The sequence below is a fragment of the Tiliqua scincoides genome, chromosome 3 (genome assembly GCF_035046505.1).
Source record: "Tiliqua scincoides isolate rTilSci1 chromosome 3, rTilSci1.hap2, whole genome shotgun sequence".
Lineage (NCBI taxonomy): Eukaryota > Metazoa > Chordata > Lepidosauria > Squamata > Scincidae > Tiliqua > Tiliqua scincoides.
Genome location: NC_089823.1, coordinates 57,293,565 through 57,581,922, shown reverse-complemented (window position 1 = coordinate 57,581,922; position 288,358 = coordinate 57,293,565). Strand labels below are relative to the sequence as shown.

The 288,358-nt window shown below is 43.0% G+C and overlaps 1 protein-coding gene across 5 annotated transcripts; it reads left to right on the top strand.

The window, feature by feature from the left end:
- The first annotated feature begins 89,325 nt into the window (after window positions 1-89,325).
- Window positions 89,326-284,537, top strand: APP (amyloid beta precursor protein). Of its 5 annotated transcripts, none has more exons than XM_066622528.1 (17): window positions 89,326-89,358; window positions 138,313-138,480; window positions 164,270-164,399; window positions 188,036-188,148; window positions 196,752-196,945; window positions 203,165-203,367; window positions 220,743-220,910; window positions 232,342-232,475; window positions 239,200-239,274; window positions 241,275-241,433; window positions 256,517-256,645; window positions 260,781-260,880; window positions 266,338-266,559; window positions 271,946-271,999; window positions 277,252-277,352; window positions 278,534-278,680; window positions 283,289-284,537. In XM_066622528.1, exons 2-17 carry the CDS (start codon window positions 138,361-138,363, stop codon window positions 283,388-283,390), a joined length of 2,151 nt encoding a protein of 716 aa, XP_066478625.1. In that variant the 5' UTR covers window positions 89,326-89,358; window positions 138,313-138,360; the 3' UTR covers window positions 283,391-284,537. The 5 variants fall into 5 exon arrangements, with proteins under 5 accessions (XP_066478625.1, XP_066478623.1, XP_066478626.1 ...); XM_066622526.1 differs by lacking the exon at window positions 89,326-89,358 and adding an exon at window positions 92,136-92,329; XM_066622529.1 differs by lacking the exons at window positions 89,326-89,358; window positions 220,743-220,910 and adding an exon at window positions 92,136-92,329.
- Window positions 284,538-288,358: the final 3,821 nt, after the last annotated feature.

The window sequence follows — 288,358 nt, the reverse complement described above, 5'->3', positions numbered from 1 at the left end:
AGGCATTGATGTTTCCCTGTGAGGAGAGTGGCACAAGTCAGCTTGTGCTGATTCCAGTTTGTGGCTCTTGGGATTCTAATAAATATAAAGAAAACCTTGCAGATCTGTAGTTCTAAAAGAACAGCTTACATTATGCTATGTGATAAGGCAGGGATGTCAAACTTGTTTCATACAGATGTCTGAAGTTAGCATTCATATATATTTTTTCTGTACCTATTCTTAATTCTGGAACTTCTCTTTCTTTCCTCAGACTTTGCAGTGCAACTGCTGTAGAGATCCAGGGTGGCCACATTCAGGTCCAAATCAGATGTTGAGATTCTAAGATTTGGATTCTCTTCATGTTTTGTTTTACAAAAAGCAGCCACAGGGAGACCTAATCCAGATCTGTATCTTAGTGTCGAGGGAATAGACACTCTTCCCACTAAAAATTCCCCTCTATGCACTATTTTACCTCAATTAAGAAAATGTATGTAAGCAAAGCATAATACGAATTTACATAATTTTCTTTTGGTTAAAGCAAAAATGCAGAGAGACCTGATCAGAGGATTCCAGTATGTTCAACGTAATGTCTAGTTTGATCTATGGGATGAAGACAGGCAGAAAGCCGAAATCCTTTCGAAAATGACTAAAGCAAACATTTAACCTACACCTTTTGTTTTCAGGTCAGAGAGTGTGTGTTCAAACCGCTTTCAGCACATTTAGAAAGTATGTCTGATTTCACTCTGTCTGGTTACCATCATCCCAGGGAGTATTATACTTCTTTGGCAAACTTCCCATTCAATTACGCAGCTAGCATTTCCATTTGCATCCTTATTGCAAACTCTTATGTCTGCACTTTATCTTTCCCCCCTTCTCTTTCACTCTTGTAATCCCACTCTGTAAACCTGGTTGTAATCATCCTCATTACGGTGGCATTACTTTGCTTGACAGAGAATGAACGATAAAGAAAAGAGTCATTAGGATTCACAACCATAAACTGCTGAGAAGGCATCTTTAGCATCCAATAGTCACCAGGAACTGCAAGCTGAGGAATGAAACAGCAGCTCTGAAAATCTCAGCAAGAAAAGCTTCAGAGCAAGAACGTATCCTTTCTAATATCAGAGAATGTCTGAGCAGGAATGCCATTTTCCATTCCTTGTATCCAGGGCTTTTTTTGTAATGGAACGCACCGGAACAGCGTTCCGGCACCTTTTTTTCCCCTCCTCTCTGCCCCCACCTTTTTCCCCCCCTGCCTGCACTGCCCAGCCCCCTTTTTTCCCTCCTCCTTGCCCCCACCTTTTTCCCCCTCCTCTCTGCCCCCACCTTTCCCCCCCTGCCTGCACTATCCCGCCCCCTTTTTTTCCCCTCCTCCCTGCCCCCACCTTTTTTCCCTGCCTGCACCACCCCGCTCCACACTGCTGGCTAGGGAGGGATTTGAACCTCCAACCTTGTGCTCCACAGCCCAGCACTCTCTCCATTGGGCTATGGGAAAGCCTATTGTTAAAGTGTTCAGAACTAATATATAAGGTCTTCAGCCCAGCTGGTGGCTATCAGTGCCTCAAGTATTAGTTCCAAACACTTTGAGCCTAAGAGCTCTGGTGGCTCAATGGATAAACTGCAGGTCTGTGGAGGGGTTCAAATCCCAGTGAGGAATAATATTTTTTTTTTAAGGTGGGAAGGTGCTCCATGGCTGCAAAATATAAAGGTTGGTTGCTAGTTGCCAAAAGGGGGGCCAGTTGAGGCTGCAAAACTCCTCAAAGTTCAGTCCCAGGCAGGCTCTTTTTTGAACTTTATTTTTTTTTTAAGTTCCAGTTAGGACTTAACCCATAGTTAAGCTCCTGGAGTGAGCCCCCTGCTGGAGGCTGTGGGTTAAGTCCTACCTGGGACTTAAAAAAAAAAAAAGTTCAAAAAAGAGCCTGCCTGGGACTGAACTTTGAGGAGTTTTGCAGCCTCAACTGGCCCCCCTTTTGGCAACTAGCAACCAACCTTTATATTTTGCAGCCATGGAGCACCTTCCCACCTAAAAAAAATTATTCTTCATAGGGATTTGAACCCCAAGCCTCTGGCTCCACAGACCTGCAGTTTATCGATTGAGCCACCAGAGTTCTTAGGCTCAAAGTGTTTGGAACTAACACTTGAGGTACTGATGGCCACCAGCTGGGCTCAAGACCTTATATATTTGTTCTGAACACTTTAACTACTGTATAGGCTTTCCTATAGCCCAATCGAGAGAGTTTCCTATAGCCCAATGGAGCACCTCCCCACCTAAAAAAAAATGGGGTTTTTCACTCCAGCTGTGGCAGGAGTGCTTTTGCTATCAGGGAGCTCACACGGGATGGACTTGTGTGTGTGTGTGTGTGTGTGTGTAAAATGGTTTATAAATAAATAAATAAATAAATAAATAAATAAATAAATAAATAAATAAATAAATAAATAAATAAATAACACGTTGTGAGTTCCTGCACCTATTTTTTTACAAAAAAAGCACTGCTTGTATCCATTCCTATCATGTAGAGAAGTCCACTGAAATGCCTTACCCTTTCTCACAGGTGGTCCTCGAAGGGTGTGTCTCACTCCCATTTCTAGAGAGAAGCAGTGTTGTGGTTCAAGTTTGAGACTGTACTCTTTTACTCTGGATTAACTAATCTAGTATATAGTTATTAAAATATACCAGGAATGGGAATCATCCTTTGTTTATATTACGAAAGTATATATGTAAAATATGTCATGGGTTTAACTGATAAGCATTAAAATTATTTTTAATATGCACCTTTGGGATGAGTGGCAAGATACTGAGAATATTGCCCCTTTTGGAACCCAAATATGAGCATATTGAGTGTGGGCAAAGGGAGAAACTTAAGTACTTCTTTTCTCCTGTAGGTACTACTTGTCTACAAATCAGTTCATATACTAAATTTGCATCCACTCCCTTTGCCCTTGGGTATGACATTGAAATAACAGCCCAATCCTGTGCATGTGATATGCTGGCAGTTTTTGTGATATGCTGGCATTGTAGGACGCACGTTACCACTGCTGTCGCCGCACCAACTGTCTGCCAACAGCATGGAAGCCAGTTAGTCCCATACAAGCAGCAGTGGGCTGCTGACCAGCTATCAGTGTGGGTAGGTTGACAGCAGGGGCAGATTGGGGCAGAGATCAGGCTGGGATCAAGCAAGGAATTTGGAGCTCCTGCTCGAGACCTGACACTCCCCCTGCAGCAGTTCAGATCTACGACAGTAAAAGAGCTGGTGTAGATCTGAGTAAGCCCAAGGGGAGAGGGAGCAGGGAATGGCAGTTGAAGTAAGTGAAAATTGTCTTTACTTATCTCCTGGCTGGCCTGAGCCCCAGTTGGCCTGCACAATGTAGCAGAGGCTGTGTCAGCATCACTGCATCAAACAGGCTCTGGATTGGTTTGCACTGTAAAATTATAAAGGGGGTTGTGAAAAATTGATATTAAGCAGAAGGCAGTAATTTTATGCCATAAGCAAAATGCGTACATAAGCAGCATGGATCAGAGTAGCCTGCCTTATTGTAAGGATAAATAAAATAAATGAACTAATAATTGTACATTTCTTTTTATATTGTTAGTTATTGAAATTTTTGATAATAAACATGAGAAGAGCGGTCATCTCCATTTAAACCCAAATGTTTGGCTGCAGAACAAATATTTATGATTATCAAATTTAGGGGTGCCCAAACCCCGGCCCTGGGGCCGCTTGCGGCCCTTGAGGCCTCTCAATGCGGCCGTCAGGGAGCCCCCAGTCTCCAATGAGCCTCTGGCCATCCAGAGATTTGTTGGAGCCCACACTGGCCCAATGCAACTGCTCTCCAACACAGTGTCAGAGAGACGATGTGGCCCTCCTACCAAAAACTTTGGACACCCCTGATCAAATTAAACATCTCGCTCTTGGTAGGCTTTACTAACAAAAGAAACTCTTCAGACAAGTTTTGAAATGCCATGCTCATGTTAGACTTGTCAGACAAACAGATCTGACACTAACCATTTGTGTTTGAACCAACTGGGAGTGTGTTGGACATGATGCCATATTTCCTACCCACCACACCCCTCTTCCAGAATCTATTTTAACTCTCTTGTCAAATGTTCTTATATGCAGCAGGAACAGCTTGCTAGTCAGTTCCTAGAGGTCTCATAAATTGAGTTCATAAATCACTTGTGGCTGACTCTAGTCACAAAAAATGTTCAGAGATGCACATGCCACCCACTTAGTGTTATCGTTTACATTCAAAGAAGCAAAAAGGGTTTCTTTGTGCAGTATTCTTCCTGCTATGAAAATGCTTGTTCTCCCTTTTTATATAAGACGTTCATTTTTCTTTTGCAATGGCATGAATAATAATGCTTACAACAGACTATTCTGCATGGAAGTAAATCCCATTGGTATTGGGAAAGGACCTTAGTATTTTACCTAAACTTAGTGAGTGGATCAATAACTGGACTGACATTCTGACAGTGATCCCTCAGCTCCTACTTTGTAAGCCTCTGTTCTTCACCTATCACTCTGGTGTACAAGCACTTTCAACATTAAAAAGCCATTTCTGCCCAACATTGCGTATACGCAACAGGGATCAGCATTCCAGCATCCTTGCCTCCACCTTACACTGCAGCCACTCTGGTGTCAGTGCAATATCCACCAGCCCCTCCCTACCCAGGATACTCAAGGATACAATGAACCAGCTTTTCTTGATAGACACTCATGTGTATGAGAACTGCAGCAGGGCTGTCTTGACTGTTTCAGAAACGAAGTAGACAGAGAGGGTGGAGCCTAGTGTCAGATGTAAACAATTGTGGCTCAAGAAGGATAACAGGAGTTGTGGTAATATCTGAATCACCTATTTCAAATAGTCACTGTGTAGAATTGCCTAGAACATAACAGGTGCAGTGGAATTAGAAAGCACTTCACAAACTGTTGTATGGTCAACAGGTAGCAAAAAGATAATAAGGAACAACGAAGACAAGCTTCTCATAGAGCGTCATTTCAAAATATATGATTTACAGTTCTTTGTTCTATGCCAGTGTTCCCCCACATAAGATGGGAACAATGCACTTCCATTGTTGGACTTTTAAAAATGGTAATTTTGAAGAGGAGTTTTGTTGAGTGTACCTGACTTTCTCAAATGAGGATATTGATGAAGAAACAAATATGCCATTCCAGTAGTCAGTTCCTTCTGTTGAGTTCCAGCCATTAGCAGTCTGATGCTACAGAGCTGCCCCATCTGTAGCAACTTCCTCACTTGATACAACAGAGGGTTCCAATCCATGTATGCCTGGATCAGGTTCTTCAGTAGAAACGACTAAGAGCCCCTGCATATGGAATACATCATACAGACTTCTAGACTGGGGTAAAATTGTGTATATGTTTGTTTATAAAGGCATGTGTATAAATCGAAGGGCACAATCCTAACCAGGTCTACTCAGAAGTAAGTCCTATTTTGTTCAATGGGGCTTACTCTCAGGAAAGTGTGGTTAGGATTGCAGCCTAATATTCATAATAAGTTGAATAGATTTTGAATATTGTGATGCTATTAAAATATGACAGTAGTACATTCTGCATTCATTACCTCAGTTCTACTTACCTACTTAGAGGATGACACATAAAATGTGAATGGACTACATAAGTTGAACAAGAGTAAAGGCCAATCCTATCTGTGTCGTGCATCATCACTATAGCTTCTATGCCAGTCTGCAGCGTGCTTCCTGTGTTGCAAGGCCCAGACGGCCACATATCATCAACAGCGCCCCACATATTGGCTGTCGGCACAGTTTTTTGCTGAAGGTGGGGGCAGTTCAGGCCAGGGATCAGGCCAAGATGGGGTGGATTTCAGTGACAGTGGCACCTGTCATATCCAAACCCCTGACATGACCTATTCACAATCCCAGAGGGCTCCTCAAGTCTATGCCAGAAAAAGAGTTTGTATAGCTTTGAAGAGTTCTGTGAAGGACTAGGCAGCAGTCAACCAGGCAGGGAAGTGAAATGTGTCTCTACTTACCCTTTCCAGATGGCCTGATCCCTAGCTGGCCCCACACAGGGTGACCAGACACAATGGAGGACAGAGTGCCTATACCTTTAACCACTGTATAGACCACTGTACCTTTAACCACAGCTTAAGAGCTGCCCCTGCCCAAATTCCCCCTTCTATATTGTGGTTAAGGGTATAGGCACTCTGTCCTCCACTGTCTCTGGTCTCCCTGGCCCCACAGGATGCAGCAGGCCAGCTCAGGATAGGATAGGGCCATTTCTTTCTGAAGGTAAAGTTGGTTTTCAGTGTATCTGTTGTCACAGTGTGATTTAAATCATTGTCAACAGGATGTATATCAGTGTGTTTCACTCTGGCACTACAAGTGATTGGCTTCCTCAAACTGAGGAAAGGAAATGGAAAAGATGGAAATTAGATTTGCTCTCCTGCTTTAGAATTAAAGCAGTTTCAACACTCCGTTGAAACTGAAGCACACAAACAATTCTTTCCTTCTATTTCAGAATTACTTTTCTCACAGTAAGCTGAATATCTTTCATGAACAATTGTGTCAAACACAAAAAGATCTTTTTTATTTGAATTTTTTTCAAAATGTAGTTACTAACTTTGTATTTCAGGGTTCAAGCATTTACTATGGAAGGTTGAAATGGGTGAAAATAATATGTCCAGTTGTTAAGATATGGAAAAAAATTACCAATGTTTCTCTATGTGCATAAACTTTAGGTTCACTTGCTATCTAAAGATCAGCTGTTTTGTCTTTATTCAAATAGCAGAACCTGTAGCACATACCTTAAACAGTACATATGATTCAGTGTATGAAATAGTAATAAGAAATGAGAAACAATATAATGGGGCTGAAAAAACTTGTGGTGCTTCGTCAGATAAGTGCCTTAGGCTACAATCCTAACCAACTTTCCAGTGATGAGGTAAGGGCAATGCAACTTCGAAGCAAGGGAACAAACATTGCCTTACTTTGAGGAGGCCTTTGTGACTGTCCCCCAACTGCAAGATGCAGCACATTCCCCACTGGCACAGCTATGCCAGTGCTGGAAAGTTGGTTAGGATTGTGCCCTCAGAGTCTGATGGTGCTGTCAGTGAATTTTAAATATTTGTTCAGTTCTTTACTGAGCTGTTATCTAAACATTTATTACTGATGTCTGGAAACATTTCATATTTTTAAATAGCTATGTTGAAAACTTACAGCCCAATCCTAACTAGGGCCTGAGCTGGCAGAACACGCTTTCCACCAACGTGCACTATTACAAAAAGCGCCATAAAGCGCTCTGTCACAGTGCAAGACCCAAGTGCACCTCTGGGAAGGCCAGAGTTTTCCCTCACATGACAGCAGCTGTTGGGACACCTGCCAAAGCAGGTACGTTCAGCTCAGGGGCTGGGGCGGATGAGGAGGCGATTGAATGGGACAGGAAAGGCAGGATGGGGCAGGGTGAGCAAATTGGATGCAGGAGAGGATCTTTGACGCTGGTGCATGCTGTATCCTAACCCCCTTCTTGGGCCTGATCTGCCTACACAGATCAATGCAGATTTGTGCCAGCAATATCACTGGTGCAGGTTCGAGGTGACCCATTCTGGCTTACCCCATGGCAAGGGACGAATGCCACTGAAAATCCCAAACAGGATACAGCTGAAGCTGTGCCGGCACCACTGCATTGCCACGCAGAGATTTAGATAGGATTGAGCTGTTAAACTCACACCCATGAGTCCACTGAAAACCAAAAACTGGATATAAGTAGGCTATGAGCCAAATCAGACATCACTGCACCATAGAATCAAGTCCTTGATAAGCTTCTAAAGTTGCTTCAGATGTTAGACTTGACATTAAATTTTAGGTGCCAGTTTGGGAAAAAAATATTTAAAATTTAAAAGCAGCAGCAGCACCAGAGCCAAAATAATATCGCTATATAGATGAAATCTCATGTTTGTAATGGAATTCACACCACATATTTGGCCAAAAGTTATTTGAGATTATGGGTGTGAAAAGGCATGTAATTATTTTCAAGGAACTTGTGGATAGTATTATGCCACGTCTGAGATATATGTAAGTATGGGCACAGTATGGCATCACAAAAGACCTTGGAGCAGCGATTTTCAACCATTATGCTGCGGATGGTCCACAGGTATGCAGCAAAACTTTGGAGAGGGTCATTTATTAGTAGGGCAATTGGAGAATTTGAGTCCCCTAGCAATGGTCCAAAAACCGATTTTGTGCCTTGACAATTTTAGTGCCTTATCAGTTTGCCGTGAGATGGGAAAGATTGAAAATGGCTGCCTTAGAGTGTCAGGGTGAATTTGTGTTGCAATAGAAATAGCCATAATGGCCGTCACCAAATGATCATCCTACAAGCTACTGGTTTATATTTGTGAAGTCAGTTCTACTGGGGTCTTCCAAAAAATGTGACATTTCTGTTATCGCATGTGGCTCCTGCTCTGACAATGCGAATCCAAAATTATTTGCTTTATAATCTAGCTCGGTGCTTGACTCATGATGTCATGTCACATTAGCCATTAACATGGCTGTTCATTAGAGACATCCATCCCAGGTTTATATATCTGATGCCTTGATTATAAGCTTTGGTCTGGAAACATTCATTACCATCTGTTAGGATAGCTGTGTGGCTGCCAATATGCCAGTTTCAACTAGTGGTCAGTTCTGTGGAACGCAGCATCATTTTCTCTGCATGAAGTCCCCACAGGACCCAGCAATGCTACAATGGCGCCACATGTTATTTTACAACTGATTAGGCCTACTGACACCTCTGTGCCAAGAGAGCTACCCAAGGGAGAGAAAAGTCTGCCTGAATTAACTACAGAATTCCTCTGCCTGCATTCTTGGCAATCTTTTCCCCTTTTCTCCCTATGCAAGAGCTCTTCATCTCAGATAACAATTACAAAGAGTCTTTTTGTCTTATGTGTCAGCAACACATAAGTATTTCTACTTTATCCTGGCATTGGGCTGCACAGAACTAGACAGCAATTCATGAGCAATAAATCTTAATAAGCGAGATCGTTCTCATAGGGCCAGGGGTAACTCAAGAATCAGATCTCTTAGCACTTTCTGGAAAATGGCCAGAATTAATTGGCCAATGGTGTACCACCAGCTATGGAAATAGCAACAAAACAAAAAATCAAGGGAATATAAATGGTCCACCCACAAATAAGGTAAAATTATTGCTGAATCAGTTTCAGCTTGGAACACAGTGGTATTGTTTTCATTACTGAGGCTTTGCACACAGTGCTGTTGCAGTAAAAGGAATTAATTAAGAGTTACGCTGTACAATTGTATGCATCTGGGTACAATTGCACAACAGTTTGATGGAATATAAATACAGCAAGAACCTCAACAGTGATGTTCTCAAAATCAAGTTTTGATTTATAAGACAGTTCAGGGTCCCTAAACATGTATCTAAAACCTTGGTGAACAAAGTCATAACCTGAACATAGCGGCCTCTAAGGAGACCTCCAAATCATAGGTGATGGTTCAGGCCAATACAATGCTACCTCATTTACTGTTTGAATAATAGCTCTTTCTACTTAAAATCCTCGGTTTAGTAGAGTTGAACTCATGCAGCAGCCCTCTCCCCCAAGCAGCTCTGATAACTATTTAGAATACACTGGGGCAAGGACTTGTGATCAGTCTACTCATGCAGCAGAAACTGCAGCAATAGACTCTCAGCTGGGACCAGATTAGTGGCATATTGGGATAGGTTGTCCTTCTGTACTGGCACTAGGCTATTTTTCTGAGCTTCTTCACCATGGTGGGATTGGCCAGGAAGATGGATTAGCGTCCTTCCTATAAGACAAGTAGGTGAAATTTTGACCTACAATCCACAATTATGTGGCTGGCTTCTTAGAAATACATAGTGATTGTTTTAAAACTAGTATCACAATCTGAGAAAATTGTTCTTAAAATCCTAAACCATACATTACTTTCAGTTAATAGAAAGTACTGGCTGTGTCTTATCTATACCACTTATACATGCCAAACAAACTGTTTCTCCTTGGGATATTATTTTCCCAGAGGACAATAACCATAGTTGGTTAAAATATTCAATTTGGATTTATAGACTTCTCCAAAAAGAAAATGACAACAGCTGGAAAAGAAAATGATATATTTTCATTGGTACTGGAAGTCCTTCATGTTCAGCTATTGCTGGTCAGGAACAATTCATAATAGCAGCTCTGATTAACCTGCCATCCGAGAGATCAGTGCAAAGAAGAGGCACATCTACTTCCCTGTCCTTCAGTCTAATGGCCTATAGCCTGTTATACTGGAAGAATGAGTAATACAATGCAGCATTTGTGCTTGTAATTCATAATTAGCTTTTAATCCAGCAGTGGACAATGCCACTATTTTCAGTCATTAATGACCTTGGGCCTTCATACACCTTGTTGCAATAATGCCACTGCTTTTACTGCTGGCACCAGACCAGCTTTTGACTCATGACTTCCTTTCTACTTATATTAGTTCCTGTGCCTTGACTCAGAAACCACAAACAAACTACTCAGCTACGACGAAAGAATATGTCGTGCTTTTCCCATCAATCATGTGTCAGCAGACGTTTCAGTCCGCATTTCAAAGATCTCTGTGCCTTGACTGACATAGCTGCTGTCAAGAGACTGATCCAATACTGTGAATCTACAATAAGGGTGTAAATCTCATTACAAGGTGTCTGAAAGGGCTGGCAAATAATGAGCAAACAGAAGGCCCCCCAAATACATTTTGATTTCACAGTTTTAATCTAATCCTCTTTCTCCACATTCCTTTTAATAACTAGAATTTCATTCTGGTTGACTTTACCTCAGGGGCCCACAAGAGTCGGGCAGTATCATTGTGTTCATCTAGCTTTAGATCAGATGGTTTCCATCCTTTTGAATAGCAGTAAAGAAGGTCATATTTCTGGAAGCTTCTCAAGGCCTTCCTCGTGAGTTTCATTTCATTCTCACAGAATGAGCCACTTGCCACCTACATCTGTCTTTAGCTATTAATGTGTCTGTTATGCCCCAAGCACATTAGAAACCAGTAAAAAAAGATGTGCTGAAGCACTAATAGCCCATTTGGGGAGGATTTACCAATTTGGTAATGATTAGCTAGAGAAGGTAAAAGGTTGAGACCAAACCCGGGAAAGTTGATTCTTTCGACTATCATTGTTTAATGATCCATTCATCATACAGAGCTATTTAAGGTAATTATAAGCCTTTTAAAAAAAAAAAAGCAACATTGAAGGTTTTTCTAATCATTATGAAAAATAAAAGCCTACTGCTTGGTATGGGACAAGAATTATTCATTTTAATGAAGTAGAAGATAGAACTGACAATATTAAAATGCTAACTGGGCAAAGAGGCACCTTTTAAAATAGCACCTGCTCATGTTTAGCAGGGGAAGCATCCCAATCCTATACCTCAGAAATGCCACTCTGTGCAAATCAGGAAGGAGAGGAAGCCTGCTGAATATGTTGCAAGAAAAGAAAAGAACAAAGGTATTTTCCTTCTTGTTAAATCTCTCTGCCTTGATCTGAGCCTGTTCAAAATTGCAAGCATTATATTTTTTATAGAATGGACCTGAAACAATGGCACTAATAAGTGTTCCACCAATGTAAACTGCTTTATGGCAGTCGCAAAAAAAAAATATTCTGGCAGCATGCATAGTTGCATGTGGAACTGGCACCCGCAGAGCACTGGCGGGAAGGCCAGAGCACCCTCGCACACACTGGCGGACCATGAAAGGCCCACAAAGACAGGTAGGATGGTGGGGGAGGTGGGATGGGACTGGGGGGAAGGTAGAACAGGGGGTGGGTGAGCAGATTGGGTTTGCAAAGGGGATGTGTTTGGCAGCAACAGCAGCTATGAAATCCTAACCCCTTTCCTGGGGTCAATCCATCTGTACAGGTCAACAGGAACTTGTGCTGGAGCAGGTCTAAGTTGACCCACAGGGCCAGCAGAGGCTTACCCCAGAAACAGGGAACAAATGTTCCCTAATCCCAGGAGGCCTCCTGAGGCCAAAGCTCCCCCACAAGATTCATCAGTGTCAAGTTGGTGGCACTGCACCACCACACAGGGAGTTAAGTAGGATTGGGCTGTAACTGTATTTCTTTGGAACTCTTACAGGTTCATTCTTTGGTCCATTGTTTATTTTACTATGTTCTTCTATAAAATTCTGACTAATCCCTGAATATGTTTAACAAGGAGTGTTAGGCCAGCTCTCCTCTTGCCTGTTTTCATTGCCCCTCAGAGGTCACTGTTTCAGAACAAACAACCCATAGATAAGATTTTTGCAGAATTCTGTCTTGCTTTGACTGTGTATATCCCTAGTGACTATTGCGCCTTATCTCTTCTCTTGGCTTGTCACATTCTATTGCTTTGTGCATGATATATATTTTAAATGACAGTGAGAAGCATGCATTGCATTCTTACTGAAATAGCTCTTTATGGCTGCTGTGGATGGAAGCCACAACCTGAGGATGCATCATTTAGTTGCTGGAGGGTGAATAATTTATATGGAATATAATTCCTTTTTATGGACCCTATTCATTAGGGGAAATTCAGTAGGAAAGCACACTCTTTTTGTGTTACTATGCTTTGAGGCAGGACTAAGTAGCCCTTATACAATTCAGGAGGGAAGGGAGAAAAATGCGTTTTAAAGAAGCCCTTAAGAGGCACCAAGTGATTAAGGGCCCAATCCTATCCAACGTGCGCTGGCACACCACTGGCGCGCACTTTCACAAACATACTGTAAAGCATGCTTGTAGCAGTCAGCACTGGAGCAGGTTCTGGACTTGTGCCGGCCCAAGGGCGCATTAGGATTGTGCCGTTAGTTGCATTTTACAAGTTGCATTTGTATTACTTGGAAAGCAGAGTCCATGAGAGGGGGATGGAGCGAGAAATTTGTATCTGGGTCCAGGGTCAAAAAGGGGGTCCAGGAATCAGAGGGCAAAAAAATTTCATGGGATCTCACATTTTCCAATCTCACTAGGGCCCATGGGGGGGGGATGCAGGGGGTACATTGTGACTTGAAAATGTTTGCACATATTATGTGAAGACTAGCATTCACATTTTGGGTAATACCACATAGATTTATATATTGTGATGCATAGAAATTATGAAACAATGATCATATGATTCATTGGAGATGGGAAAAGGCCCAAAGGTTAGATAGCAAAGGACCAAAAGGAGTCCCAAAAACCTTTGTATCCCCTGATAAAAATTCCTCTTGGAGCCTCTGTGCAGCAGGCAATGGTTTGCTTCTTACCCCATAATCTTACAAAGAAGCACCAAAATGAATCCCTTTGGTAGAAAATGTAAAGTAGACAGAACATTAATTGTACCATAAATTGCGGAGTAAATTGCAGCCAGGTAATAAACAAAAGCAACATATATGCAACAAGGGATGTGGTTGGTAACCTTTGCAGCGGTCACAGTTGCATAGTATTTCTCATTTTCTAGAAATCAATGAACAAATTGCGTGTTTGCATCTTTGCTTTTGGGCATGTGAACTTTAAAACAAAAAAGGGCCAATGAGAATGCCTCTTTGTCCCCTCAGGTGCTTTAAAGATAATTCTGGAGAGTGGGGCTGACATCTACAAAAGCCAGATGAGTAGGGTCAGCAGGATTACTTGCTTGATTGTGTGGCATAAAGCTTCTGGGATGTTTGTGACACATATACTCTCTCATCACTTTGGGGCTTCTTTACCATCCAGTTCAATCAATATCCAGGACAAGAAGAAGGTGTTGCATTTGAGTGCAGTAAATTAACTGCCCCCTTAAACACAACCCAGTCTTCAGACTCCTCCCCATGAACTAATCCGGTTCTTCCTGCAGGCCTGCGTTAAGGGTGCTCTTAGTAAGTTGTATACAACTCTTGTTTTGGCCAACTCTATCCCCCACTGGTGCATAGGATTTAAGGCAATGGAGCATCTGATGTACGCTGTGAACAAGCAGGAGACCTGTTCAGCCAGGAGAGATAAGAAAAACTTGACTTGCTTTCCCAGATTGCATATCCCCTATCAGATTCCAGCACTTTTGTTGGCATAGCTCAGACAAGGCTTCTGGGGGAGTATAGGTTAGGGGTACAGGTTGCCACCGATGCCACTGCTGCCAAGATCTGGCCCTATCCCGCCCCATCTGTACTTATTTCTTCACCAGCAGAACTCTATTGGTGGCTGGTCTAGAGGATACTGTCAGTGATGCCCAGCCTTCCTGGCCACAGACCAAAGGAGAGACTGCTATAACAGTGTACAGTGCTGGCGTACCGCATGGACAGGATCGGGCTGTTAATGAGCCTTTTACATTACCGACATCTATGTGGAACCTGAACCAGTCAAGTTTCAACAGACAACATAAAGAAAAGGCAAGTAATGCAGGAAAGAGAGGATGTGTTTGAGACAACCTGGGCGACGTTCCCTCATCCTGATTCAGTCATGCATAGTATTAGCTTAACTGATTTACAAGGCAGGGTTTGGCAGCTTTTTGTTAAGATTACTTCAAGGCATGTGGTCATAAAGAAAGGAAATACTGTATTTATGAAAACTCCATACTTGGATGGGGGGGGCAGAGAGAGTGATAGATCCTATATGCTTGCTATCTAACCGAAAATGAATTCTGGGAAGAAGGAAGGAAGGGAGCTTTATGGGGGAGGGGGGAAGCAGCTTTTTGTAGTGCTAAAAATAGAGAAACTCTCACATATCCTCTGGTTAGCTCACTAAACCTATTGCTTCCTTCAGATACAGGATGCTTGTGCAGTGCTGGTGCACCTTTCTGTACTTCCAATGCACTGTTGATGTGTTGCAGAAAAATGTGGATTGGAAGTACCCCTTCGGATTGTGGATGTACATCAAAAATGTGCAACTTATCTGCACTTCATCTTCACTATATACCTTTCAGTGGAGTACACATCCAAATGCATACAGGTCCAGCCTATTTAAACACAGATTTTTTATACACGGATTTGACTCAACACGACTGGCCAATGCAAATGAGAAGGAATGTGCTGATCCCTGGAGAAGGGGGGAAATGCATCCCTTTAAAATCAGTTTAAAAAACTGAACAGTCCTTTAACAATAGCCTCCTTAATGAGAGAGAGCAAAGGCAGCTGGCTGACAATCCATCAGTCCTTCTCTCTCCAGGCGACCCCTCCCTTCCCTCTGAGCAGTGAAAGAAAGGTGATCACTTTGCATTGGTAAAGGGAAGGGCTGAGTGAAGCGCCTTTCTGAGCGCTTGGAGGAGGACTGATTGATGGATTGTCTTCTTAAGGACTCTTATCTTACATCACAAAGGTCAGCAAGACTGTTTTTAAATCACCAGAGCAAAGAAACTTTGTTTTTTAAATTGATTTGCTATAGTGCGTTTTTTGCCATCCAGGTGAGTGCTTGGAACGGAACCCACGCGAATAATGAGGCTCAACCTGTATTTCCATCCACATTTGGCCAAAACTAGTCATGGATAATTATATCCAATCAGAGTTGGATTAGAACAAAGCACTTACTGTACAGTGCTGGCAGGCAGTGAAGGTGACAGAATAGGACAGTAAGGCAGGAATCTTTGGTCCACTTGCAATGGGAATGGGACTTCTCTGCAACACACCAGTCAAGATGAGGGGGGAAGATGGACAGTCCAATCCTACCAAACCACTGTATCTGCAGCAGGGGGGCAGTCAGAAGGGTCTTAGGGTAAGTGAACTTTTGTTCACATACCTCTAGGAAGGCCTCCACTGCCATGGGCCTCCTTGGATCTATGCCAGCTGTTTAGAGGGCATGTGACATGATGTCATGTGATGCTGTGACATTACTGCCTCAGAACCAATCCTATGCATGTCTACTCAGAAGTATGCTCCATTATGGTCAATGGAACTTACTCCCAGGTAAGTGTGGATAGGTTCGCAGCCCCAGGCACCAGGGTAGTGTGTTACCTCTAAAAGGCAGGGGGCTTAGAATAACTTTTTACTCCTCAAAAGCCCACTTTTTGACCTGAAAATATTTGACTGCAAAAATTTGGCACACTATTAAATATACCACAACAACACCAACAAGGGATTATAGAAACTTCCTGACACATTTCATTCTACATTATTATATGTAGGAGCTAGCATGCTGCATTTCTAAGAAATCAGCCCCAAATCTCTGTACTTCTATCTCATGATTAGAGACTTCCATGCTACATTAAATTCTAGATACATACAATTATGCCAAAGGCTTTAGCCTTTCCCCCAGGACAATTAGAACTCATCAACTATCCTTCGAAGTGAATTGTGCTTGTGAGGAGAAGCTATACAGGCTGCTACTAAAAGAAGATCTTCAGGGGATGTCGGTGTTTTGGCTACAAAAATTCTCAGGTTCAATTCCTGACATCTGTAGGTATCAGGCAGCTTCCTACATAAGGTAATTGGCTTCCTTCTGAAACTATGACCAGCTGGTTGTGAATCCCCTCTTTATGGTGAAGAAGGTTGTAGTGATAAGGATTATACATTGGTTTTCCATCATTTGTGTTTCCAGACTTGACTGGAAACCACTTTTGAGTGCATTGATTTGATTTAATTTAGGCATACATTTATCACATACAACTAAAGATCAGGTGTTACCTTATTTCATATACTTGCACGTTTTTATTCCTTGATTTGCATAATGCTATAAGTATATACAGTAGTTGAAAATGGAAGGGGTGTTAGCAGAAAGTGTAGTCTCTGTGCTGGGAAGGACTGAAAGAGAGAGAGAGTTTTGTTTTAGGATGCCTTACAGCACCATCCTAAACTGCACTTGGGCCAGTGCAAGGAGGGTCGCAAATGTGCTGCAAAGCATGTTTGCACCTCCTCATGAGTAAGCTGCACCGGCACACGGAGGCTGAATCCAGCCTCCGTGGCAGCTTGTGCAGCAAGATTTGCATCAGCCCAAGTAGGCCAACACAAGGCTCTCGGATGGGCAGAGAGGAGGCATTCCTGGGCAGGCAGTGGGAGGCCCCGGGGGTAGGCAGTTATGCCAGATCCCAACTCCCATTCCTGGGGAGTTCAGAGCGACTTAAAGCCACTCTGCTCTCCTCAGACTTGCGCCACCTCTGGAGGTGGCGCAGGTCCAAGGAGACCCTTAAGGGCCAGAGCACCTTACCCAGGGTAAGAGGAAAAGTTTCCCTTTGCCTTTGACTGAGCCGATTCTGGACCCTATCCTGCGCTGGATACAGCACAAGCCTCTCAGCTTGCCTGTTCCAATGCAGGGTAGGATTGCGCCCTTATTATTATTATTTTTATTATTTTATTAATTTGTACCCCGCCTTTTTGCCCAACGGGCACACAAGGCAGCTTACAACATTTTTTAAAAATATAACATTAAAAACAATTAACAACAATTTACATAATTAAAAAAATCTAAAAACAAACAAACCCCGTGAATTTTCATATAAAAGCAAGAACGCCAGCCAGCCTCTCAACAATTAAAAGCTTTTTGAAATAAAAAGGTCTTCAGTCCACGCCGAAACGTTAGCAACGAGGGAGCAGTTCTCAGTTCTAAGGGGAGGGTATTCCACAGTTCGGGGGCCACCACCGAGAAGGTTCTCTTCCTGGCCGCCACCCCTCTCACATTTCTTAGTGGCGGCACAGTCAAAAGGGCCCCCCCAGATGATCTAAGAGCACGGGCAGGATTGTAGGGAAGGAGGCGGTTCCTCAAATACCCCAGACCCGAGCCTTAGAGGGCTTTAAAAGTCAAAACTAGCACCTTGAATTGGGCCCGGAACAGAACCGGCAGCCATTGTAGCCGCTGGAGCAACGGCTCGACAGAGTCAAACCGACTCTGTCCTTAATGTACCATTTGTTAAACAACTGTTTGGGGTTGCTGTTTTTTTGCATAAATGGTTAGCAATTTTAGTTTTTCAGCCCCACACTATGCAATCTTTCCTTATTCATTGAGTAATTTGTCTCAAATTACTTATCTTTTAAAAGAAATTGGATATCTCAACTGCATTTTTAAAATATATTTAATGCATAATGCCAATTTTAGAATGCAGAAGAAGGATGCAGTTAGCACCTAGCTTGGGCAAAGGAAAAATAATAATGCATCTGCAATAATCATTATGTCACTGGATTATTTCTCACTGGAACTGCCCACAGTAACTCAATACAGCACTCTTGTGGGCAGACCTAATTGAGGTTTCCCTGCTGGGCTTTGGTCTGTGCGATGTAATCTGTTTATGCAGAAGCCGCCATGCTCTATCTTCAGAGCTATGATTCATGAAAGCCTTAATATGGCATCAGTTTCCTTTATAATGTCTCTCTTATAATTAATTTTGCATTAGCAAGTGTGGGACTTGCTCTTTATCAAAAAACGTACATTATAATGTTTTCACAGTGGGAGAGGCATGCCATCTAAAATAAAGCGATCTATACTCACAACCTGCCATTTGTATTCAACTATATGGTGCTTGCTTGGAAGGAGGTAACAAAAGTACCTAAGAGGGTTTTGAAAATACGTGTATAATTTTCTTATAAGAGAAATATCAATGTGAACAGTGAATGGAAATGTTTTCAGCTATTATAATTTCTAAATAACCACTGGTGCTACAAACCACTTCATATTTTGAGTACAGTTGACTTACTTTAAATACGTAATTGGCCCTGTGCTTCATTTTTGTTTACTCAGTAGCAACATTGAGGGATGGATCTGGGTTGGGACCTGGGGGGGGGGGGGGCCTTGCTTCAGTCCTTATTCGGATTGGGCTCTTTTATGGCTCTTTCTTAGCTATTTGCCCTGGGAAGAAACCTCCCATTAGCATTCACGAGAGCACCTCTGTGGGGCAAACAGCCATGAGATGTGACAAAATATATTACATTTCTGCTGTCTTGCTGGACTCCCAACATTTGTGCTTGTGCAGTGAGCAATTAGCACCTTGCCTTGCGTGAGAACTGATTTATTCCAGACCTTCCCTTGGTGAAAAGGGTTCCTTCCAGCTGATAAGCTCCTCACAGGAACTCAAGCCCTTGTAATGGAGAGATCTGTGCATTTCTGGTAGAGGATCAGAGCAAGCATTGGAAAAGGGCGAGGCATGTCAAGGGTGGGCTGCGGGTGAATTTCAGTGGCAAAAGCATCACTGATATCCTATGCCCCTGGCCTGGGCTCAGCATGCTCTCTTGGACTCAACATTCTCTCTTGAATTTATGCCAACCAAAGAGCTGGCACAGATCCAGGTAGTCCCATTGAAGCCATAGTGCAACATAATAGATAAGTAAAAATGTTTTACCTACCAGCCCATAGCTTGCATAGGAGTCTGTGCCAGTCATAGTGCCAGGCACTGTGCTCTTGGCCAACCCAGGATAGGATTGGGCTATAAGGTCATTAATGTTCACTATAATATTAACTCTGCCATATTATCATAAACCCCTTCTTTCCCTGCCTTCGTACCTTTCTAATCTAATTCTAATTGTTTTTCCTTTTTGCCTTTCACTGTTTCTTTTTTTCTTGCCCCCTTCCCCCTGTTCTTTATTTGATTGTTGACTATCCAGTCTCTATTCCTGATGCAGTATTTCTAATGTTTCAATGAAAAATGCCCTTCTGTGACATATAGCACTCGCTGGGTACTCCTACTCTTGACAGTTCTTTCTAAGATTGCTGTTCTAACCTCTCAAGAGACTTTCTTCTTCAATAGTTTTAATTATATAATACTCCCTTTTAAACCTAAACAGTCATTGGAAAAGGAATATATTATAAGGCTTCAGCCACTTTGGCATGAGCCACTCCAACAGCAGGCAGCTAGTTATGGCACAGGAGCAGGGAAGCTTTGTGCTGGCAGTGGCAGGCCACAAAACCCATGCTGGAGCAGGGAGGTGAGTGGGGGGGGCACTTCGGGAAAGTATCATGGCTGTTAGGGGGTGGGAACCAGGCCAGGGATTGGGTGTTTCTAATACTGTCTGGTGCATTTTTCCTTCCTTAACTTCATTCATAGTGTGTGTAATAGTATTCTGCTTGACCTGGATTCTTTGAGTTTTACTTTCATTTATTACTTTGTGCTGGCTTACATCTTCTTTTACACCATCCAACCTCTCATTTGTTGTTATGGTGAAGCTATTCAATTCTGGTAACCTTTTTCATCTCCTCAATAATACCTTCATCTCTTCCCCCCCTCCCCAGTTGATGTCATACCCAATTATATAATCAGGTAGCAGATTCAACACCACATTTGTCCTTCAAAGAATGAAAGGAAGAAAGTGTGACCTTGAATGAATAACTGGTTGTTTTGTTGCACTTGGTTCTAGTTTTCTGTTTTCATGCATGATCCTGCTCTGACTGTGTGTGCCCTGTCATTTGACTGAACTATCACACTTTACTGCCTTGCCTCCACCAAAATCTCTGTATTCCTCAGCATCTCTGAATGTTTTCAGTGGCTTCTGTGGTTAAATTTGAATTTAATTAATTGGTGATAGCCAGTATGTGATTGGAGAGTCAGCAGGGGAAATCTGACACTGAACACGGTATGACTGAAACCTCTCACATCTGATGAGAGATAAAAAGTCTTATGGATTAAAAAGGGGGGGAGGGAGACAAGTAAGCAAACACACATTTAACATCATGTCTCTTTTAACCCCTTACCGCACAATCCTAAGGTTGCCTTGCCCTAGCGGAGTGTGCACTCCCCCAGTACAGGCTGTTGCAAAAGCAATGTAAAACCCTTGGTGACAGCATAGGAGTTAGTGGTGCCAGTGGGAAGGTCTGCGCCAACCTACCAGTGTCAGTGTAAGGAACATTGTGTGCTAGAGCAGGTAAAGCCCACACCAGATAGCAGGAGGGTGGATGGAGGACAGCAATGGGCAGATCCGGCCTGGGGAAGGGGGGATCAGTGGCACTGGCACCCTATCCTCCTTCCCAGGCAAGATCCACCAACACACTTCCGCTCAGACATACGCCGGTCAATTTAGCAGACACAGGTCTAAGTAGACCCGTTGTCACCGCTGGCGCTTTCCCTGGGGCAATGGGACAAATGTCCCCTTATCCCAGGGAGACCACCGGAGTGCAGGTTTCCCCCATATGATGCAGCACAAGCCATGGTGGCACTGCAGCATCACTGCAGGGGATTTTTAGGATTGGGCTGCTTGTCATGTGAAGCCAAAACACCCTGGAATTCCATCTGCAGATACAGAGAGGGGCAGTTGCTTTAGGATTACAGCTTATAAAGACACGATGTATTTAATTCAGGACAGGATTTACAAATAATAAGGAAATGTGATGTCAAGATCACATCCCCTCTTCCAGAGATAGCACCCTATTTAATTGTTGGTCCTCACCATCCCCTCTCTCATTATTTTCTTAAATCATTCCTACATCTCCACTATTGCCTTTTATCCAATTATAGTTTTCCTTTTTTCCAAGCTGAAAGCTTTTGCAAAAATAGACCTTTTTGAGACCTTTTGTAAGTCAGCTATACGAATAAGACGGGCAGCTCAATCCTAACCTGCATTGGGACAGGCAGGTTGAGTGGCTTGCACTGTATCCAGTGCAGGGTTGGGGCTGGCTGTGGCACAACTCAGAGTAATGGGAATCACTTCCCCTTTACCCCAGTGGGGCTACTCAGATCTGTGCCACCGAAATAGGTGGCACGGATCAGAACAGGCTGATGTACACCGTTGGGAGGGGGGTTAGGATATGGCCTAGGTGCTGGATCCTGGCACCCCCTCCTAGTCCTGGTCCACACACTGGTTCACCCACCCTCTCCCTCCCCAGAATGCTCCAGTTCCACCCTCCCCCTCCTTCCCCGAACCCCTGGGCAGACCTCCCCAGGCCAGCACGAACTTATCCTTCCACCAGCTCCTGCATCATCACAGACATACCTTACAATACATTTGCAACACCCCCACGGATTGGACCCTCAGGCTATACACATTTTCTTGGGAGTAAATCCCAGTGAAAACAATGCAAATTACTTCTGAGTAGACATGAATAGGTTTGCAGTCACACATGTAAAAGATTGTATCTACCATGTTCAAGCCCAAATCCTTTTGAAATGTGCATGGGTGAGTTACCATATAGGCATAGGACATTCCAAACATAACATTTTGTTAATGGTTTGAGGTAAAATATTCTTATCATATGATGGATATGAATGATATTGGCCAGATGCTGCTGCCCTTGAAAATACTTTCTAATGTATCTTCTGCCTTTGGGTTATAAAATTTGAAAGAATGTTTTAGGAGGGGTAACATGGATATTTCATCTTCTGACTGTTTAAAGCGGGTCTGGTTGAATTGGGAATATAACTTGTCAAGCTGTGTGTAAAGAGAAAGTCATTTCTCAGAGAGACGAGCTGCATAGCCAAGATCTTAGCAAGAAGCAGATAATGAAACTCTTATTCATCCTAGTTTGGGGATAAACGATGTGTTTCTGACCTCCATCTGAATAAGCTGCAGCTGCTTTGGAGAATATGGGCAATAGTAGATCAGCTACATGTCTGGAGTCGTTTTATTGTAGCTTCTCTTGAGAAGATTCTCCAGGCTTGTATTTCTGATAGTTATGCATTCACAGGAATAAACTGGATGATGATGATGATGACGATGACGACGACGACGACGACGACGACGACGACAACGACGACGACGACAACAACAACAACAACAACAACAACAACAGGTATTTATATACCGCCTTTCTTGGTCTTTATTCAAGACTTTATTCAAGGCGGTTTACATAGGCAGGCTTTATTAAATCCCTTATTAAATAGGGATTTTTACAATTTCAAAGAAGGTTCTTTCTTTCAAGAATGACTACATTCAAGGTGTTTCGTTCCGATCTGGCTTCACATTCTGGCCTCCATCCTCCCACGCTCAGAGCAGATGGAATAGCTCGGCTTCAGCTTGTCAGCTGCTCCAAGGTCGCATGGTGCCGGTGGCCTCGAACTGGCGACCTTGTGGATGTTATCTTCAGGCAGACGGAGGCTCTACCCTCTAGACCAGACCTCCTGCCCAATTTATCCTTTATGATACTCTAAAGCCTTCTCTAATGGTGCTTTAAACCTCATGAATGGCCGCAGAGGAGGGGGCTGATTTTATGCAGGACCATAGAGCGCAATGAGAGGGGCTTAATGTTTTCACCATCTTTTCCAAAGAAAATCACTTCTCCCTTTCTGAACCGGCAATGTTCAGAAATCTGCAATGTACAAAACCAGTGGAAGTAGAAAGTGTTAGATTCTCACGGTACGCTATGCTCACTCACCATTCTCCCCCCCCCCCCGACTGTTTGGAAACTTCAGAGAACAAGTCTGCTTCTGGCTTCCAACTGGTCTGTTAAAGACTGGTTTACAGCAAGGGTCTCCAAACTTTTTGGCCAGAGGGCCGCATCAAATACCTGGCACAGTGTTGAGGGCCGGAAAAAAAATTTAAATATAAAATTTATATAAATAAATTAGAGATAGAACTTAGATGAGTGAATAAATCAATGAATGGGCTAATTCATTCAACCTCTCTGGCCCTTAGAACACTGTCCAGACACAACCAGAGCATAGTTCCTGTCACGTTTGGCCAAATGGGTCAGAGGCTTTCAGGGGACAAGAGGATGGCTGTGGGCCAGATAGAGGCTTGCCGTGGACCGCATCTGGCCCCCGGGCCGGGGTTTGGAGACCCCTGGTTTACAGTAATGTCTAACTTGGTCCTTACTCTGCAGCAAAGGCAAGAGAACTATCCTGTTGAATGGGGTGTCAAACATCAAGCCGGTGGGCCAGATGCAGCCCTTTAAAGCTCTTTATCCATTCCTCAGGCTCTCCCAGCCACTCTCCCAGCTGCTTTCCCACTACAAGCCGCTGTCAGCTGCTGACATGTGCTGAGGTATCACTGCTGAAAGGGCGGCCTGCATGATAATTGGGCTCTCTGATATCTTGAAAGTATGATCAAGATTTGTGTATTTTCTCTTTTGTCTTTCGCAGTTAATGAGTTCCTATGTGAGAAAAGGTACTTATTTCTGGCCCCCAGCAGACATCTTGAATGCTATTCAGCCCGTTGTATGAAACAAGTTTGACAACCTTGTTGTAAAATGTTCTGGTTGCCTAGTTGTCCATACTTCTGTCACCTGGGATGGAGGAGAGAGGCATGAGTCACAGTTGCCGTACAAGCCAAGGGTGTAGGATAAGCAGGTCAGGCTGCTGGACCTCACAGCTGTCTGGCAGTGTCTGAGGAACCTGTAAATGAAGAAAATGCACTGAGGATAGGGGAGCAGGCTGCAAAAAATACACAAGGAACAGCACATAATTAATCTGTGGAATTCTTTGCCACAGGAATTCATTGCCACAGGCCACTAGCTTGGGTGGTTTTATAAGGGGATTAGACAGATTCATGGAGGACAGGTCTATTAATGACTACTGGTCATGATGGCTGTGTGCTCTCCAAGTTTAGCAGCTTTATGCCTCTGAATACCAGTTGCAGGGGGCCAATGGTAGGAGAGAAATACAACTTTCTCTCCTGCTCTTTGGCTTTCTGATGGTAGCTGATGGTTCCCTGGGGAAAACACTATACTGGACTGGATGGGCCATTGATCTGTTCCACCAAGGCTTTTTTTTTTTTTTTTGCTCTTATGTTCTTATTATGGACTGCACTGCTCTCTCATAACACAGGCCAACACACATTTTGCTTCCTTAAACGTTACACCAATTCCTGGGTATATTTGGGGTGCTGATTCAAAAAATGGCATCCGTTTTGCCCTATCATGTCTAGTTTTGGAGACACGGCATAGCCTCTTTAGTGAATGGTTCAAGCAGCTTCCTCATGAGGAAGCCTACACCATGGCTTCCTCATGAGGAAGCTGCTTGAACTATTCATTAATGAAGCTATACTATATCTCCAAAACTAGACGAGATAGGGCAAAACGGATGCCATTTTTTGAATCGGCACCCCAGATTCATATCAAACCACCATAAAGTTTGGGAAAAACTTTTCTGACCCTCAATTTTGTAGGCCTGTGTAATTGTTGTTCAGCACAACAGATTTCATTACCTCAAACTGGTCTGCCTCGAGCCATGTGTCCAGGTTCCCTCAGACACTGTCAGGCAGGTGATAACTATGGGGCTCCAGCAGCCTGCAGTTAGTAACCCTACAGCCTTGACTTGTTCAGCAATTGTGATGGAACATAGCAGGGCATTGGAACCTGGAACAGGAATCAGGGCATAGGGAGCCTCTTTCATCTTCCTATATCCATGTGTAGCTGCCCCCACCCCTTCTGCCTCATCCCAAAATGGGAGGTCCACATAACAAGGTTTGGTGTAGGGTCAATGTTCAAAGGACCATGTTATAAAACTAATGGTGGCAGTGGTGTAGCTAGAGAGGGAGTAAAGCACTAATTTGCAGGGAGCCTCACCACAATGTGCTAGCGACCCCTCCCCTCCACTTCGGAGCCATTCCAGGCAGTGGAAGCAAAACAGAGGCAAATGCAGGATGAAGCTCATGAGCAGTCAAGGCAAATGCCTCCATTTTTCTCTCCCAAAATGGCTCTGAAGGGGAGGGGCCACTTGCACTACACAGTGAGGATCCCTGCAAAACTTAGTGCTTTGCACTCCCTCTAACTACCCCACTGAACAGTGGTACAGTGTCATTACACTGAGCTCTAGTACACACTGAACCCCTTATCTGCAAGAGTTCCACACATACCAAAAGTCCAGTTTGCATTGATCCTGGATCTCAATTTTGCAAAAAACGTTCTTGCAAACTGATACGGAGCTTTAAGAAAAATGACCAGACTTTTTGTTTTTGTTTTTTAACTTCTGGTCAGCTGTGAAGAAAAACATATAAGGGAGAGGCAGCATTAAAATGTATGATAGACTGTTCAGAGATCTTTGTAATTTTTCCATATGTTTACTTTTAACTGAAAATCTTTTTTTCAGCTTAATAACTTTGAATTGACTTTATGTTTTATGACCAACAGACCTAATTTCATGTAGGAAAAAAAAATCACAGGAGGGAGCTTGGCTTCCATCTGCAATCCCTTTTAGCAAACTAATTTGAGAACTGATAACAGCCATATACACACATTCGGTGAGAAGGAATCCTTTAATTCTCACCATTATATTGGTATTTTGTAATTCTTTTGTCAAGGCAGTGGCGTCACTAGGAGGTGCAGGTGGTGCAGGCTGCACCAGGTGACTCTCACGGGGGGGTGACGCACACTGGGGGGTGGCACGCTAAAATCAGACGAATGTATTGAGCCCTGTGGTAAGCGAAACTAAGCCTCACGGTCACGTTTACTCGCAAGTAAGCAAACGTGCCTTGGCTGGTGGTCAGGCCAGGCAAAGGAGAATGTGAAGCCACCGGAATGATCCTGATCTGATGGAAATGGAGCTCAACAAATGCTCGAGAAGGCAGTCCCGTCCCGTCCCCCCACTAAAAAGGATCAAAACAGAGGCTTCAGCTGATTAGGTGAACTTTTTTGAGACTTGCAAAGCCAGGTGGATCCTGACAGTGATCTGGTTTAAACAGAAATTCTTAAATTGAACTGGGCACTGGGTAGGGCGGAAAACCTTACTGGTTTTGCAGAGGGGCTGTTATTGCAGGCAGGCTACACAGGAAATTCACTTGGTGGACCAGGGCTGGCTTCTGCTTATTTAATTATTTGTTTTACTTTAATTATTTATACTTATTTATTTTAATTTGCCTGATGATGTCATTTCCACTATGACATCACTTCTGGTGGGTCTTGGACAGATTTTCATTCTAAAAAGTGGGTCCTAGTGCTAAAAGTATGAGAACTGCTACAATAAAGTGTTTGTAAGTTGTTGACACCCTGGTGGGGGGGGGGGTGACACCGCTAGTGACCAAAATCACTAAAATCACAGTTTGGAGGAATAATACCAGCATGTTATATATCAATCAATGCGTAATTTCATGCAGAATGTATTCTATCTTTGTTCTATCAAAAGGTACAACCAAAAAACCAGTGGGGGTGGAGGGATGGTACATCACCACGCCCACTACCTGGGGTGTTGCCATGGGGGGTGACGCGCTGGTACCCCACAGCGGGTGACACGAACCCTAGTGACGCCACTGTATCAAGGAGCTATGTTTGAATTGCTTTTTAATTGCCCTACACAAAATTATGAAAACTAGCCGTTTTCATAAATCTATATATTTTCATAAATCTATGCATTTTCATAAATCTATGTTTCCATAAATCTATAAGAACATAAGAACATAAGAACAGCCCCACTGGATCAGGCCATAGGCCCATCTAGTCCAGCTTCCTGTATCTCACAGCGGCCCACCAAATGCCCCAGGGAGCACACCAGATAACAAGAGACCTCATCCTGGTGCCCTCCCCTACATCTGGCATTCTGACTTAACCCATTCCTAAAATCAGGAGGTTGCGCATACACATCATGGCTTGTACCCCATAATGGATTTTTCCTCCAGAAACTTGTCCAATCCCCTTTTAAAGGCGTCTAGGCTAGACGCCAGCACCACATCCTGTGGCAAGGAGTTCCACAGACCGACCACACGCTGAGTAAAGAAATATTTTCTTTTGTCTGTCCTAACCCGCCCAACACTCAATTTGAGTGGATGTCCCCTGGTTCTGGTATTATGTGAGAGTGTAAAGAGCATCTCCCTATCCACTCTGTCCATCCCCTGCATAATTTTGTATGTCTCAATCATGTCCCCCCTCAAGCGTCTCTTTTCTAGGCTGAAGAGGCCCAAACACCGTAGCCTTTCCTCATAAGGAAGGTGCCCCAGCCCCGTAATCATCTTAGTCGCTCTCTTTTGCACCTTTTCCATTTCCACTATGTCTTTTTTGAGATGCGGCGACCAGAACTGGACACAATACTCCAGGTGTGGCCTTACCATCGATTTGTACAACGGCATTATAATACTAACCGTTTTGTTCTCAATACCCTTCCTAATGATCCCAAGCATAGAATTGGCCTTCTTCACTGCCGCCGCACATTGGGTCGACACTTTCATCGACCTGTCCACCACCACCCCAAGATCTCTCTCCTGATCTGTCACAGACAGCTCAGAACCCATCAGCCTATATCTAAAGTTTTGATTTTTTGCCCCAATGTGCATGACTTTACACTTACTGACATTGAAGCGCATCTGCCATTTTGCTGCCCATTCTGCCAGTCTGGAGAGATCCTTCTGGAGCTCCTCACAATCACTTCTGGTCTTTACCACTCGGAAAAGTTTGGTGTTGTCTGCAAACTTAGCCACTTCACTGCTCAACCCTGTCTCCAGGTCATTTATGAAGAGGTTGAAAAGCACCGGTCCCAGGACAGATCCTTGGGGCACACCGCTTTTCACCTCTCTCCATTGTGAAAATTGCCCATTGACACCCACTCTCTGCTTCCTGGCCTCCAACCAGTTCTCAATCCACGAGAGGACCTGTCCTCTAATTCCCTGACTGTGGAGTTTTTTCAGTAGCCTTTGGTGAGGGACCGTGTCAAACGCCTTCTGAAAGTCCAGATATATAATGTCCACGGGTTCTCCCGCATCCACATGCCTGTTGACTTTTTCAAAGAATTCTATAAGGTTTGTGAGGCAAGACTTACCCTTACAGAAGCCATGCTGACTCTCCCTCAGCAAGGCCTGTTCGTCTATGTGTTTTGAGATCCTATCTTTGATGAGGCATTCCACCATCTTACCCGGTATGGATGTTAGGCTGACCGGCCTATAGTTTCCCGGGTCCCCCCTCTTTCCCTTTTTAAAAATAGGCGTGACATTTGCTATCCTCCAATCTTCTGGCACCGTGGCCGTTTTAAGGGACAAGTTGCATACCTTAGTCAAGAGATCTGCAACTTCATTCTTCAATTCCTTAATAACCCTTGGGTGGATGCCATCAGGGCCCGGTGACTTATTGATCTTTAATTTATCAATGAGGTCTGAAACATCTTCTCTTTTAACCACTATCTGACTTAACTCCTCGGTTAGGAGGGGCCGTTCGGGTAGCGGTATCTGCCCGAGGTCTTCTGCCGTGAAGACAGATGCAAAGAACTCATTTAATTTCTCTGCCATCTCTAAGTCTCCTTTTATCTCCCCTTTCCCTCCCTCACCATCCAGAGGGCCAACTGCTTCTCTGGCGGGTTTCCTGCTTCTAACATATTTGAAGAAGCTTTTATTATTCCCCTTAATGTTGCTGGCCATGCATTCCTCATAGTCTCGCTTGGCCTCCCATATCACCTTCTTACATTTCTTTTGCCACAGTTTATGTTCCTTTTTATTCTCCTCATTAGGGCAAGACTTCCATTTACGGAAGGAAGCTTCCTTGCCCTTCACAGCCTCTCTAACTTGGCTGGTTAGCCATGCGGGCACCCTCCTGGATTTAGTGGAACCCTTCTTTCTTTGCGGTATACACCTCTGCTGGGCCTCTATTACTGTTGTTTTAAGCAGCCTCCATGCACTCTGGAGAGATTGGACTCTTTTTACCCTCCCTTTCAACTTCCTTCTAACCAGCCTCCTCATTTGGGGGAAGTCCGCCCGTCGGAAGTCAAGGGTTTTTGTTAGAGATTTGCCTGGTATTCTTCCCCCAGCGTGCACGTCAAAACGGATCGCAGCATGATCACTGTTCCCCAATGGCTCAGTAACGTTTACATCTCTAACCAGGTCCTGCGTACCGCACAAAATTAAATCCAGAGTCACCTGTCCTCTGGTGGGCTCCGTGACTAGCTGATCTAAGCCACAGTCATTTAGCACGTCAAGAAATCCGGTTTCCTTATCGTGACCAGAACACAAATTGACCCAGTCAATATGAGCATAATTGAAGTCCCCCATGATTACAACCCTGTCCTTCCTTGTCACCTCCCTGATCTGTTTCCTCATTTCAAGGTCCCCATCAGATTTCCGGTCTGGAGGACGATAGCACGCCCCCAGTATTACATCGCTGCACAAGCCTGGTAATTTAACCCACAGAGATTCTACGGTGGAGTCGGACCCACCTTCAATCTCTACTTTGCTGGATTCTATCCCTTCCTTAACATAAAGGGCCACCCCACTTCCAACACGCCCCTGCCTGTCCCTCCTGTAGAGTTTATAGCCCGGGATTGTGGTATCCCACTGATTCTCCGCATTCCACCAGGTTTCCGTTATGCCCACTATGTCAATATTTTCCCTTGTCACCAGACATTCCAGTTCTCCCACCTTTGCTCGTAGACTTCGGGCATTCGCATAAAAGCATTTATACATGGATTGCGCCAGGATGGGCTGCTTATTCGCTTCTTTGTCCCCGCATCCTCTCATTGTGCCAAACCGTCTATCACATCCCATCACGCTACCTTTCCCAATTTCTTCTCCTACCCTGCCTTTGTCTTGTTGTTCTCTAACCTCCCCATCCGCATCCCATAGGGATGAGGAGTCCCGAACCGGATGCCCCTCGGCTCCTGTCGGCCTTCCCCCAGGGATCAGTTTAAAAGCTGCTCTGCCACCTTTTTAATGTTATGCGCCAGCAGTCTGGTTCCATTCTGGTTCAAATGGAGCCCGTCCCTCTTGTACAGGCCCCGCTTGTCCCAAAACGTTCCCCAGTGCCTAACGAATCTAAACCCCTCCTCCCTACACCACCGTCTCATCCACGCATTGAGACCCCTGATCTCCGCCTGCCTAGCTGGCCCTGAGCGTGGAACAGGTAGCACTTCAGAGAACGCTACCTTTGAGGTCCTGGCTTTCAGCTTCCTGCCTAAAAGCCTAAATGTGGCCTCCAGGACCTCCCAGCTACACTTGCCCACGTCGTTGGTGCCGACATGCACCACAGCCGCTACCTCTCCCCCAGCACTGTCTACTAGCCTGTCTAGACGAGAAGTGATGTCCGCAACCTTCGCACCAGGCAGGCAAGTCACCATGCGGTCCTCACATCCGTCGCAAACCCCCCTCTCTATGTTTCTAATAATCGAATCCCCCACTACAAGAAGCCCCCGATCCCCCTCCTGCCGAGGAGTATCCCGAGTGCGCTCGGATACGGGCCCATCCCCTGGAGAAGGGATCCCTCCTAGGGGATTGTTTCCCTCCTCTCCAGGATGACGTCCTCCAGTCCCGAGACTTCCCACTCGGGCAGCCGAGGAGCTGCACGCCTGAGGTTGGGATGAAGCCTGATCGTCCCCGGAAGTCTCCCCACGGTCCTCCTCTGGCTGCCTGCGCTTCTCCAGGTTGGCCACCAAGGCTTCAAGGGAGCGGATGCGTTCCCTGAGAGCCTGGAGCTCCTTGCACCGAGGACACACCCATGACTTATGCCCCAGAGGCATATAATCATACATGTGGCACTCGATGCAGAACACTGGATAGCCCCCACCCTGCTGCTGGCTGTCTGACTGCATAGCTTTGTTGTTGTTGTTGTTGTTGTTTTATTTAGGGGTCCTTTTAAAAACCGTACAATGGATAGCAGCCCTTTTCTCTAGGGAAAAGGAAGGGCAGTGTATGGGGCCCTGGCCTCCTCGCCCTGCTGCTGAACTCGCCCAGATGCTAAACTCTTGTGCCTTACCTGGCACTTGGTTCCCAGAGGCCACACGCGTCTGCAGAGAGCCTCACGCGATGGCCCGCCTAGCTTTATACTCCTGGCTGGCTCCTCCTCCCTCCTCCCTTCCTGATTGAAAGGGGGCTGGCCTTCCCAGGTGAGTTTACAAAAGCTCAGGAAGGCAAATGGCTGCTGATGGGCGTGACCTACTCTGCAGGCTCCTGAATGGACTGCTTGGATTAGCCTAATGGGGCTCTTAATGGGTTGGGAATTGGCCCTTCCTAGGTTCTTTCCCTCCTAGGTCTGTTCTCTTAGGCTGGACTGTTTTTGTAACCTCAAGCTAGTTTTTATTTGGGTTTGTTTAATTATTTATTGCTCTCTAGATCCTGTGTCCCAATTTACTGACCTGTTTAGGTTATGTTCTAACTTAGATTAAGTTTAACCTGGGTTAAGTATAGGTTTAATTTAAACAAGTAGAAAAACCTATGTATAATCTATGTATAAATCTATTGTACAATGCCGTTGTACAAATCTATGGTAAGGCCACACCTGGAGTATTGTGTCCAGTTCTGGTCGCCGCATCTCAAAAAAGACATAGTGGAAATGGAAAAGGTGCAAAAGAGAGTGACTAAGATGATTACGGGGCTGGGGCACCTTCCTTATGAGGAAAGGCTACGGCGTTTGTGCCTCTTCAGCCTAGAAAAGAGACGCCTGAGGGGGGACATGATTGAGACATACAAAATTATGCAGGGGATGGACAGAGTGGATAGGGAGATGCTCTTTACACTCTCACATAATACCAGAACCAGGGGACATCCACTAAAATTGAGTGTTGGGCGGGTTAGGACAGACAAAAGTAAATATTTCTTTACTCAGCGTGTGGTCGGTCTGTGGAACTCCTTGCCACAGGATGTGGTGCTGGCGTCTAGCCTAGACGCCTTTAAAAGGGGATTGGACAAGTTTCTGGAGGAAAAATCCATTATGGGTACAAGCCATGATGTGTATGCGCAACCTCCTGATTTTAGAAATGGGTTATGTCAGAATGCCAGATGCAAGGGAGGGCACCAGGATGAGGTCTCTTGTTATCTAGTGTGCTCCCTGGGGCATTTGGTGGGCCGCTGTGAGATACAGGAAGCTGGACTAGATGGGCCTATGGCCTGATCCAGTGGGGCTGTTCTTATGTTCTTAGCCTTCTTTTGATTTAGCTAAAATTGCCACTGAAATTGAGAGCTCTGAACTATTGTGAGGGTGTCAGTTTAACAATCCAGTCTGAAGCAGACTAATATTTGCCAAGACCACAAAAAAACACTCATTGGAATAGAATTGTTATTGAGTTGTTTTTGTCAAAAATGTTGGCTCTGCTGAAGCCTTCAGGTACTAATGAAGCTATTAAAATCAAAATTTGCATTCGGAAGCTCATACAAAATATTTTTAAGTGTTTGCTCTCAGCAGTAACTAGGGATTCATATTGAAGCTTGCAGTTCCAAGCTTTAAAATGATGTAGATATTCATTCTTTCTGGAATACAAGCCCTAAGGGAGATGTTGTATGAGCTTTTTAAAAAAACAAAACAAAAACAAAAACACCTTTTTGGCACATTCAACCTAGATTTCCTACATTAAGCAGAAGGTTGAATTAGGTGGCCTACAGGGCCATTTCAAAATCCATAATTCTGTGTTTGCTTTCACCTATATTATTGCCTGGACAGATCTCAGATATGATTACAGGGAGCTGAAATGAACATGGCTGCTTTTCTAAACTACTTCCACCACTTTTTACCTACTAACAGGGATTAAGGGGCAGTATGGGAATGGAAAGAGATTCCTCCCTTCTCAGTGAGTCAGAACACACATAATTATTCCAGAATAGATAACTAAGGGCCCAATCCAATCCAATTTGCCAGTTGTTGGCAACCTTCAGTCTCGAAAGACTATGGTATCGCGCTCTGAATGGTGGTTCTGGAACAGCGTCTAGTGTGGCTGAAAAGGCCGATTCGGGAGTGACAATCCCTTCCACACCGGGAGCAAGTGTAGTCTGTCCCTGGTGTGTCTCCCTGGCTGTGGGCCTTCCTTCTTTGCATCTTTGCCTCAGTCTGTTGGGCAAATGTCACTTCAAACTGGGAGAGGCCATGCTGCACAGCCTGCCTCCAAGCGGGACGCTCAGAGGCCAAGGTTTCCCATCTGTTGAGGTCCAATCTTAAGGCTTTCAGATCCCTCTTGCAGATATCCTTGTATCGCAGCTGTGGTCTACCTGTAGGGTGCATTTCCCTGCAATTTGCCGGTGCAGCTGTGCCTATGGGGCTTGCGCTACATCCTGTGGTAGTGGGGGCACTCACAGAGGCCTCCTCAAGGTATGGAAACATTTGTTCCCTTTTCTCAGGGCTGCATTGTGGCTGCACCGGTGCTGGAAAGTTGGATAGGATTTGGCCCTAAAAGCGGTATATAAATGTTGTTGTTGTTGTTGTTGTTGTTGTTGTTGTTGATGATGATGATGATGATGATGATGATAGATAGATAGATAGATAGATAGATAGATAGATAGATAGATAGATAGATAGATAGATAGATAGATAGATAGATAGATAGATAGATAGATAGATAGATAGATAAGCCAAGCTAGCCATTATATTCAATGTGTAGTTTGGGCCTGTGTGTTTCTGTTTGGGCCTGTTTGGGCTTCTTTGTAAATAGGAAATAAAGAAGGACAATTAGGAGTGGAGGCAATCAGGATCAGTACCATGGAACCTGAGAAAGAGATATGCAAATTTCCTCCACTGTTGCATGGTCTGGCTCACCTGACTCTGCATCGAGCTTTCACATTTACCCTTTATTGAGTGTTGCACTAGTTGTGCAAAACCAGAAAGTGCAACTCACGCTTTCATCAAAGTCATGTTCAAAATCAGAATTGACAAATACTGTGGGTTGGTTCAAATGATACTTACCACAATGGCATGGAGAGGAGCAACAGTATTCCTGCTCTCCCTGCCAACCTGGCACTCCATCCCCACTCCCACTGTCAACATGTGAAACTCTGGATGCAGAATTAGCTTGCAATTTCTCCCAGGCAAGTCCCTTGTTCAATATTATATCAGATGCCATTTGAAAAAACAGCCACTTAGACCTGAGACAGCTGGCTACCAAAGTCCTATTCAGAATTTCTCTGTCTGTGGAGCTTGTAGTGATGGTCAGTAGAAACATGTCCTTGCTTTTTGACACACTTGGAAATGCCAGTTCCCCACCCACCATGTGTACAGCACTTGTATGCAGAAATGAACACTATACAATGGGAAAGATTCTGCCGGCAATAAGAAACGTTGGGCACCCAGTGGTCCTTAAAATGAGGATAAACTCCCTCCATGGGTACAGTGTTTGTGGTTTCTGTGGTGAACAAGGGGGAGGATGTTTTCAATCACAGTGGGGCAGAGTTTGGAGATGCACTTCTGTGGATGCTGCTCCTAGGAAGGGCATCCACAAATCTAGCACACCTGAACAGGGTTCCAGATTGCTTGGATTCCGGTGCTCTGCCAGGTTACTTGATGAATGGGAAAATGCTAAAAACTAGTTGGCAAGTAGTTGATATCAAAGAAGTCAGAAGGTGGTTATTTCTCTCAGTCACTACTTAACAAGCCTGTTTTTTGGTTATAACATTCAGGGCACAATCCAAACCTGTGCTGCAACAGGCAAGCCAGGAGGCTTGTGCTGTATCCAGCACAGGATTGTGGCCAGAAGCGGCTTAGCCAGAGGCAAGGGGAAACTCTTCCCCTTGCCCCTGGGTAAGGGCTGCTGGTCCCAATGAGTCTCCTTGGACTTGCGCCACCTCCTGAGGTGACACAAGTCCAAGGAGAGCGGAGCTGCTTGAAGCCGCTCCATTCTCCCCGGAAATGGGGGTTGGGATCTGGCATAACTGCTGGATCCCGGCCCCACCTCCCTCTCCTCGCCTGCCCGCCTCCGGGGCCACCCATCGCCCACCCTCCCCCTGCCCGGGAACACCTCCCTTTCTCCTCCTCCCCGCTATCCCACGCCTACCTTTTTCACTTGCATCAGCCCTGCAGGAGGGGAAGCCAGTGCAGAGGCGTCTGTCAGCCTCCGCAGGCTCATGCTTCTCCAAGTGCCAGCCTGGCTTCCCCTCGAGAAGGCTCAAACGTGCTTTACGGCACATTTGCAACCCTCCCAGGCCAGTCCAAGGAACTTGGGCCAGCTGAACTGCAAGTTAGGATTGCGCCCTTAGTCCTTTTTAAAACAGCTTTACAGACCAATCCCAATCCTGCTGGGGAAATCTGCTGGTGGAACCACTGAAGACTTTCTTACAGCAGTCTTAAAAGCCTCTCCAGCAATGGAGGCAGGCCAGAGTGGCCCTGTACATGGTGATGGGTCCATGAAGCTCGGCCAACCCAGGTAAGCTGGTGGAGACAGAACAGGGCGGGTAGAGGGTGGAACAGGAAGGGGCTGGGTGGCACAGGGCAGCGATAGGGGTGGGGAGCAGGGTGGAATGGGTCCAGGAAGGGTTTGGCGGCAGTGGCGTCTGCTGGATCCAAACCCCCTTCCTGGACCCAATCCTCCAACAGGTTCATGCGAACCTGTACCAGTAATTTCTCTGGTGCAGATTCAAGTAGATCTGTCTGGGCCTTGGAGTCTTACTCCAAGTTACTACAGTTAATACTGTTAATAAGGGAACAAATATTCCAAGACCCAGAGACCTCCAGGACTGCCACCCCTGTAGAATGCAGTGTAAGCCTTTTTGGCACAGCTGTACTAGTGGGGGAGAAGGATAGGATTGGGTTGTTACAGTAGATGTTGAGCAAAGAATATAAAGCTAAACATGCTGCCACTGCATAGAAGACAGCATTTTCCTGAAACACTTCTGAAAAAAACCAAGATGGAATTAGTAAGTGAGAATGTATGACATTATTGTCCAATCTTAAATCCAATTTGGAGCAAGCTCACAGACGAAATTCTTTATCAAAGAAATGCCACATGACACTGAAATGTGGAAATTATGAAAATAATCTTAAAAGCTGCAATCTCAGAGTATTAAGTTTATGCAAGGGGATGAAAGAAGATGATCCATGTAATGGGTTTCCCAACCCTGCTGGAATCTTTCCCTGAGGAAATGGAATCCACCAATGCAAAGAAATAGAGTCTTTTGTGTCCCTTTTAAATCTGTTTTCGCTAAAGTACCAGTCATTTCCTAAAATCAGCTTTCAGACTCTTGTTATAACGTTTAGCTTTGCAAGACAGTCTGTTCTATGGTGAAGCTCTCCAGATTCCAGAGCTTGTACATTTTTTAATGGGAAACCCAAAATACACCATTTTTCATTTATGTTCCAAAGAGTGCAGGCCAAAAATCAAAATAGTACAGATAATGGTGTTGATTTTCTTAGAAATTAATACATATCAGGAATCTTCTTCCAACATTCAAGGTTATTTTCTATAGTACTTTACAATCATAGTAAAGGAAAACATAATTCACTTCATGCTTAAAATGCTGGATGGTACAAAAGGAGATTCAAGATAAGGTTGTATTTGACAATGCTAGAACATCCTTTAGTCTTGGAAGACTATGGTATCGTGCTCTGAATGGTGGTTCTGGGACAGAGTGTCCTCTCCAGTGCGCGAAGCCTGGGTAAAGTAGGTATGGAGGATAGGCTGTTACCCATGCAGCAAATCCCCCCTCTCCACGTCGCTGAAATGGTCCAATGGGAAGGCAGAGGCCAATACGGTTGGTTCCAGCGGCGTCACAGGAGTTGCCAGAACGTGACTGTGTTCGGCCATGAACTGCCTCAGGGACTCCGGCACCTGATTTTGCCTCGAGGTTGACTCCTGAAGCCTTTTCCATAACTGGATGTAGCCACAAGGCAGTGGAGGTTTGGGATCAGAGTTTTCCTTCTCTCAGATGAGCTGCCTTCCCAGGCTGACGAGTCCCATCTACCCGGTGGCTGTTTAGTCGCCTCTTACGACAAGTACAGCCAAACTGAGGGCCTATTCTAATGCTATCTAATGCTAGAACAGATAGTCCATTTATACTTATATCCTACCTTCACTCTGTATATGGTATTTACAGTGTCACATAAAGGAAGAAAAGGGTCTTGGTCCCCTAAAAACTTACAATATTTCCTTCAGCATACTGTGGAAAGGTGGATATAAAAAACACAACTCAATCATACTGATTCATTATTTATTTGGTTGTGCTTTTTTTTTGTTTACAAGTGTTCATTTGTATTTCTGACAATCATCAAAGACGTTTAATTACAGCCTGTTAATGTAAATTATATGTCATGTTAGTGACTAAAATAACATCTCTCTTGACTCTCTACTTCCCTTTCTGGTTGTTCTCTTGCTCCTACACACTTCAGAGCCTACACACAATCCTAACCTCCCCTCTGTGCAGCTGTGCCAAAAACAGACATGCTGTATCCAGTGGGGAGAGGTGGATTACCAAGCTTCAGAGGTCAAAGGGGGATTTAAGTCCCTTTATACCTCTGAAAGCCTCTTGCTCTGCAGTGGGTGTCCTTGGACCTGATCTGATGGTTGTAGGTAGCTCCACTGGCAGAATGGGAGTGCTACAGCCTTGCGCAGAAGTGCATCCAAAATGGCCACCAATGGAATGCTCTGCACTCCATCAGCAGCCTTTTTATGAACCTTTATGCAGCCTTTATGTCTTAAAGCCCAGTGTACGCTGGCCCAGCCCTTGATAAGATTGGGCCGTTAATCAAATGGGTTTTTTGCGCCTTGATCTGCCAATAATAATCCCCTTTCCATGGACAGACAATCACAGTATACCGTCACAGTATATTTGGGATTTTATACAAGCTCTTACTTATGTTAATCCTCTGCATGCACCAGCTATCTGAAAAATATTCTCTTGAGTGAACTAATGTGTATTAAAGCAAGAATCACTACAATGCATTAGGTCTTTCGCTTCAGTGGGTCACATGAGGTGACACAGTGGGTCACTCCTAGCAAAAGTCAGGGCATGGGAAGGAAAGCTGGACATCTGCTAAAGATCTTAAAATGTGCAAAGAAATTCAAAATCATGTCTTTTAAGCAATAATTTTAAAAGCTGTATTTATTTTATAATGAAAATCAGGCCATTGCCCTGCACTCCCTTTCCGCCTTCAACCTTGAGATCATTCTATAATCAAAGATAATGTCTGTAATGTTATTTGCGTTCTTTTTTCCTACCACTCTTGTTATGTAATATTCTTACAGCCAAAATCTGCTTCAGTCACGAACATTTCCTATTCCTGGTCAAGATTTCCTGTCACACCAAAGCAGAAATGTATTCATTCTGACCTGGACTGGATGCTATGCCCTTCCTTGCTTCTTGAGACGCCCCCTTTGTCTCCTTGAATGTGCACCAGCTAAAGAGCTGGATCTGAGGAGAACCATTGGCGGCTTTCCCCTCCCAAGCCTTCCAATCCCTCCCAAACCTCTCTCCCCACTATAGCATACAGCACAGCCCATTTTGATGTGGCTGCATACTATAGCGGGGAAAAGGCTAGGATTTGGTTTGGGGGGCCATGATAAAGGACCTCTGATAGGACTGGAAAAGCCCACAAGTCTGGAAACTATTATAGGAATCAGGACCGGAAGAGATCCATTGCCATTCAGAATACTTATTATAATACAGAGTATATTTGATGCGGGACTGTCATCACAGTGAGGCTGGTGGATGCATTAGCCACCTACCTGCAGTCCCTATTTGCCTCACCCGAAAAGATTTTGAGAACCAGACTTTTCATTTGGGACATGAAAGCTTTCCTAGAATGAGAGTTGGTTTTTAAAACAGGAAGTCTTGGTTTAAAACACACACACACAAAAAGAATGAACATCAGGTTACTAGTGTCTCCTGCAAAAGTGGTACTACTCCAAGCTTCACCCAGCTGACCTGCCCAGCTCAGCCAAGCCAAGGTGTTTTTTTAATGTTCATTTCATTTTAAATTGCTATACCACTTGTCTACATTGCTGTATTCAAGGTAGTTTACAAGCCATAGAAGTGACAAAGCAGCAGTAACAAAGTGCATCAAAGTGCATCCTATAACAGTACTATTCAATCAAAATACATCACATTGGAAAGTATAACTAAAGCCAATTAGAGCACAAGCCAATGCTTGTCTACTCAGAAGTAAGTCCTATAATCTTCAATAGGGCTTTTTCAGGAAAGTGTGTGTAGGATTGCATACACCTTAAAATGTACAGCCTTAAAATGTCAAACAAATCCAAAAGTCATTCCTCTCACATATAATAGTGTTATAATACTACTTAATATAACACCTCCTGAGTGTATAAAATGTATCACATGTATCATCTCATAACATTTATAACAACCCTCTCTAAGGTAAATATTGTATTATTCCAATATTGCTGTTGGGGAACTAGATTTTCCACCTCCAATTCCAGAACTACGCACACTGGCTCATTACATTCTCTCAAACACACTTTATAGATATAGATACGAAGAATACTTTCTTGTCATATCTGTATGAGAGTAGATTCAAAATCTACAGCCCACAGTGTGATCTTTTTTCTTTGAATATGTGCTGAAGGGGGAAAGAGGTAGACCTTACTTTTATGTAACAGAAAGGAAGCTATAGAAAGATATACCCTTGAAGATATAGGAAGATCCCATTAAAATATTCAGATGTACAAAAATAATATGGGGTAGAATTGCAAATATGAGAACAGATTGCTCAAGAGAAACAAAGGGATTATTGTTATTAGTTTTTGCTTTCAAAAAAGTGAGAAGCGCAAATAGAGGAGGATTGAACTGAATTAAGAATATAAATTGCTCTGACAGTAAAAAGTCAAAGCAAACTCTTATTGATCTCATCTCCAAGAGCCTCAACAATCAGGCTGGTTTGCCATTTATCATAGTTGGCTACTTGTTCTCACAATGAACTTGTAATTAAAGAATTGTATTGGAAAAAAGTACTTTCACAATCCAGGTGCATGATTATTCCATGTTGCTGATCTCTTGTGTAAAATATACAACTTGTCCCTTAAAATGGCCACGTTGCCAGAGGACTGAAGGATAGCAAATATCACACCGATCTTTAAAACAGGAAGGACAGGGGACCCAGGAAATCCCCTGGGATTCTTAAAGTCTTAAAACACACATAGGGTGCAATCCTAACCAACTTTCAAGGCCTGACCTAGCCACAATGCAGCCCCAAGGTAAGGTAACAAATATGCCCTTACCTTGAGGGGCCCCCCTTGACTGCCTCCCCACTGTAAGATGCAGTGCATGCCACACTGGCACAGCTATGTCAGTGCTGGAAAGTTGGTTAGGATTGTGCCCACAGACAAACAAGCCTTGCTGAAGGAGAATCAGCATGTCTTATGCAAGGGTAAGTCTTGCCTCACAAACCTTTTAGAATTCTTTGAAAAGGTCAACAGGCATGTAGCTGTAGGAGAACTTGTGGATATTGTATATCTGGATTTTCAGAAGGCATTTGACATGGTCCCTCACCAAAGGCTGCTGTAGAGAAAACTCCACAGTCAGGGAATTAGAGGGAAGGTCCTCTCATGGATTAGGAACTGGTTGAGGACCAGGAAACAGAGAGTGGGTGTCAATGGTCAATTTTCACAGTGAAGAGAGGTGAAAAGCAGAGTGCTTCAAGGATGTGTCCTGTGACCGATGCTTTTCAACTTGTTCATAAATGACCTGAAGGCAAGGTTAAGCAGTAAGGTGGCCAAGTCTGCAGATGACACTAAACTTTTCCAAATGGTAAAGACCAGAAGGGATTGTGAAAAGCTCCAGAAGGATCTCTCCAAACTGAGAGAATGGGCAGCAAAATGGCAGATACGTTTCAATGTAAGTAAGTGTTAAGTAATACACATTGGGAGAAAAATCAGAACTTCACATATAGGCTAATGGGTTCTGAACTGTCTGTGACAGATCCGGAGAGGGATCTTGGGACGCTGGTGGACTGCTTGATGAAAGTGTCAACTCAATGTGCAGCAGTAGTAAAGAAGGCTAATTTCATGCTTGAGGTAATTAGAAAAGGTACTGAAAATAAAACGGCCAATATTATAATCTCATTGTACTGTATAAATTGATGGTAAGACTGTGTCCAGTTCTGCTTGCCACCTCTCAAAAGGATATTGTGGAAATGGAAAAGGTGCAGAAGAGAGCCACCAAAATGATTACTAGGCTGGGGCACCTCCCTTATGAGGAAGGTACATACAAAATTATGCAGGGGATGGATACAGTGGATAGAGGAATGTTCTTTTCCCTCTCACACAAGACCAGAAACAAGAAACATCTAGTAAAATTGAGTGTCAGGAGAGTTAGAAAAGACAGAAGAAAATTTTTTAACCCAGCTTGTAATTAGGCTGTGGAACTCCTTGCCACAGGATGTGGTAATGGCACCTGACCTAGTTGGCTGTAAAAGTGGATTGGACAAATTTCTGGAGGAAAAGTCCATCACAAGCCATGATAGGAATGTGCAACCTGCTGATTTTATAAGTAAGCTACCTCAGAATGTCAGATGTAAGGGAGTGGCACCAAGATACAGATGTCTTGAGGCATCTGGTGGGCCACTGAGAGATGCAGGAAGCTGGACTAGATGAGCCTTTAGCCTGATCGAGCAGGGCTCTTCTTATATTCTTATGTTGTCGATGAGGTGCATGTATGTACATATATTTATTTCCCACCTTTCTGCTTCTGAAGAGACCACTTCAGAGGTAGAAAGGTTGCTACATTTTTAAAAGTTCAGTACAGTAATAAAGCTCTCAAGTCTTTCTGTGCCGATCTGTAGGGGTAACCAGTGTGACAAGCCTTCCCTGGCCTGGGAACTTCTTCTTTCCTCCCATCAGGGCATGCTGATCTCAAGCAGTCCTTTACCTCCCCATAAGTCTAAGCCCCTCAACTGCCAATGGGTCCCCTTGGACCCATGCCAGCTCTTTAGCTTTAGTCAGCTCTTTAACTGGCACAAGTCTGAGGACAGAAATGGGGTTTCCCGGCTGTTATCAGAGGGGTTAGCATCTGGTGCAAGTCAACCGTATCAGGTGCCACTCCCCCATCTCTGTCACTCTTCCTGCCCTCCCCCATTCCTCCCCATTCCACCTCTCACTCCAACTACCTGGTCCAATGGGTGCTCCATTTCCTGCTGCACACGGAGCCACTTTGGTCTCGCTTCTGGTGGGCCAGTAGCATGTGGGTTTGCATGCTGCTGTCAGGCCTTTTTTGACAGCTGTAAAGTGCATTCCGCTGTTAGAATGCAAGTTCCAACACCAGCCTGTGCGTGTAAGATTGGACCATAGGTAAGCAATCTTTAGAACATCTAATATGTACCACAGCTATGACAGTTAAAGCCATTAAAGTTATGGCTTGATACATCTGTGGCATAATATTCTCCCTGTGGCTTGTCTGAAGCCCAACTTTTGTTGATCAAGAGCTTTGGTGGTCCTTGCTTAACAAAGCATTCTAGCTAACTCTTTTTCCTATGTTATCTATCAGAAGTATGAATCTGTTTGGGAAGGTGGCGGCGGTGGTGGTGGTGGTGTGTGTGTGTGTTAGTGAGAGAGAGAGAGAGAGAAGATATTGAATGTTGTATATTTTTTAATATTTGGGCAAAGAAACACAAGGACTGAAGCAACATCACTTTGCAGTTCTCAGTGGAGCTGGTATAGAAAATTCTGCCCATATCATTTAGCAGGGATCTAAAAATGCAAAACTTTGATGTACAGATGCTTTATCTGAAAATTCATAATTTTCTTTTCATGATTACCACTAGTTCCCCCTCACACTGTTGTTGCTATCGCTTTGTGGTTTTTGAACTAGGTACAAAACATATATTTCAAAAGATCAAGGTCTCTTTCCTATTCCAAACAGTAAGCAGTGTTTTTGGTAAAAATATTTTCTGGCACATTTGATGCCAGGAAGGAAACTGGATTCTTCCAATAATATTTTTAGCTAAAATATTTCACAAGTAGCAAGGGCACTTTGACTGTAATCTATCTTGCTATAGTAAGCTAAAGAGCACTTCGGATTGTGATTCCCAAACTGTGGTTGCATGGCTCACCAGTGGGTCCTGATGCCAAAAAGTTTGGGAACCACTGTTAGAATTTTAACAAGTATGTAGTTTGTAGTCCTACCAGCCCAACCCTATTCAGGACCAGTCCAGAGTGTGCAGCGCCACCAACACAGTGTGAACTGTTTGCTATGGAGCAGCAGGGGACCAGGGAACCTAGGGTGGTATAGTGGTTTGGGAGGTGGGCTTGGACCTGGAAGATCCAGGTTCAAATCCCCCTTTGCCCATGAAGCTTCCTGGGTGACCTTGGGCCAGTCACTTTCTCTCAGCCTCACCTACCTCACAGGGTTGTTGTGATGACAAAAAAAGAGCAGCAGCTGTGTACACCGCCCTGAGCTCTCTGGAGGAAGGGGGGGTATGAAAATATGGAATTTATTTATAAAATAAATAATAAAATTTTTACTTACTTCTCTTTGGCTGGTGTAAGTCTGAGGAGCCTCTGGGTGCTGGTCTAGGCCAGAAAAGGGGGATAGGATCTGACACGTGTGACTACCGATGAGATCCACCCCTTCCCACTGCCATCCTCAGCCCAGTTCACCCCCTGCCACCAACTTACTGGCAATGGTGATGCAGCCTACTGCCACTGACATGGGGCTTACCAGCTTCCACTTACTAGCCACAAGGTTCACAAGTGTAAAGCAAGAATAGGATTGGGCCGTGTGTTTATGCAGCAGAGGGTGGGTAAATATGTTTTGAATTGTTGCCTAACTATTCTAGTCTTTTACCTTCTCAAGACTCTCACAAATTTCCCAACTTCAGCTAGCATTTTCCATATCTATGGCTTCTATGATTTTTTTTAATTCTATTTTTAACTGTCTGAAGGAAGCCTTATGCAATGCGTTACCATGTCCTTAAACTTTTTCAGCTTACCAGGGCTATCATCTATCGAACTAGATGTAATACATACTTCTCTGTCTCTTTCCCCAGTCATTTTTTTTTTTTTTTATCAAAGCAGCCTTTGATAACTGGAATCTGGAGTGGAAGAGAAACTTTTTAACCTTTTCTCCGTATGCCATTGGTCTGCTAAAAATATCTCAAGGTACTTCTCCAACCATAGAAGGAAAGATTCAAGGATGGTCAATGATCATGGAGAAAAGCAAGAGAAAAGCCTAGAGCAGTACTCTTGATTATGTGAAGTCTTTTGGTGGTGACACAGAGAAAGTTCTTGCTTCTTATATTAGGTCGCAGCATACCTAAGTACCTGTTATAATAGTTTAATGTTGGAAAAAATAGATAAAAACTGGAAACTTTCCAAGTCGCCTTTGTAGCAGAAAACAAATCAATAGAGATACCAAGATTAATAACTTTGAAGTTAGTCAGACAAAAATAACGTACATATAATACAGACTATAATGCAAGATTCACTCTTTAATTTATAAACATTTTCAGGACTTCTCTCCTAGGCAGTTCTCAGCATGCTCACATTAGATTTGCAGATATTTTGAAAGCAGCCTTGTCTTTCAAAAATAACATAAGACCCAGCCCTGAGACAACAGACAGAGTCAAATGCCAGAGATAATGACCTTGACATAAAAGGTGTAAAAGAAGAATACAGGACAATATAAGGCACAGCACCTACAGTGGTTAGTGGTTGGCAACTCCACTCCATACTTCCTGCTTCACTTTTACTGGGTAAGCTGGAATTGGAATTGGTAGAAAGGTTTCATTGCCATAATACATAGTTAGAAGGCGCATTCAGAAAGAGGCTGCTTATGAAGCAGAGACCCTCTGAATCTGGGGGTTCACCTCAAAACCAGCCTTTAGCAAAATGTGGGTGGTCTGGTAAACAGGGAAATTATGACAGGTGTGCGCCACTTAATGACAGGGTTACATTCTCTGATCCCTGTCTTTATATGATTAGATTGTTAAGTGAACATTCAGCCCAATCTATTGCCTTTGTTATGTAAGCAGACACTCCCTGCCAGATACTCTACTGCGAAGGCTACTGAAGACTGATTGCCTCTTTGCATTAAGAGCCTCTTCTTTGTTGTGTAAACAGACACTCTGCTGCAGGCTATGGGAGACCTGATTGACTCATTAAGAACCTCTTTGCTGTGCTTTGACCACCATTGTTATGAGGTTAAGTGGTTTGTCTTTAAATGGCGAATGCTTCTATTTCCCAAGAAAAGAGAAGCAAGACAGGTAAACTTTTATTAAACTTTTAAAGGAGGTTGGTTGCATCTCCAGGCATCCACATGTTGAAAGGATGGCCTATGTACATAAAACCTCATGCATGCATGGTTAATTACTGCATTTTTTCCAGGAGATCATCTTTATAGTTCCTCCTTCAATAACTTTCTTTCAAAATCTGGAAAATTGATACAACACTCCTACCAGGACCAGTGAACATATTAGTTGTCAGGAAGATTTAAATATTTGCTCCTTAAATCACATATATGTGGGTTTTTGAAAAAAAATATTGCTACTTTAATTCATATCATTGATGTTTTGACGAACCAGTGAAAAGATTTTATGATGTGCATTAATGTGTACTGTGATGGGTGGATGTTGCTTAAACATATTTCTGTGTGACCCAGTTAAACACTTTATTGTGGAGAGCCTCCACTTTTAGCAATCAAAGCTATTTAGCCAGTAGCTTTCCAAAGCTGATCCTCAGAATAAATTAAGGGGCAAAAATAGGATTTCAAAATACCTCCATTTGAAGGCCTCTCACATGTACGGTTTTTTAAAAGCGGTATCAAATCCTTTTATCTGATCCATTGCATTTTAGGCTTTACTCATCGTACAGCTTTACCCACTATCACCAATATGTAGCCAGACTTAGGATAGTAAGGGTGGAGTCTGGCGGACATGAGCTGTATTGTCCAGACTGATTCCTAATGCTTAAAGCACCCGGTTTTCTGACCTTATTATAAGAAACCAACACAATCATTCTGTCATTTGGACTTAGCTTCATCCTAGGCCTAGAGGAAGGCCTCATTAATATTAATGAATAATGCAGCACTAGGCATTTTGCCCCCAGGAAGATAAACTGACTATAAAACGTTAACACAAGTGTCCATTTATTGCAAACATAAGTGTGACTTTCCAATTATTTTCTGCTTCTCTTTGTTTGCTAATTCACTGACTCATTTAACCACCCAGCAGGAACTAGTCTCGGTAAATAACAATTTCATTTTACCTTATCACACCTATAAATATATTTAATATTAATAGAATCAGCTTTCATTTCCTCAGCTGTTTGAAAAGACAATACTGTGTCTTAGCCTTTACTGGTAAGTAGGCAAACTCTCACTGTCTTTTACGTTATACAGTTGTACAGTTGTTCCTCTGTGTTGAATGCCCTGTTGTTTCCCTAATTTTTTTATTTATTATTTATTATTATTATTTTTGCTGAGTTTACTGTGTGTTTGGACAGTTTTGATCTCACAGAAATCTCTGTTGTTTTGGAGGGAACTGCAGGATAGAAATCATTCAATTAAATAAATATTGCAAGAGGGTGTTAAAACAGGAGATATAAAATGCTCTTCGTGATATGGCATGATATGGGGGGTGAGCGGGCTATAATTTAGGACTGACCACAGATCGTACTAGCAGTTGCACCTATTTAAGATCTACTTCACATCCGTGTGCTTCACATCTCTGTGTAAATTTATTCAAATTTTAAATGTGAATTATTTTTCCCCCGGCCCTCAAAACAGTGTCAGAGAGATAATGTGGCCCTCCTGCCAAAAAGTTTGAACATCCCTGCCCTAAATGATATTAACTGCTAGTCAGTACCAAAAAGGGGGGATTTATTTATTTAGCATATGGCATACAGTACATGGACTTATATAACATTTAGACTAGATCAATATCAATGTCCAGTTCATCCAGCCATTCAAGATCAGAGTTACCTTCATTGAAAAAGTCAGACCATGGGCCAGTATATGCCCTCAGTTTGCAGTCAGACACAATGTGGTATATTGTTTGGCGGGGGAACCCGCAATCACACTGTGGGGTATTGATGCTAGTTGGGGTGTGGTGCTGGTGGGGTGCTAGTTGTGATGCTAGTTGGGGTGTGATGCTAGTTCGCCTCCTCATGGTGCACCCTGGATAGCACGAAAGTGTGAACTAAATGAACTAGCAGTCAGCTGGCAGCCACATCACATCATAGATTTCCTGGCTTTCTAAAACATGGCAATGGAAAAGCAAAATGGGGAAATCCCTGAAAAGAGAAGTATGCAAAATGGAGGAGGAGAGACTTAGGACTGATAGGACATGGAACAGGGAGATGTTTGCATCTAGGGAAATGAGGGACAGCAACCAAAAAGGCCATGGTGTAGCAAAGGAGCTTGTATGGTACAGGGGGGCCCCACAAATCTACGGATTCACTTATCCACAGATCGGGTCTGGGGCCCCCACATATGTGCCCCACCCTGTGCACACTCCCTCTGGAGGCAAGCAGAGTTCTGCTCCCCTCGCCGACAGAGGGTCCTCTGAGCCCAGCAGAAGCCATAGATGTGAAAAAAGTCACTTCCAGGTTACTTCCTTCCAGGGCCTCCCCAGGCCTCCCAATGCCTTATAAGGCATTAAAAATATCACTTTCGGTTTCACAGAGAAACTGAAATGACTTTTTTCACTGTCAGATTCAGAGCACCGTGACAGTAGGGTTGGGGAGAGGGATTCACCCATATCTGCAGTATCACTTAACCGCTGGGGGTTTTGGAATGGTTCCTCCCCCCACCCCACCAACTCCTTGCCCTGTTCTGCCTACTCCCCACCTCACTCCACCCCAAAGACACTGCTGACCCACCCTCCATGTGGTGCTGAGGTTCAGCATTGGCTAGCACTGGCCCATGCTGGTGGCCTCTCCAGGTGCCGCAGATGAGCCTTTCGGCACATTTGCAACACCCAGCACTAGCATTGAAGGCTAATAGCATTGGGCCCTGAATTCACTGTCATCTGAAGCGGCTACAGGCAAGGTGTGAGCCCCTCAGTGGGCCTTAAAGCACTTTACTCATTTCATTCACTTAGTGGAATTTTCCCTGGGGAAGACTTCTCAAGGGGAAACTCAGCAGGGGCTTTGTTTTGCTCAGATGAGAAAAGACAAGGAAAAGAGGAAGAAAGGGAGATGAAAGCAAAACACTGAATAGAACACTGTTGAAGGGAAGAGGAGGTGCAATACTAATGGTAACTGAGATGTGATGACATAAGAAAGTATACTTTGGTGGTTGTCCGACAGCCTGTTCCATGGGGGCCGACTCCCATATTGGTGGGCTGACATGCCATGGACAATGGCCACAACGGTCAGGGGTCTATGAGTTTTATAGGGACTTTTGCCATAGTCTAATATAGATTCTTTTGTAGGATGAGCTATCCTTGACCATCCTTCTGATCTGAGATTTGTTCTTGATGGATTTTCTATTGTCCAAACCTGGTGGAGATTGTCTTTTCCTATTGTGTTGTGCCCTGGATAGAGTGTGACTGGATGCTCCTTAATTGTTCAGGATGCCTGTGTTTTGATTAGCATAAGGCTTTTGATTTAATTGCCAATAAAATCAGTGAGGGAAAGCCAGAGCTGAAGGCATGCCTTTTGTTACCACAGATGGCCCAGTTTACCATGAGAACAAGAAACTCCCAGAAGAGGCAGGGTTTGTAGGTCTGAATGGTTGTTCAAGGTGGGGCTGCTTATGAAATTTCCCAAAGATTTCTCATAAGCCAGAGAGGGAAAGGGGGGTGTTACTCCAGTTAACCCAAACTGGCTTTTGACTCAGAGGTCTGTGGGACACAATGCTCTCTTGCCATCTGACCAAGCAAAAATAGCATAAACCTGATCTTGTATATACCCAGCAACAAACCATTAGTTCACCTGCTCAAGGCAGCAGCTTTCCAGGTTTCATACAGCTCTTGTCTAGCCCTATCTGGAGATGCCAGGGATTGAACTTGGGGACCTTTTACAAGCAAACCATATGGACAGTCCTTCCTCTTGTAAGGAGGTATATTTAATATACTTAATATTAAATTTAGTATTCATGAAAGGTAGGAAAATCATGCCTTTTGAAGGCCAATATTCTGCTTCCAGGTGCAGAGATAGACCACTGGATTTTTTTTCCTAACCTGCTGATTCTATGTACAAGTTCTGAATAACATTTTATTTCTAAAATGTTCCAATTCAGAAATTCCAAGGTGCAGAGCTGCACAAGGGCTTCAAGCTAGGCAGCTGAGCTATGATCAAGGTGTCAGGTGTGCAGCGTTCTTATACACAAAACATACTCAAGTACTGGTGCTTGGCAGCCACCAGGCAGAGGTTCCACATACTAGCTGAAGAGCTATCAACCTGTTTCTTCCAAGAGGTGCACCACCACACATTTGCAGGGCAAGGTTTACTGCTTGGGGATAAAATCAGCTGGAGAATTCTTGTACTTGAATGGGCATGAAAGACAGCTCCAGGCATTTGGGCAATCAGCTCTGGTTTTGTTTTGTGTTAATGATAAAGCTTTGTTTTCTATTGCTCTGAGCAGTATTTCTATTAACATAATGTGTTCAAGGCTAGGGTGTAAGAAAGTTATTTCCTAGAAATAACTGAGCTTGACAGTTCAATATGTGAAGGTTGTTGCTCTTAAACATCTAATACTGTTTTACATAAAGATGCCTCATATGTACATTAATGCAAGCCAACTTTTAAGACATCTGTAGCATATTTTATGTTCCATTATAAAGCCTCAAGCATGGATGGCAAGTGACTGTTATAACACTTGTTTCGGTGGAGTTAGATTTTAATCTTGTGTGACTTGATCCCAGCCACTTCAGCTGTTGCAGTGCATGCAGAGGTTTGTACTGCCGCAGCTAAAATGACATCTTATACAAGGGGAACAAGGCCAACCCATTTCCACTTGTTTAAACAGAAGCAAGTGTCTTATTGCAGCTCCTATCCAGCACAAGCATCAGGAGCAGCATATGAAGTGTTTAGGACAGGGGTGTCCAACTTGTTTCATACAGCAGACCACATGGCATGCATGCTACCTGCTGAGAGCCAGAAATGATGTCATTAAGCAGGAAGTGATGTCATTAAGCAGATGATGGCCAGAAATAAGCCCTCGTTCTCATGTAGGAACTCATTAGCTCCAAATGATAGAAGAGATAATATGCAAATCTTAATCATATTTTCAAGATATGGGAAAGCCCAATCATCATCCTGGGAAAGCCCAATTATCACTCAAGCCACCACTTCTGTAAGGCGCTTCACAACTCTGCAGCTAAGAGGAGCCCTGCAAAATGATATCAGGGCAGAAGCAGCTTTGCTGAAAAGGCATCCTGCATGATACATGGGGTCTTCCTGCACCTCAGTAGCTTCTCCCTCTCTCACTCCTCTTAGTCTGCCCTTTCCCCTGTACCATTCCTTGCCTTCTGAGGCTTCCTTCCATCTTTACCTTCCAGAGCCTTTGCAGAAGTAGTGCTGCTTAATGGGCAGTGCTGGGAGAGCCCAGTTATAATGTGGCCAAGATAAAGATCTTCTGTGGCTATAACTGGCCTGCAGACCTTATGCTTAACACCCTGGTTTAGGACAGTGGTGGGCCTGGAAGGGGGCAGGGGGGCAAAAGCCCTAGGTGCCATGCCCACTGCATCCCTGCCACTGCTGCCTCCACCCCCTGTGCTGCCTCGACTGACCATTGGAGCCATTCTATGGGCAGGCAAAGCCCCGCATAGCATTCTGCAACACGCGAAAGCCTTCTTAGGCTTCTAGCATGATCTTAAAGAGTACTTCTGGTTTGGTTGGGAAACCAGAAGAACTCTTTAAAATTGTACCAGAAGCCTCAGAAAGCTTCTTGAATGTTGCAAAGTGTTGCGCAAGGCTCCAGTATGTCTCATAATTATCCCCTGGGGGGGATATGATGAATGTGATGTAGGGGGGCAGCATGTCACGGACCTGCGTCCCAAGGCGCCATGAGGGCAGGTCCATTGTGCTGTTGACAGAATCCTTGCATCCAGCAACCTGTCACAATGGTGAGACCACCCTGAGGACCCAGCCCAACAAAACAGACAGTTTAGGAATTTATTGAAGGATTATAATGGATTACAGAAACAAGATAGAAAAGGTAAGTTCACGTAAACACTTCCGATAAACTCCACCCTCTTTGGCAGACAGGTAAGTCACAAGGGGCAGAGGAAGGAATTTTTTCAGCTAGTGGACAATCACTTTTTCATTTGAATTGCTCTGTCAAATGGTCACCAGAGGATGACCAGGCAAAAACGCTGAGGGTGGAAGCCTGTTCTCTTCTCACTCTGGACAGCAACAGCAAAGAACAACACAACCAAGAGCCACCCCAGGAGGAAAGAATCTCAGCTTGAGCTCCTGTTTTTATAGAGCCAGTCTTGAACATTGTGGAAGGCTTACCATAGGGTAAAGATGTCAGAGCTAGACCTGGCAACTGCCGTCTTCCCTCTGGCTCTCTGCTTGTTTTTTTCACCTTTTTCTGCCTTCAGTAATAAACTTTTCATAACTGAACTACAGTCCATAATAAATTTTCTGGCTATAGTGCCAAGGATAGATAGCAGACCTGGCCATCTGTCCTCACTTGCTTTCCCAGAAAAGGCCCTTACACCACAAGAGTAAGACTGATGGTGACTGTTGGTGCTTTGGGTGACAGAGGAGGTGCAGAAACATAGGACAGCACTGTAGCAAACAGACAAGGGGGGTTGCCATTACTGTATAGTTGTATGCAGTGGCATAGCTAGAGGGAGGGCGGAGCACTCAGGCTGGCAGTGGGGCGGGCAGGCTGCCCCTCCCTTCGGAGCAATTCCCGGCGGGGGCTCTGCCGTACTGCTCCGTTCTGCTTCCCCCGCTGGGAATGGCTCCAAAGGAAGGGGCCGCTTGCCTGCCCCGCTGCCAGCCTGAGAGCTCCGCCCCCCCTCCAGCTACACCACTGGTTGTATGGGTTTCAAATAGTGTGGAGCCAAAGTATCCTCAAGCAAAATGGAAGGTTTTGGGATGCAATTTCCCCTGCCGTGTAATTCATTCACAAGCACAACCGACTAAAGAAAGTTTCCATGATATAATATACTCAAACCCAACTGTGCCTTTAATTTGGTGCTTCTGTGGCTGTCAGCAACTCCGCAGCTTCAGAAGAAGCGAGCCATAGAAGCAGAGCACAGGAAGAAAGGGAGAGGTTTCCCGGTTGCCTAGGCAACAGAGCAGCTCTCTTCTCTTCCCACACTGTGATGCAAGTCACAGCAGTGGAAGAAAGGAAGCATCTCCATGTTGCCTAGGCAACAAGGGGATTCTCCCCTTTCCCCAGCACAACGGGTAAAGGTTGTCCATCTTCAAAGCCCATCCCCATCCTCTGTGTCTTGGGGGTCCAGCTTCACAGTCCACAAATGAGGATGTGAAGCTGGGGCTGATGTTGCTGTGAAGCTGCCTAGTGTTTTGCCTAGCCTGAATCTCAAAGACACTTGGAACATAAGGGGAGACATTTCATACAGAAGATGGATACTGCTTTCAGATTCTCCTTTGTGCCCTTTTTTTCAAATTTCCCTATGTGCAACATGAAGCAAACACATTGGGTCCTACTCCGTTTCACTATCCAGTTATAATGATGTAGTTAGAAAAGCAGCTACAGATATACGACTAATACCCTTTCCTCCTTTCAGCAGGCTCTAGCAGTGAAAATCCAATTTGAATAGGAGCCATGCAGTTCTGGCCTCATGCAGTTCTTAAAATGTAGGAGTCTTAATACTTTGAGGAGAAAAGACATTGCCCCCTGCTGTCATCAAAGTTGAAAATCTTGCTCCTTTATTTGATAAATGATCACTGTTTCCAGCAATTGTCCTTGTTCTCAGCTGGTGAGGCCCCCAAAATAATGAAGGTGGCCCTCAGTTTATTTACATGAAATTGGATGCGTAAACTAGTGTTAACTGAGGTGTATGTTTGAATCAACCATCTCAGTTCTAAGTACAGTACTTGGATGAATTACTTCTGGCCTTAGCAGCAGCTTGCACTTGTCAAAGACTGTAAACAAGATGTGGTGGTAGCTGAATTAACCAGTAGCCGGTAACTGGACCTACTGCGGACTGTCCAGATTGCCACGGATTCACTGTTTGCACCACTGAGCTGGAGAGTCGGTTCTCTCCCCAAATATGCTGCATCTTTATGAATAATCTTTATGAAAATAAGGGCACAATCCTAACCAACTTTCCAGCACCAAGGTAAGGGCAATGCAGCTTCAAGGTAAGGGAACAAACATTCTCTTATCTTGAGGAGGCCTCTGTGACTGCCACCCAACTGCAGGATACAGCACATACCCCATTGGCACTGCTGTGTCAGTGCCACAAAGTTGGTTAGGATTTGGGTCTTAATAAATAGAACGATATTATGCTTTGGGCTGAATTCATGCATTACATGGGTAGCCTAGACAGAACAGGCCCATCCTTGAGTTGAGCTGCCACACCTGCTTGACCAGCAGGCTGAGGGAGGCAATGAACTGGTGCATCTATGCCTGCTTACTGCCTCTCCCAGCCCATTGCCTGCTCCATGCAGCCACTGCCCCATCCTCCTCTCAGGCTGCAATCCTAACCACACTTACCCGGGAATAAGCCCATTGACTATAATGAAATTTACTTCTGAGTAGACAGGCATAGGATTGGGCTCTCAGTGCCCAATCCTATCCAACTTTCCAATGCCAGTGCAGCCGCAATGCAGCCCTGAGAAAAGGGAACAAACATTTCCTTACTCCGAGGAGGTGTCTGTGACTGCCCCTCTACTGCAGGATGCAGCACATGCCCTGTTGGCATGACTGCACCAGCACTGGAAAATTGAATAGGGTTTGACCCTCTGTTTCCTCACAGAGTAATAAGAGTAGGGGATTACTTCCTCCAGTGTTGCTGCTGAAGAATCACAAGACTTCAAGTCAATCACAAGATTTAAACTATTTGGGCAAGTAGAGAGAATTTAACAGCACTATCTATGCACGTGTACTCAGAAGGAAGTTTAATTACACTAGTAAATCTGCAATCCTATAGACACTTTCCTGGGATTAAGCCAAATTGAACACAGTGAGATTTACTTCTGAGTAAACATGGCTAGGCTTGACCTGTAAATGTATAGGATTATAGCCTAAGTGCAGTGTAAGGTGCAAAAAGAATTTTGTATGACTGGTGCAGGAAACCTGAAAACAGAGATGCTCTCATTTCTTGTGTAATTTGCTAAATATACCCAAGTCAACCTCAGTTGTTAAATATGACCCAACACAACTGGAAATGAGATACATTAAAAAATCAAAACACTTAACATACGTAACGACTGAATGAAAAACAAGAGGCATGGTGGACTTCTTATCCCTGGTCACCTTGTGCTATTGAAAATATCTGATTCATAACAATGGCAGTTTATAACATTCATCATGTACGTGACAAAATTCAGCGAGCTTTTAGCTAAGAGTATTTATAATATACTGCCTCATGTGTTTTCTAATCTTAAATGCCATTAATCTGGACAAAGTCCTTTTTCATGCAATGGCAACAGCATAACTGAATAATTGCTTTTCTGTGCCATTGCTCTAGCATAGACCTACACAACTTGTGACCCATCAATGTGAATGCAGCCCACCAACCTGACAGGCCTGTGCTTCCAGATTCCCTCCACCTTCAATTTTCCAGGCAGGCAGCAAAACTAGAGGTTTGTTAACCTGTGATAAGGTTGCAAGGCTCAGCCCAGCCCGGCACATAGGGTGTGCAGCCTGGACCTAAGGAATTGTACCTCTGGTACTTAGCAAATTATTTAAGGGAAATTTCCAGCTCTGTCCTAGCTTACCTCCAATGCAGAATTATTTCCCTCTTCCCTATGTATTTCCCCCCAAAATATGGGGAATGAGCTTGGTATTCACCCACTCCCCAGAGAGCCCAATACAAATGCTGGAAGAACATGCTGGGGGGGGGGGAGAGTGGGAAAACTGAGAATGGGCCTTGTGGAAGGGCATTCCTTCCTTTGCTTCTGGCTCCTATACCCCATGAGAAGCAGGCTAAAACCCTGAAGCTTGAGACCTGGCAAGCCTAAATATGATTAGCTGCCATCCCACAGGTAGTCTGTATTTGCTTTAACGGGTTACAAGTTGTGCTAGGCTGAAATTCTAAACACACTTATTTAGAAGTCACTTGCATTCCTGGAGGGGGGCAAAACACTAAGCTCTGTCAGGTGCCAGGCCGCTGGTGTAAAGCAGCCCCTCTTCTTCAGAGCCAGTCCTGGCTATAAGACCTTTTGCAGCGGGGACTGGCTCTGAAGGCAAGGAGGAGGGGGTACTTTACACCAGTGGCCAGGTGCCTAAAGAAACTTAGGCCCAAATTCTAACCAACTTTCCAGCACTGGCATAGCTGTGCCATAGCTGCATCCTGCAGTTGGGTGGCAGACACGGAGGCCTCCTCAAGGTAAGCAAATGTTTGCTTCTTTACCTCGGAGCTGCATTGCCCTTACCTCAGTGCTGGAAAGTTAGTTAGGATTGCACCCTTAGTGTTTCCCCTCCTCCCAGGACTGCCTGAGTTGGGAGTGACCCCCCAATGAATTGAATGGTTCTTTCTTCTGTGTAGACATGAACAGAACTGCATCTAGCATCACTAGTATCCAGAAAAGCTGACCAAGAAACTGATTTAAATTTCACTGCCTGCTGCATATGATAGATCCATGTGTTTTGTCAACCATGTGTTAGCAAAGTTACAGCAGCTTAGGACAGTGCTAGAACGGGTAAGCCAAGATGCTTGCGCTGTATCCAGCACAGGATAGTGGTCATTAGTGGGTTAGCCAGAGGCAAGGGGAAACATTTCCCCTTACCTCCAGGTAAGGGCCGCTGACCCCTACAGGTCTCCTCGAACTTGCGCCACCTCTTGAGATGGCACAAGTCCGAGGAGAGTGGGGTGACTTGAAGCTGCTCCATTCTTCCCGGGAACAGGAGTTGGGATCTGGCAGTTATGCCGGATCTCAACTCCTGTTCCCGGGGAGAATGGAGAGCCCTGCCTCTCGCTCCCCACCCACCCTCCTCCCGCCCTGGAATGCCTCCCCCTCTGCTTGTGTCAGCCCAGTTGGGCTGACGCAAGTCTCAGAGTGGAAGCTGGCGCAGAGGCTTATGATAGGCACGCTTGCGACCCTTCTGGGCTGGCGCAAGGGACTTAAACTGGCCCAAGGGCGCCTTTGGATTGCGCCCTTAATTTATTATATCATAAAGATTGGCAGTAACCACAAGGTACTTAGCCCAATCCTATCCAATTTTCCAGTGCTGGTGCAGCCGTACTAATGGGGTGTGCGCTGCATCCTGTGGTGGGGAGGCACACACAGAGGCCTCCTCAAAATAAGGGAATGTTTGTTCCCTGATCTTGGGGCTGCATTGCAGCTGCACCCAGTGCTGGAAAGTTGGGATAAGATCGGGCCCTGAGTAACCCACACTGATGGCCTTTTCAGGCAGGGTAAAACTCTCTGGATTAATCTTAATAAATATTAAGATTGCCAGTTGTTCTACTGAGCCAACCTAAAGGCTACCTTGGCTGTACTGCAAAGTCTCTTGTTTTGTATTTAGAGAAATACTCAGCATTCATAATTGTGAGGAAAATTACATGCCTGAAATAAAATAGATAAAATAAATGATATGGGAAGTATTAAAAACACAGTAAAATACAGGAGGGAAAAGTGCAATTATAGCAACATTAAGCATAATATGAAGTTCAGCAATGAAAGTTTTTCATGCCATGATATTTCAGGCAACTATCCATAAATATGACTTCAGATTCTTTTTGTTTTTTAACCATTTAAAGGCACAGTTCTAACCAACTTTCCAGCACTGAGGTAAGGGCTCAGAGGCAAGGAACAAACATTCCCTTACCTTGAGGAGGCTTCCATTACTGCTACCCAACTACAGATACAGCACATGTTCCATTGGCACAGCTTTGTTGTGCTCGGAAGTTGGTTAGGATTTAGGCCTAAGTTGTACAAAGTTCAATTTATCTATTCTAAGTTTATCTAAGTTCTGATTTATCTATTTATAGATAGGTTTAGGAGGCAATCTGGGGACTGTAGTTTCTGCTATGCCCTCAAATGCCTTTCAGTTCAATTAAGGATGTCTCTCTAAACAAGATGGTAATAAAACTACCTGTGTTTAAAAATAGGAAGGAAACAAAACACAGTTGAAAACCAGAAGGAATAGCATACTTTGTTTTGTTTATTCAGATCTAAATGTGAGCTTCTTAGGCTATAATTCTAGGCACCTTTTCCTGAGAGTAAGCCCCATTGCTCAGTGGGATTTACTACTGAATTAGCATGCATAGGATTGAGTTGCATATAATCTCATATTAAGGTTAATGATGATTATACTGCCCAACTAAAAAAAAAAAAATTGCTCTGGTGCTTCAGAAGCTAGACCTATTCTTTGATGTATCTGGGGCACTGATTCCAAAAATGGCATCAGTTTTGCCATATCAGCTCTAGTTTTGAAGATACGGTATATCTACCTTCGATGCTGATGTGCAGACCACCAATTGAATCCGCTTCTAAGGTGGGTACACCATATCTCCAAAACTAGATCTGGTAGGGCAAAACTGAATCAGCACCTGAAATACGTTCAAGAATAGGTCTAACTTTTAAGGCACCAAAATGGTTTTAACTTTTAAGGCACCAAAATTTATGTTGGGCTGTGTTATGAGAAATAAACTAAACAAGAACATCTTAACTAAGACCACAATCCTGTACACACTTTCCTGGGAGTAAGCCCCACTGAGTATAGTGAGATTTACTTCTGAGTAGACATGCTTAGGATTGGGCTGTAAGTTGCTCCCTATGTGGTCTAGTGTCTATAAAACCTAAGTGTGGAAAATTTGTCCACATCTTTCATACCTGATGGGAGTCACTCCAGAGCCTTGTCTTCCATTCCAAATCAGCTTCTTGGGGCCCAATCCTATCCAACTTTCTAGTGCCATTGCAGCTGCAGTCCAGCCCTGAGGTAAGAGAACTATTATTCCCTTACTTTGAGGAAGCCTCTGTGACTGCCTCTCCACTGAAGGATACAGCACACACCCCATTGGCATAGCTGCATTAGTGCTGAAAAGCTGGATTGGATTGGGTCCTTGGATTCATTTTGTTTTGATTCACTTTACACTGAGTAGAAAGGGGAGAGCTGCAATCAACTCCTCCAGACCTCCTAGGTTTCAGGCTCAGCTCTTCCCAAGATTCCTCTAAAAAGGTAGCATAATGATAGAAAGAACCAAAGTCATTTCAATAACAGCATGCCTGTCCACAAATTAAAGTAAAAAAATACTTAGGACCAAATCCTAACCAACTTTCCAGCACTGACACAGCTGTGCCAATTGGGCATGCGCGGCATCCTGCAGTTGGGAGGCACTCATGGAGGCCTTCTCAAAGTAAGGGAACATTTGTTCCCTTACTTTGGAGCTGCATTGCCCTTATGTTGGTGCTGGAAAGTTGGTTAGAATTGCAACCTTAGTAAAATAATAATACAGTCTAAAAGTTGCTACTGTAATTCTTCGGTACAAATCAGGTATGCATTACTTTGGGCAATTTGTGCAGAAAAAAATGATGACGCAGCAGAGAAGAAAGGAGTAATATTTTTCAAGATGCTTGTTTAGCAAACAGATTTGCTAAAAGTATAAGATCTGAGTCAAATATGTGCTTTGACTTCTTATATAAAAGGAATGAATGCTTATCTAAAAGACAGGTACAGCACCAGGAGAGCTATGAGTTCCTGACTCAGAGCACATATCCTATGCATGTATACTCAGAAGTAAGCCCCACTGAGTTCAATGGGACTTACTCCCATGTGTAAAGGACTGTAGCCTCAGTAGTCATCTTAAAGTAGGTGTTTTATTTCTTGGAATTGAGAAGTGAACCTTACTTTCCATGCTCTGCTTCTCAAATGAAACTTTCCTTCATTTTTTTTTTTCAACAAATGGATTGTTCCCTTTCTATCGCAGTGATGCCCAAACAATTTTCTGAAGAGGTTTTACTTTTTCCTAGAGGGGAAAGATGACCAATGCAGTGAATCAGGAAGAACTGTCATGAACAACTCTGCTCTGTGGATGGTATTTTGGGCTTACTGGAGCGTTTGATTATCTAATTTCTTTCTTGTGGCAGCTTTCTTTCTTCTAGCTAGCAATATTCTCATAATGATGCAGTAGTTTCTCCCAGCACACCATTTGGAAACTGCAAGTCTAACCATATACTTTCAGTCAAAACTGTAGTTCTGTCAAATGAAAAAGAGTTACAATTGTCTCCAACTTTTCTCTTGGCCCCAGGCCCTTCTTGATAGAAGTGTTTGGTGAGTAAGTTAGGATTACCACCTAAGTCTTACTGAACACAGTGGGCTTACTTCTGAGTAAATAAATAACCATTTCCAAACACCTTGAACAATAAAGTTTCACTCCCATTCAACCTTGATTTGTTTGATTTAGACTTTACAAAAGTTACTCCAGGATAACTGGGATCAATTAGGATGATTGTTAAAGAATATGCAAGGTACCCTTAAGCTGCTACCAAGGTCCTGAACTTACAAGGGGGCACTGCTAATGCCTGTGTTGGCCTCGTGAAGAGGACTGGGCCCAGCCAGTAACTAGCAACTGCTGGTTGAGTACGCCTCCCTCCTTTTACACAGCAGTAGACCTGGTTTCATTATTAGTGGGTCAGCAGCAACAGCAATGCTAAACTAGCCAGCTGCTGCTGTACTCCATGTTTTTCCGCACAATATCTGTAATGGAAGATCAGAAGATTATCAGGTGGATGATGTGGTGTTGACAGCGATTCCATGTTTTGACTCTGGGAAGGGCAGGGCTGGCTCCACAGCTGTAATCAATCAAGGCCAATGGGACTCTGATGGACACCTGAGCTTCATTTGACCTTGATGGGACTTTGAATGGACATGGACTGAAGAGATAGCTCAGCTGAGCCTAATTTGGACTTAACAAGGTAGCTCACAGCTGAGCTGCATTTTGGATTATGAGACATCCAAGGATAAAAGGCAGCTTCAGAAGGACCAAAGGCTACCCTGACCCAGAGGAAGATGCTACCTGACCTGGACTTTGGACTGTGAGTTGGCAATCTGCATTTATTGGACTAGGACCTGATTCTGACTTTTGCTTACTGCACTTGTGTGTTTAACAAGGGAAACTAATCAGCCTTAAGTGGGCACAAGGCCCAGTGGGGAGGAGCTGAGGCAAGACAATATCTCATATACAGATGGGGTCGTAGTTCAGCGGCAGAAAGCTTACATGGCAATAAAAGGTTAAAGATGAAATGTTAAACCATTACATGTGGAAATGATTGATACCTATGGTGTAATACTGTTAATTTAATCCAAGGATGAAACTGAAGTATATGTTATAATCTGAACACATTATTTATTCTTTCTAAGTAGGTGAAATGAAAATATAGCATTGTGACAATGCTACATTTTATAATCATATGTTATGATTGATACATTTTATAATATGTTAATTAAACTGTGTATTTTATCTGCAGTAATGAAGGGTCTATGTCTGCTCACAGTTAAAAGTTCTGAAATATCTTCAGCATTTTGATTCAGGCTTATGACTTTAATATCCTTCAGGGAAACATTCTGGTCTTTGAATCTTACACTGAATAAGTAAATTAGTTGCCTGTTCTGGAAAGGGTTGAAACCATATGCTGCACATTCAAAAGGAGCTAGGAGCAAAACTGCAGGCTCAAATGGCATGCTCTCCATGAAGGAGTCATATCACCTTTCAAAATAAGGTGTTTTTCCCCACAATATTTATTGCTTTTCTCTGTTGATTGTAAAATATGTTTCCCCATCTGAAAGTAAAAACATGACCACAATCCTGATTATAGGCAAAGATAAGCAATATTTCCCTGTGGTTTACCTCTCTAAGCAAAGGCAGAAAATCAAATGGACTGCATATTGGAACTTAATGGTGATGTAATATGAACCCTGAATGCACTTAGAACATGTGAATTTTCTCTGTTCAGAGTAAAATATTGTATTTGCAGAATAATACAACCCTTACATTGTAATAAGCAAGAGGTTTAAATAAGTTCCCTTTGAATTGGAGCATTACTCCAATTCAGACATCATATTTCAAATCTCCTTGAAGATAGGAACATGTTAAAATTGTAAGAATAAGACATGGAACTGGTTTGCATTACCCAGGATTTGCATCTGTACACATGAAGCATGCAACTCTGCTCAATATCATAGAGTAGTGTTTCTCACTGTGAGTTGGGACTGACTAGGTGGGTCACGAGCCAATTTCAGATGGGTTCCCATTTATTTCACTATTTTAATTTTAATATATCAGACTTGATGTTGCCATGGTATGTGACTGCATTTGGGGAAATGTTACAGATCTGTATTTCTAACAGGCTGCTATATATATGCTTTTAACAATGATAGTAAATGGGACTGACCCCTGGGTAAGTGTGGGTAGAATTGCAACCTAGGATTGTTAAAAATTTCCTGCTTCATGATGTCACTTCCAGTCATGACATCACTTCCAGAGGGTCCTGACAGATTCTCATTCTAAAAAGTGGGTCCCAGTGCTAAAAGTTTGAGAATCAATGTATAGAGCAAAAGAAAATGGGAAAATAATCCAGAGAGGAAAAGAGGAGAAAGCTTGACTCTCAGGGCCCCAATCCTATCCAACTTTGCAGCTCTGATGCAGTCAGGCCAATGGGGCATGTCCCCGTCCCTCCATGACTGGAGGCCTCCTAAAGGAAAGGGAATGTTTGTTCCTTTAACTACAGCGTTGCAGCTGTGCTGCTGCTGGACAGTTGGATAAGATTGGGTCCTTAATTTGCAAATAATTTGCAATTAATTAGCAAATTATGGTTTGCCAGAAGCCAGTTTAACATCCCTGCTGCTCCTTTGATTCAATAAGCCCACATCGCTTATTCCTTCTCTGGCTTTCCTTTCACTCAGACACTTTAGGATTCCATAGCATCCCACTTATGACACTGCTGGATAACCAGCATCTTCATAAAAGGGATAATCTCTCCATGTGGAAAGCACTTGTCACTTCAGACAAATGCTCTGATTATTATTTCACGATGACAGGAGACTTGTTCTAGTATTGTATCTGGGGAGAGACTGGGAGTGGGTCTCAGACTCAGCTCACATCCAGAAGTGGAAACGCTTGTCTGTAATATAAATATTGTGTGAGAAGAAGCTGTAAAACATTACAATATTTTGTTATGGTAAAACTGTAATCTGTTAGATTTATTCCTCTATCAGTATATTATTAATCTAATATAATGTGAATAAATCTAGAAAAATAACATCCTAGGAGACTCCTGGCTATTCCATGAGCCATATTGTCTACTACAAGATTTTGGCAGAGGGGGAAACAGTGCTAGCACCCAAAGAAGAAAAGGAGGAGAAAGCCTGACTCTTAATTTGCAAAACATGGTTTGCAGGAAGCCTGTTTAACATCTGTGCTGCTCCTTCAAAACTATGAGCTCACAGTGCTTATCAATAATGATTGTTCCTTCAAATATTTAATTTTATTTTCTTAAGAACATCAAGTGATGGATTATCAAATAATTTTGTGATATGACTCAATTCCTTTAAATGTTCTGGTAGCAAACAAACATAAAGCCACCCCATCCCACCACCACCACCCCAAAAAAAAACTATGTGGGATTAAACTGCATGAGAAACTATCTACAAAGCGGAACACATGAAAGTTTTCATATTTCCAACATGCAGCCTCATTTGTGTGATGCTTGCATACTTTTTAAAACTATTTTTATTGCTTTCAGCCAGATTACCTTAATCACAAGCATGCCAGGCACCAGGTTTGGGGGGGGGGGGCTGGAACAAAGCGCTAAATTGGATCACCACTGGATCACCTCTGGCACACCTACTTGTTCCTTGAGGGCACACTGGATGCTGCCAGTGCCACCAGGATTAAGGGTCAAGGGGGATCAATTTGGTTAGGTGAGTCCTCTGAAGGCCCATGTCCTTCAGAGGACCCAAACTTACCAACTTCTGATGTCACTCTGATCACAAGAGACAATGTTTTCAATTGGATTTTAACAAAAAAAATCTTAGTTCACAAGATTGCTAAGTTACATAAGATTCCTTTGTGCCATTCTAATTTCATTGGCACAAAATTGTCAAAACTCATTTTACTGTCTTGGACTCCAGTCCCTGCCAGTGTTAGTTCCAGTTGCTCTAGACATAATCTCTCCAGGCTTGCATAATTAAGGGCACTTCAGGAATTCTGTCTTCCAATTTGATGTTCTAAAAGTTGTCAGATGCTCTTCAGCCTAGTGCCATTTTTATTGAGTTAGCTTGATATGGAGAAGAGCCAAGCTAAATACACTTGAGTGCTTTTATGTGTGACACACTGATGTATACATTTCATTATTTTAGACTATATGTCTCAATAATTTTGCTGCATTTGAATCATCAACTATGATGAAGGCCAGCTTTTGCCAAGAGAAATTGAAACTAGTCACTTCCCAGCATAATATAAAATTAGCAGTCCTATTTCATTTATCTATGTATTATAAATTGAAAATGAGGTCAGACAACTATAAACAGGCAGAAGAAGAGCTACTTGTTCATGCTCATCCTCAACATTCCAAGCATATTCTCAGCATATTTTCAAGTATGAGGCCTGGTTCCTCCCTACATCCAAAGACAATCCTAACCAATGGCCATCCATTCTCCAAGATGATATGATGAAAGATGGGCAGAGGTCTGCTTGGTAATTCCTTCACAATGCTAAAACTTTTTTCTTTTAGCAGTGCCTGAATGGAAACCATCTTCCAAAGCATTGTGGCCCTTAAAATTGACAATATTTTATGTGCCTTTTAACAACTGGCAGGCAAAAATTGAACAGGTAAATGTTTTCCCCCACACTCACTACATTTCTGTGCTGAGGAAAAGGTTCAGACATTGCCAGTTTCTTTTTCTTACATAACCCCTGTGCCTTTTAACAGTGATGCAGACAGAAATTCAAAGAAAACAAATGTGCTTATCCAGAGGCAAGCCCTATTGCATTCGGGCAGCCCAGTCCTATGCTTCCCAGCATCCAGGGTTGCAGCGGCACCAAAATGGCAACCGCTGCATCCAATGGATGCACCCCGCAAAGGAAATCCAGGTCTCCTCAGGGTAAGGGAACTTGCATTCTCTTAGCAGCCAGGTGGCCCCAATGGGTTTGCTACTGAGCAGGCGCAGAATCAAGGGGACCCATGTCAGGCTTCCTGGCCCATAAAAGGGATTAGGATATGGTGGCAGAGTCTGTCACTGCCTGCGCCCCCCCTCCAAGCCTGCTCCTCCCCACCCAGTTCTGCCCACCCTCCCTCACCCCGAAATGCCCTGCCGCCAGTTGGCGGTAAAACTTACCACCAGGAGCTCTCACAGCTCATCCACCAGCACAGCAGCCGCATGCCGACTGCTGCTGGGTCCAGCGCCAGAGGTGCACCTGTACCTCCAGTGTGAAGGTGTCTTCAACACTTTTCATAACAGTTTGGCCAGCAGCACTGGAGGATTGCTGTTGCCAAGCCCAATAGGATTGGGCCCTCAATGGCTTATTTTCAAGTACGTTTGCTGAACCTCAATGCAAACTTACTTGGGAGTGAGCTCCTTTGAAAGCACTCTGAGACAGTGATTTTCAACCTTTTTCATCTCATGGCACACTGACAAGGTACTAAAACAGGGGTGCCCAAACCCCAGCCCGGGGGCCACTTGTGGCCCTCAGGGACTCCCAATGCGGCCCTCGGGGAGCCCCCAGACTCCAATGAGACTCTGACCCTCCTGAGACTTGCTGGTGGAACCCATGCTTGCCCAATGTGAGTGCTCTCAGCATGAGGGTGACTGTTCAACCTCTTGCATGAGCTGTGGGGTGAGGGCTCCCTCCACTACTTGCTGTTTCACATTTGTGATGTAGCAGTGGCAGCAAAGGAAAGACCGGCCTTGATTTGCCTTGATAGGCCTTGAGCTACTGCAAGACCTTCATTCATTCATAGCTCCATTTCTAATATATTAATTTATGTAAATTTATTCAAATTTGAAATTTAAATTAATTATTTTTTCCCCGGCCCCCGACACAGTGTCAGAGAGATTATGTGTCCAAAACGTTTGGACACCCCTGTACTAAAATTGTCAAGACACACCATCGGTTTTTGACAATTGACGAGGCACACCATGCTGTTGGTGTGGGGTTTATATCCCCCAATGGTCCTATTAATAAATGACCCTCCACCAAACTACTGCGGCACACCTGGGGACCATTTTTGGTACACCATTGTGCCACAGCACAGTGATTGAAAATGTTTGCTGAGACTTGCTTGTGAATAAAACTGTGGATAACAACAGTTTTGGAACATTGTTCATTTTTTTCTTGCCATATAACCAGTAAAAGTCTGACTGGCCCTGAAGAGAGGGAGGAGAGGGAAACGATGACACCCTCCAGGACCCTTTCTTTGAGGGTCCTCTGCAAGGCTCAGAGTGAGGGAAATCACATCTTGCACACAATTTCCAGTTTCCTCTGTGAAACTGGAAGTTGTGCAAGTGATGAGATTTCCCTCAGTCTGAGTTCCGCAGAGGCAGCGAGAAGATGCGTGCTGCCTCTGGGAAGCTCAGATGACCCTCCGGAGGGGAGCATCCCCTTCCCTGTGGAGGCATCAGATTGCGTCAAGTGCCGCTTGACAACAGGGATTGCGGTCCTGATCCTTGTCATGAAATGGCGCACGACTTTATGTATCTCTCCCAATTTCTACAGAATTAATTGCAATCTTATGCATGTTTCTTCACAAGTAATCCTTACTGAGTTCAAGAGCCCAATCCTGTTCAACTTTCCAGCACCGGTGCAATCGCAATGCAGCCCCGAGGTAAGGGAACAAATGTCGCCATACCTTGAAGAGACTTCCAAGACTGTCCCTCCACCACAGGATGCAGTGCATGCCCCATTAGCATGACTACACCAGCAATGGAAAATTGGACAGGATTGGGCCCCAAGTAACTGTAGTGCAATCTTGTGCACACTTTTCTGATAGTAAGCCCCACTGCAAACACTCTGGTACTTACTTCTGAGTAAACATCTCTACATTGTTTCACACAACAGAATGTGTTGCTTCTCCTCCACCTCTGACAATCTTCCAACTTCCTGCAGGCTCCACCGTGGGTGAGGAGAATCTCCCTATCACAGGTGGTGCCTATTATCTGCCAGGGATCTGTTCTGGACCACCCACAGATACAGAAAATCGTGGATAATCAAATCCATGATTTTCAGCCCACCTGCGCTCTGAATGTGACCACAGCCTTGCTCCAGTTTCATCCAGAGTCCTTCTGTGCCTCAGAGAGCATTTGTTCCCTTACCTTGGGACTGCATTATAGCTACATTGGTGCTGGAAAGTTGGATAGGATGGGCCCTTCTTCTTCAAACAGAAAAGACCAGAAACAAAACAAAAAGAACCAGTCACTAATAAGGGAAGACTGCAGAGAGAACCAGGACAGAGTTTTCAGCAGTGCATCAACACACACCATCAACACATAACATAAGTGCACCACCAGCACCCCCCAGATGAATCCCTTCACCCAGGGGTCGGCAACCTTAAACACTCAAAGAGCCATTTGGACCTGTTTTCTGGAAAAAAAGAAACCCTTGGGAGCCACAAAACCCTTTTGACATCTAAAATGAAGATAACACTGCATATATAGTTTGCGCTCCCCTCTTACAGGTCCCAGTTATATAATACACTCCCCTCTTGTAGGTCACAGTTATATAATACACTCCCCTCTTATAGGTCCCACTAAAAATCAGTTCCAGACCCACAGTTGGAGAACAACTGTTTTAGATTGTGCACAGGTGAACTGCTTGAGAAGGATACTGTCATTCTTTACAGTCATTTACTTCTGTACTTTTGTAAATGCCTTTACACACAATACTACCTCTGAACAAGACCACTTAGTACTACTTAACACTGTTCACAAAAGTGCTCCTAAACAAACAAGCTAAGAGTTCAAAACTGCATAAAATAAAAGGCATACTAACAGTGATTACTTCCCAACAATGAAATATGCTTTGGTGCTACATATACAGTATGTTACACATACAGTATATATCAAGGGTTGATCCTCAGTCCTGACAAGTAATTTGCTGGCTGCATAGTAACAGGCCTGAAGCCTTGGCCATACCAGAGCAGCACAGCATCCTGGGAGCCTCATGCTGATTCAATATCTGGTGACATGCATCAGGTGACTTCATGTGAGTGTGTGTTTGTGTGTGGCAGCAACTGCACAGTCAGCATGACTGTGCAGTATTTCCAACGCTCTGATTGGATGTAAGAAGTATAAGTTCCAGCAGGGGCAAGCAAGAGGTGTGGGAGAAGCAGAGCATTGTGAGCCGGAGGCTACGTTGGTTGGAAGAGTGGATCGTGTACCGTTTGTACTATTTGGACTCTGTAAATATCTGTACATAGTAAAGGAGGAGTGTGGTGGAGAACTTCTGCCTTTGAGTCTTCTTTCTCGCCAAGGGTGATAGTGCTTGGCCTTGAGGCACAGAAACAATAACTGCTGTGCAGCTTCCTGCGTGCCAAGGCGTTGGCGGAGCTCCAGCAGCAGAGCGGAGCGGTTCCGGAGTGGCCTGAGCACAACGCAGCTCGCAACAGTATACAAACATATACAGAATACCATCTGGTACAGAGGTCTCCAAACCCCTTTCAAGTTTCCAAGTGAAGGAAATGGAGCAGTGAGAGTGTGCGTGAGTGACGGGGGAATGCTGAGTAGGGAGCTTGAAGGTGGTAATCCTGTGCACACTTTCCTGGGAGCAAGCACAATGGGACTTACTTCTGAGGAGACACGCACAGGATTGTGCTCTGAGCTTGGGAGGAGGACTGAGCAGCTGCACTCAGGAAATGGGGCAGAGAGGGCGAGTAAGCAATGGGGGAATGCTGAGTGGGGAGCCTGAAGGCTGTAATCCTGGGCACACGTTACTGGGAGCAAGCACAATGGGACTTACTTCTGAGGAGATACGCACAGGAGGACTGAGCAGCTGCACTCAATTGCTTGCTTTTGCGCTGCGGCTCGGGCAGGAGGGAACGTGTGGCAGCGCGGTGCGGGCTCTTTGGGCAGGAGCTGCTCCTCCAGCCCTCTCCTATGGGGCGCAGCCGCAGGACGCGTGGGAGCTGCGCTCCTGTGCTCGGGCTGGTGAGCGGTGGCTGCATCGCGGGAGGGGCTAGCCCCTCCCCCCCAGACGGGTTGGCCCCGCAGCAAAAGGCTGAAAGAGCTGCTTGCGGCTCCAGAATGGCAGGTTGCCGACCCCACCCATTACCCTCCAACTCATCTCCCTCTATATTAAGTCCTCCAGTATTAAGCAATATTAAGCATATGTTCCCCTCTCCATGATTCTAACCCCCATTTCCACCAATTTTGTGAAGGACAGAATTCACACCCAGAGCTGCCTAGGTTTTGCATCTACTCAACCGATGCTGGACAAAGCAAAATCTGGCAAACTCAAACAGTTTTCAGAAGTGCATCAACAACACACACCATCAACACACAGCAGAAGTGCATCAATAGCACCCTCCATTAGTAATCCACCCTTTTCATCTCCTCATTTCTCATATTAGAAACTTTACACACAATTAAGACCCTTACTGTCCCCCTCTCCTTGATCCCACTCCCCACCCAGTTCTGCGGTAATATCACCCTAAGTCCCCCCACAAATTTGCTCCCTCCAATTTCTCCCACTTACTTCTCTCCCTCCAATCCCTACATACATGCTGCTGAAAATAGAAGAACAAGCCTCCTTCTGAGCATCTCACAACACCCACGCTCGCAGACATAACCAATTTACACTCTCCTACATCTTACAGTGCAGTGGGAGATTTGAACCATGAAGCTGTCTTGGAGGCTGAATCAAAGCACGAGAACAACCTCAGCAGCCACTTCTGTGCCCCCAATGTGAAAGTGGGCAGTTGCTTCAGCAAGAGGTCTTGCTCCAACCTGGAAGGCATGGTTTGCACATGAAAGCCTGCCAGGGCTGTGCATCTCACCATTTTGAGGTGCACAGACTTGGCAGACTTGCAATGCAAGCTACCAGTATGCCTTCTGGGACAGAATAACATCTCCTGCTGAAGTATCTCACCATTTTGAGGTGCACAGATTTGGCAAGCTTGCTTTGCAAAACTGCAAGGTTCTTTGCAAGTCTGCAAGCACTTGGCAGTCTTGCAAAGCTCCAAAACACCTCTACACATGGTTGGCATGGTCTGTGCATTTCATCATTTTGAGGTGCAGCCAGCTTCAACAAGGAGAGTTGTGGAGATAAAGGTCCCTGTTGTATATTGGACCGGGGGGGGGGGAAGCTATTGAGAGACAACAGCCCCTTTTTTCTAACCCCCACCCCACCCACATACAAGAGTTTGGGTCCAGGCTGGTAGGATGCTCCTCAGGCAGGCTCCTGGGCTTGTTTGCTTAAGCCTGGGGCCCTACTCATGTGCTCTAAGCAGCCGGATATAAAGATACACAGCACAGTTCCAGAGCCAAGCGAGAAGCAGCCAGCATTGGAAGGCAAGAAACTGAGGCAGCAAGTGGCAAGTACAGCACATTGCTGCTGCTTCTTGCAAACAGCACTTTGCTGATTTCCCTCCTCACCTCATCCTCCTCCCTCTCCCCTGCCCCCGCCAAGTGGTTGCTGAGGTTGTTCCATGTGTAGGGTTTAAAAGAGTTTTAAACAGTCTCCACTGCACTGAGGTTTGCAGCTTTCTGCCCAGCCACTGCAAACCTCTGAGCACAATGCTGTGCTTGGAGGTCTACAGGAAAGCTGCTTGCTGAGTGGTGGCCGCCATCTTGGCTAGCTTCATGTTACACCCTCTCACGTGTCACTTCAGGGTTGTACCCAGGGCAGCGCATCCCCGCCAGCTACGCCACTGGCCACAAAACTCCACCTTTACAACATCTGTACTACTGAATATCAAACTTTCGGATTGTTGAAATATAGACAAAAGAAAATTAATCGATTTGAGTCATGCAATTGTTACACTATATTATTAATATTATTATTTTTAAACCCCTTTTCAAACAGTCGACCCAAACTTTTTAAGCAATGTGGACTAAAGTTGCTTCTGGGGCTCCTCTGGAATTAGGGGCCTTGAAGCTTAAGCTTTGTTAGTTTTACAGTAGATCCGTGTATCTCTCTTTTTTTCTCAATAGATCTTGACCAAATGTAGAGGCATAGTTGAGACTATAACCTAGTTATTCTATGATTTCAGGAGGATTTGATGGAGAGTTCTGAATTTATGACTGATACAGTGTCCAAGGTTTATGAAGGCAGAACAATGTTCACTCACCTTAATGTGTGCTCCAGTGCCTTTGTAACAAACTTTGGGACTATTATCTGCTAGATGGGTCATTCATATTTCAGACAGTTTGAGACACTGACAGGACATTCCAGTGTTATTATGTTGGCATAGTTTATGGAAATAGAGGTCAACAATAGAAATGGAAAACTCTTAATGATCTGGGAAGACTTGATGGATGGACTTGGCAAGTCACAGTGACTGAACAGCATCCTATTTTTTATTATTTCAATGCCACAGCTGTCTAAGCCTACACAGGTTATTCCAGGGCAAAACACATTCCTATTCACTGTGTTATAGCAGGGTCGAAAGAGACCACTGACACCAAGCTACGTTTAAGGCTTTTTCTTAGGAGGAATGGAACCTGAACCAATCAATTAATAGATCTTGTTTCAAATTCCCCTGATTGAGATAGGACCTCAGGCAGGCAGGCAGGAGGCAGCAGGATTTGAGGCAGGCCAAGGGCTGGAGGCTTGATGGAGGTTTCCCTCTGGTTCTCAGCTCCAGCAAGAGGCTCTCTCAGGGCTCCTTCCAGCAGCTCTGTCCTCAGCTCTCCCTCAGAGCTCAGGTTTCAGCTCCTCTCTGCAGATTGGTCTCTCCCAGCTTGCTCCTCACAGCTTCTCTTCCCTGGAGGTCTCTGCAGCAGCTCCTTCTGTGCAGACATTTCCCAAAGCTCCTCACAGCAGCTCTTCCCTGGTGGTCTCTCATCCTGCAGAGTTCAATCTTCTTGAAGCTCCTCTTGGCACCTCTTCCCTGGTAGTCTCTGAGCTCCTTGTGCTGGTGCAGCCGTTTTTATAGCCTTCTGCACACCACAGCCCTCTAGCCTTTCTCCAATGGTACTTTCAGCCCCTCCCAACTCTTAAGAGCTTGTTACAAGGAACTCAGCAACAGTGAGCCTATTGGCTCACGCAAAACTTCATAATCATTGGCTCAGACAAACTCAGACAGACTGTCTCTTGGCTGGTGAAAAGCACAGGCTACAATCCCACCAGGCCAAGTTACAGCAGTCAACTGAGCCCAAGTTCTGCACAAATCAACTGCCATTTTGTTTTAGACCTACAGAGAGACCCTGACACAGTGCACAATCATATGCTTGTCTACTCAGAAGACCCATTATCTTCAATGGAGCTTACAAAAGTGTGCATAGGGTTGCAGCTTAACTGCCCACTCCTGAGCTCCCTGGGATGTGGGGCTGCGGCAGCACCAAAAATGGCTGCCACTGCATCCTGCACGCTTTGGGCAGCTGCCGGCGGCTCCTCAGGAAAAGGGAACTTTCGTCCCTTTCCCCCAGTTAAACAGAGTAACCCCACAATGGGGCTACTCGATTCACAGTCAATGAAAAGGTTGGTGGTGAATCCAAAGCTTCCGTGTCGGGTGGTGAGCCCAACCTGGAGGCTTTGGATCCGGTGGAGCATTGCTCCACTGGTCCCACCTTCCTCCCTTCCTGCTCCCTCCCCCGGCAAGCCTCTTCTCTGCCTTCTCCCCACCTTTCTGCTCCCCGTAATGTCTCTTCTCTGCCCTCCAGTTGCCTCCCCTCTCCCGGGAACGCCTCCTCCCCACCTCCCCCATACCCCCACTTAACTCTCTGCTACTCGGTGGTCCATGTGACCACCTAGTGGCGGAGCTCAGGTGCCAGCCCAGTGATAGCCTGGCCCCAGTAGCACTTACCTGGCACTGGGGCCTGCAAATGTGCCTTATGGCACGTTTACGACTGCGTGCTCTAAAGCTGCAGTTTGCCTGGGAACATTTCCCACTGGATGTAATGAGTCGTATTTTTCAGGTTTATTTTGTAATCCCTTAAAATCCATAGGTCAGGGGTTCCCAAAGTATGCTTTGTGATGCCTTAGGGCATCATGGCACACTCACAGGGGGGCTTTGGGATGTCCCTGGTGGCCCCTCCTACCTGTTCCCCCAGGCACTGCTATCTTGGACTTCACAAAATCTTGTGAGGTTTAGTCGCTGCCATCTTGAATCTTGCGAGATTTCACAAGATCCATGAAATCCACGATGGCAGCACTCAGCTGAGCCAGGAAGAAGAGGCTGCAGGGCATCATGACCTAGATTAGTTTGGGAACCACTGCCTTACATATATTCTGCCAATATATTCAGCACCAATGATACGATGACATCCAATAAACATAAAGATGGTTTTCTGTGCACTACTTATTAGTAATAAGTTATTAAGTAATTTTAATATTACTTTTATTAATAATAATATTTCCATGGGGTTCCCTCTTAGGTTCCATTAGGTCACTCGGGACTCTTAATTCACCTTGAACAAAATCAGATCATAGACCTGTGCCATGGAAATCTTTCTATAAAGACTTTGACAGCATATTTTTCTAAAGTGATGCCCATCTCAAAACTTTTATATGAGACAACAAGTTGGCGAATCTGCTGTGATCACAGTCGGTTCACTGTCTATTTCTGATGCTTAAGTGCAATATATAAATAAGAGGAATGGTAGAAAATGGAGCAATAGATAACACTTGAATATTTAAGAGTCCCATAGCGTATCTTTGTCTATATATACTTTTACGAAAAAGACTTACAGTTTTTACTGTACTTGTCTTCATGTCACTTCTGAGACAGATAAACTGAGTTATCCAATTGTATTTCTTTTTTATAGATTTGTACATAAAAGCCACAGATAACGAAAGTGACTTGTTCAAAGTGTACTCACTTTAGAATCTGTAGCTGAACATAACTTGTGGTAGATAAGTTTCAAGCGATAAGTCTTTTAACTGCCTTTTCCGCTTCTGATATTTTTCATCTAAAATGCTTCTATTCTTTCCTTGTAAAATTGAAGTGTTGACACACAAAAACAGAGTGAACCTTTGGCAAACACCCCTGTTTCATTAATCATTCAGAATAAAAAAACAAACCCCTTTTTTATTTAAAGGAAAAGATTTGTAAGGCCACAACTAGCTGTTATTCTAAATGTCTATGAAGTTAGACCTATCTTTGAATTGCCAGAAATATACAAATAGTGAAGGAAAATCACAGGAAGGATTTGAGATAAAAGAAGTCTTGTTCTCTGCCTCTCCATGATACCTAGCCCTCAGCTCTTGGGTTTTGTGTGAAGTCTTTCACATAATTAAATTCGTCTCTCTACAACCACAAAGCAGCAATACCGCCTGTCTGCACTGAGCTGATGGAGTGGTCATCTGTACCTCATTCTCCTTTGCCAGCTTAGAAGCTCAGACAAGCCTTTTAGTATAAGCTGCTTTTCATTTCCCTCCTTCCCCATTTAGTGGCAAATGTTTACTGCCCAGATTACATGATGAGAATCATAGCTAACTCCGCATCATTTCGGTAAGGTATATATTTCTGTCCATGTGGTTCTTCTATGGAGCAACTATGGAAATGCTAGCAATTGCACCACTCAAGATAATGCAGACCTCCATCCTAAATAGCAAGTCATCTTCCATGTGCTTAAAATTTCACCTCTGAAACAAAACAAATATTTAGATATACGAAGGCTCTGCTTATATAGCTATCCAGTTGGATATCCTGAGGGAAATCTTGTATGCTTTACTTGTACATGAACTGTCATGATTCACATAAAATACGTATTTCCATACTTGGAAAAAAATAAATATTGGTAGGTGCATAATGCTTGTGTCAATACAAAGCAAGCATTATGGTCCAAAACGTTCTTCTCTAACTCAGATCAAATTCACCCTACACCCACTTATAATATTTTTATGCTCTGGCAGCAGCAGAAGGGAGGAAGAAAGGGAGAGATTTCTCCCTCTGCTCTTCTCTGTATCCTGGTACAACTGTGTGCCAGGTGCAAAAAGTGCTTGGAAATATAGTTTCCCTGAGTACTACAGAATTTCTCAGTAGTTCTGAGAATTCCTTGGTCCAAGCATGGAGCCATATCAGTACGCCAAGCAACGAGGCCGGGGTGGGGGGCAAGAGACCTCTCTCCCTTCCTCCATTCTGCCAACAGAGCAGCAAGGAAGGTAAAGGGATAGAATGGCTTGGAGAGAGGTAGACAAGCCCAGAGGTGCATGACTCAGAGACTTAGGGTGCAATCCTAACCAGCACATAGGCTGGCTTAAAGACCCCAGGAGGGTTGCAAACATACCGTAAAGCACGTTTGCACCTCCGTGGGTGGAAGCCAAGTCGGCACATCCAGGTGTGCTGATGTGTAGAGGCCGCCAGAAGCCTCTGCGGTGGCTTCCTCACCACTGCTTGTGTCACGTACCCATGCCAACATAAGCGGCAATGGAAGGCGTGGGGGGCAGGGAGGAGGGGGGCGTTTCTGGGCAGGGGGAGGGCAGGCAATGGGCGGCCCTGGGGGAGCCGGGAGTGGGGCTGGGACTCCGCAGTTATGCTGGATCCCAACCCCCATCCCCGCAGAGATGGCGCAGGTCCAAGGCGCAACTCCAGAGATGGCGCAGGTCCGAGGAGACCCATTGGGGTGAGAAGCCATTATCCAGGGGTAAGGGGAAGAGATTCCCCTTGCCTCTGGTTGAGCCGCTGCAGCCAACTAACCTGCATTGGATGCAGCGCAAGCCTCCTGGCTCGCCTGCTCTAGCACAGGTTTGGATTGTGCCCTTACTTGGGAGCTGGGGGAGGGAGATGTGATGTTACACATCATATGACATCTTTGGGGGTGTGCCAGGGTTTGAATTAGGCTTAGAATTTTTTGAGTTTCAAAAAATAATATAGTTTTTTTGAACCCAATTTTAAAACCCCATGGGGGAGTTATTCTGATCAATGTGAGAGAATTTATGCTTCACTTAGTATACTTCACATTGGGAAAATGCCTGGTTATAAAGAGGTGCTTGGATAACAGAAGCAATATTATAATCCAACTAACTCACCTTTTCTCCTCTCCTATGGGCCTCTGATCAGCTCTGGAAAAGACATACGTATTTCACCATGAACAAATCAAGCACAGGTTTCTGATGTGGATTTTCTTTCCCTGCCAGCCAGCTGTTGTGGCAATATCCTGAACACTTGGACTTCTCAGAGTTTACCTGGGAGACTAGGAATATCTTTGTATTCAGACCAGATGTTTGCATTTGTGCTACTTCAAATTATTCCTTCTTCATTTATTTCAAGAAAATAGACACCTCCAAGATTTTACTAAATGTTAAGACTGCTCACTGTTTGAAGATGAATGGCATGCTACTGTCATACTGAGTGATGATTGTACACAGAGAGACTGAGTTAAAAGATATTAAAAAATTATTCTCCTTCCCTCCCCCCAAGAAATCAAGTATGGCAAGCTGCTTTTTTTTTTTTTTTAATGGATTTGATTGTCCAAGAGGACAAGAGATTTAGGGAATGACTGAAGATCCCCAGATACTCTAGATGTGAATGCAAATTGTGCACGGTAGATTTCCCCAAGAGAGTGCAGCAAATGGAAAGGCTGAAATCGTAACAGCATAATAGTGGGGGAAAAGATGTTTTGCTTATGCAAACGGATCTCATAGGACCAAGTGACAAAGAACAGCTTGATAATATTGTGAAATATTGATGCAGCAATGGATTTTTCCACTTCCCCAATACTGATGATACAGATCAGAGTTCTTTGTTTAAAAATAGAGGGCTCTGTGTGTGTGTGTCCACGCGTGCTTGCAAGTGTGATATCTCCTTAGAGGTCCTAACTGTCTTGGCATTTGTGTAGTGTCTTTTGATTGTGCAAAGTGCTTCACATATTTTATTTTATCTTAATGTAATCCTTAAACCAACCCTTTAAAAGAAGAAATACTATTATCCCCATATTGCAACTGAGAGGAAATGGCTTGCCTAAGACTACATAGTAATTTCATGGCAGAAGTGAAACTTGAACCAGGAAAGTCCTGATTTGCAGCTCATTCTCTCAACTACTATACTTCACCATCAATCTCTTAATGTCATTAAGTGCTGGTAGTTGTGCATATGCTTTTAATCCTTGGTATCTCCAGGTAGGACTGAGAAAAATTAAGAAAAAAATGTCTGAAACCCTGGAGAGGCACTTGTATTCTGTATTGCCAATACTCACCTAGCTGGACTATCAAGATTCAGTATAAGACAGCTTCTTGTGGTTGTAGGTTGATATGCTATGCTGTTCAGGGTAAAGCGGAGGGACTTTAGCATTTGACTCCTATTGGTCACATGCTACTATGAGTGAATTGACTTTTTGTGGGTCTTGATATGGACTGAATAGTGCACTATAACTCTAATAAATGAATAAACACAGCCTGAAGTTCCCTGAGCTTTTCAATAACATTTTCTTTGTGTGAATTTGTTGAGCAGTTTCACAGCCTTGTCTTTGTTATGTTTAACAGTTCTGAACAACTTCCCCTAAGCTCAAGGCAGTGGTGTGCGTCACTACAATCTGGTATTTGAAGTTTGACCACAATGCAGCAGACAAACAATTTGGCTTTTTGGGTGAAACAGAAGAATGTGTAGTTTGATAAGCTTACATTTCCCAGGCATCTACTCCCACTTGGAGAAAGAATTTATTTTAAAGCTGAAAAAGAAACTGCATAAGAATGTAGCTGGCATCACAGAGATACATCAGAATTTTGAAAAACGAGCCGTTCCTCCTGCATTGTTTATATGTTTCATTTAGATTGAGGGGCACATTTCTTTCTCTTACCGATTATTCCTTCACTTCTTCCTCTGAAAAGAAGTCTACTCCTTCCCACCCCCCTCTCTAACAGCAGAAGGGCAGCATATCAGGCATTTCAGTATGTCACAGTGTCCTGGACATTGCAAGTCACGGAGATACATCACTCAATTGCTAATGACAATAATTTCATCTCTTTTTCTTCCCTTCTCTTTAACCCTTGGAGTTTCAAGCAGCAGAATTGGAAGACACGAGAAAAGACATGTTTCAAAACCCCACCTTTTCCTACATCAAGCTCTACCATATAATACATTATATTACAGAAGAATGCAGACCTTGAAAACAAATGTATATATTGTACCGGTAGCTCTTGATTTACACTGTCTTAATTTGCTTGTTTTTGAAATAGCATGATTTATAAACTAAGGCTGCAATCCTAACCACACTTTCCTGAGAGCAAGTCCCATTGAACAAAATAGTACTTACTTCTGAGTAGACATGGTTAGAATTGTGCCCTAATACCAGAAGTGCAATTTGTTTGGACTCATTTTTGAAATAGTGTAGTTAAACTTTCCATGCTTCTGCAAGTTTGGCCACACATGGGGCATCTGGTGAATTTTTCACTGTGCGTCTATGTCTGGAAAGTTTCCGTCTGCATTGCCTGGGAAGCCTAGAGTGAAGGAGGCACAAAAATTCATTACAGTCGATGTTAAGGTGGACATGACCAACAAGCTCCAGAGAGTGGACCATATTAATTATTATTAACAGTATTTATATACCGCTTTTCAACCAAAAGTTCACAAAGCGGTTTTCCCATATCTCAGATATCAGTTGCATGCTTTGCTTACAGATGATCACAGTTCCTACCATTTGGGACAATAGAGAAAGATAAGGAAAAGTGCTCAACTGGAGACAACTGCAAGTGCAAAGAAGACCTTTTTTGCTAGAAGTTCCTTAATGTAGCACATGAAGCAAATGCTAAGCACTTGAATAGAGGATCAAAATCAGTGCAACACGCCAGTCGCCATGTTCCAGGCAAAAACCTGTGCAATAGTGGAAGAACTGCGGAAGGAGGAGGAAAGCCCATGAAGCCACTCACAGCAAGCTCCGACTGGTTCACTAATCTTTGGCAAATATACTGCTATGACAACATCAACATGAGCAAGGGGGCTGCATCTCCCAATGCCGTGGCTACTGCGTGGTTCATGGGCACACTGAAGGCTATCATGGAGAAGGGAGGCTACTCTGCAAAGCTAGAACCTTGATGCTTTTCCTTCCCCTTATTTTGGTTGATCTTTTCTGCACCTCACTTTTCCCTATGAGCCCTTATCCCCTCTGGGTAACCCTCCTGATTTCCTACTTCCTGCTCCTCTTCTTTGCTTTATGTGCTCCCTTCGTCTTGTACGGATTTCCTCTTCCCCCCCATTCTACCTAGAAAACACATACATTTAGGGTTTAGTTGTGTGAGTGTAGAATATGTTGCATTGCATTTTATTTTTGATTTCCCTTTCTTCATTATTGTTTTATTATTCCCATAATTGAATTATCTATTGTTACACCATTAATCTTGCTTCCCTCCTTCCTTCTTGTCATTCCACTGAATTGTGCCATTGACCACGGTATCTGCAATTTGCCTCATGTGCATTTTAAACCTGCCCTAAAAGCTCAGAAACAACTACGCCTCAGTCCTAAACATTTGTACTAGAGTATCAGATTGTACTGAAAGAGCAAAGTCACCCAAGGTCAGTACTACCAGCAAATCAGATTTGGGCATTAGGTTGCCACAGAGGAATTAATAGGATTAATATTTAATACCCATAATGTTTTGAATGATCATTTGGAATACTTATGGAGAACTATATTTTGTACTTGTGAAAATCTTCCACTGTTCTCGTTGAAAGTTCCAAAGTTCTTATCTAAACTACTAAATGACCCCAGCATTGTTGGTTCCATTTTTAAAGGAGAGCTGGAGCAATGTTCTGTGCAAATTTTTATTTAACTGAATGTCTTTGTGATTTCTCTCCTGCTGTGAAAATGCTTCTTCTCTGGAGTCATGTGCTGATTTGTTCAGATCTCTTTGCTTGTTTAATCATCTCAAAGAATTTGAAGACTGGCTGTTTTTCTAGCAATGAGATTCTTGGTATTCTGAATATGACACATAAAATACATTTTGCACACTTTTTGTCTGTTGAGGGTTTGTTCTTATGTTTATTGAGACACCATCATACATTATGGAGTTCCTCCTCTACAAGCAGGGGTGGTATTGTGGGTCAGCCATGTTGGACACTGGCCTGTGGTCCCATCCATCAAAGATCCTACCTGGCCATGCCAATCCTGAACCTGTATTACTGATGGCAGTGCCCAATGTTACATCAGAGGGCAGATGAGAGCATCAAGGGGCCCAAGTGCAGGGCTTTGGGGCTCCAGTTTCTGCTCCAGCCACACGAGCAGAAACAGAGATGTGCTGAGAGCTGGTTGCCTTGGTGCTTGATGGTGCCTGGATGCCAGCCAACAGGGGAGGGGGGAAGGGCTGAGGGACCAGCAAAGTGCCAGCTGCTGGCCCTCTTGCTGAAGAGGGGCTGGGCAAGTTGTACCAAACCTTAAGGGGAGGAAATTTCTGGAGGAAAAGTCCATCACGGGTTACAAGGCATGATATGTAATGTGCAACCTCCTGATTTTAGAAGTGGGCTATGTTAGAATGCTAGATACAAGGGAGGGCACCAGGATGCAGGTCTCTTCTTCTCTTGGGTGCTCCCTTAGGCATTCGGTAGGCTACTGTGAGATACAGGAAGCTGGACTAGATGGGCCTATGGCCTGATCCAGTGGGGCTCTTCTTGTGTTCTTATGTTATCTATATTCTATCAAAAGTTATAGCCAAAAAGCCAGAGTGGGCAAAGTAATGGTACATCATCATGCCCACTACCCGGGGTTTTGCCCCACCCACTTCATGGTAGGAAGTCCATCATAGGGGTGATATGCTGGTCTTGCACCAGGTGACACAAACCCTAGAGATGCCACTGCCACTCTGTGAAAGATCTCATTGACTTACATTACCACTGTCTTCATAATTTAACTTTGGTTATACCTCTGTCTTGCTGCTGAAACTTCTTGATGATTGTTCAGGCAGGAATTAGATTTAGGGGTTCAGAGTGTTTTAGATAGGCTGCACTCATTGAGAATCAGGCGTGCAGACTTAGGCATGCTCCTAAATGTTCAGACAGTGGCTGTGGCCAGGTGTGCTTTTCACCACCTTTGGCTGGTGCTGCAGATGCACACCTTCCTAAACAGGACACACCTGGCCACAGTTATTTACGCCTCAGTAACACCTAGATTGGGCTACTATAATATGCTTTAAATGGGGTTATCTTTGAAAATTCAGTGGGTCCAAAATGTGGCTGCCAGGACTGGATGAAATATTTTTTTGAACTACATTAGTTGCTAGTTTGTTTCGAAGTCAGATTCAAAGGGCTGGTCTTACCTTAACAGCCTGGAACCTATGAGCTCTGTACAACATGAGACAAGCTCCTTCAGTGTCCTTACACTGTCTGAGACATAAGAAGCATAAGAAGGAAACTCACTTGACATATCACCACCAGTTTTTTAGGACATGACTAAAACCTGACTTTTTGGAAGGGTCTTTGCAGTTAATGTGATCTGATTTTCAGCTGATGACAGTACTGAACTGCTTTCAATGGCTGTATTTATTTTCAGGCTAGTCCTTTTTATCCCTAACTGATTTTTCCTGCAATATCAGGAAATATCAGGTGTAGTGGCTAAGCGACTGAGTTATGAATTAGAACTTCCATTACACATCATGTAAATCTCACCATGAACTCACTGGATAATCTTAGGCAAGTCAGGGCCCAATCCCATCAAACTTTCCAGTTCTGATGCAGCCGTGCCAACAGGGTGTGGACTGCATCCTATGGTGGGCACTCCCAAAGTCTTCCTCAAGGTAAAGGAATATTTGTTCCCTTACTTCAGGGCTGCATTGCAGCTAGCTCAGTGCTGGAAAACTGGGTGAGATTGGACCCTTCCTCTCTTTCAGCCTCAGCTTCCCCATCTGCAATATGGGGATAATAATACCCTACCAAGTTGCTGTGTGGAGTACATCAAGATAATAGACGAGAAGCACACTTCATACTCAAAAGCACTATACTAATGCTAAAAATCATTTTTAATTTTTGTTAGCTGTCTCAAATATCAAAATAAATAGACAGATTAGATCGGTCACTGTCAGTCCCCTTCATGTTCTTCCTTACAGAAATATCTTTCTCTCTTTGGAAGCACTCAGTCCTGCTGCTGCTGCTTTAATCTCCCATTTTTGTCTATGCTGAATCTCTTCATCCTGACCTCTGCTCCTCCTTAACTCCATCTAACCCATACAAGATGCTGCTGTCAAGGTTATGCTACTCATCATTGTGACCATGTCATCATTCTTTGAATGGCTCTCATCCTCTGTCACATCAAGTTACTTTTCTGCTTCTGCCAGCAAAGCTGAACAATTCTGCTTATTTGCAGAAGACAACAGCCACTTCCTCTGTTTATGCTGTCTTCCTATTTTAGTTTCATAATGTTCTTTTGATTAATCATGACCCCATGTAAACCCAATTGTTTCACATTAATTGTAATGCCACTGGTAGGTTGCTAGCGTTATTAACTTGGGTCAGGTGCCTTTGCCTGACAACAACTCACAAGAAACCTAACCAGTGTTGTAGAGAGACTCTGGACTTACCGCCCTGATCCTTGCTGCATATTCATATCCATTTGATGTGCATCTTACCTGTGGCATCTGTGTGATTCACAGTTGGGAATTGGTGTGGCCACTCAGTTATAGCGCTAAAAGCTTTCCTGGATTCAAGAGGAGCTGTTTTCCTTGCTTGATTAATGCACAATTTCATGCCTGATCATCTGAAGGCTGTCACCATCACACAGTTCCAGTATAGTAAAATGCATAACTATGCAACTCCTGTGAAATTCAACAGCACCATGAAAGGTAAAAGTGGGAGGGTGGAAAAAAAATCAGTGCTTTTTAACGAACACCAGGCTGCAATCTAAACAACTTAACGCAAACCCTGTACAAGAGGTAACGAGCACAGAACAAAGAAATGACAAGTTAAAGATGTGTGTTAGCAATGCAGAGCAAAGCTCTATGAAGATAGTTGTTTTTAAAAGGTTTATATTCTGAGCCCATTTGGGACATGGAACAAAAATCTGTTCATTTATTTTGCTATGTAAACCATTTTGGACTTTTTTTTGTTGAAAATCAATATGCAAATACTACTACTAGTAGCAGTATTACTAGTATTTCTAGTATTACTACTAGTACTACTGAAGTAGTAGAAGTAGTTGTTGCTGTTGTGGTTGTCATCATTATGTATTGATTCTTACAACCACAAGTGGTCTAATAGGTAGAAGTAGAAAGTAATAAGTGTTTTCATGAAGAACTAGGAAAAGAAACCTTCAGGCTGCATTTATATATACACTTTCAATTGAACATAGTAGGACTTACCCTTGAGTAGATATTCCTAGGATTCTGCTTGCCATACCACATTGGACCCTGGGATATATGTCTCAGAGTGCAATCCTGAGGTTCTCTGAACTGGCACAATTCCCTTGTGCTGACCCAGTTGCAAATGTGCTGTAAGTCATGTCTGTGACATCTTATTAATTGGCTGGGCTGGTGCAAGGGTGTGCGCCGGACCGCAGAAGCCAGATCTAATCTAGCCTTTGCGCTAACAGAAAAAGGTGAATTTGTGCCAGACTCCCTACACTGGTGTGGGGATTTGGGAAGGGAGAGGGGAGGTTGGAACAGGGATGTCCAGAGGCAGGGAAGAGTGGGCGGTGGGTGGGCCAGTGGGCAGTGGCTCCCGGGAGGGGGGTGGTACCAGGATCTGGCAGTTAGGCTGAATCCTAATCCCTCTCCCGAACAGCCCAGCCTTACACCAGACTGCTTGGATCTGCACCACAGATTTCTGTGGCGTAGATCCATGTAGCCAGCTGCCACAAAACACAAGGTGGGGGAATTTATTCCCCTTACTCCAAGTTGCACGGCAACTAGCTCCAGCTCTCTGCTGGATACTGGGCAGACCAACTGGCCTGCCTATTCCAGCACAGGTTAGGACTGGGCTGTCCGTAACATATATATGTGCCACCCTGTCAACCAAGTTTTCCTCTTTGCCTTGAATTTTCTCTTGTCTTCACTTTTAAAAGATTGTCTGCTATACTATACCTAGAAAAAAACACGGTGATGATGGCTTCTGTGATAACATTATAATAAGTTATGTTCTCTATCTTGCTAAAGTACACCTTGAAGAGTTACAAACCATCTTCCTAATAATTATTAATCACTGATTTTCCAGCACGCTCTGCGCCTATGTTGATGTTTCAAAAGTGCATGGCAAACTAGCTCTCTTCCACATAAACATAAGCAGGGGCCATGGACACATAGAAGGCAATAATTACAATATCACTTCTGATTAACTTTTGTTGTTTCCTGTTCAGACTTGCTAATTTATTAACAATGGAGGTACTGATTTGAAACTTAAGTGCACACCCTCTACTCTAATAACAGTACTGAGAGTGTTTCTAAATAGACATAATTGATTAATCTGCCTTCCCACTCTGACTTAATTTCTTGACATGCAGTTGTTTTTGATGTGAAGCAACCCCACCGATTCAGGGACATTCAGCAGTACAAGAGGGTGTGCATGTGTGTGGGCTTGTGGGCTATGGCAAGTCAATGGCAAAAGTCAGACTGAGTCAGACTGTTGTTCCTTGTAGCTCAGTGTTGTCTACAACCTCAGCACCAGCTATGCAGAGATCCAGAGGCACAGTGAGTCCCCAGATTTACATGTGTGAGTACACACTTATCACTACCCACATACAAAGTAGCAGACAGAGGAGAGTTCTTTCTTTTGTCTTCTGCAGCTGCTGCTGCAATGGCAGCATGAAGCACTAGTCTTTTCTGTCTGCTGTCTCCCATCACCCAGTAAGTTTCCCCATAATTTACCAGTTGATGGGTGGCGCAATAGCTGCAGCAGTCCTTCCTCTTTGGGCTGAGCTCCATTTTAAAATTCTCAGATAAAATTCTCCTCTGATGCACCATTAGCAAACCTAACCAGTTTATGGGAGGAGGAAGTAACAGCCACAGTGGACACTAGTGGTGACTTGAAAGGGAACTCTCCCCCATCTGATGCAGGCAGGGTGTGCTTACTTACTGTTTTCACAGTGTGAAAAACCTCATGGGGCCATCATTCCGATTGGGTGAGCAGCAGGGAAGTTCCAGCCGGAAGGCAGGGAAAGGGATAATGTTTTCCTCTTGCAATGGAGGGCGGGAGGCAGGAGCAGGCTTTTTGCCCATCTGTGATCAGAAGGAAGGAAGAAAGGAATGGATGATCATTGGACACAGGAGGAAGAGCCCAAGGGGTTGGTGCTTTACTTGGCTGCAGAACCCCAGGGAAGGAGAGAAAGGAGGCAGGGGGAGGGAGGTGGTTTTCGCAGTCATGCTTTCCTCTGCATGGCTGTTACTTGGGTAGAGGAAACCTCACTGAATGACCGGCTGAAGTGGGTCTACTTCTGAGTAGAGCTGAGTAGAGGATTAGGTCATCCTGGTAAGCCTTGCAGCTGCTGTGCATGACCCTTCTCCCTCTTACAGCTTCTGTCACTACTCTCACGCAAACCCTCCCATGCCCTCCCGCCCTCTTGACATATGGGACAGGCAGCAGGGGAGTCTTTAAAGTGAACCCCCCCACACACAGAGCCCAGTAGCAGCCCCCCCTTTTTTTTGCCACAGTGGGCTTTTTAAAGGGGGGTGACTTGAGTCCTTAGAGTCTTGAAGGGGAGACTCCGTGACTTGGAAAGCGCCCCCATTGTGATTCTTTTCCAAGTTGAGTCATGGGGGGGGTGGTGTGACTATAGACTTGACTTAAGTCAAGCCGTGCTGGATTTTCCCATCCCTGGTTGAAGGTGGCAGCTGACCTGCCTCAAGGTAAGGAGAATGGCATTTTGCACATCTCCAGAAGGTTTGGGGTTGGCTCTGTTCCTCATAACATTCTAGGACTCTTCATCATGTCACCTACTGAATTTACAGTCTAAAACAGTCAAGAAACACAAGTAGAGAAGGAAGAATGCCATTATAGTCCATATACTTGGTAACTGTAGGGAACCAGGATTAAGAAGATAAATCAAAAGCAACATGGTAGTTGTTAATTCAAGACTGCTCTCAAAAACTATTGAAAATAAACATTTCCAGGATATGACTGTGTGGGTTTCATGTTTGCATCAAAGCTTCAGCTTTGAAGAATGATGTTGAAAGGAAATCCTGCTCCGACCTAGGAGGAGAACTGTATCTCTGCGACAACATGCTGTTACATTCACCCTCTTTCCCTAAACACGTGTGCAGTTTAAATTGACTCCATCTTGGTTTCAGAGTCTCCCTGAAATGTGAAAAGGGATGAGATTTTGCTGGCTCCCAAGGAAAAGCCCATCTGTGGTTGACAAAAGGATAGCTAGCAAGAACCAGTCCTGCCTGAATGTTAAATTAAATTACAATTGCCCAATTGGGTAGTCCTTTTCAGACTCTGGGCCAAGAAGTCCTTCCACCTCAACCTGAGATAACACAATCTGCCACACGTATTGTTCAGCAGGAACTTCCCCGGATGGGCGATCAAGCTCTCTTGTGTCCTGGAAAAACTCAATCAAGGCCAGGAAGCTCAAAATGCATAGCTCAAAAAACTATCCAAACTCCTTTGCCCTGCCAGATATTCCTTTGTTTCCTTAGTGAAAAGTTCTATAACTTTCCTGCTTTGGGAGCAGATGGGGGGGGTCACTTCAGAAGCAAACAGAGTGGGGGTTTTCTGGTTCACTTGAAGACCAGTTAAGAACATAAGAACAGCCCCACTGGATCAGGCCATAGGCCCATCTAGTCCAGCTTCCTGTATCTCACAGCGGCCCACCAAATGCCCCAGGGAGCACACCAGTTAATAAGAGACCTGCAAGGCTTCCTGGGAATTGTAGTTAAGAACATAAGAACAGCCCCAGTGGATCAGGCCATAGGCCCATCTAGTTCAGCTTCCTGTATCTCATAGCGGCCCCACCAAATGCCCCAGGGAGCACACCTGATAACAAGAGACCTGCATCCTGGTGCCCTCCCTTGCATCTGACATAGCCCATTTCTAAAAACAGGAGGTTGCACATACACATCATGGCTTGTAACCCGTAATGGATTTTTCTTCCAGAAACTTGTCCAATCTCCTTTTAAAGGCATCCAGGCCAGATGTTGTCACCACATCCTGTGGCAAGGAGTTCCACAGACCAACCGCACGCTGAGAGCTCTCTCTCTACCAAGAACCTAGGAACTTTGCAGCCCTGCCTTGCTGCTCAGGAAGGATTTTGCCCTCAAGCCATAACCACCAGACTAGAATAGGTGATTCCCACCCACGCCCCTTTTGATCTCTCTCTCTCTGATTTTAGAAATGGGCTATGTCAGAATGCCAGGTGCGGGGGGGGGGGGGGCACCAGGATGCAGTTGTCTTGTGTGCTCCCTGGAGCATTAGGTTGGCCACTGTGAGATACAGGAAGCTGGACTAGATGGGCCTATGGCCTGATCCAGCGGGGCTGCTCTCTCTCTCTCTCTCTCTCTCTCTTCCCCAAAAGATTCAGTTATCTTTCCAACTCCTGCTGTCCAAATAGCTATTTGCAAGTATCTCTTTCCTCAGTAAATGTGCCTTTTACTTGTTATATTTCTTCAAAAAACTCTTTATCCTCTTTGAAAAGCTCTGTCTTGTGGTTACTGTTAGCCTAATTTTGAGGCACTTTGAGTGGTTTGCACCGCTCATCCATGTCAACGATCCCAAACCTTGTGGAACTGCTAGATTTGACCTCTTGCTTGCTAATTTCCCCAATTTCAGTTGTGTATGTGTGCATCACGTGTGCAGGACACACATGTACTTGTGAAGGAGCAGTGTTGGCAACAGTGCTGTGCCTCAGTGGCTCAATTTCCACATGCTTTGGCTTCAGGCAGTCTAAGATTCAATCCCAGGCATCTTCAGGTAGGGATGGGAAAGACATCTGTCTGAGACCCTGTCCCTAGGCCATCACTTCCAGTCAGTGCAGATCGATGTTTTTTGACCTTTTTCATCTCATGGCACACTGACAAAGAACTAACATTGTCAAGGCACATCATCAGGATTTTTTTTTTTTAAATAATTGACAAGTCACACTGCATTGTTGGTGTGGGGCTCACCCCCCCCCCCAGCCCTACTAATAATTCACCATTCCCTAAACTCCTGCAGCACACCTGCAGACCATTTGCAGTACCCCAGTGTGCCACAGCACACTGGCTGAAAATCGGTGGTGTAGATAATACTGAGATAGATGGACCAATATATACACTGATTCAGTATAAGACAGCTTTTTGTGTATCTATGATATTTTCCTATAATCCTATAAGCCTAATAATAGTAAAATATATTATTTTTCAGTAATCAAAGGAAATCTTCACTGTGTTCTTGAAAATACATGCAGCTCAACTTAACACACGTGAAGGCCAAAAAAGCACATCTGAAGATGTCTGTGGAATAAGCACAGAGATTATGTATAGTCCATAGTGGAATGGGAGGGAAAGGATTGGAAAAGCATCAAAGAAAGAACAAAGCGTATTAGCTAAAGTACAGATGAGTTCAGTATCACTGAAAGATCTGAGGTCTTATACAGTATATGTGCTAAGAGATGACCCATCTTCTTCCAGCTGCATTTTAATATTTCCTTTTAAGGGAAGTGAATTAGATCATACTGCTTTATTCCTTCAGATTGATTCATCTTCAAGACATGTTATAAAACCCATCTGTTAGTAGCAGTAAAGCACTGAAAAGAACAGAACTGCAGAGAACTAGACCAGGGTTCTGGCTCTTTACTATGTAATGGTATTGGATTTTGGTTGCAAATGAGGCTGACTGGTATGTCCTGAATAATTTTGCTTTCAGAACATAAGCAACAACCAAGCTCACAGAACACTTGTACACTGGTTTATACAATAAAATGAACACGTTTCTTTTCTGGGAGGGAACCATCTGGCTGAGGGAGCGTTCCCGTTATGCAAAGAACTCTATAGGTCAGGATGCCAGCTAAGGGCAAAACCAGACATGACATTGGTTATGTGTTTGCCTTCCTGTCTCATTTCTGTTTTATAACCCAGTAAACTTTTTTTAAATCAGATGTGAGATGTTTCAGTTACACTGCATTCACAACCAGGTTCCTTGTTGACTTTCCAATCAGGAACCAGCTATCAGCTATTTGTTAGATGAACATTTAACCACAAAAAATCTATTTAAAATATATATAAAGATGCTATATAGAGGACAGAGACAGATCAGCATGAGAATATAGAAAAGTAGAGCATATGTAACAAGAGAACCAGATAGTTATTTGTATAAGTGGGGCCTCTAATTAATGCCGTGTCTGGTTTTGCCCTAACTGGGGCCCTATTTAAGGTTTAAAATTGCTACAAGGCATCATCTGAAGGGCGCTTATCATGGCTCTTGCACTGGACACTTTAAAAATTCCTCCCTCTTTGGAATACAGTGGTGGCTCTCCATTCACACAGCATGAGACAAGAGAACAGATAAAGGAAATTTTGTATTCTGGTACCTTGTTTTCTAATATAAAGGGCCAGAATGAGTAAACTAGCCACATATTAAGAGTGATTTCAGGAGGCATGGAGAGAATATAGCAGCTATATTAGCAGACAAGAAGAGAGCAACTGTCCTCTGTGCTGCCTTTAGATAACCATCCTATGTACAATTATTGGAAACCCACTGCCTGAACTTCACACCCATTGGTAAAATAAGTAGGTTACTCTTCATATTGCATGTTATTCTGGGCTTCTCAAATGCTAACATTTCTAGCTGACAAAGGAAAAACTGTGATCATCATGTTGATGTCTCTGTTCCTGGATAGAGGAACTAAATCTGTTTACTAACTCAATTCCATTTGCTTGTGATATTGTCTTGTTAGTACAACCACCTACAAGAGTGACTTGTGACCCTAACAAAATGTGACTTGTGATCCTCACAAAATCACTTGCTCCATCAGACGAAGGCCCACCACGTTCAGCATTCTATTTCCAACAGTAGGTAAGACACCCTCAGCCCTGCTTGATTAAAGCAGTAATATTATTTTTCTGTCTCTTGTCTTACTCAGATTTGAAAAGATGTTAAACTGTGAAATTTGGTGTATATGTCTGCAACTTTATATCAGATGTTAGCTGAAGTGAAAAGCATTTTGAGCGTACTTAGAGGCTGCCTGCTAAAAATATTTAATCCAGATGTATTGCAGCAGCCACTTGGTATATGTCCATTTCAGGTCCTTCCATGCAGAGTTTCCAGTCTGGGTCTTGTGATGTCACATCACCAGTGTGCTAATTTCACTACTCTGCTTATCATATAATCTTCCAGGGAAGAGAGGATCTGCATTTGTATTCTAAATTTCAGTGAAGGAGAAATGCTATTTGCTTTGTACTTTGCACATGGAGAAGATTTAAAATGGGTTGGGGTTAGTTTGTTCCTTATCACCTTCCTTGTTTTTCTTCTTGGCCAACCAGTTGGCAATTGCCTGGCTGGCAGCTGGTGGCCGACTCACTATAGGCTAATAGCTGGCAGCTGCAATAGGTCAGTGGGACTCATGTGGCATCCATTTGAGCCATGCAATAATTGCCCAGTATTCAGTATGCACAACCTGAATTATTAGCCTGGGAAAGCAGTATTTCCTCCAATGAAGGAGGAAGAAGGGCAATGAAGGGCAAGCAAGTGCTGGGTGAAGGAAGCAAAGCAGTTTTGACTTGCTGGCAGAATGATGTGACCTGAACCTAGAAGTCTGTATAAGGCTCAGTCAATCACAAAGCTGGGCTTAAAGACAGGGTTGCTGTGGCATAATTAGTGATTCTCTAGTGTGCAGAGTCTTGAAGAACAAGGAAGGCAAAAGAGGAGGAATCCTTTCTGATTTTATATAGCTTCGAATACGTGCAAGATTTTAAATGGGTGAATGTTATAAATGTGGGGAAGAAAGAACAGAGCCACTTTAAACTGAATTTAGGTTTCAACCAGTTGCATTTAAATGACAGGTATTAGAAATGCGGGGAGAGGGGAGATTTACATGTCATTTGGGACAAACAGACATAGATATGGAAGGGACCAAAAGATCACAAAGTCCAACTCACATTAGAAGCACAGACACAGAACTCAGCTGCCAAAGTACCTGAAAAACTTTCTGGCTTCTGATGATTCAAGTAAGTAGGCCAAGGTTTTATAACAGACATTATTCTGTTATTTATTTTTCACATTTTTATACCATCCTTCCTCCAAAGAACTCAGGGTGGTGTACACAGCTGCTCCCCTCTATTTGTCCTCACAACAACCCTGTGAGATAGGTGAGGCTGAGAGAAAGTGACAAGCTCAAGGTCACCCAGGAAGCTTGGTGACTGAGGAGGGATTTGAACCTTGATCTTTTATGTCTAAGTCCACCTCTCAAAACCACTATACCACCCTGGCTCTCTCACTTTATATTTTAGGTTTTTTTTAAAAAATTGGTTTTATTAGTTTATTTACATATTCTAGTACAGTCTTTTTGGAGCATGTGAAAAGCACACACTGGAGCTCTGCCCACTGAGCCAAGTCTTATACTGCTGTTTGTCATGTTGCATAGATGGTCTCACTGCCAGGTGGCAAGGTTATGGGGGGAGTCTCATGGACACTACCTTAGGTGCTGCCAGTGGTATGGGTACCATTGGTTGAGAAACATTGCTATACAGACTTTCCTGAGAGTAAGTCCCGCTGAATGCATTGGGATTTCCTTCTGAGTAGAGATGAACAGGATTGTGCTTTCAGAGTTCTGGGTAACACAAGAGATTACACTGTAAAATTCTAGAAAATTATATGATGTAGAATTTTCACACATATAGAAAATGACCTTAAAGGTTCATCTTATGAGGAGGCTAAGCCTCATCCATCTGATCACTTGGGGGGGGGCTCAGTGTCACCAAGAGCATACAAAACTTTGGGGGGGGGTAACAAAACAATGGCGCAGTTCTTCAAATATGCACTTCACTGCCAAACTGCTCCAGCTGTATTTATTTTACAGCCCAATCCTAGGCATGTCTACTCAGTAAGTCCCATTTAAGTCAATGGGGCTTACTCCCAGGAAAAGAGTGGATAGGACTGCAGCCTTCCAGCCCAATACTATAGAAGTAAGTCCCATCTGAGTCAATGGAGCTTACTCCCAGGTAAGTGTGGATAGGACTGCAGCCTTCCAGCCCAATCCTATGCACATCTACTCAGAAGTCAGTCCCATTTGAGTCAATGGGGCTTACTCCCAGGCAAGTGTGGACAGGACTGGAGCCTTACAGCCCAATCCTAGGCATGTCTACTCAGAAGAAAGTCCCATAGTGGTCAACGGGGCTTACTCACAGGAAAAGCATAGATAGGATTGCATCCTTACAGCCCAATCCTATGCATGTCTACTCAGAAGTAAGTCCCATTTGAGTCAATGGGGCTTTCTCCCAGGAAAAGAGTGGAAAGGACTGTAGCCTTACAGCCCAATCCTATAGAAGTGAGTCCCATCTGAGTCAGTGGGGCTTACTCCCAGGTAAGTGTGGATGGGATTTTCCCTCCAAGTATGCCACCTGGTTATTGGCAGGAGCCGCCCAGGTGCGACGGGGAGGTGCAGCCCTGCGAGTGCCACCCAGCCAGACAGCGCCCAGACGCCGCTTCCTCCAGCCTCTGCCTGGCTACTGCGGGGCCTCTGGAGCGCGGGCGGGGAGAGGCTGCGTGGCGCGCGGCTGCCGCTAGGGGTCTCTGCGGAGCGCGGGCCTGCAGCGGCTGCTTCGGTGGGCTGGGTATCAGCTGACTCGCCTCCTCCCCGGAGCTCGGCTGGTGCCGCCGCCGCAGCTCAGTCTCCTGGCCCAGCAGCTCAGCGCAGAGGAGGGAGAGGCGCCGCGCAGCCTCCGGGGCGGATTGTATCGCTGGAGCCCTCAGCCTGGCACGGAGCGCGATGCTGCCGCACGCCGCCTTCCTGCCCCTCCTGGCCCTTTGGACGGCGGGAGCCTTGGAGGTGAGCGAGGGCTGCCGCGCCCGGAGCCTTTGTTTGCCCGGGGAGGCTCCAGCGGTGCGCGGCCGGTGGAGTGCGCCCTCCGCACCAGTGGGAGCCTGCGCTTGGGGCAGGGTGGCGTGGAAGGGAGCCCGGTCCCTCCGGCGCCTGCCCGACTTCTGGCGCGCTCGCTGGATGCTGAGCCTCCTGGCCAGGGGGACCGTCTCCCTCCCTGGTTGGGGGGAGCAGGCTTGGGGGGTGGGCGAGGGAGAGGGCGATGCCGCCTCGCCTCTTCCTTCCTTCTTTCCTTGCCTCCCTCGAGGTGCGCCAACTTGGCACTCAGTCTGGCTGGGCTGGTTGCTTTTGCCGGGGAGGGGAGCTGCGCGCGCCTGCCTGCCTGCCTGGGCACCGGATGGCTGGCTGCTTTTGTTGCCTCGACGCCTCCTCTGTGTTGTCTGGTGCGCTGGATCAGGGGGTGGATGCCCAGGAGGGTGGGGAGACCACACTTGGGGGTGGGCGAGAGGAAGAGGTTGGGGTGTGGACCAGAACCACCCTGTGCTGCTGCCGCCACCTCCACCACCCAGCTGGGGCTGCAATCCCATCCTCACTTACCTGGGAGTAAGCCTCTTTGACTAGAATGGAGCTTACTTCTAAGTAGACGTGCATAGGCTTGGGGTCTGGGTCCACCTGGCTTCCCTGATTGTTTTGCCCCTTTTTTCCTCCTCCTCCACACACCAGTGCAGGAAGGCAAGAGATTTGTTGGCTGAGCACTCTCTCCATCCACCCATCAGGCAGGGGAACAAGTTCTGGGTTCATGTGCCTCTGGATCCAGCAACTTAAAACCTTGGAGCCTAGTGCAGTGCGGCTCCTGCAGAACCTCAAGACAGCAAGCACCACTCATCATCACCTCCCTCTCCTTCATTCACCCACCCACCCCCGACCCTCTGCTTCTTTACAACAAAGGCAAAGCCAGCCTCTCCCTGCACAGAGAGGGATTTGCTTGACCTTAAGCTACTTGTGTTACATAGTGATCTGTGTCTTGGAGGGAGGGGGAAATCTGGAGAGGAATTTCCCTCCCACTGGGTCGAATTCTATGGTTTTGTTTATCTTGGACTGCGTTGCATACTTAGTGTGTGTGTGTGTGTTTTGCGTGTGGGGGGCAAGTACAACCTCTGGTGTTGGGAATGGGTGGAGGAGTATGGTGCAGATCTTTTGCAGGAGGAAACCTCTCCCCCCCCTTCTTCCTGCCTGCCTGAGCTGCCCCAGATACAAAGGGGTTTCCTCCAGGAGGGGCGTTGAGGGACCACATGAAAAGGCATGGATTGGAGCGAAGATTAAGAGCGAGAAGATGGCGCCTCTGCAGTGCAGCAAGGAAACGCTGTAGTGAGCGCTGCAGCCTGGAGAAATCCTCCCACCGCTAGGTGTTTGAACAACTCTCCCTTCCATTCATGCAACTCCCCATCAGGCAGTAAATGCTGCGTGCAACATCCTCTGCATGGGAGGCAGGACAGATCAGCTCTGTAGGGGCGCCTGAGAGGCCCCTTCTCTGAAGCGGGGTCCTACCCTGCCTTCTCCTCTGGACTCTTTTGCCTCCATGTCTGTCTTCCTTGTAATTCCAGGAAGGATGTGATATGTTCAGCCGTCCCACCTCCTTAAACATTATTAAGGATATCTCATTCTCTGCTCCGCTGGGGGTTCTGCCCCAAGTGCTCCCTTTTTTTGCAAGGGATTGATGGTGGAAGACCTGAATATGCCACACCTCCTTTGGAGCCTGCAAGAACGTGGAAATAATTAGTATTTAATTTCTCACGCATTCAAAATAAAGGCATTCATCTGTGACAACCTAGGCTAGGACTGCTTCCCGTCTGATAAGAGACTGGAAAAATACTGTTGCTCTATTTTGCAGGTGGGCCATTATCTTTTGATCTTGTTGCCTGCCCGTTTTTGCAAACCTGGCTTTCAGGCAGGCTGCCTGAGGCTGCAGTTCTGTCCTAGGCACACTTACTTGAGCATGAGTTCTATTGACATTTATGTGACTTTGTTCTGAGTAACCATGCATAGGATGGAGGAGCTGTAAGGTCCCCTCAGAAAATTTACTGAGACAATATTTGTATAAGAGCAACTGGCAAAAGTCCAGTGGTCACCCTTGAAATAGAAATATCTGATAGCTTCTCTAATAGTTCGTAATGCAGATTATTTGCTTGCCTTTTTCATGGGAATCCACTGCCTACTTCTGTAGTTAATTTGCCCAAACCTCCAAACAGAGCTGGGCCCAAATCCTGCCTTATTTACAAGACCACAGTGGTTCACAATTCAAACTTCACTTCCTTATAATAATATTTTCTGTGCATACACTTTATTTCAGATAAAGTGCTTCACATAAATGATTGCAGTTATCTTTACAATAGCCATGTGTAATCTGCCTGTATTGTAGATGAGGCCCCTGTATTGTAGATGAGAAAGGAGGTGGGGCTAAGAGAATAGGGGTGTTCCTTGGGCCACTTTGTGAATTAGTGGCTTAGGATTTGCAGAAAGAGCTCTTTGGCTCAGAAATCATCCTTGCAGCCATTACAGCACACCAGCTGTTGTTACACATAGCAGGGACGCATTGGGTTCCTGGGAAATCATATTCTTGTTACAGAATTCATTTTCAGAAATGCTTGCAAGCTAGAGGTTTGGATTTAATATCATGGTAGTATTGCTGTGAAGATAACTGATTAGCATAAGTGACAGGAGAGCAGTTATAGCATATCTTTTAAAATTTATCTTCTTCAGAGTGAGAGCCCTTCCATTGTGGCTCTTGAGCATTATAGGAGCTCTGGTGGATCAAACCAAAAGTTCATCTAGTCTAGGATCTTGCTTCCCACAGTGGCCCACCAGGTATCTTTAGAAATGTTACAAGCCAGGCATGAAGGCAGCAGTTCTTCCTACTTTGTGTCCCTTGCACCTGATATTCAAGCATACTGCCTCTCAATATGAAAATTTCTTGTAGCTGTCATAACTAACTACTGTTAGATAGACATTAGTAGGCCCAATGTCTAGAACCAGAAAGGTGTGGTTCATATCCCTGCTCAGCCATGAAGCTTCTTGGGTGACCTTGGGCAGTCACTATCTTTTAGCCTCATCTTCCTCACAGGGTTGTTGTGAGGACGAAAAGAGGGAAGTAACCACATGAAAAGACATGGATTGGAGCTCCTTGGAGGGAGGGGAGTATAAAAATGTGAAAAATAAATAAAATACATAGTAATATTTTATTTATTATTCATTTAATAATACTAAAAATAAGAATATTATTTAATAATAGCAATGAATTTCTTAGCCTTTTTTAAAGCCGCCACAGCCTGTGGCTGACATTGCATCTTGTGGCAGTGAATCCCATTATTTGTGCTATGAAGAAGTACTCAGGATTGTTCTGTGTTACCACAGAATTGGAATTGCTGCCATAAAATTCTTTGGGGTCACATCTTGGCATACTTGAACAGTTCCCATATATACCAGGGGAATTCTCCCTAGTCCTTAATGTATTGGGTGGGTTGTGATTATGCAGTGTGACTGTGTGCACAGTATGAAGCAGGAAAAAGAATAAACGTGAGTGGATCCAGTGTCCTTTACGAAACCTTCTGCCTCCTTTTGTATGGAAGACATAGCACAGCGCAAAAGTGTGAACTGCGGGTGTGTTTCCATGTGAAGTGGGTGAATTCTTCCTCTGCCTGAGGCCCCAGGAACATGAATGGAGAATGCATAAGTCACTTTATATATTTTTATCTCTGTGTTGTGTGCAGAGGGGCTCTTGAGAGTAAGGAAAAGGGGCGTGTGTATGGGCAGATAGGTTAGTCACTTTTTTGTATATTTATTTGCAAAGCTAATCTTAAATGATGGGGGCAGGGATGCTCTTGAACATTTAAGGTAATTCCTCAAATTTTACCAACCCACAACAAAAGCTTTTTACCATGCATGCCTGTATTAGAGCCCAATCCTTTGCATGTCTACTCAGAAGTAACTCCCATTATAGTCAATGGGGCTTACTCTTAGGAAATTGTGGATAGGATTGGGCTGTCAGTTATTTGTGGCTTCTAAGGAAAAAAAAAAGTAGCCACCTCTTGTGGAACCCAATTCTTCCTTGCCCTGGGTGAATGGCCACGTGCAAGCCTGCTTCATGTGCTATGGAATGAACCTTTGGCATTTAAATCGGATTCCAAAGCAAAAGTACTGTGTTTCCTGAGTCCAATTAAACCCTAAGTATAGTAGTTGGTTCTTGCGTCTTTTCTGTGAGGAGTACAGACTTAGGCCCAATCCTATCCAACTTTCCAGCACAGATGCAGCAGCAATGCAGCCCTGAAGTAAGGGAATAAATGTTCCCTTACCTTGAAGTGGCCTCCATGACTGCCTCCCCATTGCAGGATGCAGACAACATCCCCTTGGCATGGCTGCATCAGCGCTGGAAAGTAGGATAGGATTGGACCCCTTAAGCCAGTGAAATTATATTTGAGTGTACACAAGTGGGGAATATTGTCAGACCTCATTGATAGATTAAAGATCAATACGTCACCGGGCCCTGATGGCATCCACCCAAGAGTTATTAAGGAATTGAAGAATGAAGTTGCAGATCTCTTGACTAAGGTATGCAACTTGTCTCTCAAAACGGCCATGGTGCCAGAAGATTGGAGGATAGCAAATGTTACCCCTATTTTTAAAAAGGGAAAGAGGGGGGACCCGGGAAACTATAGGCCGGTCAGCCTAACATCCATACTGGGTAAGATGGTGGAATGCCTCATCAAAGATAGGATCTCAAAACACATAGACGAACAGGCCTTGCTGAGGGAGAGTCAGCATGTCTTCTGTAAGGGTAAGTCTTGCCTCACGAACCTTATAGAATTCTTTGAAAAGGTCAACAGGCATGTGGATGCGGGAGAACCTGTGGACATTATATATCTGGACTTTCAGAAGGCGTTTGACACGGTCCCTCACCAAAGGCTACTGAAAAAACTCCACAGTCAGGGAATTAGAGGACAGGTCCTCTCGTGGATTGAGAACTGGTTGGAGGCCAGGAAGCAGAGAGTGGGTGTCAATGGGCAATTTTCACAATGGAGAGAGGTGAAAAGCGGTGTGCCCCAAGGATCTGTCCTGGGACTGGTGCTTTTCAACCTCTTCATAAATGACCTGGAGACAGGGTTGAGCAGTGAAGTGGCTAAGTTTGCAGACACCAAACTTTTCCGAGTGGTAAAGACCAGAAGTGATTGTGAGGAGCTCCAGAAGGATCTCTCCAGACTGGCAGAATGGGCAGCAAAATGGCAGATGCGCTTCAATGTCAGTAAGTGTAAAGTCACGCACATTGGGGCAAAAAATCAAAACTTTAGATATAGGCTGATGGGTTCTGAGCTGTCTGTGACAGATCAGGAGAGAGATCTTGGGGTGGTGGTGGACAGGTCGATGAAAGTGTCCACACAATGTGCGGCGGCAGTGAAGAAGGCCAATTCTATGCTTGGGATCATTAGGAAGGGTATTGAGAACAAAATGGCTAATATTATAATGCTGTTGTACAAATCGATGGTAAGGCCACACCTGGAGTATTGTGTCCAGTTCTGGTCGCCGCATCTCAAAAAAGACATAGTGGAAATGGAAAAGGTGCAGAAGAGAGCGACTAAGATGATTACGGGGCTGGGGCACCTTCCTTATGAGGAAAGGCTACGGCGTTTGGGGCTCTTCAGCCTAGAAAAGAGACGCCTGAGGGGGGACATGATTGAGACATACAAAATTATGCAGGGGATGGACAGAGTGGATAGGGAGATGCTCTTTACACTCTCACATAATACCAGAACCAGGGGACATCCACTAAAATTGAGTGTTGGGCGGGTTAGGACAGACAAAAGAAAATATTTCTTTACTCAGCGTGTGGTCGGTCTGTGGAACTCCTTGCCACAGGATGTGGTGCTGGCGTCTACCCTAGACGCCTTTAAAAGGGGATTGGACAAGTTTCTGGAGGAAATCCATTATGGGCTACAAGCCATGATGCGTATGCGCAACCTCCTGATTTTAGAAATGGGTTATGTCAGAATGCCAGATGCAAGGGAGGGCACCAGGATGAGGTCTCTTGTTATCTGGTGTGCTCCCTGGGGCATTTGGTGGGCTGCTGTGAGATACAGGAAGCTGGGCTAGATGGGCCTATGGCCTGATCCAGTGGGGCTGTTCTTATGTTCTTATGTCAGTGCCTTCAGCAGTTGGCTTTTAGCTTTATAAAGCGAAAATGTTCTACCATACTGATCTAATTTGCTTGTTCCTCTCCCTTGTTTTCAAGAATGTAAGAGACAGGAGGTGTAGTGTTTGTGTTGAACAAATAATGCCCACAGTAGCTGTGCCATTTCTGCTTCTAATTATGGTCTTGAAAAGATCTTGTCCTTGTACTCCTCACCCACTCCCTGATATCTGTGGTTGTAAATTGTCAGATTTCAATAAGTCCATACAATTGGGCATAATTAAATTGTCTTTTGGGGCCTCTTGGTGAACAAGCTCATTTTATGAAACAAAATTATGAAATGACAATTTTAATTATAGCCTTGACAGAAGATTTATTATTTCTATTGAATGTCTTCCAAGGCCAATATTGTTTACAAAGGAAATTATGACCCTTGAAAGGAAGCAACTGGAAACTAGAGATGTGCTTGTTTAGTTTTCCACCCTGTGCTTGCGCTGTCTTTGTAGAGGCTAGAGTAGGGGACCTGTGTAAATAAGAACTCTAAAACAATAGTTACTCAAATATTGCAGCAAAAGTGACTATGTATCCCTAAGTCAGGTTGGTCCTGGTAAGTTCTGCATTGGCCGTGGAAGAGGCTTAGACGGATTTTAACGAGTCCCAAAATGTTGTTTCCATGCTTAAGATCCTGTTTCAGAGAAACACGTTTTTAACAGCACAGTCCTATGCGTGTGTGCTCAGAGGTAATTCTCACTGTGTTCAGTGGGCTTACTCTCCAGTAAATGCATTTAAGATTGAAAAAGTCTTTGTAGTCTATACTTGGATGGGTTCCAACTAGTGTCTAGAGCAACCATTTTCAATTTTTTTCATCTCATGGCACACTGACAAGGTGCTAAAATTGTCAAGGCATACCATCAGCTCTTTGATAATTGACAAAGCCCACCATGCTGCTGGTGGGGGGCTAACATTCCCCAATGGCCCTAATAATAAATGACCCTCCCACAAATTTCTGCAGCACACCTACAGACCATTCATGGCATGCTGGTTGAAAATTGCTGGTCTAGGGAGAAAGGGGCTGTTAGGAGGTTTTTAAAAAAGAACCAGGATGGATGAGTTAGCTTGCCGGAAAGAAGGCATACATGTTAATTCAGACTTGTAAATTTCCAGCTAAGCAGATCTTTTATATTCCTGGGGAGAGTAGACTTTGTCATTTGTAAAAATATATAACATAACCATTGTGTTTTTAAAAAATCTATTTAATAAAGAAATCCGCTTTACTCATTATCTATGTCAGATTATGTTTGAGTAGTGACAGAAACATTATCTACACAAATGAAACACCAAGATTGTATACTCAGTTCTGTCTGTACTAATAACTATAGCAGCATTTGACTTTTGGAGCAGGCTAACCATTACATCTGCAAAAATTACTAGTCCATATACTTTTCTATCAGTCTTCCTGCCTAGATTCTCCTTTGTGGGTCACTTGTGGCACATGGATTCTTTAAGACCATGTGCGAGGTTAAAAAACCTTCTCTTCGTGTTCACTAGAAGGGCTTTTTACTACAGATAACCAGACAAATTGCTATTTACAAATCTCTGTTAGGACAAGGTAGCACAAATAGGAAGCTGCTACTTTATTGGCGAGTTGTATGAAATCCATCTGCCCAACATCAACAAACATGCTTTCTCTCAAGTAACACAACTTAGAAAAAGTGGTTTGGTGGTTCAGGCTCAGCTTTGACATGAATGATGAGATAATGAATCTTTTAGAACAGCTGTGTGAATGTAGTGAGCCAGTCTCCTTACAATACATGCAGGATACCTGCAGAAGACTTTGAGTGGCAACAATGAAAATATGGATGTTAAAAATCCTTCTCCTAAGGAAGCATTCAATCAGTGGAAGCACAGTTGATTGCAAAACTGAGTTGTCCAAAGTAAGGAGAGGTTGAAAAGCGGATCAGGTGCTTGCAGAAGCTAGGTAGGCACATTAAGGAGTCTTATTGCTTTTTGAGTTCCTGAAAATAACTGAAGATACCACCTTCTTTCCTTTCCCTTTTCCATATAGAGTATTCAGCTCTGTTATGCATTATCAAGGTTTTTGGTGTATCAATTGGAATTTTTGAAGGCAGACTTCCATGCCATATAACAAAGTGCTTATGAAACTCTCCTATATTTCAAAAGAGGCTTGCTATCACTATTGGATGTTCCTATTGAAAAATGTGAATCCAAATTTCTCATCAATTGCACAGTTACTTCTGCAGGTCACTTGGTGAACTTCAAGGCTGAGTGGTGGAGACTTAACGTGAGTCTTCTTCCCCCTTCCCCTCCAGCCCCTCTCCATTAACTATACTGTAAAGAATTCCACCTGAAAGGAGTTTTGGACTGCTGGGGCAGAAGTCTGATTATATTAGCTTCACTCAGCATACTGCATTGCTATCCAGAGAATTGCTTATTTTAATACATAATTCTGGAATTGCTTTTTAATTGATCTTAGATTCTTGGGAATTGAGAAAAGAGACCCTATAGTATATGGCTAACTAAAAATTGCAACTTTAAAAACAACCAAAACTTTTCTCCTTCCTGTATTTCTAGCTAATTGCTAGGAAGATATTTTTAAGGCCAAGCAGTTTAGTTAGAGGTGGAAAATCAAGGTGAGCCTACAAGATCGGAGCTAAAGATCTTGCATATGAGTACAGATACAATATGAAATGCCTTTGCTTAAGTGAAATTGACCTTGGCCCAGCTTTTCAGAGGTAATTGGTACATTTTTAAGGCTTCAGTCATATGCATGTTTCCTGTGAGTAAGCCCCATTGAACACAGTGGAACTTGCTTCTGAGTAGTAGACACGTACAGATTTGTAAGGCAAGCACCAACTATATTGTGGTTTGCATGTCTCAGCAAATAATCAACAAGAAATGGGCAGGGAAGCTGTGTCAGGAAGAGGAGAGAGAGGACAGAGTATTCAAGCATGTAACTAACTTCTAGTGCTAAGGATTGTCTTAACAGAGCCATGCTCTTTGGGTCAACTTGGTTCAAGATGTTGGGTTGTAAGCCAAGGTTTCCTTGAAGAAAGAAAAGCTTGAGCATTGGACTGGAACCACAAATACTCTAGTTTTCTGGAAGACTTTGGGTCAGTCACTGTTTCTCAGCCTGACCTACCTTAGAGGTTGTTACGAGGATAAATGAAGAATGAAGAGCCATGTACACTGTCCTGAACACCTTGGAGGAAAAGTAATATATAAATATGAATAATGATTACTTTGCAAAGAAGTGGTTTTTATTCAGAACTGAGCAGAGGTTGCTTAGTTTAATTTTCTTTTTGTCTGGGTCATTATTTTTTGTTTTATATATTGCTTCCATCACTTCTCTTGCTTTTTTTTTTTTTTTTGAAAGGGGGGTTCTGTTTCCAATTTTGTTTCCTAGTGGTGTATTTATATCGTATTACACTTGCTAATTGTGGATCATGATCCCAAGTAGACTTGCAGCATCTGCGTCTATGAGTCACATTCTTTATGCTATTTGATATATTTCACATGCATTCAGTACTTCCTGAGGTTACATGATTATCTTATATCTGTGAACATGTTCACATAGGCAGAGGCTGTCTTGCAAAGTCAGCTGTTTTGGCTCTTGACTCCAGGTTGCTTGCTGAAAGCCAGGAGACTATCCACATCTTCTCATCTTGGATTTACAAGTCGGATAGTAGCAGCTTCCTGGTTTCTATGTGGGCTAGCTCCTTCTGCCAGAAGTCAGTGTGGTGTGTAAACCCTAGGAGGTGGCTGTGCATGATGGCTTCAATTCTTTCAAAGTCTGAGCAGGCATTGCTTTGCTTCATTTCTTGTGTATGTTTGCTTTTCTTGTATTAGAATCTGGAAAATGAATTTTGTGATTTCATTTTGTGAAACTCCACCCCAGAGTTTTAATCATTAGCTGACCTAGCCAAGGTATTAATTCTAAGTGTGTTTTCCAGGACCACCTTAGGGCCCAATCCTATCCAACTTTCCAGTGCCATTGCAACCACAATGAAACCCTAAGGGAACAAACATTGCCTTACCTTGAGCAGGGCTCCTTGAGCTGCCCTCCCCACTGGAGAATGCAGTGCACATTCATTTGGGCATGGCTACATCAGTGCTCAAAAGTTGGATAGGATTTGACCCTTAGTTCCTAAGAGTTTGATCACCTGCAATTTCTTATGCTTTTGTGACCTGGAGTATCAAAGTAGGAAAAATAATTAAATAGAAGAAATTTTTTCTCTGTACTTAGTGAGTGCCCACTGTGATCTTACTTGCAGGTGGGACCTGCCATATCCAACCCTTTAAGTAAATTGTAGGATCTGTAATCTCATGGGTGGACTGTTATATGCTCTGTGGTTTCTTCTGGTCCTTCTGTTCATTAATACCTTAAATATAGAATTTCCATTAATTTTCAAAGCTGCAAATTAAAGGAAGCTCCAGAGCTGTGATGATATGTGGAGTACATTGAAAACTGTCTTGCATTGAGTCATTCTGTTGGCTCATTTAGCTCAGTATTCTATGTTGATTGGTGCATAGACTTGGGGGCAAGGGCAAATGGTGGGGGAAAGTGTTATGATGCTTTGCTTGCCAGCTGCTCAGGGTAGCTGACTGGTCAATGTTGGAAAAGATGGTGCATTGTATGGGCCTCTGTCATTAGGAAAAATAAATTGCAAATGATGTGCTAACAGCATGTACAAGTTGTTAAGGAATTAATACAGAAGTTAATAAATCTTTATTTTCTTAGTCTTTATTGCAGTGATTATAAATATGACTGGGGAACAGCTTACATGAATTCTGCCCAGTGCTATATTTATATTTTTGTTCAATATGTGCTAGTGTAGCTTTAAAATAAAATATAATACAACATTGAAAGAGAAAATTATTTTAATTTGGAATTCTTCAGTAAAGCATCCAATCATTTTGACTGTGGTATTATAGTTGCTAACATTCTTGAGGAAAAAGTAGCAGCTTTGGAAATATTTGCATGAACCACTAAGTGGGAAAAGGGAAAATATCTTTTGAGACCCTGCAGGAGGATTTAAAATATATACAGTGCTGGGAATGGCTTGGGCATGTGTGTGCACTTAACGTTTATATGAACATCATAGTCTTTGCATGATTTAGATCCCAGATGTGTATTATGAAAAAGTAGCAAAGCAACAGTTCCAGTTATTAGTACAGGAACTTTCATAGGTATTGCCATTCAGGATCAGATCTCTGATTTTGCCTGGTATGTTTCCCACAAAGGGCCCAATCCTATCCAGTTTTCCAGTGCCGGTGCAGCTGTGCTAATGGGGCATGAATTGCATCCTGTGGTGGGGAGGCAGTAACAGAGGCCTACTCAAGGTATAGGAACTTTTGTTCCCTTACCTCAGGGCTGCATCGTGGCAGCATCGGTGCTGGAAAGTTGGATAGGGTTGGGCGCAAAGTCTAATGGCTAGTTCTCTTTAAATCAGCGGGCGCCAAACCTTGGCCCGCAGGCCAGATCCAGCACCTTAGAACAGCTTTCCCCTGTGTGAATGGTGCTCATTTTTCCATAGGGCACCTCATATATTTATCTCCCCAGAACTTTGCACTGGGAAGTCACTTCTGCTGCCAGCAGGCTCTGTGCCCGGATTTTTGGGCAGACACAACTGCCCATTGCAAGGTTCTGGGGTGACTGGAGATAAAGATTAAAAAGCTGCCCTGTATAACTAAGCTCCGTTTGTGCCGGGGATGGGTTTTCCATAGAGCAGTGGTCCGTAGTTTGAAGACCACTGCTGTAAAGGAATGGACCACTTTTAATGTGCTTGTGGCAGAATGTTGGTAGAAAAGAATGTTTAATATCCTTGATATTAGTAGTTACTGGTAATTTACAGTGCACTTGATTGGTAATTAATGTGTTTTAAGTTGTTGAGATGTTACAAATTCAGATTCAGTAAATGTGAATTTATCTTGGGAAAACTAGCACATTAGATCGTGCTGCTGACCTGTCCTGCCGTATATATCCATCAGTTTTCAAAATGAAATTCAAGACAACTGGTTTGTCAAAATGGTCAAAAACCTATTCATTTTTTTGTAGTGATGGAAGCCTGAGGCACATCTTCCACTGTGGAAGATGGAAGACAGACGAGTGTTGAAGGAAGCGTCATCTTAACAAGGCGTATTATGCTCTGATCTCAACTTGGAATAACTTCTACTTTTGTGTCTGGTTATTGTCATACATGTGTGGGAGTACTAACAGCATGGTAGTAGTAATCTCCCTGATTATGAATGGCTCATGTGCTACTTACGCCTGTAAGTTGCAACTGTTCAGGTCTGAATTCATAGTAAGAAAGCAGGAAGTCATTTTAAGAAAACATACAGTCTTGTGCACCCAGGTACCACGTATTGTTGCCCGTAACACATGAAGATGAACTACTTTTAAATAAATATTCCTGGTAGGGTCTGAAGCTGGGTCCAGACATCTTCATGAATTATTAACTGTGGAATTTGAAAACTGGTCTTGAAGCACATTTACTATGCAGTCTTTATTGCATTTGACCTCAAACCAACCACTTGAGATCAGTATTACCATTTTACCAATGTTCAGTAGCGGCTGAGAATAGACAATGTGTACTTTGTGAAGAATGTAGATGTGAACAACTGTCTAGAAGTGCAATGACCCCATTTTAATGGGGCTCCAAAGAGAACATTCTGTGTACTGAAATTTGAGTTGTTTGATAAGAGAATGTGGCATAGCAAGCCCTTGTTTGTCTCCAACAAACCTGAAAACATATCTAACTTTATTTAATCTATAGTCACTAAATTGTCTTGGCACTTTATGTGCTGGAGTTATCCTTGGGCCAGTTCTGATTTCAGCTGCTCAGTAGTAGTACTCAAATGCTATATGTAGTCTGAATTGGCTTGATGGTGAAGTTTCAGCAGAGTCTAAATTTACTGAACCTTCTGTCAAATCCATTATTATTGTGTTAATGGCTCTTACCTCCTACTTCAAGAAATTTAATTTTCTCTCTCTGAGTATCTGACCTTGACTGTTCTGGCAAACACATTCTCGATTGGCTTAATGTTGACCCACAAACAGGGAAGAGTCGTAGGTTGTTGTGGCAGCATGCACATTTTTTTTTGGATGCCTTCTGTAAAATGACCGAAAATGTGCTGAATCCCATTTCAAAGAAATGGGGGTTTAGCATAGATGAGGACTGTGTAAGAGAGGACTATATAAACCAAAGACATAGAATCTTATTATAAAGCAATTGCATTAGCTGAGGAAGCTTACCATTACAGCACCCATGCAAGAATAGTATAAATTATGTGTTAAGCTGTCAACATAAAAAACCCACGCTGTCTGGCATGCACTTTCCACAATGTGGTCTCCAATTCATTCTACCCTCCCCCAGTTCTATGCCATCTTTCTCCCCTCTTTCATCTAAGCTGCTCATCCTCAGCCCAGTCTATCATAACTGATGTGGGTCTCTCCACTCCCCCTGCCATTAGTGTTCTGATCAAAAAGTTTTTGTATATTTCGCAGTAATATTATCCATAAATTGGAGTGCAGATATAACATTTCTGGTCACCTAACCAGAGTGAAGGGATTTGAAGCTGGTACAGCCTTGTATCCTCTCTCCCTTCATGACTTTCTTCTTGCTTTAACCATGGTATGATATTGTGACTGCATTGTATTAAGCAGTGCTAACCAGAACTGCCCTCATATTCAATGTCTGAAATGTGTTTGCAATCCTGGCTACAAAGGGATCTTGTTAGTGTTTGTTGTGGCCTGTACCAATGCAATCCTATGCTATGGTAAAACCATGGGGGGGGGGAGGAGTTGAAATTCACCCAGAAATGATATGAAATACACAGCAGTGCCCCTTCCTGTCCATTATGCAAACTTTTGTATACCAGCTGCCTCCTTTTCCATTTGTCTCAAAACTTGTATACTTGGCACATAGAGCTGCTTCTCTGACATCCGCAGTTAACGCCCATAGTGGTCCTGCCTCTTGCCAGCGGGCCACTGAAATACAAATGTGCACCATGCCAGTTCATATGAGGTTGCAACAACCCTGTGAGGTAGGTGAGGCTGAGAGAAAGTGACTGACCCAAGGTCACCCAGGAAGCTTCATGGCTGAGGGGGAATTTGAACCTGGATCTTCCAGGTCTAAGTCCACCTCCCAAACCACTACACCACCCTGGCTCTCAGTTGGTTGGTGTACATTGTACACCAATTGTACCAATTGTACATTGGGTGGTGTACTAGTGCCAGCCTGTCTGAACTGCTTTGCTAGTGCCACTGAGCTTCTTCAGATAGTGTGTGTCCAAGCACCACTGTTTAGATGGAACTGGGAAGAGCAGGGTGACCAGACGTCCTCTTTTTCCAGGACATACACTCTTTTTAGCCTTGTGTCCTGGAAAAGAACTTAAATGTCCTCCTTTTTATGTGAGTGGGCCCCTGCAGGCAGTGCATAACCTTCTTGTAATTAAAATTATATGTAATATAGTTTTAAATTTAATAATATAGTCTTTAAATTAACCACATGAAATCAACGTGCGAGTGTGTTTAGCTTTTATTTTGTCATGACCTACATATTTCTTGCATGTCCTACATTTTGGGGTGCCTTGACCTCTTTTGCAGCTATGGCATCTGGTCACCCTGGGAAAGAGAGACTGCAAGCTGCTGGTGGGTGTTTCAGAGATTTCAGTCTGCTGCTCAAAACTGTACAGCAGAAGTAGGACTCGCTTGTCCCAGAGGTGCTCACTATGCTAGAAGCCCAGTGTGACCAAGAAATCCAAAAAGTAGTTTCCGTTCACCCCTCTTGGTTCTTCTTCTCGGCCTCTGTGTCTGCTGCAGCATTGGGTGCATGTTACCCTCTTGAATAGTGCTAAGTGTCTGTGAGGGAGCATTTCCAGATGCTTCAAGTTCCAGACCTCTTATCCCATGGCATAATTTGGCATTGGAAACGCTTCTCAGTTAACAAAGTGGCTTCTCAATGGAGCTGATAGACTTTAAGAGGGAGGGTGAAAAGGCATCATAGTAAACGTATCGTCGTTTAAAGTACAAAATAGAAGTCAATACAGTAGAAAGATTGTTACTGAGGGATATCTGTCCTTTATCCCTTAAAGTTCCCTTTATGTGCCTGTGTACCTATAGCCAGCCTTGAAATACTGATTCCTTTGTAATTGACAGACAATACATCAGCTGCAATCTATTACACAGTAGGTATTGCATTGCTGCTTTCTGTACTTCCTATGCAATGACCTTATTAGCGCTATCATAATTTTAAAAGGAATGTTTTTACTGTGAACATAATTCAGCCATTGATGCCAGAATGTTGCCTGTGTTGCTTTGTCTGTTGGAGTTGCTTTGGAAGGCCAAGTGAAACAGACTGCAGATCCAAGCCCTTAGAACCGTGTCAGAAGGCTGTACAAAAAATTGTGCTCTTCCACCTACAAGGTCAACTAAGGGACAAATGTCCCAGTTTAATAAAAAGTGTACCCCATTTTGACAAATCATTGAGCCAAATTCAGTGATGAACCATGTAATCTGGAAGTGCATTTTTTTTTAATGTGGTCGACTGGAAGTAAAATGAGTCTTGCAAGAGAAAGCAAATGCATAGCATGAGCATATGCTTGGTTTACACAGCTCCTTTCAGTTACCTAGTGATGCCTCCAGGTGCCATTCCACTTTAAAGCTGCTGCAAAGAGAGAACAGAAGGTCGCCTGCAGTTTCTGCACCTGCTCAGGTAGGACTGTGAGGCATCTCCCACATTGCATTTTTCAGGTCAGATGCAGTGTAGGCATGGACTGCAGTTCTTTACTTGTCTTTTCTCCTCTGTCCTTTTCCTTTCCCTCTCCAGCTCTCAACTCCAAGATAATTCTCCTGATGGTGAAATTAGATTTTATTCCTTAAGCATACACTTGCCATTTTCCTGAATTTTATCATTGTTCTTCAGTGACTTCCTCCTTCAGAGGAGAAGTGCTTCTGTGTAGTTACAGATGGTACACATCAGTAATTATAAAGCGTTGTCTCGAAGAGGGAGAAAAATACAGTTTGTGTGTTAATGCTAATGGTTATAGGAAACATTTTTTTAAAATGGGATGACTTAATGTACTGGGCTTTCAGCTGTGGCATCTATAGCAGTGTTCAGCTTTTGGGAAGCATTGTATAGCTTGAGGACAAATTAGGTTTCACTCTAACTCCCCCTAATCATCCTGACCCATGCAAGTTAGGATGCTGTGAGGAAATATTATTTATTATTATTATTAACAGTATTTATATACCGCTTTTCAACTAAAAGTTCACAAAGTGGTTTACAGAGAAAAATCAAATAACTAAATGGCTCCCTGTCCCAAAAGGGCTCACAATCTAAAAAGATGCAAATGAATACCAGCAGACAGCCACTAGAACAGACAGTGCTGGGGTGAAGTGGGCCAGTTACTCTCCCCCTGCTAAAAAAAGGAGCACCCACTTGAAAAAGTGCCTCTTACCCAATTAGCAGGGGTTAATAATAAATAAGCTTTCTCCTAGATTCATAGAAAAGTCTTAGTTGTCTGGATGTGATCTCCAGGTCTTCTTGGTGAGGTCTTATGACATGACCTGAATATTAAGTGGGTTGTCTGTGGAACAGAAGAGAGGCCATTCTCCCAAAATGAAATGTTGGTTTATGAAAGATCTGCACTTGCATATGATAACAATGATAATATATAACAAACATATGATAAGAGGAAATCAATGTGGCAGATTGCACCATGATACAGAAGTATCCCAGCTCCTCACTGATTCATATGTATGAGTGTAATTCTAGCCTGGGACTTTCTGCTATCCTATTCAAACTTTTCTGGCATGGGTGGTTGGATTGATTTTTTTTAATTACAAGGACAGACCTGCACACTACAGCTGTGAACTTTAATGTGTAATTTGCATGCTACAAATGTGAACTGTTTCCAGGGTACTCTAGGAATAGTAGTTATGTGATGGGTAGGACAGGGGTGCAACAAATTCTCAGCATCTCACCAAACTGCAATGCAATGAATATTTTTCCTTCAGATTTGAACCATTTGTTCTTTTGGAGCTGTACTTTCACTGCTAGCACAGGTATGTGGGGAGGAAGGGAACTTGGTCTCCTATAAGATGCAGGAAATCAAGGTCTGTCTAGTTCTGGTAATTTCTAGGTAGTTTACTAGCAATCAGTTCCCAACCAACAATCCCAACCCACAGATTGGGATCTGGATTCAGATATCTGAATTGCCATCTGGGGAAATTCTAGATTTAGAGTGAACTCTAGTCACTTTCTTAGTTATCAACTTAAATCAACCACTGCATAAGTAAGATAGTGATAAACACAACCATTTTATTCCATGTTAAAAGCTGGGTGAGAATTGTCTCTGCCCCATCCTGGCCAGTTATAGAGGTGACCTTAACCATTCATATCACTTTGGTTTTTGCATTTACCTCTGCATAAACAAATCAAAGGTTGACATGGCTTGATGGGCAGTTTTAATAACAGATCATGTAAACAAGCCCAAAAGATTTAGGTTGTAATGGCTCTTATTGTCTTATAACTTTGTTCAAAAATATTAAGACATTTGTGTGTTAAACTCTCTATTATAACTCTCTATAAGCTTTAAACTCTCTATAAACTCTTTATAAGCTTTAAATACTGTTGTGCAAGATAATTGTGTTATCTACCCTGATTTACCACTTTGGATTGACTGTCAAAGTTGTGTCATATAACATGCACAGTTGTTTGAGAATGCTGTTGTAATGCTAGAAGACTGAACATAAAAAGTCTGTTCTCCAGCACTGTGTTTTTCCCAGGAGGTTATGAAGAATCGAGTTTGTACAATCAGTGTGATAGTTACTGAAATGCTGCTGTGTAGTGCCTGCTGTTAATGTGAAGCTGCTCATGACAGAAGTGATTGCAAATGGCCAAAAAAGAGTTGCAGTGATGTCATGAAAATCCCTGGTTCACATGAACAACTCTCTTATGTAAACCAACTTCTGAGGGATTTTGTTTTCAGGCCACTAACACATGCTGATTACGTGTGTGAATCAGGACCTTGGAACCCAACCTTACGCATTAGGCCATTGGTTCCCAGGCATTTTTCTGGTGTGGGTGGTTGGATTGATTTGGATTCCAGACATTTTAGCACCTGGAACCATTTCTTAAAATGAAACTCTGTTGGAACCCACCAAGCTTTATGAGACTTAAAGAACCAGAAATATGGAATTTGTTAGATTTGTCACTCTTTGTCAAACAATACAGTCTTAGGGTAGTGCTCAAGCCTCTGTTTTTATCCCTTCTATTATGGGGGGGACTGCTTTCTGGAGTGTTTATTGTGCTCCAAATTCATTGGATCGGAACCATTCTGGTGGTCTTGTGTTCCCTTTCGCATGGCCTTCAATAGGAGCCAAGATGCATTTGCCTACTTATAAGTAAACACACATCTAGCTCCATTTTGCTTTCCATAGGGCTCAATACATTTTCCTTGTCAGCTTGGAGGGAGAGAGACTTCCTTCTTGAGAGTTATTTGTGCCCCGCGTTCATCGGATCAGGACCATTCTGGTGGCATAGTGTTCCTCTTGGCCTGCCCTTCAAAGTGGCCTGAGGCATGTTTGCCTACTCTTGAGTAAACGCAGACATGCGGCTCTGTTTCACTTTCCTCAGTGCTCAAAACATTTAACTTCTCACACATGCAGCTCAGTGTTACTTTCCCCAGGGCTCAAAACAGTTAACTTCTCAACTATTAGCTTGACAGTTTCATGATCCACCAACAATCGGTTCCTGACCCACAGATTGGAAAACAGTGCATTAGGCAGATTAAGGTGACAAACAAGTGGTAGAATTGTGCACTGTTTGCTGGTGGGAGTTCTATTTTTGAATACTTCTCCCATGAAGTAAACGTCCTGTGTGTAGAAAACCGGCATATCGGGGGGGAGGTTTATAATGAACCTTTTTTCTCTAGTATTCTTATTTTACTGCCTGTAGTGAAGTGAGCATGTTTTACATGGGAAAACATTCTAAAATATGAATCCATAGCTGTAGTCTGAAGTGGAAAAGTCCAGAATTCTGCCATCTCACTCTGTTTAATGTGAAAATTTGAAGTTTAAGTAGTTGTCCTTCTGGCAGGAGTGCAGGTAGCCCTTGGCCTTTTGATTAGATTATTTATGTGTGTAGCTACTATGCTACTGCGTGGGCAGCAAAGCCAGTTAGAATATGAAGTGCCTATTGTAATGGACTATGGTGTGTTCACTGGTGTTCATTCACAAAATAAGGTTATGTTTGCATCTCCACCGTGAATTGACCTCCAGGAAGTCACCTCTTAGTGAGAATATAGTTGAATGAAATGGCCTCAAACATTTGTTGATGAAATCAGTTTGACAACAGATGTATGAGTTGCACTGTACAGACTGTACTTTTGAAGTGACTGTGATTAATACCTACAAAATTTCACAGCCTTGTGGAATGACTTGGCAGACATACAAGAATGATGAAATATTGTGTTCCAGAGGGTGAAAGCTAGGACAGTGATCACACTTGTGCCATCTCTTTGACTGTCCATCTGTCTTGAAACAGTTGTGTGTTTGTGAGAGAGAGTTCGCATTCTTTTATTCAATACTTTTGTTTTAATTCACTCTCATGTGAAGTAGGATCTAAATATGTAGTGCAGTAGTTCCCACCAGAACCCGCTTTTTAAAACACCACTCTATCTGGACCCACTTACGTTTAACAGACTTTTTTAAAAAAAGAAGAAAGAAATATTTTATTTAAGCAATAATAATCAGAAAACAGATCCTCAAACTTTATCTCTCTTTGTTTACACATATGTCCAAACTGCAGGAGCTTAACTCCTTGCAGGGCAGTTAACAGCTATCTTGCAAACAGCAGAAGCTGAGCTCTTTGCAGGGTAATTAGCACCTATAGTATGATTTTTCAATAACCTGAGGGCTTGAGGCAGTTACCTAGGGCAGGGGTGCCCAAACTTTTTGGCAGAAGGGCCCCATCATCTCTCTGTCACTGTGTTGGGGGCCTGGGGGTGGGAAGAATTAATTTACATTTTAAATTTGAATAAATTTACATAAATGAATACATTAGAGATTGAACTTATATGAATGAATGAAGGTCTTGCAATAGCTTAAGGCCAATAAAAGGCCTTTCTTTCACTGCTGCTGAAGCAGCATCACAGACGTGAAACAGCAAGCAGTGGAGGAAGCCCTCATTCCACAGCTCACGTGAGAGGTTGAGCAGTTGGCTGAGAGCTGAGAGCAGTTGCATTGGGCCAGCACGGGCTCCAGCAAGTCTCTGGAGGGCCAGAGGCTCATTGGAGACTGTGGGCTCCCTGAGGGCTGCATTGGGAGTCCTTGAGAGCTGCAAGTGGCCCCAGCGCTGGGGTTTGGGCACCCCTGACCTAGGGGGTAGTTACCTAGCAGCTTGGAGTGTCTCAGTAGTTCAGACTGCTTGAGTGATGGTTAGGGGAGTTTGTCTGGAAGGAAGGCCTGAGGCTGATCTTGGGTCTCCACTAAAACGGTTTAAAAATAGATTCACAAACAGTGCTCACAAAAAGAAAGAAAATGATGCCCCTTGATGGCTTATTCCTAGCCCTAAATGGGTCTTTCTGTTGTTTTTTTTGCAACTGGCTGAGAGTACAGTAGCTAGCTTAGGAGGCCAGTTACTTTATTAGCATGGCTCTTTAATTCACTTTGGCCATGTAGTCCGTTAGGAATCAGTCTCTTGTTTTGCACTTCCAACTTCTAGGAGATGGCTTTTGTTCATGGGGTCAAATGTACTGTTCAAATCCTATGGATTTCCAAGGACCAAACAAGGCTTCATCCAAGCCAGCCTTATTGGAGCGGTGTGTGTGATTGCTCTTGAGTACCAAAAGTGTTACCTTTCTCTTAGCCTGTGGATCCAAGGATCACTTGCCATCAGTTCTATTCCTGGATCTTATTACTGGCTTGGGTTGTTCTCTTCCAGCAGGCACCCAGCACCATGTGCATGTGTACACATACGTGTCCTTTGTATGCTTTAAATAAAAAAAGTTTGTTATGCAACACTCTACACAACAGTTATGAACTCTCATTCCCTCTTTGACTGAATATTGTAGTTCTGTGATGGCAGGATACAATCCTTCACATCTCACCAGCCTACAGTTACCAGGATTTGGGGGGAAGTGGAAGAAATGGCATTGAGGATGGCCAGGTCAGGCATTGTTCAGGGGATCACCTCATGGGAGAGTCAGCCTCTGCTCTCAATACCAGTGACAGTAGTAGCTGGCTGCCCTGGGGTCACTGAGCTCAAGAGGGTCCACGAAAGGTCTTGGCGGGGTCTTGCTGGGGCTGGCCCCAGTCCAGCAGATCCATCCAGTAGGTCTCAGTTGGGTTGCATCACTTTGTCCCTCTCCCTGGTCTTGGCTGTCTCTAGGTTCTCAGGCTACCTGACCTTTTCACCAGCCAGCAGCCTTGCCAGCACTGGCCCTCATCACTGGCTAGGTTGGGTCTTATTTATATAGGGGAGGCTGGTTCCCTCTCTTCTGGGCAGGGTCAATAGGCTCTGCCTGGGGCTCTGCCTCCTCTTCTCTCTCCCACCCCCGGGCACTGACCTGTCCTGCCCCTCCCTATGGCTGCTCTGCTTCTCGGTGGTTGGGCTGCTGGCCAGAGACAGGGGTTCTGTTGAGAGCCTGCCTGAAGTGTTTGTCACTGCCTTGCTGCAGCTGCTGAGGTGAAGGGTAGGCTGCAAACCCTCCTAGCACCTACCAGATGTGGCCCTGGTGGAAGTGCCACAAGATCTGCCCCATCTGGCTCTGGGTGGAGTGCTGCTGCGGCTGATACCCGACCAGGGTCATCCTGTGGCACGATGCCACTGTGGCTTGTGCTGCCAGCTTGGGGCACAAGGTGCAAGGGCACCAGAGGGTCTTCGCCGTGACTGGCAATTGGAGGGTGCCCCACACAGCCTCCAAAGAAACACGTATGGTGGGCCGTCGGCCTGAAACCCAACACACCTGATGTGCCAGTAGAGGACACCATGGGGAGCTTAGTGCTAGCCTTTGTACCAGGGCCCCCAGCACCCTTTTGCTGGCACTGAGGAAGAAGCAGTTTTATCAGTTTTATGCCATTTTAAGTGTAGATAGAGCCAAGAGTTGATCGATATAATGTAACTAAAAATGGCCTGAAGCATTTTAGATTTATGATTTCACATTCAGGTCACCATCTTGTGTTTTGTACAATTTCTACCTCTGACATTATTCCCTTTAAAGGGTGGTTGTCCACAATTAGGCAAGTTAGTATTTTATATGTTGTAGTTATAAAGACGATATGTAATATCCGTTAACCAAGTGTGATAATATGGAATAACCCACAATCTTTACTTAATGCCACCTCATTCTATCAAGGTAGCTTTGTGCAGAATCCTTACATTTTGCCACCAATTTCCAGTGTTTTCCTAGGGCTACTAGGCTCGCGTTCCATGCTCAGAAGCTTGCAGACCTCTGGATGAACTTGACATGGATATGGCCGGATAAGATGTTGGATTGTGTGATCTCTGAACGCTCACATCCTGTAGCTCGTTCCAAATATTTTGATGTCGACTTGATACCCATAGGTTTCGCAGCTGTTCTCTTTAGTTTTGTTTATAAACTGGAAATTTGAAATGGCAGACAGGCAGCTTTTACAAAGGTGGTCCCTCCCCACTCACCCCTGACCACCGGGTGCTTAGACATATTACATATGATCAGCAGTTTTTGAAAGCTGGGTATTGCATTGCAATACTTTAAGCTTCTAGCCTAAGAATAGCGGATTCCTTTTTATTAAATTTGTAGCAGAGCTGATAACCGCAATTTACACATGGTCAGTGGAAGAAGTTTTAATTATTTTTAGCCATTTTATGAATATATTTGAAAACCAGGCTTATTTATTGTCTTGTTATTCTGTAAGGAAAGCCTTTCTATTTTCTGCTTTCTAATGGTTGGTTATGTTTCCCGCCTGTCTTATTAAGATCATGGCCAGTGGTCACATCTCCAAGTATGGCTCTAGCTCCTAAAACTTACTATAAATAAAAAGTTGTACTTCCTCTAAAAGGATCATGTTTTAAGTTGTTAATTATGAGGCAAGAAGAAGGAGGCAGGTCCGACTTGTCTTTTCCCAGTTCTGCAACCTCTAGTCCTTTTCAGTGGAGGTTCTGGGAGTTGAAACAGAAACTTCATACATGCAAAGCAAACACATTATTGCTGTGGTGTGACTTCTTCCAGGTCCAGGATGAAGTCTCTGGAAGCAGTCTTGGCTGCATGATGACTGGGAAAAATCTCTGCCTTCTTGGGGAATTGCCTCTGATCCTGTGCACTAAATGAAGTAATTTATACTAGTTATATACTAGACTGAGTCGCTCTTTCTGAAGTCTCTTGCACTGTTCTTTGAGAAAGCTAGGTCAATAAAGAGGCTGGAGCAGTCTCTCACTTCAGTCTGGAAACAATAAGTGTGTTGTTATCGACAGGGCCAAAGTGAAACACAATACTTTCATGTGTTCCATGGGAGTGAATTGCTGTGATAAAATGGCTCCATTCTCCACCCCCCAAAAATAAGAGAAACTTGTATCACTTTTCCAACATGCTTCACCCCAACGCCCCCCACTCACCTAACAGCCATTTTCAATCTTTTTCAGCTCACGGCACACTGACAAGGCACTAAATTTGTCCAGGTTTTAAATTACATTATTATGTTACAATTATAATATTTAATAATTTAAATATTAAATTTAATTTAATTAATTTAATTAATAATATAACCAATACATTGAGGACACAAACCTGACCAGGTCTACTCAGAAGTAAGTCCTATTTTGTTCAATGGGGCTTACTCTCAGGAAAGTGTGGTTAGGATTGCAGCCTTACATCATTACATGACAATTAAAGAAATTCCCAAGAAGCTTGGAGAGGGAGGTGTATGTGGTTTCTGGAAAGGTATTGAAGTAGGTCTGTTCAAACTGTTGTCAGTTGATATACTCTGATATCCCAGGAGGGGCTGGTAAAGAGAGATGAGACTGAGCATACTGAAGAAATGGGGGGGGGGTGAGGGGCAGTGAGGAGATGTGGCTAAAACAAGTGCAAGATTCACTGGGTGGGGGGGAGAGAGAATGCAGGCACCTGATTCTGGACTTTGGAAGGTGGGGAAGAGGGAGGGGAGGGGCAGAAAGAGAGGGGTTAACTGCAGTTATGATGGGGGGGCGTGTGCAGGAGGGGAGGAGGTGCGATGGGGGGAAGAAAAGCATCACTTGCCTGCTCATGTATTCAAAAAAGAGTGCGACCAAGCCTCTGTACATCTACTCAGAAGTAAGCCCCGTTATGGTCAATGGGGCTTACTCCTAGGTAAGTGTGGATAGGATTGTGACCCATTGCCCTTGATGCCAAAGCCTTGCCAGTGGGGGCAATGCAGGGAGGGTCACTTTGGGGCACTGCAGGTAAGGAAGAGTCTCTTAAGGACCCTTTTTAGCCAGCTGCTTCTGGCTCTGTACCTGCTTCCCACGTTCTGGCTCACTGCTTGTTCTCACTCCCTCCACGCTCTCGCTGTGCCTGGCTGGCTGTCCAATCAGCGCTTGGGGCAGGCACCAGCAACAGCAGGCGTTTTGCCGGCTGCCCCGTTTTCTCCTGCTGCCACGTGAGGTTCCGAGTGGCCGCTTCTCAGGCACGCAGCTGCTACTGCTGCTGCCGCTGCATGACTCCTTGGCGGCACTCCTGTGGCACAGCCTCGCGGCACTCCTGTGTTGAAAATCACTGCCTTAGAGAAAAAAAGAAAGAAAAAGAAAATCACTGCCTTAGAAAAATGAGGGGAAATAAAAGGAGTTTTTAATTAGGTTTGTGTAGAGAGTTGGAATGTGTTTGCTGAAAATAAATTGGAACTAGAAGAAAATCAACAGACATCTTAAGTCTTTTTCATCCTGTTTTTCAGCCGACTCGGTTTGCTTATTTTAAATTTCTTTGTAAATATCATGTGGATTATGGGAGTGACAAACTAAAGGGAGCTTATTGGCTGAGACCTTGTAGAATGAAGACAAATATTGGACTGATATTGCTGCTGTGCAGGTTTCTAAAATACTTACAATTCTAAGGGCTGTAGTGCTGGTGAAAGGCTTTCTGCCAGCGTTAACTGCCTTACGGCAGTCGTGACAATCACTCTGACATCATGTGGAATTAAGAATATAGATATTGTTGAGCGGATGGTCAATCTGTAAAGGTTATAGTGCAATATGTGCATTATATTGATATATAGATGATAGAATAATAGAAAGGAAATAGTGAGAATTCAGTCCTGTACATGTGGATGCGGGTGAACCCATGGTTTTGTATATCTGGATTTTCAGAAGCCATTTGACATGGTCTTTCACCAGACTGCTGAGAAAACTCCACAGTCAGGGAATAAGAAGGCAGATCCTCTAATGAATTAAGAATTGGTTTAGGACCCAGAAATAGAAAGTAGGTATCAATGGGCAATTCTCACAATGGAGAGAGGTGAAAAGTGGTGTGCCCCAAGGATCTGTCCTGGAACCGGTGCTTTTCAGCTTATTTGTAAATGACCTGGAGACAGCGATAAGCAGTGAGGTGGCCAGCTTGCAAATGACACTAAACTTTTCTAGGTGGTGAAGAGCAGAAGGGATTGTGAAGACCTCAAGTAGAATCTCTCTAAAATGGGAGAATGAAACACATCTGCCAGTTTACTGCTCAGTGTAAGTAAGTGTAAGGTAGTGTACATTGGGGCAAAAAAATCAAAACTTCACATACAGGATAATGGGTTCTGAGCTGCCTATGTTGGATCCTTTTGGCCTGATCAGCAGGATTATTCTTATGTTCTTAGACTGAAACTCTCACACTTTTCACAACTTGAAAATTTACTGTGTGATATTTTGTTACTTGGTTCTACAAAAGCATAATTCTACTTTTGTAGAGTTGTAGATTTTTTTTTTCTAATGGCCAATACAACCACCTACAGTTTTGCAGTATATCTTATAGTGATCCGAGGAAACAGTTTCTGGTGTTCTTGTTTTTCAGGACAGATTTATGAAGGATGACATTTTTCTCTTCTTGTTTATCACTGCTTAAACTGCTCTTACAAGAGTTGAGGAATTGTAGGGTTATGTTTTCTTCCTCATTGTCTCTTCCCTTCACATTGGTTTGCAGAATCTCCACTTTTGTATGATTGTTGTAAACTGTCATTCTGTAGAAGGGCTGGTGCAGAATATCATATTAACTTGTCTGTGCTTGAAATCCTGGTCTGATGATTGCAGATGACTCTGTGGTGCTTCAGTGTATTGTGGTGCTACAACTGTTTTGACAGTTTGCTGCCTTTTTGAATGAAAATAATGAATGTATTAAGTGGGGTTAAGTTGAGTAATTGCAGAAGGCAAGTCTCAACAGTCAAAATGAAGCCTAAAACACTGATGAACCTGGTGATATGTATCTGAAAAAATGATGTTTAAAACAAGATCACAGCTGAATCATGATCATGTCCGCTTTTGTGTAACCTTGTATGCTCTACACAGTAATTGCATATCCTGATCAGTCATTAGTATTGCTTGAAATTAAGAGGAAATGAGGACTTCCAGACATGATCAGAAGTGCATTCCAGTTGCACCTGGAGGTGTTCTGAGGTGCAGGGAGGCCATGCGTGGTCTCCATGCATCTCAGAAGGTTTCCCAGAGGTTTCTGACACTTTGGGAACTGCTGCGGTTGGGGTTTAGTCCATTGATGGATCAGACCAGAGTTGGATAACTGATTTCAGGTTGAGAGAGGTTTTTGACCTCAGGTTGAACTCTTTTACTTTCTTTGTGCCCAGGAGCAGTGGTTCCCAACCTGGGGTATGTGTATCCCCAGGGGTACTTGCCAGGACCTTTAGGAATACTCAAGAAAGAATTGATCATGGAAAAAGGCAGGTTTGTATTAGAATGTCTTGTGGGGATAGCAAGGCAGGAAGGCAGCTAGCTGGCTGTGAAAGGCCCACTAACTGCTAATTTTTGGTCATCGTGTCTTGTATTATTAGATATGAATCAGTAGTTGAAAACATATAAATTGGAAATAACTTTGACTATATTAATTACAAACATTTTGCTAGTATGATGGGTCCAATATATGGAAATGGACTGCCAAGGGGATACACAAATAAGAAAATGGAAACCTCTGCCCTAGAGAGATGATTGAGTTGAGGGTTGAGTGAGATGTTTCTGCCTCAAAATGGTTTGATTGTTATACCCTTTTGCTACTCAAGATAGCAAGAAAATAGGATTAGTTTGATAGATCTTGGAGATTTGAGCCCATTGCTCCTTTGCTAGTCTAAACAGCTTTGCTTTTCTCTGTTGGCAGGATAGGCCAGTATTTGTGCCATGCCTATAATATCTTGACAGTGCAATTAGGCAAGTGTAGTCACTCCAGGAAATTTACATATTTCTCCAAGCAAGGAATAGGGAAATGGTACCAAGCAGGCAGGAAAGGTGTCCTCTTGAATATGGTTTGGGCCCAATACATTTCTAACACTGACTCTTGACCAGAGATTGTTTTAGAGCCACCTCAACACAACTAGAGTTGATGTATAACAGAAATTATCCCCATTGCTTACCTTCCAAAATGTGTGTATTCAATTTCAGTCTTAGTTTTGCTACAGTGTTACAAATGACACCACTTCTGGGGCTAGTAAGGGAGAAACAAGAGGCTTTGCCGTAGTGTTGTCAAGATGTGCCTTTTACCTTCTACTAGTGATTGCCTCCAGGATATTTTATGAAGAAGTATTGGTGATTTATTTTAGTTGCTTTGTGATTTGACCAATGGCTATAGGTACATCATAGGGTAACTTTTTTGATCTTTGTTTTCAGCAAATGCATGCACAAAGTAATACATTTTCTTTGCATCTTAAACTGGAGTAACCGTGAACTGGATTTGAGGATACCATCCACCAGTCCTGCCCATCGGTTTGTTTCTGTATTTATATATACTTCCTTTTCTCCTCCTTAGAATACTCTTTGGATATCGCTTAGGGTAGTTTACATTTTCAGTCTTCCTAGACCTAATAAGGGTCTTTAGGATACAATCATGCAGTTGAAATTGAAGGCACACATGTTCTGCTCCTCCTGCCTGGTTTTCTGTCCTACTCCACATACTTGCATGGAGGAGGGAGAGAGAATGACCCCTAATCACATGGTTCTAATACTACTAAACTAGCAACTCACCAGGTGTGTGGGCACCAGCGTATGTGTTCCCTTGCTTCTAATTGAGCAATGGGTGGGGCATGTCAGACATATTGTCTGAAGTGGTCCAGTAACTCCCTAGTTCCTACCATTACTGCTGTTAGAATGTTTCCTTTGGATTGTATCAAAATCCTCTTGCTTGGCTGCTGTCTGTCATTCATGCAAGAAGAGAACGGGTACTGTTTTTGGTGAATCTCTTCTTTGGCCTCCTGTGACACATACCATCTTGTTCATGTGGGTGACCCAACCATTGGGAGCAAATTCTCAGGGGTGTGTGAGGGAGTCTCCTAGAATCTTATACCTCCCCCCGTTCTTGCAGCAGCAGGAGAACAACGTTCATACACAAGAGGGTTAGGGTACAACCCTCTGTCTATAAAGCATACATTGAGAAACATTTTTCAACCTTTCTGATTTGAGAGTATGGAAAGGTAGTTGAAGAACTTTAAATGGCTAAGTAATGCATGAAAAATGATTCTGCATATGTGCCTAGGAAGGAGCATTTTAGTTTTTGGATCAGAAGTTGCCTAATTAGTGACTGACTGTGCAACGGGAACACATTTTTGTTGTAGAGATGAAGATTTAGCTTATTCTGGAATGTGGAAACTAATGTCTGAAATCGGCAATAAAATTGATGGATACGAAAAGAAAATGACATGATATCATCTGTTCTGGTTTCTCCATCCGTTCATCATTAGCTGAAATGGCTGCAGTCTTGCTGAGCTAGTGTCATTTGGGTTTTGTGGGATTCTACATAATGAAACTTGAGCTGCTGGAGCCAAAATGGACTAGACATTTTCTTCCTCGGTGATAGTGGAACTCGTGACCCTTTCACCATATGACTGCTCTCATTAGGTACTAATAAGAAAACAGCAAAAAAAAAAAAAAAAGGTATTGTGGGGAATAGGGGAGATTTCTTTCTATTTATATCTTGCCTGTCAGAATGCTACAGCTGAGCAGTTTCACACAAATGAGCTGTGGTATGTATTACGCAGTTTTCCATGAACATATAAATCTCCTCCAATAACAACTTGTTGTTAATCTTGCCTGTATATCCTTTCCACCTGTCTGTGTTTGCTGTTCCAGAATATAATTGGACTAGCTCTCTGTTATTATGACCCCTTCTTGGGTGGTGATACTTCCTTCTTAAGGTTTTTGCCTGCTTCAGAAAATGACCTGTGAAAAAGTGAGTGAAATATTATTTTGAGAAATAAGGTGTGAAGAGCAAATAGGACCTAAACACTTGAGATGTCTCTTACTACCCTGGAAAGTACTTGATGCAGACATTTTAAAGTGAAATATTTTTTACTACTGTGAAAGCGTCCACTAATTTGAAAGCCTGTTGTAAAGCGTCAGATTTTTGCCATGTGCTTACAATAATAGTGCCTGGGTTTTCCGTAAAATTGGTGCCACTACTGAAGAGGTCCTGCTGCCATTGTATACCTGAAAAACTTTAGTCAGTCAGGGCACATGCAGCACAACTTTGGATAATGAATAAAGCTCATAACAAGCACGTTTTCAACTGGTGACTGTAATTTTATAAGCACGGCCTGTGGCTCTTGAGTAGCAGTGGGTTTTCTTAAAGAGGGAAGCATACTGTTCTGTACCAAAGAGCTGAGTTTTCTTGTTAGTTGTGGTTTCTTTGGTATAATGAGAAGGCCTGGTAGCACCCATAGGATGAGAAATTTCCTTGGTCGTGTGAAGGCGCAAATGGATTACTCCTTTTGTTCATGTAGAGAGCTTCCAGTGGCAGAAGCAGTAGTCAAGATGCTACCTTTAATTTGCAAAGTGTTCTAGAATTTTGGTAAAGTGCAGTGAAACAAGGGACACAGGTGGGAACTATTCCACAATACATTAAAAATCTTTGGAGTAGAATTGGACAGTTATTAATTTTGTAATTATAATTTTATTTTCAAACACAAAATTAACAAGTACAAACTCGGAAAGTTAGAAATAGAAATTAAAATAAAAGTAGAAATAAAAATGAAAACAGGTATTGAAAGTTGTGTGGCAAGTATGGTGGCACCACATTTATACCTAAAATAACATACCTTAGCATATCTTAGGTAGCATATCTTAAATATGTCTAAAATATATTTTCAACAACAGAGAAAATGTTTCTGTATATTAGAAAGATTTCACTTTTGCCAGGCTCTTTTAGCTGGACAACCAATTGGAAGAAAATACTTGCAGCTCTTGCTCAGTTAAGGCATCTTTATTTTCAGCAGGACAATATACAGGACAACATGCCTGTCTAAGGACAAGTAGGACCAACCCAAAGACCACTCCTTGAATGTGGCTTAAATAGTTTGTCCATTAGTTAAATAAGTTTGTCCATTTTGGCTAAATCCAATATCTTTAACCAGAGAACTGGGCAGTTCTGATGTGGGAGAGTGAGCCTTACCACAGGTTCTTTGATCATAGTAACTGAGAGCTTTGCAACTGTTTTGTGGAAGTAGGATTCCTTCTGCAACTTTTAGTTGAATACTGTGAAATTGCAGACAGGAATGTAGAGTTGAGTAAGTAGGTGGCAAAATGAGCTCAAAGTTAGGTGCTTTTACATCCTGTTGATTTCCTAAGCACCTGTTTAACTTTCCTACTGAAGCAAGTGGTACCTAAAAATGTTTACATTTGATTGGATTGTGCCCGGTTTTTATAAGAGGAATAGGAATCTAAGGGCCCAGTCCTATCCAACTTTTCAGCTCCAGTGTAGCCACACTGCAGCCCCATGGAAAAGGAACACATTAACAGTATTATTATTAACAGTATTTATTAACAGTATTTATTCCCATACCTTAAGAAGGCCCTAGTAACTGCCCCTCCACCGCAAGATACAGCGCACACCCCACTGGCATGACTGGACCAGCACTGGAAAATTGGATAGGAGTGGGCCCTAAGGCTGCAATCCTATCCACACTTACCTGGGAGTAAGGCCCATTGACTATAATGGGACTTATGTGTGAGTAGACATGCATAGGATTGGACTGTAAGCTACTTTGAAATGCTTTTCTTCTGATTCCCATGAAGAAGAGATGTAATAAAGTTAAACGTGAGCTTGCAAATTACCAGATTTCATTCATCTAAAGTTTTCTTCTTAAGCTTATCTCTTGTTCTTGAGAACATTCCCTTTACTACTGACAAGACTGTCATTGTAATTTTATGCAATGGGAGATGCAAACCCAGTAACATAATCTTTCCTATCTTACACCCTCCCACTGATTCAGTATGAAAGGCAAGGATCCTCTATTGTTCATTCAGATTGGCCTCTGTCACCCCAGGCAGAATCCTTCTAACTTAACTGAAGAGTTCTGTAAAGTTATCTACAAGGCTCAAAACCCACAATATCCTTTGGTCTTGTCCAGGGCAACAGTTTCATCTCTGGAAAGATTTTTCTTTAACCTTTCCCTTTCCCAACTCCATGTTCTTTCTCTGCCCAGTCACTGGAGTGAGTTTCATAGTCCCACATCCTTCCATGTGATTTATGTGGATTTATATATTCATATGTGATTACACCAAATAATTTAGGGAGAATATGACCAAAGAGGTACTCATGAACTGGACTCTTCACCTGTAGAGAGCTGGAAGTGATTTGTATGATTGCAGCTGCTGGAAAAAAATTAAAAATAGTTGTTTATAAATGTGTGTGTCATATAAACTTGCGCCGTAGTCCTTTCTCGGGGGAAAAGCATTCTAGAGCTGGTGATCTAGTATACTGCTAATGTAATGCAGTATAGTAACATGGTAATAAGTGTTGCTTTTGCAGAAATTAACAGATAAAATCATTTGATGCTTGAAAATTGAAATGATTGTGTTTGTTTCATAGAAATGTTTTGTGTTTCTTTGGAAGCATCATTTCTGCTGTTCTGTTTGTTCATTTTTGTCTTATTCTTTTCAATACAAGCTGTTAATGGTTTCTTTTGTGTCTTTGTAGCTTCCTGCAGTACTTTCAGAAAGATGTATTTCAAATTGATATCTACTGACTAGAATTTTGAGAAATATTTACATTTATGTTGGTTAGTTACTTCTGGATTTGGGGTGGCATGTTGTTGTTTTCTAAGTGGTATGCACAAAGTCCCCATATATTTTTGAAAAGCATTTAAGAAACAATGAAGAGAGCACCTCAGCAGTTCACGTTTTGCTTGATGGACAGGAGAGAAAGTAAATAGGGTGGATGCTAGTGAGCTGCATTCTGCTAACTGGAGGGTCACTTGCTTACCTAAGAAGGCCAGATTGGTGGAGCGCTGAAGAAGAAAGGGGCAGGCTGTAGAAGGCGGTGGGGGCAGAGCGGGACAACACAGATGTCCAATGAGATCACCAAAGCCCAGGCAGCCCAGCTGGTGGGGATGCCAACATCATGAAAATTATCTGTAAAGAGATCCTGGCTAAGACCATTTTTGAGAATGAGAAGGTGGGCAGGCAGAGGTGTGCTGGGCTGTGCAGAAGAGTAATGAACACATCTTATATGGACCTTGGAATGAATCTGGCTGTGCTGAACTATAGGTCCATGCAGGCCATCTTTGGGCCTCATTGGCAATCAGTCATGTGTCTTTGGAAAGCCTCAAATAGGCAACAGCACTCCTGTATTTCTCTAGCTTCTGGCACTTGGATATGCTGCCCTTGAACTTGGAGACTCTTGTTTAGCTATTGTGGTAAACACTAAAGGTGACATTAAGGTGGACTGGCATGTTCAAGACTCTCTACATAAAAAGTGGTTCTTGGTGTGTTGTGGGTTGGCCGCCACTATATTTGATATAAGAACCTACTTCCTGTTTTTCAAGTTTTTCTTTTTGTTTAATGATTTCTGCCCAGCCCGCAGGTATATACATTTGATCCCTGTTGCCTGTATGCAACGTTGGGCAGAAATGGCTTAATAAACGTCACTGCCATGTATGACTGTAATACTTACTGGATTTTGTCTAAGCAAGTGCTACTCAAAGGTGTAAATGTGATAGCTTCTCAAAATAGGTCAGACTTGCAAATTAGAATTTTGGGTGGTTGTTTTTATCAAATTACTTTACCCCTGGGGGCTGGGGATAAGAATAGGCCCTCAGTTTGGCTGTACTTGTTGTAAGAGGCGACTAAACAGCCACCGGGTAGATGGGACTCATCAGCCTGGGAAGGCAGCTCATCTGAGAGAAGGAAAACTCTGATCCCAAACCTCCACTGCCTTGTGGCTACATCCAGTTATGGAAAAGGCTTCAGGAGTCAACCTCAAGGCAAAATCCGGAGCCGGAGTCCCTGAGGCAGTTCATGGCTGAACACAGTCACGTTCTGGCAACTCCTGCGACGCCGCTGGAACCAACCGTATTGGCCTCTGCCTTTCCATTGGACCATTTCAGCGATGTGGAGAGGGGGGATTTGCTGCATGGGTAACGGCCTATCCTCCATACCTACTTTACCCAGGCTTCGCGCACTGGAGAGGACACTCTGTTCCAGAACCACCATTCAGAGCGTGACACCATAGTCTTCCGAGATTGAAGGATGCCAACTTTGCAAGAAAACATCAGTATTGACTCTGCTTTAACAAAATAAAATGACTATACCTTTTTTCCTTGAATACAATTACTGCAGGGAAGGAGCTAGAGAAGCCTTTATTGACCCCAGGGATCTACCAGTGCTACTGAACCATTATTGTAGAGTTAACTTACAGGGTGTGTGTTTAGTTGTCTTCCTATCTGTGTGGCAAAAAATGGCAAAAAATGTCTTGCACTGCACACAAATTGAGGAGGTTAGAGGAAATTGAGTTTTCCCATTAGGACTAAAGTAATGAAATTTTCATTTGTCTCTTATCAAATCTGTGAGTTTCCTTAATCGTATAAGAAAGGGTGGGAGTGCTTTTATTCTGTGGCAGATTGTTGTTGTTGTTGTTGTTGTTGTTGTTGTTATTAAACTTTATTTATATGCCGCCCTTCTCCCCAAAGGGACCCAGGGCGGCTCACAACATACTAAAAACAGATTAAAAACATAATTTCACCACAAATAAAAACATATTAAAAACACATTAACATATACCCATAAAAAACATTGTCAGATAAAAAGTCAGATAAAAAGAGCAAAACGTAGCAAATCAGAGGAATCAGACCTGTAAAAATACTAAAAAGATACAGAAAAGATGTTTAAAAAGGCCATGCACTCAGAAGGCTTCTTTAAACAATAATGTCTTCAGGCCTCGCCGAAAAGTCTCATGAGAGGGAGCCATTCTCAAGTCAAGGGGAAGGGAATTCCATAATGTTGGTGCCACTACTGAGAAGGCCCTATTTCTTGCCGCCGCCCCAAGTACCTCCCTAGGCGGTGGCACTTGTAAAAAGGCCTTCTCTGATGACCTAAGAGGACGAGCCGGATTATACGGAAGTAGGTGATCTCTGAGATACCCTGGCCCAGAGCAGTATAGGGCTTTAAAGGTCAAAACCAGCACCTTGAATTGGGCCCGGAAACGAATGGGCAGCCAATGCAGCCCCCGGAGAAGCGGGCTGACAGAGTCAAACCGCCTAGCTCCAGTGACCACACGGGCCGCCGCATTCTGCACTAATTTCAGTTTCCGAACCGTCTTCAGGGGCAGCCCCACTTAAAGCGCGTTACAATAATCTAACCTCGATGTCACCGTGGCATGGATCACTGTGGCCAGGTCTGCCCGATCCAAGTACGGCCGCAGCTTGCGCACCAGCCGAAGCTGAGCGAAGGCCCTCCTAGCCACAGCCGCCACCTGGGAATCCAGGAGCAGCTGCAAATCCAGGTGGACCCCCAAGGTGCAGACCTGCTCCTTCAGAAGGAGTGCAACCCCATTCAGAGCAAGCCGATAGTCCAGTACCTGCATCGAGGATTTCCGAACCAGGAGAGCCTCTGTCTTATCCGGATTTAATTTCAGCTTGTTAGCCCCCATCCAGATCCTCACTGCTTCCAGACAGCGCTCCAGGTCCTCAACCGCCACCCTGGAGTCTGGAGGAAAGGAGAGATAAAGCTGGGTGTCATCAGCATATTGATGACACCCCACTCCAAACCCCCGGATGACCTCTCCCAGCGGTTTCATGTAGATATTAAATAGCATGGGGGACAGAATTGAACCCTGTGGCACCCTGCACCTCAAAGGCCAGGGTGTCGAACAGGCATCCCCCAGCACCACCTTCTGGGACCGACCCTCCAAGTAGGAGCTGAACCACCGCAAAACAGTGCCCCCAACTCCGCCAATCGGCCCAGAAGGATACCATGGTCGATGGTATCGAACGCCGCCGAGAGGTTCAGCAGGACCAACAGGGACTCACTCCCCCTGTCCAGTCTCCGGCGTAGGTCATCCACCAAGGTGACCAAGGCAGTTTCCGTCCCAAAGCCTGGCCTGAAACCAGATTGAAAAGGATCCAGATAATCCGTTTCATTCAAGACCCTCTGGAGTTGGGCCGCCACCACCCGCTCAATTACCTTGCCCAGAAACGGGATGTTGGAGACTGGCCGGTAGTTATCCAACACCGTGGAATCCAGGGAGGGCTTCTTCAGGAGGGGGCAATCCACCGCTCGTTTCAAAGCGAGTGGCAACGTCCCCTCCATCAAGGAAGAATTAACCACCCTCCCCGTCCAGCCAGTCCACCCCGGTCAGCTCTTATTAGCCAAGCTGGGCAAGGGTCAAACAGGCAGGCAGATGGCCTCACACTCCAAAGGAGTCTGTCCACATCCTCAGGCTGTACAAGCTGAAAAGAATCCCACAACACTGGACAAGCGGTTGCCAAGGGGACATCGTCAATGTGGCATCCAAGTTGTGATGAATACGATCGATTTTTTCTGCAAAGTGTTGCGCAAACCCGTCACAGCGGCTGACCGTGCATTCCTCCTGGTCCACTAGAGGGGCCTGATGAAGGAGGCCCCGCACCACACGGAACAGCTCTGCTGGACGGTTGTCAGCAGACGCAATGGTAGCAGAGAAGAACGATCTCTTCGCTACTACCACCACCACGGAGTAGGCTCTATAATGAGCTCTACTCCGTGTCCGATCAGATTCATTGTGAGTTTTCTGCCACCGTCGCTCTAGACGTCTGCCCTGCCGCTTCATCATTCGCAGCTCCTCAGTAAACCAAGGAGCTGCTCCAAGTCTGTGACGTGGCAGAGGTCGCTCCGGAGCAATCTCATCCACTGCCCTGGTCATTTCCCCATTCCAGAGGTCAACCAGGGCCTCAGATGAGGGGCCAGTCTTGGCAGTGGGAAAATCCCCCAGAGCCCTCAGGAAACCTTCAGGATCCATTAGCCTCCGGGGGCGGACCATAGAAAACGGCCCCCCGGCTCTGCGGAGGAAGGAAGTTGCAACAAGCCTAAATCTTAGCAGGAAGTGATCTGTCCATGACAATGGAGTGATCTTAATCTCCTCCACATCCAGATCACTGCCTCCGTGTCCAGCTGTGAACACCAGGTCCAACACATGTCCTGCAGTATGTGTCGGGGCCCAGATCTTCTGGGACAGGCCCATGGTTGTCATGGCGGCCATGAAATCCTGAGCTGCACCTGCCGCAGGGGCCTCGGCATGAACATTGAAGTCCCCCAGCACTAACAGGCGGGGGGCCTTCAATGCCACCCCCGAGATCATCCCAGTCAGCTCAGGCAGGGAGACTGTTGGGCAGCAGGGCGGGCGGTACACCAACAGAATCCCAATCCTGTCCGGTCCTCTCAACACAACATGCAGGCACTCAAACCCAGCAGACTGCTGGACAGGGCACCTGGTAAGGGAGATCGACTCACAATAGACCATTGCAACTCCCCCTCCCCGTCCCTGCAATCTTGGCTGCCGCACCACCTGGAAGCCTGGTGGACAAAGTTCAGAGAGACTAACGCCTCCATCCATGTCCAACCAGGTCTCCGTAATGCCTACCAGGTCGGCTTTCTCATCCAGGATTAAATCCCGGATGATACAGGTTTTGTTATTCACCGACCTGGCATTCAAAAGCAGCAGCTTCAGATCCAGGGACTCACCGCCAAGACCACCAGGCATCCGAGAATTGGGGGAAGGACCAGAAGGGGAGATGATCTGCCTGTGATAAACTCTCCTTCTCCTGTAACGGCCTGTCCGACCCCCACCGCCATATCTCCCCTGGCCCGTCACTCTCTTGATAGTGGCACCCTTCCCTTCCCCTGAGCTCCCTCCTGAGAAAAAACACATGTGGCGAGGCCCACCTTCTGAGACTGGCCTATACAGAGAGCGACACCCAGCAGGACTGCTTATAAGAAGATAAAAACAAAGGCAAGCCCGGCACTGGGTGTCACACAGGCGGATCCTCTGCTGCAAAGCGACTGTTGCTCCTCTCTCCCCTGCCTAAACAGAAGGGGAGGGTATCCGACCGCTGTTATTCCGCAGACCAAGAGGGCACCAGATCTTCCAGGCACGAGCTCCGGGCTAAGAGCCAAGGGCCAGCTCGCGCCTCTGGCAAGCCCAGCAGTGATGTAAATACCTGCCAGGGAAGGGAGGAAGAGAACAATCAGGCAAGCAGGTGGACAAGCTTGCAGACTCCACCCCTCATCCTCAGCCAGCCAATCCCCCAGCTGGGCCTGATGGGCCCTTCCAATACTCCAATATATACAATATATAGCAGTTGTGCTTTTATATTATATATATATATAATGTGTGTGTGTGTGTGTGTGTGTGTGTGTAATATATATATATATATATTATAATAATACCAAGTGTACCAAGTTCCTTGGTTAGTTCCCCCCCCCTCCCCAAAGAAGGATAAGAACATAAGAACAGCCCCACTGGATCAGGCCATAGGCCCATCTAATCCAGCTTCCTGTATCTCACAGCGGCCCACCAAATGCCCCAGGGAGCACACCAGATAACAAGAGACCTCATCCTGGTGCTCTCCCTTGCATCTGGCATTCTGACATAACCCATTTCTAAAATCAGGAGGTTGCGCATACACATCATGGCTTGTACCCCATAAAGGATTTTTCCTCCAGAAACTTGTCCAATTCCCTTTTAAAGGCGTCTAGGGTAGACGCCAGCACCACATCCTGTGGCAAGGAGTTCCACAGACCGACCACACACTGAGTAAAGAAATATTTTCTTTTGTCTGTCCTAACCCGCCCAACACTCAATTTTAGTGGATGTCCCCTGGTTCTGGTATTATGTGAGAGTGTAAAGAGCATCTCCCTATCCACTCTGTCCATCCCCTGCATAATTTTGTATGTCTCAATCATGTTCCCCCTCAGGCGTCTCTTTTCTAGGCTGAAGAGGCCCAAACGCCGTAGCCTTTCCTCATAAGGAAGGTGCCCCAGCCCCGTAATCATCTTAGTCGCTCTCTTTTGCACCTTTTCCATTTCCACTAGGATGACACAGGGCTTCTACCTGAGGCTTCCAACTGATCTTGTAGTTGAAAGACTTTTTGTGTCAAAAACAGGGAGGACTCTTCAGAGTGAAGTAACCTGTTTTTGTTCTGGTCCCTGGTTGGGGCTGTGTTTTGAGTTGCATTAAAAGGAGCAAAGGAAGCTACATCAGGAAGTCTGTCTCATGTATTTGGGGCCATGTATTCCTGCTCCCTGAGGATGGAGACTTACCCCCTGGGCTGAGGGAGTGGGTGGGGTAGCCACCACAGTCTAGTTATAAAACTTTTATCCTGACACACCTTGGTGATAAAAGCTATGTCAGAATGCAGCTTTCCTCAGCTCCCAGTATGATGAGAAACTGGAATTAACACTGGCCATGTTTAAGATATAGGGTAGCAAGAATTATAGGTATTTGGATAATGTTATCTGCTTTTTTATTCTTGCAAGAACCTGTTGTGAAGCCATTCTTTAATGTTCTCGAGAAGAACATGTTTGATTTGAGAGTTTTTTTCCCCCCCCAGAGGATCTCTCTCCTACCTTTTAATTCATGAACTGTAGGAGATGGACAGATAGGAAATTGCTGTGGTACGGAATTTAATAGAACTGGTGTTATGTGATTTATGATTAATACTTTTAAAGGTAATGTTCTGTATCAGTGGTTCCAAAAGTGGTGAGTTGCTACCCACCACTGGAACCAAAGCTGGGTCATTCCGCCTTAAGGAGAGTGAACCAGTAATGGGTATCTTGAGGGTGCCGCAGCTATCGTGGCACTGAAGGAACCCAGGGTTTTTTCCCCCTTACCTGGTGGGTCGCACTGGCTTCAGCGAGGGACCGGGAGGCCCACAGGCACACTTTGGAGCACATAGGATTGGAGCACACTTTGGTTTTTGCACAAAAACCGGAAGTGTGTTCCAATCCCCAAATGGAGCAATTTCAGCCATTGGAGAGGTCTGTGGAGGAGGTTATAGGCCTCCCGGACCCTCCCTGAGGCCAGCACGATCCCCCAGGTAAGGGGAAAAGCCCCTGGGTTCCTGTGGTTCTGTGATCACTGTGGCGCCGTCAGGACACCCCCTTGCCCCTATTCCCTGTCTCCACAACTACGCGCAACAGTGTCTGAGTATTTGGAAACTGCTGTTCTATATTGTATGCAGATAAGAGTGTACATTGATTCTTCACTAATAAAGATGATCTGGGTCTATATAAACTTGTGCTACAAGAGAGCTTATTTGGCTTATCTCATAATGATTGACTTTAACAGCTCTGTACTGCAAGGGCAAGAATAACTGTAGTGCAGGACTGGTTTCATTGGACCAGTCTTTGTTTTGTGGGTATACAAGCCTTTGCATTGTGACAGTTATTTAGTTCAGACAGCTCTGAACTGGAACTTATTTCACTTTTAGATAACGAATGCCACAATCCTTTATATGTTTTTTTGGCAGTAAGTTTCATTTTGTTGACTAGAGCTTAGTCATAGGAAAGTGTGCTTAGGATTGCAACTTTAAGTTGTGATTCAGTGTATGCTTTCTTGGGAATGAGACTGCAGTCATTGCCAAACTTACCTAGAAGTAACCCCATTGACTATAATGGAACTTACTTCTGAGTAGACATGCATAGGATTGGGCTCTGAGTCTCGTTGAATATAGTGGGGTTTAGTTCTGATTACACATGCACGGTATTGCATTGTTAGTTAGTTGGCAACCTTCAGTCTCGAAAGACTATGGTATCGCGCTCTGAAAGGTGGTTCTGGAACAGCGTCTAGTGTGGCTGAAAAGGCCGATTCGGGAGTGAATTGCATTGTTATGACCCTAAATATTCAGTCACTGACTTGCAGGGCATGTTTACTTTGAAACAGTGGGACTTCTTTGTTCTAGTAAGCATGTGTAGGACTGCAGCTTTAGCCCCTAAACATTAATTCATAATCATTGCAATGTCATCATATTTCTCTTTTCCTGGTTAATTGAATTATTAAGACAAGTCATGAGCACACTGAGACTCCTTCACAGCACTGGAGCTGACAGGCATTTGCTAATTAAGCCTCTAGCATATTTAGTATTCCACGTTAATTATTTGTTGAAGACATTTTAATGTTTCTTGTCATATGGAGTTGTGAATGCAATTAAGGGACACTTTAAAGTTATACAGAAAAGCTTAGATCGTAATGATTAATGCAGATATGTAACTTCCATCATTCAACTATTATGTGGCTCTTGTGGATGGGACAGACAACTAATGAATTACCTATATTTGCAGCTGTTGGTAGCAGATGTCTGTGTAACATTTGTGTTTTATTTAGTATAGGAGCATAGTCACTCCTCCTCTGCCAGTATTTCTATGTTGATCCTAAAGAAATATGATATTACCTTTATGAGATTTCTACATGTAGTCTCTTGTAAAACTGAAACTAGAACAGAGTTATGTCAAGCACTTGTCATGCCCAAGTATATAATAGATTTGCTACACTGATTGTGTCACCTCTATTCCTTTCATTGCTCTTAGAAAGCCAAACTATATTAAAATAGTCCACATAGACTTCAGACTGTTCATAATCTGTTGCTAGTGCCAGGGTGTTGGGGTCCCTGGGACAACTCATTGTGTTGGGCCCACCATGGTACCTTCTGCCCATCCTTGATGGTGCACTTCTCAAGTTTCATACACTGGCCCAGCCAACTGGACCTGATGATGGGCATGAAGATTTGACCAGTGCACGATCTGCCATTCCTGGCATCCTTGCAAGGGCACAACTGGGGTCTTAACACCTCATCAGCCTAGGAACTTGCTTTCCTTGGCCACTGAAGCTTTTTTGTTTGCCCTTGATGACAATACTTGGTCATCTCAGTGATCATCCCTTACTGCTTCCCTCCTTTGTGGCCTTTTTGGGTCGTAATCCAGCATCTTCTGGTGTGTAGCCCTGACTCTAATTTGCATCCTGGTTCTTTCACTGATGTGGACATCTCACTTCTCACAACTCGGTTCTCCACAGTGATACTTTTGAAAGCTGTTTACCTTAAAACATTTAATGGACACTGAAAATTAATTTTACTAGCCTGCTTGCAAAATGAAGTGGTGCCTACAGCCCAGGTACTGGAAATAATCAAATCTTCCTGAACTGATATTTCTTGAGCATGCTGCAGTAATTGCCCGATGCCAGAATCTATTCATTCTAAACCTCATAAAGCCCTTTCATTTGTGCTCCTGCCCCAAATGAGGTTGTAAAACAAAATGTGGTCTCTCTTGCCAGTTCCATGAACAGTTCCTTAATTGGGAATTTTAATAATGATGGTCAAATCTTGTTTGAATTTCTTTGTTCCCATGATTGTATGGAGGAGTAGTGTTTTATTATTAGTAATAGATTTTTTTGTGTATTTGATGTACAAGAAACTAGCAACACAATGCAGTGGCTGACACTGATCAATTACTAATTTCTACTAAGGGTCTAATTTGAGGGTGGCCAACATTTATACTTTCAGGCATAGCTATATCATGTGCTAGTGTTAAGGTACTAAAAAGACCAAGTCTGTCCTGGTAGTAGCCTCTGGTTGAATACAACTCTGAACCACTAGGTAACAAATCTTAATCAAATTTTAATTCAGTTATAGAGTACATGAACTTGGTCATAGTCATGGCATTGCATATGTAGTGGTCGGGTTGGTAGGGGAGACATTCTGACTCTTCGCAACTTAGAACAAACTTTTTTCTTTTCCTCATTTTATTTATTTATTTATTTTCCACATTTTTATACCGCCCTTCCTCCAGAGGAGTGTACACAGCTGCTCCCCTCCTTTTGTCCTCACAACAACCGTGTGAGGTAGGTGAGGCTGAGAGAAAGTGACTGGCCCAAGGTCACCCAGGAAGCTTCGTGGCTGAGGGGGGGATTTGATCTTCCAGGTCTAAGTCCAATTCCCAGACCACTACACCACCCTATTAGCCAGACCTTGATCAGACTTTAACACCTTGATTAAATTTAGTTGATTTGTCAAGGTCTGTTAAAATAATTGTGGGAAGAAATTATGTTTGTTTAATTGGCTATCTCTGTACAGGCCAGGTGTCAGATTGAATTGCCCAAGGTGGTGCAACTTCTTGTGTCTTTCTCTGCGGAGTTCCATGATATCTCTCTAGGAAAGGAACTTTGGAAGAATACAGGCTGACCAAGAGGAGTAGTACCTAGTGGTTAGTTGTCACTTTCTTCACTCTACATGCTCCCTGTTTTAGCTGAATGGGGGGGGGGAAGGGAAATCTTGGTATTTTGTATCCACTGCCACTAACTCAGGCTATGGAGACCAGGCAGAGGAGGGCTATCTGGGGGGAAAAATCTCTCCCAAGAGAGTGCTGAACCCCAGGGAGTTCTTACTAAAACTCAAAGTAATGTCTGCAGGGCAAAGAGACAAGACAATTCACTGAATTACCCGTGAATGTGGACAAGGCAGAAAAATGGTCAAAATTTGATGGCCTTATAGTAAGTCTAAACAAAAAGAGAATGGAAAATTTGGGGAAAGAAATGGGAATAGTAAAAATGCAAGCAAGCTGATGGAAAAGCCTGAGCTTGGCTGGAAACAACATTCATCAAATGGGTGCAATAATACCCACCAGGTGGAGTTAGGACACTACTCAAAACTCTCTGCTCACAATCCTCCTAACCCTTTTCTGCTTTAAATCCCGGTAGTCCCTGATTGCAATCTAGCTAGACGGTCCCTACCTTAAGATTTATATCTTAAGGACTTTCAGCAGGAGATTTACATTTTAAGGTAGGCTTAAGGAAACCCCAGTCATTGCAGGTATGACATTGCAGGCAAGTGGGTGCTTATCCCTGGGCTCGTGATGAATGGGGTCACTCGGGTGACCTGGGAAATATTTGCTTTGATGTCATCAGGTTACCTAACTGGAGTAGTGAAACCCACCTGGTCACTCCATCCCACCCCCTTGACCTAGATGGATTGATTTGGCTGCTTGATTGCTAAACGTATGCCAATCTGGGGGATTGGGGGTGTAGCCATTCCAGAGAAAGAGAAGCTAAATTCACATCCAGCACATTCACAGCAAATGATGTAGTTTCCAGACAGAGACTGTTTGGAGAGGCTGGCTCAGCATCTCTTTATGCTGCTGAACCTGCAGGGGAACTTCTTGGAGTTAAAAGTGTCGAAGTGTATACTTAAGTAAGAAAAAATAGGGCATTCATCGCAACATGTCTTTGCTTTTTCCTGGAAACTGATATCATTGACACAGTGATGTCTAATACATGTTTCCATTGTATTTATGCCAGATGCATAGTGTAGACAAAGTCATTGTGTGGTTTGCGTATCTGCTGACTCTCACTTCAAGCAAATGACTGTCTACTATTACATGACTTTATTATTGCTCACTAAGCATCTTGAGGTTACCGGGTAATTTGATTTTTTTAAGAGGATCAGTATTAAGTTACCAAAAGCCCACATGTCAGGTGGCATCAGTTTTTAGGTATCACCACAATGCCTGAAAACAGATGCATGATTAAAATCTGAGGAAAACATGATTCTGGTTTAATTACATGGATGAATGACATATGAACGTTTGCGCCCAACACTCATGGGAGCAACAAACCCCTATCTGGAAACTGTGTGTGTGTGTGTGTGTGTGTGTGTGTGTGTGTGTGTGTATTTGTTTTGTGAATTGAATGATTTTTAGAATTAAAATAAATGAGGTGACTTGTAATGAGAGACCATCAGCTTAATGTGCAATTCTGCTGACCCTGAATGTGTATTGAAAAGGAGTTATTGAAGGGAAAGTTAGAACTGTACAGTTCCTGTGCATGGATGTACTTAATTGAAAATTGTTTCCATCAGAGTTTCATGTGTTACCGATTCATAACTTTCTCAAGTAGGAAAATCATAATTGTATGCACATGAGAGTGTTTGTGAAAGTCATAAGGAAAGTCTTCAGTTGAATCAGCTCATTTGTCCATCTTGCCTAGTGCTACCTACTCTTCACAGAAACAGTTTTAATTCATATCAACTGAGAACCCTTGTTTGGAGGTATCAACATTGAAACTGATACTCTCCACGAACAAAGCTTTGCTCTTCTTCACTTTGCAATTGTACACTTTATGCGATATAAGCAAGTCTTCTGTGTGTTTGTTAGTTAGTTTGTTTGTATTTGAAGACATGTTCAGATGCATTCAGCTTGAAAACCTGCAAGATTTGCAGTCCCAAGTCCCATTCTTACAATGGTATTGTAAGAATACCATAAGTGGTAAGAATACCACTAGCAGCACAGCTGAAGATGGTTAGCATGGGTGTCCTTCATGTTTTTGTGAATGATATGGCAGCATTTGCTGTTATACTGATTTTAAAAGGCATGTAAAAACTTTCATTGTGCCTCTGAAATTCTAGCAGTGCATTTGGGAATTCCCCCGTGACGTATAGGCATCTCCCTTGCTTCATGAGGGGATAGTTAAGCTAGGTACTAGCATGACAAAGGGAGAATTGTAACATTAGGGAGAGTGCATCCATGTTGGTCATGCTGGACCTCTCAGCGGCTTTCATTATCCTGTATTGGATGGCTGCGTGTCTTGTTTATAGGTTTCGATTTGGTGACCAAAAGGTGTGGCTGGTTATGGAATTTCCCCAAACGAAAGGCAAGTTCTCTCCCAAGCCAGCCGGCTTTTGGGGACAGGACTGGGGATCAGGCTGTTCTGAAGAACCAAGGCTTGGCCTTTTCCTTAAAGACTATGGGAACTTGCCTGGGCTGATGGCATTGAAGCATGAGGCTGGTCTGAGTCAGGCTTGCCTCACAATGTACCCAGCACCATGTACGAGTCTGAAAAAATGTTTGGCAATAATTGTGCTATAGGTGTTAAACAATAGTGGCTGTTTTCTGGGTGTTGTGTTCCCTGTGCTGGAATAGGAAAGGAAGATGAGTCGGACCTGCCATTGGATGCTGTCCCAGTGCATCCAGAACTGCCTTCATCCAGAACTAATTTGTCTGATGTATGCCTATACCTTTTATAGAGTGTCCATGTATCAAAGCAACCCCCAGCTCCTGCCTTCTGGAACATCAGAGTGACTGAAGCCTGTAGAAGAGTGAATGGACAGTCACCTACTGTTCTCTAGTGGCCACATCATAAGAGGCCTATTGACAACCAACTTAGTCCCAAATTAGGAATTAGTCTGGAGCAGTTCTTTTGCTTTTTGAGCCTGAAGGAGTCACATGATTGTTGTTTCTTTGCTTTTTGAACTCTTATTTGTGTTTCTAAACCTTCCCCCCCTCCAGTATTTGAACAGTTGTCAATTGTGGATGCAATAATGAATAATTAATATCATTCTCTCATGTTCTTCTAGGTGCCCACAGATGGAAATGCTGGCCTGTTGGCAGAGCCCCAAGTAGCTATGTTTTGTGGCAAGCTGAATATGCACATGAATGTTCAAAATGGAAAATGGGAATCTGATCCTTCTGGAGCCAAGGGCTGCATTGGAACTAAAGAAGGCATTTTGCAGTACTGCCAGCAAGTAAGTTGCTAGTTCAGCATACAAGTTAATACAATTTAAAAAATATACACAAGGATGTAAATTGTACTTCAGCTTTAAAGTGAAACTCCCTGTTTATGTCTATATCCCTGCATCACCTTGTCTTTCAGACTGAGGGTCTCTCTAGCTATGGCCAGTGGGTTCCTTGCAAGGCTCACTCAAAGTATTCTGTCTGCTGGAGCTACTAGAGCTGGCTGAATAGTGAGCTGATTTCTTGGTTTTCTGAAATTAAGTAGTACTGTACTAGTCCTTTATCTAATCTTAAGTTCATATCAGTAATGCAGAGAGTTTTTGATAAGGTTCTCCTCAACATAGTAACAACAGTTTCCTGAAATGAAGCTAAAGCTAAGCAGCAGCTTCTGTTTGGGTTTCTAATGGAACTTTTAAAGATGAACCTCTTCTGAAAATCATTATGCTGCCTTTTGAAGTTAACCTTGAATCAGCTTGTAATACACAATCAAACTGCTTTTCGTATTTACGAAGATGAGTTGAATGACTACTGTGTCAAGGTCCCCACCCTGCACCTGGGACCCCGCCTTACCTCAGGAGAGGGCTCTGGGGCTGGGGAGCCAGGCAACATGAGAGAAGCCAGAAGGGCTGGAGGAAGGGCGAGGTGAAGGCAGCACAGGAGAAGAAGGGAGACCTTTAAGCCAAGGGAAGGGTGGCTCCCAGGGAACCGCCCTTTTTACCTCTCCTGAGAGGAAGCGGAGGAGCTATGGGAAGGGTAGCTGGCCCTGCAAAAGCTGGCAGGCCAGTGATGCAGGGGCTGGTTAGAAGCTGGGAGGTGGGTGGCTGTGCAGCCAACAGCCCCTGCCCAGGACCCAGACAGCAAAAGCCCAGCCAGGGAAGAGGACCAGGGTGTTGGAACCCCCTCTCCCTGAGCCAGTCTGAGGCCTTCTCAGGACTCCCTTAAAGGGCCAGTCAGCCAGAGCAGAGGCTCTGTCCCAAGAGCCTCGCACACTAAATGAAAAAACTTTTAGAAGTAAAAGAGTTGCATACCTCCCATCGACTTCCCTAGGCCAGATGCCCCAGGTGCCAGCTGTCAGGACCCCATGGAAGCCTCTGTGAGGCTCCTGACATGGCGGAAACCGTGCTTCCTGTTTGCCGGAAGCACAGTTTATAGCATTGGGAACCTTGGAGAGGTTTCCTCGACTTAGGAGAAGGTTGCACGAGGGTCCGTGAGCCTCTGGTGAGTAGAGGGGGTGGATTTCTGTGCGGGGGCGGCAGCGATAACCTGTGGGGAGGCGCCATCGCGGAGCTTTGCCCTGGGTGTGGGACTGAGGTCCACGGCTGGAAGAAAAAGTAAGAAGCCTGTGAGACTTGAAAACACCATTTGGTCATGTAGCCTTTAAGAATCTGTTTTTTAGAAATGTGTCATCTGACTTTGCTGAGAAGGGTAATCAGTAGGAAAATGTTGAAGATGATGGAAGTAAATACTGAAGTAAAGTTTATGATGCATGGGGCTCAGTTTAACTGCTTCAGCATCCAGTAAAAAGGGGGAGGGGAAGGATCTATTGCAGGGAAGACTTGTGTGGCCACGGATACAAAGTACCATGCAGCCTTGGCCACAAGCTAGACTTCATCTTTTGTTCTCCTGTTTTTCCTGCTGCTCTTTGTTGAGATAAATAATCCTTTTTTTGTTTTAGTAATATGGCGCTATAAACCCATTATAGTAGGAGTGATTGGCAGTGAGATGGGTATGTTTGGTTATAGCAGAAATAATTGATAATATGCTTAGACACAATCTAATTTTTTTTATTTAACCAGAGGCAGGTGTGGAACCTTGTGTTCCTTTTTGTCTGGTTTACACATAAGTTCTTGCAAGGGAGGGGAAGGAGGCAGCAGGGGCGGGGGGAAAGGCATCTACGCTATCCCCAGGATCGTGCTGCTCAGGGGGGCTGCAGGGCTGGGGTGCACCCACTAGTCCCTGCAGCAGCCTTCCTGGGGTGCGGGGAGCCCTGCGTGAGCCTCTGCAGGGCTCCCCAGGTTAGGGAAAGTGACTGTGGAGCGATCACATTGTGCCTCCACAAAACTGGAAGTGGAGTGCAATCGCTCCACTTTCACTTTCCCTGACCTGGGGAGCCTTGCAGAGGCTCGTGCAGGGCTCTCTGCACCCCGGGAAGGCTTCTGCAGGGACTGGTGGGTGCACCCTAGTCCCTGCAGCCCTGTCAGAAGTGAAAGTGGAGTGGAAAGTGAAAGTGGAGCGATTGCACTCTGCTTCTAGTTTAGCGGAGGCAGGGTGCAATCACCCCACTTTCACTTTGGAAGCTGTGGGGAGTCCTGCAGAAGGTTGCGCAGGGCTCCCCGCACTCCCAGGAGGCTGCTGGAGGCTCTGGTAAGTACAACCAAGCCCCTTTAGCCCCCTGAGTGGCGCGATCCTGGGGATCGCGCCACTGCCTCTGCTTCCTGGCTGCCCCTGTGTTACCAAAAGGGCTGTTTTGTTTAGGGGGAATTATTACACTACCCTTTTAGAACCTCAGGATCGCAGGCTGGATAACAAGACAGCGTAATGCAGAGAAATTCCCTTTTAGCTTAAAGAGGAGATTGAAAGATAACTTTTAATAAAAGATTATAGTTTTATTACAAAGCACAAAGGTAAACATAATGCACATGGAAAAAGTGGTAAGTATATGTTTCTTGGTCCTAGTACTTGAATCCAGTGTACCTAGCTTTCATGGTGGTTGCGTGTGGAGAGTATTTGGTGCATCCGAGGAAATTAGAAAAAGGGAAGGTTGTAGGGAAGGATTTTAGGGGTCCCTGGTCTGCCAAACCCAGTTGCTAACTAAAGATGGGGAGAGAAGGGGAGAAAAAGGGGGGGAAGAAGGGAAAAAGTTCCAGGCGCCAGAATAGTTACCTGTCTTGTAGAGCAGTTGGATGGGGGGAGGGAGTCCTGTGTGGAGGACCCTCTGACACAACAGATGTGTTGTGTCCTTGAAGGGGGAGCCAGAGAGAGAGAGAGAGCATGTGGCAGGGAAGCCCTCTCTTAAAAAGGGGTTTGCAAAATGTGCTGAGCTGCATGGTAGCTTCCTTACTACCACACAGCAGGGTAAACATTGGAAAGATCAGGATGTCCCTTATCAGCAAAATTCAGTGGGGTCTAATGGCTGGCTTCCTAGCTGGGGGAACTTAAACAATACATTGAATAGGCAACCTAGGAAGGCAGTTCAGTTTTGCATACGGTATTTAAGCAGTGATTGAGTTAAACAATACAATGAATACAGTAATGTAGGAGACTGGGTTAAAACAATTCAATGAATAGGAGACACTTAAACAATGATTAACTATGCCAGACTTCTTCCTATAATATGTGAATTTTGTAACCAAGCTTATGACTTGACCAGAGTTTTTTTGGAAAAGTGTGCTGGGAGAAGTGTGGCCTTCATGAAGTTTTAGTAACATAACCAGATATAAAATTGCAACTAAGGAAAAAGGGAATTTTCATGTAACACCCGCCCCTTAAGGGCGGAACCAGTCCTGTTGCGACACCCCCAGTCTGAAAACCTCTGGATTATGGAATAGTGTTGCAGGAAGATGAATTCTAGCAATGTGTAGAGCTTGTGTGAATGATCCCTAACAAGGCTAACTAAGTTGACTTTATTTTAATATCATGAGACACATGGTGTGTGGTGTGTGCTTGTCCTGGTTATTTTGAGCATAATTGGACAGCTGAGAGAATATGGGAACTGATGGATACGTGATACTTGCTTCTGAAATCTGAGCTTGTTGAAAATAATAGAATGCTGGCAGACTAAATGACAACATCAAAAGAGCCAAACAGTAGTAGTGTTAAGGGAGCCTGTTCCTTCTGCTCCTGTTTGAGTTCCTTTATTTCTTGACACACCATGGGTGGTCGGGAGCGAGTGGGGTAATATATCCTGTTCTCTTCCCCCCCCATCCTTTTCATTCTGCCAGGTTATCTCTCAACCAGGGTGCAGTGCAGAGAGATGAGATGCAGGGCGATCTATGCAAGTTTTCAAATTTCCTGCTAGCAAGAACCAATAAAGTGCCAAAGCAAAGAATAACTATAGGCACAAAAAGGAAGGGTATCATTTTTCCAAGTCCTTATTAGCGACTCCAGTCATTCCTCCCTCCTACTTACAATACTTTCTCAGTCAGGCTAATCTCTTTTCTATGATACAGATGGCTGCTCCTAATATGAATGAAAGATGAGTTGGGCAGGCAGGCAGGGGATAGCATGTTTTGACATCCACTCCTCACACACATGCGCACTGTCTCTCTTTGGCTAGGATACAAGCAGTCTCCTTGCAGTTTGTGTACAAGCTGCCATGTGTCTTACAGTGAAAGCAGCAGAAACCTAAGGCACTTTAAAGAATGTGTTGAGACATGCACCTTTGTGAGCTATTTTGTCAGATGCCTGAAGTAGTCCACGAACAGCCCAATCCTAGCCACACTTTCCTGGGAGTAAGCCCCATTGACTCTACAGGGACTTACTTCTGAGTAGGCATGCATAGGATTGGTCTGCTAGTGGGTAGAGGGTGTGTGTGATATATATGTGCACACTCATGAGTGGGGAAGAAAGAAAAAATGTGTTTAGCTTAACACACACATATGTGTCTGTCAGTACGAGAAATAGCTGTACTTGTGGTAAGGGAAAGCTTGGACTTATAGCAAAACTACTTACAAAGGGGAATTTTCTTCTAAGACATAATATAAATAGGGGTTGATGAGGACTGTATGTACATCCATATGCTTCACTAGACTTAGAGGTGCATTTTATCCCATAAGAAACAATGCAATATTGTTGCAGGTTACAGGCAAGGATGAAACTGGACACCAGGAGGATTTCAAGGAAAACAAGTTTTATTTCTTTTCAGCCGGCTGCTGGTCACAGAGGAATAATTTCCAAAGTCTGCGACCCCGATTCTTTCGGGGTCTGGACAGATATACTTTCAAGCTTTCATTGCAAAGCATTGGCTAGACTTCTGATTGGCACAATGTAAATTGCAGAGCCTTGGATACTCTTTTCATTGGCAAACAGCATATCACGTGAGGCTTTGTCTCTGCCTACACAGCCCCTTACTCAATTCTTGTCCAGCATGCGCTTACTAAATATGGCATTTTAAAAACATGTAAAATCTTTCTTACTGTAAAAATCCTCTTCTTTCCCTCCTTGTAATGGCTAAAAGCACGCTGGAAAAAAGTCTCTTTTCTCTTTTAACCACCTGTCTGTTGCGGTTAGCTAGCTGTTTCCTTTTTTTTGGGGTGCTAGCTGCAACATGTGCTTGCTTTTTTTTTTTAACACAGACACAAAAGGGCATTCAGGGGGCATCTTTAAAATGTCTTGTTGACCCAAGTAGCTAAGTATAGGGCCTGCTTTGGCCAAAGCACTCTGCTTATGCTCAGAGCCAGGCCCAAACTGGGGTCTGAATGGGCTCACACACTTTAAATTCTGGGGGTTCTCTCTCACAATACAGCAGTGGTTCAAAAATGTGTGCCACAGTGCTTGAGGGTGTGGAAGGAGAAAGAAGGGCATGCAGGCCCAACTATGGCAAAATCTAAATATAAGGAATGCCCTTTGAAGAGCACAATGAACTAGGAAGATATGCAGGGCTACCGCAGTAAAGGGTGTAATGTCGGGAAATGCATAATGGGAACCCTGTGTACAGTAATTCCCCTCATAACACAGGAGATCTGTTCTGGGAAGCTGGGTGTTGTAAAACAGTGCTGTAGGGGTTCAGTGATGTCCATGAGGCAGGAGACTGGCACTTACTGGCCCTGCACTTTTCCTGTTGTCTAGAATATCTGTCAGTCAAACCTGGACAAAGAGCATTAAAAGAAGCAGCATTATGGGAGATGTTACTGTAGTTTTGTAGGCAGAATGCAAGTGATACATAAACTAGTGGGGGAGCAGTGGCATTGCTAGGGGGTGCAGGGGGTGCAATCTGCACCAGGGTGTGTGTGACACCACTACTGGCCACAGTTTTGGTTTTTGCAATACCATCATGTTATATATCATTTAATGTGGAATTGCATGCAGAATGCAATTAAACAAACTGCGTTGAAATACTACTTTTCTGTAAAAAGTTATAGCCAGAAAACCAGCGGGGGTAGAGCAATGATACATCATCACATCTACTGCCTGGTGCATTGCCCTGCCCACTACATGGGAAGAGGCCCATCATTGGGGTGATGCACTGGCATCTTGCACCGAGTGACGCAGGCCACTGTTGGGGAGAAGTTCAGTCTTTTTGATAGACCTTCAAGTTACCACAGTCCAATAGAATCATTTTGAATTGGAATTAGTACTGAATTAGAATTAGTAGCAAATTTGACACACCAGAATTTATTCTCAACAACTCCTGCAAATGGCTTGTTTACTGCAAAAAGGATTGTCTTTAGGTATGTTATTAGACATTAACTATTGTTATTGCTACACCTGTCAATCACTAAGACTGGTTGAGAGTGGACATGCCCAGGCTGGTTGGATTCTGAATTCATTTTGAGCTCTGCATGGTACACTGCTACACCAATACTGATCTCTTGCATTGCTTGACCTTTTGGTCTCGCTTTGTTTTTTTAAAAAAAATGTTTTCAAATAAAATGCATAAATTAAAATAAATGAATACACACCTGCATTTTGAATGCATGACTTAAGAAGCTTGTTGTTGCTGCAGAGTAAAATAAGCAGTCTACATGCACATGCTTGCAAGTTATTGCACCATTTTTTAAAAGTGTTGCTCTTGGGGTAAACAAGGGAATAGATGATTGAATAGACCTTATATCCCTTATAGCCCAGATACAGATCAGTGAAATAGAACTGCAGATGTGTCATCAAAGTACTCCCCACAGATGTACTCCTTGGTTATTATTAGGCAGGTAAATCTCACTGTCAAGCAAAGGGAACTTCTGTTAGCAAGAAACTTTTCCAGTTGTATTTTCCAAAATACAACTTGCTAGGGGAAGTGGTGTTTTATTAAAATGACCATACTGTAAGTGAGCAGCTTGTAAAAACTGCTACTTTATTGTTCATTTGTAAAGTCATTTTCTTATTCATTACTTTTGTATGTACTGTATTTGCGCATTTGTTGCATCCTATGTTTTCTGCAAGTCCTGTTCTGGATTCCAGCTCAAGTTGGTGTAACTTTCTAAATTCAGTTGTGAATTTACAAAATTATTAATGCATGAACCTGTTCATGACCTAATCATGAAGGTCATGACCTAATCATGAAGGTAGGTCCACTGACTTGTCTAGTCAGCACATCTGAATTTGGGTGTATACCGTGGGCTTATAATGTCATAATTGCCTTAAAACGACTGTAGATACTCAGGTATAGTATGTGAAATTTTTGCCAAGTAATCAAGCTCTAATTCTCACTTTGCCTTATCTCCAGGTCAATCAGAGGGCAGAGCCTTTCAACTCTGAACAGGTTCTTTCTCTGCTAAGCTTAGGCAGGCAGCTGGTTAGTTGCTATAGTTACTTTCCTGGGACGTTTCAGCCAAAGTTAACCTTTTATTCCCTTCCATTCCCTTTTGCTGCTGCAACCCGATTCCCTTTTGCAAAGGCTTTGCATTTGGCAGAGGTCTTTTTTTTCAACACCAGGACCGGATCCCCTTTCTATTTGAAGCAACAATTCCCAGGCTACAGTTCAATGCAGAATTACTTAAGAATAACACCCATGGAAAGCAGTGGGTCTACTTCTGAGTAAAAAAGATTGCAAATATATGCAGCTGTATCTCTCTGCTGTGAATTGAATTGCATGCTCTCAGTTATGTGTTATGGGTTGTATGTTGTATGTAGAGCTTCTAGCTTAACACACCAGACACCTTAAATCTGGATTTGATTCATGGTTCTCCTGCAGTGGTTGCCAACCTTTTTCACTTGCATATCCCTTGGCAATAATAAATTGTACCCTTCATATTAGCAAGATGTTTGTAATAATACAAGCCCTCATCTCCTCTCTGTGAAAATCCAGACTTCATGTATTCATCACAGTGTTTTCTCTTTTTATCTGTTTGAGGAACAGAAGACTCTACCTTTGCACTGTTTTGCACCAGAAGTGTGCTGAGAAATTCTGGGTGATTGATCACTTTCCATATTATGTTTCAGCTTTTTTACTGTGCTGGTTTTCAATCACTGGTTCATACACGAAGTGATGACCGAAAACTAGCTGTTGGTGGGGCTTTCAAAGCCAACTAGCTGCCTCTCTTCCTGCCTTGCTGGTCCTTGCAAGGCATTCTGGAGCATGACCTGCCCTTTTCTACTATTATTCCATTCTTTTTCAAGTACCCCTGAAGGTCCTGTTGAGTGTCCCTGGAAGTACATGAATACCAGGTTGGGAACCACTGATTTACTGGTATGTTGCTTACAGTGCACTTACTCTGATAGTGTTTACAAAAAGGTGGTGAAGACCTGAATTTAAAACGAATAAAAAAGTATCCTATGATCTTTTACTATGTTTTTAATAAATTAGAGGCTACAGTTCTTAGGTAACAATTAGTGGTAGGTTATTTTTCAGGATCTGGCCTGGGGTAAAATCAGACAAAACTATAGTCAGACACCCCTCTAAGTTTAACCCCTGACTTATCTGAGGGTCATAGAAAATTCCATGATTGTTGGCTCAAAACCTGCCCTCGACTTATCTGTGGGGTCGACTTATAGGCGAGCGTCTGTGGTACTTAAAAATTCAACTCCTTGCTTTCAATTTCCTTGGAATTTTTGTTTCCCTTTCTAACTGCTTTGTTTTGTTCACCACCTGCCTTGGAAGGTGGGTTATTGTCAAAGCTCAGTTCAAGATGTACTTCCCTATGGATTACTGAAATGCTAGCTACTAATAAGGGTTACAATTATTGGAGAAACCTGTTTAAAAAGTGCATCTGGGGATAGAGTGGACAGGTGCATCCTGAGGCTAGAGTGTCTTCTCTGCAAGATACTCAACGGGTATGCATTTAAGTTGGCCTATTAAACCATCAAAGTCTTCGAGTTCATCATTTAGCGCAGGGGTGCCCAAACCCTGGCCCTGGGGCCACTTGCATCCCTTGAGGCCCTCTGTGTGGCCCTCAAGGAGCCCCCAGTCTCCAATGAGCCTCTGGCCCTCTAGAGATTTGTTGGAGCCCACACTGGCCCGACGCAACTGCTCTCAGTGTGAGGGGTGACTGTTTGACCTCTCGTGTGAGCTGTGGGATGAGCATTCCCTCCACTGCTTGCTGTTTCACGTCTGTGAGGCAGTAGTGGCAGCAAAGGAAAGGCCAGCCTTGCTTAGTGCAAGGCCTTTTATAGGTCTTGTGCTATTGCAAGACCTTCATTCATTCATATAAGTTCATCTTTAATATATTCATTTATGTAAACTTATGTAAATTTATTCAAATTTTAAATGTAAATTAATTCTTTTTTCCCTCGGCCCCTGGCACAGTGTCAGAGAGACAATGTGGCCCTCTTGCCAAAAACTTTGGACACCCCTGATTTAGATGACCGCTTGAAGCCAGAAAGTATACAAGCACTGATAAGTTATAAACTGTTTAATTACACACTGCATAAAGGTGAATCATTTGCTTTTATTAGATCATGTAGCAAAGTTGATTTGGTACTTAAGATGCATATACATGTTTGTTTCCCTCACCAAAGGCTACTGAAAAAACTCCACAGTCAGGGAATTAGAGGACAGGTCCTCTCGTGGATTGAGAACTGGTTGGAGGCCAGGAAGCAGAGAGTGGGTGTCAATGGGCAATTTTCACAATGGAGAGAGGTGAAAAGTGATGTGCCCCAAGGATCTGTCCTGGGACCGGTGCTTTTCAACCTCTTCATAAATGACCTGGAGACAGGGTTGAGCAGTGAAGTGGCTAAGTTTGCAGACGACACCAAACTTTTCCGAGTGGTAAAGACCAGAAGTGATTGTGAGAAGCTCCAGAAGGATCTCTCTAGACTGGCAGAATGGGCAGCAAAATGGCAGATGCACTTCAATGTCAGTAAGTGTAAAGTCATGCACATTGGGGCAAAAAATCAAAACTTTAGATATAGGCTGATGGGTTCTGAGCTGTCTGTGACAGATCAGGAGAGAGATCTTGGGGTGGTGGTGGTGGTGGACAGGTCGATGAAAGTGTCGACCCAATGTGCGGCGGCAGTGAAGAAGGCCAATTCTATGCTTGGGATCATTAGGAAGGGTATTGAGAACAAAACGGCTAATATTATAATGCCGTTGTACAAATCGATGGTAAGGCCACACCTGGAGTATTGTGTCCAGTTCTGGTCGCCGCATCTCAAAAAAGACATAGTGGAAATGGAAAAGGTGCAAAAGAGAGCGACTAAGATGATTACGGGGCTGGGGCACCTTCCTTATGAGGAAAGGCTACGGCGTTTGGGCCTCTTCAGCCTAGAAAAGAGACGCTTGAGGGGGGACATGATTGAGACATACAAAATTATGCAGGTAATGGACAGAGTGGATAGGGAGATGCTCTTTACACTCTCACATAATACCAGAACCAGGGGACATCCACTAAAATTGAGTGTTGGGCGGGTTAGGACAGACAAAAGAAAATATTTCTTTACTCAGCGTGTGGTCGGTCTGTGGATCTCCTTGCCACAGGATGTGGTGCTGGCGTCTACCCTAGACGCCTTTAAAAGGGGATTGGACGAGTTTCTGGAGGAAAAATCCATTATGGGGTACAAGCCAGGATGTGTATGCGCAACCTCCTGATTTTAGAAATGGGTTAAGTCAGAATGCCAGATGCAAGGGAGGGCACCAGGATGAGGTCTCTTGTTATCTGGTGTGCTCCCTGGGGCATTTGGTGGACCGCTGTGAGATACAGGAAGCTGGACCAGATGGGCCTATGGCCTGCTCCAGTGGGGCTGTTCTTATGTTCTTATGTTTGTTTGTTTATTTTATTTTATTTATTTATTGAACTTCTAATCCTCCTTTCTCCCTGAAGGGCACCTAAGGCTGAATGTTGGAATGATCACCAGTAGTATTCCTTATTAACAGATTTGATCTGTTCTAACTGTGTGTAGATAGACAAAAATAATTACAGATTTAGTATTATTACATAGTACATATCCATTGAAATCTCCCTTTCTTGTGAAGCATAGTTTTAGGAAAAAAAATTGAGGTCATGCCAGCATTTTTGTTAGTAACATGGAGATGGTTGTGCAAGAATCATCTGCATACAAACATGAGCTCAAACTCAGAAAAACCTCTTGTTTCCCTAAGAACTAAAACAGAAGTGGCTTTGCTTCTCACACTTTGTCTCAGTGAATATGGAAGCAGATAAGCGAACAGCTCACTAAAATAAAATGGATGTTCTAATATAATGTTAACAGCATTTAAATCTTTGTCTAATAAAAAAAGTGCAGAAAATTTAGAAATACTGTAAACATTCACTTGATCACCACCTCTTTGCAGGCAGAAATTATCAGTGATCCCAAGTCTTGTGTAGCAGTATGTGATCAGCCTCTTCAGTTTGGGAGTGCTAAAAATATTCCATCCGTGGTCAGGAAAGCTGTTTGCTATCTTTTGTTATGATCACAAGCAATAAACTCTGTTATTGCTGGGGGATTTAGGGGTTTAATAACACAGCTTTTAACCAGCAGTAGTGAAATACAATATGTGTCTGAGCTTGAAGCATTAAATATGTTGAACATCTATTCATTGGAGAAAAGATGTCTTTTGGGATTTCATGGAAGCAATAGGTGTAAAAATAATGCATTAACTGTCTGGCTGTTTACTTAATGTGTTTGGGCTATTGCTTTATAGGATCTTTTGTTTTGCATAATTACCCATACATATTCTGTTGCCATTTTGATAGGTGCTTGTTGCATGGTTAGTACTGTAAGTAAGCATCCTATGAATATGGTTTACATTTGCTCTGGTTTTGGTTATAATAAAACAAAACACTTATAAACAGTGATGACACATACTATATCCATTGTTGGTTGTTCTGTGCTTTATTAGTAATATTTGTAATTACCATGGTGCATAGAAAAGGGATGTGATGAACTAATGATTGCATAAAACTAATGGTAGCTATCTAGACACCATAAGAGCTAGCGTGGTAAGAATGTTCTTCACTAGTGTCTTTGATTGCTGGTAGTATACCAGTAGTGGTAATCAAGGATATGGGACCTCCTGTAGAGATTTTAGATGTAAGAGTCCCAAGGTGCATGCTATGAATGAAGCTACTATAATTAGGATTTTTTAAAACAAAATGATCATCTTTAAGTCAACATGGCAGTTATCGCTATATCGCCTGCCTGCCTGTCAGAACCTGTTAATTTGCTCTCCTTTGTAACCTTGACACTTACAATGGGTTTTCCAAAACATTTGGTGGGTGATTAAATCACTGAATATGGAAACACTCTGGGCTTGCTTTGTTGTGTGTGAAATGCGTGACTACATTCACTGAACCTATAGTAATAGGTTATTCCTATGCAGTAAGGAATTGCTTGAAGCTACCCATTTCAGTAAGGTGCTGTAACATGTAAGGTGCTGTGACATGAAGAGAGACTAGCAGTGTCTAACAGTCTTTTCTGATGCTGCTTAAAAGTTTTGGCATTTCCAGTGAAATTCTGGACTTTTGTTTACTTTGAAGTCATGATCTCCATGTTGTGTGACAACCTGCTTTTTTGAGATCAATTTTAAAAGCCATTTACCATGTGGCATGGGGAGCTGCTGTTTGAGGTACAGGAACCTAAAGGCCCTTTAAGCAAATACGTATAATTAGTTTTGCATGTCTTTGGGTCTTGGTCAAGGTATTTATGACTAGGGGGCAATGAAAAGCAGTTTGTCTCTCTGTTTTGCTAAGTCAGATTTCCTAGATGGTTGTGAAAAATTATTGTATTGGAAAGCTTGGGACATTTGCAGTGTTTTCAGTGAATGTGACTATGTTGCTGTTTTCTCCAGCTAATGAGCATTGTATTCAGATCAGCCAAGCCATAATAAAATAGCAGGAAAAAAGTGGTCTGCTGCATCTTCTTGGTTACTGACAACAGTTTAAAATTTTGTAGACAATACAAATGCTAAATTAGGGAAGACTGGAGTGGAGAACTTGATTGTAAATAAAAAATATGTCTGCTTACTGTCAGACTATTCAGTATTTGCTGCCTGTCTTTGCCATTAGTCTACAGATATTCCATGGGAGAAACATTGTGGGTGGTATCCCGACAAGTGCATTTGCCACAGGGATCTCTCTTCGTAAGAACTTCTGTCTGTGAATAGAAGTTCTGCTTATGGCAGAAGTCTTTGCACAAGTGAGAATGCGCCTTCCGTACATGGAGCAAGCTTCTATTTGTAAGGGGGAGTCCTGACAGTGGGAACAGAATGCTACCCGCTGCTTCAGCTCGAAATGGAATTCATGAACATTCCACTTACAAGGCCGATATTATTCCTCTTTGTTATAATGTGAAAGTGCTGTCTTCTCAGTCTCGTATTTTCTGTTCTTGTCGATTCCTGGCTTGGGTACACAAATTCCCAAAAATTGTCTCAGCCCAGTCCAGCCAACATGCTTCTCAACTGCTGTGCTAGTGGGGGGTGTGTGGGAGGAACAAATGTGGTTGGACAAATAAAAGTACCCTTACTAAGCAGAATGTTTATGAATAAGGCAGTGCATTTGTTCTTGTCCTTATGGTTCTGTTGTTCACTTGGTTGGTTGTCGTGTATTGTAGATGACAGACTGTTTTGTCTCTAAACACAAATTCTTAATGTGCTGAATGTGTTTCGAAGTCCTTGAGGAGTGTTTAGAGTTGAAATTGAGACAAAATGTCAAGTTGATGTAAACCATGAACTTGAGTATAAGGACACATCAAACCCCCGGGCTTTATGTTAAGCATTTATGAATGTGACACAATCACTTAATTGCTTCAGGGTTTGAGACTCTTCCAAACTTTTATCTTAAGAAGAAATGCCACAACTTGATTTTCTGAGATATTGGGGTGGCAAAGGATTATGCAGGGCCAACTGGAGCTGCCTGCCTGACTCACCTGCTCCACTGCCCTCTCCCCACAACCTCTGCGCTCCTTCCCTGGAAATATAGAGCATATTGGAATTGATCACAGCGCGCATAGCATTTCCTGCCTATCCTCTTATGATGCTTTCATTATCCAACTGGCCCCATGTTTTTAAGATGTGTGCATTAATGTCCTGACCCCTTCCCTCATTTCTCTTCATTTGCCCAGTAGGTATTCTTTTATTGCATGGGGAACAGTAAGCTGAGCAACACATGGGCATTTCAAATGACCAGGTGGAGCAACCCTCTTCCCACTGTTTAATTCTGAGGCCTCATTGTTGGGCCAGCAACCTTCATCAAGTCGAGGGATAGCCAGCTGTGAGACTTTGTCATCACCACAGCCTTCGATGCATTGAGGGATAGCCAGCATTGAAGAGGAAGCAGTAGATGTTCAAAGATGAGCCCTCACTGTTCACCCATCCCATAGACTTCAAGTCTATGTCAGGTTCATAAAGTTCTTAAGATTAAGGTTCATAGGATGTATGGTGAAAAGGATTCTCTGGTACCATGATTCAGTATCCACTAGGTCAGGAGTGCCCAAACCTCGGCCCTGGGGCCACTTGCGGCCCTTGAGGACTTCCAATCCGGTCCTCAGGGAGACCCCAGTCTCTAATGAGCCTCTGACCCTCCAGAGACTTGCTGGAGCCCACCCTGGCCTGATGCAATTGCTCTCAGTGTGACAGCCAACTGTTTGACCTCCTTGCATGAACTGTGGGACAAGGGCTCCCTCCTCTGCTTGTTGTTTCATGTCTGTGATGCAGCAGTGAAGGAAAGGCTGGCTTTGCTTTGTGCAAGGTCTTTTATTTGCCTTGTGCTATTGCAAGACCTTCATTCATTCATATCAGTTTCATCTCTAATATATTCATTTATGTAAATCTATTCAAATTTGAAATGTAAATTAATTATTTTCTTTCCCGGCCCCCTACACAGTGTCAGAGAGATGATGTGGCCCTCCTGCCAAAGAGTTTGGACAGCCCTGCACTAGGTTTTTCAAGAACCTAACCCTAGCAGATAACAAGAACTGACTATATCTTGTTCTGGTCAGGTAATAAAAAGATTGGCTGCATCAGCCTAGTATTGGGGAAAACTGTCAATCAGCAGTAGCTCAGATTGTAGCCAGTCTAACAGTCTAAGCTTAAGGATCAGGTACCAGAGAGAACCAAATGCAGGGTTGGAGAAAGTTCAGATCAGAAGCAAAATAGTCTTAGCAGCAGGGAGTAGGAACTGGGGGGGGGGGGAGTTCAGTTAAGGTAACTTGAGCTCAATTCAAGGTGAGCAGTTGCTTAGACAAAGGCCTGACTTAGAGGCACAAATCTGGAAGCCTGACTAGATCTGGTGGTGCCAGTAGCCTACCTAGAGCTGTGCCAGGCCATGGAAAAATAATAATGCCCCTTGTTTCTTTGCTCTCTTAGTCTTGTTATACAGGCTGCAGTTCTGTACATCCCCATCTGGGAGTACATCCCATTGAATTCTGTGGTGCTTACTTCTAAGTACAGACATGCATTGATAGCACTGACAGGAATATGTGACTAGGAAGTTCCCGGGTGACCCTGATACTTTGCAGGGATTCAATGCTTTGCCCATGGTCCTGTAAGGATAATTTGGAACTTGTCTATGGCAAGTAAGCAGTGATTTGGTTGAACTTTGGATTTGTTGGCAAATCTCTCTTGCCACCACTGCAGGTGAACAAAATTCAAGTGAAACTTCTGGGTGTCTTCATGAGAACACCCTAGTGCAGGTAACAGTAAGCATGTGAGGAAACGTATTGATTTAATATTTGAGGAAGCCTATTCAATATTGCATTACACATAATTAGCATTTATTATTGTTAAATTTTAGTGCATCTTTACACACATTTCCATGAACTTGCATAGGAGAAGAAGCTTTTAAATGTAGATTGCCACTTTTTGCTTTTGAAAACATGTTCTTTCATGTATTACTTCTACTACTTAAAGAAGCAAACTTTAATCCCCTTACTCAAAACATTGTGGAGGCAGAAAAAGTAGTTCATCTTCATTTCTGTGCTTACATGCTCAGAAATTCTGTTTGTTCATGTTCCTTTAAATGTAGTTTATTCATAACTTCATGTTAAAACATACTTTTAAAAATGATTAACTTGTCTGCAGCCTCCCATATGCATTCACATCCTCACTACTGTTGAATAGCTAATGGACTTGAGGATTTAAATGGGGTGAATGACTGGTTTTTAAGCCTGGGGTAATGGGTCAAGCCTGGGGAAACATTATGCTGGTGTGCATGTAGGCCAACCTGTAATGCCCTTTTATGTCTTTGCATCACAAAGCCCACTAGCAGACCTTTGAACAAGACATGCTGTAGCATTTCTGATGAACCATCTCGCAGGTTCTCACTTTCTGTGTACCTGGGGCATATCTGTGGTTAATGGCTTACCACAATCACATATAGTATTGGGATTCTATTCTTTCTTTCTTACGTGCTGGAATCCCTAGCATGTATGCACTACTGAAACAGAGACGCCTGCGTTGGCTCGGTCATGGATGATGGCCGGATCCCAAAGGATCTCCTCTATGGAGAACTCGTGCAAGGAAAGCGCCCTACAGGTAGACCACAGCTGCGATACAAGGACATCTGCAAGAGGGATCTGAAGGCCTTAGGGATGGACCTCAACAAGTGGGAAACCCTGGCCTCTGAGCGGTCCGCTTGGAGGCAGGCTGTACAGCATGGCCTTTCCCAGTTTGAAGAGACACTTTGCCAGCAGTCTGAGGCTAAGAGGCAAAGAAGGAAAGCCCATAGCCAGGGAGACAGACCAGGGACAGACTGCACTTGCTCCCGGTGTGGAAGGGATTGTCACTCCCGGTTTGGCCTTTTCAGCCACACTAGACACTGTGCCAGAACCACCTTTCAGAGCGTGATACCATAGTCTTTCGAGACTGAAGGTTGCCAATATAATACAATACAATTCTTTCCTCTTATTTTCTTTTATTTCTATCCCCCCCATTCTGTTTTCTCTAAATTCTGCCTGTACTGTTTAGCCAACATTTTATCATCACAATGGGAAAGTGATATAGTCCTCCTTCGCTTGGTCACTTTATTTGTATTTCAATATAAAATGAGACCCAAATGCCAACTTAGAGGTTTTGATTCATTTGGCTTGTCATTTCAAAGTATGAGCATGGCTCAATCTTGCAGCTTGATATTTTTTGATGTAACACCCTGAAGTGGATTTCACGGGAAGGGGAAATCACAGCTGTTTCTGCTTCCTCGAATATACTTTCAACTGAATCCAACTTCTTAGAGTAGTAAATTGCCTTTAGCGAGCTTTGCCATAAAAACCAGGAATGCATAAATTAATTAGATTATTAAAAAATGAGTTCCCAGGCCTGTTCATTTGTGACAGCTCACACAAGGCCCGGAGGAGAACTTTGACATAAAGTAGGTCATTGTATAAAGTGATGAAAGTTGGAACAGCTGCTGAATAGAATTATCAAGTGATTGTTCTCTCTGTAAAGGAAGATCCACAGAATGTGTTGTCATCTAAGCAGTGGGATACTTTGAGCTTCACTTGTGTCTCCTTTAATCTATCAATAGAATGCACTTGGAGATAATTTTTTTAAAGATTAAACACGTCTCAAATCCTGCACAAAACATTTATCTGCTTGCTAAGTATGCTGTGCATGAGTTACAGTGCACATCAGAAAGCAAGTTTAAAGGAAAGGAAGAGGGTAGAATAGGACTGAGGGAAAGTGGAAGGAAAGGTTCAGTACAAACCCTGCATAATACATTAATGTAAGTATTGGGTTGTATCTTTAGAACTTCTGTGAATGGAAGTCTCTTCCAATGAGGATGCAGTTTTTTCTTATCTCTTCCTGTCAGCCCCACATTCCCTGAAAATCTGCCTCTGAGGGTGGAAGCTGGCAGGCACCACAGGGTGGGTGCAGAGAGAAGGCAGGATGCGGATCCGTAAAACTTGCACGGGGCAGAAGAGGCAGTCAGGTGCAACCCATTGTATTCCTCTAAATACACTGGCTATATGGATATACATGTAAACCTTTTATTTTCATAAAATACAGCTGATAGCAATTCCATAAACAACCAATGTCATCTAACCATGGCTATATTTTTAAGACACATGTATTTAAACTGGGATACTATTAAGTACAGTATAACTGTTCTTGATGGAATAATGGCGCTGTATTTGTAGTCTGTTCAAAATTACCCTTTTTGGTCTTTCCTACAGAAGCATTTAGTGCATTTTGAAAAGCTGCTATTTCGCCTTGCAGCAGAGTTCCCTCCATAAATAGTACTGTCTGAATTCTTTGGCATGCTTGTCTTTGGCATGAGCATGGCTGCTAAATCTGTAATTTAGAGAGATGTATTTTATTGCAAGTGTGGAAATATAAATTCTGATTTTAAGTGGAAATCCAATTTGTTCATAAACATAAGTACAGGTAGATTACCCCTTATTCAGACATCCAAAATCTGGACTATTCCAAAATCCAGGAATTTTTGTCCAAGACATTTTTTAAAACTACGGTAATATGAACATTGGAGGGGCATGTGCTCATTCCCACATACAGTCCAGATACAGGCAGCAAGTTCTGTTCTCTGCTCTGTGGTATGTACCCCTACAGGCATGATTGAAAAATGTCAAACAGGCTAGCAGATACCCATATGGGTAAAATGAAAAGAGCAAGCATTTCTCATTATATTTATGTGATTATTCTGAAATCCAGACATCTTTCTGTCCCAAGCAGCCAGATAAGGGATACTCTACCTGTTTAAGAAAATATCCCAAATATCTTTATTGGGCCAACCAGAATTGATACAAACACAGTCTTGAACAACTTGCTTTCAGTTTGTCAGAACTCTTCATCAGATTGGATGGCAAGAAAACCAAAGATTAGGAGGAGTTGACCTTCATAATTACACTTGCTCCCCCCAAACATTTTAGCATTTAAGCCCATGCATGGAATTCTTCAGAAAATGTTGAGCAGCGTCTTCAGAAAGCTAGCTGCCCAAGATTTTGTGTTGCTTTGTTTGGTTCTTAAAGTTTTTACTAGAATGTGGCTATTTTATTTGATCTTTCCTCATTATAGATTATCTTTGTGTCAACCTGCAACATTAATGTTCAGACCAGCTAATGATAACTATGGAGCAGAGAGGAGAAAAATATGGGACTATGTGTGTTCAGAGTTAAAGAAAAATGAAACTCCCTGAGTTGCTTCATAAATTGTACTTCAGCAAACTCATATTGGTAGATATGCACAGCAAGGAGCCATAGCTAATCTCAAATCCCTGATTATTTGGTTATGTGTTATTTGGTTATCCCTGGTTATGTGTACCTGTATGTTACATGCATTTAAGCATACGTATTTTACTAGCACACTCATGACATCTGTTTACATATACAAATGCACTTATTGAAGCAGCTATAATTGTTACAGTCATTAGTGGAGTTAAATGGATGTTATTAATGTTGGATCATTTTGGCTAATAAGATACTTGTTTAGGAGAAGGCTGGCAGATTTCATAAATGAATAGAATGTATTTAGAAGGAAACATTTGAGGCCGTTTGTTCCAAATTTGTTCTCATTTACTTTTATTTACATTATGAGTTTAGCAGTTAATTTTTATGGAGGGGAGAAATTGGGAAAATGAGCATTAAAGTAAAAGTTTTAATAGAGGAGGAAGTGTATTTGATGAGGCATATCAGGAGGAAAGCGGAATTGCTTATGACATAAAAGGGAGAGAAGAACCCACATTTGCCAGCTTGTTGAGTGACAGCAGACTGATGTCTGGCATGCTTAAGTAGACAAGCCAAATTAATTTAGCAGCTGTGCTTAGGATGGACAAGGAATATTGTTGCAGTTGAGGCCAAAAAGGAAGTTTGTCATGCTGTTTAGTGATTGGGGCAATGTCACTGTCAAAGATTTAGAAATCACTAGGAGTGATTCCAAGGTTGCAAAGGAGCTGGCCCAAGTTTGAAATTGCATTGGTAGCCTGGCCTCATTTCCTCTTAAAGGTTCTTTTGTTATTTCCTCTCATAGCTGAAAAGTGAAAACAGCCCTGGCTTTTAGAATAGCAGATGAGAAAAATGTAGGAAAGCTGCTTGAAAATGCATAAGAAACACATACCTGTGTTTTTTTTGTTTTTCCCATTGAACTATAATGTAATCCATGAAATCTTCTTTAGCCTCCTTGAGCAGGCAAAAAATGTAATAAAAAACAAAATTCAAACTAATTCATATGTATGTTAGTTTGGCTGTTTGATACATCAGGGCATATGCCAAGGTAGAAAAAGGAAAATATACATTTCTTAATTACATTCAACTACATTAGCTTGTTTAGATAATCCATTTATTCCAAGGTAAGAATTCTGTGATGTTTTCCAAACAGGGGTTTGTTTTAGAAGATAAAGGAGTATATTTTTGGTTTGTTATTGTTGCCTTTTCTTCAAGGAGATCAGAGTTTATGGTCTCCACCAATTGTATTCTTGCAGCACTGTTATGAAGTAGGTTAGGCTGAAAGCTGCTGAGGGCTGCTAAGTGGGGAACTGAACCCAGCTCTCCTGCCACTCTTTGCATGCTGTGCCACTCTGGCTGCCTGGGGCTAAAATGAGGAAGCTGCTTTGCCCTTCAATTCACTTCTAGTAACTGAATGTGTTCTGTTCATTCAAAATATCAGATACCAGAACGATGAGAAGAATCTGGGGCAGCGAACTTTATACAATTGTGGAATTAAGTTTGGTTCCTAGTCACTGCTGGATCACTGCAGGAGGGCTATTGTAAGATTCTTATTCTAGTGCCTTAGTTGTTGCCCTTCAGGATAGATACTATTTGAGTTTCTTATTTTTCATGTAAAGTCTTGGGATTGTTCCCAATGAAGGACATGCACAAAGAGAAACAATTTTGGGAGGTGTGACTATTGTAAAGTTCTGGGAAAAGCACAGTATTTTTACTTCTATTCATGTTAACTGTCTGTTGGTTTTTAGGGTCAAAAAGGTATTCTCCTCCAACATTAGCAGACACAGTATAACATCAAACTAAAGAGGGTAGGTGTACTGGGCTTACCCTATTTTAAATTCCTTTTTAAAAAATTTGGACACTTAAAAACTGTCCCTCTGAATCTTTAGCACATTTTGCAGTCTTACCTTCAACTTCTTTTTGCAGGTTTTAAAGGAGCAAAAGTGTGGGGTAAGATTCTAGCAGGAGCGTATGAGCCACATAAGCTTTGATGCGCTTACGGTTTCCTTATCAGTACACTTACCCCACTCATATTCTGTCCTCGCTGTTGCCCAAAATAAACTTGAGTCTTATTTTGCTGCAAACCTTGATCGTGTTGATCTAATGTCACCTATGACAACATGTCCTATGGGAACCTGATCCTCTCATCTGATGGTTTGTGCTTTAGCCATTCTGATGAATCAAAATTCTTTTTCTGTTGTAGGCCTTCACAAAGCCTCATTTCTGTGTCCTGTCAGAGGAAATTAGGAATCTAGTCACTGAAATAAAATAGAACAGAAGGTTTCTTTATACTCTGCACTCTCTTGTCATTATGAAACATTTGTTCTGAAGTAGGCTACTTCTTCTATTGGACCCAGTAAAAATTGTATTTCCAACAGTAACTAGAGGCCATTTCTGCACTGAAGCTAGTTCAGGAATCTTTCATTTAGACAATGTGTGGAGTGATACGTAAACTAATTGCTGAGCTTTGATTGAAGAAGACATAAAATAATGTGGTTTCTTTAAACCCACACAAGTTGGGGGGGGGGGAGAAAATGTAAAAATCAGCATTTTTATCAGAATATGTTGCTGCTAGTAATAGATGACTTACTTTGTAGTTTAAAAAAGAGCACATGTAAGTGAAGTGCGCTTTAACAAATCCCTTTCCTAACCTGACATGACAGTAGTATCTGCATATGGCAGACAGTATTGTTGACTTTCTCAAGGTAGGCCCATAGGTACGACATGACATGGAGTGACAGTGGCTTCCTGTATAGGAAGGGGGGCAATTTAACCTTTTGACATGGATTTGCTTAGTTAACAATATACAGGTGAGCGCTGCTGAACAGTGCTCCAGCCAGTGACAGCTCGTATATCCAATGACCGTAGCTCGCCCCTGTTGACCCCCCCAGCCTCTGAAGCCGAGGGGAGTCACGTTCCTGTTGCCTCCAGAGGCTTTTCTGAGCCTCGGTGAAGCAGCGCGTGACTGTGCACTTCCTCTCTGAGGCTCAGACTACCCATTTTCAGCAAAAACACTTGACTTCCGCAGTGGTGGGGGAGGGATTTTCAAGTGATTTGCCTGTTCCTGCTCATGTGAGGAGTGACTTGTGCAGAGCTTATGTTGCTTACTCTTGGCTATTTACTGAATACATAATGCCGTCTGTTAAGTTAGTTTCCTTGTGGGCAGCTCTGAGGGAGTCATTTCAACTTCTAAACTCTTAATATTAAACCCAGATAAATCAGTCGGGTAATGAAGGTTAGCGTATTCCCTCTATGTCTTTTGGATATGGGTTTGCTGAATTGGCACTCTGGACTTTTCCTAGAATTCCTCCAGTGTGAAGCATTTCTAGTGGTGTAAATCACCGATGACCGTCTTTATAACAGACTTGTAGAAGCCGTACTCCGTGACTGTGTTCATGACAAGACAGGACTTGCATACGTTGAGTTGCATATCAGTTTTCAGCGAACATCTGAAAGTTGGCTTATGTTGTTTCACTGACACAAGGCCTATTTGCAGCCGCTGTTGTACATAGGTGTGCTGCTCTATGGAGGAACACTGCTGTGATCCAGCTAGTAAAAAGAGATGGCTGCATTGTTTCTTCCAACCATGACAGTTGAAAAATGTGGAGCTGTAGAAATAATGCAGACAGTTTTGGGGCCGCTTTCCTCCCAAAGTGCTCAGCAGTGCACCTGCCAGCTCTGAGCTTAGCTACTCAGAAATTCAGTGATGATACGTGATGTCATCACCGAACGTCCAGAGGTCATGCTCCTCCTCTGTGCAGTGGTGGGGATTCTTATAGGGGAAACTGCTTGGAACCCAGTTTAAACTAACATTGCTCTGTATATCTGCATGTGTGGTTGTGTTGAGAAAATAAGCAGTCTACATTCATGTTCTTGTCTGTAATCCTCTTCTGAACTGTGGTCCTAGAAATTTAAGTTCCATGAAATACATATTACTTCTGGGTTGAAAGGAGCAAACAAGTACAGAGGATACTGCTCTTGTGCTGCTTTTCTTTATAACTTTAGATCTGTTTGTATGTAGAAATCTTTTCTTTCAAGCTCTATTTCTAGCTTCTCCCATAATAAAGTTCTCTTTCAGGGTGTCCTGAGCATGATATTGTCATGAGTGATTTCTTGAATGTTGAGAAGGTGTTTTAAAAGCCTTGTCTTAGCAGCTATCACTGACAGGTAGTTGAGACAGCAACAGTCCTTGGTAAAGCTGACTACAAATATGTAAAAATCAGAAGTTGATTCTCAGAATCATGAGATATAAAGAGAGAAGTGATCTATAATCAAAGACTTTAGAAAATGTGGGGAAATAAAAAGGGTGGATGACAGAGAATAACGAGAACTTTCAGGATTGTAAATAGCAGAAATGTTTATAGCAGTGAGTAGCTCTGTAATCACGTGGATGGATAACTAACATCAGTCAAACAGGTTATGAGCTTTCATTAGTCCCTTCATATTCTTTTTTCCCCCCTGAAATGCATCAGCTCCTGAAACTTTCAACAGCAATTTAATGCTGAACTTCTGTTGGTTTGTGTGGTGAGTTAGGACAGGATTGAATCCAGCATGAGTTCAAACAGTATGCTAGTTTTAAAGAACATTCTCTTAAGGAACCCAATAAGGTGAGTAGGGGAGCACTGGTGTCAACATAAACCTAATTATGGTTAAAACAGGTAGGGAGATTTGTTCACAAGTTGGGAGGAGCGTGCAGTGCCACAGTTGACTACCTTAATTATAGCTAAAGGATTGGAAGCGATGTATCTTTATCTGGCCCATAAGTCAAGTGGCTGTATCGTTTCCAAGCAGCATAGAAGATTTTACCACATTCCAGGTGCAGATGTAGAGTACCATAGTCATTTGCATCTACCTATGCTTGGGATTTTGTGCTCTGCTGTTTCAGTTTTCTCATGGAATATTGTATAGCTCTTAACTCTGACAGCTCAGCTTTCTCATAACTACTTTTGAATAGCATTTTTTTTAAAGCCAAAAACACAAACCCTGCTACTATGAGAGTTGCAATGACATTGCATTATATTGAATTTCTGGTTTATGCTGTTATAAATGGTGAGGGCTGGAACTAAGTAGTACGTCAACAGTCTATAGGGGTTTGTTTCCAGATTGATCTTGCATCCATTCAGTCACTTCTTGATAAATGGTAAATGGAACCCTTTGCTGCTATTTGAGAAAATGTTTCAAATGTAGCGGTTGTTTAAAATTTCCCAAGTCCGAGATCATACTCTTTTAGTGTCTCAGTTGCTGCAGGGAGCCTGACAACTTTAGGGCAAGGTACTGATGTCTCCTATAACATATAGAACTATTTGCTGCATGAGGCTCTGCCATTTTCTGTCTTTATGTTGTTTGAAAGACACCACATCAGTAGTTATACACTTTGTGGCTGGGAGGGGGTGGAATCACTTGTCATGGTCAGATTATTTACCTGAGATTTTAGTAATGAATGCTGTAACCCTAACTGAGATAGCAATCTGTATATGGATACAGAATATGTTGTAATGGTTCCTGGTCTTGCAAAACCTATTGAGCTTATTCATAAAAGTATCAGGAATACTTTGGATGATTTTAGTGATCAGTATTTTAAGTGTTCATCCCCTGCCAGAACTGATTGATTTACGCAGCATGTAATCAAGGTACATTCTGCACCCTGTGTACATCCCATGAGCAAGTACTGAAAACTATTTTTCAAGTGTTCAGTTTTATTAAGGTGTACAGTATATGTACCTACATTAGCTAGTTCTATGGCTCATTTTGATGTCGTTTGATGTTATTCCTCCATGGCTCTTGAGCGCCAGGCTTGTAGCCTGGGGAAAAGAGTAATAGAAATCTTATAAATATAGCTTACATTTCTTTCGTAACATAGGTATGTGAAGATCACGTAGGAGGAATTATGCTATCACTCCTCCCCCTCCCAAATCTGGCTTTTGGTGTATATGTGGTTCTTTAGACATGATTTCATTTCATCCAGTGCCTTGTTCTTGAACTGATTAAAATGAACCTTTGAGGAGGGGATAGGAAAATGAACAAAAGCATTCTAGGCATGCCCTGGCATCCATAGGGATTTCGCAAAACCGATGCCTCCTCTCCCGCTCTCTGGAGGCAAGGGGAGCACAGTGGGGGGGGGGGGCTCCTGCATCCTTAGATACTTGAAACCATGGATATGCGATCTGTGGATACAGGGGTCCTGTGTAATCCATAATGTATTTTTTTTGTCATGGTTTTGTAGTTTTGTCATGGGCCAAAGTTTTGTAGTGACTGACTATAAAGCTATTGTGAAGGGAAGATGGATGGATAAGTTGATATTGCTTTGAATGCAGTTTTGTTTTTTTGTTTATGTGAACCTGCATTTAAAAAGAAATAGAGAAAGTATGGTCAGGGATGTGTCGTTCCTGAACTCAGGTGCCATCAAAAAGTCTTTCCAGTGCTTGAAAGTGAGAAAGTCGCTCCTCCAGTGTCCACGGAGTCTGCTTATCAGTGCATTTTTGTTAGGCTATGTGCTAGACTATTAGTAAATGTGAACAAACAAGTATGGCTAAACAACTGATATTTAATAAGTGCCTTGCATTTTATTTCACTGTACTCTTTGAATTTTTGTATTAGGTTTACCCTGAACTGCAAATTACCAATGTTGTTGAAGCCAATCAACCTGTCACAATCCAGAACTGGTGCAAGCGAGGTTGGAAACAGTGTAGGAGTCACTCTCACATCGTAGTTCCTTATAGATGTTTAGGTAAGTGTTGTCAGTTATCTACAAACATATTTCTGTGGCTTAACAGTATTCGCCTATGTTTTTTTTGTTTTTTGTTTTTTTACAACTCCCATAAAGATACCTTCTCACCAGGTGGTGTTTGTGTATAATATCAAACATTCTTTTGTTAGGTATTTCATTTGTACGTTTTGGAAAAAGTATAGTTACAAGTTACACTGTCCAGCTCTTAGGGTAGCAAAGTGTGTTAACTGGCATCAATGCAGTGGAAGAATATGCCAGTTAGCTGGTTGTTTAACTAAGTGTCAGTTAAGAAAGCCATCCAGGTTCCCTCTGTGGAGCATATTTGCCCTTGTTTGTTCCTTCCTGAGGGTTTTAAGGAATGGAGAACCTTCCAGTTCCTTTCAGATGAGGGTCCCTGCAAAGGAAAAAGGTGGACCTTCTGTTCCTAGAGGACCCTTATGAAGAAAGGAGGACAGAGAGTTGCTGCAGGGAGAAGCCCTGTCAGGTAAGAGAGGGAGTCCTGAGAGATGTTGAAAGCTTTGTTAACCTGCTTTGGGTAACCAACATTCCTCATGCCTGCTGGATAACACTACTTTTACTGTAATGTAAATTGTATGTGGTGTAGCCTTAATGTTCTTTCACTGACATCAGTGGGAGTTCTTACCTTTGGCTAGATTGTGCGTGTGTCTGTGTGAGCATGAGTGTGTTTTTATATATAATTTCTATAACAACTTAGCCATTATATTAAAAAAATCTTGTTGGTCCTCAAGCAAATAATGCTGTCAGTACAATGAATCTCTAGTTTATCCCTTTGCCTCTATGCTGCTTGCTTTTTCTTTTTTTTCTTTTTTCTTTTTGGCCTTTCTGTCTTACAAAAACAGCTCTTGATCACATTTTTAGCGTTGAGTTAATAAAGTGTTGAAAAATTACTGTGGGAAGGATTTAGTTATTGAGAACACTTTACTCCATTTTTCTCAGACTAAAAGCAGCTTAAAATAAATCATGCATAATAATAAAAATCTTAAAGAGTTTTCTGTAGTACTCTTCATGTCTAAGAAGGTCATTTGGGTTATTTAATTATCATCAAAACAGGACTGTTGAAATTGACAGAGCCTCTTTCCACTGTAAAGGAGAAGGATGTATTAAATTAATGTCATACCTTTACAGTCAGAATTCTGCAAACACTTATTTCAAAGAAGTAATTCTGTTTTGGGGAAGTGGTAGGACATTGCTGTGGATAGGGTGGGGGAAGCCTTGTCTTGGCAGAGTTAGCCAGTCTGCCTATGGGTGCATGTATTTTTAAGGGATGGACATGCACTTTCATGGTGGATTTTTTTACTGAGAGACTGTATAACTTGTGCAATACTAGCACTTGCAAAGAAGGACAGGGAGGAGGAATTGTTTCTTTCTGCTGGTGATGTCACAGGCTTTGATCAGGAGTATCTCACAGCACTGGAGCAGCCACGTGTCAATCATGGATACACTAGCAATGGCTGTATTTGCTAATGGAAAGATCATATTTTTCTAGCAGGCTATGTTAATGGCTTGTGTGCTGGGAAAATCAGATGCCCTTGACAGAGAACTTTGGGATCTGTAGATATGGCTAAGAACTGTCTTTAGTGTGTTAAGAGAAGAATGAATGTGTATAAATATCTGTATTAATGGGGCGGCTCTCTATGATAAGTTTGGTTTTTGCTTCCACCCTCCTCCAAAGTCAGGTGAATGGGTTGGGTAGTAGTTATTCAATATACTACTACTGAATGGGTCAGTGATAGTATGGCGATGTTCTAAGCTGCAGTATTTGGTCTGGAAGATTTGTGAAATTGTGGGACAAGGTACTCCCTTGATTCACGTGGACCCAGTGAGGGTCTCGTGATAGCTCAAGGCCTATAAAAGACCTTGTGCAAAGCAAGGTCGGCCTTTCCTTTGCTGCCGCTGCTGCTTCACAGGCATGAAGCAGCAAGCGGAGGAAGGAGCCCTCAACCCACAGCTCACGCGAGATGTCAAACAGTGAGCCCTCACACTGACAGTAGTCACATTGGGCCAGTGCAGGCTCCAGCAAGTCTCTGGAGGGCCCAGAGGCTCATTGGAGATTGGGGGTACCCTGCAGGCTAGATTGGGAATCCCTGAGGGTCGCAAGTAGCCCCCAGGCTGGGGTTTGGGCACCCCTGATCTAGACAATAGAACTGTTGGCATAAAATTATAAGCATACAGATTGACTTTTTTTCTGGTCAGTTTCCTTTGAAAAGTTGAAGGTTAAAATGCTGGGGCTTCTCTCCAGTCATCTCCTGCTCATAAAATGGCTCATCACACTGCACACATTTGGCCCCCTCATGACGTACTCATCCATCATAAGTTGCATCAGCCACGTTATGAATCTCACCTTGTTTTGAAGGAGATGAAGATACTATTATTCTTCTCTCCTAATACTTCCTAGTGCTTGAATTATTAGTATCTTGTTGTGATCTGCCTAGGTCAGTGGTTCCCAAACTTTTTAGCATCCAGACCCACCTAAAAAAAGTTCCACTTTGTGAGCGGGTCAAGATTCTGTGGCTATAAAGGTGATTGGGCAGCAGAGCTCCTGCCAAGTGGCAAGGTCATCACTCTTGATGACCTAATATAGCCTAATCTACCCTATCAGGTTCACAACATGCCAAAAATTGGGTCATGACCTGGGTCATGGACCCACAGTTTGGGAACTGCTGGCCTCAGTGGTTACCCAGACAGCAGGCACACAACTAGGGAAATGTATTCATTGTGTAAAAATATCTGACATTTTACAAAACGAGCAATTTTGACAACACTGTCAACTGTATGACTGGCAGACATAACAAGCAAAAGAAAGAGAGACACAATAAAATAGTCCTTTTAGTTGTGACCAAGTTAAGGTCTGTCAAGTATTAGGGGGGTATAAAGCTATGATATGAATGTATATTTAGTTACTAAAGATTTGGGATCTCACTGGCATAATGAAATTCAGTATTAAACTTGGAAATTAATAAGAGATCCCAGCTGTGTGAAACCATGGCTTTCCAGGTATAATAGATAATCTTTTGATCATTAAATTTCCATTAAAAGTCTCTCTCAAAAGTCTCCCACCCACCCACCCACAGAGTCAGGCCAAAAACAACAGATACAGTACTATATGAGGCAAAAACAATGTTAATCTGGTACTTGGCTTCATTAATGTAAATAGGACCTTAGTTTCTCCCTCAGAATCTTTGGAATAATCATAGAATTAGCATGGAGTTTTCCCAGATAACAGGTTTTTGTTTAAATTGTTTCTAGATTGCACACTTTAGTCCATCGATTTTCAACCAGTGTGCCATGGCTGCGAATGGTCCATAGGTCTGCTGTGGGAGTTTGACAAATTTATTAACAGGACCATTGAGGGATGTGAACCCCTCACCAGCAGCATGGTGTGCCTTGTCAATTGTCAAAAAAACTGATGGTGTACCTTGATAATTCTAGTACCTTGTCAGTGTGCCATGAGCTGAAAAAGGTTGAAAATCGCTACCTTAGTCATATTAAAGCAAGCCCTGTAATCTTAATAAATGCAGCACTTCTGGAGCACTTGCTACACACATCCTGTCATACAGTGTAAGCCATCTCACCAATAAGAGGCTAAGGAACCAGCTGAGTGTTGAAGGAACCTGCTATGTCAGATCCCAGAAGGGAACATCTCAAAGCCAGCATGAAAATAAATCATAAATAGGATGTTGGCATCAGAGTAGACATATTTTTGCCGGTCAAATCATAATTGTTATCCCTTTAGAAAGATGAACTAACTAGATAAACTCACTCAATGAACTCTCATATTCCTTGAGCTAAAAATAAAGTTAAACCCACCTAATATTCCTAGCAAAATTATTTGAAAAGTACTAATACAGATTGCTGTCCATCTAAGTGTACAGACGTGCGTCTCTTAAAGATCTTCTGCCTAACAGACTGCATATACAACGGTGATCAAAGTACAGCAAAGAGGCTGTTAATGAAGCTGTCGGGTCTCCCATATCCTGCAGCAGTGTCTGTTTACACAACAGAGGCTCTTGATGCAAAGAAGAGGCAGTCGGTCTCCGGTAGCCTGCACAACCTGCAAGTGTCTGTCAGGGAGTGTCTGTTTACACAACTAAGGCACTAGATTGGACCGAATGTTCGCTTAACAACCTAATCACATAACGACTGGGATCAGAGAGTGTATCCCCGTCAAATGATGCACACCTGTACTTCAGTCACTATTCCATAAAAGCATACTGCTATTTTGACTATTGACCATTTTAATGCTAAAATTTATTCTAAGAGAACTACCCCACCATCACCACTGAACTGTTACAATATGTCACAATCATAGTATTGAACTAGCAGCAGTAGAAAGGAGAAATCCATATGACGTATGTATTAACTGGCTTTCAGAACTGAGCCTGTAGGCATTTGGGGGGTGGGTGGAATGAGCCCATATCTTCTGTGGTGGAATAAAAGCAGGATATAAATGTAAAATGAAGTAAGTCTGCCTTCCCCTTTCTGAAACATTGCCCTTGACATTTGGATGTCAATAGGTCAAAAATCTGAGCAACCTAATGAAAGATAGGAAAGAAACAGGCAGGTGCTTTCTCAATATATTCTTGTTGACTACTCGGATGTAGAGTAATGGAATTCTCCCCCCCTCCACTAAGCATTGCACACCCTTAAAAACAACATGAAGGCTATGTGTTGTGCTAAACCCAGAATTCCAGGACTTTGAAAGAAAGTATTCAGGATTTAAATGGGATATGCACTGTCATCGCCATGCCCAAAAATTTTCATGTTGGTCTTAAGGTTGTCCTTATGCTTAAACAAAACTTTATATCTTCCCTTAAAAGTTAGTTGACATTGAAGGAAGGTATAAACACCCTAACTGTGCAGTCTTTTATGTGCTTACTTGGAAGCATATCCCACTGTGTTCAGTGATTGCAGCCAAAAATCACACAAAGAAATGTGCTTTTTATTTTATTTGTTGCCCTGACTCTTTTACTGAACTTTTTGTAACAAACACTTTGGGAATTTCTTAGAAACAGATTGTTATACTAATGTTTGGCTTTTGAAAGTGCATACTTCCATATGCTGATTAATTTTACACCTGAATGTCTTAAAATTAAATGCTGAATGCGTATAATGTTTAAACCAGCCATTTTCAACCCTTGTGCCATGGCACACTGGTGTGCTGCAAGTGGTCCACAGGTGTGCCACAGGAATTTTGGGGGAAGGTCATTTATTAATAGGGCCAATGGGAGATGTGAGCCCCCCACTGACAGCATGGTGTGCCTTGTCAATTGTCAAAAACCTGGTGGTGTTCCTTGACCTTTTTAGTGCCTTGTCAGTGTGCTGTGAGATGAAAAAGGTTGAAAATCACTGGTTTAAACAATTATGTTATTGAACCAAAAAAGAACTTGTGCAACAAAATAGGCAAGCTTTTTGGCAACTATCTTCCAAAGACATCTATTTAAGATCAAAACGTTAAAATGGTAAGTATTTTAAAACAGGCTTTAGGCATTAAAAATGGTTGTACAGACATCTCCCCAATTCCTAGGAGATATATTCCCTGTCCCACCATGGATACAGGAAACTGCAGATACGTTTATAGTCACACAAAGGAATTGTGTACTTGCTTTAACCAGATGCTATAAGCCAGGGGTGCCCAAACCCCGGCCCTGGGGCCACTTGCAGCCCTTGAGGACTCCCAATCCAGCCCTCAGGGAGCCCACAGTCTCCAGTGAGCCTCTGGCCCTACGGAGACTTGCTGGAGCCCATGCTGGCCCAATGCAACTGCTCTCAGCATAAGGGCAACTGTTCAACCTCTCACCTGAGCTGTGGGACGAGGGCTTCTTGCACTTCTTGCTGTTTCATATCTGTGATGCAGCAGCGGCAGCAAAGCGAAGGCTGACCTTGCTTTGAGCAGCGCCTTTTATAGACCTTGAGTTATTGTAAGACCTTCATTCATTCATGTAAGTTCCATCTCTAATATAGTCATTTATGTAAATTTATTCAAATTTGAAATGTAAATTAATTCTTTTTTTCCTGCCCCCCCCCCGACACAGTGTCAGAGAGATGATGTGGCCCTCCTGCCAAAAAGTTTGGACACCCCTGCTATAAGCAGAAAATTTATAGCAAGACAAGCAGGCAGGCAGTGGACACGACTCAGCAAACGTGCTTCCTGTTAACATTTGCTGAGTTGTCTCCTATAAGCTTTCTGCTTATAGGATCTGGTTAAAGCAAGTTCACAATTCTTTCACACAGCTATAAACAACATAAGCAAGGGTATTGGGGGAGTGTGGGGGGCATAGAGAACCAGTTAACCGGATCCACAGATAATGGGGGTTGCCTGTATAATGTGCTAAAAAGCAGTTGTTAACAATTACTTAAATGCAGGTTTTTTTCATTAAGGGCCTTAACACACACACACACACACACACACTTTCATGTCTTTTCAGTTGTTCCTTAATTCTGTTGTGCTTTCCTTTGAGAGTTAGTTGAGCTAACCTCTCATGTGTGCTTTCCTTCCAAAGAGTAAGAGCTGTAAATCTGGCCATTGGGTTTTGTCTCCACTACCTGATCAATGAGACAAGATTAACTATTTGTGTCTCAGGATTTTAATGCCATTGTGGGTTTAGCTTATCCAGCTCTTTTAAATTGGTTCCATCTCCACTTAGCTGTGTGATTGATAGAGACAAGCCTCACAGACCTCTGTTTTTCTTTTTGAAAAAAATGCATTAAGTGTCTTTTTTCTCAACAGTGCTTCGGTTTTGGTATAAGCCTAAATTGTCAGCAAGGGGAAATTCTTAGAGGGAATGACTCTTTTTGCTGTTGCTTTTTTGTACCTCTCACATAGTATATTTGATATAACAGTGGAAGAAGTGACTTACAAGACTGATAGAGTCTGGACTTACTATTGATGTTCAGAGAAGCAGATGATTGGCTTAGAGAGAAACTGATTGAGACATCTGTGTTGGCTGTTTTTCGAATGTGCAGATAAATTCTGATTTTTTTTCCTGAAAATGAGAGGCAAGTGTTTTGATGACTGAATAATAGATTTTAAAAATCATCTTGACCAGAGCATTTCAGCCAACCTTTAAAGACATATGCATAAGATATAGAACTATGAAAATTACTAGTGTTTCTGCCCACATATGCCTATGTTAGTCATGTATGGCCTAGAAAAGCAAATACAACTGAGGCTGTGGACCAGCCAAAGTTCAGTGGCATAGCTAGCAGGGGCGGGGGGAAGTCCGCCCAAGGTACCACCCTGGGGGGGGTGACACACCACAAATGCCCCAACATCGCTAACATTGCAAAGGTTAGGAGTAACCCCATCATACCATATACCATTAGATGTGGAATTTCGAGAGGAATGCAGTGCAAAAAACCAGATTGAAATGTCTCCTTTCCATCAAAGATTATGACCAAAAAACCAAAAACAAAAAAATGCATGGAGCCCTATGGAAAGTGAATCTTAGCCATATCACATGTTTACTCACGAGTAGGCGAACTTGCCATAGTTTGTCGGAAAGGGCAGGCTGAGAGGAATCCAGTGACCCCAAAATGGTTCCTATCCAATGAAAGCAGCCCCCCAAAACACCCAAAAAGTAAGTCCCTCCCTCCAAGCAGGTAAATGTATTCAGCCCTATGGAAAGAGGAAGTAAGCCACAAGGTCGTGTTTACTCATGAGCAAGCAAACGTGCCTTGATCAGGAGCCAAGTCAGGCAAAGGGGAATGCAAGGCTAGCTGCATGGTACCAATCTGATGAAAGTGGAGCTCAACAAATGCTCCAGGAGGCAGCATCCCCCAAAGAATAAAATAGGCTTCAGCTGGTAAGGTCCATTTTATTAGTTTTTTTATTTGTAAAGCCAGGTGGGTCCTGATAGTGATATGCTTGAAATAAAAGAAATTACACTGAACAGGGCACTAGGGTGGGCTGAAAATCTCACTGATATTTGTGTGTGTGTGTGGGGGGGGGTGTTCTTGCAGGCAAGCTACAGAGAAAATTCATTTGGTGGAACAGGGCTGGCTTCCCCTTATTTAATTATCTGTTTTTCTTTAATTTAATTATTTATAATTATTTTATTTTGCTTGATGATGTCACTTCCAGCCATGACATTACTTCTGGTGGGTCCTGGACAGATTGTCATTCTAAAAAGTGGATCCCAGTGTTAAAAGTTTGAGAACCACTGCCTTAACCCAAAACAGGCCAATGAGACATCCTTGGGGGGGGGGGTGACACCCTAGTGACCAAAACTGTGGAAATTGTGGCTTTTAGGAATAATACCATCATGTTATATACCATTTGATGCAGAATTTCATCCATTGCTTGAGGGGAAATATTCACTGCATTTATTTTCTGGCCATTATTATTATTATTAATTTAATGTCATCACTATTACTATCTCTCTATTACTATTAGACTATATAGTCATGTCATGACTATTACTATATAGGGCAGGAGGTCTGGTCTAGAGGGTAGAGCCTCCATTTGTCTGAAGATAACATCCACAAGGTTGCCAGTTTGAGGCCACCAGCACTGTGCGACCTTGAAGCAGCTGACAAGCTGAAGCCGAACTATTCCATCTGCTCTGAGCGTGGGAGGATGGAGGCCAGAATGTGAAACCAGATTGGAATGAAACACCTGAATGTTGTGGTTCTTGAAAGAAAGAACCTTCTTTCAATTGTAAAAATCCCTATGGGGATTTAAATAAGCCTGCCTATGTAAACCGCCTTGAATAAAGTCTTGAATAAAGACCAAGAAAGGCGGTATATTTAATAACACCTGTATTATCATCATCATCATCATCATCATCATCTCTCAGTCTCATCTACTTCACAGGGTTGTTGTGAGGACAAAATAAGGGGAGGAACCATGTACACCACCCTGAGCTGCTTAGAGGAAGGGTGGTATAAAAATGTGAATTAATTAATTAATAATATAATTATTAATTATGTCGTATGGGGTGACAAAAATTTATGGGCCCCCGGTGTCAAATGACCTAGCTACGCCTCTGCCAAAGTTACATATTTTTAATAATAGTTAATTGCACTAGACATTTTGAGTGCTAAAAACTCTTCGTGTGTACTCCTTGCAATAACCTGGTATATCCATGTTGCAGCTGAGTTATCTCAAGCAGAGATGAGATTCAAGCCAGGAAAGTTCTGATGTTCACAAGCTAACTGTTCTGATTTCTTAACCACAATGCTATGCCAGTTATTTACATTCCTTTGGCATTCAATTGGAGAGGTCAAGCATGTGTTTAATGTTCCCATTGAAATTAACTTTTAGAGTGGTTAACTTGGAGAGTGGCTGTTTTTGTTTTTTTAATTGCTTCTTTAGCAAATCTGTGAAGTAAGTTGCCGAAGAGGAGGAAGGTTTAGGTGTCCATAAGATATTGCAGGTGCTTAGCAATTTGCTAACTTGTGTTAGTAAGTGCAGTGCACTTCCATTCTTTTTACATTCTTTTCTCCCATGTTGAAAAGAATGTAAAGCACATGTAAGTGCTTTTTACATTCTTTTCTCTCATGTTGCCTTGCCTCTGTGATGTTAGACTTGAATGATTCATCTGAATTGTCAAGTGGCAGCTGTCACCATGGGGTATTGGCCTGGCTTCTCCTGGTACGTCAGCTACGGCCATACCTGAGACATGTTGGACCTGACCACTGTGGCTCACGCCTTGGAGACATCTCATTTTGATTACCTCAATGTGTAATATGTGGATCTACTCTTGAAGACAGTTCAGAAACTTCAGTTAGTACAGAACTCATGTCTGCATAGGGAGTGCGGTTGACAGATTTTGTGGAAGCTTGAGTATACATAATTAAAAGTCAAAGTTGCCCCCAAACATGTGGGAGTCAACTTCTAGGAGATTCTGGTTATGCCTGCCTGTGCTGCTTTACAGCATATTTAAAACATGTATTTTAATATAGTATAATACATCTAACTTTCTCTAGATAGTGCCATTTTCATTTCTGTGAACAGTCTACTTGTGTGCTTGACCTTCAGTATCAACATTCATCCTGCAAAAAACCAATTATTTAATGGTGATTTGCAAGATCTTAGCTATAACCTGGTCCGAAGTCAGAATTATGATTGATATAAGAAAGGGTCCATTCTGCTTTCATTAGGGCAAAAGAGTTCTCACATAGACCTTCTGCCCTGCAGGAGAAGCATTTGAAAAAGCTAGTGGTGTTCAGCAGTCTCTGTAATTGAAAACATTGGTAGGGGAGTGGGGAGAAGACTGTGGAGAGAGAACAGATGGAACAGCACTGTGTAGTACTGAATTACGTGAAATGACATATTCTGGAGTTCAGCTATTCTAAGTTGATTTCCATAAAACAGTACAATGGTGGCACCTGCCAGCTTTCAGCTGATATGATCGCTCTGCTCAAAACTTCTCCCCAGGGAAGGTTACAGCACTTGGTGGCTGTGTAAACATGCAAGATTTTTGAAAGATGAATATGTTGACATTTGAAGGTCAGGCATACTGCAACACTTCTTTTCTTCACTCATCCGCATGTAATTGTTTCAGTGCAGACTTTTGTGGTATGTTTTGAAATGCTGGTAGGAGAGTCTTTACAAAAAGAGTGCAATGCTAGTGTCATTCCTTGCTAGGGTGTGATTTGGCTCTACCTAGGTTCTAGGGGCAGTCGACCAGAAATGACCGAACAAGGGGAAGGTTGGATCTGGGGAACTGGAAACTGTGCAGTAGCAAATTGGGGAGTGGTTATTCAGGAAGGATGCCATATTTTCTTCTAGACTTGTCTAATACTTATCCCTCTTAATGGAGATCAATCAAGACAGCAATGTTGGTCATTCATTGGAAACCCCTGCTCAACCACAAAGCTTCCTGGGTGACTTTGGGCCAGTCACTATCTCTGTGTCACCTGCTTCACAGGGTTGTTGTGGGGTCAAAAAGGGAGGAGCAACTATGTACACCATCCTGAGCTCCATGGAGGAAGGGTAGTATAAAAATGTGAAAAAAATTATGTTGCCATGATGGCACTGAGTTCTTACTTGCATGATGAGTTCTGACTCACTTCATGCTTGATTGACTCCCTGGGCCTTTGTATCATCTACAATCCCTAGATATTTCTTATGTTTATTGTTTGTTATGTTTATTATGTTATGTTTATTGCTCATGTAGTAGAGGAATGAGGTTCCTGGAAAGTGGGACTAGAAATAAGGTTTTCCTGCTTTCCTGTCTAATAAACTTTCCCTATATGGTGTGGATAGGGTTGTTCCTTAACCTCATGGTTCTTATCCCACCCCTCCTAATCCCTTTCTCCAGGATACTATGAGGCAGCTGTTTTGAACTAATATCTAACCAGTTATCACGTGGCTCAAAACTTGTACATCTTCAACCTTTTCCCCCATGTGTTAAGTGCATTACAAATGCTAATATACAAAATTATTCTTGCTATACACAAACAACTGTCCAGGTGGGAAAAAAAAAATACTGATGCCAAAATTCTGTTTTCTTTCATTCATGTATCATCTAAAATGAAGAAAATAGCCTGGATTGGACCAACCAATTTAGTAAATTGGAAAAGGAATATTACATTTCTAAATCTATTTATCATAATATTTTATTTCACCTCTGTAGGCAGAGTGCTCAAGGCAGCTAATGTTGTATACATTTAAAACAATCCACATTTAAAACCATATAAATCAACAGCAATAAAGACACAGAGGCATATTTAAAAAACAAACGCTTATCCCAAGTGGAACCTAATAAAAAATTAAACAGGAGTCCAGTCAAAGGCTTGTTGGAACAAGGAAGTCTTTTGCCTGTAGCTTTTGTTCTTTTTTATTGTAATGTGTGCAAGGAACACATATAAGCATCTGTGTGAGTGGTACTGGGTACCTGCTAGGAAATGCACGTCCCAAACCAGTAACCTGATTATTTCTAGAACTGATGGCAAGAAGCCCCAGGTCCTCAGGCCAAGAGGAAGGCCATACTTTTAACCAGAGTAATCACCCCCCCCCCCCCAATCAGGATGGCTCAAATGGCTCTCTGGCTTCTCCAGTATTCCAATGAGTGACTGCATGTTGGTGGCACAGGAAGCTTGACCCTATGACCAGAGCCACCTCCTAGGAGCCTCCTGACTTACGGAAAATGTTGTCAACAAAACAAAGAGAGATGACAACCCTCGGCTATCCTCACTAACTCCCTGGGTAAATTCAATCAAGTAGGTATGTTAATGAGCCTGTAGATCTCCTGAGATAGCTACTGCACCCTCAGTCAGGTACAAAGACAACAAAGGGCTATCACATAACCAAGGAATGAGTTCACTCCACAAAGGATCCTTGGAGTCTATAAGTGAGTGGTCTTCAACTTTTTTTGTGCTGCAACCCCCAAAAATAGTATGAGGCTGGGAACCTACAATTGATTCTGCCCCCTCTTGGGAGCTGATCTGCCCACTCCACCCCTGTTGCTACCCACCACTCCATCCCCATCGTTGCCCACTCCCTGCTCCCACATGACACAATGAGGAAGGCTAGTACAGCCATTTTCGCTTGTCAAGGTAATATAGACTTTTGGCCCATATGCAGTCCTCTGCCCCCCCCCATACTGCACTATGCCACCTCAACAGAATGACTTGGCATGATTTTTTGACAAGGCTAACTGCACTGCTGGTGGGAGGCTGGCATTGCCAGCCCAATGGCCCTACTAATAAATGACCCTCCCCCAAACTCCACGACACACCACTGTGCCATGGCACAGTGGTTGAAAACTGCTGCTCTAGATGTTTCCCAAAATTTAAAAAAGGCAAGGAAAAATTCATGTGTTTATCACTATGTGTAACAGTATGACTTATATTTAGTGTGCTCGTAGCCTGGCCTTTTCCGATACACAACAGTGTGTTGTCAACCTGCAAAGCAGTTTCTTGACAACCAATTCTATTTTCAGTGTTGCGTTTTTATTTTTTATGAAATAGCTTTTACTGTAAGAAACTTTGTCGCTTCTGTACATTCTGATAATCAAATGCAGCCTGTAACACTCACAGCCCAATCCCAAACACTTCCAGCATGGCAATGCAGTGGTGCCAATGCAGCATTTGCTGTATGGGGAGTTTTAGCCTCCAGAGGCCTCCTTGAAGTAAGGGAACGTTTGTTCCCTTTGTCCAGGCTGAAGTCATTGCAGTGGATTGAACCTGGGAAGGGAATGCGGATTTGGCAGGCTCTGCAACCCTGCTAACTTCCTGGGCCTGATCCACCCTGATCCCCAGACAGTACTTGGTGATATGTTGTGCCTCTGCAACATGCGTTCTGGTGACATTACTAGAGCTTAGGATGGGACCATCAGTTTGGTACTCGGCTGAAGAGTACCCAGGAACCACGTGTATGATGTTTTCTAAACAACATAGTTGTTACCCTGAACCAAGAACATGAAGCCTAGCAAATCGGTGTTGTGTCAGAAATGTGTCAGTTTGGTTTTTACTTTAAATATTTTATTGTCAATGTCCTATTTACCCCCAGCATGGACTACCATCATAAAATGCAATGAATGCCATGCTGACTTTGGGCTCCAGAACAAACACTGAGGAGATAATGTGGTGTGTGCTATTATATCCTGAGTGCCACATGGGTTGGGTTTTAAACTGGACTTTGGTAGTGGCATTTGCTGTGTGCCACACAGCATTTTATCATGTGCTGCTGGAACTTGAACTCATTGCAGTCTGAACTTTTTTCCATGGTGTCTTGTGATGGAGGTTGTTTGAGACCAAATCCTAGATACAAGTGTTTTGTTTTCTTCAAATTGTTTGGGGAAGGTGTGAGAGATGTTCACAATACCTGGAACTTCTCTGAAGAATGGATATACAAATCTAATTCATAACCAAGTTGAGGTGTGGAACATAGGGCAGTAGGATGCAACCAATTTCCAAGGAAATTTGAGTGTGGCAGGTATGAGTGAGCAGCCATTGTAGTGCCCTCTTGCCCTCTCTGTCTGAGCCAACCTTCTTTGGGCTCAGTGGTCTGTGAGTGCAGAATCACTTCCCCTTAAGAATTCTTTATGTGCAGTACAATTCTATAGCAGCTGCAAACTGCTAGCTTCTTCAGTTGTTGAGCATATGTGATTAGCAACATGGACTAGATGCTTAGTAAGGTGAAGTTTCACATGGACTAGAGCTGAGTCATATATTTTCTGATTTGCTTTGTAGGAGATTTTTATTTCGCAAAGAATTCTGCAGAAGAATATAGTTAATCTCCAATGGACCACTTAATAGTTAATTAACTTGTAATTGTAAGCACCTGCTGCAACAGGAGATAATGACACAGTCTCTCAGACCTTTATTTTCAAATTATAAGATTAAACACAGGGAGAAGACCTAAATTAATGGACAGTGGATCACAGTGTCCTGCAGCTAGCTGACCTAAATCCTCTGATTCCCAAAAATATGGAATGAATTTTGCCTGTATCTGTGTCAGTGCTGTAGTTTGCAAGTAATTGGTAATTCTGGACAACACACATTCCTCACAGGAACACGTCTTTAGCCTGACTTAATTTTGATGTCTATGAACTGGAATTTAGCGTGCTTTTTAAGCCAAAGAAGATAAGGTGATTGGAGGGAAACCAAAACGCTCATTTTGTAGCTCACTGACTTCTATTTTAACAGCATGTCTGCTGGAAATACTAAATGCTGTAGAACTCCTCTATTTGTTTATGAGATTATTACATATAGTAGAGGTTTGAAAGGTTAACAGAATGCTTTGTTTCCCCTTTTTGATGATTTGGACAAGATAATTGCTTAACTCTTTTGTAGCTGGTATAGTTTAGTAGCTAAGAATTGGGACTTCCCTGGATTAAGTCTTGCTTGTGTGATGAACACCTTCTCATCCTTGACTCCCCAGCTGTACTATAGGGTTCTTAGTACAGTATTTGCTTTACAGGGTTGTTGTAAAAATTTCATCAAAGTAATACTTGTGAAGAATGTTGCTGAGGGCTCTGATTCTATAGATTTGCATATTGACTCAGTAGTGGTCAGAATACCTTCTGGTGGATATTCAGTACAAGGTCCTGCTTCACATGCCCAGGTGTTCATTTTTTGCATTGCACTATAGGTTTGTGTGGTGATTGTGGCTGTGGTTAACAGAGAAAGTCAACATGTTCTGTTGTGCTAGAACAAGGTGTATAGGTCTGCCAATGTTGTTGCAAGTGCTGTTTGTGTTTTCCACAAAGCTTAATCGAGCCAACAGTCCTGGTGTGAGGAATGTTATTCAGCATGTTTGAAGGAAATGTTCAAGCTTTTTAATGCCTCAGTCTTTATGCTCTGAAGGCATGGATCCTGTTCATTATGTGGGTGTATAACTGACAGTGTACGAGGCATGAATAGATTTTTTTTGAAAGGAAAAAATGATCATTCATATACTTCTGGTCCCCCCCCCCCACAACTGACTATAATGGGAGCTACTCTAGTTACATAAACTTCTGCATTCTAAAATTGATGTACAAGTTTAACTGGTATTTGAGTAGAGCAAAACTTAAAGTTCTAAACGATGCATTGAGTGCAGAGTTGCCTGTAGGTTTGTTTTGTCTGTCCAAAAATAAGTTGCAAGCACAGCTGTGAAATTACCATGGGGTGTGTTAGTGGTTGGTAGGTTTCTGATATGTGACTGGGACATGTCCACTTTTTCCATATGAGTCTGGTTTTTTAGTAATTAGGGTCACAGTCAGAAATTGGTAGGAAGAATATGGAGGAAGAATAGTTGTGGCATGGAAACGCTGGGAGACTAAAAACATAGGGTTGCCACCTTTCTCTTGCCATTAGTTGATTCAGATTTGGCTGCATTGTTTCAAGTAGCAGCATGCCAGTGGCTTGTACTTACATCTGTCATACCATTGGAATCATTTTCTGCTGTATGTGTGTATGTATGTAAAAGATACAACAATGGCAAAGAATACAAAGATTCAAATATAAAGTGAAAAACAAAATGCATCCAGTGAACTAGACCCTACAGCAATAGGACAGCCTAGCCGAGGGCAAAATACAAACATAAAAACATCATTTAAAACCACTAAAACTTGCAGTAAGAATGATCCCATAACAGTCCACCTTTGCCCAACAACTAAAACACTATTCTAAATAAAAAGGGTCTTTAACCCCATTGGATAATCAGGGAGGGAGTTCTGCAGTTGTGATACTCCTACAGAAAAGGCCCTGTTTTCTTGCTGCTTTCCCTTAATCAATAGGAGCAACATGTGTAGGAGCTCCTTTATCAGGGGTGTATGGAAGGAGGCAGTTAGCTTAGATACTGTGGCTCCAAGCTGTAAAGGGCTTTAAAGATTAAAACCAGTGCCTTGAATTGTGCCCAGAAATGAATTAGCAGGTTCTGGAACAACAGCCTGAGAGAATCACCAAGCCCTTTGTGAGTACGCAAGCTGCCGCAGTCTGCAATAACTGTTGTTTCTGAGCAGTCTTCGAGGGCAGCCCCTTATGCTTATTGAGACTGAGATATTCATGTAATTGCCTTTCTGACAAATCTAAATTGTAGTTCCTACTTCAAACCAACCAGAAGACTGAATAAATTGTATTCATGTTCATTGTGACTCAGGTTTTTGGAAGCATCAGTGTTTAGGTGGTTGGATAAAGCTTGTTGAATTCTGACCCATGCAGCTTCAAAGGAAGTGTATGGATTCTTTACATAGGTAAAACTTTCAGGATGATTGATTGGCAGTGGAAGGACTACCAAATAAGAATTTTTCTTTATTGTCTGTAGACATAGTTGTCAGTTGAAGAAGATGAGGACCTCATGCTAAGAGGATGAAGTGTCCTCACAGTTTTGTGCTGCTTGAGGTAAAGAATGCCTCTGTTTTGCCAAGAAATTAATTGATTTTGTCACATCAAAGCCCATGATGATATTGCCAGTCATGCTGGGCCATTACTCTGACAGTGAAGGCAGTTCTGCCTGATTGAGTGCTTAGGCTGGAGGTTCCAGGAGTAAAAAACTAGAGATTCTTCTGTTCATAAAACAGATCTGCAGCACTTAAAAACTATGTCTTTTGCCTTTCTTTATCGAGAAATATTAATATCCTGGTTAGAAGGGAATTTCTGCAAATGTTGCTACTTTCTGCCTGGCTACATTTATATATATTTTTCACATTTTTATACCGCCCTTCCTCCTCAGTGCGGTGTACACAGCTACTCCCCTCCTTTTGCTCTCACAACAACCCTGTGAGGTAGGTGAGGCTAAGAGAAAGTGACTGGCCCAAGGTCACCCAGGAAGCTTTGTGGCTGAGGGGGGATTCAAACCTGGATCTTCCAGATCTAAGTCCACCTTCCAAACCACTACACCATCCTGGTTCCCTTTTTTTAAATGAAATGTTTTTAAATGAAAACATCTGTTCTTTTGCTTCAGAGAGTCTCCAAGTGTCACTCAGATTTCACCCATCATGCAAATATCAAATGCGTTTGTTTAGATGCAAAACTCCTTAAACATGCTTCACTACTTTTGCAGATGCCCACCTAACGTTTTCTTAAAGCACTCTGTTGTATTTTGTTGCTCATTCAAACCTTTTTGTGATTTTTTTTCCTGCGTTAATGGTAAGAATCATGATAGTATCCAAACAGCATTTATTTTCTTTAATAAATTAGACAATCAATTTAGCAGCTTATACTATTTTCTCTTTTATGTTATGAATATGTGTGTTGTACTGATTTGAAGAACCAGATGTTGTCTGTTTTAAAACACTGAAGCAGATTCAGTGTGTTATAAGCATCAATCAAAATATCTCCAAGTGAAGAGTCAGTTTGTTGAACACCACTAATGACTTTAAGAGTCTTTTCACAATATCAGTCAGTTTCACCCTCAACAACTTTTATCCTTTGAAGGAAAATCCAGTAGGTTTCTATTCAGTGTCCAGAAGTAATACATTCCATCTGCAAAGATCATTGGGGATGGCAAGAAGACGCTTGCCTTATTACTCCGGGGGGGGGGGGAGGGGAAAGTCTATGCTTCTGTAACTTTCATGTAAGGCAGAGGTTCCAAAACTGTGAGCCATGTCTTCCTAGCCAGGGAAGCCACAGAATTCTCACGAAAACTCACCGCCTTATACAATGTATAGGATTGTAGTGCTAATAGGAAGTCGCACTCAATGCTCCAGGAGGTCAAGGGAGCTGCCAGTCAAAAACGTTTGGGATGCACTGCTGTAAGGTATGTGCTTTCAGAGGCTTACTGCCCAATCCTAATGGGCAGCCCAATCCTGAGCTGCCTGGGGAGCCCCCGCTTGGCAGCACCACGAGGGCTGCTGCCAAATCCAATGCCTCCCGCGCTACCTTGGGAGTAGGGGATGTTGGTCCCCTTCCCCTGGTTAAGGGAGGCAGCCCTACAATGGGGCTACTCACTTTGGGCTACAATGGGGCTACTAAAGTAAAGGCGCTCGTGTAAGGCACGCAGCCACCACGAGTGCCGAGGATCCTGCAGAGCAGAGCTCTGCGGTTCCTCCCCCTGGCACGCCCCCTCCCCACGTCACACTGGCCTCCCCGCCCCCTCCCCGCGTCATGTGGGCCTCCCCCCTTCCTGGAACGCGCCTGTCCCCACCCTGTTTGCCGTTCCACAGCCCGGCGGTGGCAGGCACTGCCGAGCTGGGGAACACGGGTGCCCGCCGGGTGGTGGCTCAGCGACAGCCGGAGCTGAGCCACCTCCTGCGGGAGCCCAACGGTAAGCCCCACAAACCTGCCTTACAGCACGCTTGCAACTGTGGTCCGCTCTGTGGAGGCGCAGTGCGGACCATAGGATTGGGCCCTTAGGCTATTCTTGGAGAAACAAATACAAGTGCTTACTAAATAGCAGGCATTTGGTGTGGTGAACAGGGAAGCACTGAGTTGTTCCTAACTCTTAACCAGTTTCCCAGTTCTTCACTGGGCCTCCAAAATCCTAACTTTATTTTTTTAAAAAGCAAGCATGTCAGTTGCACTGCCACTGGTGTTCCCTGTAACCTTCACTGTCACACAGTCATACAACTCCAAGCTGATCTCTACACAGTGCAAAGCTCAACTTGGAAGTTTAGTGATGACATGTAACATCCACACACTGGTCCTCTCCCCATAAATGGAATATAGACTGCCACCATCTCGGTAATTTTCAGTACACCTCTGGAACTTCAGAATTAGGGAAACAAAAGGACATAGCATGTAGCCGCAGCGTAGATATAGTGGCAGAGTGTAAATGACCAAGAGACAGGATTATCATGAAAAAGTAAAATTAAGCTTACTGAAAAATTGGAACTGACATGACTTTGTAAGTCAAAAGGAAGAACATGTTGGGAAATGGCGTAACGAATTCTAAAGTATAAAAATGCAAGACTCCTGCACTACACGATCAAGTATCTTATTTTGTCAGGAAGTTCCTCAATTTACTTTGCTGCATAGGCCTCTGATTACCCCATCTGAAATTGGACTGAATTGCATGGGGTCACTTTATTTGCACCAGTTCATGCCCACATTCTTCGGGTAGTGCAACTCTGGCTTTGCTTATCTGAAAAGATGAGTTCATTCTAAGTGGTTAGATTTGTGCCAATCAGAAGAGAGGCAGTTGAGCTAAGAAGGGGTTTAGCTCTTACCTTATTCTCAAAATAGAGCTAGGAACACTTAAATAACAGCGTGAGGAGGGGAAAGGCCAAGGTTTTGGAGACTTTTGTTGTTGGATAACAGACTTTGATACAGAAATGAAATTAGTTACACTTACAATTAAAATAGAGAGCTGGAAAATTTTTCCCCCTCTTGTGATTCTGGTATGGGTTGGTTTGAACTACAGGGAAGCACCTCCTTTTGGTATAACCACGCAGGGCCACATGCAGCTTGAACTCCAGATGGGGGGGGGGGGGGCTCTCCTTCAGTCCTCAAACTGGCTGTACCTCATGACCAAGAAGCAAGGCTTTTTGCTAACTTCTTACAAAGCCCTCCTAGCAACAGACTTCCTTCTGCTACCCTCAAGTTCTCAGAAAAGACAAGAGACTCTGAAGCTATTTTAATTTACTCATAGACTGAGATGGCATACATTTGCTTTTAACATATTTCTTTCTAATGGGGCTAGAGTTTCTTACAAAACATATTTTTGTCAGCACGTACCATGGAAGAATCCTCTCACTTTTGTAGTTAACGTTGTCAGTCCTAAAAGAAAATATGCTGATAGATGGGGAAAACAAATCCTTTCTTGCTATATTTGAAAGCTTCCTTAGCTGTGTAGTGGAAAACACTACAGCAGTGTTTTCCAAAGTCTGTGATTAACTTTGGTCTTAGATGTGGATTTCATGTAAACAGTTAAGACTGTGGTTCTCTCTTCTGTACTTAGAAGTCTGAACTTAAATGTAGTTGTGTTTTGTATTCTTAATCCTGGTTGTGATTATTGGCATATATGTACTACAGCTTGCTTTTCCTTAACCTGGTCTGGTTCTGTTTAATGGAGATTTCAGTTACAGTAAATTTTGTGTCTAAGTTTTGGACTCTTATTTTTAATGAGCATGTTCGTAGGTTCACATGAGGAGCGCCTATAATATGGAAATATTTGAACTTGGCTCTGTCTTATATGCATTTTTCTATACCAACGCCATAAAAGTTGTATTTAGCCCAATACATAATAGCTAATATTTTGTGTGTGTGTGTGTGTGTGTTACATTTGGCTTTTGAGCCCTGGTGACTGACAACCATATGCGGTCACGTTTCATTGGTTTCAGTGTGTTGCCTCTGTAATGATAGCAAACTGCATCAGAAGGAACTCATTGATTCAGGTTATGATGTTACTGAACCATTAATAAAAAGCTGTGCAGTATGAGCATTCTGTGCTGTGATACAGTACTGCAGATATGGGGAGGTGGAGAATGATCCCCCTTTCCAGTTATAGGCATGTAATTGCTAGTGACAGATTACCAGCATTTCCTATTGATGTGCTTCAGTGAAAGAGAATGTATTTGTAATGGGAAGGAAACTTCTCACTGTGCTGTCGTCCTTTGCAGTCTGATGAGCTGTTGTGTGAACAGCTTTCGGAAGTATGGTGTTGCAGTTGCATCATGTTTTTACTAGCTGCCCCTTAACACGTACACTCTCTTCTTCATCTTCTTCATACAACTTTCTGTGAGCCTTCACTATTCATCACTTTTGTAATTAAGATAGATCATGAGTGCCAAACTTGCTAGAGAATGACAGCAGCTGCAGGGTAATAAATCATACTGCTTATCCATGAATAATCACAGCAACCACAAGCAAGGCAAACATTTATTCCCAGATGATATATTAGTGTTACTACATTATTGTAATTTGGTATGTGATTCTATTCTGGCCAATTAAAAGTCCAGCACTCACCAGAGAGGTGGCATTTGCTTTCAGATAGTGCAGAGCTGAGTGAACCTGATACTGCTCTTGTTGTCTGTTTAGTGGGCTTACAGCAGACAGTGCCCCAAAAATGAATCGCAAGAAATGTACTTAAAGGAGCTAAAGGGTAGCAGTCTCCACTTTGCGTGTTACAGTGCTGGTTTGTGGAAGTGTTCCCACAAGTCATCTGCCAATGCCAAAAATAGTAATACAGAGGCTCCCCTATTTTAAGAACATTCAACTTAAGAACTTTCAAGATCCAAACATGCCTAATCAGATGTCCGTATATGGTTTTGGCATCCATTCCCAGCATTTTTAAACACCCCCATCTTATTCCAGGCAAGTCCTGTTAGCCAATTTTTCGAGGTAAGGCCATACAGTATAGAGTACTATATTGTAGGTGTACTGTAAATATGTTTTTTGTTCACATTTCACAATATGTTCACTAGCAGTAATATTGAAGGTGGACTTAAGAACAGGTTAGGTTCCAGTGTCTGTTTCGATTAGTTTTTTTCTAAAGTAGGGAACTTCTGCGTTGTCTTTTGAGGGCCAAGAAGATGAAACACAGTCCACAGAACTGAAGTACCCTTGGTGGGTGGTTTATCTCTTGGGGTGATAGTGTTCAACCTACTGGGCCACACCTGTTCAACCTGGTTAGCTATCACTGGATGCCCAAGTGGCCTCTGTGGCACGTAACACTTACCACCAGCTAAGATTAGTCTGTCATCTGTAAACCCTTCCAGACAGAGAACCTGGTTGCAATTATCCATGTTCTTGGTAGCCTGGAGGCTCTACTACTACAGTGTGTTCTATCTGTGGAACCTTTTGAAACATCTGTTAGTTTCAGACTATTAAGTAGGACTGACCTGTGGAACATGGCATACTAGTTCTGAGGCAGTGTTACTGGCTGCTAGTTCATTTTGAGACAAAACAAAACAAGATTTTAAAATCCTGATCCAAGTCTTTTAAAATCCTGGACCATTGAGCTTTAGTTGCTCCCACCTTAGGAAGTTATATTGGTGGCAGCCATTGAGAGGGTATTTTCAGCTGTGTCATCACCCCTTTGTAGAATGCTTTCCCCAGGGATGCTTATATCAACAAGCTCTTGCTAAGTTGTGCAGCCATGCAGTTTGAAGCCCAGCTCCATACAGTGCGGAGCTTGGGAACACACACACCATTTTCTTCCAAGGAATATATATACACGCACACCACTTTCCTCCAAGCAGCTGAGGATGTGTACATGGCTCCTCTCTGTGAGGTATATTGGACTAAAAAATATTAACTCAAGATTCTCCAGTAAGCTTCATTATACCTGACCATTATACCACTGACTTTCAGGCCCAAACCGAACATACCTCTGTGTTGTGGGAAAACACATCTGTGAGTCTTATCCATCTGGAGTATTTCTCCTCCTATCAAAGGTCAATAAAGGCTCTCAGTCCATGAGGGGCTTATCAGTGAAGAAATGCCCCTGCTGCTATGAGGAGTGCCTTGAGTAGCATCAGCCATGGGAGTATTGCTTTCCTCAATCTTGAGCTAAACCAAAGGTGAAGATCAACAGCATAAAATTATATTTTCCAGATCCACAATTCAAACCAGGTCCTCTTTCACACCTTCCTATCTTACTCACCACAAATATGGGGGAGGAGATGGCTGCCTTTTAAAGCCAGGACCAGCAAGAGGAGGCACTGTGGCAAGGAAGGACTTCAAAGGAGGACATTCAAAGTCACAGAAGTCAAGATCCATCTGGGTTTTGTGACCCTACATTCAAAGCCCCCTGAGAAAACTGAACTCACAAATTAAGAGGGGGGGTGAGTGGGAAAGAGATACTTTGATACTTTGGACACCAGGATGCAGGTCTCTTGTCTTGTGTGCTCCTTGAGACATCCTGTGGGCCACTGTGAGATACAGGAAACTGAACTAGATGGGCCTATGGCCTGATCCAGTGGGGCTCTTTATGTTCTTATGTGGCAAGAAACCCATGGGATCAAGAAACCAATGTGAATATTGTTTCCTTAAATGCTCTTATTTCATGGTTTCTGCAAGTTGGTTTGGAACACAGTGTGGCTTTTATTCTTATTATTGATTGTTAGTTTTACTGTGAATCTAAGTTGTTCTGCTTGGGGAGCAACGTAGCTGCGGGTGTGATGTATAAACTGTGTAAACCTGTATATGTTCTTCTCTCTTTTAATTTTAGTGTGACTTGCCTGTAGGGCAGAAAATTTTTTCTTCCTAATGTAAGTTAGTAAGTGGTGTTTTATGCTACTGCTTTTGAAAAGCGTCCAGCCAAGATCATATGAAATGAAGGTATCCTACCATTTTTCTTTCAGTTGGAGAGTTTGTGAGTGATGCTCTTCTGGTGCCAGATAAGTGCAAATTCCTTCATCAAGAAAGGATGGATGTATGTGAAACCCACCTGCATTGGCACACAGTTGCTAAGGAGGTATGGCATGATTGTATTTTGGCACTTCTAGACACCTGTTTTAAATGGTGTTGCTTTCTTTACAATTCAGAATGTAGAACAAATATCCTATGGCAGAAAATGAAATATGTGGCTGTGGTTTCTGACTTGGATTTAATTAGATGGTAGTTTTGTGACCATGATGATTATGTTTTTGTTTATGGTCCAATGCCAACTTGGTTTTAGAAGCTTAAGATACACTTTTTTGTTCTTAAGCCTTATTAGTTATCTTCCTAATCAAATTTGCATGATTTTGTGTTGCACCTCTGCTTGGCATATAAAAGGGGGAAAAATGACTGATGGGTAGTGAATTAAAGTAATCTTGAAAACAAATTGTCTTGCTTGAGACTTTGACAAAAATTCTTGACTAAACTTGTCTACTTCACCATAACCAAGTGAAGTGAAAGATCTGAGGCAAGGATTTTTGACTCAGTTACCAACTTAGAACAGATGCAAGAAACATACCCTGTGGGTAACTTCTGCAAGACAAAATACAACAGGACCTCATGAAATTGAATATCGGTAAATGACAATGAAATGCAGTCTATCCTTGAGACTAATGATAGCCGGAGACAAACCCATGATAGTTACAGATGCCACTCTTAATGACATCTCTTGCCATTGTTTGTCTTGTCTTGTTTGTTAGCCGCCTTGTGTGCCCGTTGGGCAAAAAGGCAGGGTACAAATTAATAAATAATAATAATAATCTCTGAATATGCCTTTTGCCAAACATGTTACTGCAGAACATTCACTGCAAGGCACAGTGCCCTGTAACAAACCAATATGCTAGTTGTAACATTGGCAACATAGTTCCAGGATCTAGCAATGCCATCTACAATAGCAAATTCCTACATGTGCATTTCTACAAGCATTATTCATGTATATGAGAGAGCTTGTTAGCAATGTTCTGCTACAGTCTACGTAGATCAAACTGCTTTTTGTTGAAGCAAGAAGATGAACCTGTGTGGTATAAATCTGACCTAACAAACAGAAATACAACCAACTCATGGGGAAATTTTTCACCTTCCTGGCCATGTTATTAGTGACTGTAAATCCTCTTTACAAATTAAACAATTTAGGTGAATGATGGAGTGTAAGGTGGCAGAACAATCCATTTTTTTATTCTATAAAGCAAGGTCTCAACTAAAACTATGGATATGTTTCACAATATAAAACTTCATAGAATTAAAAGATATTGCAATCTCTCCAGAGTGCATGCAATCTCTCCAGAGTGCATGGAGGCTGCTTAAAACAACAGTAATAGAGGCCCAGCAGAGGTGTATACCGCAAAGAAAGAAGGGTTCCACTAAATCCAGGAGGGTGCCCGCATGGCTAACCAGCCAAGTTAGAGAGGCTGTGAAGGGCAAGGAAGCTTCCTTCCGTAAATGGAAGTCTTGCCCTAATGAGGAGAGTAAAAAGGAACATAAACTGTGGCAAAAGAAATGTAAGAAGGTGATACTGGAGGCCAAGCGAGACTATGAGGAACGCATGGCCAGCAACATTAAGGGGAATAATAAAAGCTTCTTCAAATATGTTAGAAGCAGGAAACCCGCCAGAGAAGCAGTTGGCCCTCTGGATGGTGAGGGAGGGAAAGGGGAGATAAAAGGAGACTTAGAGATGGCAGAGAAATTAAATGAGTTCTTTGCATCTGTCTTCATGGCAGAAGACCTTGGGCAGATAACGCTGCCCGAACGGCCCCTCCTAACCGAGGAGTTAAGTCAGATAGAGGTTAAAAGAGAAGATGTTTCAGACCTCATTGATAAATTAAAGATCAATAAGTCACCGGGCCCTGATGGCATCCACCCAAGAGTTATTAAGGAATTGAAGAATGAAGTTGCAGATCTCTTGACTAAGGTATGCAACTTGTCCCTCAAAACGGCCACGGTGCCAGAAGATTGGAGGATAGCAAATGTCACGCCTATTTTTAAAAAGGGAAAGAGGGGGGACCCAGGAAACTATAGGCCGGTCAGCCTAACATCCATACTGGGTAAGATGGTGGAATGCCTCATCAAAGATAGGATCTCAAAACACATAGACGAACAGGCCTTGCTGAGGGAGAATCAGCATGGCTTCTGTAAGGGTAAGTCTTGCCTCACAAACCTTTTAGAATTCTTTGAAAAGGTCAACAGGCATGTGGATGTAGGAGAACCCGTGGACATTATATATCTGGACTTCAGAAGGCATTTGACACGGTCCCTCACCAAAGGCTATTGAAAAAACTCCACAGTCAGGGAATTAGAGGACAGGTCCTCTCGTGGATTGAGAACTGGTTGGAGGCCAGGAAGCAGAAAGTGGGTGTCAATGGGCAATTTTCACAATGGAGAGAGGTGAAAAGCAGTGTGCCCCAAGGATCTGTCCTGGGACCGGTGCTTTTCAACCTCTTCATAAATGACCTGGAGACAGGGTTGAGCAGTGAAGTGGCTAAGTTTCCAGACGACACCAAACTTTTCCAAGTGGTGAAGACCAGAAGTGATTGTGAGGAGCTCCAGAAGGATCTCTCCAGACTGGCAGAATGGGCAGCAAAATGGCAGATGCGCTTCAATGTCAGTAAGTGTAAAGTCATGCACATTGGGGCAAAAAAATCAAAACTTTAGATATAGGCTGATGAGTTCTGAGCTGTCTGTGACAGATCAGGAGAGAGATCTTGGGGTGGTGGTGGTGGACAGGTCGATGAAAGTATCGACCCAATGTGCGGCGGCAGTGAAGAAGGCCAATTCTATGCTTGGGATCATTAGGAAGGGTATTGAGAACAAAACGGCTAATATTATAATGCCGTTGTACAAATCGATGGTAAGGCCACACCTGGAGTATTGTGTCCAGTTCTGGTCGCCGCATCTCAAAAAAGACATAGTGGAAATGGAAAAGGTGCAAAAGAGAGCGACTAAGATGATTACGGGGCTGGGGCACCTTCCTTATGAGGAAAGGCTACGGCGTTTGGGCCTCTTCAGCCTAGAAAAGAGACACCTGAGGGGGGACATGATTGAGACGTACAAAATTATGCAGGGGATGGACAGAGTGGATAGGGAGATGCTCTTTACACTCTCACATAATACCAGAACCAGGGGACATCCACTAAAATTGAGTGTTGGGCGGGTTAGAACAGACAAAAGAAAATATTTCTTTACTCAGCGTGTGGTTGGTCTGTGGAACTCCTTGCCACAGGATGTGGTGACAGCATCTGGCCTGGATGCCTTTAAAAAGGGATTGGACAAGTTTCTGGAGGAAAAATCCATTATGGGGTACAAGCCATGATGTTTATGTGCAACCTCCTGATTGTAGAAATGGGTTATGTCAGAATGCCAGATGCAAGGGAGGGCACCAGGATGAGGTCTCTTGTTATCTGGTGTGCTCCCTGGGGCATTTGGTCGGCCACTGTGAGATACAGGAAGCTGGACTAGATGGGCCTATGGCCTGATCCAGTGGGGCTGTTCTTATGTTCTTATTGATTTAAGAGGAAGATTCAATCAAGAGGTTTGCTTTTAAGCAAAAGCTATCCTTGTTTGCTGCTGCTTGTTCATTCAAATTCATCATCTGATTAAGTGGAATATAGTGTATGTAAACTGGTGTTCCTGAAATGTCAAATTTGAGAGTGCTACAAAGATCAAAGGTTATATGCAGAGTAGCTTATTCATGACTACATAGTAATGAAGATCATTTGAGGCATGATAGTTGGTGGGACTTAGTCATGACTAACTTTGATTTAGCCTTAAGTATTTTTGCTGTATTCCAACCCAGCTTTGGTTGTTGTTGGAAGGATATTAGGTGCTGCTTGAAAATGGAAGTCTGTAGACAACCATGTTGACTGTATAAAATGACATGTGTTTGGTTACAGAAAAGTATAAAATGATTATGGTAGACTTTGGGGGCTAGAGTTAAGTTTGGGGCCGATTTCAAATGCTTTTGCCAGTCCTTTATCCCACTTCGCCCACTCTGTCTGGATACCATCAATCTGCCAATCCATTGTTATCTGTCCCCTTCCTTGGCACAGACAGATGACTTTAACTTCCCCAGAAATCTCTTATCACCCTTATGCACTTTATGGCACTGGGATACTTGAAAGTCCCCGCCCCCCTTTTTGAGCCAAAGATCAGTTAAAATTCCTGGGGCCTTGTTCTTGTTTGTAGCTGGAAATCCTCAAATTGTCTTCTGACATATCAGGATATCTCATCTGATTTCCAGCCACATACACATAGACTATATTTATCTAACACTTACATCAAAAGAACAAAGGAGTGACTGCAACAACTACCGCGGCATCTGTCTCCTTAGTGTTGTAGGAAAGCTGTATATCCGAGTTGCACTAAAGAGGCTCCAGGTACTTGCAGAGAGCGTCTATCCAGAAACGCAGTGCGGATTCAGAGCCAACAGGTCCACCACTGATATGGTATTCTCCCTTAGACAACTGCAGGAGAAATGCAGGGAACAATGACAGCCACTCTTTATAGCCTTCATAGATCTCATGAAGGCTTTTGACCTGGTCAGCAGGGACTACCTCTTCAAGATTCTCCCCAAGATCAGATGTCCGCCCAGGCTCCTCAGCATCATTAGATCTTTCCACAAGGACATGAAAGGCACTGTTGTCTTTGATGGCTCCACATCAGACCCCTTTGACATCTGAAGCGGAGTGAAGCAGGGCTGTGTTCTTGCACCAAACTTGTTTGGGATTTTCTTCGCCGTCCTGCTGAAGCATGCCTTTGGAACTGCAACAGAAGGCATCTATCTCTGGACCAGATCAGATGGAAAGCTCTTCAACCTCTCCAGACTGAGAGCAAAGTCTAAAGTTCAGCTGAAATGTCTGTGTGACTTCCTCTTTGCCGACGATGCAGCTGTCACTACCCACTCTGCCAAAGATCTCCAGCAGCTCATGGATCGTTTTAGCAAGACCTGCCAAGATTTTGGATAGACGATCAGCCTGAAGAAAACACAGGTCATGGTTCAGGATGTGGTCTCACCTCCCTGCATTACAATCTCTGCACATGAACTGGAGGTTGTCCATGACTTTGTGTACCTTGGCTCAACGATCTCCAACATTCTCTCTCGATACTGAGCTAAACAAATGCATCGGTAAAGCAGCTACCACGTTTTCCGAGCTCACAAAGAGAGTCTGGTCCAACAAGAAGCTGATGGAACAATCTAAGTTCCAGGTCTACAGAGCTTGCGTCCTGAGTACACTTCTGTACTGCAGCGAGTCATGGACTCTTCACTCACAACAAGAGAGGAAACTGAATGCATTCCACATGCGCTGCCTCTGACACATCCTCTGCATCATCTGGCAGGACAAAGTTCCAAACAACACAGTCCTGGAACGAGCTGGAATCCCTAGCATGTATGCACTGCTGAAACAGAGACGCCTGCATTGGCTCGGTCATGTTGTGAGAATGGATGATGGCTGGATCCCAAAGGATCTCCTCTATGGAGAACTCGTGCAAGGAAAGCGCCCTATAGGTATACAACAGCTGTGATACAAGGACATCTGCAAGAGGGATCTGAAGGCCTTAGGAGTGGACCTCAACAGGTGGGAAACCCTGGCCTTTGAGCATCCCGCTTGGAGGCAGGCTGTGCAGCATGGCCTTTCCCAGTTTGAAGAAACACTTGGCCAACAGACTGAGGCAAAGAGTCAAAGAAGGAAGGCCCACAGCCAGGGAGACAGACCAGGGACAGACTGCACTTGCTCCCAGTGTGGAAGGAATTGTCACTCCCGAATCGGCCTTTTCAGCCACACTAGACGCTGTGCCAGAACCACCATCCAGAGCGTGATGCCATAGTCTTTCGAGACTGAAGGTTGCCAACAAGTACATCAAAAGCAAACTTCTAAAGAATTGACTTGTGATATTTTCATGATAGAAAAGGGCAGTCTGAATTTCAGAATTGTGAACTATGAGATAGTACATTCAACATAGAATGTTGTCCGTCCCGTCCCCCGAAATCAGGCCATCTAGTTCAGCTTCTTGTATCACACCAAGTGCCTCAGGGAGCAGTCAAGACAACAAGATACCTGTATCCTGTTGCCACTCCCTTGCGTTTGGTCAGAGAGAGGTTATCTCTAAAACCCAGAGGCTGCTTATAGTCATCATGGCTTGTAACCTGTGATGAACATTTCCTTCATAAATCTATCCAATTTCCTTTTAAGGACATCTAGGCCAGGTACTATCACTGTATCCTGAAGCAAGGAGTTCCACCGATTAATTACACACTGGGTAAAGAAATATTCCCTTTTGTCTGTTCTAACTCTCTCAACACTCAATTTTTGTCAATGTCTGCCTGAATCAGGTGTTGTGGAAGAGGGGAAAAAGATTCCCCTATCCTCTCTACCCATTCCCTGCATAATTTTATTATGTCTCAATCATACCCCCTCAGGCACCTTCTTTCTAGACTGAAGCGTCCCAAATGCTGTAACCTTTTCTCATAAGGGAAGTGCCCTAGCCCACTAATAATTTTGGTTGTACTTCTTCTGTGCTTTTTCCAGTTCTACTATAACCTTTATGACATGTGGCAACCAGAGTTGGACACAATACTCTAAATGTGACCTCACCATCGCTTTGTACCATGGCATAATAATATTGGCCATTTTATTCTCTATCCCCTTTTTAATGGGCCCAAGCATGGAATTGGCTGCCTTCACCACCACTGCACACTGGGTTGACATTTTCATTGAACTGCTCACTACCACCCTAAGATCTCTTTATCCTTCATAGGCAAATCAGGACTGGCACATGTGTTTCCTCCTCTCTCTTGTTCTTTCCTGCTTCCCACCTGGTTTGTTAAATCACAGTAGCTTCTTTATATATTCACTATCTGTGGAGAGTGAACATATGTGGAGTATCAAGATTCTGCTTCTCAGCTCTGCCCACTGCAACTAATCTGCACAAACTATCCCTGCTCCCACCCTTCATTCATATGTAGAAGGTGGGAGGGGTTTCACATATTTATAATTGACAGTGCATGAGACTAAGCAGTGCAGTCCTGGGTGTCCTCAAGCATTTGCTTTTCGTGGACAGTTAATGTGTGAAGAGGGGGCTAATGTCCAATGATATCCAAACTTCAGAAACTGTACTTTTAGCACACATTAAACAGATCCATTCTATTTTGCAATCCTAGTTTGTAATGAACATTTAAATCACAATTTCCTGATACTGTTATCTTAGGAAAGTCTGGTTTAGCAGGAAAGTTTGAGTTCAGCCAGTACCAAGGAGAATGTGTGCATGCACATGTACATCTCTGATCCCAAGAAATAATGATTTTGGGGATTGTCTCAACTGAATAATTTTTGTCTGTGAGAAATGCGGTAAGAATTAGCTTAAAACATCTAAGATCACTTATGTCCCTGTTTTTAATTCTGGTCACAAGTATTTTCTATGAAATGCCTAAAGGTACATTTGTGTATTCAGAGATGGTACTCTGAACACTCTGACTTCCAAGTGTTCTTGAGCTAGAGTACAAGATTGTATCTGTAATGTTGTATCTACCTGCTTAGAAAATAAAAATTCAAAGTACCTTGTATCCTGCGTAGTTAATCTCCATGCCTTTTACACTGCAACTTTTTCTTAATGCTGTCTGCATGTACTAATATTTATTTATGCTGCAAGGTTCATCAAATCCTCACAAAGATTCGGTTTCACATGGTTAAACTAATAAAACTCAAGCGTTTCACAGCTAGTTTAGAGTAGCCCCACATGAGGCTTTGTTTTCCTGCAGATAGTCAGTAAATGCTGCAGGGAAGTAGACAAGCCAGGCAAGTAGACAAAAGGCACCTGACTCCATATAATCCAATAGTCATAAAGATACTGTTGATAAATAGAAATTGACTTCCTAGCTGTAAGATTCAGCAGTGACTCTTGGCTGTCTCTTCCACCAACTTACCCAATATTCCTTTTGAAAATCATGCTAGGAGCATTGTAGCTTCTTGAGGCAGTGAGTGCCATATGTTTTATTCTGTATTGTGGACCTTCCCTAAGGGATAGTGAGTGTTGACAGTTTGCCCTTCTAGTCTCTCCCCATCACTCTGATTTTTATCACCTCTATTGTGTTTCATTCAGTCACTTTTTTAATTTTTAATCCCTTTCCTAATTGACTTCATGTTTTTAGGTGGCTTTCTACTTTGACCTCTCATGAGTTATTTCAGGAGTATTTTGAGACACAGTTGAAATCAATGAGACAAGTTATGACTTAACTTGTTAACCATGACTAACTTAAGGAATTCTAATAGTGCAATTGTTTAGCCACGTTTGAACCCTACTATCTAGCTCACTTTTTTCCATAAGGATAAAATGACACATGAAAGGTGTCATTCAGTGCTTGTGGGGTGGATAATGGAAACATTACAGCAGGCCCTATGGAAGCCACATGTGGTGTTGCTTTGGATGCTGTCCACATGATTAGGCCTGATCCGTGTGGTGTGTGGCTCTCATGGTGTGACAGTCGCATGGAGCCACCACCAGTTGGAAAAATCTTCTTGGCTTCTCTGAGGTTTGAATGGGGTGCTAAGTTGACACGCTCAATCCAATTGCCAACCAATATGCAAAATCTTTTTTTGGCGTATTTATTGTTTAACAATATATCATTTCTCCCCCCCCTTTTGTTTTTAGTCCTGTAGTGAAAAGGGTATGAATCTGCATGACTACGGTATGCTGTTACCCTGTGGGATCGACAAGTTCCGTGGTGTGGAGTTTGTTTGCTGCCCAGTAGCTGATGAGAGTGAAAACGTTGATTCAGCGGAGGCTGAAGAAGACGACTCTGATGTTTGGTGGGGAGGTGCAGATGCAGATTATGCAGATGGCAGGTAAGACTGCAGCTTTCCCATAATCTGTTTATTAGACCACAATGAATATTGAAGAGAGCCTGCATGGGAATAGTTTCTGGACCCTTTGACTGAAAGGCTGTGAGATGTTGGAGTTCTCCTCAACTTCAGTAGATTGTCAGCAAGAAACCCACCCCAGTGATTGTTTACTTGGAAACACATCCTATATGTTCAGTACACCCTTTGCAGCCTTGAAGCAAACTTAACTACTGTGGCTTCTGTCGGAAAGCATATCCTCATGGCAAGCGTAATATTGGAATGTGCCTTATCCTATATGTTGATATTCTGTGTCAACTGTTTGACAGAGACTGATTCCAAGCACTTCTTATTCTTTCTCCTAACAGCTGATGGTGCCAGCCATTTTGCTTCATTGGGAACAATTAAGCCTTTCCCTGTTATTATTAGTAAAGAAAAATGTCTCTTTGTTGCATGACTTAAGATCTCTGAAGATATTTGTAACGTGCATATATCCCTTCCTTGCCAGGCAGCTAAAATTTGGCAACTAACCTTAAAACTGCGACAGAGCAATGTTGCTTTAGGAATTTTTTTTTTTTGGGGGGGGGGGGGGTTTGACGGACTCTTTAAATGCAAATTGTAAACTGTATTCACAATAAAATATTAAATTGCTCTTTACAGAATTGTATTCTAGCTATGCTGCAGTGAAGAGAGTAGTCATTTGCCAACAGAATGTTTCCAAATGTTTACATTGTAGATAGCTTGGATTCTTACCTGTGCAGTTGGAAAAGCTATTTCAGGATATGCTTTTTAGGTAACAGAACTGAGCAATGGCATATCCAGTTAGTGCTCTCTGCTATATTATACGCATCCTCTAAAGCAGTAGAAACTCACCAATAGGTTGTCGTAACAGTGACTTTTATTGAAGACACTGTCAAGGATCTTCCTATTATGGTGCCAGGAACTCTTCCACGGAAATTCATAAGAATGTCACAACTTGATTTGATGATGCCTTATGGTGTCTTTCTTCAAGTCCTCAGAGATTAAAAATAGTCCCTTGCTATGTCTTATAATATAGTCAGTCTTTAAGAATATCAAGTTGTGTTTGAAGAGGCCTGAACACTGTTCTGTCTGTGGGAGAGGGAGTGTGTGTTATCTGAAGATGCGGACACCTTCTGCTTCAAAGCATGTGCTGAACCACTGAGTTGTAGCCCCTTTCCTTTCCCCAGTGAATCATTTATGGCAGTGGTTCTCAAACTTTTTAGACCAGGACCCACTTTTTAGAATGATGATCTGTCAGGACCCACTGGAAATGTCATTAACCTGAAAGTGATGTCATGATGTCATGTCATGGCCAGAAGTGACATCATCAAACAGGAAAAATTTTTAACAATCCTAGGCTGCAATCCTATCCACACTTATCCAGGATTATTGTTATTGTTATTGTTATTAACAATATTTATATACCGCTTTTCAACTAAAAGTTCACAAAGCGGTTTACAGAGAAAAATCAAATAACTAAATGGCTCTCTGTCCCAAAAGGGCTCACAATCTAAAAAGATGCAAATGAATACCAGCAGACTGCCACTAGAACAGACAGTGCTGGGGTGAGGTGGGCCAGTTACTCTCCCCTTGCTAAAAAAGGAGCACCCACTTGAAAAAGTGCCTCTTACCCAATTAGCAGGGGTAAGCCCCATTGACTATTATTATTTAAAGCATATACATTGTAGCCTGTTAAAAGTACAGATCTCCCCAAATGCAGTCACATACCATACTGACACAAGTCTAATATATTAAAAATAAAATATTGAAATGAATGGAAACACACCTGAAATTGGCTCACGACCCACCTAGTGGGTCCTGACCCACAGTTTGAGAAACAACTGTGATATATGTACTTCAGAAAGGGGGGGGGGAAGCAAGCCAGTGTCTAGCACTATATTGAGTCAAGGTCTCAGTAGCTAATTGTAAACTACTCATTGCAATTTTTGATGCTTGACTATCAAGATAGTGAGGGAAACAGATACAACTCCCAAAGCAGTACATCTCCAAAAGAAACACTAAGAGCCCAATCCTATCCCCTGCCATGCTATAGCATTCAACCATGCCAATAAGGCACACATTGCATGCTATGGTGGAGGTAGGGGGCAACCTGAAGGCAAATGGGAGTTAAATAAAAAACAGTTTCATTTCAACATAAGCCTACAGGCCGTGTCTGTCTCCTCTGACATAGGCCAGCCATTCTGATGTTGTATGTCCAAGGAGAAAAAAGGCGCAGGGATGTTTTTAAAAGGGGATAAGATCTGGTGTGCACAACTGCTGTCGAATCCACCTGGTTCCTCCCCAGTACATCCTATTAGTCTACCTCCTCGCCATGAGCCCTGTGCCCCTGCAATTGAGCAGTTAAATGGCCCTGGAAATGGGCTGGCAATGCCGCTGCTGCTTAGCAGCAGCAATTCAAATATAGCTGCTCTGCACATTGTCTGCATCCAATTTATGGCAACAGGGCAGTGTTCTGCTGCTTTAAATCTGATGTTAGGCTTGTGCCATAAGTGCCTTATCATATAAGTAGGGTGCTACAATTACACTAAGGCTGCAGTCCTAGGCACTTACCTGGGAGAAAGCCTAACTGAATGTTGTGGGACTTCTGATTAATCATACGTGGGGTTGTGCTGCATGTGTTTAACTCAAACAGCTCAGAAAAACCTTTGCCAGTGTGTTTCATTTCAGTAGTGAAATTCAGCCATTTTCATGCCACATCCCAAATAAGTAATGAAACTGGGAACCCACCACTAATCCTACCCCCTTCCAGGACCCTGCCTGCCTCTTGTGTTTTCGCAACAACCCTGTGAGGCAGCAACCTGAGCAGGGCTAGCCTTAGGAGCTGCTGGGCAAGTCAGTGAGAAGAGGCAGTGCAGGACTATATGAAGCACTCAGTTTTCATAAGCCAGTACCATTATTGCTGCAGTTTTCAAACTCACAGGGAGTTTGAGGACCGCAGTAAGTCCTTTCAGGGGAGCGGAGGGAGGAGGCAGCGGGAGCAGAGGGAAGGCAGTGACGTGATCCCCAGGATCGAGTTGCTAAGGGAGGCTGCAGGAACTGGGATGTACTCACCAGTCCCTGCAGCAGCCTTTTGGGGGTGTGGGGAGCCCTGCACGAGCGTCTGCAGGGCTCCCCAGCCTTCTAAAAGTGAAAGCTGAGCGAAAGTGAAAGCTGAGCGATTGCGTTCCACTTCCAGTTTTGCAGAAGTGGAACGTGATCGCTCCACTTTCAATTTTGGAACGTTGGGGAGCCCTGCAGATGCTCGCTCAGGGCTCCCCGTACCCGACAGGCTGCTGCAGGGACCGATGAGTACAGCCCAGTCCCTGCAGTTTCCCTTAGCAACTCAATTCTGGGGATCACGTCGCTGCCTTCCCCCTGCCCCAGCCCCTTAAGGAGGCAGAGGCCAGGGCTGTCAGGCTGGGGCGTCGCAATGCCCCAGTTTGAATAGCTCTGCATTATTAGATTGGATCCAGGCCCTCTTTTGCACATGCTTTGGAAGGCTGCCACAACCCCCCAAATGAGAAATCACGACCCCACTAGGGTCATAACCCACAGGTTATATAGCACTGATTTACACTTTATAGAACTTTTTAGCAGTAAATTGCTATCCTCAGTTTGGCTATTCATGACTAACCTTTAGTCATGGCTAAGTTCCATTGAAATAAGTGGGGTTCTGTCATGGCGAACATTTTCTTCTTCAAATCCTGACCTGCTACTGGGCTTTGTATCATTTGCAGGAAAGTGCAAATGATGCATAATGCTTGGTGGTTTCTTCATTATGTCTGTATGCATGTGCATATAGCCAATTATTGTAGAGTGCATGCTTATCTGAACTTAGGTTTGCTTGGTCTAGAGGCCATATAGGCCCATACATATCTAGCGATCCCACTAGTTGTCATTTCAGCATTTATGACCTAGCAATCCTAAGGTGGAAATAAGATCTAAGAATTTGGAAGGGAATCTTTCTATTAGTTGAACAACTCAGCCAATTCTTTGGCTGTGTAAGCTTCAATTTTAAGACTTATGTTTTCAGACAATACATAAAGTTATCCTCCAGACTTCCAGTATATTGCCTCAGAATTAATCTTAAAATTATATGCCAGTCTTCCTCTGCTGTCCTACTTGTGCTGATGTCTTCTCTTTTATCTTGTCATTGCCTGGTAGAAGAATAAATCATTCAAGTTCTTTCAATTCGGGCCCAGGCATTTTGGCGTGATTTTTCTTTTAACAGATTTGTTTTTGTTATAAATGTGACTCATTTTTGAAAAACAAGAAGTATTGGGAGAAAAAGTAATGATTATAGTTAGGAAGGTGGTGGAATTTGAATTGAGCAGTATGGGAAGCAGCAATGTGTGTAAGAATTTGATAGTTCTATAAATGATGTGTGGTTGAAGTTGGAAGGACGCTGCTGTATTTCCATTTGAGGATTTTGATTATTATGATTGTATTGGCTCTTGTGAACACAGTACAGTCTACTCTATAACTTCTACAATTGCTTTCTCTTGGGTTGATGAATATTACATTAAGGGAACAGTAGACATCAGTGGTCAACCCCACTTCTGACAATCTATATTCTATAAGAACAAAGAATGTTGCTCAGCAATATAAAATTCCTCTCTGTCAGAGTGATCAGTAAATCTGGCCTGGTATTTTCAGATGCATGTGCATTCAGGTCTGTAATGTAATCTTTGAACTTGATTCGGAGAGAAAAAATTGCTCTAAGAGAAATTACAACTGCTATGACCGAAGACAAACCCCATGGCAGATGGATCTGCAAATTTAGCTTGTTGTCATATAAGGAGTGCTTGCATGGGAGTTTAGGTTAATATTCATTCTCTCATATGACTGTTTGCTCATGTACCACTTAAGTGCCAATAGATGCCTCTAATGGACTGTGCTTTTATGTATTAGAGAGCATCTCTGAATAACCTGCTTTTTACAAGATGTGTATGAAGAGCCTGCATTTGGAGCAGTCATGTTCCGTTTTTCTAGAAGCACAAATGTTAAGCAGAGTAAACAAGAAGATAACGCATTATTATTTGAAATGGATGTAAACTGACAGAGAACCTAGGCACATTAGTAGACTAGGAGATGCACTTAATGGGTCCTGTAATCCAATTAACCTAAAGATCTGAGTCCTGAGAGACACAGGCATTCAGAATCTTAGAAGACCTGGCAGTGCTTCCCTGTATTTCTGCCCAGGAGTCGCTCTTCTTCTGCATAATTTTCTAATTAAAAAATAATTATGCTATATATTAAGTCATTCATCTATTTTAAGTATCAAAGGTATTTATAACTTAGTAGCATTTTTTCCAATATTAAAATGCAACCAGTTCCTGAATTCTAAGATGGTTTTTTTCCATATTGACCTCATTTATGAGATAAGACTCCTACATAGTGTGTTGCTCATTACTTATATCAGTATTGGATACCCTCTGTATTATTTGGGGCAGCTCTGTTTCCAGTAGTGGCTTGGGGCATTTGGAGTGTATTTTATTGCACAGCTTGACTGCTTTATGGGCTCTCTAATAAATTGGTTGTTATTGAAATTGCCAAAACTCCTGATTTACCTGGTTTTAAATACAAATTCTGTCTAGCTAGTAATCTATGAACATTGAAAAGCAAGTGTTTGTCCCTCTCTGTCTCCAGTTGTTTAGGATCAGAATACAGAACAGTGTTCTACACACTATTGCAATGCAACAGTGTTGACAAATTTTTAGGCACATTTTCCAAAATAGCTTTGATTAAAGAGAACCTCACCAGAGAGTTTGAGACAGGGATAGTTCTGAGTGTTATGTGAAGATACTAGGGATTGAACCTCAGATCTTCTGTGTGCAAATCATCTACTCTACCACTCAGCCCTGGTTACATACGATTCAGTGCAGAAATGGCTAATAATATCTTTCTCCCTGGCCAGATGTTTCCCAAATGCTTAGTCTCTCAAAGGAGAAAGCATTGATTTCCTTCTTTTTAAGCACAGTAATAGAGTTCAGTGAAAAGTCATATTGTCTGGCATAGCTGTTGTGATGCCATGTTTTAAAAATCCAGGGTAAAATGACTTGCTCAACACAGAAGCTGTTTATATCCTTTCAGAAGACTCATAGACTTTCGTCCATGCCTTTAGTCAGAGATAGGAGTAACAAAGGCTGTTACAAGACAGAATATGAGCAAAACATGGTTTTTCACCAAGTCTTTTGCTTTCAGTTATGACAAGGTAGCAGAAGAGCAGCTAACAGAGGAAGAGGATGGTGCAGATGTGGAAGATGAAAATGCTGATGAGGAGGAGGATGATGGTGATGAGGCTGAAGAAGAGATAGAAGACCAATATCGGGAAGCCACCGAAAGAACCACTAGTATTGCCACTACCACCACCACAACTACAGAGTCAGTGGAGGAGGTGGTTCGAGGTAAGCTGATGGTTACATGAACATGAGGTTTAAGGAATGGATCTTCATAATGCATTTTTGCCCTTTACTATTAAAAATGTTCCAAACAGCAAAATATTCTAAGTTGCTTACCTCATCCTGCTTTTTCATTATGATTTGCAAACTTTTTGTTCTTGTTGCCTCTCAAATTCCCGATCACGTAACTGAATCATATTTTGAACATTCTCATCTGTGTGTAATAGATGGAGATTAAAATAGATGTGAACTTCTAAGTAACACAGTATCGAGCATGACAATTCTCCATTGGGATCTTCATGTCCGTCTTAGTCCTTGCAAGTGGGTAGCTCCTCCCTCTCAGGTAGGCAGACCAGAGTCTTTTGGACTTTCTGAGGGGAGGGGCTGCCTGGACTTTCCCAGACTGGCCTAGCCTTTCAGCGAAGCAGAACAGAGCTGGGTTCAGCTTCGCTGAAATCCCCCACTGGAGAAGCTAAGAGGGTATTTTTTTTTCTTTTTACCTCTTCCCTAACTCTCCAGCCATCCAGCAGGCAATACTGCCTGCTGTCCCTTTAAGAAACATTTTCCCTTTTCCTAACTCTCCAGCCTTCCAGCAGGCAATGCTGGCAGCTGTCCCTTTAAGAAATTTTTCCTTTGTTTTACCAGCAGCCTGCCTGGAGCCTCCCGCGTGGCTGCCTGCTTTAGAGCAAGGCAGCCAAATCTATTCTTGAATTTCGAGCCCTTCTGCGCCTGAGCCCCGTGCCTCTACCAAGAGGCAGCAGCTAACCGGGCCTGCTTTCTGGGCTGCCCTCACTTGACCCAGGGCAGCCGCGCAACGGAGGAGCACCCGGGTTGCCCTCATCTGACCCCAGGGCAGCCCCTTCCTTAGCTGACAACAAATGTTCAAGCGGTGGCAGCCGCACACCCAGCAGGCACTCCCGCGTCTCCAGCCGCTCACCCCGCCCACACCTGGCAGGGGCGAGGCAGGCTCGCCTGCGAGCGCTCCGGCCGCAGCCAGCCTCCGAAGCCACTTTCCCCAAGCAGCAGCGGGGGCGCGGAGCTTCCTCCTCCCCTCCTCATTGTTCCAGGGCCCCACGCAGTCAGCGGGCACCATCTTGGATTAGCGCCTGAAGAGCGCGAAGACCAGCCCCCCCCCCCAGCGGGGCAGGGGTGGCAAGGGCAGGCTCACAGCGACAGTGGGGGCTGTCCAGCCATTTGAGCCGCCTCCAGCCGCAGCAGGAGAGCAGCGGAGGAGAGGACCACGTGCGCGGGCACCATCTTGGCCACGCACCAGCCCGGGACCGGACCGGACTTTGGAGAAGTGGTGAGCCCCCCCTCGAACTGGCAGATACCCCCTCCCTCACACATGGCCACCCCCAGCGAGGCTCCTGATTTGCACACTCCCTGCGCGGGGCTCAGTGCCTTAGACTGGGGAGAGCTCTCCAGGGCCATCCAGGACATGGTCCAGGCCAGCATCAACGCTGCCATGGAGACACACCAGCAACCATGGGGGGGCACCCCAGAGCATCCACCCACGGGGCTCCCAGCTTCCTTCCCAGAGAAGGAGGAAGAGGAGGACGAAGATGAACCCACACTCCCCCCCTCCAAGAAGCGCCAGATGTCATCCGTGTACAGTGCCACCCCCGAACACACCCACCTCCAGGATCAGGGCGAAGGGAGCTCCCACACCTCATCCGCGGATGAGGAGAAATATCGGGAGACGAGGTTGAGACACACAAGCCCCACCTCTTCTACGCTGAGCAGTTTTAGTAGCTAGTCTCGGTTGGTTCAGGTGCTGGACCTGCAGCCCGAGCACCATGAGGATATGGGGCCCCAGACCAATTAGGGGTACCCAACAGTCTTCCCAAACCAGCAAGAAACCCCCCAATGGTTTCCCTTCTCTCCTTTCTTCCAACAACTGGTGGACAAGGAGTGGAATAACTCAAATAGGGGCAGGGACTCCAGCAAGTCTTCCACCAGGTTCTACAACCTGCCCCCAGAGGTCATGGCCCGCCTCAAGTCACCCCTGGTGGATGCCCCAGTAGCAGCACTGGGATCCCCAGCCGTCTCCCCCCCCCCACAGACAGTGATGGTCTCCCAAGGGATCCCACAGACAAGAAGGTAGAGCTAGCCACCAGGAGGGAATTCAAGGCCTCCTCCAATGCGCTGCAGGCCTCCGCTTCCATGTGCTGCAGAGCATTGGTGCTTTGGCTTTAGCAGTTTGGTGAGACCCACAAGCTATGCTCCAGGGCTAGCTTGGATATCAGAAAGATGGCCTCAGCTGCCGCCTTTGTAGCAGACACCACAGCAGATGGCCTGCAGTTCTTGGCCAGGGCCGGGGCCACAGGAGTTGCCACACGCTGCAGTACCTGGCTGCGTAGCTGGGACGTGGATGCAACCTCACATGCCAGGGTCACCGGCCTCCACTTCCAGGGATCCAAGTTGTTCGGGGACACCCTGGACCCACTACTGGTGGAGTCCAGGGGAAAGAAGAGGGTACTGCCTACCAGGGAGAGGAACTCAAGGCCTGCCTAGCGGTCCCAGCACCCTTTCGGCCCTTGAGGAGCTCTCAACCCATTACCTCATCCTGTGCGACCCCTTTCAGAAGTCAAAGGCCCGTCTGGCACCCAAGACGGCCAGCCCACAAGCCCAGAGGACAGCAGCCCCAGCGCTTTGGCACAAAGGACCCAAAGTCTCAGTGACGACCAGCTATCGAGCCAACTGGTTCCTACAGGTCCCCAGACCCAAGTGCCTTCTAAAGCATGGCACGACACTCGAGGCAATCCAATACCTCCTACAGGTCGGGGCCATCGAACCAGTTCCAAGGGAGCAGTGGGCATCCGGGGTGTACTCCCACCTCTTCACCATGCCCAAGAGATCCGGCAGCACCAGAGCCATCCTCGACCTCAAGTGACTCAACAAATGGATGCATCAACAGAAATTCGAGATGGAGACCCTACGCTCCATCCTGATGTCCATCAGAAGGCACAGCTACACGACACAGAAGGCACAGCTGAGATCTGCCTCCCCAGAGGAGGGCACCCTACACCTGCACCAGACCATCCAATGTCTCCGGAACCATGAGTTCCTCATCAACTTGGAGAAGAGTCACCTGACACCCTCACACACCATAGAACACCTGGGAGCAATCATTGACAGCTCCCAGTTCAAAGTTTTCCTGTCCCCAGAACAGCGAACCAAGACTGCAGATCTGATCAATGCTGCCCTCCGCTCCCCCAGACCGGACGTACTGATGTTGGCCCATCTCCTGGGCATGCTGACCTCCTGCCAGGACATCATTCCCTGGACCAGGTACAGGACACGGTCCCTCCAGCACCTGCTGCTGCCCTTCCAGGACTTCATCATCTCCAAAAGGAGCAAGCGTGTCAGACTGGACTCCCTCACGCTCAAGGACCTTTGATGGTGGAGGTGGCCACACAGACTGGACCAGGGCTCACCCATCCAGATACACCACAGAGCTGTCCTGTTCAGACACGAGTCTCCAGGGATGGGGTGCCCACACCCCCGAGGATGTAACACAGGGCCGCTGGTCCCCAAGCGAGAGGAAAGCTCCCATCAACCTGCTAGAGTTGAGGACCATTCGACTGGCCCTGCTGGCCCTCCCCCAGTTCAGGGACAAAGACTTTCTAGTTTACACTGACAACATTGTGGCAAGGGCCTATGTAAAACGGCAAGGGGGCACCAGGTCAGCAGAGCTGCAGATGGAGGCACACAGACCGATGCTGTGGGCGGAAAAGAACCTTAGGTCCATCAGAGCCGAGCATATCGCCGGACTGGAAAACACAGCAGCAGACTGGCTGAGTCGCCAGGACCTCGACCATTCAGAATGGAGGCTTCACCCACAGGTCTTTGCATGGATCAACCGTCAGTTCAGTCTGATGACCTTAGACCTGTTTGCTAGCAGCCGCAACCGCCAGCTGCCGAGGTTCTTCTCCCGAGGATGCTGTCTGGAAGCAGAGGGGTTGGACGCACTCCACCAACGGTGCCCCTGAGGAGTAATTTATGCCTTTCCCCCCACAAGGCTGCTGCAGAGGGTCCTCACAAAGGTCAGCCTAGAGCAGGCCGAGGTCCTCCTCATAGCCCCAAACTGGCCCTGCTGGCCCTGGTACCTGGACCTGCGGGAGCTGGCCATCTCCCCATCCATTCCCCTTCCCCAGCGTCCAGACCTACCTTCACAAGGCCCAATCCCACACCCACAGATAACGAAGCTCCATCTAGCTGCCTGGAGATTGAGCGGAAGAGGCTAGCCAAGTCAGGCTACTCCCCCGCCGTACTGGCTACTCTTCTCTCTGACCAGAGAGGATCCACCAACCAAGTCTACAATGGAACCTGCAGGTCCTAACCAAATTCGCCAACCCCGGAACCTTGACCTGGAGAGCATCCGGGTCAAGCACTTCCTGAACTTCCTCCAGGCAGGCCTCGACAAGGGCCTCAGCATGGCCACCCTTAAGAGGCAGGTCTCAGCAGTCACCTCCGTCCTGGGGTTCCCCAAGGGAAGGGCCCTGGCATCGCACCCCCATGTTAGAAAATTTCTCAGGGAGTGAGCCTCCTCAATCTGCCCCCCGTGACCAGGACCCCCACATGGGACCTGACCCTGGTGCTGAGAGCGTTGATGAGGCCTCCTTTTGAGCCTATGGCGACATGCTCACTAAAGCTATTATCACAGAAGATCGCTTCCCTGGTGGGCGTCGCTTCTGCCAGCTGGCAGCCCTCTCCGTAGCCAGGGAGCTCTGCCAGATCCAGGAGGACAAAATTGTCCTTCACACCAACGCTACCTTCCTACCCAAGGTGAACTCCCTGTTTCACTGCTTGCAGGAGGTGGTGTTGCCCACCTTCTGCCCCAATCCTTCTCATTCCAGGGAGTGGGAATGGCATGCCCTCGACATCTTTCAGGCAGTGAGCTTTTATCTCTCTAGGACCTCCGCCCACAGGCGCTCAGAGGTCTTGTTCGTATCATACAGACCCAGTGACCAAGGCAGGAACGTGTCTCCCTCCACCGTTTCCAGATGGGTTAGTGAGGCCATAGCCGAGGTCTACAGGGTATCCAGCAAGGAACCCCCAAGGGCACAGTGGCTCACTCTCTCAGGGGAGCTGCAACCTCAGCAGCATTCAGGGCTCACCCCTCCCTGGAAGCAGTGTGCAGGGCAGCTACCTGGAGCTCGCCTAACACCTTCATCAAGCACTAAGAGATCAACGCCTTTGCCTCTGGGGACGCAGCCTTCGCAAGGCATTGTGTAGCACTATAGACTTACAGCAGCTCCCACCCTTGAGGAGCACCACTTGGGCACATCCCACTTGTAAGGACTAAGACGGACATGGAGATCCCACTGGAGGAGATTTGTACTTACCGTGAATCCCCCTTCTCAGTGGACTCCATGTCCGGATTAGTCCGCCCGCCCTTGCAGCCGTACAAAAAAAACAACACAAGAGAAGTAGTCATAACTAAAGCAGTAGGGTCAGGGGGGCATAGAGCAACGCAAAGTAACAATGGAACCAGGATAGGGCCTTGCGCCACCTGGACCCATTCCGCGTTCATCTCTGAAGCTGACGTGCAATGCAGTACGCCACAGCAGACAACCTCCACTACAGTACTGTACGGAGGAACACGAGTCATCTGGCATCCGAATAAAACTCACTCGGGAGGGGCTCTTCAAGCTTGGACAGTCTGGGGAAGTCCAGGCAGCCCCTCCCCTCAGGAAGTCCAAAAGACTCTGGCCTGCCTACCTGAGAGGGAGGAGCTACCCACTTGTAAAGACTAATCCGGACATGGAGACCTCTGAGAAGGGGGCTTCACGGTTACAAATCTCCCCATTTTAGTATACTCTGAGAAAGTGGGAGGGATGCATGTCAGTAAGAGGCATTACTTGCTGGCTCATCATTTTAAATTAAGAACAAAAAATGTGTGGACAACCAAAATAGACAGGTAATTTAATATATCATCTTTTCCTTTGGCTATAAATTACTTCTATATGCCCATCATTCATCAGTTGGAAACAAGAGGATACAAATACGAACTCAATAGTAGAATAAAATTTTAGGAATAGGTTGATCAAAAAGTTACTTCTTCCCTAATAGACACCAATAATACAAAATTTCAGGAATCTAACAATCTCTTCTGTGTTTTGACATTGATTGAAAAGATTTTTACCCTGCCTTCTCTCTGCTGGAGCAGATCTCCAAGGTAGCTAAGTATGGGGAAGAGCAAAGAGGGTCTTGGAAGGGGTTCAAGTTGTCATTGTCCATTTGCAGCTGCCATTGTCCATGTGCTCTCAATCCCTTTTCTTCCCTGAGGCTAGAGTCTGTTCAGATGGTATTTGCCTCCTAGAACCTGTGCATGCAGTGAATATGGATCTCAGGATCACGTGCCTCCTCATTCATCTCTCTCACAGCATGTAGGATGTAGTATCAAAATCATGTGTGATCTCCTGGACTAAGCAGGTTCCAGAGGTGGGTATCATCTGAACAGGATCCTTGTCAGTGTAGTAATGTTTTTGACAATGTGAATTATCAAGCAGTAAATCTTGTTTTAATTTGCAAGATCATATCAGGGTGACTTCAGCACTATCATTTTTGTTACCCATTTTTAAATATTTATATATTTTTTTTGTATTTGACATTGATTGGTCTCAGTGGGTAGTACTTCTTGTATCTAATCCCCATCACAGTTTTATTCTGCATACTCTAACAAGTTCAATATCAAAACTTGTAATTTCATCAGAACTTTATTTCTGTAATTTATAAAGGAAAGCTATTTTAGCTGCAGTGGCAAAGGCATGGCTCTTCTTCTGATGTCCAATAGCACAAAAGGCTATCCAATCAGTGCTACAAACTTCTCAAACCATAGGAGTCTATCACACTGGTCCAGTGCAGACTCAGTGCTGTTGGCCTTCTAACTGTGGTTATGGCTCACATGCTGTATTTCTCCTTCCTTTGCAAATTTGCCCTCTCCCTTGGTTGGCTTTAAACATGAATTAATTTTCTATGTACAGTGACAGTATCTGAGGTTAGGGCTAACCCAGTGTGGGTGTACTGGCCTCATCTCATGGGTTAGGTTTATGTCATAGGGTACGGAGATCCTCCTAATCAGTGTTTGTAAACAAGATTCAAATCTTAAAAATTCGCTATTAACATTGTAGATGTAATGATGATGCAAGACATTCTTGCAGGCTTCCCATTTCCTGTACCTACCTGCATGCCCGGGCACCCTCGAGGGTGGAAGGGATGCACAATAGGGCTGTTACGTTCCGATCCCTGCATTTGTGGCACAGCATCGAAGCAGGAAAAGATGCATTTCTCATGCCGACTTATTTTCACGGTAGAGCGGTACACAAATACACCTCCACTTTCAAGGAGCAGCACAATTTTAGTCCTGTCTGGTGACTGACAGGTGGCAGCCTGTTATTTTGTGCCCGTTGGCAAACATATTATATGAAAGGTGTGTATTTTAGCTGCTGTTCTGTTTCTGTAGAACAGGAGGAGGAGAAAAGGGAGAGGGAGAGAATGGCTTTGTTGAATTGCTTTCCTAATAAGCAAAAGCCCAGTCATCTTGCAACTGGTGTATCTGTTCTTTCACAGGGTTTTAGTCTTATCAGGAGATCTGAGGCCCTGTTGCTGAGGCAGGGTTCTCCGAGTTATCTGCTTCTTTGTTATTCCGTAATATTAGCTGGCATTCAATTCTCAAAATGTGATTATTTATAAGCTGTAGCACTTCATCTTGCATTGCTATTACCTGACTATCACAAGTGCCTACAGCCGCTCTCACTCTCTCTGAGTGGCCATTTTGAGGAGCTAGAAATGGGGGACGAAAACAATCCTGGGAAAATTAATAAACAAAGGAGCAGAGGTACATATACAAGAAATTGACTCTTAATCTCACATTTCCTCTTTGTTATTGCATATTCTTCTAAAAAGAAAAAGGAATAAACACTCTAGCTGTTTTAAGCCACATTAATTCCTCCGAAGACTGAACATTCCTTAATGCTTAACTACCTTAACTTAACTACCTACAGTATTAAACTACCTACAATATTAAATTCCAGCTGAATTTATTGGAGTTTTTTCCACCATGGTGCTGATGGTGATCAGACTTCTCTCCACCCATTACATAAGATGCAATGATGTAGTACAAAAGCTGTGGCTCATGTATCATCACTGCATTATTATATTGCACATAACCGCAGTAGGAGGAAAAATGATGAGCAGCAATTCAGAGTGAATGCCATTTGATAAGTCTGACCTAAGTCTTTGAGGAATTACTACATTCAAAATAGATTAATTTTCCTGAGTTATCTTATTTCTTAGTTGCAGTTGTTACTGAGAAGGTTCATTTCCTTGCTATAACAAATGAAAATTAGTGAATAGTCTTTTTTAAGCTCTAAATTTTGCCTAAAGGGAGATGAGTTGGATGCTATGTTAGAGAAAGATATGGGACATCAGCAGCTTTTTAAACATGCAATAATCCTGAAGCAACCATTGAGGAAAATATAGAGACTTCACTAGACCTTTAATAATAATAATAATAATAATAATAATAATAATAACTTTATTTCTGCCCCGCCTTTCTCCCCGAAGGGACTCAAGGCAGCTTACAACATATTAAAAACAATTTAAAAAACAAATAAAAACATATTAACACATACTAAAAACAGCAGTCAGAGTAAAAAAAAAAATAGGTAAAAAGAGCATAGAGCAGCAGCAAGTCATAAAAGAATCAGGCCTGTAAAAAATATTAAAAGATGTTAAAAAGATGTTAAAAGGCCAAGAACTCAGAAGGCCTGTTTAAACAGAAGGGTCTTCAGGCCTTGCTGAAAGGTCTCAAGAGAGGGAGCCATTCTTAAGTCAAGGGGAAGGGAGTTCCATAGCGTTGGTGCCACTACTGAGAAGGCCCTATTTCTTGCAGCCGCCCCACGTACCTCCCTAGGCGGCGGCACTTGTAAAAAGGCCTTCTCTGATGACCTGAGAGGGCGAGCCGGATTGTACGGGAGCAGGCGATCTCTAAGATACCCTGGTCCAGAGCAGTATAGGGCTTTAAAGGTCAATACCAGCACCTTGAATTGGACCCGGAAACGAATGGGCAGCCAGTGCAGCCGCTGGAGAAGCGGACTGACAGGGTCGAACCGCCTACCTCCAGTAACCACACGGGCCGCCGCATTCTGCACTAGTTGCAGTTTCCGAACCGTCTTCAAGGGCAGCCCCACATAGAGTGCGTTACAGTAATCTAATCTCGATGTCACCGAGGCATGGATCACCGTGGCCAGGTCTGCACGATCCAAGTACGGCCGCAGCTGGCGCACCAGCCGAAGCTGAGCGAAGGCCCCCCTTGCCACAGCCGCCACCTGGGAATCCAGGAGCAGCTGCGAGTCCAGGTGGACCCCCAAGCTGCGGACCTGCTCCTTCAGAGGGAGTGCAACCCCATTCAGCGCAAGCCGATAGTCCAGCACCTGCATCGAGGATTTCCTAACCAGGAGAGCCTCTGTCTTATCCGGATTTAATTTCAGCTTGTTAGCCCCCATCCAGATCCTCACTGCCTCCAGACAGCGCTCCAGGTCCTCAACCGCCACCCTGGAGTCTGGAGGAAAGGAGAGATAGAGCTGGGTGTCATCAGCATATTGATGGCACCCCACTCCAAACCCCCGGATGACCTCTCCCAGCGGTTTCATGTAGATGTTAAATAGCATGGGGGACAGAATTGAGCCCTGTGGCACCCCGCATCTCAAGGGCCAGGGTGTCGAACAGGCATCCCCCAGCACCACCATCTGGGACCTTTACTGACCTTAACCCACACTATAGTCTGACAGAACATGATGTAGCCATTATACTGAAGCGTAAGCAGGTCTGAATCTCATCCATGTCTGGATGAGAGACTGCTGACGGATCCACATTTGTCAGTCATGTTCTTGAGTTTGATGATTGAAGGTGGATGTGATATAAAGGTATTAACTTTAAAAGTAATGTTGTTCTTCAGTAAGTTTCTTCACTTTTTTTGAAGTGTTTTCTTTAAAATGTTTAAAGGAATTTTGTAAATAACCAATGTGTATTTCCCACTCAAAAGTGTGGTGATCCTTTTACACTTTGGATATGTGTTTAAAATACTCATGGGATTGACTTGTGCAGTGATGGGTTTCTTCCATGAAAAGACCAGTGTGTTTTTAAACTGTGTTTTATTGATTACCTCTATATCAGTGGATCTGGCTCCACAGGTCTGGGGGACCCACGTTTTGAGCCAGACTTGGGCCCAATCTGAATCCTCTGAAGGTGACTGGAGCTGGGCATGGACAGACGTGTGTGGCCTCTGCAGGCTTCAGAAAGCCCTCTGGAGGCAACCAGAGCCCAGCTCCAGTCGCCTTTGGAGGTTTAAAGGGGCCAAAGGGTTTAAAGGGGACACAGATTTCCTTGTCTGCAGTTTTCTGTATCTGCATGGGGTCTGAAAATGAATCCCCTGAGGATACCAAGGCTCCACCTGTATGTGACTCTGGCATCTCTTTGTGTATGCACTTGTATGACTGTGAGAATGCCTGCAGAACATTATGTCCTTTTTAAACATCTGCTCTATATATTTTTAAAATGGGGTTAAGGCACTGGTTACCAAACTGTGTCGCAATGCCCTGGGATGTTGCAAGTCACTTGCCAGGGTGTCACAGAGTGGTGGAGTCCGCACCACTCCAAACATCAGTTGGAAACTCAGCACAGCAGGAAGAGCTCCGGTGTGCAAAAACAGAGTGTTGGGCAAAGCCCTTGTGCCTGCCCTGGCCCTCTTACAACTGTTTATGAAGGTGCTTTCGGGTCTCCAACCCTGGACGTAACTGGCAATGACATCATCACCAGTCACTTCTGGGAGTTGATGCAGATCCCAACAGTTTATGAACCATTTGCTTAGGGCAGTGGTTCTCGCACATTTAGCACTGGGACCCACTTTTTTAGAAATGAGAATCTGTCAGGACCCACCAGAAGTGATGTCATGATCAGAAGTGACATCATCAAGCAGGGAAATTTTAAGAATCCTAGGCTGCAATCCCACCCACACTTACCCAGGATTCAGTACCATTTACTATCATTATTAAAAGAATATACATAGTAGCTTGTTAAAAGTATAGTTCTGTAACATTTCCCCAGATGGAGTCACATACCGTGGTAGCATCAAGTCTAAATACTAAAAATAAAATATTGCAATGAATGGGGACCCACCTGAAATTGGCTCACAACCCACCTAGTAGGTTCTGATCCACAGTTTGAGAAACACTGGCTTAGAGTATTAAACTTTGACTGAAAGGTAAAAGATTGGATCTACACCTTTGTCCTCCGCCCGCCCCCCTCCAGGAACTCTTCTACTATGAATGGAAACTTCTGTTCACGTTGGCTGCACTCCATGATATCCAGTTGAGGTACAGATGTAAATACCAAAATATAAACACTAAAAAGCAACCCATCAAGATGCATTAGCAGTAAGGCAACATCATGGTCTTAACATCACTAGTGTCAAGGAGGAAAGGAAGCTATGTAAAAATCCTGGAACACAGTACAGACTATCATGAAGATGTGTGTGGGCCACTTACGAATATTCATTAAATACAGAATTCTGCCAGCATAGCGTAATCATCACAATATAGCCTGTACCTTTTTCACGGTAGTCATTTAATCCCATTTTATTTTTATGAAATATTCTTTTCACACAAGGAAGTGGCTTGTGGTTTTGCTGTTGTTGTTTTAATTATTGGGTAGCTAAAAGCACATTTCAAACTCAGAATGCTGTTTCTCCATATTGTAATTATTCCCTTGCTCTAGTGTAGACTAAAAATAAAACGTTCGGAAATAAATTTCAATCTTAATTGTTTGCAGTACAAATTACAATTTTTAAGCTATTTAATTCTGTTGAAATGATTACTCTTAGGCATTGTGTTTGAAACTATTAATTTAATTTTTCCTTCCTGTAACTGACTGCTGGGAAAATATTACTACTATTGTGTAGCTAATGCCCAAGTGTTTTTCTTAAAGCTTGTGCCAGCTTCACAGTTTTCTCTAGATAAATTCCAAAAGCCTCTGTGAAATTTAACTTTTGTCTTCAGGAGTGTTAGAATGAATACGTGACTTTCAAGAATATAAATTTAGTTAGTCATTTTCTTAACTTAGGTCCGAATCCTATCCAATTTTCCACTGCCAGTGCAGCTGTGCCAGTGGGGTGTGCACTGCATCCTGTGGTGAGGAGGCAGTCTAAGAGGCTTCCTCAATGTGTGGGAACATTGGTTCCCTTACCTTTGGGCTGCATTGCAGCTGCACTGGTGCTGGAAAGTTGGATAGGATTGGGCCCTTAGAGACTTCATTTCAGAAGAAGCCACACAAGTCAGGTGCTACGATTTTTACCAGAGGAAATCTGTCTTTATATATATTATTTTCAACCCCTTGTGTAGTGCTGCTAAGAAATGTACATTTTTTTCTTCGCACTCAGATGTATCGACACATGCAATCCATTGCCAAGAATCTGAATGTTAACACAATTCACTGGAAAGTTGTTGTTGGTATTATTATTATTGTTATTATTAACAGTTTATTTTTCCGCTTGTCAGCAAAAAGTCAAGTGGTTTACATAAAAAGTCAAATGGCTCCCTGTCCCAAAAGGGCTCACAATCCAAAAGATGTAGAACACCAGCGAACACCCACTAGAAAAGACACTGTGCTGGGGTGAGAGGGACTATTCACATAACACTATTTATGTTTAGAGTGGAACCTAATATCCAATTCAGCTAATCATATGATCTGGGCACAGGGATGATTCTACTCAATGGTTGTAAATTGCATCTGATCTACAAAATGTGGTATTGAAGATTAATTGGTGTGCCCCTAAATATTCAGCCTGATGTGCTATGTTGTATAGTACTATTTAAAACTGGCATAAGAACATTATTTTCCTCTTAGCTTAGATACAGATATAGAAGAAATAAATACAACTTATGTCAGCCATTCTAACTCTTTCCCAAGGACCCCACTGATTTTGGACTTTGCAAAAATAATCTCCAGAGCAAAGGAGAGGTCTGAAAGAGAAGAAGCTACCTTTCTGGCTTATTTTGGTCAGTAAATGCGTCTGAACTTATCAGTTTTCCACCTGTTTAAATATTTTTGAGTAGATACTGGGTATTTATGTATTTAAAAGATTTGGTTGGCAACCTTCAGTCTCGAAAGACTATGGTATAAGCCTATAGCACCTGGTATTCCCAGGCGGTCTCCCTTCTAAGTACTAACGAGGCCTGACCCTGCTTAGCTTCTGAGATCAGACAAGATCGGGAGATAGTGTTCAGTATAGGGAGTTATATACTGCCTTTCCTGGGCCGAAGCAAATGCAAGATGGAAATATCCATATATATCCATTTATTTTATTTATTTTTCACATTTTTATACCGCCCTTCCTCCAAACAGCTCAGTGTGGTGTACACAGCTGCTCCCTTCCTTTCGTCCTCACAACAACCCTGTGAGGTAGTTGAGGCTGAGAGAAAGTGACTGGCCCAGGAAGCTTCATGGCTAAGGGGGGATTTGAACCTGCATCTTCTAGGTCTGAGTCCACCTCTCAAACCACTACACCACCCTGGCTCTCCATTGAGTGACTTATCCTGAATTGTTAGTCATGCCAGTTTGCCAGTCCCAAACAGCCTCTGGTCCTGTGTCTGGCTGTGCCTAACAGATGTAGGATGGATTTCAAGGAAATTCCTTTTAAATTTTATTTTTAAAATACTATCCCACCTTTGCTGGAGACTCGTTGTGTGAACAGATTCTTAGAGTAGCCTAAAACCCCTAGTTCTTCTCAATGCTACATCACTTCAGCCCTTCACAGGTCTGTTTTTCTCAAAAAGTCAGTAATGCTTGCTCATCAAGCAATTTTTTTCTCTAGGATAGCTTCACTCAGCGTATGATAGGTTTAAGGCAGTAAGGGCCAATTTGTAGCTCTTAGGACTTTCTTATTTTCCCATATTCTCTTTGTTGCAAAGTGGTTGACTTCAGGATGCCAAAGGTGGTGGCACTCAGATGCTCCCTTCTTGAATTCTTTGTTGCAATCAGTTTCCCTAAAGTAAGGAGTATAAACCTCCAAAAATCAGTATTAATAGAGAAAATTGTCAAGTAACTTCTTGGTGATTTTAATAAACTCTTACTGATTTTATGAAATGGCCAATTTCTACAGAAATTAAACTGCAAGGCATAATGCAGAACTGTTCAGTTGCTTACAGATACTGTACATCATTATTGTAAGAACATAAGAACAGCCCCACTGGATCAGGCCATAGGCCCATCTAGTCCAGCTTCCTGTATCTCACAGCGGCCCCACCAAATGCCCCAGGGAGCACACTAGATAACAAGAGACCTCATTCTGGTGCCCTCCCTTGCATCTGGCATTCTGACATAGCCCATTTCTAAAATCAGGAGGTTGCACATACACATCATGGCTTGTACCCCTTAATGGATTTTTCCTCCAGAAACTTGTCCAATCCCCTTTTAAAGGCATCCAGGCCAGATGCTGTCACCACATCCTGTGGCAAGGAGTTCCACAGACCAACCACACGCTGAGTAAAGAAATATTTTCTTTTGTCTTTCCTAACTCTCCCAACACTCAATTTTAGTGGATGTCCCCTGGTTCTGGTGTTATATGAGAGTGTAAACAGCATCTCTCTATCCACTTTATCCTTCCCATGCATGATTTTGTATGTCTCAATCATGTCCCCTCTCAGGCATCTCCTTTCTAGACTGAAGAGGCCCAAATGCCGTAGCCTTTCCTCATAAGGAAGGTGCAGCAGCCCAGTAATCATCTTAGTTGCTCTCTTTTGCACCTTTTCCATTTCCACCATATCCTTTTTGAGATGTGGCGACCAGAACTGGACGCAATACTCCAGGTGTGACCTTACCATTGATTTGTACAACGGCATTATAATATTAGCCGTTTTGTTCTCAATACCTTTCCTAATGATCCCAAGCATAGAATTGGCCTTCTTTACTGCAACCACACATTGGGTCGACACTCTCATCGACCTGTCCACCACCACCCCAAGATCTCTCTCCTGATCTGTCTCAGACAGCTCAGAACTCATCAGCCTATATGTGAAGTTTTGATTTTTGCCCCAATGTGCATGACTTTACACTTACTGACATTGAAGCGCATCTGCCATTTTGCTGCCCATTCTGCCAGTCTGGAGAGATCCTTCTGGAGCTCCTCACAATCACTTCTGGTCTTCACCACTTGGAAAAGTTTGGTGTTGTCTGCAAACTTAGCCACCTCACTGCTCACCCTGTCTCCAGGTCATTTATCAACTGGTTGAAAAGCACCGTTCCCAGGACAGATCCTTGGGGCACACTGCTTTTCACCTCTCTCCATTGTGATAATTGCCCATTGACACCCACTCTCTGTTTCCTGGTCTTCAACCGGGTCTCAATGCAGGAGAGGACCTGCCCTCTAATTCCCTGAGTGTGGAGTTTTCTTAGTAGCCTTTGGTGAGGGACCGTGTGGAACGCCTTCTGAAAGTCCAGGTATATAATGGCCACAGTTTCTCCCAAATCCACATGCCTGTTGACCTTTTCAAAGAATTCTAAAAGGTTTGTGAGGCAAGACTTACCCTTACAGAAGCCATGCTAATTCTCCCTCAGCAAGGCCTGTTCGTCTATGTGTTTTGAGATTCTATCTTTGATGAGGCATTCCACCATCTTACCCAGTATAGATGTTAGACTGACCGGCCTATAGTTTCCCAGGTCCTCCCTCTTTCCCTTTTTAAAGATCAGTGTGACATTTGTAATGTGAAATGTGTTGACAAATTGATCTTATGTGCAAGTTATATGCAAGTTATGTTCATAAACACAATGATCCAGTGACTCTAGCATGCCTGTGGGGTTTTCTTACATATCATGAATTTCATTCTCTCCTAAGGGTTGTGAAATTGTCCTTGTTTGAAATGGAAAATTGCTGTGCATGCTCAGGGCTTTCTCTTGCTCATAGATCAAAGCACCCTTAGCACATGCAAAGTTATGCAGGCATACAGGAGTGCATGGAGCTTAAATGACAGTCAGGGTTACAAGAGTGGAACTCTAATCTATGTACTGTAATGGTCTGTGAAATTGTCATGATTTGAAATGAGGGTATAAGTTTTTGATCTGTGATATCCTTTTAAAAGGCCTGTTGCTGAGAGGAATATCTGCAGGTCTCAACTTTGAAATTTGCTTGTGCTATTTTGACAACCTTACAGAAAGTTTAAAATCAGACTCATTCTGTGAAAAGAAATGTGGAGTCAAATGATGATAAATCAGTAAAATATCCTGAATTCCAATTTTAAAAGTCAGGTAATTACTTAAGTAATCTCACTTGAGAACGTTCAACCTTTTCCAGTAATAAGGGCCTCAGAAGCATTACTAAACTGGGTGTGGGAATGAGATTTTTTGCAAGGGTTTAAATGTAAGTTGTTTTAAGGACTTTTTTTGGTAATTGATCCATTGGCCACGACTTAGTAATATGTGAACGATTGTGATGAAATGGAAATATAATAATTTACTAAGCAGCTAAAAAAGCCAGAGTACTGGAATTGACAACAAAAACCTTCTGTGTTGATTAACAATTTAAATAGAGAAGTAAAGACACGGCAGTAAGGAAGGACAGCGTAAATACCACACATAATGCAACTTTTCTATGGAAAATGTGCATATACAGTATATACTTTTTCTGTTTGGAACATTGTTGGTAAAGGGCTATAGATCTGTACCTGGTGAGTAGCTGAACTCTGATCTGAACATATAATTTGTGGAATTGATTTTTAGTTCAGAGACAAATGCAGTAACATGTCCAAATTCTAGGGAAAACTAAAAATTTGAAGGACAAAATCTCTTCAAAGCTTATAAATTTGGGACGCATTCCATAAGGATACAGACTCCTTTCACACAGAAACCCAATGCCTGGATGCCACTTAAACCTAATTCATATTGGATTTAATTGGTACTGTTGTTTTGCTTCAGTAGTCATTTCCACCATTACTCTTCATCAGTTGTATGAATCTCTTTTGGGAAATGTGAAAATAGCTTGCATTTCATTTTTAATTTTTATTGTAAAATGTTATAGTGTCTTGATGCATAACAGTTCCTGACACCTGAGAAAGCAACTTTTTCATTTCAAGTTTTCAGATAAACTGCATCAAAATGAGAAGTTTTGGTTGGGATCTGATTTAAAGTGTGGAACTTAAAAGCACTTTGTCTGTGATTTAATCAGTGTTTAGATGAACGTTTCCTTACTGCCCCCCCCTTTCCCATCCTAGTTGGACCCTTAGTGTCTTGGGCCTATGTGCATAAATATAAGTAAAGGTATGTAGAATAGCATGACAATTCCACTTTCACACTAAAAATAGTTCCTCCACATCTCCTATAATTAGAGGTATGCTCTGAACAAGCTGAGACTGGTCCTTGCCGATCAATGATCTCCCGCTGGTACTTTGATGTGACTGAAGGAAAATGTGCACCATTCTTTTACGGCGGATGTGGTGGAAACCGAAACAACTTTGACACTGAAGATTACTGCATGGCAGTCTGTAGCAGCGTCAGTAAGTGGACCTCTCCAGCCTGTTGCAGTCACTTTCTCTCTTCTATCTTGCACCACTCTGCCTCTGCTGTTTGTAATGGAAGTTCTTTTTAATTCCCTGGAAATGGGCCTGTAGTAGTACTAACAGTATCTCTGTCGGCTTCTCTAATTGCCCTTGTCTTGTAGAGTGTGTTTGGCTATTAGTACGTGTCTTTTTCTCTATTCAAGCATGACAATTGGTAACTTCTAGATCTGTGTTGTAGACACAAATAGTCTTGCAGCACAGTAATGGAAGTTGGAAGACAAGGGACTCAGGGAGCTAGAATCTTGGTCATAGCCACTCCTGTGAGCCTGTGTATTTGTTCTCACGTGTGTACAATGCATGATCCAAATAGAAACAATTCATCAGCTTATAAAGCTGCCTTTGGTTTATTTCACTGGGTCTCAACCAGTGGTACGCATACCACCAGTGGAATGCCGGGCAATGTTGGGTGATACATGTAGCACCCACCACCCAGCAGTGAGATCGTGACAGGAACTTCCAACAGTGATAGGAAGCTAAAGCTGGTGGACAGAGCTCTAGCACGTGGTTTTCAAGTGCAATAAAAAGCTCTCCTGCCTGCCCTGAGCCTCTTACTTACCTTGGAAGCTCCTGTCACTGTCTCCAGACCCAAAAGTAACTGGTGACTACATCTTTGCCAGTTACTTCCATGGTACCTCCAAGAACAGCGTGATGGCAAGTAGTACATTAGAGGAGCAGCTTTGAGAACTTGTATAATTCTGGTGGCCTGTTCATGCATGCAAACCATTATTTGATATCGTTGCAGTCATCAGGTAATGAATATTCATGTATGAACTGGTCATTGGTTATGTAAGCCCCATACAGAAAGATGAGATTTGGCAACTCTGTAATTTGAGCCTTTTTTTCTGGACATAAAATACATACTGTTTCCTCCATTGCTTTTTTTCTCTTGTCCTTCATCTAAGAAAGATTGTTTCACGTCCTTTTTCCATTAAACAATATTTTAAAGTCTTTTCATTTCTGTACTATTCCACACCACACTACTGTAGTTCTGGTATGACAAAAAGAAGCCTGATAAATGATCCTCTCAGGTGAACTCTTTGAAAAGACCTCAACTCTTGACACCAAACTGAACCAAAGCAAACATGCTAAGGAGAAAAGTACAGTTGCACAATCAGGTTGTCACTGAATGAGAATTCAGACAGGCAGTTTTTGTCTGCTAAGTCCTGGCAAAGTCCGGGACTGGCTGTACTAGTTGCTAATCCTGCATGTTTTATTTTACTCTTTGTCCCAAAGGATCTATTCATTGCGCCGGATGTATCTGAGACTTGGGTTTCCAAACCGCTGACTTATGTTTGCTGTCCATGTTAGCATCGGATTGCTGGCCCTGTTGCCCTCACTTGATGCCCCTTGCTTGCCCTCTATTGGTGCATTCGGTACTATCAGTTCCACCAGTACCTAGGATCCAGGAGTTGGCCCAGCCAGGTGACCCCTGTGACTTGACTAGGCCTGCAACAAGTCCTAACTTGGTTGACCTCTTGATGCCACCCCCAGATCGCTCCTTTGGTTCTATCCTTGTCACTATAGAATTTCTCTCTTCCATTGCATTGAAGCTTCCTTTTCATGCTTTATGTCCCATGCTAAATAGCACATGAGCAATGTGAACAGTATAGGCTAGAAACCAATATACAGTAACCTTCCTCATCTGTGGGTTCCGAACCTGCATTGGGAGGACCACAGAAGACCTCCGGACATGATTGGAGGTCGTGTCTGGGAGAACCTCTGAGTTGCCTACTGATAGGCATGTCTGTTTTTTGCTAAACTGCTAACTGCTTAGCTGCTTTAGGCAGTTTCTAACTTGGACACGCTATTACAAATGTATCTAGCTGAGTTGTCCACCATTAAGACTTTTTACATTGTGGTAAACTATCACACACTATAATTGGGTTAAATAAAAACAGACTTAAATTAGAGCTATTGCCGTGGTCTCTTGAAACGCATTTCAGAGTCCTTAACTTTTTTCTTGTTATAGTTTCAGCTTGAAGGTAACCACATTTATCTCCTGAAAACCTTAACTCAGTCCTTTATATAACCCAGGGGTGTCCAAACATTTTGGCGGGAGGGCCATATCATCTCTCTGACACTGTGTCAGGAGCCGGGGGGGGGGGAAAGAATTAATTTACATTTAAAATTTGAATAAATATACCTAAATGAATATATTAGAGCTGGAACTTATATGAATGAATGAAGGTCTTGCAGTAACTTAAGGCCTTGCACAAAGCAAGGCTGACCTTTCCTTCACTGTCACTGCTGCATCACAGACATGAAACAGCAAGTAGTGGATGGAGCACTCATCCCACAGCTCACATGAGAGGTCGAACAGTTGCTCTCACGCTGAGAACGGTTGAATTGGACCAGTAAGGCTCCAGCAAGTCTCTGGAGGGCCAGAAGCCCATTGGAGACTGGGAGTTCCCTGTGGGCCGGATTGGGAGCCCCCGAGGGCTGCAAGTGGCCCCAGGGCCTGGATTTAGGCACCCCTGATGAGTTTGTCTCATAGATTTGTGGAAATAGTTACAAGAACAAATGGATCAAGTTTGCACAGGTACAAGCAGTCTAAAGATAATGCCTTGGTTGTATTGTGGCATGTAAGATTCATAAAAAAAGGAACAAGGCTATTTAAGTCTACAGGTTGTTTTTAATGTGTCTTTGGAATCTGCTTAGGGAAAAGCAGGGGTTGAATGTAGGATTTGATAATCAATATAGAAGGATTGCGTCCTGGCCTCTTCCTGTACACTGAAGGAGTGTGGCATTGGTGCTGACCCTTGGCCAAGCCAAAATAGCCATCTGTATCTTGGCTTGAAGTTCTGCCTTATTTTTTGAGAACCAAGCCACAGACAGAGGCTTTCAGAAATCCATATTTGATAATGGTTCTGTGTACCCTACTTTAGTTCGTTAGTCTCCCAAGAATCTAACTGAGCTGGTTCTTGGAGGTGTTGCTGTATTGGCACCATCAGTTTCCTCAAAAAGCAAATAATCTTAAAAGCAAATACTCCTTATCTCTAGTGTTTGAATGTTTTTTTTAAGCTGCCAGTAGAATGAAATACTGCCTTTGGATTTTTGCTGTGCTTTGGTCTTGTTAATAAATTGTCTGGATTAGTAATACCTTAAAAATGTTAGCATTAACTATTTCTCTGCACATAGAGGCGCATCCAGGCAAGCTTCCATCAGGATTTAAAGGGTCAGCTAGTTCCTAACTTTCATTTTTAAAATACTGAGAGGGAAGGAATTGTATTAAATGAATGTATTCATTCATTAAAGAATGAATTGCATTAAAATTCTTTTAACAGTAGTGTGATGCTTATGAGTGGGCGCTTTAAAACTGGAAGTTACGGGCTGGAAGGATGTAAACGTTTCATATTTTTTCAGGTTTCAACACAGTGCATATTTTATTTTAACTGTTCTAATCCATGCATATGATTTCATCAGTTTAAGTAGCTAGCGTGGATAGAGGCTCCGACTCTGGAAACTTAGATTCAAGTACAAGCCCTTAGAATTCTTGAAGTGACTGTCTGACTTGTTTGCCTAAGGAAAAGGTCCCAGACCTGTAAAAAGAAATAATTGTAACTGCAGGTATAACCTAATTATCCACGGATTTTTCACCCAAGGTTTTATCTCAAAGTGATGAGAAATTGAAGGAAAAACATCCCTTTTAAAGACAGCTTCTCATACTATTGTAATGGGGGAGAGCTGACAGCAATCAGTCAGTCAATCTGTCTTCTTTCCCTGGAGCTCCCAGTGAAGGGGGAGGGGTCGCTTGCCTCCAAGTGAGACCTTTCTAAGTGCCTGGAGAGAGATTGATTGATTGTCTTCCTGCTACCACTCTTGTGCATTACAAAGGTAAGCAAGGCTGTTTTTAAATCGCTGAGCAGGGTTAGCTAGCATTTAATGATGATGGTTTTGTGTGTGTGTTTTTTTTAAAGGATTGCAAGTCAATAACTGTTCCTGCAGCATTTTAATTCCATGTAATGTACCTCAGTGGTGGGCCAATGCCATAGAGACCAACAATAGTAGAACATGGGCTATATTCACATGCAGAAAATTCCAATTAGGAGCCACACAGTGGTGAATTCTTATACTGGAACAATTCAAATGCATGGCAATTTAAAGTTGCGCATGGTATATACTGATTCATGAATGCAGGGGACAAAAATAATTCGGCCAGTTCCTGACTGGTCAGCTGCTGTGAGTGGCTGAGGACAAATCATATTGGATATCCCTGCTTTATAATACTTTTCTATGGTCTTAAAATGGAAAGTGTGTAATGGATAAAAAGTGAGATAGAAATTTGAACTACCTTGAAGTTAGATGAGAATCTAATGGGATAAAATTAAAAATAAAATCAGGTGGAGAGTGACTCTAGTGCTTTACTTGGGCTTTTCTTTCAGCCTTGATTGAGATTGGCTTACAGGATGAACATAGTGGGAAAGTAACTTATTTCATTTTATCCTAATTGGAGAGTAGGCCTGAATATACTTGCAAACACGAGTGTTTATTCAGTAGAAATTTCCATTAGGGTTTGGTGGGACTTATATCCTGGTAAGTGTGTATAGGGTTGCAGCTCTAGTTCTTAAAACTGATGTTCTTTAGTAACTACTGCAAGCATGTACTTGGATGGTGGTATTGGACCATTCCAACAGATAATAAAAGTGTCTTTATCTTACATAAGTAATATCAGTGGCCCTGTACATATGTTGCCAAGAGTGGCATTGTTGCTGATGTCCTTCAGTTGTATCCATGCTGCTATCACTAATGCCCTGCAACTTCTGCCTTTTACTTATTGTGGTTTGTGTGGTTACATGCCACACTAGTCACACCAGTTATGTCATAACAAACTACCAACCCAGAGTATCTATGTACACTGCCAATTGGAACTACAGTGCTACAAGAGTAAGCTCTCATCCCTCTGTCTGTAAAGCTACCATTCTGACACTTGCTGATTCAGTATGGCTCAGAGTAGAGAGATGCAGCACTGTTGGTAGATATGACTTCTTGAGACGGAACTGTGCATTGTAGGATGTCTTGAGACTCTTCACTTCATTGCAGTTCCTTTAAAATACATTCTTGTGCCAATACAAATACATTTTCACCCTGTCTCCTGTTTTTTAGGTCTGTTGGACAAGTTTCTTTTCTAATGGTAGAAGGGCAAGAGGGCATAGATAACCAGCACAAGTCTTTTTAGATCACTGTTCTTCAACCTGAGGGTCGGGACCCCAATGGGGTAGCAGAGTCTAATTTGGGGCATTACAGCAACCTTTCAAAGCCTGTGTAAGAGAGGGCTTGGATCCAATCCAATAATGGTACTGCCTTTATAATGATATTGCTTATATAATCCTGCAACAACCTCTTGCTACCTTGCCCCACAGCTCCTACAGCCGGCCTTGCTCAGCCTGCTGTCTCATAGGGTTGTTGTGAAGACACAAGAGTTAAGTGCAGGGCGTCACCCGGTGCACGAGGCCAGCATGTCACCCCATGATGGACCCCCTCCATGCAGTGGGTGAGGCAAAAACCTGAGTGTTGAGCATAGTGATGTACCATTGCCCCGCCCCCTATGGTTTTTTGACCATGCCTTTTGATAGAATAGAGATATTTCAAAGCGGTTTGTTTCATTTCATTCTGCTGTAAATTATACATCAGTTGGTGTATAACATGATGGTATTATTCCTACAAACCAATATTTTAGCGATTTTGGTCACTAGTGGTGTCACTCCCCCAGGGTGTTACTTTACTAACACTTAATTGGTTCCATGCTGTGTCATAACAACATCTTGTTGGCTCTTTGAACAATCAGTCTCATTTGTCCTTTTTGAATTAAGGAAATTTTTTTGTTGCATTTTTGTGTTCTGGTTTTTTGGCCATAACTTTTGATAGAATTGAGACATTTCATTCTGGGTTTTTAAATTGTATTCTGCCATAAATAATGCATCGAATGATATATGAAATGATGGTATTATTTCTAGATTTTAGTGTGTGACACCCCCCCCCAGTGTGCGTGACCCCCCTGTGTGTATCACCCAGTGCGGGCCGCACCCCTCTAGAAATGCTCACCCCTTAACCCTCTAGGTTAAGGGTAAACAGGGTGGGCAACTACAGAAGCAGGGTGGGCAGATCAGGTCCTGGAAGGGGGACATGATTGGTGGTGGGTAGGTCCCCAGCCTCTTCATTCATTCACTGGGTCATGGCATGAAAAAGGTTGAAGACCACTGTTTTAGACCATGTCCATCATACAGTACCATTTAGGATGAAGTCGATCGTACATTTATATAATAAAGCTATAAGAAAAAGCCAGTTTAAAAGTAAGTTTGGATTTGCCTGGTTTCTGTGATTGGGTGGGGCAGGAGATATGGTTTGCTTAGTGACCTGAATACTATTGATATTTGCTCTAAGTACTTTTCTCATTTGTTGGAATAGAAGAGGAAAATCTGTGGCATGTCTATCTTGGCCAAGGTCCCCAGTTTATTATTGGTACTGATTTTTAACTCTCTGCTATTTCAGTTTTTGTCACATGATTTGAGTTAGAGATCTAGCTTAGAAATCTGTGACTAATTGTTTCGGGCCTTTGCGGATACAAGAATGGAAGAAATTGCTTTGCTGACTTTGATAGTGAAGTAAACCTACCACACTGTGCCTTGCATAAAGGGATTTACCAGTCCCTTAAGTCAGGTTGATTAATGATCTGCCTTGTGTATCAAATTGTTACTTTGACACCTACTTTCCTTTTAAAAAAAAGAGAAAGAGGTTGGCAGAATTGGGGGGGGGGGAACATGAAGCTACTGGGTATTAACTGTTCAGTTCCAAGTAAATTAACCTGTTTAGTTGTAAAGCATCAATTTTAGGAGGTATGAGGGCCTTGCCATATGTAGGGTGTTCTCTATTTAGATTCGGCATGCCCCAGACAGGCAAGCAGCATTTTGCTAACCACATTTAGTCTAAATGGCAGGCTGGGGCTATTGGAAAGGAATGGGTGGCAGCCTAAAACAGGAATTATAACATAGTCCTAGTGCTCAGTAGTCTTTCGAGACTGAAGGTTGCCAATACCAATAGTGCTCAGTAGTTAGTGCTTCTTTCTGATAATCTCCAACCACCCCACACACTTACTTTGGCATAAAATACAGCACCAAACGTTAACCATACCTGCTCAACAACACCTAGGAATGGGCCTTCACACTCAATCCAAGCAAATACATTAAAACAGGGGTGTTAGACATAAGGCCTGTGAGCCAGATACAGCCCATGGAAGCTCTTTATTTGGTTCTTGTGATAATTGGTCTCTCCCAGTGTCGCCCTTTCAGCAGCACCGCTTTTGCTGAGGTGTTTTGCTGAGGGTCTGGGAGGAAAAGACGGAAGGAGGCCTTGGAAGGCTAGGGACACTATGGGGGAAAATGCAGACCAAGAGAGGTGAGAAAGGGAGATGCTGCCAAAGCACTGGGAGAGCTCATCATGTGGGCCACACTTTCAACAGCACCACTTCTGCTGAGACATCGCTTTGCAGAGGCCACTGAGCTGCGAAGTGGCGTTCTCAGTGGTAGCAGCGCAGCCACTGATATTTGGGCTTTCCCATATCTTGAAAATATGATCCAGATGTGCTTGGCAAAACTGAATAGCATAGACCAGAGAGCAGTAAAGTTGCAAAGGTCGTCTGCCCTTCTCTCATGCTGCTCTTTTGATTATATCCCAGGAGTCAGCTGCTTGTGCCTACAGCAGGGATGTCCAAAGTTTTTGGCAGGAGGACCACATCAGCTCTCTGACACTGTGTCGGGGGCCGGGGGGGAAAAAGAATTAATTTACATTCAAAATTTGAATAAATTTACTTAAGTTTACATAAATGAATATATTAAAGATGAACTTATATGAACGAATGAAGGCCTTGCAATAGCTCAATGCCTATAAAAGGCCTTGCACAAAGCAAGGCTGGCCTTCCCTTTGCTGCCACTGATGCATCACAGACGTGAAAGAGCAAGCAGTGGAGGGAGCTCTCATCCCACAGCTCACGCGAGAGGTCAAACAGTCGCCCTCACACTGAGAGAAGTTGCGTTGGGCCAGTGCGGGCTTCAACAAATCTCCGGAGGGCCAGAGGCTCATTGGAGACTGGGGGCTCCCTGAGGACCACATTGAGAGGCCCTGAGGGCCGCAAGTGGCCCCAGGGCCGGGGTTTGGGCACTCCTGGCCTACAGGTATGAGAAGAAACTGGTTTGCCAGTTTATTGCACATTCCCTGCTGCACAGCTTGCTTCGCCATCTCTTTCTCTTCCTCCTCCTCTCCCATTTAAAACTGAGTTGGTGTGTTAGAACTCTGCTGTGCTGTCCTCTCCTTGCAAGCCAGTTGGAAGAAGCAAGCAGCAGAATGGAGTCCCATCAAAACAAGAGAAGAGGAAAGGAGGCAAGAGATGAACAGAGAAATAATGGTGCCTGCTGAACTTTAGAGAAAAAGCAGGGGGAGGGTTTGGGCCTCTGTGGGCAATCAGTCACCCATGAGTTCTTCATTGGGGACCCCAGAGTTTGCACTACAGCACAGTGACATCTTTGTGGAAGGGGCTCACATTTTCCCACATACAGGATTCTGTAATTCAGATCCTTGCAGCAGAAATACTTCCTTGAGAAATTCCATCTGAATCCCTTACAGGAGATGAATGACAACTGTGCATATCTCTCAGGGGGAAGGAGGGGGGAAAAAAGATCTGGAATGGCATTTGAAATCTGACCTTCAGTTGCCTTGTTTGAGATATTACCGGTGCAACTTGGACATGCTGCAAATTTGATGTTGTTTGCTTTGTGTGACATGCAGAAATTGGCTATTGTTGGACACCACCACGGATGCTTGTTTCTGTAAATCCCACTAGTTCAATTAGCTTTGGTGCTGGTCCCTGATGTAGACTCTGAAATGAGACCAGCTGTTTGTCTAACAGGTAACCTTTTCATGAGGAGTCAGTGATCTAACACCTGAGTCCTTATTCTAGATTTAACAAGTAGCTAGCAGCGCTGTGATTGCAGCCATGGAGAGCCGCTGCTACCGCTATGAAGTTTTCTGGCTATTGCCAGTATTGTGCTGCTTTTTCAAGTGTCTCTGCAGATAATATTTGATGAGGAGGAATTTGTGTGCACCATTTCTTACAAAGATTGAGAAGACAGCCCCGTCTAAAAATATACACTAGGGAGGTAACAGAGGACAGGGGCAGAAGTGTCCAAGTCAGGATAAGCTGGAGTATGCAATTATTTTGTGTACTTTGGCCTAGTTACTGTGTTGGGCTTCTGTTTTAAAAACATGTTTCCACTTGACAAGTGGCTATATTTGAAGTATTTGGCCTTGTAACATATGGATGCAATTCACTAATCATCCTTCAAAATGAAAGGATGAAGCTGCATTCAGGTATGTGAAACCGCAGGAAAATGGACACTTAGTGCCATTTTGTATGTGTCTTTCCTGTAGATATTTTCTTTAAATGCTTCTTTGTGCACGAAGAAGATGCTGTTGCTGGGTTGTGTCCTGTGCAGCCACCTTTGTATGATGAAAGGTTTTGTGTGTGCCCCAAGTTTTGAGGTGAATTATTTTGTGTATCTTAAATTTGGAAAGCTGCATTGCTGATGAATTGTCAGAAATGCATTTCTTTTTCATTCAGAGAGTTTACTGTCTGGTGCTTCTGAAAGTTTGAAATGCTGTGTGGTGATCTAGTGAAGCCACCGTGGCCTGCAGTTCAGAGATGAAGACAAGCAGGGCATGCAGCCCAAGCACCTAACCTTCCTGAGCACACTAAAACTCTTTTCAGTGTGGTTGTTTTCAACATGCTGCAAAGCGTATGTGTCTGTCACCAGGAAGGAAAAATCAAGGTGATAGTGCCATTTTGCACCTGGCTGGATTAACCCAGTTACCATAGTTCCCCCCAGGGCAGAGGCTGATTGTGAAAAGAGCAACTGGAAGCCAACCAATGTTGCTAATCCCAACTTGTCTACACCTACACTTGCAACTTTGTTGTGTTAGCCACAAATAGTGTGTAAGACAGTGAGAGGCACTCTCTCTGTCTCTGATCTGAATGAAAAGACCAGTGAGTTTTCAAAAATAGAAATAGTTTATTGGGAAAGAAAAAAAGAAGAGAAGTTCAAATAAATAAAACAGACATTTGAAAATGGAGGCAAAATGGGGAAAAATCCTAACTATCTAGACCTGCTCCTATCACTTACTTTGTTGCAATTCCCTTATTCATTTCCTGGATTCAAGGGGACATGACCTTGATCTGCAGGTTGCTCCACAAGTGCTAGAGCAAAAAATGTACCATCTCAGTCTAGCTGCACATTTTAATGATGTTCTGAGGAACTGAGATGTCCTTTTTCCTATTTGCTATTCCAACAGTGAGAAATCTAGCTCATCTTTCTGTGCATTCCCTCAACCAGGTGGATAAACTTGTCCAGTGGGCAGGTGTGAGCAAAATCTAGTGCCCCTGGCTTATTGTACTACCAGGGGCAGGTGACAGCCACACTGGCATGGTCAATACACATTCCAGAATAAACCTTTCCAGGGGATGTTGAGTCAGAGGTCATAGTAGCAGAGCTGTCCAAGTTGAGTAAGCCAGGCCAGCTTCATGATAAACACACAAGCCTGAGCTTTCCTTTGGGTAAAGGAGTTCCATTCACCACAGCTGCAAAAGGGCTTAAATATATTTTACAATTGAGTTTTAGATAAGCAATGAAATAAGGGGAGTAAGAACTGGGGCAAGACTTACACACGTTCATCTGTGTTGTGTACCCTTTGCAATTTTGTTTTTAAATCTGTTCATTTTGTTTTTTGTATTTCCACTTACATTGGAAGCAAAGGCAAATCCCAGGAGATTTGTGTGCATATGGTTTGAGTCTCTTTCAGCAGTCATAAATGTTTAGGTGTACGGATCAGTCAGAAGATGAGATTTTTTTTCTTGTTTCTGTATTGTAGAAAACTATATATACAGGAAATGAGTATTTCACAGAAGTATTATAACACAGTCCCTATGTGCTGCCAGCAGTGTGGCTCAGAAGTTAAATTACCTCTGGAGATGCTTTTAAAATATATATGTGGTGTGGTGGTGTACATGTTGGTTTTTGCAATAAAGCACTTGGTTTTAAAATCCTTGTCTCCCACTCTTTTTTCTGTACTTGAGGTAGACTGGAATATCATCAATCTTTGCATGCTTTCTTAATTTACTATTTGGGCAAAATGGTTATCTGCGTGTTTCTTGTGTAGTGCAAAAAAAATCCTTTCTTTATCAAACTACTTCTTATACATCCTTCTAATAGTTAGTTGCTTCCAATGTCTGTATTTACTGTATTCCACACATGCTGGTGCTTCTCAGTTTTGCTTTTAAGTAAACCATTGCCTCTTTATTTCTTTCATAAACTCCCACCCCTAGTTCCCACCACAGCTGCCAGCACTCCTGATGCCGTTGACAAATACTTGGAGACACCTGGTGATGAAAATGAGCATTCCCACTTCCAGAAAGCGAAAGAGAGGCTTGAAGCTAAGCACCGTGAAAGAATGTCTCAGGTGAGCAGCAAACTGGTCTTATCAACCTGCTAAGCTTATAATTGGAGTGGGGGGGCAGTGTTAGTCTCTTTAGTTGTGTGAGAAGATTCATGGTATCGTTCCCTTCTTTTTGCAACCTGGACATTTGTGTCCCAATATATGTATATTTCTATTAGATGTAATTTTTATTTTTAAAACACAAAAGTAGGGTTAGGGTTGGGGCTGGGATAGGAGACTTAGAATATATCATGGGGTTTGGACAGCAAGTGGTAGGGGGCTGCTTACAGTGTGTTGTGGCACCTGCAGCACTTATCATTTTGGCCCCCTTTTAGGTATCGGAACCAGAGGTGTCTTGTCACCTCATGCAGAGACAGAGGTGCCCTGTCGCCACAGCTAATGCATTAATCCATGCATTGTGTTTAGCAATTTTGAATCTTCTAGGGAAGTATTTTAAGATAATCTCAATTAGCAGTCATGATAAAACCCTTCTACTGACTTCAAATCGTCCATTTTTTAAAACTGCTTTTCAGGAAAATACTAGCATGTTTCCTTTATAGCTTCCCTACTCTAATACAAGCCCCTGCAGGACAATTGTCTTTGAAGTCTGAAGCAGTTACCTGCTTCTCGGGACTTGCATTTGGCAACAGCGGCAAAATCCGTAAGTGCCGTGCTAATGGTGCTTATGGGTCCTTGGTCAGATTGCCACCTTCGTTAAGAGGATAGCATCCCAAGTGAAGCTTGGGGACCACTGATCTAAACCATGATTTGGGTCATTGTCTGAACCAGGCTATGTAGCTTTCAGGGTTGCAGGATTTACTTTGGTTTTGCTAGAACCTTCAGGTTTACCAACTGGAGCCAAGTGGAAAATAGTAGCAGGAAAGTAGGCATGCACTTGGAATAGATGTTCTCAGCCCCTGCTCATCAGCAAGTTGATTTTTTGAGTATTGGCTCAGGGTCTTTTCACCTGAAAACCTACTCTTGGTTTTCTTCCAACTTCCTTTGTTTCAGCAATCTTAATTTAAGGGAGGCTGAGAGTTTTTTTTCTTGTTTTGTCTAGCAATTAGGTGTTGAAAGCCTTGATCACTAATGTATTGCAAATTACCCAGAGATCTGCCGGTAGGCCCCAGCCCACCTTGTGCCTGATCCTGGCATATCTACTCCTTGCACTAGAATGGGATTAGTGCAATTAGTTTGGCATGATGAATAGTGAGTGACATTTTTGTTACTCCTCTTTTCTCTGCTTCTATACACATAACCCCCCCCCCCCCAGCAATTACATTAGGCCTGCGGTTTTCAAACTCTCAGGGAGTTTGAAACGCGCAGTAAGTCTTTGCAGGGGCGGCAGGAGGCAGCAGGCTCGGGGCTGCAGGGACTGGGGTGCACCCTCCAGTCCCTGCAGCAGCTGTCCCTGGTTGCAGGGAACCATGTGCGAGCGAAACTGTCAGGGAAAGTGAGAGTGGAGAGTTCGCGCTCTGCCTCTGCAAAACCAGAAGCGGAGTGCGATCTCTCCACTTGCACTTTCCCTGACCTAGGGAGCCCTGTAGACACTCGTGCACAGCTCCCTGCAACCAGGGACAGCTGCTGCAGGGACTGGAGGGTGCACCCCAGTCACTGCAGCCCCGTCAGAAGGGAAAGTGGAGCGATTGCGCTCCGCTTCTGCTTTAGCAGAGGTAAGGCGCGATCGCCCCACTCTCACTTTCCCTGACCTGGGGAGCCCTGCCAAAGGTCGCACATGGCTCCCCGCACCCCTGGGAGGCTGCAGGAGGCTTGGGCAAGCGTACCCAAGCCCCTGCAGCCCCCCTGAGCTGCGCGATCCTGGGGATCGTGCCGCTGTCTTCTCCCTGCCTCCTGGCTGCCTCCGCCCCTTAAGGGGAAAGGGACCAGGGCCCTCAGGCTGGGCCGTCATGATGCCCCAGTTTGAATACCACTGCATTAGGCTAGGTATCCTGAATTTTGAGCATGGTTTGACTTTGAAGTGGCTACTGCCTTTAAATCTCAGCTCAGAAGTTGTTTTTCCAGCATGAAACTACTAAGTCCTTGAGGTTCCATATATCTGTATTTGGCTTTCATAGCTTTGTGTCTTTGTAAGAGGAGAATAGCTTTATAAGTATGTATGGGACAACTTTGTGGTCCTTGGATAGCCTTTCTTCTATCACATCAATGCAATTTTTTGTAGTGATCTTTCTCCATGTCACTTTAATTTGTTTCTGCCATAGATGCTACCAGGTGTTTTGTTAAGTACTCCTAATTTCTCTAGGCCAATGACCTTCAGAGGAGAGGAGAGAATAGGGTGTCTTCTTTCCTTTGTCTTGTGCCTCAGATGTATATGGATAGTGTGTGGAAAAGGCAGATAGGCTTTTCTGACCAGTTAGTACAAATAGACCATTCCAATTTTACTGACAACAAAAACATAGCCTTCCAAAACAACAGCTCAGGCCAATGTCTTATTTTTAAAGATAATCACGCTCGCTGTTCAAGTTCTGTTCAAGGCTATTTATCATGACTGCACCAGGGTTGAACTTTGGGCTTCTAAATTTACATCTGCTTAAAACCAGCCATTTTATAATCTCACCTTCTATATCCTTATAGGGTTTGGGGAGAGGATAAAAGACTTGGAAAGTCAAACTGAATTCAGTGTTATCACCTTGGCAGTGATGCTTGCTTCTGCAGCATTCTTCTAGCCAAGTGCTTTTTCCTTGAAATTTGAAGGTTGGCTTAGACCATAGAAATCCATTGTTTGGTGAAGGATTATACAAAAGAAATAAAAATTTAAAAAAATGCTCCAACACGTTTGTAAAGCAAAGCTATTAGATATCAAATTTCAAATTGAAGTCTAATTTAGACTGCTGCTTAAATGCTTTAATGTGGTGGTTCCCAAAGTGCTGCTTGGACTTTGGGGCCACCGTAAATATTTGCGGGGGGTTGGGGCAACAGCAGAAGCATCGCAGTGCCACTGGGATCAGGCAGGGCTTCCCAGGCTGGTGAGTCGCAACCCACCAGTTTGAGAACCCTTGGTATAGAGCTATAAAGGTACCTTCAGTTGGTACTGGGTACCACCAGTACCATGAATTGAACTTGGGTTCAGCCTTATGTGCTGAAGTTTCAAGTCTTCTAGGAATCTGTAGCATTTTGAACTGGTTGGAGTTTCTAGTTGCTTTTCAAAGGCAATACTGCAGTAGTTCAAGCGAGATGTGACCAAGATATGGATGGCAGTGGCCAGTTTATCCCTTCCATCTAGCTGGAAAAAGAGTACTGTTTACATAATGTGCTATCCTTTGGTTTAAATTACTAACACAGGTCTACATACATTTTGTTTTCTTAAAAGTTAGACCGGGGTGTCAAACAGAAGGCCCGCAGGTAAATTCAGCCCCTGGAAGCCATTTATTTGGCCCCCATTATAATTGGGTTCTCTCAGCATTATAATTGGGCTCTCTCATATCTTGAAAATATGGACACGATTTGCACATTTTTCTGTCGTTTGCAGCTAATGAGTTTCTAAGTGAAAACAAAGTGCTTATTTCTGGCCATCATCTGCTTATTGATGTCACTTCTGGCCCTCAGCAGGCACCATGAATGCTAACTTTGGTCCTCTCTATGGAACGAGTTTGACAGCTCTGAGTTATACCTATTCTTGGGTAAGTTTGGGGTACTGAATCAAAAAATGGCATTGGTTTTGCTTGATTGGGATCTAGTTTTAGGGGTTGTGACACAGCCAACTTACACGCTGATTCAAACAGCTTCCTCGATAGAAGGTCATGGTGTCGACTTCCTCACGAGGAAGCTGCTTGAATTGACACATAAGGTGGCTATGCTGTACCCCCAAAACTTGATCCAATCCAGCAAAACCAATGTGATTTTTTGATTCATCACCTCAAAAATATCCTAAATTCATTCAAACATTCTTGGCAACTTTTTAAAAAGGGTGTTTTGGTGAGCCTATGTAATGGTTGGTTCTGTATTAAATTGTAATGGTTCAGTAATAAATTGATATTTATTAATTTAAATCAGAATGATCTTAGCCTTAAGTCAGTGGAATGGAAAAATGAAAGCACATCAGATTAAATAGATGGCATGTTGACCAGAACCTCTCAGTCTTCAACAATTTAATGTAACAGTGCATATAAAGTTCAATTTGATATTTTGGAGAGTAGTGTGGTGGGCAGAACGGTGGGGGCTTGAAACCTGTTTTGCCAGTCCTAGCTCAGTTATGTTTACATAGCGGCCTTGGGGCAAATTATTCTTATTCAGCATACTTTCCAGGATTATTCTGAGAAAAGAAAATTACTAATTTGTGCTGTGAAAATACTCTACAAATGTGAAATATTAGCAATACAATTGGTCACCTAACAAAAATAGCTCGCAATTGGAAAACAGTTCTCTGTTAGTTCATGCTGTGCTCTGCAGGCTGTTTAGACAGATACAGTGATTAGTCAGTCGGACATCCTTATCTTGGATGGAAAGAGATTTCGGAACAAGGTGGTATGACTGGTGAGTGTTTTGGATTGTTTAGTATGTGCCAGCTGAAACTGTCTTATCATCATCCATTTCCTCACTTATTTTCATTCCCAAAGAGGATGATCTTTCAAAGTGCTCAAGACTTGCAAATTTTCCTCTGCTCTTATGCCTGTATTCCACTTGGGGTCCTGTGCAACCTTTAGATTTGATGTCTTGACCATATGGAAGACAGCCAGAAGAGCACGCACTGAAAATAGTCCTAGACCTGTTCTCTTCCAAAGCCAATTGACAATCTGTGCCTAGAAACAGAATGTCTGTTTTAGTTACTCCTAAATTCATGTACGGTTTTTGTTAGAGAATTTCAAAGCAGCTTCCAAAGTTGCAAAACAATTTAAAATGATAAAATAATCAGTATCACTGAGCTGAGATAAAACCATCATAAAATGAGATTTCCATGGGTTTTAAAGTCTTCATCGAAGGCAAAAAGGGAGCAAGTCTAACTTTTCTAGGGAGGGAATTTCAGAGGTATGGTGCTGCCACTGAAATGTCCCCATTCTTCCTCGATTCCCATGAAGTGAATGTATAAAAACAGAATATGGAATGGGGGATGCTGCTAATGTCTGTCTGTAAGCTGCTTGGCACCTGAGCTTATCCTATGCTTTCGCCTTTGTAACGCTGATGACAGTGGGGATTGGGTGGTTAAGTTGGGGAAGGGCCTTAGTGCAGTGGAAAAGCACTTGTTATCTATGGAGATGGTTCTATGTTTAATCCCTAGGATCTCCAGGCAGGGCAGAACATTTTCTTTCTAAAACTTTGGAGAATCACTAACTGGCAGTGTTGATAATATCGCTGTAGACACCTATATTCTGACTTAGCATAAGGCAACTTCCAGCCTTCATTGTGGAAAGCTGCATGAAATATGATGCAGAACGGCATGTTTTTCTAGTACTTTTCTGATTAGAAACTAGAAAGTCCAGGGCAAGAGTCACAAACTTTGCATTTCTTTCCAATGTTCATTAAATTTTGCAACATGCAAATTTTGCAGATTTTGTGTTTTAAAAAAGAAATACACAACATTTATTGTCCATCTACTCTTTTTCCTCTCAGCATTTATTGTTTAACTGGAAGGTTCTGGGGAGGAAAATTGGGAGTTTTCCTTTCTTGCTGTCTTACTTACGTTTGGTTTTTTAGCTCTGCCCTGTTCCCAGACAGGGGGGCACATGCTCGACCTTGCTCAGTCTTGGTATGTACCTGTATCCTTTCGCTGTGCATTCACACGCACTGGCTGGATACTAGCTTGCTGTATACTAGCTGCTATATTTGGCAGGCAGCGCCAGCACCCATGTGTGCATGGATGGAAAAAAGGTTGGATTACTTGCGTTCATCTGGATAACAGTCCAGCCCTCAAAGGCCAGAATGGAAGCTTCTGGAGGCTGGATACAGCCTATCCACACATACACACCCCAGCTTTACTATTGCTCACCTCTGGTCTAGGCTTTTTATACCTTTTGTGCTCTGAAAATATTTCTGCATCCCTCGCTGTTAACCTGACAACCTGTTAACAGTGACAAATGGATCGCTTCATTGCTTCTTAGCATTATGACAGTGTAAGCTTGTTATGTGGCACTTTAAATATGAGAAACTTTGTTTAACTGCTATCTCTGCAGTGGGCAGAGATGCCCATTAAACAAGTGGGTTGCTTCACTAAAAGTCAAGCCCCCTCCCACGCCTGCCTACCTTTCAGGGCTCCTTCTGTGCTGTCATTCCACCCTCTATTCTCCCTCCACCAGTTTTCTCTAGAAACAGAGACATTCCTCTACTTTTCAGTAATGTCTTCATTCCTACAATGTTCTAGTGAAGGATGGAGCAGCAATACAGAAGAAGCTTGTATGGGAGGGGTTTAGATTAGATAGGAAAGCTTCATTAAATGACACATTTGGGTAACCCACATTCCCTGTGTGTATTGGATTATGCAGCTTTTACCATACAGACATAGGAAAAGTCTGGAATATATATCTAGCATGGTAGTTTTTGTCTTTAAATGTGTATGTTTTAAAATGCTGTTTTGTGTATGCCAAAAATTTCTAGAATTTAAAAATTCGCAATAATTGTGGTGATGGATTGCTTAATTCCAGGCTGTAAAACAAAACAGAGGCATACTTTATCTTTAAATTTATGTTAACACTGTTTAAAAAAGAATTATTAGATTAGTTTCTGAAACAAACCATACTTCTCAAAGCATCTTACAAGTATAAAAATATGTACCTATTTTCTGTTTCTGCCTGGACAGGTCATGAGGGAATGGGAGGAGGCAGAACACAAAGCAAAGAACTTGCCAAAGGCTGATAAAAAGGCTGTCATTCAGGTAAAAAAAAAAAAAAAAGGAATAATTATACCTTTTAGAATTGTGAAATAAAAAGACATCTAGTATAATGGATCCATGTAATTTACAGCATTCTGAAGCAAAATTACTGTTACTTAATGTATTGTCTGTTTAGCCAGTGTCCTTGGATGATGGACAGTATAATAGAAGCAGCAGCTTGCTTGGCACTGCTTATGTGTCTCAGTGTTTAGTAGTCCTCAAGGTTTCATAGTTCTTGGACTTACGTTTTCAATAGGTCTTTGTGTGCTGCTATTACTAATTAGGTACAGTTGAAGTAGGCACATACTTTCCAAAATTTCATGTTCAGATTTTTTCCTTCATCATTTTAGTGTAATTTATCCAGCTAACTCTACCTTTTGACCCTCACAAAGGTTCCCAAAGCAGTTCTCAAGTAAAAGTGCAACAGACAATATTAAGATTTATATTTAATTGAATGATAGCCATTAAAACTACTAGCAGATTGGAGTAGCAAACAAAAACAGAAATGCAGGAAAAGAGCAATCCCAATCAACCAAATTTAAATGCTTGGTGTAACAAAAAAATGTGTTCACCAGCTGTCAAACTGTCAGGAGCACAGGGCCTAGATACTGCATATACTTGTGGATAAGCCAAGGGCAAGGTTTAAGCCAAAAATCATAGAATTTGCTATGACCCATGGATAAGTCAGGATTAAAACTTAAGGATGTATGCACGTCTTTGAATTGGTAGATAATTTTGTCTGTCCAAGGCCCGATCCTGAAAAACAACTTACCAGTAATTGTTCTGAAGCAGCACAAACACAGAGGTATTCTCCAAAATTGTACTTCCATAGCCCGCACAAAGCCTCCAACTCCTGTAAGCGCCTTCACCTTGCATCCTGTTTGAAGAATAGCTCTGTGTTTGTGGTTCTTCAGAAGAAGTAGAATAACTCAGTTTCCCCCAGCGCCCTCTCCGTAGTGGAGTTCAGGTGGTCCACATTACCCTCCGATTTGGAACCTGCTGATTTGATCTACAGTTTCCAAACCTGCAGTTGGGTCTAGCCTGTGCCCTTCTGAGGCCTCTGGAAGGCCAAAAATCACTTCTTCTAGTTTTTATCCAAAAACTGGCCTTGTAAGACCTCCTGAGCACCAGGGAGGTTGCATGTTTTCACTTTCATGATTTCACTGGTGCAGATCCATGAAGTGGCAGGGTTATTGCTCAGGATAAGGGAATAAGAATAGCCCCACTGGATCAGGTCACAGACCCATCTAGTCCAGCTTCCTGTATCTCACAGTGGCCCACCAAATGCCCCAGGGAGCACACAAGACAGTAAGAGACCTGCATCTGGCATTCTGACATAACCCATTTCTAAAATCAGGAGGTTGCACATAAACATCATGGCTTGTAACCTGTGATGGACTTCCCTCCAGAAATTTGTCCAATCCCCTTTTAAAGGCGTCTAGGCCCAATGCCATCACCACATCCTGTGGCAAGGAGTTCCACAGACCTACTACACGCTGAGTAAAGAAATATTTTCTTTTGTCTGTCCTAATTCTCCCAACACTCAATTTTAGTAATATGTCCCCTTGTTTTGGTGTTGTGTGAGAGGGAAAAGAGCATCTCTCTATCCACTCTATCCTTCCTGTGCATAATTTTGTATGTCTCAAAATAAATATCACTCCAAGTTGCATGCCAGCTACCTCCTACTATGGGCTGGATATAGCACAGGCGACTTGGTGTGCCTGTTGCAGTGCTAGTTTGGATTGAACAATTGTAAAAAATTGTAAAAAATTACAATTGAAAGGATTGAACAGAAAGCTTGGCTACTTAAAAAAGAATAGAATAAAAGACTGACCGTAAATGGAAAAAATTCAGAAAACAGCAATTGCTGGAAACTCTCAGTTAAGTTGATACAATACCAGTTCAAAAATTGTTCCTTTTATGATTTATTTCTGGTTGTGTGGCATCTGCTGGTTTAATTCCCAGTTGTTCGCTTGTGATAATATACATTTCTTTTACAACAGCATTTCCAAGAGAAAGTAGAATCACTGGAGCAAGAAGCAGCAAATGAAAGACAGCAGCTAGTGGGGAGACACATGGCACGTGTTGAAGCCATGCTCAATGACCGTCGCCGTATTTCTCTGGAAAACTACATCACAGCTCTGCAGGCTGTCCCTCCCAAAGTAAGCAGAATCAGGATGGGTATAAGTCATAGGCATGCAGCCCAGTTCTTTGCATGTTTAATTTGAAGCAAGTTCCACTCTTTTCAATAGATAGATTTCACACACACCTTGAAAATGAGCCTGCCTTGAATGTGTTGGAATTTATTTCCAAGTCACTATGCAAAGGATCCAGCTGTAAGTCAGTAAAATAACTGCCCTTCCTTGCATATTTTCTTTTCTTTCCTGCTGCTTATAGTATCTCTGAAATGTTATATGGCTCTGGCTGCAGGATTTGTTTGCTTCTTTTCTGATACTTCTCAGAAACTGCACACAGTATTGGAAAAGTTTGAGTGTTGCATCTCCCAATTTGGCTATGGGAGATCTGACCAAATTGAACTGAGCAACCCTTTCACAGTCATGCAGTTTAATAGGGAAGATGTAATTACCAAATAGAGATAAATGTGCAAAAGTGGTCTCTTGTTTATCTTTGAGTCGCCACCTTTCAATATTAGGTGAGATCTAGCCACAGACCGAAACACGGAGGTTGTGTTTTGGTTATTACTGAGTTGCACAAAACCTAATCATGCCTGTGTACCATTGAAATCAGTGAGACAAGATAATGGTGTCTAACTTTTAAAACCCACTAATTTCAGTTGGATATAGCCAGCTTCAGCCCAGTATGTTTTGTCAACACAGACTGGGATATCAGTTACCATGTTCAGGAGAGGTGTATTCAACCACATGTATGCTTGGGATGGGGGGAGGGAAACTCTTTCTGAACATGGTAGTAAAAAGCTTAGCAGAATAGGAGCAAAAAAATGATTCGAATAAAATAAAAATTGTGGGTTTGGTAACTTGATTTGTCTGTTGTGAATGCAAACGTTCCTTTAAATTTTTTGTCCAGTCTCAAACCAGCCATGCCTAAATGCTTCCACAATTAACCTTTTAAGCACAAGATCAGTCCCATTAAGCTACGGTAATAACGTACAACACGTTAACTATTTTAATCAGCTAATAAAAGAAAGTAGTGTTTGACTGTTCCTGAATCTGCATGCAAATTGACTTAATGATAAGTCTCCACTTACCCAACTGAGCATTTTCAATAGTAACCATGGGGTAATGAAACCCCAGTGGTTCTCTTTTTAAATGCCAATTAAAATAAAAGTGCTGCTTAGAATGTTAAACAAAGTTTACTTAGAGAACATGTTCTTAATTTCCAAAGGTAATATGTTGCTAAGGTACAAGCACAAAAGTACCAATGTACTTGAAGATGCAGAAGAATAAATACACACAATTATCAGGTAATAGTTCTGATGATCCAGAACATACAACTGTGCCACAGTCTCATGGCACATGTGGGCACAGATCTCCATATGCACCTGGGAGTCCCACTTTCATTTTATGTGGGTATAAGCCCTGCGTGAACAATGGGGAGTCTCCATTGTGCTGCAGAAATTTACTCAACTTTAGTGGATGTCCTCTGGTTCTGGTGTTATGTGAAAGGTCTTTAAATCCATTGTTGTGCATGGGTCAAGATACCACATCTCAGGAATGTAAGGTGCAACTAATTGGATTAGCCTAATCATATTGTGGCTGTATCTGAACTTCAAGTTTTTAATTGCTTTATTCAGTATTTAAGATTGCGGTTCTCAAACTCTTAGGGAGTTTGAGGACCATAGTAAATCCTTGTGGGAGAGCAGGGAAGGCTGCAGGGATGGGGGTAAGGAGCACGATCACTCCGCTTTCACTTTTTGAAGGCTGAGGAGCCCTGCGGAGGGTTGTGCAGGGCTCCCAGCACCCCCGGGAGGCTGCAGCAGGGACTGGTAAGTAAATGCCAGTCCATGCAGCCCCCTTAGTGATCCCCAGGATCGTGTTGCTACCTCCCCCCTACCCCTGCCCCTTAAGGGGAAAGAGTCCAGGACCCTCAGGCTGGGGCATCGTGACGCCCTAGTTTGAGAAGGCCTGATTTAAGGGACTACAGCTCCTATTCCTACATTACTTTAACCATGAAGTATGTCCAGGCTTACAAAATTAACAAGAGCACACTGGCAAGCTCCATGCCAAGCACTGTATACTCTGTGGCTCCTCCAGGAGCATTTGTTTGCACAAATACTGTACCCAAAGAAGGATTATCCCTGTGATCAAAAATTCTGGATATCCAGCATTGGAAGACATGGAGAAAATCTCTCCTTGGGTACAGTGCTTGCTTTGCAAATAAACATCGTCCTTAGAGAGAGGAGGGTGAGCTATGGAGTGCATTACACTTCAGGGCATGACTTGCTGGTGCCATGTAGATCTATAACCATGACTGACTTCATGATTACAGTAATGTAAAAATAGGACTTAGGTTAGACGGTGCTCCCACAAGCAAATTTGGTCTTGTCCTACTTTTCATAGAAGAAACAATTAGTATTATTGAGTGGAACTATGGTTAGTATCTTCAGAGGAAAACACCAATATACTGTAGGTGGAAAAAATTCAAAATGTGATCACTGCCAGCTATGTGACAAATTATAATGCATCTCAGCTACTCTGTTGTTGCGAGCATTGTCAATGCAAGCAAGTACTTTGACATTTCTTATATCAGCGGATTGGATCGAGTGTTACTGTTTGTTGTCATGCAGAAGAAAGAAGCTAGTGACCTAATGACTTGCTGCAGCAGTACTAAAGTGTGGTGGGGTGAGACATTGACATGTCTCACTATCAATGTGTTGCACTATCAAGTGCACTATCAATGTGTTGCAAAATGTGACATGTCAGTGTTGTGGCAAAGAAAGCCAGCATAAACCTTAAGGGTTAAGGTGAAATAGTAGTTGGTGATTTGCAGTTAATTGGGCGAAATTAGGCATAGTAACTACAGTTAACTTGTAGTTAATTGAGCAAATTAGTAGAAGGCGACTTTTAGTTAATTGGGAAACGGGCTTGTAAGAAGAAGTTGAAAACAAGAAGCAGCACCCTGACCTTTGCTTCTGCCACTGGGAGCTCATTCTATGAACGGAAGGGGTATTTCATTTGCACAAGGACTTCTTCCATGTGTATAATGCTCATTCCATTCAGAGTGGTCCCGATGGCAGGCAGCTAGTTGAAATGCTGCTACCCATTGATTTTTTTTCTGCAGAGAGAGGCAAAAGCTTTAATATTTTCAGGTTTTGTCTTTTTCAGATGTTTAATTATGCGTTTACAAGTATACATATAAAATATGGAATCTGTATGTATACAGGTATACACTGAAAAGGAAAAATTATATCTCTGTGAAGTTTAGAATGAATTCAGGCAAGATCTAAGATTTTGTAAAGTAGTAATTGAGCGTTATGGTTTTGTTGTGGGTGGATGGATGGATGGTTGTAATCCACATGAGTATTTCTCACACTTCATCCAAGTGAACCATGCAATGTTGTCCTTGCTGTAATTAAAGAAACCTGCATGTTAATCACTTCGGGGCTTTCATTGTTTTGCTTCTTGAGAAAGTAGCATTCTCTGTGTAGTTTTGCAATGTTTAAATGTTAATAATTTCAGACATCCATTAGGATTGGTGGGTAAACATCTCAAGGCATACACACAAGGGCAGTCACAATTGCAGATGTTAATCTGTCTTCTGACAAAGGTAAACAAGATTAGTGAAAAATTGTTATTTTATTTCCTGTTTGCTGACATGGAGAATTATTTTGCCAGTTCAGACTGATTTCCATGAGTAATGTTCTCTTTTCAAAAATCTGTTATTTTTCCCCTTAACATTATATATAAAATAGGTGGCATATGGAAAATATTTAGTATAGTACTTAACAGAAACTCCGTATTTCTTCATTAATAGATTATGCATACTTTCAGCAATACGTTCAGTAATGTATCTAGCAAAGATTAGTCATCAAATCTAGAGAATGAGAGGAAAAATATTTCTACTGCACTAAACAATGCACTATAGTAGTTCCCAAACTGTGGGTCGGGACCCACCAGTTGGTCCCGACCTGATTTTTGATGGATTGCCAGAGTGATGAAAACATCAGTATCTAACTGCTTCTAACCCTGAAGCGATTCAAAAATCTGTTACTGTAGCTGCTAATGAGCTGGGCTCCTGCAGTTTGCAAGCATGTGTAAATGTAGGGAAATGTATGTGGGTCTGTCTTTCTGGTTATTGGTTATTTCTGGTTATTTTTACTTATAAATATAATACTATTTCTTTCTAGATCTCCTTTTTTTAAGTCAGGTAAACCTGGGCGAGTCCCAAAAGAATGTTTTAAAAAGTGGGTCCTGCTGCTAAAAAGTTTGGGAACCACTGATGTATAGTCTTCAATATGGTTGACAAGAGATTTTAAAAATAAAATGTTAAATGTTAATGTTACGCCCCAGAAGGGGCAAATCTGCTGAACAACCTAGATGCCAAGTCAAGTCTGTCTGAGGACACTACCCCTGAAATAGGGACACAACATCCTCTTATAAGAAATCAGAGGGATTCAGATGCTCAAATCCCCTCAACTTCATCAGATTGACTTTCACCTACCCGCTCCCAGAGCATTCCATGGGGCCAGCTGAAAATCATATCTTGAAATATTGCTGGTTGGTTTGCAAAGACTCGTGGAAAAGAGTTAGATACTGTTTTAAGCGACCAAGATATTATTTTACTGCAGGAGACTTGGGCAATTAGACCTATTGAATTTGATGGGTTTCTTTCTATATCTTTACCCGCATGGAAGAATGCAGTAAAAGGCTGCCCAGTTGGAGGCTTTGCCATATTAGTGAAACCTGCTTTCAAACATGAATTGATATTTATGGCTGATAGTTATATATATGCCTCCTTTAAAAGATAAATCTGCAACTGAAAAGCAATGGGCATATCTTAGTGGTATAATCAATGACCTGACTGGTAAATTTCCCTCTTATAAGATTCTAATCGCAGGAGATTTCACTTCCAGGGTGGGGCATAATTCTGACATCTTGCATCAACTTTGGGACTTACCTACTGACACTATATTGCCAGAGAGCGGTCTGTTCGAAAGGCAATCGAAAGATAGAACAATCAATGCCACGGGGCTTCTTCTAGCCAAATTTTACTTGGCCTTACTTGGCTAAATGGCTTAGACGCATTGGGAGATAATGGAGAATTCACTTATATCTCACCTAGAGGTGCAAGTGTTATTGATTATATCTTGGTTCCTCCTCAACTCCTTCCCCAGATAGAACTTTTGTGTTGGACACCCTCAATCTAGTGACCATCTTCCTCTGTTGTGTGATTTAGATTATCTCCCAAATCATTATCATAACGCTAACACCCAGGGTGAAGAAGGCTACTCAAATATAACAAAAAGAATTAAATGGGACCCAGACTCTAAGGACTCATTTTGTACATTGATACAAGCAAAGGAAACCCCTCAGTTGTCCACTCTGGATCAACCAGGAATTGTCCACTTTTTCGAGGACTTAATATCTACTCTTTTGAATGTATTAGGTAAGATCCCCTCATCCCGAAGCGTTGAGGGTGGGCGAGATGATTCTAAGATTGATCAGATGTGCTTATCTCTGAAAACTGCCGTTTGCAGCACTGCTAAACTGTGGGAATCACACTTTAAATCAATTTTTTTTATGAATTCAAATCGACCTCAGTTGTTCAGGCATCCAGCCAGCCAGACCTCCCAGACTGGCCTGCTGTCTCAGTGGATGAGGTCATTTCAATTATTAACCAGCTAAAACAGGATAAAGCAGCTGGCCCAGATGCAATTCCCTCAGACATCTATAAAGCAGCGCCAGACTGGTGGGCACCAATTATCGCGGAACTATTCACAAGAATCGATAAATTTGGAGTAATTCCAGAATCGTGGGCCAGATCAATCTTGGTCCCTATTTTCAAAAGAGGAAATAAGAACCTTCCCTCTAGCTACAGGCCAATAAGCCTTTTGGATGTCTCAGGAAAAATGTACGCATCCCACTTATTGAAGAAACTTTCTTCCTGGATATCTGATTATAATATCATAGGTCCAGAGCAAGCAGGTTTCAGACCAAACAAGTCCACAGTCGATCACTGTGTGATATTGTCCCATTTAATTTTCAAACAAGTGACTCAAAAGAAATCTCGATTCTATGTGGCATTCTGTGTGGCATTCCTGGACTTAAAGTCTGCCTGACTCTATTGATAGGGACAGACTCTGGGGAAAACTTGAGAAGATGGGACTTGACAAAAGATTATTAGAATTAATTTGTGTCCTCCATCTAAACACTTCCTGTCAAGTGAAATTATCCCCACAAGGTGACCTTTCAGCTCCAATCCCGATCAACAAGGTGATCAAGCAGGGTTGTGAGCTGGCACCCATTCTGTTCATCCTTTTCATCAATGATTTGGCCCCCTTCTTAACAAAGTTTGACACGCAATGCCCCAAACTGGGATTGGTGGACGTCCCTTTACTTTTATATGCTGTCGACATGGCTCTGATCTCATGTACAAAAATAGGCTTACAAAGACTGGTCAAAGCCTGCATTGAGTATTTTACAATAAACTCTTTGCAGTTAAATTATGAAAAGTCTAAAATTGTGGTTTTGGGGAACTCATGGAAACCACAATCTTGGCTTTTCAGTGGAAAATTAATACAACAGGTCAAGGAATTCCAGTACCTTGGTCTTCGTTTTCATTACAAGTATTCCTGGTCCTCTTATCGATCAATTTGCAATTAATTCATCCAAACCAGTGGTTCAAGCCATAACTCGCTTTTTCTTCTCCTGGGGCAACCAGTTTATACCAGCTGCTTTGCAAGCTTTCAATGCTAAAGTCATACCACAAATTTTATATGGCATCCCAGTATGGATGCTGGTATTAAATAACACAATTGAAAGGGTTCAATCTAAATTTCTTTACAAAATTCTCGACTTACCGCATTGCGTTCCCTACGCAGAACTCTGTCTGGAATCAGGTCAACATAGACTGGAGTTACATGCATGGTTCAGTTTTTTAAAACACTGGGCCAAAGACTTTTTCAGGGCTGATCACGATCTGCTGCTAAAGGGGCTGTTGACTGATTCAATGTTAAGTCCTTGCCTAGTACTATTTTATAAAAAAACTCAACAGATGGACCTTGAGGGGCCCCCTCTCCTGAGGTTATCACCAGGCTTTTGACAACCTGACTATATGATATAGAAAGGCAAGAGTTTCTAGGCGCAGCACAGAAAAAATGTTCCCCTTTGAATTTTCAACTTAAAATTACAACTGGTCAACAACCAAAATATCTGTCCCTCCTAATGCACCCCCTCGAGAGAAGGGCCTTTACCTTGGCATGTTGTAATGTGACCCCCTCTAATGACTTACATGGCAGATTCAGAAATGCCTCCTGGGAAGATCGTTTATGTAGCTGCAATTTAGGCGAAGTAGAATCATCCATACACATTATGTTGCGCAGTCTCAGATATCAAGCACTAAGACAGCAATTTCTCTCTCCCTTGCTTAATGCTAAAACAGGGCATTCTGAGAATGCTATAATTCAGTTCCTTCTAGCAGGTGATGTCAAGCATACAAGGTGGATGATGCTTCCCAGATCTGTGCAGACTGAAGCTGAGCAGCTTGCCAGCCCCAGCAACAGTCACACCATACCCCTCAGCTCCAACGGGCAGGCAATTGCCTTCCTGTATTTTCCTCTCTCTTCCTTGCACACAGAGGGGGATGGGCAGTGCAAATAGCAGCAGGGCTGCAAGCCCTCCACTGGAAATAGGAAAAAATCAGTCGTCTTATCTTAGCTCACATTGACTTCTCAACTTTTAAGTTTAGGCAGATATAGCCTTCAGTTTTATCCCTGAAGAAGAGTTGTTTATATTACCCCAAACATATACAGCGATGGGGATACATTCTCCAATCCCCGTTGTTATGCGATTAGGTTGTTAAGCAAACATTTTGCCCACTCTAGTGTCTTTGTTATGTAAATAGACACTCCCTGTGAGACACTAGCTGGCTACACAGGCCGCTGGAGATAGATTGTCTTTTTTTTCCTTTTTTTTTTTTTTTGCATTAAGAGCCTCTTTGTTGTGTAAACAGACCCTCTGCTGCAGGCTATGGGAGACCAGATTGCCTCATTAAAAGCCTCTTTGTTGTGCTTCGAACACTGTATGCGGTCTGTCATTAAACAGAAGATTAAGTTGTGCATTCCTGTAGTTCATGGGTCTCCAAACCCCAGCCTGCAGCCAACCTCTTGTCCCCTAAAAGCCTCTGGCCCACTCAACTGAACATGACCAGAACTGTGCTCTCTTTGTGTCTGGAGGGTGTTCTGAGGGCCAGAGAGTTTGAATGAATGAGCCCGTTCATTCATTTATTCACTCATCTGAGTTCCATCTCTAATTTATTTATTTAAGTTTTATATTTAAATTTTTTTTTCAGGCCCTCCACACCATGCCAGATATTTGATGTGGCCCTCTGGCCAAAAAGTTTGGAGAGCCCTGCTGTAGTTCATTTCTGTCCAACCAGCTCTGCATAATTAGATGTACAAGCTTTTGGCCTGTACCTTTACTTCCCAGCTAATTTCCTTAATTGCGTGTGAGGTGATTCATCTGCTAAATCTCCTTTTAAAATATTTTCCAAATCAACCCATAAGGAGGTGCTATCTGATATTTGTGAATAAGAAATTTTCTGTCTGCCCATTACATTCTGTTTTGGTGGCAACAAATTATTTTATTTCTGATCAGAGCTTAGCAGTATTTAAATCTTTGTCCATAGAAATGTCTGTGGCACATGTTCTCACCCTTTTGTAATCCAACAGTTGTAATGCTTTATAAAAGGGGAAGTCTCAAATCTTTTCTGTACTCTTTAGAGTCATGTATAACAAACCGTAAAGATTTGGTTTGCGTGTCACCAAGTCCTAAACACTTCACTAAGAAAGGCAGCCAACAAATCAATTATGTGTTTGTTTTATATCCATCTGCCTGTTTCCAGCCCTGGCCCTGAAGTGCAAAATCCTTTGGCTGCTCAGATGGTCTTGTTTTTATGATGGTATTATTGGGGAGTAAATTTATGAGGTTCACTTGAGGCCAGGATGCAGATGCAAAGGAAAAGAGTGTTCCTGTACCTTTTTGTAGCTGTGTAGAACACAGACTTACTACAGATTTAGTTTTTCTATTCTTGTGTAAGTGATCTTTTACTTTTGACCCCACCATTTAGAAATCATTGCTATAAATGAAATTAAGCTAATATTTGATTTCGAAGATAGGCAACACATTTTGGAAGATTGTTACCTCATCTTCCAGATCCTTACTCTGATTATAGTAGTCAGTATAGTATATTAAGGTATAGAATTATACCCAGAATTCACAATTGTCAGCTGGCCATGGTCAGTGAGCCACAGTTGTGGCCTGCATCTGCCAGCAAACTTGGCCAAGAGAGCATCATCTGCACCATATCAATGCAGTAGTCAGATTTGCCTCGCCTTTTTCATACCATTAGAACATACCATAAAACTGCAGTGTGATTCTAGGTTCCTTTTTTTCTTCCAAAGTTGGGAAGAAGGCAGGGCTCACTTATCACGCTCACAAGAGAACAATGGTCCACTCCTACAGTGAGCCTCTTAAATGTGAATGCCAGGTAATAATTAAAGTACTGTGAGTTGTATTCTAAGTTTAGTTGGTCATGACTAAGGAAGTGAGTTATGACTAATATTTATTTCAATGGGATTTAATCACGACTAACAGAACAGCATACCAGTGTGCTAAATTGCTCTTGTGATGAATTGATATAAAAACAGAACATCTTCATTTTCACCAACTTTTACAGCATATGCATTATAAATTTTTCAGGTGGCCTTTTAACAAGTGGACATGTTTTGTTTTGTTTTTGTTTAAGTGATATATACCCTGCCTTTCCCTCCATAAAAGCGGAGCTTTAAAGGCAGCGACTAGTTGCACAATCTCCCCTTCAGTTGTAGCCACTCTATTCTGTTGTAATTCCTGTGCTGTTTGTGCTTGTGGTAGTGAACCTCTGCTGCAAATACCACATTCTTTATCGAAAAGGGAGAAAAAGAGACCGTGGTGGGCCTGAAGAGCACCTGTGAGGAGTGGGAGATGGGGAAATAAAGATGGGCAAAGAAGATTATGTGAGAGAGATTTAATCATTTGATGTTCAGCTAGTTAGGCAAACAAAAGTAACCAAGAGGTAGACTGTATTTTTCCATGAGTTTACAGAGAAAACATACGGAGGAAGACCTGAGATTATTGTATTTCTTCATTATTTATCTTAAGTTCTGAAATAGCATTATTGGAATAAAAATTAAGCAAAAAGCAGGGTGAGAATGCATCAATTTGACTTTTCTTGTTTCTATAATATTCTTTGTTCTTTCTCCAGTCAAAGCTGTTTTTACTGTTATGTGCATACAGGGCTTTGACCAAAAGTAACAACTGTAGGTGGAGATCAATGTTGCAGAGTTAAGATGACAAAAGCACAGTGCTCACTCAGTAATAAGTGGTCTCCTCTCCAGGTGGTACATTTATTAATAAGACTATAGTGAGACCATTGTTCAGTAATGAGAAACTGACCCTACTACCAGCATACTCATTGACAAGTATGCTAATCTGTTAGGAATGCCAAAGGCTCATCAAGGGGAGCAGCACCCAGTCTTTGGTGCTCAGCACACCACCCTTTCCTGCTCTGCACTTCACTGATTTGCTAAATCAGCAGCGGAATGCTAGGCAAGTAGGAAGTTAAAATATAATCCCCCCAAAAGGGAATTAAACGAGAAAGGGGTAAAGAGAAGTACAAACAGGGTGGTAAAAAATTATTGGGCTTGACTGGGTGGCCACAAGGAAATAACTAGACAAAATTGGATGCGGTAACTAGCAGCACCCAGCAAGGAGAGCCAGAGATGCACAAAATCTCAGGTGTTGTCACAGCCAGGTAATTGGAAGAGGGGAAACTACCTGGTCGCTCCATCCCACCCTTTTACATAGGTATATGGGCTGGTATTTTATTGTTGGTGAATGTCAACCTCAGCAGACGATTTGGCTAACAGCTATTGTTTCTGGGGTAGTCCAGAGAGATCAATCCACGTGCTGCCTTTTTGGACATGGCATTTCAAGCAAGAAGCTCAGAGGAGCTGCCTCTGGGAAGCTGGAGAGCCTCTTTGGAAGGCTACAATATCCCAAATGAGCTCTAGGGTTAGAAATGTTCAAAAATAACAAAAATGGGGGAAGAAACAGGCCATTCACCACAATGCTGTTTTCTGGAGCTCAACCTTGTGAAGCAGAGTTTTAATATAGACTTTTGCCACTATACCGATGAGACTAATGGATCTGTAATTGCTGGGCTGGCTTTTATTACGTTTCTTATTGATGGGAAAAATAATACAATTGCCCCAGTCTAAAAGAGTCTGATGTATAGCATTTATTGACTCAGATGGTTTAGCGCCACCAGAGCATTTATTGACTCAGATGGTTTAGTGCCACCAGCGCTCAGTTATTTTTAAATAGCCCTGGAGGAATGCCGCCTTCTCCGGTTACTTTTATTGTTGTTTACAACATTGGAGCAGAGCAAATAATAAAAACATATATAACAATGTGTGTAAATACAAAAAAAGAGTATAGATTGTGATTTTTTTCAATCACATCATTTAAAGCAATTATGCACTTCAAAAAGGAGTAGAAATTGAAAGTGGAGAGTGGGATATTGACAGGGTAGGCCTAAAGATGACTTGACTAGTATCGGTAGAGATGGGTAAAAATGGTGATAATGAAATAAAAAACACATAACTCTGCACTTCTTGTTTTTGTAAAAAAAATAAATAACAAAAACCCCCAAATCTTCAAATAAAATAAAACTATTTTATTATTTAAGTTATAGGTATGTTATACCTAGAAAAATATGTATATTTTTCTCAGAAGTCAGCCTCAGAAGTGCTAGAGAGCCCCTCCAGTCTTATTAGAACTTTGATGCATTATAATAGGATGGACCTGTTATCTTTGCCTTGTCCAAAAAAGTATTGCTGTATTTATGCCATGTTTTATTGCCATAGATTGGCAAAGCCATACAATCTATAGAATGAAGCTGTGTCCTGGCATCAAATAAGAATGAAGTTCCTGGCATTTACTGATTGACATTGAAAGGCATGTTTGAATTATCACTGATGAAGACAGAAAATAAGTGGGAGGGAATAGGTGTCTAAGTGCTTCTCTTGTATTCATTTTAAAAAAAATTTTGGAGGGTGGGACATAAAACCACCCACCAGGTTCGTATTGATGAACAGAAAATGCTTCTTTTGTTTTAGCAGAGCTCTGATCCATCACATTTGATGGAGAGAGTTTGTAAGTTGCTTGGTTAAGGTCACAATTGGTGGAAGAGAGGAGATTATAATCCAAGTTTGTATTCACCTTTGTATTCATATACCGTCAAGAATGATTGGCTATGTTATAGTTTGCTTTTTAAGACACAGAATCCTAAGATCAATATTTCAGGCAACCCGATTCTGGCCAGTCCTACTGCCAGTGCTGTAGCCCCAGTGCCAGCAGTGGGTGTCACAAACATGCCGTAAAGGATGTTTGCACTGCCTAGAGAGGCAGCAGTGCTGGTGGGGAGGCTTGTGCTGCCCCGTCGACACAGTAGATCAACCTGGGTGCCACTGGTAACCACCAAACAGTGTGTGGGTATTGGGAGGCATTTTTGGTTGGGGAAGGGCAGAACAGGGGGAGGGACAGGCCCTGGAGAGGATGGGACAGGCAGAGGCCTCCTCTGCCAAATCCTATCCCCCGTGATGGGCTCAAAAGCTCAACATGGAGTTTCTTGTGTCTGCTCCAGCGAAATAACTGGTGCAGACTTGAGAAGCCCCATTGAGTAGGCTAGGGATTTACTTAGGGTAAGGGGATGATTATCACCTTCCCTTGAGAAGACCTCCAACCCGCTCGGATTCAGCACAGGATCCATTGGTAGCCATTTGGAGTTGCCGTTCCTGTGCTGGATAGGATTGGACTGTAAAAGTTTCTATCGGTTAAATCAATGCTGTTCAACTATGGCACTATTCCTTAAACATATACATAAATGGGAACTGCAAATCAACCATGCAAATTAGCATAAAACCGTTTCAGGAAGTGAAAGATCTTAAAAAGCCAGAGATTCTGTTTAAATAAATCCTCCTATTTCTTGCCTTATCATATTTCCGCTAATAGAAACCTTTGGCAGTCGTCCCCTCCCCCATTAATCACAGGTGTTAGGAGACCTTCACATTTGATTATCCCCTTCTCGTGTTCCTAGAGTTTAATTTTTACTTGGCATGCAGGTGCATTTAAAATAATTTCATTCATAGTGCCAATGAATTGTGCTAGCCACTTTAGTGCCTCATTATAGTGTGCTGCTTTCTCGGAAGGTTTTGTTCGTAAGGGCTTCTCTCCGTTTAAGAATTGCATCCAGAATGTTGTACATTCTCCTGCGACCTGAGTGGTCCCAGGAGAGTATTTCAAGGATGTTAATATAGTAATAAATTAGCCCTGATCATTATTTATGTATTGGATTGGTACAGTAGGGAAAACTGTGTTACAAATTCCATGAAGTATTAGAATATTGTTTTACTCTTTACCTACCTTATTGAATTTTTCTTTCTTAATATAAAAAAGAAGAAAGTCAGCAGATATTATCTGATTTCCTTTCTTTGAAGAGTTGTTACTGTCCTATATTCTTTTATAAAGGTGACCTTTCCCTCCTGCTTCTGTAAGCCTTGGTCTGTTACTGCGGTACATGACAATTGGCTGTATGGTCTTTGGGGCAGTCTTCTTTCACTCTGAACTGAAGGCTCAGAACCACCTGCACAGTAGGAGGCCGCCACATAGAGGCCAGATTCCAACAATCTATGTGCTGAACAGCTGGATGCCTTGTAGGCGTACATAAGCCTGCCGCACCCCACCGTAAGATCTATACATACTGTGGGCTTTGGAGCATTTCTATTTCCTTAACATCCAGCCTAGTTAAGAGTTCTGAACTACTCAAAAGCTTGCACACCACTTGGTGATATTTCAGTTGGGCTTAAGCTTTGTCCTCTGTAACACATGTCAGGAAATGGGAATATCTCATTGGAGCTGTTCTCTTGGGCAACTGAATAAGCTTCTTCCTTAGAAGGAGGTCCTTCTAGGGAACTGTGTGTCGAAGTTCACCCATGTTGCACTAAAGCTGCAGTATGTATGTTCTTGTGATGAATCACAGTGATTGGCATCTTGAGCACGACTAGGCATTTAATTGAAAATTTTTATCTCCGGAAAAATTACTCACAACTGATTTTGTTTTTCTGTAATAACTAATTTTGCTGCATTCTTGAGGCCTAGAACCATCCTGGTTATGTCATGTTAGTATTCAACCAATATAAATTCAACAAATATTGTACTTGATTCACATACCAACATGGCTCAGTGTTCTGTTAAAGTGATTTACTCCATGCCAGTGTCAACCTTTCTGAAAGTGTAGAGCAAATGGCCTCACCTATTTTGTTGAGTCACTCCATATAAATGGCACTGCATGGTAATGGCTGCCATGTGGAGTATTTCACTTTACTGTGAAAGCCAGCTGTTAGGATCAGTTATTCCATTCCTAAAGCTGCTTAGCTGACAACGTACCTGCCAGCACTTCTTATTTTCATTACCCATCTTTCACATTTTTTCCCCTTTAACGTAAAAATGGCTTTTAACTGACAGTATTCCTTGTATGTGCCTGGGTTTCCAGAATGTATAAGCTCAGAGTCAGGATTCACTGATCAAACACATCCCAGAACATGAGGTCTATTGATGTCTTTTGTGTGGTTCCTGATGATTTCACAATATTGCTAGTCCTTGAAAATTAGCAGGGAAGTAACTGGGTTTAGGGCAGGGTCTAGCAGTATAGGGCAGGGGAGGCCCATAGTTGTCCAAAAATTCCCTGAGATAAATGTGTGCCACCCATCTGCCTGCAAAAGGGGGAAAAAATTGGGTCTCTTTTTGGGGGTTGGGAATAGGAACCTTACAAGTCGTTTCTGTACCTTGTACAGTTTTTCAGCCAGCTTTCTCATACACCTGTGCCAAACGTCTATGTGTTCCTACTCCAAGAAAAGCTAGCTATCCTAGTATGGTTTAGAAGTTTTTTTAAAGATAAAATTTCTTCTGTAAACATTATGAATCATATTTATTTTTTGTCTCTTCAGCCTCGACATGTGTTTAACATGCTGAAGAAGTATGTGCGTGCCGAGCAGAAAGACAGACAGCATACTCTCAAGCACTTTGAACATGTCCGTATGGTGGATCCAAAGAAAGCTGCTCAGATCAGATCTCAGGTAATACATTTATCAAAGCTAGAGGCCCTTGTAATATGGTGTGAATGTTAATTGTTTCAACGAGTTATCACTTCTCATTGTGTTTGGTATGGAGAAAGGATATTATCTCTAAAGCTAAGCAATTACCTTTTTTTAATCTCCATTTTTAGAGGTGTTCCAAAGCATTGCAAAAATAACTTACAAAAATTATTAATTTCAGAAGCAGAGTTTGGTTAGTTTTAAGCATGCAAGACTTGCAAAATAGCTACTCTCACGGTCTACTAATCATGACAGCTGTATGCTGCCTTAGGGTTCAGCAGTTGTATACCTCTGATTCTGGGGACCAATAGCAGGAGAGGGATATGCTTTCAGCTCCTGCTTGTGGGCTTTCCAGGCACATCAGTTAGCAGTCAGAGGAAACAGGATGCTGAACTAGATCATGCTTTTGTCTGATCCAGCAAGGCTACTCTTATATTTCTATGTGCATTGTACCTCTGTTCTATGGCTGGCAAATTATTGCCCACATATAATGTATTACTTCTAGCCGCTGTATATGAGTTTGCAAAGGCCAACACAGTTAACTGCTTTGTCATTGGATTTTTTGACAGCCAATATCTTACTGTATGGATACTGTTTGGAAGCGTTTTCTGTGGAAAGTATAGGGTTTCATTTGTATTGCAGTTAGATTTCCAATCTTTAAGGGTTAATTTAGATGTTCCAGTATGAGACTCCAAAAACTCCTTGCTTGCTTTATGTTCACACAAGTCACCCAGTCCCATACAAAACAGGGCTAGGGATGTACTGCTTTTGGTGTATTCCATTTGTGCAGTAAAACCACTGATGCTGCAAGGAGCACATAAGTGTTACCACTTCAGTGGTTATGAAGTACCTTTGTGGGTAAGGACATTTCAGTGCCCTGTAGACAAGACATTTAGCATAAATAGCCTTTTCCTTTCTGTAAGGAATTCCATTCTCTCTCAGTACATCAACCAGGGACATTTTCATAATGCTGTGAAAATGCATTTCATTTGAGAGAGCGCTTTTCATATGATACGTGATTTATTAGATGATTCTTTAAACCCTAATAGGATGGCTTGTGGTATTCTGTGCCACAAATTTAATTATTCCCTTTCAAATGTATGCAGGAATAGAAAATGGCAAAGAATTGGCTTTAGAAAACAAAAACAGTGTAACAGTGGAGCCTCTAAAATTCTGAGAAATCTGTGCCTGCAATTCATAGTATCTGTTTTTCGTAATCAAGTCTAATTAATTAAGCCAGATCTAACAAGAGCACTTCATTATTGACACTGCTGAGAACCAATTTTATGGTTTATTTGGAGTAATTTTTTTTCTTTGTGCTGTAGGCAAGCAGGGGCTTCTTAGTACCCATTTATAATTTTAAGAATAAAAAATAGCCATGACAGCAAGGTGAGCTGCCTCCTGGAAGCACCTTGTACTCAGCAGTAGCACAGGGCAAGCTTGACCTTTCTTACCTTAACAGGTTTAGCTAGGTGTCTGTCTTTTTTGTCTTCATTTGCCATTCTTCAAACCAAGGGAGGCAGATAGAGGCCATATAGCAGAGTACTTCTTGTTGAAAATGGGCGGTACCTGTCGCTTGGCAAGCTTGGGCTCTGTTCTAACATTAGTTTTAATAGACAGTTTTAGTGTGAATTACCGTAGATACTCTCCTATAAGGCAAAAAATTTCTTCCCCAGAAAAGCAGCCTGAATCACCTTATCTTCAGGGCAGGCAAGCAGCGAGGGTGGGGGGGAGGCAAGTCAGCCAGCCAGCCAGCCAATCACTATTGTGGGAGGGAGCGAGTGAGTGAGCAAGTGATTTTCTGTGGAGAGGGGGCTGGGGCTGCTGCTGAGCGTTCACAGCTGCCTGCAGGTGTGCTGCACGTGCTCCTTCAGGCCGTTGCTCAGCTGCAGGAGCTCCACACGCTAGACTGGGCTGCGCAGGGCAGGGCAATCTGCCACCACAGCCATCAGCAGCCCCCCCCCCTCGCTCAGCACCAACACCCACGGAGGCATCTCTGGAGCGGCACCCAAGACAGAGCAGGATGCAGGAGGCAATGAACTGTGTGTGGAAGGAGGCATCTGAGCAAGGGAGAAGCAGTCATTTGAAACAGCTGAGTCCATCTCCTCTTTCCTTCTTGTTCCCCCTTCTTACTGTATTTAAACTTCAAACACTCCATTGGAAAGCCCAACTTGCTAACCCCCTTCCCATCTCCCCACAGATGAAGTTGGACAGGGTGGGGAAGGGGGGAGAGTGATCTTTTTAAAGAGAGAGAGGGGCAGCCTGCAGAAGGCTGTACCTTTGTTTCTCAAGCCATTGAAAGGGTTAAGTCCATCTCCTCTTTCCTTCTTGTTTTTGCCCCTCCCCCTTATTGAATCCAAACTTTAAACTCTGTTGTGAAGCTGAGGCTTGCTAGCCCCTCTCCCCATAATCATTCACCACTAATGAAGTTGTACTGGGGGGAGAGGAAGAGTTAACTTTTATAAAAGGAAAAGTTTGTGTGTGTGAGAGAGAGAGCACTTAAAGGCTACAATCCTAGCCTCACTTTCATGGGAGTAAGCGCCACTGACTATTAAGGGACTTGCTTCTGAGTAGACATGCCTAGGATTGGGCTCCCAGTCTATTCCCTCTTCTTGGTTTCCTCCCCATCTCTCCCCTTACTGTATACAATCACACTTCAGTCTCTCCCTTGCAAAGCTTTTTGCAAACCTCCTTGCTAACCTCATTTCCCCCTATCCTCACCAATGAAGTTGGACTGGAGGGGAAAAGTCCCTGCATTTGTGTGTGTGTGGGGGGGGGGGGGAGCATCTGTGAGAGAGAGAGAAGCAATCTCCCTGTGTGTGTGTCCTTTTCATTGGAAGAGTCCTGGAGACCTTGCAAAGATGCAAAACACAAGAAAAGCAGAGAGTAGAATTTAAAGTAGAATTATTCTGTAGCAACAGGTATTTTAGCCAGAGATCTTAGCTGCATGGTAGCAGGAGCTAGGAAGCACTTGCAACAGCTGCTTATGTAGTAAGCTTTTAGGAGAGCATGCTTGCTTCTGCAGTATCACCAGGCAATCAGGCATTTATGCAGCAAAGTTTAGCTGCCTCTGAGATCCCATTGCAATGTTCTGTGCCCATGCAGGAGCCGCTGAAACCCTCCTGGGGGAGAAGTAAGGGATTAATTACCATCCCTGTGGCCCCCACCCCCCACTTGGGGTTGTGTGCAAATAATCTTATTGGCTTGCTCAATTGTACTTCACACTTTGGCTTTTTACTAGTTGTGTTCTTGCAGCCTTGCTAGTTGTCTGTTGTTTATTATAATATGGATATTTTAAATTAAATTCTTGTATATCTGTTCGTAGAGGCTTTTGATGCTACATTAACCAAGGGGGGGGGGAAATAATCTTATGCTTGAGAAATTATCTCTGAGTATTTTCTTGATCCTTACAAGTAGTAATTAAATTTTGAAAGGGTCAGGAGAGAGAATAATTCCTTTAGGTGGAATAGGTGCTTTGATGGCTGCTAATTCTTGCCTTATTCCCAGTGGTCTTCCTTCACCTCACCCTCTTTCAATAGTCAAAAGTTGAGATAACTGGACGAAATTTTGGGTCAGAGCAGGCTGAATTTTATAGCAAGAGATTGATAGTGTATTAATGCCTCTTAATAATATATTTGAATTAATTGTATAATATATTATTTAATTTTTATTTCATTGTATGGGATGTGCCAAAAATTTATGGCCAAATGACCGCATGCCACTGAGTCAGATACCCCCCTAAGTTTAACCCCTGAGTTATCCGAGGGTGATAGAAAATTCCATTATCTATGACTCAAAACCTGCCCTCAACTTATTTGTGAGGTCGCCTTATGCTTCGGTGTCTGCGGTGATCCTCTGACGCAGGTAGCAGCAACTAAAAGACGTATTGTTGAAGATCTCTGGCACAAGACTTATCCTTCAACACTTGGGTGACAGAAAAAGTGAATTATTGAGTGACTTGTAGATTCTCAGCTACAAAATCAGTAAGGTTGATGGGACTGTGAATTGTCTTACTCTGCAAAGTATATTTAAAGTTGCAGTGCAAATATAGGCATTCACTGTATTTTACCTTGACGTTCAATACCAGCGCTGCAAATTAATTTCTTAATCTCTTTAGGTTATGACACACCTACGTGTGATATATGAACGCATGAACCAGTCTCTTTCTCTCCTTTATAATGTGCCAGCAGTTGCTGAGGAGATTCAAGATGAAGTTGGTAAGTTGCTGCTTGAGGATTCTCCTCCCCCTAGAAGAAGCTAATTTTTAGCTATGGAGAGCAAAGGAGGGGTAGATGAAAACACATTCGGCTAACATACTTGGCAGTTGGAGGGAAAGGTGGGATACATTTAAATAATAAAGAGGAGAGTGCTGAATGAGACAAGAAAAAACTTTCATATTAAAGTGATGGTAATAAACTGGGGAGGGAGGCAAACTTATCAAAACATTCTGTTAACAAACCAATATCATGTGGAGGGAGAAGTTATCATTCAAGTATACAAGACTGAATCCAAAGAAAGTCATGGCTAAGCACTGTTGAAGTCAATGCAACAAATACTCATGAATAACTCAAGTTCCATTAATTTCAATGGGATATATGGCTGAATCCTATACAACTTTCCAGTGTTGATACAGCCTCTGTACCTCAAAGCCTCCATGACTGCCCCCACCCCTGCACAGTGCATGCCCTGTTGGCAGGGCTGCATCAACGCTGGAAAGTTGGATAGGATTGGGTCTGCAGATATAAAAAGCTTTCTTTGGGTGTAGCCCACATAGTATATTTCTTTTAAATATCTAAAAGAATATCATAGGAAAATCTTGCCAACTTCCAATGAAAGATCAAGGCAGCAAAGTGTTCAATTTACAGCAACAAAAATTCAGTGTAGATAGCAAAAAATATGTCCTAATTCAAGGGTGTCAAACTCATTTCGTACAGAAGGCCAAAGTTAGCATTCGTGGTGCCTGCTGAGGGCCGGAAGTGACATCATTAAGCAGGAAGTGACATTAAGCGGACAATGGCCAGGAATAAGCATTTTGTTTTTGCATAGAAACTCATTAGCTGCAAATGACAGACAAGAAAATGTGCAAATCTTGTTCCTAATTTCAAGATATTAGAGAGCCCAGTTATCATGCTGGGAGAGCTAATGAGGGCCAGATAAATAGCTTCCAAGGGTCGCATCCAGCCCACGGGCCTTATGTTTGACACCTCTGTCCTAATTGAACAAAACTGAGTGTCTGTTCAGATGGAAATACTGATCAGCCAGCTTTAGGGAAAACATTGATAACTGTTTTGTCATACTGAAATTTGCATAAGATTGCTGTATACTTCATTTGTTAAATACCATCATATTACCTATTGCCAAATTTTCAACTGCTTGCTAGCTTTTCTGAAATAAAGAAAACCTTGAAAATCTGCTGCACATAACAAATGCGAAAACTGCCTACTGCTTGATTATATAGGATTAGACTGTAGAATAGTGGATCAGCTCAACTGTTTTTTGGTTGAGGAACCCTATAACGTATTACTGCAATAAGTTGAGGATCCCTCCCCCCCCCCCCCAACCAAGCACCATCCCCTTGGTCTGACTCGGCAGCTTCATGTGCTCATTTAGAATCTAAGTAACACTTTCATGTGTTCATAGAGCCATGAGTACATTATTTTCCCTGGAATGGCACGTTCTTTCTCTGACCTTTACTTCCCTTGCTTCCCTCCTTCCTTTCTCTCTGGCTTTTTCTTTCCTCCCCCTCTTCTCTTTCTCTCTCTGGCTGCTTTTTGTTTCTTTCCTTCCATCTCTGGCTGCTTCCCACTTCCTAGGGCTGTTATGTGCTTGAGCAATGGCTGACTGGTTGGCCTTCCAGGTTAACATTCTGACCAACTGTGACAGCAGCTGCTACTTCATCTGGCCAACACCTTTTTCCCATGCCCTATGCCTTTTGAAAAGGCAGAGCAGGCTTGAGAAGGAAGGAGATGATTGGAGAGTGCGGGAGTCTAAAGTGGTGGGATAGACCCCCTACCAGCTCCAGCCCTTATTGCTCTCCCCATTTTCTTCTTTGGTCCTGGGCCCAGCACTCTGCCACTTCAAAAGACAGTGAGGCAGGATGGAGCAGGAAGGCTCTGTTCTGTCTTGGAACCCTGGTTGCGAAAAACCATGCCCTAGTAAGTCAACTTTATTTATATTTAGTACAACCTTATTTTCTTAGTGTGATTTTATTCTACGAAATCTGTTCTGATATATAAAGGATACTGGAATGCTGATAAACTTAAAATACTGATAGTGCCAAATGTGTGCTCTCTAAGATGATTAATGTTTCTGCTCTTTGGAATTGCCTAAATTTATTCAGAAAGGTTTCCACTACAGATGCACTATCTGTGCGGGACTAGAATAATAATAAACCGTATGCCACCCAGCCATATTGTTGTCTTTCCCTAAAAAGTGCTTTGGGTAATTCCATTTGTGAGGCAGAATCATTTAGAAATTGTGAGTCCATGAAAGAGCAGAATAATTGCCTTTCATGAGCTTGTTCTCACAGCTATTCATCTAAAGAAAGAATTGCCAATTTTCTCTGGAATTGGACAACCTGGCTTGAACGATGAAGGATTCAAGAAACGAGAGAGGCTCAGCAAAGACCTCTGGAAAATGAAGGGAATGGAGAGGGGAATGGAGAGGGGAATGGAGAGATCTAGTCATGCCTGGATCAGGAGGGATGGGAGTCCCAAAAGCCATTTCTCAAGTAGGAATCTCAATATTGCACTTTTCAAGCATAGTAGGACTACCAGCAGTTCTAATAAATTTTTCTTCCCTGTTTAGTTGCCTTCATATCTAAAAAAATATAGGGGCATTAGACTGTCCTCTTCTTGCCACACACAAATATACTTCATATATTGGAGTCACAAACAAGTCAGTTAAAGAGAATGGCGGCACATTAAACTCTTCCCAAGGGAACAGCCCCATCACAGCAGAGCTCCAACTGTTGAGAATTCTGAAGGTGTGCTCTCTCTCTCTCTCTCTCTCTCTCTCTCTCTCTCTCTCTCTCTCTTTGTGTGAGTGAGGGAGGGAGGAGCCACTAATTCTTGGTGGCCTATTTTTCCAAAGTGTTGGGAAGTGGTGAACCAAGGGGAATTTGCTTCTTTATTGCCACTGACAGTTTGAACCATGCAATGCAATGAAAAAGCTGCAGTCTGAGACAGTAGATGGATCTCCTTGTGGATATGGTTAGAGGTCTGTCTTTGCCCGGGCCCAGCATAGTCTGACTCAACAAGCTAGTGATCAGGTTTCAGTGGAAGTGGGGAGAGTTCAGAAAAACCAAAGGCAGACAACATGGTGAAGAAGGTAAGGTTCCATAACACAAGGGCAGGGCAGGGCAAGGTAGTATTTTCAGCACCTTCTCAGTCAGATTAGAATCTCAAAATGGGGGACCAAGCCCAGAGAAGTTCTGTAGCGCCAACAAAGTCTCTCATGGCTCTGTTCAAGGTGACTCAATTTGTCCTGGGTTGGCTTTCCTTCTGGCCACTGTAGAAGGGGGTGCTGTGTTGAAGCAAGGCTCAGGTGAACCAGAGCGTCTCTCTGCAAAGCAGAGAGTGAGGTGTCTGAGCCCTGCTGCCAGACTTCCTGGTTCAAGACTCCTGGTACCTAACAGACTTCAGCTTGGCATTTCTTAAGATTTTAATGGCGACCACATGACAGATGATGGGATTAGCAAGGAGGAGAAATTGGTGAATCCATTAGGCCAGTGATTCTCACACTTTTAGCACCAGGACCCACTTTTTAGAATGAGAATCTGTCGGGACCCACCAGAAGTGATGTCATGACAGGAAATGACATCATCAAACAGGGAAATTTTTAACAATTCTAGGCTGCAATCCTACCCACACTTACCCAGGACTAAAAGCATAAACATAGTAGCCTGTTCAAAGTACAGATCTGTCACATTTCCCCAAATGCAGTCACATAACATGGTAGCATCAAGTCTAATATATTAAAAATAATTAAATGAATGGCGACCCACCTGAAATTGGCTCGCGATCCACCTAGTGGATCCCAACCCACAGTTTGAGAAACACAGTATTAGGAAAAACTACCAAACAACCTTGATGGTTTGCAGACAGAATGAAGTAGATTTGTAATGCAATTCAGAGGAAGTTCGTTCCTTATTGATGGGACCATTGCATAACAAGCTTTGAAATGGAGCTGGAGAAAAGCAGAGATTAAAGACTGCTGCCCAGTTTGAAGATGCATGGGAAAGAAAGCTACACATAGTATTTAGTATTTGTGTTTATATTTTTGCTCCTACATTTTTTTTTTTTTGCTATATTTTTGCTGCTTACTTACTAAACCACATCTTAAAAACCCGGAGAGTTTAAAATGTGTTTATCAGTTGCTGAAAAAGCATGGGCAAGTGCAGGACTGAGAGTATCGACAAAACATACTTTCAGAACATAGTAGGTGTGATGAGAAAGCAAGAGGTGGTACAGAATTAAAGAATAGGCAGGACTTGCAGTGCATGTCTACTCAGCTGTAAATCCAATTGAATTTGACAGGACTTTACTCCGAGGTAAGTGTGTGTGTAGAATTATAACCCAAATATAGTTTGCCTTGAAATCAAGTTGCCACTTTGGTGTCAGACATTCTAGGAAGCATCTTAAATGAGCCAGGATTACAAAATGAAACGCTTATTCCTTAAATAAGATAGTTAAAAGCGCATGCAACTGAGAAAATGACAGGAACATAATTACAGCACAGTTCAAATCAATCGCACTTAATGCTTATTTCAATTTATCACTAAATGGATTAAGAACAACAGATTCCTCTGGTGTTCTAGTTGATGGAATTTTTTCTTTGGCTCCGTCCTACTTCCTTTCATTGCTTAGCTATCTCCATAATGAAATGTCACATAGATGTCTTAGCTAGCTAGATGTTCACGTACTGCAGTATCTGTACCAATTTAGAAAATGAGGGGAGTGCTGACGTTGACGCTAAATGAATACATGCTGCAGGTGCTGCACAGGCCTGTGGTCACTGAATGCCAGTGAGAAACTGGATCCTACTATGTGTTTCTTGCAACAATGCTGGATGACGCAGCAATAGTCAAGTTGCCTGGGAGGGTATGTCTGTCTTTGTCAGTACTGGTGATAATCGCAGAGCACTGAGGCAACACATGCTACGGTTCATATCAGGTCGCACTTGTGGCTGACAAACCACACAGTTGATGAGTATCATTCATTGAAAGACGTTTACCCTGTGGATACACTGCCTGCCCCATAAATTGGCAGGAGAAAAGTATTACAGTAGTAAGACAGAGAGAAGGGTTGTAGTTTTACATAAGCTGAATTCTTGCTATATAAAAAAGGTGCACTTGAAGCAGTGAGGATGGAAGTCATGATAAAGAAGTGCACAGAGAAGGAACAACAAACCCATAATTTAACATGAATTCTTGCAAGCCTGTGCTTGCTCACTTAACTGCAATAATGGGGGAGAGAGTTGATTTTTTTGCAGTTGCTACTATAGTAGATTGAGCTGCTTCATTGAAATATCTTTTAAACAAGTTCTGTGTTCCCTTAGTTGCAGTAATTTTAAATTCACAAATGTAACTTCAATAATCAGTTAATTCTTATTATTCATATAGTAATCTCAAAAGCTGCCTTTGCTGATTTTTTCTTTCTTTCTTTCTTCTGTAGATGAACTACTTCAGAAAGAGCAGAACTATTCTGATGATGTATTGGCAAATATGATCAGTGAGCCTAGAATCAGTTATGGAAATGATGCCCTCATGCCTTCATTGACAGAGACTAAAACCACAGTTGAACTCCTTCCAGTAGATGGGGAATTCAGTCTAGATGACCTTCAGCCTTGGCATCCCTTTGCGGTTGACTCGGTCCCAGCCAATACTGAAAATGAAGGTAATGTAGGATGACTAAAAAGTTTTGGGATGGAAATGGTGTGCAATTGAAGCTGGATTCATTATCAGAAAGTCTTGACCTTTTTGACTAAAGCAAGAAATTCATTCTGAGTGGTAAAAGGTCTGGTACAATTCCTTGTCTTCCTTTAGTGGAACAGGAACTCCTGGATAGGCTGCAGATATTAAAAGTCCCCATAAATCTTGGGTTGAAATTCATGTACTACCTTTACCAAAAAAGCTATCAAAAATGAAATGAGATGATGACCTTGCTAAAAAATTAATGCAGCTAACTTCTCAGAATTGGGTTCAACTTGAAATAATAAGCACCTAATAAAGGGTGTTGGGGGCTGTTCCTAAGACAGTGCTCTTGCAGCGTTTGTGCAAGTTGAAACGTGAGGGGATTGACACATCTGACTGGAATATTATCTGTTGACTTATTTCAAAATGGCTTCTGTTCATGTTCTTTGATCATGGGCAGTATGCTTTCCTTGGAATAATAAATGATTTCTGAAATAACTACTGAGAGAGGCTTGTGGTCTTCTTTGAACTAGCCGTATTTGTACTTTCCTTTGTTATATGGAAATACAAACCGATCACTTAAGTTCATCAGTTATTTTGCTGCTAGATCTGATTTTGTTTGACTGCAAACTGTCTTATTATAACTTTAAAAACACACGCTCTTCAGTTGAATTGTGTATTGTGAATCAATCACTGGTGTGTGATCATTGTGAATCAAACTAATAACACAATCAGCTTTACAAGAGCCATTGAAATTTAGTAAAAATTGGATTTGACAAACGAATTGCCTTCAGTTGTCCAGAAACTATGGTTGGCTGCAGTTCTCTCGCATGTACAGTCTGGCAAAACTGAGTTTGACTCTGAACAATGCATGAAAACATTGAGTTGGATCTGAAGATAGAGGCCTACCCCCTGCCAGTGCAGGCAGTCCCCAACTACAATATCCCTGACTGTTGCCTATGCAGTCCTTGCTTTAAAGACCTGGAGAGTCTTTAACACTGAAGGATCTACGGAAGGGTCTTCTGAGACAGGCTGTTCCACTTGCTGACCAGTTCTTCAAATGGCCTTTGGTGCATTCTAGCAGTAGAAGTATAACATTTTTCTTATAAGTGCTTGACTGCTGCAAATGTGGGCTTGAACTGGTTAGATACTATGAGGCATGGAAATTGGTGGCCTAAGGACCAAGTAATGTGGCCACTTTTTTAGTTAATTTCAGTCTGTGCAGCTGATGTGTACTGCATGGATTTGAATGAGTGTGTGGTGGGTTTGCTAATTTTATACAAACACATTATTTGAATATAAATTGTTGGTGCGCATGCTGTGAGCAGGTTGGAATAATCTATATAGATGACCAGAAGATGCCAGCAACTTCTGATTTTTTTGGGAGTGCGGGGAGGGGGTTTCCTTTTTTGGGAGAACCCAACTATAGCACTCTGCATGCAAATATCTTTGTTGGCACTACCTTTTATATTCAGTTATTTGGTTGAAACAATGCAGTCATTCAATATGAAGTTATGGCTGTGATCCCATGCACATTTACATAGTGGTAAGTTTCATTGAATTCAGTGGCACTTATTTCTGAGTAGACAAGCATAGGTATACCCTGAGAATTTCAGTCCTCCTGTGCAACACTGTATAAGATCATCAGTATATTCTGTGGCTATAAGCCCACTTTTTCCAGATGAGGATTTTGTCTGAAAATATCTATTTAGAATGCACTATTGAAAAATATATACAACAGCTGAAAATAGTTGAGTGTTGAAATATGTCTGTTTTAGGTTGCTAAAAGCTTTCTATTTTGTTACATAGACAAGACAGGGGAACTGAGCTACTTCCATGTACTTCGTACAGAACTGATATTTCTCTTAGGTTGCAATCCTATATGCATCTACCTGAGAGTAAGTTACGTTGAACACACTGGGACTTACTTCAGAGTAAACATGTATAGGATTGTGATGTTAGTCTTCCTCAAATTGGATTTCTCAATTTAACCTATAATCGTGGCAATTAACCTGACCCAATAACAACCTGTTAAAAATAAGGTAAAATCAAAATTTAATAAATTTAAAATAGCTTGGCTTCTTTTTAAAAAATCTGAATATTAAAATGCCTTTCCAAACAAGAGTCTTTTGATTCCAAAATCCTTTCAGTCTAGTCATCTGGCAGAATCCCGGGGAATGGCATTCTAGCAGTGTAGGACAGTCACCAACAAGAATCCCTATTAATAAGCTCTTGATAGTGAAACCTACAACATAGAGGACACTGCTAACAAACACCGAGGACACTGCTCTTGGTTCTGTGCACCAGCTTCTGCAATCTATGGAACATCCTATCATCTGTTACTGCTTATGCTCTACTTTCTGGGAATTTTGAAGCCAAATGCTGTACTTCATTAGAGAGGAATAAACATTTGCATAATTGGCCTGTCCTACTCTGGCATGGTGCTGTCCTTTCTCTTCTATTGTTACAGAATGTTTCAAGTTGGGCAGGAAGATTGAATATACACCTACCAAGCTGAATGCAGCTCACAAGCCAAATATTTTGATTTGCCAGGTTCTTGATTGTCTTGATTCTAGGCCCAGATAAGCAGCAAAACGGGATGTTTGTTGAACTTGTGATTGGTTACTACCATGTGAACTTTATCTAGCTTGGTAGATCACAAGTCGTGCAGGCTTAACCTAGACAACTTGTTCATTCCATGCACAGCATTTTAGGCAGAGTGCATATATATATATACTGGAAGTAGACAAGTATAGTAATACCTCTGATAGCACTGGCTCCTTTAGGACTGATTAATTATAGTGCTGTACATCCTGAATTGATTGACAGCCACTATAGCCAGGGAGAGCTGTATATTCTAGGTAGTGGTGGGCCAATCTGCTCCAGGTTCCTCCAATGGTGCTTCCTACAGCTCTGTTAGACTGCACTCAACTTTCTAAGAATGGATCCATAGTAGTAATGAAGGCATTGCTGCTCTAGGATTGTGGGGGCCAGGCATGAAACTAAATTTGAGGTCTAGTCTGGAATCACCATTTCAACTCTGCAACATTAGAAATTACCATATTGCTGTTAGCTATTTAATTATTAGCCATATTATGGCCTTTTAGTTTACAGATGTCTGTGATGTACAGGGTTTGGCTTTTCCCAGATATCCCTGAAGGGAGGTTAACTTTTTCCCACCTGAACTGACAAGATAAACTATATGAGGATACTTGCATAGAAAAGCCTGAAGAAACAAGATGAAACTAACCATTAGTGATGGAATGTTGTGATTGGTCCTGGTGGAACTAAAAGCAAACAAATGTGCATGGGGTAGAGTTTCAGGTGTTGTCAGAATTATGCTAAAGGAGGTGAGGGTAAGAGGTTGGGTCCAGTACAAATCTGGTAGAAGTTTTTGAATTTTTCTTAAATATTCTAAACCTTGAAAATCTGTTTGCCTGACTGTAACTAAAGCATTCAGAAGGGATCCTGGCCAAACCAAGCAGCCATGCTCTGAGTAGCAAGCTGTTAAACTCTTGGCTAATTAGTTTTCGTAAGGTAAAACATAACTATCTAAACACACAATGCCAACTCCCAACCCTAGTCTAGACATTGCGTCTCACCAGGACCCTTTAGTATGTATGAAAAAACATAACCCTTTGTATGTTTTTTTAAAAATATGTTCTGTTCTTTGCTCTCTACCACTTCCTTTGTTGCCAACTTTTGATTTCAATCATTCTGACATCTGAGTAAAGTCATCAGGAGCTTTCCTGAGGTGAAACTCTCTGGAATTTTTGCAAGTAAAAGCCCAATCCTATTCTTCTTCTACTCCCATGCAACTGTCAAAAAAGACACAAATTTTATCAAGTGATGGGGCGGAGCTGGAGGCTTTGGAGGGGTAAGGAAAATTATTTCCCTTTACCCCCCCCCCCCCATAAGCTTCCCTTTCTGCAATGGGTCTCCTCAGACCTGTGCTAGCTTTGTAGCTGGCACAAGTCCAAGGAGAAGAGAGGGTCAGGGAGATTCTTTTAAAAAGGGGATAAGATCCGGCACATGCCATTGCTGCTGGATCCAACCCTCTGCACTGCCTCCCTGCCTAGTTTCACCCCCTGCCCCACTGCTGCCTTACCTTGCCTGACGGTCACGGTAAGAACTGTCCTTGCAGCAGCATTCACAAGGTGTCCGCCAGTGGAGCTCTGTGCATGCTGTCAGCAGCCGTTCTGTGACAGAAGTGCCCTCCATTGTCACAATGCACTCCTATTGAATTGTGGATAGGATTGGATGTTAGAAAGTTGTATGCTAGCAGGTCAGAACAGGTCACCTTAGCAGGGTGAACTTGATAGAAAAAGCTTTCTGTCTCCTTACTGTTGTGGCATATTCTTAAAGGTTCCTTCCACTGTCAACATACGCTGTGAAAACTGAACAGGTAAGCCCAACATAATTACAAAAAGTGTCACAAGAAGTGGAAACTCATAAAGCAAATGCTGAACTCCAGATGACACAAGTGAGCCCAGCCTCATGCTATAGACCGAGCAATAATAGTCACACAAGCAGTTAAATATTAAAGAGTTAAACTTTTATACAAATTAAATGATGTTCTATCTAGAGCCCCTTTCAGATGTTTCACTAGAGCCTCCACACATTCAATGAAAGGTAATGGAGGTAAGAGATGACATTGCAGCGGGGAGACTTCCTTCCGCAACACAAGTGTTCCGGAAGATGGGCTCAAATTTTGCCTAGAGAGTTTGAAGTATGTGTATAAACAAAGAAAATTGTGCTGAAAAGTGAAGCAACTTACCCTGATTTTTCTTAACTTTGATTTGTGATGGACCAGGCTTCTACCTTAAGCCATTTCTGCTCAACATTGCATATACACAACAGGGATCAAATGTGGGGTGGGCAGAAATGGGTTAAGACAGTTTTATGCAATGGTGTAGTAACAAAAGCATCTTTCTTTTCTAAAGAGGTGCAGAAATGTTTATGGAGAAAAGAAGCGCTAATAAGGGAGCACACTGCTATTTTTGTGAGGAAATTCATGTCGGTGGTTCTAAGCAAAAATGGAGATGTTTTGAAGCTTTTATTTGCAGGGTTCTGTAGAACCTTTTGAACTTAGTTCTGGATAGTTACTATGCAATCACAAATGGAAATGGATTGACATGTCCTCTGCATATATCCATTTAGTTGGGAATTGTTCTGTTCCCTTTCTTTATGTTTCCAGAAATAACTTTAAAGCAGCTCTTTCCAGCTGCTGCATTTTTATTACTTGGCAGCTCTCTTTCCTGCACTGTCCTAAGCAACGTCATGGGCAACTTACTTTTGAAGCTTTTGTTTATTTTTTTATTTGCTCTTTTTCTTTCCTTTTGTTTGTTTCTTTGCCTGCATATGCCCAGTTGAGCCAGTTGATGCCCGCCCGGCAGCAGACAGAGGACTCACCACACGACCAGGTATATAATTTGCATGGCTTCTCTCTAACCTGTGTTTGCTCTGCATGTCTGTGATCAGCTTGAGCTGAATGGATCACCTTTTTCTTTTTTAAAAATTCTTCTCTTGAGCTGTTGTACTTTCCTCAAAGATGTCATTAAACAAAACAGGAGCCTTCTGTCAAGACTTGAACAAAGTTGTCTTACTTAAACATTCCCATCTGACCCATTTGCACAAAGGTTTAAAGTGGAGCAGCTAGACATGATCTTGTTTTCCCATGTCACATATAAATGGAATAGTAGACGGCACCTGTGGGCGTTGGAAGTATGTGTGCACTTGTGTGATATATCACTATATGCATGGAAAAACAAATGTGTATGTTAGGGAAAATTAAAAGTTTAATACAGCAGGTGTATGGGCTTCTGTGACTTGAAAAGAACCAGGAAATTAAAATTTTTAATTTAGGAGACTGCCAAGGTATTTTCATTTTTTTATGTAAAGTGCTGGGTAGTGTGTTCAAAAGGCAAAAAATATTTTTGTTTTTTGTCGAATAGAATGTATTTGTTAACAAATCTAAGAGTGCAATCCTGAACATCTTTATTCAGAAGCAAGTTCCAGTGTGTTCAATGGGTTTTACAGCCCAATCCTAAACTGGCCTTGAGCAGCTGGATGAACACATGGTGTTGCAAACGTGCTATAAGGCAAGCTGTACCATTGCAAAGCCCTATCCTGCTAGCAGAAAGGCCTGTGTCAGCCTCCCACCGCCAATCAGAGGGCAATACCTACTGTAGGTAGGCCCTCTGCAGGAGACCAAGGGGAGGGCAGAACAGGGGCTGGTAGGGGTGTAATGGGGCAAGGAGGAGGGCAGATCATGCTCAGGAGGGACGGGGATGGCAGAGGAGGCCTCCACCATACCTTTCCCCCATCCCGAGTCTGAATGTCCAACATGGAGCTGCTTGGACTTGCTCCAGCAGTTTCGCTGGTGCAGATCCCTGTAGCCCCATAGAGACTGCTGGGGCTTTACCCAGGGTAAGAGGACAAAGGTTCCCTTATATTGAGGAAACCTCCAAGCAGTCTCTACTCCTGTGCTGGATACAGTGAAAGCTGCATCAGCAGCACAGTAATTTGCTTAGAATTGGGTTCCTACTCTAGTAGTAGTAATAACAGCAACAGGTGTTTATATACTACCTTTCTGGCCATTTGATTGCTTCTTTGGCTTTATTCAAGGCAGTTTACATGGGCAGATTTTCTCTAAACCTTCAAAGGAGTTTTTACAAGGAACAGAGAAATTCTATCTTTCAAGAACTGACTACTTTCCAGGTGAATCTTTTCACAGTGTGGTCAACATTCTGGCTGCCATCTCCTCCCAGAGGGACAAAGAGCTCACGCCCCAAAGAGCTCTGTTCAGCTTGTCAAGGTCTTGCCACTCTCAGGGCTTCTGGTGATCTTGAACAGGCAACCTTCAGATGATATCTTCGGGCATAACAGCAGCTCTACCCTCTAGACCAGACCTCCCGCCAAGTAAATGAGTTTAGGAAGATATTTCATGTTTAATTAGTGATGCAGCAAAAGAAATGCATTGCTTTATATCTGATAGTGGACCTCTTTGATAATTGTGTGTCCCAGATCTCAGAAACAACAAAGTTTATATACAGCACTGAGCTTCAAAGATCAGCCTACATCTGCTACACTGCTCAGTAGACTGCTTTATGACACAGAGCAAGTCCTACATACCTCCAATATGCAGTATAAAATGAAAGTGGCATCTTACCCTGTTTTTTAGTAGCGGCTCATAAGTCAACAGATTCATGTTGTTTGTCAGTTGATGACATTGCACCGTGGGGGGAAAAAAGTGATTTTGTTGTTTTCCATTTCAAATACTGCTTGCGGATGACACAGTTTCGAAAAGATGCCCAGTGCTTCTGCACCCACCTCTTTGCTTTCAGGCATTCTCACATGTAAACTAGTGCCAATGAAATCTATTCTTGTTGCTTCTCCCACCCGCCCACCAGCTCCCCAAGAAGGTGTGTATGAAAAGAGACAAATTGTTAACAATACCGTTTTGCTCCACAAAATATTTCATATTTAATTAGCAGTGCAGAAAGAGAAGTGCATTGCTTTACATCTGACAGGAAACTTATTTGATACTGTGTGTTCCTTCCTAGAGGTCTCACACACACTGTGAGTGTTAATTCCTTATTGATGCAGAATTAGGAAGTTGGCCTAAGGATGTTGCTATGGAAGACGCTTGCAAAGCTAACCGTGAAATTTTTTCAGAACCTGCTTCCGAATGTGGGGTCAAATCAGTATATTCCCAGAGCTTCAAATAGCTGTTCTTTTAATTAATGATTTTGATCAAAGTTACCTTACTAAGGGCGTAATCCTATCCTGCGCTGTATCCAGCACAGGAATGTAGCCACAAGTGGCTCAGCCAGAGGGGGATAACTGCCGGATCCCAGCCCCGCCTCCTGCTTCCCAGCCACCTGCCCCCGGGGCTGCCCATCGCCCACCCAGGAACGCCGCCCCCCGCCTACCTTTCTTCCTTGTGTCGGCCCAGCTGGGCCTTGTCAGCCTTATCAGATAGGTCTTTTTCTGCTCTACCTGGAAACACAAGGGGTTGAACCTGGAACCTTATGTGTGCCAGGCGTGGTGTCAGCCACTGAAGACACAGCCCTTTCCCCTTACCAGGCCTGTAGAAACATCAATTCCTATAAACTGATGTTCCAAGCCATCCTAACATAATGTGCAGAATGGGCAGTGCCCCCTGTCGTTTCAGACCTGGACATATTCAAAGGTAGGGTATAAATAAAATCTCACTGCATTGAAAATAAAATGGAGCAACCATTGGAATAAAATAAATGACCAAATAAATTCTTCTTGGCCTTGCAACTAACTGCTTGAACCAACTGCGCTATATTTTTTTCTTACACAGGAGTAAAACTGGTGTGATAATTTGCAGGGTTGCCAACCTTTTCTTCAGCGCTCCTGACAAATAGTTAAATTATTGTAGAACTAATTTCTATGAAAAATTTGCCCAACATATGTTTAGTGGTTATCTGACAGATACCAAGAAGGTTGCTGGGCTGTTTTATTTTTTTCTTGGGCTTAGTCCAAACTTTCATGCTTGGAGGTTGGTAAATTTCCATTCTTTTCAGTGCATCATTCCAGTGGCGAGATGCCTGCACACTTAGCTACCACTTTTATATCTGAAACATTTTATGCATAAACAACATATGGGAATGCTGTCTGGGATGATTAATTGCTTTTCAGATTAGATAGTCATAATAACAACCTGCCTGTGGCAAGTTTACCTATAATGGTTTGGTGAAAGGAGACCTAAAGGACCAGATCTGTGAGAGATAGAGACTTTGTCTTGTAGAAACTTGTATGCAGTTTCTAAATCTCACTCAAAAGCTTGCCCTCAAAGTATTATTTATTTGAATTTAATTAACTGCATCTGAAAATGTGGACCCTAATCCTCAAAAGCTTATGCTGAAATAAAGGTATCAATCTCTAAGATGCTACAAGACTTTGGTTTTGCTGCAAGAGGCAGGCAGCCCAATCCTGAGTGTGTGGCTGCAGCGGCACCAAGAACGGCTGCCGCTGCATCCTATGCATCTCAGCCTGCTGCGGGCAGCGCCTTGGGAGAAGGGGACTTTTGCACCCTTCTCCTAGGTAAGGGAAGCAGCCCCACAATGGAGCTACTCACTTTACCGCCAACCAAAGGGTCGGCAGTAAGGTAAAGGCATTTGTGTAGGGCTCTGAGTCCCACATGAACGCCTCGGATCCGGTGGAGCAGAGCTCCACGGGACCCACCTCACCTCCTCCTGCCCCCCCTCTCCGCCTCCCTGTCATCCCTCCTCCCTGTCCTCTCTCCACCTTCTGCCTGCCTCCCCCCTCTGGGGAACACCTCCTCCCTGCCCCCTTCCCCACCCCCGCTTACTGTGCCACGGCTCGGCAGTCCATGAGTCGCACAGACCGCGGAGCAGCAGAGAGGTCTGGGGAGAGGGGAGGTGAGCGGAGAGTGGGGAGGAGGCATATGATTAACTAAAATTTGGACTAGAAAATCTACACCAATTTAAGTCAAATGGTTCATAATGTAGCCCTAAAAAAGTGAACACCCAGAGACTAGAGCAAACTGCTAAGAATACAGAATACTATGTGTAATCTCTGTAATGAGAAACTAGATTTGACCATTTTCAAAGATGGAAATGTGAGGCTAGATTTATTGCCCGTCTCCACCCTGTGCAGTTGAACCTTTTGACATTTGTTTAGATAAATCATAGCTATTGAGCTGTTTAAAATATGAGTAAATGGGAAACATTATGAATCTATTAATTTGATGTTAACCTTTGATAGAGCTGTGAAAGTAGACCAGAAGTTGGTTTTATGTGTATTTCACTGAAAGTTAAATCTTAAATTGTGTATGTATCTACAAGTTTAGGGCCTGATCCACAAAATATTGTGCTGTGAGCATTGCCCACACATGCAGAATGTTGACAGAGACCTCAGTGACATCAAATGAAAGGGTATTCAGCATGAGAACTCGGGTCATGTTTATCACAGAGACCCCTCTGTTGTGGTTTGTTTAGTCTTCTCAGTAAGTGACAGGAACAAATTAATTGATTGTGACATTTCAAGTGATGTGTTGTCATGCCCTGTTGCTTAAATTCCCTTGAGGGGGGCAACACTGCATATGAAAGATGGGCCACAGTGCCCTTTATAGGGCTACTAACTTTTCTATGAAAGAAATCCCAAAGAGGAGCCCATATCAAAGACTGGATTTGTGATTTTATCAAGGACTGGATTTTGCACTGACTGCTTTGATGTTCTACAATGACATGAAGTAGGAAAACAGCTAACTTATTGCGAGATGGTTCTTGGAAGGTGGAGGATGTGACACAATGATGTCGTTGCTGTTGTGAAAGCAACTCTTCCTTGATGCAAAGGAAGCCATTACATCCTGAGAAGCCATTACCATGTTTATTTCATTCTTGAAATATTCCATAAATCTACCCCCTCCCCAGTCACTGATGAAAGAGATTTGATTTTGCTCAGTTAATATACTGCTCAGAACAATAAACATTGTCTTTTTCCCCACTTCATTGGCATTAAAAAAAAATTATCTTCCATTATTTCACCATGCACATTTTTCATTAAATGCTTCTTCATTTGTGAATCTTCATATTACTATCATTGGCAACAATATTGAAGAGCATTCACATAGCTATGTAAAAGTTGGACTTAGTTCTCTTTTTTTTCTGGCACAATGTAGGCTCCGGACTAACCCATCTGAAAACAGAAGAGATCTCAGAAGTAAAGATGGATGCAGAATATAGACACGATTCAGGATATGAAGTACATCATCAGAAACTGGTGAGTACCCCTCCTTCCTCAGACTGCGTTGCATGCCCCTTCATAGTAGGAAGTCTGCATCATGTAATCACAGTGGAGGTTTGTTATTAAATCTTCACAGCTATAGAAATTCTTAGCTGCAGAACCAGGATTACCTTTTTTCACCACTAGTAAAACACCTTGCATGTACTGAACGTCCAGCAGAGGCCTTTATTTTTCAGTTGTTGGAGGTCACCATCTGAAATGAGTTATGTTCACTGAGTTATTCGTGTCTGGGGAGGCTGCAGAGGACTCACTACCTCTGACCCTAAACACTCCTTTTGTTCATTAAATTGAAAGTGCTTGGGGCTGCTGCACAGTTAAAGAGACAGGTCTGCTCCTGTCAAATCTAATTTCATCCAGGAAAAATGTTGAAAATTGTTTCTGTTGAAATAAACTTTACTGCTGATACATTTCACAGATTATATTAGTGTATATTCCTGCAAATGGAAACTAAGTGAAATTGACATCGTTTGAATATGCAGACCCTATGCACTATATCATTGAATATGTTCTCTTGGGTCCTTATTGTATAATTATCTAATTTTATATCTCCCATTTCTATTATTTACTCTTTGACCTTTGTTAGATTATTATTTTTGTAGTATTTTTGACACATAAAGAGCTTAGCCATTCATACTTCCCTTTCCAAACTTCATGCACTAGCCACTGGGAGCGTTTCATCTAGAATGGATCAGGACGGGGCGGACCCTGCTGGCCTGCTTTTGTTCCTTCCACTCCCATATTGTTCTCCACACTTAATATCTGTCACGGGCTAAAGTTTAGGAGTTTTACTTGAGCCCACTTATTTCTGAAGGACAGTTGGATTGTAGAAGGAATATGCTTTTTGTTTAAAATTTCCACTGAATTAATGCATTTATAGACTACATTTACACAATGTATCTTGAGGGCGCAATCCTAACCCCTTATGTCAGTGCTTTCCAGCATTGGCATAGTGGTGCCAATAGGACATGTACTGCATCCTGCAGTTGGGTGTCACTCACGGAGGCCTCCTCAAAGTAAGGCAATGTTTGTTCCCTTACCTCAGAGCTGCATTGCCCTTATGTCAGTGCTTTCCAGCACTGACATAAGGGGTTAGGATTGCGCCCTAAATTGTCTAATCCTATAATTAAATTTTTACCTCTGTTGTTGTTTTTATATAGGTATTCTTTGCTGAAGATGTAGGTTCAAACAAAGGTGCCATCATTGGGCTAATGGTGGGAGGTGTTGTCATCGCTACAGTGATTGTCATTACTTTAGTGATGCTAAAGAAGAAACAATATACATCCATTCATCATGGTGTAGTGGAGGTAAGTGAAAATTTTAAAAATATATATATTAATTCATGGAATACAGTCGGCCCTCCTTATCCATGAGTTCAGCACTCACAGATTTGAATCAGTGCGGTTGCCAGGCCCACATTGGGAGGGCCAGATGGACTTCCCAGATGCAACCGGAAGCACCTTCTGATCACATCCATGAGGTGTTCTGAGGCATTGGGGAGGCGGGACATGGTCAAAACCAGAAGTGCCTTCCAGATGCATCTGGGAGACTGCCCAAGTCTTGAGAAGGCCACACATGGCCACCCTGTGTCTCAGAACACCTCCCAGACATGACTGGAAGGAATCAGGAAGGTTCTGTGAGTGGACTTTCTTGATTGCTGTCTTAGAGAAGATGAACTTTGGAGGGAACTTTATACAATGGATAAAGTCAATTTATACATCACAAACTGTGCAGGTAGTGGTAAATGGAGAACTATCAACAGTGTTTGAGATTCAAAAGGGAACACGACAAGGATGTCCATTGTCGCCACTTTTATTTATATTTGCCCTAGAAGTGTTACGTAGAGATATTAGACAAGATGAAAGACTACATGGTGCAAAGATTAAAGATGAATGCTTTAAATTAAGAGCATTTGCAGATCATATGGTTTTGATCTTAGAAAAACCTTTAAAAGACATAGAGTTGTTGATGGTTAAGTTGAAGAAGTTTGAATCATTAGCAGGATTTAAGATAAATAAACAGAAAACTAAAATTTTATCTAAAAATATGAATGAACAAGATCAATCGAAGTTGATGAATAAGACTGGGTTCAAAGTGGAGAAGAAGATTAAGTATTTGGGTATTATTTTGACAAACACGAATTGTATGTTATTTCAAAATAATTATGTTAAAGTTTGGGGTGAAATTAAAAAAGATTTTGCAAGATGGGAAAGGTTGAAATTATCTTTTTTGGGAAGAATATCTGTAATTAAAATGAATGTACTACCAAAAATGCTTTTTCTCTTCCAGAATATACCAATATTACTTTCTGATAAACCTTTTAAAGAGTGGCAGAAAGATGTGACAGGTTTTATATGGCAAGGGAAAAAACCAAGAGTGAAACTTAGGATTTTGCAAGATGCAAAAGAAAGAGGAGGTTTAGGACTGCCTGATCTGAAGACTTATTATGCATCATGTTGCTTTCTGTGGCTTAAAGAATGGATATTGTTGCAAAACAAAAAATTGTTGAAGTTAGAAGGATATGATTTAAGATTTGGTTGGCATGGATATCTTTGGTATGATAAGTTGAAAGTGAATATGGAATTCAAGAATCATTATGTTAGACATGCACTGTGGAAGATATGGAATCGTTATAAGAAAAGGTTTTACAACAAAATTCCACTCTTAACTTCACCACAAGAAGCACATTTTGGTTTGGGAACTGTACCAAGAGATAAATGGTTATTGTATAAGAACTTATTGAAATGTAATCAAGGTCAATGTATTTTGAAGTCTAGAGAGGAATTGATTGTAGAGGGTTTTGACTGCCAATGGTTTATGTATTTACAATTATTAGAAAGATTTAAAATTGATAAAAAATTATATGGTTTTGAAGAGGGAGAGACAATATTGGAGAAACAATTAAGATCAGATGAGCAGGTAATATCTAAAATATATAAATTGCTTTTGAAGTTTGAAACAGAAGATGAACAGGTTAAAGAATGCATGATCCAGTGGGCAAAAAATGTGGGTTATGAACTTTCAATGGACAGATGGGAGAAATTATGGATAAAACAGACAAAATTTACTTTGAGTGTTAGTATTAAGGAAAATATATATAAGATGATCTATCGCTGGTATGTGACACCAAGTAAATTAGCTAAAATGTATGAAACTATGTCCAATAGTTGTTGGAAATGTAAGAAACAAGAGGGAACATTTTACCACATGTGGTGGACGTGTTCAAAAGTTAAAAAATATTGGTCACAAATTCATGCACAGATACAGTTGATCTTAAAAACAAATATACAACTGAAGCCAGAAGTATTTTTATTAGGTATGACAGATGAGTATGTGGAAAGAAAAAATGAAGTTTTATTTTTGTATATGATAAGCGCTGCCAGAATACTTTATGCTCAAAATTGGAAGACTATGAATATACCTTCGGTGGAGGAATGGTGGATAAGATTTATGGATTATGCGGAGATGGATAAATTAACAATTTTGCTTAGGGAGAATTCAACAGAAACCTTTTTGAAGAATTGGAGTCCAGTTATTGATTTTTTGAATCAGAGAGAGGATGGGGATTTGAGGTATTTTGGATTTGAAGATTGATTTTGAAGTATTAGTGGTATAGATTAATATTTGTTAATGTTTGGACTGTATGTATTTGGATTATAAGTATGGGAATGTTTTGGCTTCGCTCGTGCTGCTTTATTGGAATTTTATGTATGTATTTGTTTTTCTATTTTATGTTTATTATAGTTAAATAAATAAATAAATAAATGACACCAAAAAAAAGGAAGGTTCTGTGAGGTCCTTTTGCAGACTTCATTATCCGAGGAAATATGTATCCTCAGGGGGTCCTGGAATGGACCCCCCACAGACACTGAGGGCCCACTGTAGTAACAAACTGTGCCAAATGGACAACAACTAATCAATAACGTAGGATAGCAGGCTTACGTCATCTTCAGACAACATCTGGTTTGCCAGTTAATCCCAGCTTTTGTCAGGAGAGAATATTATTTTGTCTCTAGATCTCTAAGTAGTTTAGGCCAGTGGTTCCCAGACTGGTGGGTTGTGACCCACCAACTAGGGAAGCACTTGTCTCTGCCATGTTAAAGGGTGGGGAAGGCAGCAATGCGATCCCCAGGATCGCGCTGCTGCCAGGGGGAGGTTTTTTTTACGAAAACTTAACCTGGGGGAGTGCCAGCCTCTAAGGGCTGTGGTGACCCCACACTCCCTGGAGTTCCCCAAGCCTTTGTTACAGTAAAATACATGAATTGAAAACTGCATCTGGGTTTTGATCAAAAACAGGAAGTGGTTTTCAGTCATACTTTTTTTACTGTAACAGAGGCTTGGGGAACAGTGCAGAGGTGACTGCAGGGCTTTCCACACTCACCAGAGGCTGGCAGTCTCCCAGGTAAATGTAAAAACCCCTCTCTCCCCCAGCAGCAGCACGATCCTGGCAATTGCATTGCTGTCATAGCCTTCCCCCCCCCCCAGACAACAGTGCTCCCAACTCCCTTTTAGGACTTTGGGAAGCACTGGTTTAGGCTTAGGTTAACCTGAAGGACTGCCTTATTCTATATGAATCTGCCTGTCTTTGAGGTAATTCAAACAAGTCTTGCTTTTAGAGCCTGCTACTATCCACAGTCACACTGGTGGGTACCTAGGATCAGGTCATCTATATGAGTGAATCCATGTTATGGAGCTCTTTCCCACAGGAGGCATGCTTGTTGTCATGTCTCTGCACTTGTTAAAGGTCCCCTTGTTCTGCCAGCTTTCAAATTCTGCTCAGCTATGTTAATGGCTCTAGGATTTATGCTGCTGTAGATGCGCTTTGATTTTGTTTTCTTTCAGTTGTATTCTGTGCTGTTCTCTAGTGATTTTTTTAAAAATTTGTTTTTAATGTTATTTGAGTTATCTAAGGAACTGTATCCTGTTGTATTTTATCCGCTCTGTTAACTACTTTGGGGACCTTTAATTACTGATGTATTTTAAAACATTTTTACCCCGCCTTTCCCTTTTACCATAAAATACCCAAGGTGGCTAACAGCAGTAAAATGTAATAAGATTAAAATAGAACAAAATTAAACCATAATAGAGAGAATAATCCTTATGGGCAGAGAACCAGTGTATAAATCTTAAAATGAAAATTACAAATTGTAAATGTAATCTCAGATCATTCTGTACCCTCCATATTTCATGCTAAGCTTCTAACCAAAACAGGTGGCGCTTGTGTCTTTTCTTCCGTCTTTTCCCCCCCAAATGCCTTACATACAACAGTGTGTTGTGTGCACACATGAGAATAGCCTCCATGATTAGTATAATTGAACACATTTATTGAGCATTCAGTTCTTAGTAATATTGTTTAATCATGTAATTCGATCACTTTATATGGAAGCAGGAATCTCTGTTTGGCTAGAAACCAATGTAGATCTTTACTACTGACTTGCATCCCCTAGGACTGTACACGCATTACATGTGTGTACAGTTCATGTTCATGTAGGGGGGAACTGCTTCTGCTCACTCTTCTAGTTGCAGGCATTGTAATCGTGTGTGCAAGCTGTAGGCGTGTAAACTTGAGCAGAGGCAGGGATCTTGTTTCTTTTAGACTGGATATTTTTAATCTTTCAATAGTTTGAAAAGAGTTCTGTTCCTTTCATTTTCAGAGTTGATACAATGTAGTGGACATCTTACCTATCATTCATATGTCCACATGTCCAGCTGAATTGAGCTGTTCATCTTCTGTTGACAGTGTACACAAATGCAAAGCTTAGTCCTGCTCACCAGTCTGCTGTTTTCCGTGTTTGCAAGGAGTTTTAAATCTTTAGATTATTTAGTGTCATTTTAGGGCTTTTGCTTTTAAATTTGTTTCACTTCAAAGGGAGTGAGTGCAATAACTGAACTCTGGTCTGCCTTCCCCTCCTTAGGTGGATGCCGCAGTGACACCAGAAGAACGCCACCTTTCCAAGATGCAACAAAATGGCTATGAAAATCCAACCTACAAGTTCTTTGAACAGATGCAGAACTAGAACACCACAGCAGCCTCTTGAGTTGGACAGCAAAATGATTGCTTCGCTGCCCATCGGTGTTCAGCTAGAGAATAATGTGGAAACAAACAAAAAAAGAACAAACATTTTGTTTTCTTATTTACTCATTATCGCCTTTTGACAGCTGTGCTGTAACACAAGTAGATGCCTGAACTTGAATTATAAATCAGTAATGTATTCTCTTTACATTTCAGTCTTTACACTACATTATTAATGAATGTTTTTTGTGTACTGTAAAGTTTAGCTGTACTGAACTAGTGCATGGATAGATTCTTTCCCAATTATTTATCATAGAGCTCCTTTAGCCAGTTGTATATTATTCTTGTGATTTGTGACAAAAAAAAAGTCCTAATTGAAATATGCTTTAAGAATTGATGGGGGATGCTTTCTGTGTATGTGGGGTTGAGCTGCTTCTCTTTGCTGAGTTTTCCTTTTTCTGATCACTATGCATTTTAAGGTCAAGATGACATTTTTTTTAGAAAAGTATTCCAGATAAGTTGAGATTATTTTCCTCTGCAGTTGCATTTTATTGTACAGATTGTTGCTTCTGCTGTACTAGTGATGTAGAAATCATGGGAATACATGTCTGTTTTGTTGTGCCTGTTTTATGTGCACACCTTAGGCATTAAGGGGGTAATTTTTTTTCCATGTATCTTTTCATCTTAAACAAAAAAAATCCCTGTTAATTGTGAGCACTTTTATGGGGGGTTGGGTGGGGAGAAAAAGTGCCTGCTGGTTGAAAAATTAACGGGGATCCTACAAACGTTTCTGCAGGATGATTGTACAGAATCATTGCTTATGAATTGATAGCTTTCTACACTGTGTTACATAAATAAATTACAAATAAAACCATTGGGCAAGAGTTTTATTTGGATGGAGAAATAATAAGTATTTTGGAGGTGACTTTAACAGTGACTATCAAATGTTCACACTTGTGGATTGGATAGGGTTTTTTCTTTTATTTTTCTTTCCAAGTAGACAGGTTCATAGAATTCCCATTTTGAATATAGTGGAACAAAATGGCAGTGGGTGAGAGGGGTGTTTGCTCGGGCATGCCTTCCCTCTAAAATGTCTCTTTTTTCAGTTTGTATAATAGTGTTTTAATGTAAATAAATACATTCCTGGAGGAGTTCTATTGTAGTGCTGTGATTCTGTAATTGCTGCTCTGAGTTATTTGCTTGATCGGTTGTGCACATGATTGCAGAAAGGAAAATTCAGATCTATTTTCTCCAAGCATAAAACAGTGTTCACAAGATAGTGCTCATGTAGTAGCTCTTGTTTAGCACTGTTAGTTTCATTTAAAAGGTTAGGAAAGCAGCCATCTAGCATGAGCCCATCACCAGAGTCTGAAATTTGGGGACACTCAAGGCAAAAACTCACACGGCTTAATAAGCAACTGATACAAGTGGGGTGCTAATGTCATGTTGTCAATGATTGCCTCAAACATGGGATAAGGGCACAGCTTTAGAATCAGACAGCTGCCTTATTTTGAGTCTATCTAGCCCCAGGATTTCAAACTGTCCTACCTGGAGATGCTGGGGATTAAACGTGTGACCTTCTGCGTGCGCAAATGCTTTATCACTGTTAATAGGTGTGCTTCTTAAACATGTTATATGACTAGATGGAGGAGGCTAATTAGTGTGCATGGATCCATGCGTAGCAACCGATGGAATGGCTACACGGTTTAGCATGAAAGTGTCAAGAGAGATGACAGTGAAAGGTGCAATAAAACAATTTTTTGTGGGGATAACACTAGAGAAAATGGAATCAAAACAAAATGGTTACTAAGCTGGTCTGCTCACTCACAGGTGGACAAGGCAACATCACTATTTCTAACTCTTCATTTGCAGAAGGGGACCCTAAGCGTAAGAAGTTGTTAGAGGGGAAAGAAGGTAGAGGGAAGAAGAGGGAAGAAAGAAAGGGCACTTAGTAAAAGCATGAAGGAGAAAAGGGGAATGTATGAAGATCAGATGAGTTTCCCAGAGAGACCTGCAGTTAGAAAGATGACCAGGGAAAGCAGTTCTCTAGCCTGAAGGTAGGCCATGAAATCATTTCACCCACATGGAATGGGGGAGCTAGTCTCTCCCACTGAATACTTCCTCTTAAGTGATGTACTAATGGGGGGAAGGGTTTCCTTGTTCTTGGAGTTCTTAATAGATTGGTCAAAGGAATTTGTGTGATGAGTACTCCCCTGAAGCAATTCAAAACAATAAATCCGCTCACATGCAAACAAGGAGTGTCACAAACACTAAGTGTGTCACTAAATTGACTGCACTCGAGACAAAGAAAGATCACAGAGGCTGCCCCAATAACCAAGGTTCCCATCTTGTATCTGCTGAGTGTGACATGTAACACAGCTTGTGGAGTAAGGGTGCCAAGTCCAGGCAAATCTTCTGAAACCTGCAAAAGCGAGATTTCAAAGGCAGAAAGGGGACCATGCAGCAAATCCAAACAATCAGGGAAGAAACTTAATCAAATGAGGGAAGCAAAGTGAGCTGAAGCTGCTTTCCTGGATAGAGGGACTCATTGAGGGGGTGCACATGTTGCACCCCTTGTGCAACTTCTTCAGCCCATGTTGGCTTCACTTGAGTTCAGAGAGATGGTGTTCATATTATTAATATAACTGATGTACCTCTGGAAACTATGCTTCCAATGGGATATAAACTGCTCCTGAATGGGCAGCACAGGAACTAGTTATTTCTTCTGAGGGTCTGAATTAATGTACTGTAATACCAAGTTCAATGTGAGCCAGTCAATGTGTTGTAACCCCATCATACTATAAATCTTTGAGAATGTTGGTACTGGGATGACCTTACAACCATACAACAGTCAGCTGTGGCTATCTGGAGCCAAACCCAAGAAATTAGTTGTTCACAAATTAGATCTGTCATGCTGATCTAGTCTGAACATGGGAGGGATGCCCCAGTAAACATCTTTGCAACACCTGTCAATACCAAGTGCAAGAGATTCTGACAGGGAAGGTTTGGACTTCTTGGGAAATAGTTCGATTAATTGGATTTCCCATACATTTTTGCTGATGTCCACATATGCTTTAGGTATTCACAAATTAGCAAGCCATACAGCAGATTATGTTTTCCTTTGTCTTACAAAGCTTCTACAACTGTCCTAAGGCTTTTGTCTGTCTACCCCAAATGTCAGACCTTTTTTCTCAGTGTCATGGCAGGGTACTGCCCCACAGTGGTCCATCCTTGAGTCTCATGGTATGAAGAATTCACCACTACTTTATTTAGCTCCTGACTTCAAACGTTACTGGATGCAAGTAAGCTTTCCCCTGTTCTGTGCTGTTTGGGAAAGCAATCTTGGTTCTGTACATAAGCATTTCAAGATTTAAATCCTTTGCCTTGCTCTCTTCCTCCCCCCCCCCATCTTCAAGTATGCTCTCCATTTATGCTCCAAAGGGACAAGCTGCATATTTGCTTTGGATTCCTATGTAAACGGGGGCTACACATTATCTTCTTCCATCAAACTTTTCTGGAAAGGACACACTAACCTGTATCCTCAAGCAAGAACCCTGTCTCAGCTTACAGTCTCTTTTTGGCTTTAATCCAACTCATAGGTAAGCCCTTGAGGTAAGTCCTATTATATGATTTATACCTGCCAGATGTCTAAGACAGCATTTCCAGTGACTGCTGAGCAAGTGAACTATTAACCTTCTGTTCCAATCACCTTTTTTTCAGGTACAGAAGAAAGAGGATGTACTCCAGCTTGATACTACTTCTGTGCAGTCACACAATCTACACTCCTTCCCCACTGCTGGTAGCTTTTAAATAGAGTGGAACTATTCCACCTGGATAGAAAGAAATGAACAAGAAGGTGTTTGTGTCACCTGTGGAGGCATGTGGACATGAATTGTTTCTGACTACTCGAGGAGAGAGCAAGGAATGTCAACCCTTGATTTTTTCTGAACCTAGAAGCTTCCAAAAGTACTCTGCACAAGCATGGAATGTGACTATGCACAGACATAAAGAACACCAGTTATAAGTAAACTGTATTCAAAGCATAGAAATGTTTCTGTCTTGAGTATTCTCAGTCCTGCATAAAAAACACAAATATTTTCTCTGTCCTTTGCCCTCACATAAAAAGGAACTGCACCTTGTTGGTTTCAGAGTACAGAATCCTTTTGATCAAGAGCTTGTGCTTCTAGTATGTGCAAACACTCTTTTTCCAGACTGTGACTAGCTTAGTGGCCTCCAGATATCCTCTGGGGTTTTTTTTTCCTCATTTACCTAGGGAAAACATATTTTTGGCGTGCAGCCCAGCTTCCCATATATATAAAGAAATCCCAAAGAGAAGATGTTCCTCTCCTTGCACTGCTTTCCACTGTTGTATTTTTAACCAGCATATTCAGGTTAGCAGACACCAAGAACATACAAGTTGTCATTTACTGAATCCATAATTGTTAGAAGCCAGAAAGCTGACAGAGAAATTTTCAGTTTAGAGCTGATCAAAGGAAAAAACAATTGTGTCCTGTCTGCTGGTGACTACAGTAGCACCTTGAGTTACAAAATAATTTTCTTCTCTAAATCTCACCTATGAGCAGGAGCTTATGGGGTGCCCTCCGGCAAATCTTCTCCTTCCAAACCCAGCTTCCCACAAATGAATCTATTTTTGGTGACTATGTGGTGCAGGTTCTGAAATGAGGTATAACTGTTCCTTGATTTAAGCTTTACTTAGCCCGTTTTTGCCTGGCCCACAGGTGTACACATTTGGTCTATGTTGTGTATATGCAGTGTTGGGCAGGAAAGGTTTAATTTGATCAACTTTTCCCCAAATTACTCCATTTTGGCACAAAGCTCATACCACTTTTATTTTAAAGATCGATAAACATTTTTAGCACCCTTACTTACTGATAACATAAAAAAGCAGCCTGGTTGGATCAAATTGTGTTCCACTTAACTATTTTATTGCCCTAAAGGGCCAGTCAAATAC

Coding starts and splice junctions, on each gene's coding strand:
- APP (XM_066622526.1), top strand. CDS start 92,270: ATGCTGCCGCACGCCGCCTTCCTGCCCCTCCTGGCCCTTTGGACGGCG. Junction 188,149..196,751: donor GGCACACAGTTGCTAAGGAG/GTATGGCATGAT, acceptor TTTTGTTTTTAG/TCCTGTAGTGAAAAGGGTAT. Junction 277,353..278,533: donor AAGTACATCATCAGAAACTG/GTGAGTACCCCT, acceptor GTTTTTATATAG/GTATTCTTTGCTGAAGATGT.